The sequence below is a fragment of the Bufo bufo genome, chromosome 4, assembly GCF_905171765.1.
Source record: "Bufo bufo chromosome 4, aBufBuf1.1, whole genome shotgun sequence".
Classification (NCBI taxonomy): domain Eukaryota; kingdom Metazoa; phylum Chordata; class Amphibia; order Anura; family Bufonidae; genus Bufo; species Bufo bufo.
Window position 1 is genome coordinate 516,405,610 of NC_053392.1, and position 288,358 is coordinate 516,693,967.

The 288,358-nt window shown below is 43.6% G+C and overlaps 1 protein-coding gene across 1 annotated transcript; it reads left to right on the forward strand.

The window, feature by feature from the left end:
- The first annotated feature begins 74,064 nt into the window (after positions 1–74,064).
- On the forward strand, positions 74,065–221,315 carry CCDC85A (coiled-coil domain containing 85A). Its single transcript, XM_040430170.1, has 2 exons — positions 74,065–74,271; positions 220,317–221,315. Exons 1-2 carry the CDS (start codon positions 74,065–74,067, stop codon positions 221,313–221,315), a joined length of 1,206 nt encoding a protein of 401 aa, XP_040286104.1.
- Positions 221,316–288,358: the final 67,043 nt, after the last annotated feature.

The window sequence follows — 288,358 nt, forward strand, 5'->3', positions numbered from 1 at the left end:
CAGCTTTAGGGGCAGGATCCAAAAATGTTGTGAAATATCAAAATGTCCTGTATGCCACATGCACATAAGCACTTTTTGAACACCATCTCACAATAACTCTGCATATTTATTTTTGTTCCATATCCTTTTATTATAATACAATTCAATAATTATACAAATTCTAAAGAATCTAATTAATTTTTGGTGTATTTATATCTGTTGTTTATATAACACCATACTCTGCAGTGATGTACAGAGATTGTTGCCATTCACATTAGCCCCCCAGCAAAAAAAGAAAAAAAACACAGATACTCAAACTTCACACATATTTTATTAAGACACAGTTCTGTTCATACAAGGTTATGTTGAAAAATAACTGCAGTAGGCAACTTTATGGGCACCAAGGTGCACATGCATCATTTTACCCAATAGCAGTGCGCCACCTTGTGGAACAAAATACAAAAATTCTGACAAGTGTGTGTTCTAAGTCCTATTTCTGACCTCTTGAACAGACAAGATGTATATTTTGTTTTATTAAAAAAAAATGCCACATGCAGAGTTCTCATAGCAAATGTACAGTTAGAAGAAAGTAAATGTGATAAATTGAACATGTTTGAAAATTGCAGTTTCCCATGGTAACTTGTTTTCTATGGAGATTGCAGATAATAAAATGAATTCCCCAAGTGGAACAATGAACAGATTCTGTTTTCCCCACTGTTTCTGAAATTAAATGATTTGGAAGGTAGAGAAACCATGGGGTGCAATACCTTGCATAATGCAGAATCAGTCATGTACTAGAACTTACAGACATTAGCTGCTGAGGCATAATATCCTTTATTTGAATGCTCATAAATGCAGAGTGAATTCTATATGAGATTAAGTTGTGTTCTTGACAGCAAAAACACCATCTGTCCCATAATATGAAAGTACAGTAATACATTAAAGCATAAAGGGAATATAACGTTGACTTATTTGCAATGTGTAACACAAGAGATTTTTTACTAAATGTTTACCTATAGCCAGTTCCGCTTTTAGGAGCATGCAGACATACTGTATATTGTTGGGTGCCTTATTTGCCATTTGTTCAAATAGGCTATGCCTTAAAGGAGTTTTCCAGTCCTCTTATGTTGATGGCCTGTCTTTAGAATTGCTGCTCTGCATTTGCTCCAGTGCCAGAAGTCAGCAGTAAACTACAGCCCTGACCATTTTGTGCAGTAGAAGGAGCTAGTTATTTCAGCACTGCACTCACGGAAGTGAATTTTGGCTCCAAGTAATTGCAGAAAAGGTTTTCGGTGTGTTGCAGATATTTATGTCCTTTCATGAAGATAGGCCATTATTAGATAAGGATCCGAAAAGACCTTTAAAGGGAACCTGTCACCTCTACTATGCTACCCTCACTGAGCATTTCTAATGTTCATCGTGTTACCCTAAACATATAAATTACACTTTAATTTTATTTGCAGACGAATTTAATAAGTATTACCGGTTTGCATTTTTGTACTTACCACCTTTTATGCAAATTAACATAAAAGTGTCATATCTTACTTGTGTGACCAGAAAAGAGTCATATTTTCTCAGAGTCAAGCTCCTCAGCTCCGCCTAAGAAACGCCCCTACAGATAAAATCTCGCCTGAGCTTCCTTGCTTTGAGTCTAGGTAAGCGAGCCCCCTAACCGTCCCCTTTTTTGTTAGATTGACAGCCTGCAGTGTGGCCGGGATCGCATAAGTCTCGCACATGCGCGGTGCACTCCTTGGTAAGGCGCGATCCTGCCTCCGGCTGCTGCTGTTAGCCGGGTTTCATCGGCGCACTGCGCATGTGCGAGGCTTATGCCATGCCGGACGCGCTGCAGGCTGTCAATCTAAAAAAAGAGGGGACGGTTAGGGGGCGTGCTTACATAGATTCGAAGCAAGGAAGCCTCATTTGCATACGACCTGCGGGGGAATAAAAGTTGTTTTACAGCGATCATGCGCCTCAGACGTCTTACACAAGAACATCATTAGAAGCCTGATGTTAACAGCTTTAAGGTACTGCTGGCGGTTTATGATCCATTTTGGTGCTGACAGGTTCCCTTTAAAGAAACGCTTCCACAAAAAATGGTATTCTCTAGCCCATTAGAAAGGTATATGTTGAAATTTGTAGTGAAAGTAATCGTCTTACTGGTGGCTGCACTTGTGAGTTATCCACTCCCTTCTGGTCCTCAGCTGTGTCATGTGACTGACTCTCTAACTGACACATCGTCTGATGGGTGGACAGGAAGTTAGTTCCTCTATTCATTCCAATGAGACTCACATTGAGGCTGCCATACGAATGATTAAGGAAACTGACTTCCTGTGTCAGTTGAAGAGTCGGAGTGCTGGTCACATAACATGGCTGAGGACCAGAAAGGAGTGGTTAACTCACAAGTACAGCCACCGGAAAAAAAAGATTACCTTCACTATGCTATGCACGTTTCCATATTTACCCACATTGCAGATGGTAAATTAGTAGCAAATAGACCTCACCTCCAGGAATGCTCCCAAACTGGATGTGAATGTCCATTTATGGGTGTAGCTTCCATATGTCCCATCAATTTTCCTCCTGGGACAGCCCGAATTTGCAGATTGCCTCAGATTCAGGCCTCTTGTACACGAATGTGTGCTGGCCGTGCCCGTGGGGCCGCCGACCGTGGGGCCGCCGCATGCGGATCACAGACCCATTCACTTGAATGGGGTCAGCGATCCGTCCATTCCGCAAAAAGATAGAACAAGTTCTATTTTTTTGCAGAATAGAAGCACGGAACGGAACACCACAGAAGCACTCCGCAGTGCTTCCATTCCGTGCTTCCGTTCCGTTCAGCCCCACATCTCCGGTTTTGCGGAGCCATTCACGTGAATGGGTCCGCATCCGTGATGCGGAATGCACATAGCCAGTGTCCCGTGTATTGCGGACCCGCCGTATGCAGGCCACAATACGGCCACGGGACACACACAGCCGTGTGAAAGAGGCCTTAGGGACAGTCCCTGCAAATTTGGAACTGTTGGCCACTATGACTTTTCTTACAGGGCAGATAATAATTTTTTTTGCGGGAGTGCTTCTATAAGTCATGTATTGCTTTCCAAATTTTATCCACTGTAAAGACTCATTGACACAGGTTGATGATTGTCTGAATGATTGTTCATATGAACATTTTTTACCGGTCATTGTCCCATTTAAACATATCCAACAATCAAATGACAAACGGACAAAGGCATAAAAATCATCACTTGTCAACACATCACACTGTGTAATAAGGGGCTGTCCAAATTACAATAATTTAAACTGTATGAATGACTGTACAAAATATCAATTGTCCAAACATACTCCTGATGACATACATTTGTAACTAAAGGTCCCTTTTAATGAGACAACAGAACGGCAGATTACTCTGAGAGAAGCGTTCCTTCCTGAGAATCTGCTTTATTAACATGGAGCAATCTACCTGTCCTGCCGCAGAGTTCGTACAGGTAGTCATTAACTGCATGTTTCTGCTGGAGCAGCCTATCAAGCATATACATAGTGGAGTTCCATCTCATCGGGCAGTCACAAATCAGACGTCTGACGGGCAGGTGGTGTCGCTGCTGAATGTCAGCAAGGCGAGCCATGGCCGTGTAAGATCTGAAAGAGATTTTCCTGGCCTGCCGCAAGACGTCCTGGACCCCGGGGTATTTGGCAACCAATTGCTGCACGACTAAGTTCAGGACGTGTGCCATGCACGTGTGTCATTTTGCCCTGTTTCAGCGCGCTCAGCATATTGGCAACGTTTTCGCACACCACTTTACCAACTGTCAAATTGAGCGGGGTACGGCTACTTTCACACAGCCGTTTCTGGGTCCTCCTGTGAGATCCGTTTCAAGGCTCTCACAAGCGGCCCAAAACGGATCAGTTCAGCCCCAATGCATTCTGAATGAATAAGGATCCGTTCAGAATGCATCAGTTTGCCTCCGTTCAGCCTCCATTCCGCTCTGGAGGCGAACACCAAAACGCTGCTTGCAGCGTTTTGATGTCAGTCTGACGAAACTGACCCAAACGGATCCGTCCTGACTTACAATGTAAGTCAATGGGGACGGATCCGTTTTTACTGACACAATATGGTGCAATTGAAAATGGATCCGCCTCCCATTGACTTTCAATGTAAGTCAAAACGGATCCGTTTGCATTATCATGTTTGTTCATGGTAATGCAAAGGGATCCATTCTTAACGGATACAAGCGTTTGCATTATAGGTGCGGATCCGTCTGTGCAGATACCAGACCGATCCGCACCTAAACGCAGGTGTGAAAGTAGCCTTAGCCACTGATCTGCCTGTGACCGCAAAAATTAAAGGAGTGCAGGACCGGTGTGGCTCTTGGCTTCCAGGCACAACAGACGCAGCACAGCATGGCAACGTCTCACCTGGCACGTAGAATAGGTTCTGGGGATCTTGGGGGGCGCAGCGGAAGAGACGGTAGCAGCAGAAAAGGAGGAGTCAGCCGAGGAGGAGAAGGAGGATGAAGTAGGAGGAGGAGAAGAAGAGGCAGGCCTGCATGGAATCTGTGGCGATAACACCAAATCTACACAGGTGCCACGGGTTGCATGCTTGACGGCCATCAGAAGGTTCACCCAGTTTTTTCGCACGAACATTTTGGGCAAGGAAGCCTGCCATTTGCCAGATGAATGTGACGACGGCACGGTGGAAGGTGGAGTTGAGGATAACTGGGAGGAGAGAGGAGAAGGAGAAGAGGCAATACGGTGAGCGCCGGCAGTGTGGCTTTGTGGGTTCCGACGGTGTTGCTCCCACTTTGCTTGATAATGGGAGGCCAGGTGCCTTCTTAAGGCGGTCGTCCCTAGGTGAGTGTTGGGCTTAACGCGACTTATGCATTGACAGCACAGGCTGCAGATGGCAACACTATTATCAGCAGCGGACACATAAAAAAAAGCCCACACTGCGGAGCCATGTGCCGGCATCCTGGGAGCGCCAGATGTGACCATGCATGGTGTATGTTTCGTTCCAGATACATTAGCAGTCTGCTTTTTGCCTCCTGTGCACTGTAAGTTCTTCCTGCTTCTCCTCCCTATCTGCTGCTCCGTCTCTCTCTCTGAACTCCCCTCCTCTTCCTCTCTTGTGGGCAGCCACGTGACGTCCATCAACACGTTATCATCGGATTTGTCACCTTCACCACCACAGACATTAGAGATCTCTGAGTAGGCAGCAACAGCGGGGACCACTCTCCTTGGGCTGATCTAGGTACTGTCGTCAGACTGCTGGGTGGCGACCGTTGATACCTCCTCTTCCTGATCCGATGCCAAGAATGGCTGCGCATCGGTAAGGTCTTGTAATGGATGGGAAAATAATTCCTCTGACTTGAGCGGAGGGGATATGGTGGTGGTGGTGTCTTTGGGGGTGGACACAACAGAGAGTGAAGAGGGTGCAGATAGAGAAGATGAGGAGGGTGCAGAAGCGGAAGGCTAAGTGAGCCACTCAACCAAGTCTGGTGCGTCCTTTGACGTAATTGCACACACCTTCTGCAACTTCCCACTTAGACTCCGGCCTGGTGCACCTGCCTGACCCCTACCACCCTTGCAGAATGGCCTGCCACTTCCTCTGCCTGTCATTTTCAAATGACCCTATAGAAGAGCAGTATTTGTGGAAGAAGGTATATCACACCAAGAAGGTATATCACACCCCTGCCTCAATCAGTTTTTTGGGGGGGCAACTAGTAAATCACACTGGTAGAAATTATTTCTTCAAATAGTGTTTGTCACCCTGTGTAGATGCGGTGACGCAGCAAAACCGCAGACAAATGCTGCGCTACCTAAATGCACTATATAGAAAGTATATTATTGGTATATAAAATCCCTGCTTCAATCAGTTTTTTGGGGGGGGCAACTGGTAAATCACTCTAGTAGAAATAATTTCTTCAAATATAGAGTTGAGCGAACCAGAACTGTAAAGTTCGGGTTCGTACCGAACTTAAGGTTTTTCAAACCCGGACCCGAACCCGAACATTTACGTAAAAGTTTGGGTTCGGGTTCGGTGTTCGGCACTTTCTTGGCGCTTTTTGAAAGGCTGCACAGCAGCCAATCAACAAGCATCATACTACTTGCCCCAAAAGGCCATCACAGCCATGCCTACTATTGGCATGGCTGTGATTGGCCAACTGCAGCATGTGACCCAGCCTCTATTTAAGCTGGAGTCACGTAGCGCCGCCCGTCACTCTGCTCGGATTAGTGTAGGGAGAGGATGCAGCTGCTGTGAGGGAGAGATCAGGGAGAAATCTTATCAAGAACTGCTTTTTTTACTCAGCGATCTACAGCAAATGTGTTTTGTGGGTGCAGTGCACAATTTTTTTAAGCCTGCCCTGAGCCAACTACTACTGAAAACAATTTTTTTTTACTTCAGTTTGTCAATATCAATACATGATCGGCAGACATTTTATGCAACGATAGTGCACCAGCACAGGCTATCTGCATGTCTGCAAGTCCAGAAATACAGCTTTTTGCTTACTGGGGTTAAAAAAAAACTTTTTTTTCATATAGTGCACATCTAGGATTAGACGTGCATAAGTGAGTGTCACATTTAGGCCAGAAATACATCTTTTTGTTTACTGGGGTGAAAAAACCCTCTAATATACTGCACATTTGGGATTAAACTTGCATAAGTGACTGTCACATTTAGACCAGAAATACGGCTTTTTGGTTACTAGGGTGAAAAAACCCTCTGATATACTGCACATCTGGGATTAGACATGCATAAGTGACTGTCATATTTAGGCCAGAAATACATCTTTTTGCTTACTGGGGTGAAAAAAACCCTCTAATATACTGCACATCTGGGATTAGACGTGCATAAGTGACTGTCTCATTTAGGCCAGAAATACGGCATTTTGGTAACTGTGGTGAAATAACCCTCTAATATACCAAATAACCTGACCCAAGAGAGAGTCAAAAGAGCCACCCCACGAATGCACATCCAACAATGAATCAATATTAAAATTTATATAAAGTTTATTAGACACACAAACAGACACACATTGTCTTTATTGTATACAATTTTTTAAGTGCGGTATGCAATAGAATATGTATAACCGACACACACAGGTCCACTGAGTTGCCACAAATAGGCATATGCGCTATAAACCAGCATATAAAGGAATTCAATAAATAACATAAAGCAAATGTCAGGTAAGGTAAGACAACTAAGAATAAAGACGGACCATGATAAGGTCAAATATCACAAGCCAAACCTACATAACCAGCTGGTGCAGTGGACCTGGAAACATGAGAAACGCCCAACGCATATCGCCGGAGCAATCCGGCTTCCTCAGGGGTGAAGAGCAGTATGTTGGGGTGTCACATAATATAGGGTAATGAATAAAGTATAATTAGATTCACCTGTGCAGCAGAGATGAAGTGGGCGGTGTGGAGGCATGTCAAACAGTACACATCCGGAAACCGGAAGTGTGGAAGTCACATGATCTGCAGGTGGAACGCATATGCGTTCCACCTGTAAAATCACAGCCATACAACACAAATAAACATGGGAAAGGGGGGCAGTGAAGTTTGACTAAATCTCACATGGTGAGCAACTGTAGATATACCAATCATGTTAACTAGTGAGGCAGCAGCAGCGATACCAACAGAGCTGTTCGGCACATAGAGGATTGCAAAACCGGAAGTGTGTAATCACATGACCGGAAGTGGAGTGCCGCAGTGGAACGCATGGTGGAACGCATGGTGCACTCCACAGAGAATAGTGGAATGCACAGTGCGCTCACCGTTCAGGTAGGGGAGCCAGGGGCTGTGCAGCATACTGGGAGGGATGGAGAAGGGCCTGTTAAGCAATTAAGCAATATTGTGAACAAAAATAAAGCTATTATACATGCACTAAGGGCAATCTGTAATGCATATGCAGAGGCACCCACAATGCAGCACACACAGCTCTGCATGCACATTGATATAAGTGTACATGTATAAATAACACAACAGGGGCCAAGCATTGAGCAATGAATATAGAATTCGCAACATGTATACACTCCATACAGTAATCATGAATAAATAAATATATGCACTAGTGTCATTACTAATAATACCAATAAGAATACCTACAAGGCAGGGAAGCCATGTGGAACTCGCAGGTCACGGCTGTATTCCATGATATGGACGTGGATGTAGGTAACAATAGCAGTGATTTTAGACAATTGACCACAGAGCTTACGGAGGCTTACATAGGCTTTTCACCAGGGTATGGTGGAATATTCGCAGTTTGGAGGAATATCTTAAATGCTCTATTGCCCCTAGGGGACTTAGAGTACAGAAATTCCCAGCTTGGGAGGTCACTCCGGAATTTAAGACCAATTGGGAGCTGGGCCTGTTACAATGCTCCAAGATTTTGATGGGTATGCTCATTGACCATGATAAGGCCTTATTAAGTGATGTTAAAAGCAAAATCAGGAATTTAGAGGACAGCCTGTCCAAAATGGACGAGGATAAAGTCTCAGCTTTTAAGGCCAAGTTACATGTCAACCTGGAGTGCTATGAGAAGGAAATTATGATTGGAAAGAAATATAAATTTCAGGGGGATAAATCAGACTTTGAGTGTAAACAGGCATTTAAATGGAAACATGCTGGCAACCCACGTAATATGGGTCGGGGCCGCATGAATGTCAACACCCCCAGTAATCGCAGTGACCATGTAGCATCCAGTTCCATTGGTTTCAATAGCAACACCAGTGACGGTTTTTTATCCGAAACAAGCGACGAAGGCGGACCAGGCGAGGATTACGTAAATCCCAGAAAGAGGGCATTCGCACAGCAGAGAGGCAGCAACCAGCATCCTGTTACCCGCAAACGACGACCCCAACACTAATGGGCATTCCACTCAGATCCCCCCATCCGATGAGGACGCCTTAAGGATCATCAACCTCTCAACACATCCACTCACACAAATGGAAAGATCGGTGCTGGTAAGAGGTCTTTCTTTCTCCCCCATGAACATGTTGAATAAATTTGAATTCATAAAGGATATTTATTTATTCTGTAGACAGCTCTGTTTCAGAGCCTTATATGCTCAACCATCCTTGGTACAACAGCTACCTGAGGATGAAAGGGGTGTCTTTATGGATCTGATGGATCTATTGAAGGAAATTGAGTGTGAGACAGGCAGGCGTCAATTCACGCCAAGAAAACTGTCCATTATCACTCCCACACTCAATCTTTTTTTAACATCCAATTGTTCTTTCAGGTCATGGTGGCGGAAATTAGGAAATTACAAGTGAACAAAATCCACAACAAAAACTTGTCCAAGGCAGAATCAGTGGCCATCAGGAACCTACAGAGTAATGCGGCGTTTGTCATCAAGGAGGCTGACAAAGGAGGTAATGTGGTATTGTGGGAGACCGGGATATACACTGCGGAGGCTAGAAGACAATTGAGTAATTGCCACTTTTATACTCCATTGCCCTCAGACCCCACCGCAACGTTTATGAAGAAATTGGACAGACTTCTCACCTCTGCATGGCAATTCAACATCATCACTAAAAAAGAAAAGGAGTTTTTGGAGGTTAAATGCCCCACAGTCCCCACCTTTTATATGCTCCCCAAGGTACACAAAGACCTGGCTGTACCTCCGGGACGCCCAATTGTGGCGGGGATAGGGGGGTTATGTGAACAGGCTTGCATTTACCTTGACTTCTTTCTACAGCCTTTTGTATTAGGTCTTCAGTCGCACCTCAGAGACTCCATGCAGTTGGTCCAATATTTACAAGAGATTCGACTTCCCCCGGGCACACTGATACTCACATGTGATGTTGAGTCCCTATATTTGAACATCTCGCATAGAGACGGTATACAAGCTACTCAATACTTCCTTCAAAAATCATCTTTTGGAGATCCGGCACATCACACATTTTTGGTGAGCCTTCTGGAGTTTGTCCTCCACCATAATTATTTTGTATTTGACCGTGTCTTCTACAGACAGGTGTCGGGGACTGCGATGGGGGCACGTTGTGCGCCCTCCTACGCCAACCTATTCTTAGGTTGGTGGGAGGAGACACACGTGTACCCCACTGCCATGTTTGGCGAACACGTCATTGCATGGTACCGTTACATTGACGATCTTTTGATTTTTTGGCAGGGCACAGTGGAACAGTGCACTGAGTTTGTCAAGATGCTGAATTCCAATCCGTTTAACATATCACTCACTTATAGGATTTCGGACACCACTGCTGACTTTCTGGATCTGCGATTGAATTTGGACGATCAAGGTATTCGTACGTCACTGTACCGTAAGGAAATGGCAACAAAAAGCTTGTTACATTTTGACAGCTTTCACCCGGCCCATCTGCAAAAAGAGATCCCTAAGGGACAATTTCTGAGACTACACCGCAACTGTACCACCACTCCCGACTTCAGGGAAGCCTCCGGTGATTTGACGACCAGATTTCGAGCACGTGGCTACCCTAAGAAGATAATATCTGGGGCATTTGGAATGGCAAAGGCGGCTGACCGCTTTGAATTGTTAAAATCAAAATCTAAACCTCGTAATACCCAAGTTCATCTTATTACCAGATATAACAACCAATGGCAGGATCTATACACAATATTAAATGCGCATTGGCACCTTCTACTGGCGGACCCCAAGCTGAGCGGTAATGTCAACCCGAGTCCGAGGATTATCACACGCAGAGCCCAAAATCTACGGGACAAATTGGTGCGTAGTCACTTCCAGAGGCCTACACAGGGGCTGGGGAGGGGGGTCAGAATGCGTGGGACATACCCGTGCGGGAATTGTAACATCTGCCAATACATGATTTGTTCTGACGCCTTCTCTACCTGTAGACATCCGGCCAGGATACCTTTGGGTCACTACATCAACTACCGTACAAGGAACGTGATCTACGCACTAATCTGTAAATGTGGAAAAATATACGTGGGCCAGACTGGTCAGGAGGTACGGAAACATATTCAACAGCATCTATCAAATATATCCTTGGCCTGTCATGACCGGACTCAAGCCAAGAAACCGCTTACTTCAGTCGCTGCACATTTTCTGGACTGCCACCAGTGCATAACTTCTGGACTTAGGATTGCGGGCCTCGACTTGGTGCGCATGAATCTGAGGGGAGGGTCGGCTACTTCTCAACTGTGATGTTTCGAGTCGAAATGGATCTTCGATCTGGACACAGTGGCCCCACATGAACTAAATGAAGAGCTTACGTTCACTGGTTTCTATAATACCTGAATTCGGGGTCTCATATTGAACCTGGTGGGTGGGGAGTCATGTACTCCTCCACCTGGGGCTTCATGGCACCATGCTACCCCAGCAGTGGCAGGGTTTGCACCACATTGGGCAAATTGCTCTGTGGTGTCAGGGCACCCACACTGGGAGCCAACTGGGAGGTTTTTTGATTCACGCACATACATGTCTGCATTGTGCGTTTTGGGGACAGTGCGTTTGTTTGCACCAGTCGGCATGTATTATACATCAGCATCCATCTGGCACTGGTTAGTTTATGTTTATACAGGGGCTTAAGCTATGGGTTGCGGATTAGACAAAATCTTGAACAGACATTTTTGCTTGTTCTGTTTATATTATTAATTTATGAAATTTTCCCATGTACCTATTAGAGAATTTATTCCTCACAGTTCTTCCTCACCCGCTTCAACTTTAATTTCCTTTTCCTCACACACATTTGAGCACTTCTATATCCACCATGCTTTTCACTTCCACATTTGTGGTCTTTCCCACGATATATATGCTATTCACCACCTCACCACTATTTATTTTAGGTCCGACCCTTGGTCCTCGATCATAGAATAGGGTCCTTACCTTTATATAACATCATTGTTTATGATTGTTTACCATCAATCACTTGCCTTGTAGGTATTCTTATTGGTATTATTAGTAATGACACTAGTGCATATATTTATTTAATTATGATTACTGTATGGAGTGTATACATGTTGCGAATTCTATATTCATTGCTCAATGCTTGGCCCCTGTTGTGTTATTTATACATGTACACTTATATCAATGTGCATGCAGAGCTGTGTGTGCTGCATTGTGGGTGCCTCTGCATATGCATTACAGATTGCCCTTAGTGCATGTATAATAGCTTTATTTTTGTTCACAATATTGCTTAATTGCTTAACAGGCCCTTCTCCATCCCTCCCAGTATGCTGCACAGCCCCTGGCTCCCCTACCTGAACGGTGAGCGCACTGTGCATTCCACTATTCTCTGTGGAGTGCACCATGCGTTCCACCATGCGTTCCACTGCGGCACTCCACTTCCGGTCATGTGATTACACACTTCCGGTTTTGCGATCCTCTATGTGCCGAACAGCTCTGTTGGTATCGCTGCTGCTGCCTCACTAGTTAACATGATTGGTATATCTACAGTTGCTCACCACGTGAGATTTAGTCAAACTTCACTGCCCCCCTTTCCCCATGTTTATTTGTGTTGTGTGGCTGTGATTTTACAGGTGGAACGCATATGCGTTCCACCTGCAGATCATGTGACTTCCACACTTCCGGTTTCCGGATGTGTACTGTTTGACATGCCTCCACACCGCCCACTTCATCTCTGCTGCACAAGTGAATCTAATTATACTTTATTCATTACCCTATATTATGTGACACCCCAACATACAGCTCTTCACCCCTGAGGAAGCCGGATTGGTCCTGGCGATACGCGTTGGGCGTTTCTCATGTTTCCAGGTTCACTGTACCAGCTGGTTATGTAGGTCTGGCTTGTGATATTTGACCTTATCATGGTCCGTCTTTATTCTTAGTTGTCTTACCTTACCTGACATTTGCTTTATGTTATTTATTGAATTCCTTTATATGCTGGTTTATAGCGCATATACCTATTTGTGGCAACTCAGTGGACCTGTGTGTGTCGGTTATACATATTCTATTGCATACCGCACTTTGTCTTTATTGTATACAATTTTTAATGTGTGTCTGTTTGTGTGTCTAATAAACTTTATACACATTTTAATATTGATTCATTATTGGATGTGCATTCGTGGGGTGGCTCTTTTGACTCTCTCTTGTGTCAGGTTATTTGTCATATGCTCGTTCGCCACCCTTTGCACTCCTTGGATTATTTGGTGTGCCCCCTGTCTCTTTTAATATTACCCTCTAATATACTGCACATCTGGGATTAGACATGCATAAGTGACTGTCACATTTAGGCCAGAAATACAGCTTTTTGGTTATTGGGGTGAAAAAACCCTCTAATATACTGCACATCTGGGATTAGACGTGCATAAGTGACTGTCACATTTAGGCCAGAAATACAGCTTTTTGGTTACTGGGGTGAAAAAACCCTCTGATATACTGCACATCTGGGATTAGACGTGCATAAGTGACTGTCACATTTAGGTCAGAAATGCAGCTTTTTGGTTACTGGGGTGAAAAAAACCTCTAATATACTGCACATCTGGGATTAGACATGCATAAGTGAATGTCACATTTAGGCCAGAAATCCATCTTTTTGCTTACTGGGGTGAAAAAACCCTCTAATATACTGAACATCTGGGATTAGACATGCATAAGTGACTGTCACATTCAGGCCAGAAATACGGCTTTGTGCTTACTGAGGTGAAAAAACCCTCTAATATACTGCACATCTGGGATTAGACGTGCATAAGTGACTGTCACATTTTGGCCAGAAATACGGCTTTTTGGTTACTGGGGTGAAAAAACCCTCTAATACAGTGTTTCCCAACCAGAGTGCCTCCAGCTGTTGCAAAACTACAACTCCCAGCATGCCCGGACAGCCTTTGGCTGTGCGGGCATGCTGGGAGTTGTAGTTTTGCAACAGCTGGAGGCACACTGGTTGGGAAACACTGCTCTAATATACTGCACATCTGGGATTAGACATGCATAAGTGACTGTTACATTTAGGCCAGAAATACGGCTTTTTGGTTACTGGGGTGACAAAACCCTCTGATATACAGTACAGACCAAAAGTTTGGACACACCTTCTCATTCAAAGAGTTTTTTTATTTTTTGATGACTATGAAGGCATCAAAACTATGAATTAACACATGTGGAATTATACACAGTACAGACCAAAAGTTTGGACACACCGTCTCATTCAAAGAGTTTTCTTTATTTTCATGACTATGAAGACATCAAAACTATGAATTAACACATGTGGAATTATATACATAACAAACAAGTGTGAAACAACTGAAAATATGTCATATTCTAGGTTCTTCAAAGTAGCCACCTTTTGCTTTGATTACTGCTTTGCACACTCTTGGCATTCTCTTGATGAGCTTCAAGACGTAGTCCCCTGAAATGGTCTTCCAACAGTCTTGAAGGAGTTCCCAGAGATGCTTAGCACTTGTTGGCCCTTTGCCTTCACTCTGCGGTCCAGCTCACCCCAAACCATCTCGATTGCGTTCAGGTCCGGTAACTGTGGAGGCCAGGTCATCTGGTACAGCACCCCATCACTCTCCTTCATGGTCAAATAGCCCTTACTTTCAAAGTTTTCCCAATTTTTCGGCTGACTGACTGACCTTCATTTCTTAAAGTAATGATGGCCACTCGTTTTTCTTTACTTAGCTGCTTTTTTCTTGCCATAATACAAATTCTAACAGTCTATTCAGTAGGACTATCAGCTGTGTATCCACCTGACTTCTCCTCAACTTAAGAAATCCCACTTATTAAACCTGACAGGGCACACCTGTGAAGTAAAAACCATTTCAGGGGACTACCTCTTGAAGCTCATGAAGAGAATGCCAAGAGTGTGCAAAGCAGTAATCAAAGCAAAAGGTGGCTACTTTGAAGAACCTAGAATATGACATATTTTCAGTTGTTTCACACTTGTTTGTTATGTATATAATTCCACATGTGTTAATTCATAGTTTTGATGCCTTCATAGTCATGAAAATAAAGAAAACTCTTTGAATGAGAAGGTGTGTCCAAACTTTTGGTCTGTACTGTATACTGCACATCTGGGATTAGAGGTGCATAAGTGACTGTCACATTTTAGCCATAAATACTGCTTTTTGGTTACTGGGGTGAAAAAACCCTCTGATATACTGCACATCTGGGATTAGACGTGCATAAGTGACTGTCACATTTAGGCCAGAAATACGGCTTTGTGCTTACTGGGATGAAAAAACCCTCTGTTATACTGCATATCTGGGATTAGACGTGCATAAATTACTGTGAAATTTAGGCCACAAATACCGCTGTCATATAGGGTTTAAAAAAAAATTATTGAGTGCAATATCCTACATCAGGGTTTTTATTGGCGGTTAATTATTTTTAACAGATTTAACCACTTTTTACTTTGCTTTGTGAACGCTAACTATGAGGCAAACATCTCATAAGGGACACGGTCGTGGTGGTGTTGGTGGAGCCTATGGTGCTGGCAGAGGACGTGGCCGTTCTGCCACAGCTACACGTCCTATTGAATATACTACCTCAGGTCCCAGTAGCCGCCAGAATCTACAGCCGCCAGAATCTACATCTGCCGCCCAGCAAACAGAGGATGTGCCACCAACAACACCACCTCCGTCACCAAGCATCTCCACCATGTCACACGGAAGCATTCAGCTCTCCATCTCACAAACCTTGGAGAGAAAGCGTAAATTCCCACCTAGCCACCCTCGATCCCTGGCCCTGAATGCCAGCATTTCTAAACTACTGGCCTTTGAAATGCTGTCATTCAGGCTGGTCGAGACGGACAGCTTCAAACAGCTCATGTCACTTGCTGTCCCACAGTACGTCGTTCCCAGCCGCCACTACTTCTCCAGGAGAGCCGTGCCCTCCCTGCACAACCAAGTATTGGATAAAATCAAGTGTGCACTGCACAACGCCATCTGTGTCAAGGTCCACCTAACCACAGATACGTGGACCAGTAAGCACGGCCAGGGACGCTATATCTCCCTAGCTGCACACTGGGTAAATGTAGTGGCGGCTGGGCCCCAGGCGGAGAGCTGTTTGGCGCATGTCTTTCCGCCGCCAAGGATCGCAGGGCATCATTCTTTGCCTCCTGTTGCCTCCTCTTCCTACTCGGCTTCCTCCTCCTTTTCTACCACCTCCTCATCCGGTCAGCGACAGACCTTCACCACCAACTTCAGCACAGCCAGGGGTAAACGTCAGCAGGCCGTTCTGAAACTGATGTGTTTGGGGGACAGGCCCCACACCGCGCAGGAGTTGTGGTGGGGTATAGAACAACAGACCGACGAGTGGTTGCTGCCAGTGAGCCTCAAGCCCGGCCTGGTGGTGTGCGATAATGGGCAAAATCTCGTAGCAGCTCTTGGACTAGCCGGTTTGACGCACATCCCTTGCCTGGCGCATGTGCTGAATTTGGTGGTGCAGAAATTCATTCACAACTACCCCGACATGTCAGAGCTGCTGCGTAAAGTGCGGGCCGTCTGTGCGCGCTTCCGGCGTTCTCATCCTGCCGCCGCTTGGCTGTCTGCTCTACAGCGTAACTTCAGCCTTCCTGCTCACCACCTCATATGCGACGTGCCCACCAGGTGGAACTCCACCTTGCACATGCTGGAGAGACTGTGCGAGCAGCAGCAGGCCATAGTGGAGTTTCAGCTGCAGCACGCACGGGTGAGTCCCACTGCGGAACAGCACCACTTCACCACTTCACCACCAATGACTGGGCCTCCATGCTAGACCTGTGTGCCCTGTTGCGCTGTTTCGAGTACTCCACCAACATGGCCAGTGGCGATGACGCCGTTATCAGCATTACAATACCACTGCTATGTCTCCTTGAGAAAACACTTAGGGCGATGATGGAAGAGGATGTGGCCCAGGATGAGGAGGAGGAAGAGGGGTCATCTCTAACACTTTCAGGTCAGTCTTTTAGAAGTGGCTTAGAAAGAGGATTTTTGCAACAGCAGAGACCAGGTGAAAATTTGGCCAGCCAGGGCCCACTACTGGAGGACGAGGAAGAGGAGGATGAGGAGGAGAAGGAGGATGGGGATGAAGCATGTTCACAGCGGGGTGGCATCCAATGCAGCTCGGGCCCATCACTAGTGCGTGGCCTGGGGAGATACGGAGGACGCAGACGATACGCCTCCCACAGAGGACAGCTTGTCCTTACCTCTGGGCAGCCTGGCACACATGAGCGACTACATGCTGCAGTGCCTGCGCAACAACAACAGAGTTGCCCACATTTTAGGCTGGGTTCAGACCTGAGCGTCTTTGATATGCGCGTTTAACGCGCGTTTTTGACGCGCGTTTTTGACGAGCGTTTTTTGCAATAGTAAACGCGTGTTTGACGCGCGTTTGTGTGATTGACTGCAATGTCCTATGGCCACAAACGCGCGTCAAAACGCCCCAAAGAAGCTCAAGTACTTGTTTGAGCGTAGGGCGTTTTACAGCGTGTTTTTCAGCGCTGTAAAACGCTCAAGTGAGAACCAGGGCCATAGGGAAGCATTGGTTTTCATGTGTTGAGCGTTTTACAGCGCGTTTGAACGCGCTGTAAAACGCTCAAGTGTGAACCCAGCCTTAACGTGTGCTGACTACTGGGTGGCCACCCTGCTGGATCCCCGTTACAAAGACAATGTGCCATCCTTAATTCCCTCACTGGAGCGTGATTGGAAGATGCGCGACTACAGGCGCATGCTGGTAGACACGCTTCTGAGAGAATTCCAGATTGACGCCGGGACACAAGTGGAAGCACAAGGCGAAGACAGAGAGGAGGAAGAGGTCGCCAACGCAGCTGTGTCAGCGCCAGCACCTCAGAAGGCAGGGTTAGCATGGCCGACATGTGGAAAAGCTTTGTCACCTCGCCGCAACAACCGGCCCTAACTGCTGATATGGAGCGTGTTAGCAGGAGGCAGCATTTGAACAACATGGTGGAACAGTACCTGTGCACACGCCTACACGTACTGACTGATGGTTCTGCCCCATTCAACTTCTGGGTCTCCAAATTGTCCACATGGCCAGAGCTTGCCCTGTATGCCTTGGAGTTGCTGGTCTGCCCTGCAGCCAGTGTACTCTCTGAACGTGTATTTAGCACGGCAGGAGGCGTCATTACAGACAGACGCAGCCGCCTGTCCACAGCCAACGTGGACAAGCTCACGTTCATTAAAATGAACCAGGCTTGGATCCCTCAGGACTTGTCTTTACCTTGTGCAGAATAGACAGTTCTAACATTCTCAACCATCCATCCTTGTACTCAAGTGCACTTATTCCTTTTTTTTTTTATATGTCCCGCTTCCACCTAGACCGCCATGTGAGCCTACACGGCCACTTTCACCCATTCACCTCCTCCTCAACCTCTTCCTCCTACATCATTACTTATTTATTTTTTTTAAGGTCTTTTATGTTTTTTTAATTTATTTCCCTATCCACATTTGTTTGCAGAGCATTTGCCATGCTCTTAAGCACGTTTTGCTGCCTTTTGCAGCCCTCTAGCTCTTTCCATGACATTTTTACAGCCATTTTAGTGCTCAAAAGTTCAGGTCCCCATTGACTTCAATGGGGTTCGGGGTCAACTTTGGGTCAAGTTCGGGTTCCGAACCCGAATTTTTTTTCAAGTTCGGCTGAAACTGCCGAACCCGAACATCCAGGTGTCCGCTCAACTCTATTCAAATAGTGTTTTTCCCTCTGTGTAGATGTGGTGACGCAGCAAAACTGCACACAACGGCTGCACAATACAATTGCACTATAATATACTTTCCATGTTAGAAAGTTTATTATAAGTATATTACACCCCTCTGTATGTCACACCTATCAATAGCACACCTATACCAGTCCTTAAAAGGACCTTTGTGGCCCTATTAGCTAGCAATTTGTGTCCCTAACAGTCTGTCCCTGCTCCACACAGCAACCTCTCCATACACTGGCAAAAGACTGAATGTAAAATGGCGGCCAGATCAGGTTTATTTATGTCCATGTGCTGAAACTTTTCAATTGGCTGTCCTGTACCACCTGATGGATGTGTCATGGGTCAAAGTTCTTCACAATGTAAAAGAATTTGGCTGGTGCAAATATCGCCATATGTTCGCATGTTCTGCGAATTGCGAACGTGCGAAGTTCGTCGCGAACCGACCGCCGGGCGAACCGCAAGGCCATCTCTAATACAGTCTTTTGGAAGAACTGTGCCCATTGGTTTTATTTGTACTGCAACCCCCATCATCTATTCAGTAAAGAGATTGCCTTCAATATCTTATGGTCCTCTACCTGCTCTCCTGCCTTGCACCCCACTGCCTATCCAACTAACATCAAGGCCACCACTAGGCAGGAGGCCCCAGAAGTCCAAGGTGTGCCCTCAGGGAAAGAATGGTTGTGCCCCTCAACTCGCTGCACGTGTAGGCCATGGAGCACTGGAGAGAGAGATTGCAGCTTCCCTCACTGCTACTGACACTACTCCCACCCTCTCCAACTTCTCCACCGCACCTCCCTTGCAGGCCAGCATGCTGTAACCATGGTTCTCTTCTTACAAAATATAGCACTTTTTTCTACTTTAACCTTATCCCTGCCTGAGTGTCCTTTACTGGCTTCCACAGCATAGTAAATGCATTATTAAGATGCCCAATCATGCATATTCATGTGCATTTGCTGCTCCCTGTCATTGCACCCACTACTTACAAAGAAATGCGCTTCATGACAAATAAATTAATCACTAAGCAGATTTTTGGGTAAAATTCGGCAAAGCAGCCGAATCAAATTTTCTAGTGCTCTCTAGTGCTGACACTGGAAAATGCACTAATTTGTACACATATTAAATGTAGAAAATTTACAACTGTGCAACATCTGCGACCAAATATATGTTGCTAGTGATGCTGTAAAATACACTTATTAGTCCGCTTATTAAATGTATAAAAATGTAAACAAGTTTTTGAAAAACAAGATATGTTTCCAGTAATGTTGGAAAACATGTTTCACACTGGATAGTTCCTCACTGATATTGCAATATGGATAACGTGCTCTAGCTGACTGGCTGCCCGAAATAGACAAAAATAAAGTGCAAATAGATTTATATAAGTAGGAAGCTGTCACTTGCACTCACCCGGTAAAGGCTATATCAAAATAAGAAGGCCCTGAGTGCCGCCTCTGGCACCCATGCCATCGGTTCGCCACCACTGCTCTATCCTATCCCTAGTGCTAAAAACCCATAATTCAATCTAAAACTAAAATAACAAACTAAATATACAATATCTTCACAAACCCTAACCTTGTCCCTGTAAGACCTTTACTGTCTGTCTTATGTGTCCTATCACATCAGTGGCTGATACGCTTCTTCCTCCTGATTGGCAGTCAGGCTGACTGCAAGGCATTATGGGCAGACTCGACAGCCAGTGCCCGATCTATTGTTATGTGATCCTATATCTTTAACTTCTCTGCCCTGTTTCTCTTACTAGTGTACTAAATTTGATATGTAAAATGGTGGGTGCCTTCTAGCACAATTCCTTTGGAGTGAATCAACAAAACTTTGGTTATATTTTCTTTTGTTGACCTTGAGGACATGTCTCAACAGGTCCCTCACCTAGTTTAAACTCTCAATAGTTCTACAGCTATGGATGCTTCCTTGCTTGTAAGGCAGACCTCAGGGCAAAGAACACCCTCCTAAGGTTTAGCAATTTAAGTATATACTGAACCTCAAGTTTTGAATATATCTGTAAAGAATAAATCAAGGAAACTGGACGTACTGTAGATTTCTTGAAAACGTTTCACTCGTTCTTCCAACGAGCTTTCTCAATTCTGAGTGACTGTACAAGAATTCTCTGGGAATAAATATGTAACTGAATCAACATCTGGTAATTATACCCAGCATGAGGTCAGAGGTCATTATACCCAGCATGGGGTCAAAGGTGTTGATTCCATTATCCAAATTGGAGTCAGTAGGTGATAAAGACTTCCCAGAAAATGGTGTCAAGACAGCATTGTATGTGGCAATACAATGTGACAATAGATGTCTAACCCCCCCACCTCTATTCAAGCTTGGCTTCTCCATTTTTACGTAGATGGCCTCCTTCACACCTTGGTTGTACCAATCGAGCCAAAACCTCTGGTCAAGATTCAGCCATGTACTTACATCTAAAAGAAACAGGTCACACCTTTGAGGACAGTCAAGTACGTGTTTTGGATAAGGAGGCCGATTGGTACAAACGAGGTGTGAAGGAGGCAATCTACTTAAAAATGGAGAAGTCAAGAGAATTCTTGTACAGTCACTCAAATTGAGAAAGCTCGTTGGAAGAACGAGTGAAACGTTTTCAAGAAATCTACAGTACGTCCAGTTGCCTTGATTTATTCTTTACAGATATACCATGACCTGGATAAATGGGAACCTTCACAGACTCAAGTTTTGAAGGCCCTTCTGGCTCAAAAGGTTTGGCAACATCAGGAGCCCTCACTTCAGAGAGGGTTTGCAATGGATTGCATCCTACTAGGGCATTTTCTGTGTGGCACTGCACACAATTTTTTTGCATTTCATCATTTCAGACTTTTACTAATAAAAAATGGTGGATCAGAGCTAAAAAAGCCAGCACTAAAGAATATAATTAAAAGGTAAGCAGTTTGTAAGAACCCAGCTACATTCTGACTTTGCTCATTGTGTCATCTACTTTATGTCAGATTTTAGTTACACGTGTCCTATCTACAGTACAGTATAATTATGACCAAACCTATTTAAGCAAGATGTTTTCAATTTAACACTTGAAATAAATGACCACATCTATTACAATTAAATAGCAATTTGAATTGCTTCCATTAACAGGCAATTTACAAAAGATTCCTATTCTTAAGGAACAAAGAGTGCAATTATGACTGACTCCAAAAACCATAATACCATTTTAATCTACTGAAAACACCAGTTTTCAGTTTTAAATATTGTTTTATAATTTGCTAAATTGTTTTAATTCTTTTGGTGCTAAAATGACATTGGGTTAATTATTTCATTATACAGATGTCCTCTATATTTTAATGTTTTATTAACATTTTTACTCTAACTCCCAGATAATCACAGTGTAGATCAGCTTAAGCTAAATATGTTTCAACACCATGAAATGAGGATTTAGAATGTGTGTTCACCTTTGAATATAAACTTACAATTAACATGAAAAAAATAAATAATAAGCTACATTAAAAGTTGAGGTGTAAGCAGATTAAGCTGGATCGCCATAAGGACTCGTGCAATTAATTTTTTTATTTTTTTACCTAGTGTAAACCTTTTATTGTCAAACACTGGAATAGAAGGGAAATGAAACCAGTTTATGACTGCTATACAGTATATCGAAAAGCATGGTATGGACAGTCTAGGAGCATTGAAAACAGATCATTGCTGTGGATCTTGTTGATTCATTTTTTTTTTAAATGTCCCACACAATATTTTGAAATGTCCCACACAAAGTTAAAGGTTTTCAGCACTACATGCCTCATTTTATCACCCGATATCAGTGGCCAACCACATAAGTGCAAACGACCTTATTGCCATGCATCCTATGACATTAGATATTTTTCTTAGCATATTACAAAATCAAACATATGCCTAATGAAATATATAATGTAAGTACAAATGTGCATTTCTACCGCTAAGGATATTTATACCCTGAATATCAGAACTTATATAAAACCCACAATACACTCTTTCATTCCTTTTAAACCAATAAACAGTTCTGATGTTGAGACCTTTGTAAAAATGGACAGGTAGTATTGTAAAATATGAAATTAAATTTTATTCTATTTTCTTTCCAGGATCATGGGGCAGAACTTCTAGAGTAGACACCTGGACTTCAGAAAACATCAGTCGGTAAACAACATACTGGCCCACAATTACTAATGTCCGTTCCTAGATTTTGGCTTAAATTGTGCCCAAAATGTGATGTAATTTGGCAATTCTTGGTTTAGAGAATTGTCTAGACCTAGCCCCCCAAAGGGGGCATAGCTTACCATAACTTGACTGAAAATGTGGCCTAATAAGCAACATTTTGTGCCAAAATTGTGCCAAAATGTTCTAAAAAATTCTGCATCAAACTACGCCAACCAGCATGTTAGACAAACGTGCGTATTCCTGCACCAAATCATCCAATCTGAGCCACAGTGATACATTTGGAGATGTTTAGACAGCCTGTCTAAATTTATGCAATTCACAGGATTAGTAAGTCTTCCTCACACTGTTTTATAAGAGAGGTTTGTGTGCATGCTCTGTGCCATATGCTTTGGTCACTTGACTGGGAGGAGGAACAGGGAAGAGTAGCTACCTTCTCACCTAACAGGGGCAACACAGAGGCTCAGTGTTTGGCATTGTTGCCTTGCAGGACTGGTGTTGTGGGATCAAATGTGAGGGCAAATGGTTTTCCTGTGTTTGTGTGGTCATCTCCTCTTAATCCTATTTCCTCCCACACCAAAAAATGGTAAATGTTGGTCAGTGTGAAAACAATATTTCAGGATTTTCTCTTTCAATAGATAGCAAACTTAAAACAAACTTAAAAACATTAACATTTCAAAAAAAGTGAACAATGTTCTTACAATAGATTTCTAATCCTTTTGGGGGTGCATACAAAAGCATGTGAGATTGACTTAGTTTAATTTTATAGTACTACTAGCTGAAGGACCCGGCTTCGCATGGGTATATTTGTGACATCTACAGTACCCCGCCCCCTTAACAGTGACCTCCACAGCCCCCCACAGTGCCCTGTCTCCTTAAAATAGAGTGAAAGTCAGTCAGTGAAGTGCAGTCAGGTCAACATAAGTTTAGTCTGAAGACAAGGAAAGCTAACTTCAGAGTCAGGCACAAAAGTCAGACTCTTCAGCCAGACTGCAGAGTCAGACAAAGGAGCTGGCTAACCAAAGATAGGGCTGGACCTGCTGAACCCAGGAGCCACGTAATCTGACAAGTAGCTACTCCTCTGAGTTGTGCGCAGACCAAGGGTAAACCTTTAGAGAGGAATAACAGAAACCCAGAGTGTTGAAGAGTATAAGGAGAGACTAGTGAAGACAAGAGTGTTACCTCAGCCAATGAACTTCATTAGCTCCCAGAGTGAGACAGAAGTTGGTCTATGGTGCCTTTTCACAGTCTTCAGTGAAGTACCACCTGTAAGCAGAGCCGTATTCCTCTATGGACAGTTTGGATGTATTATTGGAAATAGTGAGTAAGCCAAAAAGCCAAGATATACACTCACCTAAAGAATTATTAGGAACACCTGTTCTATTTCTCATTAATGCAATTATCTAGTCAACCAATCACATGGCAGTTGCTTCAATGCATTTAGGGGTGTGGTCCTGGTCAAGACAATCTACTGAACTCCAAACTGAATGTCAGAATGGGAAAGAAAGGTGATTTAAGCAATTTTGAGCGTGGCATGGTTGTTGGTGCCAGACGGGCTGGTCTGAGTATTTCACAATCTGCTCAGTTACTGGGATTTTTACGCACAACCATTTCTAGGGTTTACAAAGAATGGTGTGAAAAGGGATGCTAGAGGATGCTAGAGGTCAGAGGAGAATGGGCCGACTGATTCAAGCTGATAGAAGAGCAACGTTGACTGAAATAACCACTCGTTACAACCGAGGTATGCAGCAAAGCATTTGTGAAGCCACAACACGCACAACCTTGAGGCGGATGGGCTACAACAGCAGAAGACCCCACCGGGTACCACTCATCTCCGCTACAAATAGGAAAAAGAGGCTACAATTTGCATGAGCCCACCAAAATTGGACTGTTGAAGACAGGAAAAATGTTGCCTGGTCTGATGTGTCTCGATTTCTGTTGAGACATTCAAATGGTAGAGTCCGAATTTGGCATAAACAGAATGAGAACATGTATCCATCCTCTGATGGCTACTTCCAGCAGGATAATGCACCATGTCACAAAGCTCGAATCATTTCAAATTGGTTTCTTGAACATGAAAATGAGTTCACTGTACTAAAATGGCCCCCACAGTCACCAGATCTCAACCCAATAGAGCATCTTTGGGATGTGGTGGAACGGGAGCTTCGTGCCCTGGATGTGCATCCCTCAAATCTCCATCAACTGCAAGATGCTATCCTATCAATATGGGCCAACATTTCTAAAGAATGCTATCAGCACCTTGTTGAATCAATGCCACGTAGAATTAAGGCAGTTCTGAAGGCAAAAGGGGGTCCAACACCGTATTAGTTTGGTGTTCCTAATAATTCTTTAGGTGAGTGTATGTACTGGCCGTATTAGGTTTATTCATGTATACTCCACACCTGGAAGATAGACAGTCAGCCATAATTTATAATAACCCGAGTGTGACCAGAGTCAATACCTCACCAAGAGCCTGTTATTAGGATTACAGATACAACTAACTTGTGATGTCCTTTGAATGGATCGCAACTACCGCTTTACATTGCAATAATCTGTACATCTACCTCAAGGCAATTTATTAATTTGTTTATTCAAAAGGACCCCTCTTTATTTTACCACCTCATTCGCACCCAAGCGTGCTGGTGTCACAACATCAGGGACCCTGCCTTCCCAGCACCTTAAATCCTGTTCCACCAATGGCACCTCAACGAACATCTGGCAGGAGATCCCTCAAAATAAGAGTAGGCCCCAATGGAATCCAATGCCATTCTTTCCGTCACTGGGTGCTGGACCAGGGAGCTCTTCAGGAAACAGTGAGCACCAACTACTACCCCCATCAGGCCACCCACACTCACGTGGGCCCCTGCTGCCCGGTCGCTGCACAAGTTCATGCTTGCTTACTTTTGGATTTGTGCTTACTATCAAGAAACATTCAAACCTCCTGTAAACATTGCTTTTTCTTGCAAATACAGAATGTAAAATCCCCTAAGGGTGACAGGTAAACCAAATTAATCTAAAAAATATGAGCATCACAGACTGATCTATGTGTGTTTTTCAGGACTACTCCTGGAGCTTCGCAGGAAAAACAGATTGGAAAAGATGGTTTTCTGTCTAGAGATTAGGATTCTGCTATAATGTATTTTACTTAAGTTGCTTACTTACTGAACTTTTCTAATATTATTTTATTTAAATAATTGAATAGCAGTAGGGGGGATTTTTATAGGTTGTGATATAACATAAATTGGCCAACTGATAAATGGCCCTAGAACGCAAGAGAACTTTTAAGAAACTTGCTTACGATGGCACAATCTTCCGTGCTAACTGCTGAATACAACAAGGCTCAATTTTCCACAATTATGTTCTACTTGTCTATCACAATACTGTCAATCAGGCTTATATTTATTCTCTACTGTGAAAGCAATAAATGGCGAATAAGAAATGTACCTGAAAACAAACGTTGATGTTAGAAATCTGAGAATTGTGCTCAGTCCGAGATAATTATGGTGTAGCTGAGGTAACATTGAACCATCTCTGTTTCTGTTTTCTTTGCCTCGATAAAGTTATTTTCTTCTTTACAAAAATATGTGCGAATAAACTTTCATGCTAAATTGGCACCAACAAGGTGTGATCTATTGTAAATTGCACAATTATTAAAAAAGGGACGTGGAAAAGCAAGCTACTATGTCTAACTCAACAGCCTAATCAAAACTACAGTGAGGAACAGAAGTTATGTTCAGCAGTGCAAGACAAATAAATTCTTTAAAAATCATACAATGTATTTTCCAGATTTTTTTTATTTTTTATTCTGTCTCTCAGAGTGGGAATGCACCTACAATGTGAATTTGCATTGGGAGAACTTGCAAAATTGCAGGGTGTTCAAATGCTGGACATATTCTACAGCGGTGCATGTCTGACTCTGTAAATAGAAGTGACCTGGTCTGGTGTGTATAAAAAGAGGGTAGCTAGTCTGGGGTCAGCTAAGTATTGCATCCCCTTAACCTATCAACACACCCTTTTTTATAGAGACACGCCCCATACTGTAACAAGACTAACATTACAGATAATATTGCAAATTCCAAATAATACCACACCACTATGACCTTAGCAATTTAGGTCGCAGTCATTATTAATTATGTTTAAACCCTTTCTCAGTGACTTATAGGTGATGTCTCTGACTGGAATCATACTCTTTCCTTTTTTTTTTTGTCCTGCACAGATCACTATGCTGACGTCTCCTGACCACAACTTGTTCCTGCATAACTTGACACACAGAACACACCTATTTAGTAATAATGCCTCCTTTTATTCTCCACTCAATAATCATCCCCATCTAAGCCTCAGCCCCACTCAGTAGTAATAATGCCTCCTTTTTTCCTCCACTCAGTAATCCCCCTCTCATTAATCATTCCCATCTACAGTAGGCCTCAGTCCCACTCAGTAGTAATTTCCATTTAGGCCCCAACAGATATAATACCATCTGAACATATAATGACCCTCAGTAGTGCATTCTTTATATATAATGCCCCCCTGTAGTGACCCTTTACATATAATGCCACCCAGTAGTAACCTCTTTACATGATGCCTCCCAATAATGGCCTTTTCACATATAATTCCTTCTGTACATTTAATGTTCCCTTCCTCCCCGTAGTGCCCCCAGTAGAGCCCACAAAAAAAAAATAATAATAATAATAATACTTACCTTAATCCCACCGTCTGCAATGCAGTCCTCTTCCGGCTTACGGCCCTGACTGCCTGTTTCCCAGTGCAGGTGGTTGCGATGTAATGCACAGGGTCTCAAGCTGTGACCATCCTGCACCATTCTACTGCCTCATAGGGCTCAAACATAGTGGTGTTCAGCCTATAAGGCTGAACGGCAGGGACAGGAACTATTGGCTTCTGCCATCCACTCTAGTACAACCTTCCAATTAGGTGCCAGGAGCTACCACCCACCTTCCTCCCTTCCCATGCAACACCACTGTTTAAAGGATCTATATTATTTAGTGCCCCTGGTCTAGGGTCTGTATTTTAAGGGGATCTGGTCAAGGATTTGTAAACAGGAGTGTGGCCCGGAATCTATATAAAGTGGGGTCTGGTCTTAGGTCTACATATTTATTGAAGGGTCTAGTGTGTGGTCATTATTTTTTTTAGGGGTCTGCTTATGTGGTCTGTATTCATTTTGAGATATGAGAATATTCAGGAGGGTGGGGGATCCACTCGTGAAATTTTTGCCATGCTCAAGACCAATTGTAAACATGATTTTTAGCCCATATTGAGTATAATGCAATCATTTTAAAATAAATTGTCCCCAAAGGTGTACATATGTAGCCTTTAAAATAAGGGTGGTCGAACATATCTCCGGCTCAATTTCTAATGCTTACACATTTAAATGTTGTGTGTCAGGGGCCTCCAAACATTTTTTGGAGTTTAATCCAGGTAAAGTTCTAATTCAAGGCATAGAAAAGGTTAAAAAAAAACTTTTGACAATGGATGTTTAAAGTGGTTTTCAATGAGTTATTATTATTTATATTTTTTTAATTCTCCCGCACCCAGCAGGACCTGTGAAGGGAACTATACTAACCTGCTGCTCAGTTCCGCCTCTGTGGGTCCCAGGCACTTCCGGCCCCCACATATAAACATCCTGCACAGATTGAGTTACGTATGCCGCTGCAGCCAATGGGGGAGATTTATCAAAACTCATGGAATGGAAAACTGATTTAGTTGCTCATAGCAACCAATCAGATTCCACTGTTCATCTTTGAGAGCTTCTTTGGAAAATGAAATAATCATTCGAATTGGTTGCTATGGGCAACTAAACCAATTTTCCTTTACACCTGTTTTGATAAATCTTCTCCAATGACTGGTTTCAGCAGTGAAATGACCCCAAGCAGCATATCGCTGCTGGATCACATGCCACTTGGGGACACGTCAACGCTGAGGGCATTCATTGGCTGCAGCAGCCCATGTGACCCCATCCAAGTAGGAAGTGTACATGTGGGAATTGATAGCATAGTGAAGACAGTCTGGAAACAATGGGACGTGGATAGGGAATAATTGTTATTAGTGGCACAAACCGGACTCGGACTGGCCCACAGGGGAACAGGTGAATTCCACGGTGGGACCCTGACAAAGGTGGGCCCCCAGTCCCCCATGACACCATCTCAAATAACCTATATCAATATAAAAAAGTGGGCAGATTATTTAACAAACTATCCAGTTTGTTATTATAGAGATGCATCGGAAGGCTAAGAAGACCTCTAGGAACAGAGGCAGGCCAACCCAACAGAGGCAGGCCAACCAATATCCTCTTCCTCTAGAACTTACCTTTTGAAGATGTTGCAGAGACCCCCATAACCAATCATCTTGTAGCATCTTGTTGATGTCTGCCACTGTGTGAATAGGTAATGCTGTATTTGCCTGTAGCTATACAGTGGTCCCCCATAAAAAATTTAACTGGGGGGCCCTAGGCATCCCAGTCCGACACGGGCACAAACTCTTTCATCAGTACTGTTGCTAGGTGACCTTCAAAGCTTTTCAATGAAATTAAGACAAACATACTTAGTATTCAATGATAACTATAAATAAAAATTGATTTATCTTACTTTGCAAGAGATTGCAATTAATTGTAAATGAAAATACAGTACTAGGTGCAGATATGTGGCTGTGTGAAAAGGACACAATGCATACTGTACATTTACTGCTTAAAAATGCTTCCACGGCTATCCTAAAATAGTCATGACCTTATTGAGCTCAAAAACTAACAGGCAGCAGATTTTGAATTCTGCAGTTATCAGTGTCTTTGAAGTGACTCAGTCACAGATGGATCAATGCAGACCATTGAAGATGTCATCTGAAGAGGAACTCATTATTATGGAAATACAGTATTTTACAGCGCAGATATATCCAAGAACACATCAGTTAGAGTACACAAACATTGACAGCATCCAGAGTGGAAATGTTCAGGTGCCGCAGTGTTCTCTGACCTATGGCTCTCCTGCTGTTGTAAAAGCATGTGCCTGTCAGGGCATGGTGGAAGTTGTAGTTTTGCAAGAGTTAAGAAGTCATAGACCGGGGAACTCTATTGTATCATATCAAAGAGACTCTCTCCTATTGTTCCATTAGTTCCCATAAACTGTAGTACATGACTAGTACTGACATTTCCTACTATATACTGTTTTAAAATGTGGCTCCATTGTATTGATTTTAGAATTAGGGAATTGTTAATTTATACCTTTTCTACACTGAATATGCAGAATCTCTAAAATGCAATGCATTATATTCTGATCAATGAAAGGAAATCCCCATCTATGGGATGAATTGTTTTATAGGAGTTTTAAATGTACACTCAAAAAATAACACATCCAGATAGAAATGTCATGGCAGGGCTTCCAACTGGCATTTTTCAGCAGGATAATGCTTGACCACACACTGATAGGGTTTCCCCCTGGATGTCTCCTCCAGATTGCAACACTTCCTTGGCCTTCAAAGTTGCCAAATTTATCGCTGATCTAGAAATTAAGACACCATTTGGGACACCAGCTGTATATGGCGCATATTTTGTGTAACAGAATCTGCTGCAAATGTTAGGCTGCATTTATTTGGTAAGTTATTTCCATCAGGTAGGTCTCTTTCAGATGACCATATGAATGGGTCTGCAATCTGTTCCGCAATTTATTTGAATGGTGCCGTTCCGCGGCCTCGCAAAAAACATATCGCGGTCAAGAATAGTCATTTCTATCATAAAGCCGGCCATGTGTGGTCTGCAAAATGCAGAACTCACATGGCTGGTATTCGTGTTTTGCGGATCCGCAATTTGCGTACTGCAAAACTCTACGGCTGTCTGAATGAGCCCTTATGGTGAGACAAAACCCCGTAGTGAAACCTACTCAGAGATAATGTATAATGGAAAGACTTGCACCTAGAGATGAGCGAATTTCTCAAAAATTCGATTTGGCCGGTATGCCAAATTTTCCGAAAAAATTTGGTTTGGTCTGAATTTATTTATTAAAAAACTGCTATTTCCTGGCTGCAGAGAGCCTTTATAGTGGTGTAGAACACTGTGCCTTGCAGTAACATGCATAGGGAGTCTGCTGTAGTAGTGAAAGAATACTGTGAGTCAGTATGACATATAGATGACAGGCGTCGCTCTTAGAATTACTGCACAATTTACTTATTTAGGCAGTTACGGGGCCAAAACTGACCAAATAACTCAAGTGTGAACTCAGCCTTACAGGTCAATGTTAGCGCCAGGTATAAAGAACCGTGCAGAGGCCCAAGATCCTACTATAGCGTGAAAGAGCGCACTCCTTTTACACCAATTCACTGATTCTACATAGATTTCTACAGAACCTGTTCTATTAAATGCTTATAAAAGTAGAGCTCCCCGACAGAGTGGAGAGGGTGTCAGCAGTAAGTTTGTGTTGACGTCATTGATTATTTTGCCCTTCCTCTGATCCGTCAGAACAATAACCACCAAAAAACTGATCCTGTCTGTGGAGCATCCGCCTTCACTCGGTCAGCATTTGGTCAGTAATCCATCACTATTGCTAAAGCCAAATTCTGATGCAAAATAGGGACCATGTCATGCAGGCCTTACAGCTGTTACATAGACAGGATCTTTTGTGCTTCTCATTTTTCCTTCAGTCATGAAGTGGGGAGGGTGGGAACAGCATGAGTAGTCCACAGAAAGGCCCTATGACAAAGTGTAGAGGTGGCAGCAGCATCAGGAGGCCACAGAGTGGCACAATGACAGAGTGTGGAGGGGCGGCAGTAACAGCATCAGGAGGAGGCCACAGGGTGGCACAATGACAGTGTGGAGATGGCAGCAGCAGCAGCATCAGGAGACCTGAGTGGTGAGGTGGCAGCAGCATCAGGAGACCACAGAGTGACCCGTTGACAGAGTAGGGAGGTGGGTGGCAATACCAGTATCAGCTGAAGATGGTAGATGTAAGAAGGAGCACTTGGCATCAGATGTGTGGCATCAGGCAGGTGGCAGCATCAGAATAGTAGCTAAAGCAGGTAGCCCGAATAAACTGGTCTCTTTTGTCAAAGTGTTGGTGTGGCACCATGGATCATCTAGTCTGATGCATCAGGCATTGGTGGGTGGAAATCCTGGTTGATCCACGCCTGATTCATCTTGACAAAGTTCAGTCTCTCCACATTTTGGGTGGACAGGCGAGTTCTTCTTGGGGTAAATATGGCCCCTGCTGCACTAAACACCCGCTCTTATTCCACACTACTGGCCGGGCAGGACAGCTTTTTCAGGGCAAACTCTGCCACAAATCCAGTTTGGCTGTCCAGTAGTCCAGCAGATCTTCAATGTGGGGTGGCAGGGTGCTGTCCAAGTATGCCACCACCTGCTGGTTCAGGTCCTGCTCCAGGTCTAGCCGCTGCTGCTGCTGGTGAGTACTTTCTTCACTAGGCGTGTGAAGAAAGCTGCTCATCAGCAACTCTAGAATCAAGTTGCTGCTGATGGAGCTGGTACATGGCAAAGGAATGTGAGTGCAGAGGGCACCCCGGTCAGATCTGCAAAAGGATTGACGATGGGGCAGATAGGCAGCGGCTGACTGACTACATAGGATGACTCTATAGTAGTTCAGTTTGTCCTCCCTCTCTGCAGGTGTAAAAAAGGCCCCTATTTTGACTGGCAGCGATGGTCCAACAAGGTGGACAGCCAGAAGTCATTCCTCTGCCGAATGATGACAATTCGGCTGTCACTATGCATCGGGCCATTTGTGCAAGGGACTCAGAGGGACTCCCTACCTTCATCTCCACTGCATACTGCCACGGTGCATATCAGCCTATGTTGGGGGATGCCGTTCTGCCGCTGCAGCTCAAGGAGGGTGTGCTTTGCGGTGTACGAGTGGTTGAAGTGCATGCAAAGATTCCTGGCTATTTTTAGGATGTCTTGCAGATGGGTGGAAGACTTCAGGAACTGCTTGACAACCAGATTGAACACGTGTGCCATGCAGAGCACATGGCTCAGCCCTCCTTGACGCAGCGCCAACACCATTTTTTCCCTGTTATCAGTCACCATGGTTACGATTTTGAGTTGTCATGGAGAAAGCCAGGATTCGATTTCTTGATGAAGGACACTGAACAGTTCCTCCCCTGCGTGACTCTGTTCACCCAGGCTAACGAGGTGCAGAACGGTGTGACACCGCCGTGCCCTGCATATGTGGTATGCTGGAGGGGCACTGTGAATTGTCCATGCAGTGGAGGCTGAGGACACGGTGGAGGATGAGGAGGCAGAGGAGGACATTTTTGCAGGACCAAGTTCGTGAGAACGTGGAGGCGGAAGTGGCATCACCTGGCCAAGTTGCTGGTGTGGCTGTGCAGGACCCACATTCACCCAGTGGGCCGTAAAGGACATGTATTGTCCCTGACCGTAGTTACAGCTCCACACATCGGTGCTGCCATGCACTTTGCCACACACCGACAGACTCAAGGACTGGCCCACCTTCTGTTTTACATGTGTGTGAAGGGCTGGTAATGCCTTTTTGAAATGTAGTGTCCCACTACGTAAAGGTGGGCACTACTAAGGGTTATGTTGCTACCACCTCCTGTGGGAGATTGGTATTTTGTATTGCATTGTAATGTGTAATGCCATGTTAATTCCTGTGTACCAGGCCTGTTAGGGGTGTAGTTTCTCCTCCCAAGCTGTAGAGGGAGCTAGGGAACCCCCTAGTATATATAGTTAGGCCCAGACAGGAAAGAGTTAGTTCAGTCTAATCCAGGAGTAGCTCAGTCTAGCCTGCCTGAGGTCCCTGAGCAAGAGAAGCTCAGAAGTTAATCCAGGGGACAGAAGTTACCTCCTGAAGATATATAGCACCTTTAAAAGTACAGTGCAGAACCACTTTTATCCAGCCAAATCGAAAACTGAAGGGCAGAAGGATATTTACAGCAAGAGGATATATACCAGAGGAAAGTTTCCCTACCCAAGGATAAAGCCAGCAATAGGGCATACGGGCCTTGGTGAAAGCCAGACAGGATCTTAGGAAAGTACAGCCTGATCTGTAAGTGTTATTACCTCTCAGTATCTTGCAAAGACTTTGCCTGCCATTTGTATGAAGCCTGCCTGTATTCAACATTATACATATGGAACTAACTGAAGACTGTATATAGTTGGACTGTTCAGTAAAAAGAAGTTCTGGTTCACTGCAACTTTGTGTACCTCAATTATTCCTACAACAAATCGGTGTGCCACCGTTACCGGCACTGGCGTCACGAACTTTAAGGGATCTTGCCACAGGCACACTAAGCCTACAACACCCAGGGCACCTCACCTACCACCTGGCCTGGTTCCTATGCACAGAGAGTGCTCCAGAGGATCCATGTGCCAGTCTCTCCATCACTGCTGTACACCTGCCCAGGGTATATAAAAACTGTGAGTACCAAGAGCAACCCTCGGTTTGTTAATTACCCCTTTGACCTCACATTCGCTCACCCTGCAGGGCTGCGTACTGCATATTTTGGCATCATGAACAGGATGCGATTATTCCTACGCCATAGTGGAATCTGAACTGTGTGCCATTATTGCCTATCAAGTTATAAATGCCCTATCTGTTTATTTGAAAATTGTTGGGCCAAAGAACTGTGAAAAGTCGCGGTGTGAAAACTGTACATTGTGGACTGTTTGCTGCTTCCTAAGTCACCGCTTGCTGTCAGCGAATTGACAGCCTTATGCTTAAAGATGGCAACTTAAGCTGACTGCATAATAGTTGCGCCATCGTTGTGTCCCTCTGGCGCGAAAAAGAAGGAAAGATACCGCCCTGCCTGTAAAGAAGATACCGCCTACCTCGAATCCTGGCGCTCAGAGAGGCCGCGCCTATCTCCTGACGCTGCATGTGGGACCTCCGCATGACGTAATCTCGTACCTCGCGAGACCTGGACTGCGCATCACCGGAGTGAGTAAACCTTCGGTACTAACCGATTCCTTTGTATTCAAGTACCGGGAGGATTCCGATCCTTACAGGGAGACTGTGGGGAGGTCCCTCGTTAGTAATAAGAGACCTAATCCAGGGGAAAACACATACAATTCGGATTTTGGCCTGCTCCGCCACTCCTTAAAGAGCCATACCCACTCCGGGGTCACCGTTAGCAACGGCCCAAGAAAGTGAAGTCCAGCGTGAGTCTGCCTACAGAACTTGTCTCCATAGACCACGCCATGTCCGCACCTGAGGGAACGGGGCAGGTGGCCCCCAATGAGCCTTCTGTAATTCACGCAGATGAGAACAGGGCACCCGCCACTGAGGCAGCATCCAGTCTGATGCCGCTGACCATGCCATATTATTTCGGGGCCCCCTGTTTCCCGCAATATTCTAGGGAAGCCCACAAACTGAAAGACTTTAAAGACCAGATCCTGGCCTTATTCCGGCTCTATCCTATCTCCGCTGAGCAACAAATGGAGATCCTCTTAGCACAGTTAGAAGGGGCCGCCCGCAGAGAGGTCATGTCATGGCCCAGCTCTGAAAAAAATAACATAGAACAGATCTTTGATCACCTCGGCACCACATTTGAAGCTAGGACGGTGTCAGAAGTTAAGATGCGATTTTTCAGCCGGAAGCAACAACCCACTGAGTCACTGCGCGATTTTGCCTTGTCCCTGCAGGAGACCTTGAGGGCCGTGGTCCAGGTGGACCCCAGGGAGGCTGAGGACCAGGACCAGACTCTGAGAGAGCAGTTTATCGCGGGTGTGAATGCTGAACATTTAAAGGGCCAGCTGAGGATGCTGTCGGCCCAACACCCCACTTGTGCGTTTTTGAACTTTAAAGAGCTGGTGTCACGAGGGTGTCAAGAACCATGCCTGACTCTGTTATACCCGGGGTCGGGAAGTCGCAGCGGTTGGCTGCACGCTCTATGTAATATACTGTAGGGCTGTTTCCTTATGGTAGCTTTCTGGGTTTGCTTTGCAAACCCTTTTGGCTCACTCAGGGATCCGTAGCTCCTTCTCCTCAGCTGTTCCTTGTCCAGCACTCCCAAACCTCCTTATATTCCCCTCTGGTTGCCAGATATAGAGCTTCCTGCCTGGACATCTATTCTGACCCTCTGGAGCTGTGTTGCTGCGTTCTCTGGTAGTTGGTCCAGAACGCTACCCTCCGGATCCCTGTTGGACCTTTGTGGTCTATTGTGGTCGCCCACCTGGGTGTATGTGTTTGTCTGTTTTGTCTGTCCTCTCCCTGGTGTTTCCTTCTTAGTGACAGTGGTGTGGACTAGCGATCCCACCGGCCCGTTCACTATCTAGGGCTCATTTTAGGGAAAGCCAGGGTTTAGGCACGTGATCGCCGCACGGGTGAGGAACCCATCTAGGGACGTCAGGGCAGTCAGGTGCCAGCCGCAAGGTGAGTTAGGGGTCACCACCTTTCCCTCTCCCTTGGGCAGGGCTTTCCCTTTTTCCTCCCTGTGCATGACGCCGGTCATTACAGCTGGCCATCAGCATCCTTGGTCAGAATCCGCCCACAGGGCCGGCGGCCTCCCTTGAACCTCACGCCTGCCAGCCAAAAATTATTGATGTGAAACCGTCCGGAGCCAGTCAAGCTACCCAAGCTGCAGTAACAGATGTGGTGGCAGCGTTAATGGAGCAAGTTAACCATCTCACTAAGAGCCTGGAAAAGGTGCGCAGGAAAATAGAGGAATGTGAAAGACCGTTGTTATTGGAAGACGAAAGCCCCCTTCCTCAAAGGCTCCTACCGCCTGCATATAAAGAGGTCTACCCCAAAGAACCCGATGGGCGACCGAGTTACAGGTCTAAGAATCACAAGCAGCCTGTCTGCACCTATTGTAAAAAATAGCCATACCGAATCAACGTGTTGGCAGTTAAACGGGCCACCCCCGAGGCCGAGGACCGCCCCTTGGGAGGTAGAACAGTAGGTCCAAAGGATCCAAGTTGGATGCCCCGATACCTTTTGAAGCCCTGCTGGATACTGGGTCTCAGGTCACCACCATCCAACGACCCACCTTTGACAAATTCTGGGATTCAAGTCTCCTCACCCAGCCACCGGAATCCTGGCTGGATATCATTGCTAGCAACGGCAAGCCGGTGAAAGTCCATGGGTACTGGGAACCTACCCTTCAGGTGGGAGAAGCCACCTTACCACAGCAAGGTGTGATTGTGGTGCAAGCCGGAGATAAAGGGCACACCCCGTGATCTTAGCGACTAATGTCTTTAAAAATTGTTACTCCGATGTGCTTGAGGCACTGAACCAATCCATACCTTCAGCTTCACCTGCTTCTAAAAGAGTCATTCAAAAGACTATAAGTGTACTGTGTGCTCAGCAAAAATTTGCGAATGGAAACGGAGAAATCTGTACTGCCCGGATACGGGATAACCGGCCGGTAATCCTGCAACCGAATTATCAGATCATTCTGTGGTGCCGTGCTGTAATAGGGATTCAGGGACAAAACTATCAAGCCCTGGTGGAGCCTATCCAAATGGAGAATCATCCCTTCGTGCGAGCAGCCATGAGCCTGGTGACCGTATCTCAAGGTAAAGTGCCTGTCCGTTTGATTAATTTCGGTGATCACCCTGTTACTCTCTCTAAGCACTGCCCTGTTGCTCAGCTTTTCCAGGTATCCTTCCAGGATGTTATCCGTCTACCTGCCACGGAGACGTCTCAAACCGCACAGAGCAGCAGCGCCCCTGCCAGCGTCTCTTCAGTATCCTGGTGGGAGGAACTTCATGTGGGGAACGAATCCACCCCGAAGGATCATAAAGAGGAAGTCCTGAATCTGGTGAAAGAACACCACTAGGCCTTTAGCAAGCACTCCACGGACTATGGAGAGGTCAGTGTAATCAAACACACCATACCTACTGGCTCTCATCCTCCTATCAAGGAGAGATACAGACCCATACCACCTACTACCTATCAGTCCGTAAAAGAGATGATACAGGAAATGAAGGACTCTAATATAATCCGGGACAGTCATAGTCCCTGGGCTGCGCCCCTAGTTCTTGTTCGTAAAAATATGGCAGCATTAGGTTATGCGTGGACTATAGAAAAATCTATCAAATTACCCACAAAGACGCTTATCCGTTGCCACGCATTGAAGAGTCTTTGACTGCCCTGGGGTCATCAGCCTACTTCTCGACTCTGGACCTAACCAGTGGATACTGGCAGGTACCTATGGCCCCGGAAGACCGGGAAAAGACCGATTTCACTACGCCTATGGGCCTGTTTGAATTTAACTACATGCCTTTCGAACTGTGTAACGCTCCAGGGACATTCCAGCCGTTGATGGAGCGTTGTTTAGGCCATAAGAACTTTGAGACTGTATTGCTATACTTGGATGACGTCATTATCTACTCCAAGACATATGAGGATCATTTAAAACATCTGGCTGAAGTGTTTCAAGTCCTCATTAAATATGGCCTTAAAATCAAGCCGTCCAAGTGCCATCTGCTGAAACCAGCGGTAAAGTACCTGGGACACATTGTTAGTGCAGAAGGAGTCCAGCCTGATCCTGATAAACTTGCTGCTGTCCGTAATTGGCCTACTCCTACCACCGTGAAGGAGGTGAGAAGTTTGCTCAGCTTTGCAGGATATTACAGACGCTTCATCCCGCATTTTGCACAGATTGCGGATCCGATCCAGGAACTCCTAAGGGGGCATCCTAAAAAGAGTCCAAAGACTCTTATTCCTGTTGAATGGAATGAAGAACGGGAGATTGCCTTCCAGCTCCTAAAGAAGAAGCTGACTGAACCCCCTGTCCTGGGTTACCCGGATTATCAGAAGCCGTTTCACCTCTATACGGATGCCAGTAAAAGAGGCCTGGGAGCCATGTTGGCTCAGGTGCAAGACAACAAAGAGAGGGTGATTGCCTACGCCAGCAGATCCCTGAGGGGAGCTGAGAAAAACGATCATAATTATAGTTCCTTCAAGCTGGAGTTCCTTGCTTTAGTGTGGGCTGTGACTGAAAAATTCAAGGACTACCTTGCTGCCACTCCGTTTGTCACCTTCACTGACAACAACCCCCTGGCCGCATCTGAATACGGCCAAGTTAGGGGTCTGGGCAAAGATGGGCCTCCCGCCTTGCCAACTATGACTTCACGGTGAAATACCGGGCCGGCCGCTCAAATGATAATGCTGATGCCCTGTCTCGACTTCCCACTACAGAAGCACCAGATGAACCAAAGGATGCCTGGGAAGAAGTGGAGATGCCGGTGTTTTACAACAAATTTGCTCAGCAAGATAATGTTCACACTGAAAATCACTCAGCTGCTGATCCCTCTCCACCGAATAATCCTAAATCCAGGGGAGAACAAGAAAGGTGGATTAAGCTCCAGTCAGAAAGTAGAGTCCTCGGTGAACTGCTCAACTTCCTTACTAGTGAAAGAACTCCTGAAAGAGTCCGCAAGAAGAGTGCAGACCCAGAACTATTGAAATTGTGGAGACATCGCCACCAACTCTTCCTTCAAAAAGGCCTGTTGCTAAGAAGGAGCCTGGATCCAGTGTCCTGCGATAGGGTGTACCAGATCCTCATACCACGTCGAGACACTAGTCTTGTATTAGAGGTGTATCACAACCGGTCTGGATATTTCGGTGTGCAGAAAACTGAGGCCACCATTCGCAGAAGCTTCTACTGGTTTGGGATGAGAGAAGACATTGAAAAATGGTGCCGGGAATGTACTGCCTGTGCCGTCGGGAGAAGTGAACGCCATGACCAGAGAGCGCCTCTCCATCCTATCGTGAGTAAGGCTTCCCTGGAGCTTGTTGCCATTAATCATGTGAAGTTGGAGCCAAGTCGCTCATGTTATACTTATGCCATGACCATTATTGATCACTTCACTAAGTTTGTTGTAGCAGTGCCTGTAAAGGACCTGACAGCCAAGACTGCGGCGGAAGCATTCTGGAAGCATTTCCTCCTGCCCTACGGCTGCCCAGAGAGAATCCTCACCGACCAGGGGTCTGCGTTTGAATCACAGTTGTTCCAGGAGATGTGCCTGCTACATAACTGCCAGAAGGTCCGGACCACCGCCTATCATCCGCAAGGTAACGGACTCTGTGAAAAAATGAATCAAACTCTCATCGAAATGTTGAGAGCAGTGCCCCCTGAGACAAGGGGTAATTGGCCTACTCTGCTGCCACAACTTATGTATACATATAACAATACAATTCACTGCTCCACCGGGTACACACCCTTCTATTTGATGTTCGGCCGTCAAGGGAGGCTACCTGCTGACCACTCCCTGGACGTGCAAGTACCCGATATCATCAACCCACTACCAAAGACTGATTGGGTGGTGGAGTATCAAAGACGTCTCCTTAATGCCAAAGAGATTTTTCAGAAGCGCATGGAAAGTGCCCGAGAGTGGCAGCAGAGAGACTATGACCTGGCTGCTCATGCAAAACCACTTGCTATGGGAGACGTGGTGTGGTTGAAGAATAACCACCGAACCAGCAAGCTGGACAGTAAGTGGGAGAGGACTTCCTACATCATAACTAATATTCCTAATGCTGAGACCCACGTTTACCAAATTTCTAAGGAAGGTAAAGGCTCCCAGATCGTACACAGGAATCGTTTAAAGCCCTGCATAGAAGGAGAAACTGCAGCAGGGGGCATTGAGCTAGAGTCTCCTGAACCAGAGTCGTCAGCCCAACCTGTTGATCCTATGCAGGCTGTTAAAAACCTGTTACATGACAAGGAGCCACTTCATTGGTTCCTCACACCCTAGTTAAACTTGGTGGTACCGGCTCCAGTTCCTGCTAGTCCTCAACCCCAGGATGACCTGTCCCAGGGTATACCTGAAAGGGCCCCAGAGCCTGTGGATTCCTCTGGCCCCCCTGAACCAAGGCAGGAAGAGCCTCTGCCAGTAAGGAGGTCCACGCGGCATACTAAGGGGCACCTACCTGTGAGATTCGGAGACTACGTTGTTGACCACAAACTCTTTGAACTCCTCACGGGAAACCCCTGTTTAACTGTCTACAAGACCCGGGTACAGACTCATTTTGTTCTTTTGAGCCTCCAGGAACTTATGTTATATTTGTATTTTATTATTATGGACTATCCTGGTTATTCCTGATACGATGTGCCAGGTCAGAGCCCCTATTCCCTGTTCTATCCTGTGAAGAGAACGACGCCCCTTTTCACCGCACTTGTTCCTTTGCCAGCGGAGCTGCCTGATATTTTCATTGCAAATGTAGTGATTGTTGTATATGCCTGTTTTGCATTTCTGTCTTTCAGGTCACAGTTTCCAGCTGGGCGGGCCCCCTGTGTTGCGCCGAGGACGGGCAACCTCAAAGCAACGGGTTATGTAGTGTCCCACTACGTAAAGGTGGGCACTACTAAGGGTTATGTTGCTACTACCTCCTGTGGGAGATTGGTATTTTGTATTGCATTGTAATGTGTAATGCCATGTTAATTCCTGTGTACCAGGCCTGTTAGGGGTGTAGTTTCTCCTCCCAAGCTGTAGAGGGAGCTAGGGAACCCCCTAGTATATATAGTTAGGCGCAGACAGGAAAGAGTTAGTTCAGTCTAATCCAGGAGGCTAAGTAGCTCAGTCTAGCCTGCCTGAGGTCCCTGAGCAAGAGAAGCTCAGAAGTTAATCCAGGGGAAGAAGTTACCTCCTGAAGATATATAGCACCTTTAAAAGTACAGTGCAGAGCCACTTTTATCCAGCCAAATCGAAAACTGAAGGGCAGAAGGATAGTTACAGCAAGAGGATATATACCAGAGGAAGGTTTCCCTACCCAAGGATAAAGCCAGCAATAGGGCATACGGGCCTTGGTGAAAGCCAGACAGGATCTTAGGAAAGTACAGCCTGATCTGTAAGTGTTATTCCCTCTGAGTATCTTGCAAAGACTTTGGATGCCATTTGTATGAAGCCTGCCTGTATTCAACATTATACATATGGAACTAACTGAAGACTTTATATAGTTGGACTGTTCAGTAAAAAGAAGTTCTGGTTCACTGCAACTTTGTGTACCTCAATTATTCCTACAACAAATCGGTGTGCAACCGTTACCGACACTGGCGTCACGAACTTTAAGGGATCTTGCCACAGGCACACTAAGCCTACAACACCCAGGGCACCTCACCTACCACCTGGCCTGGTCCCTATACACAGAGAGTGCCCCAGAGGATCCATGTGCCAGTCTCTCCATCACTGCTGTACGCCTGTCCAGGGTATATAAAAACTGTGAGTACCAAGAGCAACCCTCGGTTTGTTAACTACCCTTGTGACCTCACATTCGCTCACCCTGCAGGGCTGCGTACTGCAGAAATGATGGCTTGGGACTCTCCACCTCGGCTTGGCACAAGCCATCAGTTCTCTGAAAGGTGCAGAGTCCACCACTTTGAAAGGGAGGACTGCAGCACCAGCAACTTGGCCAGGAGCACATTCAGCTTCTGCGCCGTTGGATGAGTACACGCATACTGTTGTCTCTTGGCAATATTCACCTCCTCCAGCGGCTTAACAAAACACTGCCACACCGCCGAGTAAGCGATTTTACCCTCAACACTCTGCACTGACTGACTGCTACCGCCACTGCTTCCGTAAACCCCTGCGCCACTACTTTCCGGGCAGGTAGGCTCCTGCGATGCGGGTGGTCTATCGCAGGCACGTTTGGCTCCCGGCCTCCCACTGCTGCCACCCTGCTGACTCTCGGCCACGCTAGTGACTTGCTGGCTCCGCCGCTGCCTCATGGGCAAGCTGCCACCCTCTTTTCCCGATGACGATGAAGCCCCTAATTCACCCGGCTCCCAAGTGCGATTTGCTACATCATCATCATCACGTACTGTCTGCACTTCACTGATGTCCTCCTCAACGATCTGTGGGTCAGGAGCCTGACCGTTCACAACACCAGCTCCCACGCCACTCTCCTCAACTCTACTTGCCCGCCTACCGGAGGAAGCGGCGGATGTCTCCTCCACATCTTGGCTGGCCAATATCAGCTGACTGTTCTCTAGTAGCTCGTCTTCACTGTATTGTGAAGTTCAGCCCACAGCATATAATACTTGTCTGGCTGAGGGAACAGAGAAGGACAGAGGCAGGTTGAGGATAGGTGAGGGCACAGGGCCTGCTCCTGGGCCATGCCAACTATGGGTACTTTCACACTTGCGTTAAAGTTTTCCGGTATTCAGTTCCGTCACAGGGGCTCAATACTGGAAAAAAAACGCTTCACTTTTATACTAATGCATTCTAAATAGAAAGCATTCCGTTCAGTATGCATCAGGATGTCTTCAGTTCAGTCACTCTTACGGTATTTGGCCGGAGAAAATACCGCAGCATGCTTCAGTGTTTTCTCCGGCCAAAATTCCGGAATGCTTGCCGGAATTCCGGCATTCATTTCCTTTAAAATATATTAATGCCGGTACCAAGTGTTCCCGAAAACCGGATCCAGTTTCCCGATCTGCGCATGCGCAGACCTTTGAAAATTTGAAAAAAATAAATACAGTTTTTTCCGGATGACACCGGAGACACGGATCTGGTGCTTCAATGCATTTGTCAGCCAGATCCGCATCCGGATTCGGAAACAAATGGTATCCGTTTGCATACGGATTTACGGATCTGGCTGCCGGAATCCAACAATGCAAGTGTGAAAGTACCCTAAGGGTTGTGTCTGACGAACCCACGAAATCTTGGCTGGGGATGTCTGATGTCACTTAGGACGAAGTGGATGACCGAGTCAACCATTCAAAAACTGCTGGGTTGCTGGTCAAGACACGACCGCTAGATGACACTGGACTCCTGCTGCCATGCCCCCTTACTCTACTGTGACCTGAGCCTGCGCCAGAAACATTTAGGCCTCTGCCACTCCCCTGTGCAGGTCCTGGCACTTCTCTGTCTGACATACTGTCAGATCAAATAAATAAATAAAAAGGAAATTAAAACACCCCAAAAAAGTCTGTAATTTTCTCACTTCACCACACAACGGCTAATAAGCCCTTTTTATTTTTCCACTAATACACGCCAAAGAAGGTTTTAGTACATTTAATTGCACTGCTTTACAGCAAATAGGCCCTTAATTTTTTCCACTTATACACGCCACAAAAGGCTTTAGAACATATAACTGCACCGCAGAATGGCAAATAATATATATTTTTTGCCACTAATACACACCAAAAAGGGCTTTAGAACATATAACTGCACCTCTGAACGGCAAAAAGGAACTTACTTTTTTCCACTTATACGCTCTACAAAAGGATTTAGAACATATAACTACACCACTGAACGGTAAATATACATTTTTTTGCCACCAATACATGCCAAAAAGGGCTGTAATTTTCTCACTTCACCACACAACGGCAAATACTTTTTTTGTGCCACTAATACACACCAAAAAGGGCTTTAGAACATATAACTGCACCACTGAACGGCAACTATATATTTTTTGCCACTAATACATGCCAGAAAGGGCTGTAATTTTCTCACTTCACCACACAACGCCAAATACTTTTTTTTGTGCCACTAATACACACCAAAAAGGGCTTTAGAACATATAACTGCACCGCTGAATGGCAAATATTATTTTTTTGCCACTAATACATGCCAAAAAGAGCTTTAGGACATATAACTGCACCGCTGAATGAAAATAATACATATTTTTGTGCCACTAATACACGCCAAAAAGGGCTTTAGAACATATAACTGCACCGCTGAATGGCAAATAATATATATATTTCTGCCACTAATACACGCTAAAAAGGGCTGTCATTTTCTCACTTCACCACACAACGACTAAAGCCCTTTTTTCCCACTAATACAAGCCAAAAAATGCTTTAGAACATATAACTGAACCGCACAAGGGCACATAAGACGTACAAATATTTTCTTCTAATAAACCCTGTTAATCGCTGTATCAAACAGCACTTGCACCCCAATAACAAGGACAGTTTGCTGGAATTACAGAGCTGTATAGTGGCAATTTGGATCCGCAGTCAGTGCAGCAAGGTGTAATACTGTAGGATTGTTCCTATTACCCAGGCTGTAACCTCCTCTACTGAACCCTGTTCTGCTTCAATACTGTGGAATGGTTCCTCCCTATCCTTTCCCTAAACTTCTATACAGCAAAATAAAAGTTTTAAAGTATTTTCTACGACTGTCCCTAGCACCTGCTGACATCTCTCCCAGCACTACGTACACTGAAAAATGGCTGAATCCAAGATGACTGAAGCTATTTATAGGGCTGTAACATAACAGGGTTGGCTGGATGCTGATTGGCTGCATGCATGGCATTGTGGCTGATCCCTTGTTCCCAGAGTTCCTTGCTCCATGTCCTAACACGTGCAGCAGCCATTTTAAGAAAAAATGTGATTCGTTACCACAAAGCGTGAGGAAATTCGGATTTGGTGCGAATCAAATTTTTCCTGAAATTCGTATTAAATTCCACTTCGTCAACTTCGATTCGCTTGTCTCCACTTGCACCTGTTCTGGTTTTTGGCTTACAATAATTGATCAAATAGCTGAAGTATGAAGTCAACCTTCATGAATAGGGATATTCACATGGGCATTTATTTTCCATCAGAATATAAAATATTATGTTGATCACGAATATTCGAATTGCTAATTTTTATTGCGAATTTCGGCACTTCGAGAATTTGCGAATATTTTGAATATAGTGATATATATTCGTAATTTCGAATATTCGAGATTTTTTTTAAATCAGTACACATGATTCCTCCCTGCTTCTAGCTTGTAGACCAATGAGAAAGCTGGAATATCTTTGACTTTAGGAGTAGTGTTGATTGCGAATTTTCGCAATGTGAATTATTGTAATGAGAATTTTCGTAATGAGAATTTTCGTAATATAATTCGCTATATTGCAATTTAGCTAATATAGTGCTATAATCTTCTTTGTCTAACAGTTGTAATTTTTTTCTCATCTGAAGTTCAGATTGGAAAAAAATTACAACTATTAAAAAAAATATATTATAGCACAAAATATAAGTTAAAGGGGTTTCCAGGTTCTCGATATTAATGACCCTTCCTCAGGACTGGTCATCAATATCAGATCAATGGAAGTCTGACAACCGACACACCCACAAGTCAAGGCAAGCAGGAAGTGTCTTGGACTAGAAACTACACGGTATCCATCAGGTAATTTTAGAAGCAGAGCGGCCATCTTGGATGACAGAAGAGGAGCCTGGAAATTGGAGGATCTGCAGTTGAAAAGATAAAAATGAGGGCACAACGTAAGTGTTCTGTTCATTCCCCAATTACTGTGAAATTGAATTTTAATTGAAGGGTCACTTTAACCAAAAAATGAAAATTAACAATTTTATCATAAAAGATGATCATTAAAGGGGCTATCCTATGATTAATGTAAAAAATGAAAATCATACATAATCTAGTATAGGACAACCATTCTCCAATAAAGCTAGAACTAGGCCTGTACCTCATATGGATCCAGAGATCTCCCCATTCATTGCTCCAATTGTTCTGCTAGTTTATTTCAAGCTGTCAGCTTAGGGGTTCTGTCCTTTCTCTGTACCATGTCCTTTCTGCTTCAGCTGGTGGCCGTTGAAGGATGGAACTGAGCATGTGCTTCCGTCTCACTGAGCAGGACAGAGAAAGTAGAAAAAGAGCAACCAGCAGGTGGCGTTATACAGATAGATTTAATTGAATACATTTTTAATAACATGCAATTACAAATGGTTCAAAGACTGTAGAATATTATTCATGGAATGACAACCCCTTTAATGATTATTAATGAAGATTAAATTGATTTGTTGGATCTCATATAGGTCTTATACTAGATGTCGCTGATCAAATGCGTAAATGTAGCATCTAATCAATCATTTTATGAGTAAATACATGAGCAGTAACTCACTCTAATGATATTTATAAAGTTCTAGCCAGTTTTCTAGGGGGAAATCATTGCAGTGGTTGCAAATCTCTCGTCACACTCGTCATATTTGCTTTTTATTAAAACTGGTCAGTTAAAGAAAATATAGAATACTGCTTCAAAAATTCAATATGAACACAACAAAGATTTACCCGCAGAGGTGAATGCACATAAAACAAATTTTGTGTCACTATTACATATTATAACATGAATAGTAAGACAAGTAACCTGGCTGATTCTGATTGGTGCTTTTTCCATAAATATTTTTGCAAACTGACTTATGAATATAATTTGCAAACTTTACAATACTAGAATCCATGGATTCTCATGGGTCATTGAGATGATAGCAGCGTGGAATTGATTCATTTTTTTTTTTATCGCAGATAAAACCTCTGCACAATGAAACTTGTTTTAGCATTTCTCTTAGATTGCCAATGCATTCTTTTTTCTGGCTTATCTTTGCTGTTACTAAACATGGGAGGTGTGACATTTGACGAGATTGGTAAAAATATGGTTAATTGCTCACCTCACCCTATTCCCCTATACAGTCATTTGTATGTGAGCGCATGTAGGGCCCATTGTGCATATGAATTGTCTATGTCTACACAATGCAAATAAAAAAATGGGCTCCCAAATGTAGTGCTGGAATTATTATGTCCCTTTCCCATAAGTCCATTCTTTTTTTTCTACACAACACTATGCCACTGGCTTTAGAGGCAGCTTGTTGACATTGTATGTGGCAGGGGCAGAATTTACCACCACATAAAAACCAAGCAAATGCTTGGGGTCCAAAAAATCAGGCGGTTCCCTGTTGGCCACAAAGGATTGACTTAAAAAAGTGATTAACAGGGTGACACTCTAAGCTTAATAGTGTAACCTGGGAACTATAACCATCTCTATACCGGGTGCCTGTGCAGTTGTAGAGCTGCATCTGAAGTGCCCAGGCTGCACTGCTAAGCTGAGAATGGGGCTTAGTGGTTTCGACAAGGACAAACCTTATCTATGCGATGGGTAGAACTTTAGCTGTGCAATGGGAGCCAAGCTTAGTACTGCAATGGGGAGCGGGGAAGGGGTGGATAACTTTGCTTGGGACCCCAGAAATGCCAAATCCGCCTATGATGCTGCTTCATCCTTTATGATATACAAGTGCCTAAGTCTTCTGTTGGCAGTGTATCTCCTAGGAGAACAAAAGGAACTGGTGGGGAAATTAAATTCCAATAACTCCCCACACACATTACATTCTCAGCCAGTCCTACATAATGGGCCGGCAATGCAGAGTGTTTCAAAAAGATTAACCCAATTTGAAATCGCTGTATCTCTGCAACCACAAACTGTTTGCCAGATGGTGACCCCGCAACATGAGGCTTTTTGCGTTCTGCAGTTCAGAAAGACTGAATACGCAAATGCAGAGCAGCGTGCATATCAACGGCGTTTTGGCATTGATCTGCCAAAGAGAATTCGTTATTCATACCGAAAAACTGAGAAAACAACATGCTTATGTAAGGGGAAGAGTATAGGATAACCACACACTAGGGGAAAACGTGTAATGATAAAACTTGATGACTTAATAAACTGTTTTAATTATAATACTTTTTGTGTAATTAAAACATGTTTTCATCATGAAACATGCCGCCTTGAAGTTGGGTCCATCTTTTTGAAACACCCTGTGGTCTAAGGCTTGTTCCCCACTAGCGCTCAAATGTTCTGTTGATCACATCCGGCATAGCTGGAAACTGCCAGAGCACTGCCAGGCCCCATTGACTATAATGAGACCCAGCAGGGATCCAGCCTGTTTCCAGCATTAGTGCCAAGATTCAACTGGACAAATACCGCTGCAAGCAACAGTTTCTGTTTGGTGGAATCCTGGCACTAATGCTGAAAACAGGCTGGATCCCTGCCAGGGCCCATTATAGTCAATGGGCTGTGGAGGGGAGGGGTAGTAACCATGAACTCCAGCAGGCTGTTCCTCTACTAAAGGGATGGCCAATCTGTGGCTCTCCAGCTGTTGCAAATCTACAACTCCTAAAATGCCCAGACTGCCTACAGCAATCAGCCTACAGCAGGGCATGGTGTAAATAGTAGTTTTTTCAACAGCTAGAGAGCCGCAGGTTGTCCATCCCTGCTCTACTGGAACAGCCTGTTGGAACATTTTGGCGCTTGTGTAAAACTAGCTTTATGTATCCCTCAATTGCGCCTTACAGCTTTTTACTGTATTATATATACTGTATATACAGTATATATATATATATATATATACGGTCTTTGTTTAGTTTTTCAATTGAGTGGTACAGTTTATAGGTTACATAAAGGTGGAAAAAGTTCTGAAATGATTTATCTTTGTCTCATTTTCTTTACATCACAGAAACCTGACATTTTAGCAGGGGTGTGTAGACTTTTTATATCCACTGTATGTATATATATATATATATATATATACAGTACAGACCAAAAGTTTGGACACACCTTCTCATTCAAAGAGTTTTCTTTATTTTCATGACTATGAAGGCATCAAAACTATGAATTAACACATGTGGAATAATATACATAACAAACAAGTGTGAAACAACTGAAAATATGTCATATTCTAGGTTCTTCAAAGTAGCCACCTTTTGCTTTGATTACTGCTTTGCACACGCTTGGCATTCTCTTGATGAGCTTCAAGAGGTAGTCCCCTGAATTGGTCTTCCAACAGTCTTGAAGGAGTTCCCAGAGATGCTTAGAACTTGTTGGCCCCAAACCATCTCGATTGGGTTCAGGTCCGGTGACTGTGGAGGCCAGGTCATCTGGCGCAGCACCCCATCACTCTCCTTCATGGTCAAATAGCCCTTACTTTCAAAGTTTTCCCAATTTTTCGGCTGACTGACTGACCTTCATTTCTTAAAGTAATGATGGCCACTCGTTTTTCTTTACTTAGCTGCTTTTTTCTTGCCATAATACAAATTCTAACAGTCTATTCAGTAGGACTATCAGCTGTGTATCCACCTGACTTCTCCTTAACGCAACTGATGGTCCCAACCCCATTTATAAGGCAAGAAATCCCACTTATTAAACCTGGCAGGGCACACCTGTGAAGTGAAAACCATTTCAGAGGACTACCTCTTGAAGCTCATCAAGAGAATGCCAAGAGTGTGCAAAGCAGTAATCAAAGCAAAAGGTGGCTACTTTGAAGAACCTAGAATATTACATATTTTCAGTTGTTTCACACTTGTTTGGTATGTATATAATTCCACATGTGTTAATTCATAGTTTTGATGCCTTCAGTGTGAATCTACAATTTTCATAGTCATAAAAATAAAGAAAACTCTTTGAATGAGAAGGTGTGTCCAAACTTTTGGTCTGTACTGTATATATATATATATATATATATATATATATTGTATAAGAAACACATACTATACATTCTTTTAATCTATGCTTATAACTTAAATTCTGCATGTTTTATCATTTTGTTGCTCTTTGTTGTCCTTATACAGTCCCAATACCTCCCATTTATACACGAGTGCTGTTAATGTACATATGATCAAAGCTTCTGATATTAAGTGGTTAACTTAGTCAAGCTGACATTGGCATAGCTCCATTTGGTACAGAGAAACAGCATGCATTTTACACAAAAGACATTTTTAGATGGGAAGTTTACTGTGATTTCCTCTTAAATACAGAAATGATTACACCTGTAAATTTACTAGAGAGTACCGGTAATTGTTGGTGAATGGACTTTTGTTGCAATAAATATGTTTGAATCCACCAGAAGCCATTTTAGCAGTTATTTACTTCTTTCCATATAATGACATGAAATGTTTTAGAACTTCCATCTTGCTGTAAGTATATCCCTTAAGAAAAAGGGCAATGGCAGATTTAATATTTTATACAATCTTATCTATATATTGTGAAGCAGTAGTTTATGAGTCAATGAGAGTAATTGCTCCATACAGCATTTAATAGGTTCATTTTAAAGGGCAACTGTCATGTTTTCATCAAAAAATAAATTTTAGCATATGTTACTGCTGCAGCAGCATTATGCATAAAGCAATCTTTAGTTTCTTCACTTACCAACGTTTTCCTTGAGTTTTCCCCTTAGTTACGGCTCTCTTGAATCCTACAATATGAGGATCTTCTCAAGATGGCTCCTCTGCCAGTTCTCTGAGGCCAAAACTGCCTTCCCTTACTTCCCATGCATACTTGCTGTAGCCAGCAGCTCCCTGCCAGCCAATCAGATTGGATTACTGAGAGACATGCCTCCTCCACGCCCGGATCAGTTGCCGGGATGTTGGATCCAGCATTAATTTACATTGAAATGTATTAGTCCCGGATCCGGCATTAAAAATACTGCAATGCCGGATCAATCCTATGTGAAAAAAATACATAACGGATCAGTTTCTCCGGATGACATCTGGAGAGACGGATCCGTTCTTGCAATGCATTTGTAAGACGGATCCGCATCTGGATCCGTCTAAAAATGCTGTCCGTTTGCATGCAGATTGCCGGATCCGGGAGGCAGTTCCGGCGACAGAACTGCTTGCCGGATCACTCTGCCGCAAGTGTGAATGTAGCCTTACTCAAGTATACATGCCTAGCTCTAATAAAGTAGCAAGTAAAAAAATATATGACAGTTATCCTTTAAGTTTCACCGCTTGACTATATGGCAACTATGGTCACGTGAAGTATGAGGAGAATTAGTAGCATATTAAAGGGAGTCTGTCATCAACTTTGTGCTGCCGATACTAAAGTAGAGACAGGTGAGTTAATTTCAGCGGTCTGTCATTTAAAAGATAAAAGTAAGTGGTTGCCAGTGGCGTGCCTAGGGTGTTTGGCACCCAGGGCGGGTCATTTCTCTGGCCCCCCCCCAATACTTGACCACATACTTCTTACATCCAGGGACATCTCCTGTCATGTAGACCTTCTCTTTCCTCTTCTCCTTCGTTAGACCGCCATGAGAAATTACTCTACAGAGTTTGTAACACAGACACGTTAGATTTCTAAATTTTTCCATCAACCTCTCCAGCCTGGTGTCCCCACATTGATAGAAGCGCTCATTGCTTCTGGGCCTGCTGGCACCCCCGTCAGAGCCGACACCCGGGTCGCACCACCCCCCCCCCCCCCCTGGGCACGCCACTGGTGGTTGCCAAAAACCAACTTTGAAATCATTGCAGACTGGGCCTGGAAAAGAGTCACGGCCACCTGAGAAGAGTCATGGTTATTCATGTATTCCTGCTCTCCCTGCCCACCTGCTGATGACTGACCGTCTTCTACCTAGTTTTCTCCCTTTCTCTTTAGGAGAGAACTGCCAATCATCACCACATGAATAGGGAGAGCAGGACATTATGAATAACCATAACTCTTCTCAGGTAGATTTGACTCTTTTCAAAGCCTGGGCTGCAATGATTATGATGCTGGTTCTCAGCAACCACTTACTTTTAGCTTATGAGTGACACACCGCTGAAATCTGCATTTCTGTCACTAATTTATGCTGTCCTCAGTAAGGTCAGCATAAAGTTGATGACAGGTTCCCTTTAAGTTTAGTGCAGGGCTGTTGTTAGTGTCTTGAGAGATCACTGGAACAAGTCCTAAGGCATCGATAAAGCACATTGATTGCCCCCCATTTAAGCCCCTCTATGCAGTAATACTGCCTCCTTGGCTCTTTTGCACCCCACAGTAATTGAGCACCCATATAATAATAGTGACTCACATGTAACTGTGCCCCACATACTGTCAAATAAAAGAGATAGAAATCCCATGGCACTTCTCCAGTAAAAAATTCCAAGATTTTATTATAAAATCCAAAGCAGTGCAAACAGGTACAAGACAGACTATAGAGCACGTAGCCCCACATACCGCAGTGTGACAATGCCCCTTTTGTGTCTCATACAGAAACAGTGCCTAATTTAAACCCCACACAGTAATACTGCCTCCTTAGTTCTCCACACACAGTAAGAGAGCCCTCTTTTTGCCCACAGTAAAAGCAATCCCATGGAATAGTCTGTGATGTCATTGTACCATGAGCAGTTGTGACCACCGAAGCAGATGAGTAAGGGTCTGAACCAATAATAACCCTTTTGTCATACTACTGGTGATTTAGAGAGGTTTAGTGGTAAATTCATAATATGTTTGGTTGTCTAAGGTGGTGGAGGGTTTAATACTAATATGCTTTATACTTTACATGGCACGGTGGTATTTAAGGGTTAAGTTTAGTAGTCTTGGAGAACTAGTGTGGTTTACTGGTTATCACTAGGGATGAGCGAATCAAAATCTATGAAGTAGCGTTTGGTCCGAATTTCAGGATAAATTTGATTTGCCACGAATTTCCTCGCGCTTCGTGGTAGTGATTCGATTTAACCTGAAATACGATAAATAAAACAAAAACAAAATACTTACCTGATCCACTTGCTCGCGAGGGGCTGCCCAGCGCCATATTGTTTGAGATCTCAGTCGAAATCCCGTGCATGATGACGTCATCTCGGGCCGCACGAGATTTCGTGCCAGACCTTCAAGCAAGATGGCGGCAGCCTGCCCGTCGTGAGCAAATGGATCAGGAAAGTATTATTTTTTTGATTATATACTCTTTTATGTACAGTATATCAGATGCTGCAATAATGTATAAACGCGGCATCTAAGGGGTACAATGATGGGGGGGGGGATTGGCACAATCATCACTCCTTGTCATTTCACCCACTATTTACAAAGAAATGCAATATAACTTTGTCACAAAGCAGATTTTTTGGTAAAATTCGATTTGGCGGCTTTGCCGCTCAACTCTAGTTTAACAATATATATAATAATACATATAGTTACAGTATATGGGAGATAATGAGGAATAAGTTCATGGTGATAGAAAGTGCAAGAAAGTGCTTATACCGTATATACTCAAGTATAAGCCGACCCGAGTATAAGCCGAGGCCCCTAATTTTACCCCCAAAAAATGGGAAAAATTATTGACTCGAGTATAAGACTAGGATGGGAAATGCAGCTATAATGCTGAGTGTATGTGTATATAATGCACACACTCTACATTATATACACACATCTACAAGAGGGTGACTCCCTGTATTTAATGCAGAGTGTGTGCATTATATACACACACACTCTGCATTAAATACAGGGAGCCATCCACAGATCTCCCCCCTACAGTGCCATCCACAGATCCCCCTACAGTGCTATCCACAGATCCCCCTCCCCGACGCTCACAGCAGTATATTTAAACTAATCAGTAACCTTTAACTTTGGATATCTTACTTTGTCTTTGCTCCGGTAATAACAGGCAGTGCGGGGAGTGGCGCTCACTCACTGACGTCACGCACCTGCTCCCACTAGGCGGCGCAGGCGCGTGACGTCAGTGAGTGAGCGCCGCCCCCCTCACTGCCTGCTATTACCGGAGCTAAGACCTAGACTCGAGTATAAGACGAGGGGGCTTTTTGAGCACAAAAAACTCGTCTTATACTCGAGTATATACGGTAATTTACTGTAGCTTCATTTACTCTAAATAAGCCAAATTTGCCTGATACTTAGCTTCAAATTCTTTGATTTTCCTTAACACTAGAGGGCACTCTATGGGGCTTTACACTGTTTCCATTGAATGCAATAATAAATTCCTGCAAATAAGCAACTCTTGTGGTGTCAGAGTGAATTTTACTCTTCAACTTAATGTATTCTCTTGAATTACTTAAAGAAGAGTTTCCAAGTACTACAAAACCACCTGGAAGTGTACCGTTGTACAGCCATTAACAAGGCTCCTAGAGCAGATTTGTACCTCCAATAGGACACATAAAATCAGAGCCATAGGGAGGTAAAGTAAGGGCCCACTGCATGTTATGTACATCATAATAGGGGTCTTTTTGTTCTGTAAGTATGGTGCATTTGCTTATTTCATTTCCACCCCCCCTTTTTCCTGATATCTACTATATGTGGGCATTCTGAGGTCCCCCGCAACTTGAAATAGTTGGCTAGTCAATGGCGGGACCAGCAACTTTTATCTCATATGTGTGACCAGCTTAGTAGCTTACTATGTAAAATTCTTTACAATTTAAAAAATGAACAACAGGAGTTCTGAAGGGGTAGCAATACCTTCTATTAAAGAAAAAACACAGGATTTTATATGGGAATCTTCTCTACTGGTCCTTGGGATAAAACATCTTAAAAGAAAGCTCAAAACTATTCAGATGCATCCAAGATTCTGATCAGATTGCTGGGTTTATCAAGCATATATTGTACAAAAGTTAAATAAATCAAAAGCTAAAAAATAAAACCCTTTTTGCTTTTCCAGTCAAGAAGACCACTAAGTACAGGTTATTCATTCTCTAATGGATGGGAAAAGCAAAAAATATATATTTAGTGGGAAATTACACAGAAGCCTGAACAACTAAGCATACAGCAATATCACATTCTTCAGTATTTTGTATAGCCACCCTCTTTGTTCGAAACTTCCATTCTTTATGAAAGACATGCTCTCAGTTTTTCCTAAAGACATTTGCAGATATACTTTTCCTTGCTTCTTAAGGAGCCTATACACCTTCAATAGCTGTCAGGTGAACAAAATAGAAGACAATATACTGTATTTATCGTCATTACTACATGGAGGAAGTTTTGAAAAATAAGTCAATGAACCCTATTACCTTGACTGGACTGATTATTGATTGCTTTAATGGGGTATACATAGTTCCCTCTTTCACCCCGAAGGTCTCAAATTTTGGCTCATTAGACCTTAGAACTTCTACAACATCCCTGTCTCAGTGTTCTAGCGCACATTTTCTCCTTTTGATTTGTTTCTTTTCTCTGTAAATCTTGACAGCCAGACATCCATTAAGAGTCACAGTTTTATTTTCACAATGGAAGGAGCAACATAAACACTTATGAACTTTTTTCCATATCTAAGGCAAGAGCCAGTTTCATTTTCTCCTGTGATGAAAGATGAAAGCTCTAAAGGGTGGTCTATGAATGAAAACTGCTGTCCATCTATTAAGACAACCAGCATCGAAGAGTTTAGTCTATGTGCCAGAAGAAAGAGTGGCTTCCACTCTGGTGGACCTTGGAGTTGTCCTGTAAAATTATTGTGTATTTTTCAAACCACCTCCTGTATCAAACTACTTTAATTGCATGTAACTAAAAGTTAGTATACCTAAGGAGTTATTCAATAAATTGTATGTATATAGCACCACCTGCTGTTTGTTCTTTTCATTATTCCTCTGTCCACCTTGCTGAGATGGATACACATGCTAAGTTAGAAACTGTGATAGTTATAGGGAGGGAACTGCATCAGAAAGTACGCACCCCTTAAGAAAAGACAAACAGCCTGAACTGTAATAGGGAGAGAGATGGAGCAGAGAAGGACAAACCCCCCGAGAAAAGACAGGCCCCTGAGCTGTCAGCTGGAAATAAATCTACCAGAGCAATTGGAGCAGTTATTAGGGGGAACTCTGGATCCATGTCCAGAATGCCTTGTAAGAGATTGTCATGTACTATATGATGTCTGATTTTCCGTTAAATGAACAGCCATTGTTTGCAACGTTAGCCATTTAACCTTGCTGACTTACCTCTAAGATAACAGCTGGGAGAAGATGAGAGAAGCCAGTTCCATAAAGGGGTTATCTTCATGAAACCTTTAATACTGTTTGAGAGAGAGAAGTATTTCACAGAATAAAGAAAGGCCGTTTTTAGTTCAGACTTTGTAAATACATGTAGCACAGAGCTGATAACTAGAAGATTGTTCTACAGTATCCAGAATATTTCTAGTATCCAGGCTTTCTAGTCTTAGGGAGTAACAGAAAAGCCTGTATTAGAGAGGCAGATCAGCAAGCAATTGTCGGGAGGGAAGCGAGGAGACTGCTGCTATTACATGCAGAAATTTCCTCTGCACCATGTGGAGGAGCGATCGCTATACCATCACTCGTCCCCATACTGTCTAGTGGTTTGCCAGCGGCCGATCGCTATTATACAGCACAATCTGCCGCTTGCAAGCACTGATTATTAAGCACACTTTTACACTGCAAGATGATCGCTAACGAGTGTTCATGCGAAATATCGGCGAGTGTAATACAGACTTTACATTCAATGTTTTGCCACACTAGTCTGGAATGGTTTAGAGTTAACATTTCTACTTTTTAGTTTAACTCATCATATTCTTCTGAAATGTTGGTTAATGTCATATACTTCTGAGAAACTATTTCTACAAGATAAAAAAAAAATGAAATAAATTCTATATTCAACATTGAAATTAATGCAAAAAAGTTAAGTATCATTGTAATCATAGAGAGATTATCATTATATAATCACGGTATAGTCTATTTAGTGATCAAGTCAGTGAGAGCATAGGTATTGAACACCAATATATGCCTGTGCAAAAGAAAGCACAAAAGAACAGGAAGGTTAAATGGAGTTAACTGGGTTGTCCCATCAGAGAAAACCCATTTCAGAATGATCAGCTGATCACTACGAGTCTTGCTCCTAAGCAGCTGATTTTGCCACGGGAAGTGATGGCCAGTAAGGTAGTACCCCTGCTGTGGCCTCTGCAGGGGAAATGTAGTAATTCAAATGTAATACATAGTTCATATATGGCTCGAGTCTGCAAAAAGGGGAGATGACCCTGCAGAGTGGCCCTAAAAGGGGTTTTGTCACTTCAGCAAATAGCATTTATTATGTGGGCAAAGTTAATACAAAATACTTACTAATGTATTGTTATTATCCATATTGCTTCCTTTGCTGGCTGGATTAATTTTTCTATCACATTATACACTGCTCGAATCCATAGTTATAGCCACCCTGCAATCCATCAGTGGTGGCTGTGCTTGCACACAATAGGGAAAAGCACTAGCCTACGTGCGCTCTCACGGTCCCAGCCATGAGAGCGGCCAATGCTTTTTCCTATAGTGTGCAAGCACGACCACCACTGATGGATTGCAGGGTGGTTGTAACCATGGAAATGAACAGTGTATAATGTGGACAATCACAATAGCAATATTGGACAATCACAATACATTAGTAAGTGCCTTGTATTCACTTTCTCTACATGATAAATGTCACTTGCGGAAGTGAGACAGCCCCTTTAATTCTGAATCGGCTCACAAGTGCATCCCTTCTATGACATCTATATGCTGTAGGCTTTTGCATAATTTTCTTTAAAAAAATCCCTTTTCTCTCTCTCTCGTTAGCAAACCATAGACACCCACCCATAGACAGCACAGTTTCAAAGTTGCTGCAGTGTCTTCCAAGAGCCAGGCTTCTCATAGGAAACTAGAACCAAACTCTGTACTGGCAAGGAGCAAAGGCAATAAAAAAAGCCCAGTCTACACATGGGTATCTCTGGTTTGGCTAAGAAACCAAGTCAATTTTTGAAGCTCGCAAATGCCAAATCACTAACTAAAAAGTAGAAGTCATATATAAACCTGAATAATTGAGACAGGCCCAGGAAGCAGCTGTGAAAAGAGCCACAAGTTTCAGTAAGATGATTTGCTTCCAAGTTGCTTCCAATGATACTGTCAAGCAGTGGCAGTTATTGTGGCAATGTGTCAGGGCTGTGTGAAGTGCGCAGTGCGTCAAGCCTGCCTGGGACATTGTAATTAACTTTAAGATTGAGTTCTTATTTAAACTCATTGCAGTAAAGAGCCAATTTGCAAAGCTTTGTTATGGTAGCATCTACTTTCTGTCCTTCACTAACCTTAGACATGTAGATTTTCAAGGTTGGCGTAAACTACCTCATAAAGAATCAAGTTAGTGTCAACATATTCAACTATCAGCAAAATCATTTGATATTTTGCCATCTTGTCCTAAAAGACTGCTGACAATTGAATGTTTATTTGGCTGGAGACATTGGCAAGAACAATAGTTTTTTTACTGTCATCCTCAACAATGATGTTGTCCTGCATTGTCCATAAATTGTTATATGGCTTAAAGACTTTAAGGAAATTCTATTTATTCGTTGGAGCAATATTATTTGGTTAAAGGGGTTGTGCCAAGTGTTTGAACTAAACATTTGTTGAAAAAATATACTGTAAGAGCAGAAGAGCTGCTTGGAACGCTCTGCCCCTTCGGCTTGGCTTGGGCATGAGCTCTGCTTGGCCTTTAGAGCATGTGGAGTATGGATCTATAGAAAATATAAGAAATCTGTACTCCACACACTCGAACAACAGAGAAAAATTCATCAAAGCACAGAGCACTCTGAGCAGCAGTTCTGAATGTTTGTTTTTTCAACAAAGGTTTAGGTACCATTTAATATATCCCTTATCCACGGTGAGTGGTGGTGGTCTGTATAGGAAGGTAGACCCAATGCCTTGCAAAAAGTATTCATTGAACTTTTCCACATTTTTTCACTTTACACCCACAAACTTAAATACAAATCTAGGAAGTGTGGTGTGAATTTGTATTCTGCCCCCCTGAGTCAATACTTTGTAGGACCTTCTTTTGCTGCAATTATAACTTTAAAGGGAACCTGTCATGTGGATATTTGATTATAATCTAACTAATTATATACAATCATTAACTACTAAAAAGTACCTTAGATGTATTCACTTACTTGTGTGACAGATGGTTACCTCATAATATACACACAAAGATGCCACATGCTAATGAGCTGATTGGAGTCCGGCGTGATGTCATTGAGTCCAGCGTATATTTAAATCAGATCTATAGCCACTCCCCCGCCCACCTGCTGCTGGTTCATATGGAAACAAACTGTCATTCAGCAGCAGGTGGGCGGGGAGAGTCAGGAGCTCATAAATATTCATGACTCATCATTATCAGCTGGAGCTTTTCAATACAAGATGTTGGCAGATTGACTGGGTCAATTAAAGAAAGTGACCCAGCATTGTGCTAAGAGAATCAATCACTTATTTATGTTGCCCTTAGTTAGGACACCATAAAACTGGTGACAGGTTCCCTTTAAGTCTTTTCTGTTATGTCTCTACCAGCTTTGCACATCTAGAGGCTAACATTTGTGCCTATTCTTCTTTTCAAAATAGTTCAAGCTCAGTCAGATTAGATGAAAAGGGTCTGTGAATAGCAATTTTCAAGTCTTGCCACAGACTCTCAATGGGATTTAGGTCTGGAATTTGATTGGGCCATTTTAAGACATGAATATGCTTTGATCTAAACCATTCAATTCCATCCCTACTGGAAGGCAAACCTGTTCCCCAGTCTCAAATCTTTTGCGGCCTCTATCAGGTTTTCCTCCAGGATTGTCCTGTATTTAGCTCTGTCCATCTTCCCATCAACTCTGACCAGCTTCCCTGTCCTTGCTAAAGTAAAGCATCCCCACAGCATGATACTGCTGGGACTTCTACATGAGAACTCTGAAAATTAGTGTGCTATGTGCTCAGTTATAAATGCTTTACAGGTCAGTGGGAGTGTCAAATGATGGGTTCCACCCATAAGAGCTTCAAATGAAAGAGTAATAGATCTTTCTTGTTGCCTGTAGCAGCAGTATGGAGCATGGAGACAACTTTTGGCAAAACTCACTCAGGAGGAGACCAGAACTTTCACCACATATATTTTATGATCTGTCGTAAAAGGTCTGAATATAAGTGAGCTTTGCTTGCGTTTCAGTTTTGAACCAACCATTAAAAGGTACCCCTTAGGGTAGGTCATCAATGTCAGATCAGTGGAGGTCTAATTCTCTGCACCCCAGCCGATCAGCTGTTTAAAGGAGCTGCAGTGCTAGTTTGAGAGCTGTGTTCTTTTTTAGTGTTTACATGCATGCTGTCTACATTGTAGTGGTGGTGCCGTGTAATTACAGCTTCTTCTCCTATTCACTCGAGTGAGATGAACAGCAGGGGCGTTGCTAGGTTAAAACATTCGGGGCCTGTGCCCCTGATGTTTTGTCCCAGGCCCTGAATGTACTGCCTGCCAGATAGATCCAACTGTACTGTCATCCTCAGGATGGCAATACAGTTGAATCTAATGCCCTGCAAGAGCTGAAGGACCTGTGATGACATCACAGTCCATGTGATCAATTCTAAATGCCGTAGCTGAAAAGGACCTGCGATTATGTCACCATCATGTGACCAGTGCAGGAGAGGACAGCCCTCAGCAGTGAAGAGGAGTCCTGGGAAGAAGCTGTGGTGATGTCTGCTACATGAGGAGAGGTAAGTGAAGGGAGAGGCAGAGCCATGCTGGAGATTGTAGTTATTTAACTGGGACTGTATGTTAGGGCTGAAGGGAGGCAAGTTATTTACATGGGACAGTGGGGTGGAGTGATGTTATTTACATGGGACTGAATGCTCAGGGGGTGATGTTATTTACATGGAAATGCATGTTGGAGGTGGCTAGGGAGGGGGTGATTTTATTTACATGGGACTGAATGTTGGAGGTGTCGGGGAGGGAGTGATGTTATTTACATGGGACTGTGTGTTGAAGGCAGCTGGGGAGGGGGTGATGTTCTTTACATGGGACTGCATGTTGAAGGCGGCTGGGGAGGGGGTAATGTTATTTACGTGGGACTGTATATTGGAGGGGGCAGGAGAGATGTTGTGATATTTACATGGGACTGTATTTTAGAGGGGGCTGTAGTTAGAGAGGGATGTTATTTACATGGGACTGCACATTGGAGGGGTCTGGAGAGATGGTGTGATGATATTTACATGGGACTCTATGGCAGAGGAGGGAAATATTGTTATTTACATGGGACTGTATGGTGGAGGGGCTGAGGAATTATAATTTCTGAGGACAATAAACCAAGGAATATAACTACAGGGGCACTGCATTGGGCATTATAAATACTGGGGACACTTCAAGGCGAGCATTATAACAGTAGGGGACGATATAAATACTGGGGCACTTTAGGGTAAGCATTATAACAGTAGGGGGCATTATAAATAGTGGGGACATTTTAAATCCAGGGGGCATCAGGCGTTTTTATTACTACTGGGGGCTCTATAGGAGGGACTTTTAGATTGGGACATATGCATTAGGGCTTGGACCCCGGATCTTTCGAGACCCTAGCAACGACCCTGATGAACAGTTAAAATTACAGTACACTGCACCAGCACTACAATGTATACAACGTGCAGGTAAACATTAAAGAGAACACAGCTCTCACACTAGTGCCGCGGCCCCTTCAAAGAGCTGATCGGCTAAGGTGCCAAGAGTTAGACCTCCACAATCTGCTGATCTGATATTGATGACCTATCCTGAGCTTAAGTCATCAGTATCAGGAAACCGGTTTGTGTTCTAAATTTGTGGACCAAGTGATTCCTGATTTCATTTGCAGCACCCCAAAGCAGGGGGTATCTGAAAATGGTTTGTTATGTAATAAGCTATAATGTATAGCTATGTTGTCTATTGCACCCAGAATAGCCATGTATGGATGGCCCAGTTGTGGTTAACAATACTGGCTCAGCCCTTGTAGTAAGTTAGGTGTGGACTGGCTCCACCCTTAGCTCCAAGTCAGTTTAGACTGAAGTTCAGATACAGAGGAAGCTATGACTTGTGCTCCCTATTTTCAGGCCCAAAAAGTTACAGAGATTCCCTAATCTCTGCATGATCTACAAAAGGGGTGAAGAAACGAAGGAGAGAACTATGGAATGTATGGCCAAGCTGTTAAGACTTTACTGTAGTGAGGGACACTGTTAAGACACACTTCACAAATGGACACAACCTGGTCAGTCATACGCATGTCTAAAATCCTGTATCCCTCAGTGGACATTATAGTTACCATCGAAAGAGTACTATTGTCCGCCATAGATTCTGCTGGAACAGATTTGAGACAAATAGAGGGGGAAGTGGGTCATAACTTCCAAATACATTGTTATCTGGGAAGAATTGCATTGCGTACAGTTGGAACTGTGTTTTACTACTGTTGGATGTACTACAACTACTATTTTGTGCTATTTGACTCTTGCACCATATGTTGGTCGTTGCACTCTATATTAGTGATGAATTAACACATGTGGAATTATATACATAACAAACAAGTGTGAAACAACTGAAAATATGTCATATTCTAGGTTCTTCAAAGTATCCACCTTTTGCTTTTATTACTGCTTTGCACACTCTTGGCATTCTCTTGATGAGCTTCAAGAGGTAGTCCCCTGAAATGGTCTTCCAACAGTCTTGAAGGAGTTCCCAGAGATGCTTAGCACTTGTTGGCCCTTTTGCCTTCACTCTGCGGTCCAGCTCACCCCAAACCATCTCGATTGGGTTCAGGTCCGGTGACTGTGGAGGCCAGGTCATCTGGCGCAGCACCCTATCACTCTCCTTCATGGTCAAATAGCCCTTACTTTCAAAGTTTTCCCAATTTTTCGGCTGACTGACTGACCTTCATTTCTTAAAGTAATGATGGCCGCTCGTTTTTCTTTACTTAGCTGCTTTTTTCTTGCCATAATACAAATTCTAACAGTCTATTCAGTAGGACTATCAGCTGTGTATCCACCTGACCTCTCCTGAACGCAACTGATGGTCCCAACCCCATTTATAAAGCAAGAAATCCCACTTATTAAACCTGACAGGGCACACCTGTGAAGTGAAAACCATTTCAGGGGACTACCTCTTGAAGCTCATGAAGAGAATGCCAAGAGTGTGCAAAGCAGTAATCAAAGCAAAAGGTGGCTACTTTGAAGAACCTAGAATATGACATATTTTCAGTTGTTTCACACTTGTTTGTTATGTATATAATTCCACATGTGTTAATTCATAGTTTTGATGCCTTCAGTGTGAATCTACAATTTTCATAGTCATAAAAATAAAGAAAACTCTTTGAATAAAAGGTGTGTCCAAACTTTTGGTCTGTACTGTATATAAAGTAACTAACTAACTAACTAACTAACTGACTAACTATCTAATGTAATGACACAGCAAAGCACAGAGCACAGCAATGACACTGCTCTCTCTCTCTCTCTCAGAACTCCATAAAACTACAGAAAATGGCTGCTGGGGAGGTTCTTATATAGTAAGGGGTAGACAACTTTCCTATTGGTTGCTAGGGATATTGCTAAGTTTAGATAAAAATAGTGCAGCCTTCTCATTGGCCCACAAGCAAGAAGGGAGTTTACTGATGGAAAAAAAAATCGAGAATATTCGCGATTACGAATATATAGCACTATATTCTACATATTAGCAAATTCTCGAAGTGCAGATATTCGCGATAAAATTCGCGATTAGAATATTTGCGATCAACACTACTCTATATGCCGTGCTTTGCACCCATGCAAACATTTAACATTATGGGCTCCCCAACTACAATCAAACAGGAGCCCAGAACCAAAGAGTGTCCCCTCCTTTCACTGCACTGCCCTAGGGAACAAGGAACAATGTTGTGAGGAAAGCCACTGTGATTGACGGTTACAGCCAGAGCCTTTACCAATCCCATACTCTACTTCGGCTCCTCCTGGGATAGCTCCATATATCCTGCATATTTAAAGTGGCATCTTATTGTTTATAGAGGTCCAAGTACCAGAAAGCAATAGGCTATATGAAACAAAGAGAAAATCATCGCTCACTTGTTAAATGTCCCACCACTCCCCGCCACTATCCCCACTGGGCCTGCAGCAGTCATGTGTCACTGCAATGTTCGCAAAACTTCTGCAGCCAGTCACTGCCCTCAGTGGTCATGGGAACATAAGCTTCAGATCTAGCCCACCCGCGCCCTCCATTTTTCTATAAACTTTGTATGCAGATATGGAACATAAAGTAAACCATTGACACATCTTGCTTTTCTATACCTATAGCACCTATACAATAGCTAGAAATACACTCATGTGTATTCAATTAACATGAACTAAATTGTTTTTAGCTCTGATTGGTAAAATTGTAGACTTTAAGGTAATTCATAAATACAGTATATATATTTATTCTTGAATTTGTTTATTAAATATCTGGCTTACTGTACTTTCACACATGCGTTGTGATGATCCGGCAGGCAGTTCCGTTGCCGGAACTGCCTGCCGGATCTGGAAATCCATATGTCCATATATATCAATATATATTTCTCTGGCCAAATACCGTAAGAAGGATTAAACTAAAGACATCCTGATGCATACTGAACGGAATGCTCTCCATTCAGAATGCATTAGGATAAAACTGAAGCGTTTTTTTCCGGTATTGAGCCCCTGTGAAGGAACTCAATACCGGAAAAGAAAAACACTAGTGTGAAAGGATCCTAAGGATATGAACGTTGGGGATAGCGTAGGCTAAGGCATACATCTGTTAGTTCTCTGTCCAACCAAATTCTAAATATTTCTGGTTATGTAAACTGGATTATTCCACCTACACCTTGAGCAACAATGTTCCAGGTCTCCTGTTTAAGGGATTATTTGTTTGCTATATCATCAATTGACCAAGACTTAGTTTTCCGATCTCTGGATGGCCTGTCCCATATCTCTCTACAGCAGCCAAACTGAATGAACTCTGCCTACATTTAGCTTGAATCTGAGGGACCATACTTCAGAATTATGATTCTCATCCTCCGATCTTAAAAGGACTTTCTGGGAATAATTAACTATTTACTGAAAGTCCTTAGCCTGCGTCACCTATAGAAAGATTCATACCACTCCCTGCCACTCAGGTCATACCTGCCGTTCCTCCATCTTCCGGTCCCCACCTTGATTTCTTCACTTGCATCTCTGTAGACAATGTGTAGTTTTAGCAGCGATGCATGGGTTGGTTACATATCAACACTGAAGCTAGTGATTGGCTGCAGTGGTTCACGTGACCATCTCTATACGCACTTGGAAGAAAATAAACCAGGGACTGGAGGAATGGGAGCCAGCACGCAGGGTCAGATTGACGGGGAGCAGGTAAGTCTGAATATTTCAGTAGGTGATGCAGGCTAGGGGCCTTAAGTTAATAATTATTCCCAGAAAGCCCCTTTAAAGAAGCACATTTTTTGCACATAATTTTAATTCACCATTAATATTCTTGAAGTGTCATTTGATTCATTCCAGCTCAGTTGCATCCATACATTTTATATTACAGGCATGTCACCTGCACCTCAAAAACATCTATAGAATCCTTCCCCAGACTTCCCCTCTCCAATCTATCCTATGTGCATCAGCCAGGGTCACCTATCTGTCCAAATGCTACTCCGATGCCTCCACTCTGTGCCAGTCATTGCACTGGTTGCCCATACAGAATATAATCCAATTTAAACATCTTGTCCTCACCCACAAAGCTCTCCACAGTGCTACATATTTTCCTTCATCTCTGTCTACCACCCTACCCATGCTTTATGCTCTAAAAACAACTTATGACTGACATCCACCATAATCCGAACCTCTCACTCCCGGCTCCAAGACTTCTTGCAAAATTCAGTTAAATCTTCTTCTTCCCAGCTGCACCATATCTCTGGAATGCCCTACCCAAAGAAATTAGATTAAATCTTAATATACACAGTTTTAGGCGCTCCCTTAAACACATCTTTTTAGGTTGGCCTATCACATCCCCTGATCTAACCCCTCTCCATGTAGCCTATTTATCATTTCCTGAATATGATCCTCCACCAAAGTCTCCACTGCACCTATGCATCCAAAAGCATTACAGATATCGGCTGGTGACCGGCTCATGCAGCTTTATATCTACTCCCCTTTTTTCCCAAGATGGCTGGAACTTTGTACAAAACAAGCACTTTACCTTTTGTGTCCCCTCATGGATTGTAAGCTCTTGCGAGCAGGGTCCTCATTCCTTTTGTTGTAATTATGGACTTGTCTGTTGCTATGTTATTTATGACTGTTTGTACATGAACCCCTGAACTGTAAAGCGCTGCGGAATGTGTTGGCGCTATATAAATAAAGATTGTTATTATTATTATAACGCTAGCAATATAGCATTATCACTAAGAGACCCTGTGGTGACTCGAAATGCGTTATTCTATTGTATACTGTTTTTTAATCTACCTCAATAAACTCCACTTTTATTAACCACAATTTTACTGGCTCTCAAGTAATCACTGAAATTCTTCTAAAATGCAGCACATTTATTAGTAAAATAAACCTCCTAAGGGTAAACACATATGCTTATAATATATCCAATAGCAAAAGAAGATATTCTAATTAATAAAATACAAATGAAAAAGTGTTAGCACAATCCTGCTCCAATCTGATTATGTGTCATAGCCTGCTAGATGTTTGCACTTGATACGGCACAACTATATAAAGTCTGCTGAATCCATCATAAAAATGTCACTGCCTTAAAAGTGGTTCAAAATAAAATAAAAAACGTTTCTTTAATTTGTTAATAGTTTCATTAAAAACTGGGTCCACACCATATAAATGAGGAAACAAACAGGCTGATGGCCTGGCTATGATATTGCACGATGTAACCGGATCATGATTTACTGTATATATGATGATGTCAAACTAATAAATGGTATAAAATTGCATAAGAAGATCCTGTGTGCCGCAATCTTCTTTTCTCTAATTACGACTACCAAGTCCTTGCTGGCACCAGCTAACTTAGTGTGCGGAGATCCATCACTATAATACTGATGGCCTGGTCCCTGACTGCAAGCATGTAATGTTGAGTACTGTTGATATACAAGCATATATTATCCTACTTTACCCGACTGGCAATTGTAGGTGTATTACTGGGGATAGTTTGCTCTAATCTGTATTACTACCCCTCAGTCCCCACTTGTCAGATCCTACGCAGTCACACCAGTTCTATCCTAAAAGTAATGTTTGGTCAGATGTATCCTCGCTGCCATAGTATATATGTTTTACAGCATAGACACTATATTTACCAAACAAGATCAATAAACCAGCTTGTGGCTAGAGGTCAGTTCTCTGATTGTAGACTGACCATATGTCTGCCATAATAGTCACTGCTGAAATGTGCTAAGAAAATGATTAGTTCTGCACCTATGCTGGAATGCTGTACTATTGAAGTTCTTGCTGTCATGCTCTATGCGTTTTGACACCCAAACTTATTTTGGTGCGCCTAAAGATAAAGTTTCTTTAGTAAGTAGGATTGAGTCGTTTGTTTGTTACACCTGAATACCATATTGGGACACATTATACCACCCCAACAGAGCCAAATACCACAGTCCATCACAAACTACTGCCAGCAGCACTAAATACAGCCCTCATTAACTTCCACTAGCCGTCGGTGAGGAGCGCCCAAACGACCCCCTGGGCATCGGCTCACCAGGAAATTTCCCTGTAAGGACTATGGCCAATCCGTCCTTGCATAACGGTATCTCTGCCTAGAAAATTGCCAAACTGCATCATGTGAGTATTTCCTCTACCTCCAGTGGCACAGGTAAGTAACTAGAAGCCAGACCATCATTTCTATTTTATAAGGGGAACTACTATTTAAGGAGATAATCATTATGATGGTTACTTGTGGATTGTTGATGTACATCTGTGATAGACTACCATATTGATCGAATGGCGCATAAACATATCTGAGAGTACTATTAAATGTGATCAAATGTGATATCAGTGAATGTAATACCCTGAAAATTGACCAGGTATAAAGAATATTTACGAACTGTGGAAGATCTCCCTTTTCCTTAACAAACAACTAGATATTCTATAGAGATGGGACGGGGGATTCGTTGAATCCACGAATCCCTCAAATCTTGTTGGATTCGTGGGATTCGTGGACTCGAATCCCGACGTAATTTACCGGATACGAATCCGACGAATCCCGGTGGTGCCCAGACTGGTGGTGGCGGCGGCGGCAGGGCACTCTAGAAGATGAGCGCTTCGCTGCTGCGACAGGGGAGGTAGAGGCGTTTCCTTTCCCTGTTCCTCTGATAGGCTGCCGGCACAAGGCCCGCAGCCTATCAGAGGCCGGTGCAAGCGCGCCGCCTGAGCCGTACAGCGCGGGACACAGGCCAGAAGAGGCCTGCATCGCAGCGGAGGTAAGTAAAAGTTTTTTTTTTTTTATCTGTTACTGGCACATTGGCGAGGGGGAGAGGTGAGAGGCACTATGATACTACTTGCACATTGGGGGGGGCACTATGATACTGGCACAATATGGGGGGAGATGGCACTATGATACTACTGGCACATTGGGGGGGGAGGCACTATGATACTGGCACATTATGGGGGGAGATGACACTGATACTACTGGCACATTGGGGGGGGAGGCACTATGATACTGGCACATTATGGGGGGAGATGGCACTGATACTACTGGCACATTGGGGGGGGAGGCACTATGATACTGGCACATTATGGGGGGAGGTGGCACTATAATACTGGCACATTATGGGGGAGATGGCACTATGATACTGGCACATTATGGGGGGAGGTGGCACTATAATACTGGCACATTATGGGGGGAGATGGCACTATGATACTGGCACATTATGGGGGGAGGTGGCACTATAATACTGGCACATTATGGGGGAGATGGAACTATGATACTGGCACATTGGGGGGAGATGTCACTATGATACTGGGACAGTCTGGGGGAGATGGGACTATGATACTGACACATTATGGGGGGAGGTGGCACTACAGGGAGTGCAGAATTATTACGCAAGTTGTATTTTTGAGGATTAATTTTATTATTGAACAAGAACCATGCTCTAAATGAACCCAAAAAACTCATTAATATCAAAGCTGAATATTTTTGGAAGTAGTTTTTAGTTTGTTTTTAGTTTTAGCTATTTTAGGGGGATATCTGTGTGTGCAGTTGACTATTACTGTGCATAATTATTACGCAACTTAACAAAAAACAAATATATACCCATTTCAATTATTTATTTTTACCAGTGAAACCAATATAACATCTCAACATTCACAAATATACATTTCTGACATTCAAAAACAAAACAAAAACAAATCAGTGACCAATATAGCCACCTTTCTTTGCAAGGACACTCAAAAGCCTGCCATCCATGGATTCTGTCAGTGTTTTGATCTGTTCACCATCAACATTGCGTGCAGCAGCAACCACAGCCTCCCAGACACTGTTCAGAGAGGTGTACTGTTTTCCCTCCTTGTAAATCTCACATTTGATGATGGACCACAGGTTCTCAATGGGGTTCAGATCAGGTGAACAAGGAGGCCATGTCATTAGATTTTCTTCTTTTATACCCTTTCTTGCCAGCCACGCTGTGGAGTACTTGGACGCGTGTGATGGAGCATTGTCCTGCATGAAAATCATGTTTTTCTTGAAGTATGCAGACTTCTTCCTGTACCACTGCTTGAAGAAGGTGTCTTCCAGAAACTGGCAGTAGGACTGGGAGTTGAGCTTGACTCCATCCTCAACCCGAAAAGGCCCCACAAGCTCATCTTTGATGATACCAGCCCAAACCAGTACTCCACCTCCACCTTGCTGGCGTCTGAGTCGGACTGGAGCTCTCTGCCCTTTACCAATCCAGCCATGGGCCCATCAAGACTCACTCTCATTTCATGAGTCCATAAAACCTTAGAAAAATCAGTCTTGAGATATTTCTTGGCCCAGTCTTGACGTTTCAGCTTGTGTGTCTTGTTCAGTGGTGGTCATCTTTCAGCCTTTCTTACCTTGGCCATGTCTCTGAGTATTGCACACCTTGTGCTTTTGGGCACTCCAGTGATGTTGCAGCTCTGAAATATGGCCAAACTGGTGGCAAGTGGCATCTTGGCAGCTGCACGCTTGACTTTTCTCAGTTCATGGGCAGTTATTTTGCGCCTTGGTTTTTCCACACGCTTCTTGCGACCCTGTTGACTATTTTGAATGAAACGCTTGATTGTTCGATGATCACGCTTCAGAAGCTTTGCAATTTTAAGAGTGTTGCATCCCTCTGCAAGATATCTCACTATTTTTGACTTTTCTGAGCCTGTCAAGTCCTTCTTTTGACCCATTTTGCCAAAGGAAAGGAAGTTGCATAATAATTATGTACACCTGATATAGGGTGTTGATGTCATTAGACCACACCCCTTCTCATTACAGAGATGCACATCACCTAATATGCTTAATTGGTAGTAGGCTTTCGAGCCTATACAGCTTGGAGTAAGACAACATGCATAAAGAGGATGATGTGGTCAAAATACTCATTTGCCTAATAATTATGTACAGGGTGTATAATACTGGCACATTATGGGGGGAAATGGCACTATGATACTGGCACATTGGGGAAGATGGCACTATGATACTGGCACATTGGGGGGGAGATGGCACTATAATACTGGCACATTGGGGGGAGATGGCACTATGATACTGGCACATTATGGGGGGGAGATGGCACTATAATACTGGCACCTTATGGGGGGGAGATGGCACTATAATACTGGCACATTGGGGGGGGTGGCACTATGATACTGTCACGGCTGAGGATGGGGAAAACCCTCAGCCGTGCGATGCCAGTCTTACTCTTCTCCTAGTCCAGGGCCACCCTGAGGGCGAGTAGGAATATTAGGTTCCGGAGTATGAGCCCTCCCACCATCAGGGTCGGCTCATACGGCTAGGATACAGGGTCAAAATTAGGGATTGATAGGAGGTGACCTGCTCCCTGATTCCTGTCCTGGCCTTGCATCGACCATCCATCTTCTGGAATCACACGGCTGAGGGTTTCCCCCATCCTCAGCCGTGACAGTATGACCACAAGGGTGGCCCTCACTGGCAGATGGGATATAAACCAGCTCCAGCTGCTCGACTGCCACATACCTAATGTTGCCAGCGGCAACCACAGGTGAGGCAACATACTTCAGCCCTCACCTGTGATTGACAACAACCCCAGACCACAGACAACTGCATGCAGTTCAGGAGTCACGGCCATACCATGGTCGTGACAGATACTGGCACATTGGGGGGGAGATGGCACTATGATACTGGCACTATGATACCGGCACATTGGGGGGGGGAGAGGCCCTCCGCACTTGATACTGGCACATGGGGGGAGGAGAGAGGCATTTGATACTGGCACATGATTAGGGGGGCATCTATGGGGACACTTACTGGGACATTATTGGGTGGCACTGTGGGGCCACTTCTTATTGGCCCATTATTGGGGGGCACTATGGGGGCATCTACTGAGGCCACAAGGAAGGGGTATTTTATATGGGGGGCTCTGTGTGGTACTAGTATTATCAGGGGTATTATCTGTTTCTGCATTATAGTATTGGGGAGCACAGCGGAACAGTATTGGGGGTGTTAGGATGATTTGTCCATAAGATGGGAGGATGATGGAAAAGTAGTAAACTAAGATTTTTTTTTTGTCAAACTGTAGAGACGAAAAATGGCTGAAAAATGGTGGTCTGGTCTGAAGGTCTGAAAGGAGAAGATGAGGAAAGAGAACATCTACATCAAAGGAGACGTCACTGGATGTAAGAGGTATGTGGCGCTGTATTACCCTGTATGTTCTGTAGTGATAGGAGCAGGGGCGTAACGATCGCGGTCATATAGGGTGCGACCGTGACTGGGAGGTGGAGGTTCAGACAAACTGACGCGGTCTGACTTTGTTTCTTACACCGTTCACACAATTATGTACAGGATTCGTAGGATTCGAGATTCGAAAGATTCAATATATTCGAGAACCTTTTCGGATTTGAAAAAAATTGGATTCGTCCCACCTCTAATATTCTACCATTGTATTAGATACGAAAATGACTGGATAATCAGAGGACGGCAATTGTTTGTTATATAGAAATATATTATGGATATGTACTGAAATACAAGGATGTAATTAAACTTATACTATGTTTTACAGAAAATATCCTATTATAAGCTTTGTAGTGCCTGACGAAGGCCAGACACGTCCGAAAACGTTCGCACATTAATGCTGCAATCCATTGCAAATAAAATCAATGAAAGGAACCTTCTGCTGTGATTTATGATTTTGATGCATCATGTGAGTGCCATGACAGTCGGAAGAATATAAAATAAAGTCCATCCATCCTATTCAAAGCCAAGAGGTGGACGTCCAGGCATAATATCAGAGTCAACAAGTCTGGTCATCACAAGGTCTATCAGTTCTGGCGTCACAAACACGGCAGTGGAGGTGGCTGGTATTCTTCGTAATAGTGAGATCACAGATGTCCATGCAAGCACCGTGCGATGCACATCACATCTGTGGCTGGTGAGATATGGAGCCTGAAAGTCAAAAGTTCAAAACATTGTTACCTTTTGGCTCTTCAGTGAATATCTATTGTTTTTGCTCATTTTAGCCACAGGTCTCTGGATATCTGTCACAGAAGCCTAAGTTTTAGTCACAGGTCACTGGCTTGCTGTTTCAGAGGCCAAAGCATTGTACACTGTCTCTCACCGTCTCAATGCTGTTGCTCCACCATCCACTGTCAGTTCAGTGTTTCCCTATTCAGGTGGTTCAAAGGTGGGCAGACTGGCGGACTCGACATTGCCACAGAAGGTTCAAGAGGCATGAATAATGGAGAAAGTAATATTATGAGAACTTTCTGTATATTTCCTCCTTTAGATTAATGATGCAGGATGTTGATCCAAAGATGTAGTTGCCATTTTTGGAGTCGGGAAGGAATTTTTTCCCTCCTATTATGAAGCAATTGGACATTATTATTTTTTTCATTAATCTAGATCATGGATGCTCAAAATGCAGCCCTCCAACTGTTGCAAAACTACAACTCCCAGCATGTCCTAAAAGCTGTAGGCTGTCCAGGCATGCTGGGAGTTGTAGTTTTACAACAGTTGGAGGGCCGCAGGTTGAGCATCCTTGCTCTAGATCAACAGCGTAGAAAAATAGTTTGAAGTTGATGGACAACCTTCCTGTGCTACCATAACATTTCACCTATTCTGCCATTCAGTGTTAGGAACATTGTTTTAAAATTTAGTTCCAGTTTATTTGTCAGGCACAAAGCGATACATGGTATGGTGTGCAGTTATTTTTTTCGAATTCTAGGGAAAGCAAAATTATAAATATCAATCCCTTTCTAAAGATTAGATCATATTTTATATTAAAGTTAATGTTAAGTATAGACATATCAGAGGTAGTGCAACAGTAATAGAAGTGAATATGCTTTCATTCTTTTCGAAATCGAATTGTCGTTTAGTCCATTGCAATTTCTCTCATTGAATCTGATTCACTATATTTCCAGAAGACAAAATAAAAAATGGCCAGCAGGTGGCGCAAATAAACCTATATCTGGGACTAGTCTACACATTTGTCAGCAAAGAAGAAGAAGAAAGGGAGAGGGTCAGCTCACTTGGGCTGTATTATCAGCATCAGCAACAGCAGCCAGAGTGTCTTGTGTCTGCTGCAGGCAATGGAACTCTTTTCCAAGTGGAAAGCATTCCCACTGCAGCCCAGCGGAGAGGATGCACACAGGCATGCCGGCAGCAGCATCTGCATGCTCTCATTCATTCTGCTGCAGTAAAGGACATGAGAGGAGCCTGCAGATGCTTTGAAGTAGAGTAATTGATTCTTACAAGCTGCTTTTCAGATCACTATGGTATTTTTAATATAGGATTTTATTCCACTGTTTCATGGATTTATACATTTTTTCCCAAGAGAAGAATTGATGGCAAACAAACAGCCTCTGAATATAATGGCTTGGAAAGAGATTGACTTTCTAGAGGGGATCCTTTCTTTCTTGCAAGATCTAGAAGTCACCAAGGGATCTGCTTGTCTCTGTTGAGCGTAATATTGGGTTCCTCTAGTGGCACAGTATTGGGAGATTGAGCTGTGAGTCACAGGGTAGGGATTATTTCAAAAAGTGGAGGAAAAGTGAAACTCAAAAATGGCAAAGGTTGTTGGGGAAACTTCGGTGGAAGACCTTGCTAAGGTTTCTGATGAGGAGCTAATGAAGTGGACTAAGGAGGAACTGATTGTCCGGCTCCGAAGAGCAGAGGCTGACAAGATGAGTGCTATGCTAGATCACAGCAATTTGATCCGGGAGGTGAATAGGAGACTGCAGCTACATCTTGGGGAGATCAGAGGGCTTAAGGTAAGGACTAGAGACAGGTGTTATACTGGTATATAATTCCTATGTATGTATTGTACACCGCCACCGATCATGTTGGTGCTACTGAGCTCAGTGGACACTGTTACTCTGCATCATCTTGGACACAGATGTTAAAATGAATTTGCCTGGTTTTAGATTCACAGTAAAAGGGCATTGTGGCCCCTTTAAGAATCAGAGGAACGAGGTTTATTTTAAAGCTTCCCTTATCATTAAGTCCTTAGAAACCTGTGTGATTTCCTTGTTAAAATACTGCTGCAGTCATCTTGTTTCAGTATATTTCATTTCTCCTTAAACCAGCTTTTCATTCTGTAAAGCCTATAAAGAGTTAAAAGGATTTACTTGCAGCCTAAAAATACAGCATCTCGGTGACTCTCACACCTTGCCGCCCAGCCTCATCATTACGTAATGTGTCAAGAAGAGCAGATTGGTACAGTACAGTGTGGAAGGCTTGACTGGGCTTTCTTCTGAAGCCAGAGGACATCTGTGGATCAATCTGAGAATGAAATTAGAGTTTCTGATGTCAATGGGGTTTGTGATGTTAGGGAATCCTGAGAGAGAACCATAGCCAACAAATAGGATGATAAAAACGCCCAGCGGAAAGTGCAAGGTTCACCCCTCGTCTTCATTTTACTAAATAAATCTATTTCCTTGGATGTCGAGCTATCATTGCCAAGCTCGGATGTGGATTTACTGTGTATTGGTTCAATCAGTTAGTTTCCTGATGGTAACATTAGCTCGGGTTAGTGGTAGCTTCCTAGCAGCTATTGCAATGATGTAATGAGCCACAGAGTAACCGTTTCAGTGCTACAGAGTCCTCCAGCAGCATCTCATCGGTGTCTGTCTTATATGCTTCAGCTAATGCTGATGGGGTTAACATATGCTAGATTCAGAATTCAGATACTCTGGTAATTTCCATATTCAGTTATGAAAACCTAGAAACAATCAAATTATTGAAACAATATAATAAGAATAATTAGTCAAAAAACAAAAAAAAATAAAACAGGCATAGAGTAATAGATCATCCTTACAAACAATAAAGGGTGGTGGCATCTTCCCTAAAAAAAAGGCAAGAACATCTAAAAATATTCTCTTGGGTTGTGCCTTGATCTCCTCTGCCCAAAGATATCATCTCCCACCCACGCCTCTCTTAGGGAGCAGCAGAAATCAAGCAGATTAATATGGAGAAGAGGAAAATTTAATTTATTTTACAATACTCCCGAGATCATGGATCGCCGCTACCTCAGGATTACGGTCAAGTTCATGTATTGGATAATGAGCTTTTACATCCTGATTGCACGCCAAATAGGTTTTGACATGGTAGTGGGAGGACATCAATAGCATATGAATCCATTTTTACTCTATGAATCCATTATTTAGAAATATAGTTAGAAGTTATAAGTAAATATATATATATATATATATATATATATATATATATAACATATTTTAAATGAATTCAGCAAAGTGCTTTCAAACTATCTGGGAATTTCTTTTGGGAATTGAACTATGACTGTAAAGATGTTCTGCCAGTTAGGAACAGCTGGACAGCAGCAGGTTGTCTTCTAATCCTCATCATCAGTTCAGACCGCACGACAGAAGGAAATGAGGGACACCTGCTTGTCCACAGTGTTTACAAAGAGGTAGTTCCAATATTTGATGCTGTAGAACAGTGTTTCCCAACCAGTGTGCCTCCAGCTGTTGCAAAACTACAACTCCCAGCATGCCCGCACAGCCAAAGGCTGTCCAGGCATGTTGGGAGTTGTAGTTTTGCAACAGCTGGAGGCACACTGGTTGGGAAACACTGCTGTAGAAGATATATGTCAAGAGGGTGGCACATGCGTGTAGGTCATTTACAGAAGACATAGTTTAGAGCAGTGTTTTTCAACTTTCCTAAGCCAAGTACCTTCTAATAAATTAAATTACATCAACGAATCTCCAGGACTTTTGTCATACACTGTGCTGCGTATTAAAAGTGCAGAATAAGTACAACATGAGTGCCTCCTAGCGACATGACAAACAGTTTGAGAACCTTTGGTTTAGAGCAGGGGTCAGCAAGCTTCGGCGCTCCATCTGTTGTGAAACTACTCCCAGCATGCTTTATTTACTTCTATGGAAGTTCTGAGAACAGCCAAGCAAGTGTGCATGCTGGGAGTCGTAGTTTCACCACACCTGGAGTGTCAAAGGTTGCTGATCCCTGTTTTAGAGCATACTTGGAACAGATAAGTTAAAAGTTATGTTTCAATGCAAAAAAAAGAGTTGTTTAATTGAGAAAGCCCATTTTCATGAATATCTATTCAGGGATTAATAGATGGGTGAGAAGATTCAGGAACTTCATCTAATAGCCTAGAGCAGATAGTGACTTCAAAATAGATCACTTTCTTTCTTTGGAGGATCTGGCAGACCATGCATTACATGGACAACCCATGCAATGAGCAGGACTGTTGTACGGTGGCCAATGATGCAGTGGGTCAGGATATGTGCATATAAGTCTATCAGTAGTTCGTGATGCCAATTGCAGCTTGTGCAGGTACTGTAACAGGGCCCTTTAAGATGTTAAAACTCACGTACCAGGTGAGGAATGCCAGAGTGGGGATACTGTCTCTGTGTAGTGTCAACGGTGTCTCCTACCTTGGTACGGCTAGACTCCTGGATCCTGGCTCACTTGCAATAAATTGAGTGTTGCTAGTAGGAGTAATTGAGGAACTTGGTAGCAGTAAATGAGATCCAGACTTATGATATAATTCAACTTGTCTTTACTGAATGGCAGCATAAATCCATACAAGTTACAGCAATAGTCCTTTAGGTCCCAGCAGGTATTGGCAATATGTGGCAGGGATCAATATCTCTTCTGCTTCTTATCATATGCCTGGAGAATCTGGCAGGTATCTATCTTCTGCTCTGTCTATCTTCTGCTTGATATGGGCCTGATTAGCTGAGGAAGAATTTGGCTTCTCCTGGTCTCTGGATATGTACTCACAGTTATGCTCACGGGGAATGCTCTTCCTGGAGGACTGGAGGTGCTGCTTGCTTGTCAACCAGCTGAGGCTGAAGGCTCAGGCTGGGAATGGTGATCTTTGGTCTCAACCGAGACGAGATCCTGGTTTGGGATCCTTATTTCTGGGAGCTCCTAATAACACAGCCTTCCCCTTGCAGGGAGAGCTGGAACACTCTAACTAGAACTTTCCGTCCTCCCCCTGAGGCAGGACATGGGAACATCCCACTTCTGCTCACACAGGGGAGACTAACCTGGAATGGACTATTCCAGGCTAGAGATACTAACTGGCTATGGTCTGCTACATACTTCTGCCACCTGCTGGTGTACATTGGAATTACAGCAAAATACATAAAACAGGCCTGGATAATGCACATTATGGAGAGAGTGATGCAAACTTATACCAGATGACAATATACATCCACTTAACATGATGCAGCGGTGAGAAAGAGTTTTAGTGACATACTCTGGGATGTTACACCCAGTTATTCCATGGACACAATGTAATGATTCATTTACCCAATATGGACACTACATAGTAATTAAACACTTGCTGTTGGGTTGTCCTCCACAGATTACAGCTAATTTCTGAGAGTTCCAAAAGCCAGACAACCTGTTATCTGCTTATTTCAGGAAATCCTTGTAATACAAAAGAGATCATAGTCACAGGTCTAACATTAAGCAAAATGGGAATTAACAGTAACGTAAACCCCATGATAAACTGCAAAAAAAAGCAGGAAACACCAGTCACATACTGTATATATGTCAACAGTGATTGATGATTCTCATATAAAAAGTCCTCTTTATTTATGATGAAGGTGTGGACACATACTAGATTATTTATGATTCTTACCACATTTTAACTATTCAATCTCTTATTTAAGCTAGCAGTCGTTGACCCGTTATTGATACTTATCCAAGATTTATCAATTATCTAGAACTTTTCAAAATACTGTAATTAGTGTTGATAGAGCATGCTTGGCCGAGCACCAGTTCGGCTCAAGCATCTCGATGCTCAGCACATGGCGGTATTCGGCCGAATACCGCATGTGCTCGAGCGCAATGCTCGAGTCTCCTCCCCGCACGTTTGTTGGCTGCTACGCAGCCAATAAACGTGCAGGTAAGTGCTGCCCTTTACTTTAATGCTGTAGCCATGTTGGTTACTGGCATTACAATGATTGACTGGCCGAAACGCGTCATCGGCTGCTATATAGCATCCGATGACACGTGTTCGGCTCAGTATTAGTTAGGGGGAGCTATGCTGAAGAAGGGAAAGATAGTGTAGGGAGTGAAAATGTATTTTATTCATAACCTGTGTAACGTGTGCGCATCCCAAAAATATCTGTGACATCCAGTGTACTTTTTCCGTAGACTGTGTCCGCTGCGGACAGCGACATTAGCTGCGCTACATCTCCTGTGTAACATGTGCACATCCAAAAAATATCAGTGACATCCAGTGTACTTTTTCCGTAGATGGTGTCTGCTGCGGACAGTGACATTGCCTGGGGTACATCTCCTGTTTAACGTTTCCACATCCAAAATACCTGTGACATTCCCTGTAATTTTATATTAGTCGCTGCTGACATCAGCGACATTATCTGCAGTATTTATCCTGTGTAACGTGTGTGCATCCCAAAAATATCTGTTACATCCAGTGTACTTTTTCTGTAGACGGTGTCCACTGCGGACAGCGACATTACCTGGGGTACATCTCCTGTGTAATGTGTGCACATCCAAAAAATATCAGTGACATCCAGTGTACTTTTTCCATAGACGGTGTCCACTGCGGACAGCGACATTACCTGGGGTACATCTCCTGTGTAACGTTTCCACATCCAAAATACCTGTGACATTCCCTATAATTTTATATTAGCCGCTGCTGACATCAGCGACATTATCTGCGGTATTTATCCTGTGTAACGTGTGCGCATCCCAAAAACATCTGTGGCATCCAGTGTACTTCTTCCGTAGAAGGTGTCCGCTGCGGATGGTGACATTAGCTGCGCTACATCTCCTATGTAACGCAAGCACATCCAGAAAATATCAGTGACATCCAGTGTACTTTTTCCGTAGACGGAGTCTGCTGCGGACAGCGACATTACCTGGGGTACATCTCCTGTGTAATGTTTCCACATCCAAAATACCTGTGACATTCCCTGTAATTTTATATTAGCCGCTGCTGACATCAGCAACAGTTAGGCTGCTGCAGACAGCGACATTATCTGCGCTACATCTCCTGTGTAACGTGTGCGCATTTCAAAAATATCTGTGACATCCAGTGTACTTTTTCCATAGACGGTGTCCGCTGCGAACAGTGACATTACCTGGGGTACATCTCCTGTGTAACTTTTCCACATCCAAAATACCTGTGACATTCCCTGTAATTTTATATTAGCTGCTGCTGACATCAGCGACATTATATGCAGTATTTATCCTGTGTGATGTTTCCACATCCCAAATGCAACATGTTGGCCAGGCTTTGTGAGCAGCAGAGGGCAGTAGTGGAATACCATCTGCAAAATGGTCGTCGCCTTTCCAGTCAGCTTCTGCTCTTTACAATCGAGGAGTGGGCATGGATGTCTGACCTCTGTGAGGTTTTAAGAAACTTTGAGGAATCAACACAGATGGTGAGCGGCTATAATGCAATTATCAGCATCACCATCCCACTTCTGTGTCAACTCAAACGCTCGCTGCTCACAGTTAAGGCGGACGCTTTGCATGTGAATAAGGTGGAAATGGGGGAAGACATTACACAGGGTGATAGCCAGACCACCTTCAGTTCGACTTCTCAGCGCAAATTGGATGATGATGATGATGAGGAGGAGGAGCAGGAGACGGTTGCCTCCACTTCAGAGGGTAGTACCCATGGAAGTTCAATTCCATCTGTTCAGCGTGGATAGGCAGAAGAGGAGGAAGAGGATGAGGAGATTGAGAGTCATACTCCTGATGACAACAGCAAAATCTTGCCTGTTGGTACTCTGGCACACATGGCTGACTTTATGTTAGGCTGCCTTTCCCGTGACCCACGCATTTTACGCATTTTGGACAACACTGATTATTAGTTGTTCACCATTCTCGACCCCCGCTACAAAGAGAACTTCTCATCTCTCATTCCTGTGGTGGAGAGGACGAGCAAAATGGTGCAATACCAGAAGGTCCTAGTGGAAAAATTGCTCAAAAAATTTCCAGCTGACAATGCTGGCGGCAGAGTACGTAGTTCCTTGGGCAACTGAGGAGGGGAGACCAGGCGAACACACAGCAGTTCCAACAGGGCAACACTCTCCAAAGCATGGGACAATTTCCTGACACCCTGCCAGCACCCTAACCCTGATTCAAGGCCTAGTGTCATAAGGAGGAAAAAAAATTGGAAGATGGTGAAGGAGTACGTAGCAAACCGTGTCAGTGTCCTCCATGATCCCTCTGTGCCTTACAACTACTGGGTGTTCTAGCTGGACACGTGGCACGAACTGGCGCTCTACGCCTTGGAGGTGCTGGCCTGCCCTGCTGCCAGCGTTTTGTAAAAGCGGGTACTTAGTGCTGCTGGGGGCATAATAGCTGATCAGCGCATCCGCCTGTCAACTGAAAATGCTGACAGGTTGACTCTTATAAAAATTAACAAGGCCTGGATTGCCCCTGACTGCTCTACTCCACCACAGGAAAGCGGCTGAACATAAAGGCACTTTAAATGTGTTTTTTATACAGGGAGTGCAGAATTATTAGGCAAGTTGTATTTTTGAGGATTAATTTTATTATTGAACAACAACCATGTTCTCAATGAACCCAAAAAACTCATTAATATCAAAGCTGAATATTTTTGGAAGTAGTTTTTAGTTTGTTTTTAGTTTTAGCTATTTTAGGGGGATATCTGTGTGTGCAGGTGACTATTACTGTGCATAATTATTAGGCAACTTAACAAAAAACAAATATATACCCATTTCAATTATTTATTTTTACCAATGAAACCAATATAACATCTTAACATTCACAAATATACATTTCTGACATTCAAAAACAAAACAAAAACAAATCAGTGACCAATATAGCCACCTTTCTTTGCAAGGACACTCAAAAGCCTGCCATCCATGGATTCTGTCAGTGTTTTGATCTGTTCACCATCAACATTGCGTGCAGCAGCAACCACAGCCTCCCAGACACTGTTCAGAGAGGTGTACTGTTTTCCCTCCTTGTAAATCTCACATTTGATGATGGACCACAGGTTCTCAATGGGGTTCAGATCAGGTGAACAAGGAGGCCATGTCATTAGATTTTCTTCTTTTATACCCTTTCTTGCCAGCCACGCTGTGGAGTACTTGGACGCGTGTGATGGAGCATTGTCCTGCATGAAAATCATGTTTTTCTTGAAGGATGCAGACTTCTTCCTGTACCACTGCTTGAAGAAGGTGTCTTCCAGAAACTGGCAGTAGGACTGAGAGTTGAGCTTGACTCCATCCTCAACCCGAAAAGGCCCCACAAGCTCATCTTTGATGATACCAGCCCAAACCAGTACTCCACCTCCACCTTGCTGGCGTCTGAGTCGGACTGGAGCTCTCTGCCCTTTACCAATCCAGCCACGGGCCCATCCATCTGGCCCATCAAGACTCACTCTCATTTCATCAGTCCATAAAACCTTAGAAAAATCAGTCTTGACGTTTCAGCTTGTGTGTCTTGTTCAGTGGTGGTCGTCTTTCAGCCTTTCTTACCTTGGCCATGTCTCTGAGTATTGCACACCTTGTGCTTTTGGGCACTCCAGTGATGTTGCAGCTCTGAAATATGGCCAAACTGGTGGCAAGTGGCATCTTGGCAGCTGCACGCTTGACTTTTCTCAGTTCATGGGCAGTTATTTTGCGCCTTGGTTTTTCCACACGCTTCTTGCGACCCTGTTGACTATTTTGAATGAAACGCTTGATTGTTCGATGATCACGCTTCAGAAGCTTTGCAATTTTAAGAGTGCTGCATCCCTCTGCAAGATATCTCACTATTTTTGACTTTTCTGAGCCTGTCAAGTCCTTCTTTTGACCCATTTTGCCAAAGGAAAGGAAGTTGCCTAATAATTATGCACACCTAATATAGGGTGTTGATGTCATTAGACCACACCCCTTCTCATTACAGAGATGCACATCACCTAATATGCTTAATTGGTAGTAGGCTTTCGAGCCTATACAGCTTGGAGTAAGACAACATGCATAAAGAGGATGATGTGGTCAAAATACTCATTTGCCTAATAATTCTGCACGCAGTGTAATGTACTGAATACACTGTATTCCCATGCACCCCTTCTACCACAAAAAAGGGTATATGGTTCAATCTTCCTTTTCTCATCCTCCTCCTCTTCCATCATATCAACATGCTTATTAGTCTGCCCTCTCATATAATGCTGTAGAGGGTCAGCTCACCTGCAGGCCCTCAACCATAATGTTTTAGAGGGTCAGCTCACCTGCAGGCCCTCAACCATAATGTTTTAGAGGGTCAGCTCACCTGCAGGCAGTCAACCATAATGTTTTAGAGGGTCAGCTTACCTGCAGGCCCTCGCATATAATGTTTTACAGGGTCAGCTTACCAGCAGGCCCTCACCTACAATATTTTAGAGGGCCAGGTCATCTGCAGGCCCTCACATGTAATGTTTTAGAGGGTCAGCTCACCAGCAGGCCCTCAACCATAATGTTTTAGATGGTCAGCTCACCAGCCGGCCCTCACCTACAATCTTTTAGAGTGTCAGCTCACCTGCAGGCCCTCACATATAATGTTTTACAGGATCAGCTCACCAGCAGGCCCTCACCTACAATCTTTTGTATTGTCAGCTCACCAGCAGGCCCTCACCTAAAATCTTTTAGAGGGTCAGTTCACCTTCAGGCCCTAGCATGTAATGTTTTAGAGGGTCAGCTCACCAGCAGGCCCTCACCTACAATCTTTTAGAGGGTCAGCTCACCAGCAGGCCCTCACCTACAATCTTTTAGAGGGTCAGTTCATTTGCAGGCCCTCGCATATTAAGTTTTTGAGGGTCAGCTCACCAGCAGGCACTCTCCCAGAATTTTTTTGATGCTCAGATGAGCAGCAGGAACTCGCTTCTAATGTTTTAGAGAGTCAGCTCTGCAACAGATCCTCACCCCTAATGTTTTAGATGGTCAGCTCAGCAGCAGGCCCTTGCCTGTAATGTTTTAGAGGGTCACCAGCAGGCCCTTACCCCTTGGTCCTAATGTTTCTGAGGCTCACCAGCAAGCCATCAATCATAATTTTTCAAGGGTGTATAATGCCCTCCTTTATGTGTTTTGGAGTGCCGGTTCCTTGTCATTTTTGGAAGCCCTTTCACTTAGTGCATAGGCTTTATGAATGTAGGAGTCCCACTACCTGAACAATTGTACCACAATGTGAATGAGGCCCTACTTTATGTGATGTACAGGTTGTATCGGAGTGCCTCTTCCGTGTAATTTTTGGCAGCACTTGCACTTTATATACAAGAAAATATACAGGAAAGAATGTTTCCTAACAATTTTTCCTCTAAAATCGATTTTATCTTCGGTTTGGTGTGTATTATTGTCAGTCTGTAAAAGTGGCGTACTACTCGGGCAACATCGTTCCCAGCAGCAACCTGGGAGTCCAAGATGCATTCAGACATCCTCCCCATGCTGTTCCCGAACCATTTCGGTGGAGTTTCCATCAATTTCTGACCTTTTCTTATGAACCAGACACCCTCCCCTCTTCAGAGCAGGGTTGCCTGGTTTAATGCTTATCACAAAATTTGCATATCACAGTGAATGCTATATTTGTGACTTTTTGTGCCTGCTGTTTGTTCTTTTCCTTATTTTTTGTTCTTCTCACTGAGCTGGTCGCACATTCTCAGTTTAAATCTTCAACTGCCACTAGCCATATGTCCTGTTAGAAGCTGTGGCATTTAGGCTAGTTCTCGGGCAGGCTTTTCCGCCTGCACACAACAGGTTTTGTCTGGCCAATTCCCTGCACTCTATTCCGGAACAGCTTGCCGGAGAGCACAGCTGCAGATGTGAAACTAGCCTTAATGGAAGAGAGATGCGGCAGAAAGGACGGGCCTCTTGAGCTGCCAGGCTGAAGATACTCTAGCAGATCAATTGGAGCAGTAAATGTGGAGATCTCTTGACCCATGTGAGGTACAGGGCTGGTTCTAGCTTTGTTACAAAAGTATTGACATGTATATATGATGCCTGGTTTTCATTTTTTACATCAATTATGGCATAACCCCTTTAAAGGGTCGATCACATTAGAAGGGATGGCATACTGCTTGGATATATTTTGGCATATTTATGCATATTTCTATGTGCTACTGACCTCTCCTTCCACCAATTATGAGGAAACTTTCCCTGTACAGCCAAACTCCCAGCCACCCAGCAGTGCAAAGTACTGCCCCTGGTCTCATTCACTTGAATAGGGCAATGCTACAGCTCCCTGGGTGGCATGTGACCGGAGTGGATATAGTGTGCAGCACCCAGTTTCAGTTAGAATATTTCTCTTTTGCACATAAAACTTGTCATCCCTACAATCTCTGTGACCCCATAATTTATTACAAATATGGACAGTTCAGTCACAGGAAAGCCAAAGAGAAGGAGGCAGTCAGAACATGTAGAAGACAGAATTTAAGTTGGAAATGTGCAGCAAAATCATGGAAGACATTTAAAAGGGTTTTTCACCTTAGAGAGCCTTTTGGCGAGCCCAGCTTCCCCCATCCCCCCATGTATATGAAACGGGACGCTGGACTTTACGTCGAGCGTGTGGACCTTAGGGGGCGCACTAACACACGTCCTCCTCGTGCCATTCGGATTCAGCCGCGGCACCCACTCTGCTGATCCGACTCAGACTTGATAAAGGGGTCTCCAGTACCCCGAAACGCGTTGTCTATGAATAAAGCGATTAATAGCTGAAACCTAAATATTGTCTACGACTGGTTGTGTTAGTGCACCCATCTAAGGTCCACACGCTCGACGTAAAGTCCAGCGTCCCGTTTCTTCTACCGTTACCCGAGTGGCAGGGTGGCTCCTGCCCAAGGCGATCAGACGAATCTAGGCTGCACCAACCGTTTCGATTCTCTGCTTTCGGCTTCTCATTGTGGTTGCGCCCAAATTGGTGCAACCCCAATAGGTGAGCAAACCACATTCTATAGTAGAATTTATCTTTTATTGAACATACTCACACTATGAGCGCCTTTCTCTATTTTATTCGCCACCATTTGCCCCATGTATATGGTCCTGCAGAAAGAAGCATACTTACATGCTTCACACCACAGTGTTCCTTAAGTCCCCCACTACCACGATCTGGTCCTGCTTGTAAACATCTGGTTTGACAGGAGTCAAATGCGCTGCTGCAGCCAATGACTGGCTGCCACTGTGAGGTGTCCCGCATATGTCATGTGATCCACTGACGTGACACATGGGGGACATATGACCACTGTGACCAGTTATTAGCTGCAGAGGTACGAGTGACTCTCATCAAACTAGAAGTTTACAAGCAGGACCACAGCTGGAAGTCTGCAGTGGAGAGTAGGTGAGTATACTTCCCTCCATAGATCTGAGTACATGGGGCAGATAGGTCTGGTCAAAAGGTCCTGAAAGGTGAATAACCATTTAAATTATTATGGAGTTAATGGGGCCATCAGTGTCCATACATGTAGCTCCTGGGTGAAAAACTAGTGATCGCTCAGGGTACAGCAGTCTGACCACTGATAATCGAACATTGGTGGAGTAACCCCATCAACCCCTCATGTTTTACGCCCAATTAACTATGTGAAAGGTAATGCTACAGACGCATACACTATTATGTATTTTTACCTTTGGACTCTGCTTTTTTGTGTAATTGCCAACTCCAGACCCAGAATACAACCCTAACCCTTGATGTCATCTTCATATTGTCCACATTGAATGCTCTTTTGACTCTAGGCAGAAATTTAGATTTTGTTAGCTTATTAGATTCGGACCTGTCATTTCTAATATAGTAATTTCTTCCAAAATACACCTGAAATGTCAAACCCTACAATTCTTAGTGTATAAAATACTGTTTTTATAAGTGATAAATGTATAAAGCCAACCTTTAAATCAGTCATCTTGACATTTTGTAGCTATCCATAAATCTGGTGAGCTCAAATTGCTGTTAGCGCCATAACTGTAAAGCTTTTTATAATAGTAAAATTATAGAAAATCATCCTTGGAACAGACTGTTCCCTGTAAACCTTCGACTGGCAATCTCAAAATATAGTAAAACCAAAAAAAAATTGCATTAAACTAAAAAGGGCAATTTTCAGGGCATCGTGAAATAGAAGCTTCTGTTCTATTGCTGTTCATCTTGTACCTTTACTGGTAAATTCATTTAGCACTTTAGACTATCAGAAGACATTAATGTGGTTGAATAATTCATAATGATAGTTTGAATAACATTATAGTTCACTCTCGATACAATATTGTGTATGAAAATGCTTTTTTAATGCAGTCAAATTTTAAATAGCACCTCCTGGCACGTGCAAGCAAAAGCAAATGGTCATGATGTCTAAATTGGCAGGTGGATTGGTCCATGGAATCATAGAACATTATTAAACCAATTTACAATGCAATGTAGCTTCCAGGGAAACTGTAATTCTTGCATAGGAAAAAGAGCAAACAATGGTTGGCAGCCTTTATGCCATTGATTGCCATTAGATTGAAAGTGCTTACATAGTATCATTTTTTTTCTAATAGAGTATATGTGCATGTTTTCCTCTCTTTACTGTGCTTTTTGACCTTCCATCTCTCCACGACACGTCTTCTCATGTCACATAAATAAGAGGCTGCAAATACAAGGAGACACGTTAAATGGCCTGCTTGTTTTGTTTGGTGGATGCGTGTTTAAATTCCTCTCTGGTGCTCTGAAAGCTTTACTGAATAGCACTTAAATAAATCAAGCGTGAAAAGCCTATGGATTGATCATTAATGTGGCAGCAGTGTTCTGCAGCTGAAGAATAAAGCTCTGCTAGGTCTTATGTGGTTGAACGAAGAACCTTACCCTTGATGGAATGGGTTCATGACTCATGAGATGTATGTAATGCATTAAGCTCACAGTGCCAGATTTTTTACATACTCCATACAGTGCCCTGTTGCTCATACAACAGATAGGTTAGATTGGTTGGCCAACCATTAAAAAAAATGTGAGTGTCAGAATGGTATAATAAAATAAAAAAGGGATACTCATTTTACCGATCCACTGCTGCTCCCTTTGTGAAGCTTATTGAGTTCCCATTGGTCTTTACTTCTTGTTTTCTCTTGATACACAGGAAATTCCCATTCAACCAATGACTGGCTGTGGTGGGTCCTGCTTGCAGCCAATGATTGGCTGGTTGGGCATTTCCTGACCATTAAGATGGACCAGCAAGCAGAGACCATCAGGGACCCAATAATCGTGGGAATGGAAGTAGTGGAGAAACAGGGAGGTGAGTATCCCTTTTATTTCATGTGTTGTGCCCTATAGCAAAGCATGAAGAGCAGTTAATTTACTCCTTCCACATTCACAGGCTGGTTTTCCTAGATGTGCAGATGCCTAAAGTTAAAAGGGTTTTTCAGGGCTTACTTATTAGCCCTGTGATAGGTCATCAATATCAGATTGGTGAGGTCCAACTCCCAGCACCTCCGCTGAGCTGTGTTGTTCTGGTGCCTGGTTCCGTCCACAGTGGTTTGTGAAAATAGCTGATCGGTGGAGTCTGACCACCCCTGATATGATATTGATTCCTTTCCTAAGGACAAACATAAACAAAGGAAGGTCAGTGATGCAGATGTCATTTGCAGGGAGGGGCAGGTGGTGAGCTGAGACCATCACCTACTGTATCATGGTGTGATCTTATGATAATGAGATTACTACTGATAAGTGACCTCTACAGAACAGGAGGTGTCAGCCAAAATGTGGGTTTAGTGGCCAGAGTAAATAGTAGAAGATTTCATGATTTTTTTTTAAATATACTGTAGATGGTTATAATGTAAATAATAAAAAACAACAACAACAACAAAAAGTATGATTTACAAATATTTTCTTAACAGTAAAACTTGAATTAAACAGTAGGGCATTTTCTGATGATACATTCTGTTTAATGAAAGCACATAAAGTTGCTAGCACAGATCAGTACTTTGCTAGTATGATCCATAACTAGGGATGAGCGAACCCGAACTGTATAGTTCGGGTTCGTACCGAATTTTGGGGTGTCTGTGACACGGACCCGAACCCGAACATTTTCGTAAAAGTCCGGGTCCGGGTTCGGGTTCGGTGTTCGGCTCTTTCTTGGCGCTTTTTGAAAGGCTGCAAAGCAGCCAATCAACAAGCGTCATACTACTTGCCCCAAGAGGCCATCACAGCCATGCCTACTATTGGCATGGCTGTGATTGGCCAGTGCAGCATGTGACCCAGCCTCTATTTAAGCTGGAGTCACGTAGCGCCGCACGTCACTCTGCTATGATCAGTATAGGGAGAGGTTGCAGCTGCGACGTTAGGGCGAGATTAGGCAGATTAACTCCTCCAAAAGACTTCATTCTGTGATCGATCTGCAGCTGTGGATCATTGAAGTGCTATTATTGACTTGCTCACTTTTTTGAGGCTGCCCAGAGCGTTTTTAGATCACTTTTTTTCTGGGGTGATCGGCGGCCATTTTGTGACTTGTGGTGCGCCAGCACAAGCTATCACCAAGTGTATTTAACGATCGAAAGTGTGGTTATTTTGTGCTATATCCTACATCAGCTGCAGGCTGAGCCTGTGTCACCGAAGTGCATTTAACCATCAACAGTCTGGTTATTTTTTGGCCATATACTACATCAGCTGCAGGCTGAGCCTGTGTCACCGAAGTGCATTTAACCATCGACAGTCTGATTATTTTTTGGCCATATATTACATCTGGTGCAGGCTGAGCCTGTGTCACCCAAGTGCATTTAACCATCAACAGTGTGGTTATTTTTTGGCCATATATTACATCAGGGGCAAGTTGAGCCTGTCACCCAGCGCCTAAAAAATAGACCTGACATTTCTATTCAACCAAATCTGTACTGTTTTAGCTGGTCAAGTTATTTGTAGTGACCGTAAAAGCACACTTTTTTTTCTGGGTTGAAAAGCCATTCCCAAATTTGCCATTCTCCAAATAACCAGTTTCTGGTATTTGAGGCCTACTTGAAATCTATCCCAAAAAGAATATCTTACATTGAAGCTAGTGATAGTGTCATTCAGAAAAACCTAAGACACACGCTAGCGTGCTGATAGAAATCTGATTCTGTTATTAAACCTATACCTGTCACACAGCGCAAAAAAAAAACAGGCCTCACATCTCTATTTAACCAAATCTGTACTGTTTTAGCTGGTCAAGTTATTTGTAGTGACCGTAAAAGCACACTTTTTTTTCTGGGTTGAAAAACCATTCCCAAATTTGCCATTCTCAAAATAACTAGTTTCTGGTATTTGAGGCCTACTTGAAATCTATCCCAAAAAGAATATCTTACATTGAAGCTAGTGATAGTGTCATTCAGAAAAACCTAAGACACACGCTAGCGTGCTGATAGAAATCTGATTCTGTGATTAAACCTATACCTGTCACACAGCGCAAAAAAAAACAGGCCTCACATCTCTATTTAACCAAATCTCTACTGTTTTAGCTGGTCAAGTTATTTGTAGTGACCGTAAAAGCACACTTTTTTTCTGGGTTGAAAAACCATTCCCAAATTTGCCATTCTCAAAATAACTAGTTTCTGGTATTTGAGGCCTACTTGAAATCTATCCCAAACAGAATATCTTACATTGAAGCTAGTGATAGTGTCATTCAGAAAAACCTAAGACACACGCTAGCGTGCTGATAGAAATCTGATTCTGTGATTACACCTATACCTGTCACACAGCGCAAAAAAAAACAGGCCTCACATCTCTATTTAACCAAATCTCTACTGTTTTAGCTGGTCAAGTTATTTGTAGTGACCATAAAGGCACACTTTTTTTTCTGGGTTGAAAAACCATTCCCAAATTTGCCATTCGCAAAATAACTAGTTTCTGGTATTTGAGGCCTACTTGAAATCTATCCCAAAAAGAATATCTTACATTGAAGCTAGTGATAGTGTCATTCAGAAAAACCTAAGACACACGCTAGCGTGCTGATAGAAATCTGATTCTGTGATTAAACCTATACCTGTCACACAGCGCAAAAAAAAACAGGCCTCACATCTCTATTTAACCAAATCTCTACTGTTTTAGCTGGTCAAGTTATTTGTAGTGACCGTAAAAGCACACTTTTTTTTCTGGGTTGAAAAACCATTCCCAAATTTGCCATTCTCAAAATAACTAGTTTCTGGTATTTGAGGCCTACTTGAAATCTATCCCAAAAAGAATATCTTACATTGAAGCTAGTGATAGTGTCATTCAGAAAAACCTAAGACACACGCTAGCGTGCTGATAGAAATCTGATTCTGTGATTAAACCTATACCTGTCACACAGCACAAAAAAAAACAGGCCTCACATCTCTATTTAACCAAATCTCTACTGTTTTAGCTGGTCAAGTTATTTGTAGTGACCGTAAAAGCACACTTTTTTTTCTGGGTTGAAAAACTATTCCCAAATTTGCCATTCTCAAAATTGTGGTGAACGGGAACAATGAGGAAAACATCTAATAAGGGACGCGGACGTGGACATGGTCGTGGTGGTGTTAGTGGACCCTCTGGTGCTGGGAGAGGACGTGGCCGTTCTGCCACAGCCACACGTCCTAGTGAACCAACTACCTCAGGTCCCAGTAGCCAGCAGAATTTACAGCGATATTTGGTGGGGCCCAATGCCGTTCTAAGGATGGTAAGGCCTGAGCAGGTGCAGGCATTAGTCAATTGGGTGGCCGACAGTGGATCCAGCACGTTCACATTATCTCCCACCCAGTCTTCTGCAGAAAGCGCACAGATGGCGCATGAAAACCAAGCCCATCGGTCTGTCACATCACCCCCATGCATATCAGGGAAACTGTCTGAGCCTCAAGTTATGCAGCAGTCTCTTATGCTGTTTGAAGACTCTGCTGCCAGGGTTTACCAAGGGCATCCACCTAGCCCTATCCCAGGGGTGGAAGAGATAGAATGCACTAACGCACAACCACTTATTTTTCCTGATGATGAGGACATGGGAATACCACCTCAGCACGTCTCTGATGATGACGAAACACAGGTGCCAACTGCTGCGTCTTTCTGCAGTGTGCAGACTGAACAGGAGGTCATGGATCAAGACTGGGTGGAAGACGATGCAGGGGACGATGAGGTCCTAGACCCCACATGGAATGAAGGTCGTGCCACTGACTTTCAGAGTTCGGAGGAAGAGGCAGTGGTGAGACCGAGCCAACAGCGTAGCAAAAGAGGGAGCAGTGGGCAAAATCAGAACACCCGCCGCCAAGAGACTCCGCCTGCTACTGACCGCCGCCATCTGGGACCGAGCACCCCAAAGGCAGCTTCAAGGAGTTCCCTGGCATGGCACTTCTTCAAACAATGTGCTGACGACAAGACCCGAGTGGTTTGCACGCTGTGCCATCAGAGCCTGAAGCGAGGCATTAACGTTCTGAACCTTAGCACAACCTGCATGACCAGGCACCTGCATGCAAAGCATGAACTGCAGTGGAGTAAACACCTTAAAAACATTGAAGTCACTCAGGCTCCCCCTGCTACCTCTTCTGCTGCTGCTGCCTCGGCCTCTTCTGCTGCTGCCGCCGCCTCGGCCTCTTCCTCCGCCTCTGGAGGAACGTTGGCACCTGCCGCCCAGCAAACATGGGATGTACCACCAACACCACCACCTGCGTCACCAAGCATCTCAACCATGTCACACGGCAGCGTTCAGCTCTCCATCTCACAAACATTTGAGAGAAAGCGTAAATTCCCACCTAGCCTCCCTCGATCCCTGGCCCTGAATGCCAGCATTTCTAAACTACTGGCCTATGAAATGCTGTCATTTAGGCTGGTGGACACACACAGCTTCAAACAGCTCATGTCACTTGCTGTCCCACAGTATGTTGTTCCCAGCCGCCACTACTTCTCCAAGAGAGCCGTGCCTTCCCTGCACAAACAAGTGTCCGATAAAATCAAGTGTGCACTGCACAACGCCATCTGTGGCAAGGTCCACCTAACCACAGATACGTGGACCAGTAAGCACGGCCAGGGACGCTAAATCTCCCTAACTGCACACTGGGTAAATGTAGTGGCGGCTGGGCCCCAGGCGGAGAGCTGTTTGGCGCACGTCCTTCCGCCGCCAAGGATCGCAGGGCAACATTCTTTGCCTCCTGTCTCCTCCTCCTCCTACTCAGCTTCCTCCTCCTCTTCTTCCACCTGCTCATCCAGTCAGCCACACACCTTCACCACCAACTTCAGCACAGCACGGGGTAAACGTCAGCAGGCCATTCTGAAACTCATATGTTTGGGGGACAGGCCCCACACCGCACAGGAGTTGTGGCGGGGTATAGAACAACAGACCGACGAGTGGTTGCTGCCGGTGAGCCTCAAGCCCGGCCTGGTGGTGTGCGATAATGGGCGAAATCTTGTTGCAGCTCTGGGACTAGCCGGTTTGACGCACATCCCTTGCCTGGCGCATGTGCTGAATTTGGTGGTGCAGAAGTTCATTCGTAACTACCCCGACATGTCAGAGCTGCTGCATAAAGTGCGGGCCGTCTTTCGCGCTTCCGGCGTTCACACCCTACCGCTGCTCGCCTGTCTGCGCTACAGCGTAACTTCGGCCTTCCCGCTCACCGCCTCATATGCGACGTACCCACCAGGTGGAACTCCACCTTGCATATGCTGGACAGACTGTGCGAGCAGCAGCAGGCCATAGTGGAGTTTCAGCTGCAGCACGCACGGGTCAGTCGCACTGCGAATCAGACACACTTCACCACCAATGACTGGGCCTCCATGCGAGACCTGTGTGCCCTGTTGCGCTGTTTCGAGTACTCCACCAACATGGCCAGTGGAGATGACGCCGTTATCAGCGTTACAATACCACTTCTATGTCTCCTTGAGAAAACACTTAGGGCGATGATGGAAGAGGAGGTGGCCCAGGAGGAAGAGGAGGAAGAGGGGTCATTTTTAGCACTTTCAGGCCAGTCTCTTCGAAGTGACTCAGAGGGAGGTTTTTTGCAACACCAGAGGCCAGGTACAAATGTGGCCAGACAGGGCCCACTACTGGAGGACGAGGAGGACGAGGATGAGGAGGAGGTGGAGGAGGATGAGGATGAAGCATGTTCACAGCGGGGTGGCACCCAAAGCAGCTCGGGCCCATCACTGGTGCGTGGCTGGGGGGAAACACAGGACGATGACGATACGCCTCCCACAGAGGACAGCTTGTCCTTACCTCTGGGCAGCCTGGCACACATGAGCGACTACATGCTGCAGTGCCTGCGCAACGACAGCAGAGTTGCCCACATTTTAACGTGTGCGTAATACTGGGTTGCCACCCTGCTGGATCCCCGGTACAAAGACAATGTGCCCACCTTACTTCCTACACTGGAGCGTGATAGGAAGATGCGCGAGTACAAGCGCACGTTGGTAGACGCGCTACTGAGAGCATTCCCAAATGTCACAGGGGAACCAGTGGAAGCCCAAGGCGAAGGCAGAGGAGGAGCAAGAGGTCGCCAACGCAGCTGTGTCACGGCCAGCTCCTCTGAGGGCAGGGTTAGCATGGCAGAGATGTGGAAAAAATTTGTCACCACGCCACAGCTAAGTGCACCACCACCTGATACGGAACGTGTTAGCAGGAGGCAACATTTCACTAACATGGTGGAACAGTACCTGTGCACACCCCTCCACGTACTGACTGATGGTTCGGCCCCATTCAACTTCTGGGTCTCCAAATTGTCCACGTGGCCAGAGCTAGCCTTTTATGCCTTGGAGGTGCTGGCCTGCCCGGCGGCCAGCGTTTTGTCTGAACGTGTATTCAGCACGGCAGGGGGCGTCATTACAGACAAACGCAGCCGCCTGTCTACAGCCAATGTGGACAAGCTGACGTTCATAAAAATGAACCAGGCATGGATCCCACAGGACCTGTCCATCCCTTGTGCAGATTAGATATTAACTACCTCCCCTTAACAATATATTATTCTACTCCAGGGCACTTCCTCATTCAATACTATTTTTAATTTCATTTTACCATTATATTGTGGGGCAACCCAAAGTTGAATGAACCTCTCCTCTGTCTGGGTGCTGGGGCCTAAATGTGTGACAGTGGCCTGTTCCAGTGGTGGGTGACGTGAAGCCTGATTCTCTGCTATGACATGAAGACAGATTCTGCGCTGACATAAGGCCAGATTCTCTGTTACGGGACCGCTCTCCTCTGTCTGGGTGCCGGGGCCTAAATGTGTGACAGTGGCCTGTTCCAGTGGTGGGTGACGTGAAGCCTGATTCTCTGCTATGACATGAATACAGATTCTGCGCTGACATAAGGCCAGATTCTCTGTTACGGGACCTCTCTCCTCTGCCTGGGTGCCTGGGCCTAAATATGTGACAGTGGCCTGTTCCAGTGGTGGGTGACGTGAAGCCTGATTCTCTGCTATGACATGAAGACAGATTCTGCGCTGACATAAAGCCAGATTCTCTGTTACGGGACCTCTCTCCTCTGCCTGGGTGCCTGGGCCTAAATGTGTGACAGTGGCCTGTTCCAGTGGTGGGTGACGTGAAGCCTGATTCTCTGCTATGACATGAAGACAGATTCTGCTCTGACATAAGGCCAGATTCTCTGTTACGGGACCTCTCTCCTCTGTCTGGGTGCCTGGGCCTAAATGTGTGACAGTGGCCTGTTCCAGTGGTGGGTGACGTGAAGCCTGATTCTCTGCTATGACATGAATACAGATTCTGCGCTGAGATAAGGCTAGATTCTCTGTTACGGGACCTCTCTCCTCTGCCTGGGTGCCTGGGCCTAAATGTGTGACAGTGGCCTGTTCCAGTGGTGGGTGGCGTGAAGCCTGATTCTCTGCTATGACATGAAGACAGATTCTGCGCTGACATAAGGCCAGATTCTCTGTTACGGGACCGCTCTCCTCTGTCTGGGTGCCGGGGCCTAAATGTGTGACAGTGGCCTGTTCCAGTGGTGGGTGACGTGAAGCCTGATTCTCTGCTATGACATGACTACAGATTCTGCGCTGACATAAGGCCAGATTCTCTGTTACGGGACCTCTCTCTTCTGCCTGGGTGCCTGGGCCTAAATGTGTGACAGTGGCCTGTTCCAGTGGTGGGTGACGTGAAGCCTGATTCTCTGCTATGACATGAAGACAGATTCTGCGCTGACATAAGGCCAGATTCTCTGTTACGGGACCTCTCTCCTCTGCCTGGGTGCCTGGGCCTAAATGTGTGACAGTGGCCTGTTCCAGTGGTGGGTGACGTGAAGCCTGATTCTCTGCTATGACATGAATACAGATTCTGCGCTGAGATAAGGCTAGATTCTCTGTTACGGGACATCTCTCTCCTCTGCCTGGGTGCCGGGGCCTAAATGTGTGACAGTGGCCTGTTCCAGTGGTGGGTGGCGTGAAGCCTGATTCTCTGCTATGACATGAAGACAGATTCTGCGCTGACATAAGGCCAGATTCTCTGTTACGGGACCGCTCTCCTCTGTCTGGGTGCCGGGGCCTAAATGTGTGACAGTGGCCTGTTCCAGTGGTGGGTGACGTGAAGCCTGATTCTCTGCTATGACATGAAGACAGATTCTGCGCTGACATAAGGCCAGATTCTCTGTTACGGGACCGCTCTCCTCTGTCTGGGTGCCGGGGCCTAAATGTGTGACAGTGGCCTGTTCCAGTGGTGGGTGACGTGAAGCCTGATTCTCTGCTATGACATGAAGACAGATTCTGTGCTGACATCAGGCCAGATTCTCTGTTACGGGACCTCTCTCCTCTGCCTGGGTGCCTGGGCCTAAATGTGTGACAGTGGCCTGTTCCAGTGGTGGGTGGCGTGAAGCCTGATTCTCTGCTATGACATGAAGACAGATTCTGCGCTGACATAAGGCCAGATTCTCTGTTACGGGACCGCTCTCCTCTGTCTGGGTGCCGGGGCCTAAATGTGTGACAGCGGCCTGTTCCAGTGGTGGGTGACGTGAAGCCTGATTCTCTGCTATGACATGAATACAGATTCTGCGCTGACATAAGGCCAGATTCTCTGTTACGGGACCTCTCTCCTCTGCCTGGGTGCCTGGGCCTAAATGTGTGACAGTGGCCTGTTCCAGTGGTGGGTGACGTGAAGCCTGATTCTCTGCTATGACATGAAGACAGATTCTGCGCTGACATAAGGCCAGATTCTCTGTTACGGGACCTCTCTCCTCTGCCTGGGTGCCTGGGCCTAAATGTGTGACAGTGGCCTGTTCCAGTGGTGGGTGTCGTGAAGCCTGATTCTCTGCTATGACATGAAGACAGATTCTGCGCTGACATAAGGCCAGATTCTCTGTTACGTGACCTCTCTCCTCTGCCTGGGAGCCTGGGCCTAAATGTGTGACAGTGGCCTGTTCCAGTGGTGGGTGACGTGAAGCCTGATTCTCTGCTATGACATGAAGACAGATTCTGCGCTGACATAAGGCCAGATTCTCTGTTACGGGACCTCTCTCCTCTGCCTGGGTGCCTGGGCCTAAATGTGTGACAGTGGCCTGTTCCAGTGGTGGGTGACGTGAAGCCTGATTCTCTGCTATGACATGAAGACAGATTCTGCGCTGACATAAGGCCAGATTCTCTGTTACGTGACCTCTCTCCTCTGCCTGGGAGCCTGGGCCTAAATGTGTGACAGTGGCCTGTTCCAGTGGTGGGTGACGTGAAGCCTGATTCTCTGCTATGACATGAAGACAGATTCTGCGCTGACATAAGGCCATATTCTCTGTTACGGGACCGCTCTCCTCTGTCTGGGTGCCGGGGCCTAAATGTGTGACAGTGGCCTGTTCCAGTGGTGGGTGACGTGAAGCCTGATTCTCTGCTATGACATGAAGACAGATTCTGTGCTGACATCAGGCCAGATTCTCTGTTACGGGACCTCTCTCCTCTGCCTGGGTGCCTGGGCCTAAATGTGTGACAGTGGCCTGTTCCAGTGGTGGGTGACGTGAAGCCTGATTCTCTGCTATGACATGAAGACTGATTCTGCGCTGACATGAAGCCAGATTCTCTGCTATGGCATGAAGAGACTGATTCTCTGCTGACGTGAAGCCAGATTCTCTGCTATGGGACCTCTGTCCAATTGATATTGGTTCATTTTTATTTTTTTAATTTTTATTTTAATTAATTTCCCTATCCACATTTGTTTGCAGGGGATTTACCTACATGTTGCTGCCTTTTGCAGCCCTCTAGCTCTTTCCTGGGCTTTTTTACAGCCTTTTTAGTGCCCAAAAGTTCGGGTCCCCATTGACTTCAATGGGGTTCGGGTTCGGGATGAAGTTTGGTTCGGGTTCGGATCCCGAACCCGAACATTTCCGGGAAGTTCGGCCGAACTTCTCGAACCCGAACATCCAGGTGTTCGCTCAACTCTATCCATAACCTTGCAGGCACGTGTAAACAATGTAAAAATTATAGAAAGCTAACAAGCAGTGTATGTAAATAAAACTAAGAAAAATTACGCACTTTTCATTGGTTTTGCAAAAAAATACCTTGTCTTAAAGTAAACATGTCACCATATAAATGAAGCACAGTCTGCAGATAACATTTTATAGAGCAGGATGAACTGAGCAGATTGATATATATTCATTGAATTAAATAGAAAGTGTGACTTATACTTGACACAACTGGACTCCGTGAGTGCGTATCAACCAATATCCCCAATTAGCTTTTAATAACATTCCAAAATACCACAAAAAATGACTTCTTTTGGGCTCATGCACACGGCCTTTGCCCGGCTGTAGCCGTATTGCGGAACAGAGGCACAGAGATGTGAAACGGAGGCACGGATCGGAAGCCCACGGAAGCACTACAGAGTGCTTCCGTGGGTTTACTGTACGTGCCTCCGCACCGCAAAAATGTAGTGCATGCACTACTTTTTTTCGGTGTGAACCGTAGGATGCGGATCACGGACCCCATTCAAGTGAATGGGTCCTCAATCCGCATGCGGCTGCCCCATGGCCGGTGCCCGTCCATTGCGGACCTCAATTTGTCAATTTGCGGTCCACAGCACGGGCACGGAGCCCTTACGTTCATGGGCATGAGCCCTTATCTTTGCTTCTTTATTCAAAATCAATATAGACATCCACAACACTTTTTACAAGCGCATATTCCAAAGGAGAAAATGCCCATACATGACAAAGTCCAGTATGTGTCCTAGGATTACAGCATGGATTCAGCGCTTATAGCACAACAAACATGTAGCAGCATTTTGGGGGTCCGCCCCCGTTGTCAAGCTGGCAGATAAAGGGGGTGGAATACCGAAATGTAGCTGCTACATGTTTGCTGCGCTATAAGTGCTATATCTCTCCTGTAACCTGAGGACACATACTGGACTTTATGTAATGTATGGACATTTTCTACTTTGGAATATGCACTGGTAAAAATTGTTGTGGATGTCTCTTAAGTCCTTAAGAACTCGGCCCTATTTCACCTTACGGACTTGGCCAGTTTTTGCAAATCTGACCAGTGTCACTTTAAGTGCTGACAACTTTAAAACGCTTTGACTTTTCCAGGCCATTCTGGGATTGTTTTTTCGTCACATATTGTACTTCATGACACTGGTAACATGAAGTAAAAAAAAACATTTTTATTTATAAAAAAATACCAATTTTACCAAAATGTTTTAAAAATTGCAAATTTCCAAGCTTCAATTTCTCTACTTCTATAATACATAGTAATACCTCCAAAAATAGTTATTACTTTACATTCCCCATATGTCTACTTCATGTTTGGATCATCTTGGAAATGATATTTTATTTTTTGGGGATGTTACAAGGCTTAGAAGTTTAGAAGCAAACCCAATTTTTATGGACCAGTTCAGGTCTGAAGTCACTTTGCGAGGCTTACATAATAGAAACCACCCAAAAATGACCCCGTTCTATAAACTACCCCCCTCAAGGTACTCAAAACTGATTTTACAAACTTTGTTAACCCTTTAGCTGTTCCACAAGAATTAATGGATAATAGAGATACAATTTAAAAATTTTCCTTTTTTGGCAGATTTTCCATTTTAATATTTTTTTTCCAGTTACAAAGCAAGGGTTAACAGCCAAACCAAACTCAATATTTATCGCCCTGATTCTGTAGTTTACAGAAACACCCCATATGTGGTCGTAAACTACTGTACGGTCACACGGCAGGGTGCAGAAGGAAAGGAATGCCATATGGTTTTTGGAAGGCAGATTTTGCTGGACTGTTTTTTTTTGACACCATGTCCCATTTGAAGCCCCCCTGATGCAACCCTAGAGTAGAAACTCCATAAAAGTGACCCCATCTAGGAAACTACACCCCTAAAGGTATTTAAAACTTATTTTTACAAACGTCGTTAACCCTTTAGGTGTTCCATAAGAGTTATTGGCAAATGGAGATGAAATTTCAGAATTAAAATTTTTGGGCAAATTTTCCATTTTAATCCATTTTTCCCAGTAACAAAGCAAGAGTTAACAGCCAAAAAAAACTGAATATTTATGGCCCTGATTCTGTAGTTTACAGAAACACCCCATATGTGGTCGTAAACAACTGTACGGGCACACGGCAGGGTGCAGAAGGAAAGGAATGCCATACGGTTTTTGGAAGGCAGATTTTGCTGGACATCATGTCCCATTTGAAGCCCCCCTGATGCACCCCTAGAGTAGAAACTACGGGATAGGGTGGCAGTATTGTTGGTACTAGCTTAGGGTACATATGATTTTTGGTTGCTCTATATTACACTTTTTGTGAGGCAAGATAACAAGAAATAGCTGTTTTGGCACCGTTTTTATTTTTTGTTATTTACAACATTCATCTGACAGGTTAGATCATGTGATATTTTTTATAGACCAGGTTGTCACAGATGCGGCGATACCTAATATGTATACTTTTTTTTATTTATGTAAGTTTTACACAATGATTTCTTTTTTGAAGCAAAAAAAATCATGTTTTAGTGTTTCCATAGTCTGAGAGACATAATTTTTTCAGTTTTTGGGCGATTACCTTGGGTAGGGTATGATTTTTGCGGGATGAGATGACGGTTTTATTGGCACTATTTTGGGGTGCGTGTGACTTTTTGATCGCTTGCTATTACACTTTTTGTGATGTAAGGTGACAAAAAATGGTTTATTTAGCACAGTTTTTATTTTAAACTTTTTACGGTGTTTATCTGAGGGGTTAGATCATGTGATATTTTTATAGAGCCAGTCGATACGGACACGGCGATACCTAATATGTATACTTTTTTTATTTATGTAAGTTTTACACAATGATTTCATTTTTGAAGCCAAAAAAATTATGTTTTAGTGTTTCCATAGTCTGAGAGCCATAATTTTTTCAGTTTTTGGGGGATTACCTTGGGTAGGGTATGATTTTTGCGGGATGAAATGTCGGTTTTATTGGCACTATTTTGCGGTGCGTGTGACTTTTTGATCGCTTGTTATTGCATTTTTTGTGATGTGATTTTATAGAGCCGGTCGATACGAAAGCGGCGATACCAAATATGTATACTTTTTTTTATTTATGTAAGTTTTACACAATAACAGCTTTTTTAAAACAAAAAAAATGATGTTTTAGTGTCTCCATATTCTGAGCCATAGTTTTTTTTTTTTTTGGCCGATTGTCTCAGGTAGGGGCTCATTTTTTGTGGGATGAGGTGACGGTTAGATTGGTACTATTTTGGTGGGCAAACGCCTTTTTGATCGCTTGTACTTTTTGTGATGTAAGTTATTTAGCACAGTTTTTTTTTTTTTTTTTTACGGTGTTCATCTGAGGGGTTAGGTCATGTGATATTTTTCTAGAGCTGGTCGATACGGACGCGGCGATACCCAATATGTATACTTTTTTTTTCCCCCTATTTTTTCCCAATTTTTTTTTACTTTATTTGTGGAAAATGAAGTTTTTGTTTATTTTTACTTGAAACTTTTAATTTTTGGGTGGGAAAACTTTATTTTTTCACTTTATTTTTTGTTCCACTTTGGGACTTCCTTAGACATTGCGCTGCCTTCCATGCCATCGGGTCCCCCCCCACAGCCGCATGGGGACCCGATGGCACCGCCCGCCGCCGCAACCACAGGTAAAAGCCGCAAAGCGCAGGTCTGAATTGACCTGCGGTTTGCTGTGATTGCTGATAGCGTTGTGACAGGATGCCCGCTGTAATCATTCTGTTCCTATTAACCCCCGCCGCGCCGCAATCTATTTTTAAACTTAGGACGTCCTAAGTCCCTAAGGGGTTAAGGTACACCCCCTTTTAACCTTAAAGAGGTTGTGTCACTTCAGCAAGTGGTATTTATCATGTAGAGAAAATTAATACAAGGCACTTACTAATGTATTGTGATTGTTCCTATTGCTTCCTTTGATGGCTTGAATCATTTTCCCATTGCATTATACACTGATCGTTTCCATGGTTACAACCACCTTGGAATCAAGGAGATGTGGCCGTGCTTGTACACTATGGAAAAGAGCTCCTGCCTCTCTGGTGGCTGGGACTGTGAGACTGGGCATAGGCTAGAATGACACTTTTTCCTATAATCATCTCATTCATTCTAGAGAGAAACTCTCGAATGGTAGGAGGATCAGGATTAATCCATGCTCACTTCTGCTGTTGGTAGAGAATTAGGACTACACAGTGATCATTAGCTGATCCTGCTAAAATCACATGACATGGGTAGGCCAACTGCAAATCTTATGGGTATGGTCAACTTAAAGGGAAGTCTCAGTTGTATCATGAAAATTATTCCTTTCCATATACCCATAAGGTTATATGGAGGGGACACCCTGAGTGGAGCCCAAATAGAGAACTACTCTGAATGGCTGCTGTATAATTCTACTTTTCCCCTGCGGAGCCTGTGTCGGGTTGGCAAATGCTTCCCATGGAGGTACTGAGTGCTGGCTCCAGTTTTTAAAAGAAGCTATTTGTAGGGAAATATCAATACCATTGCAAAATCTTTAAATCTAGAGATGTTCAAATACCTAATGAACAATCTTATAGGTGTATTGAATGATCTAAAAAGTAATTAAAGAAAGGGACCCGCTCACCAATGTCCCCTCAGGGTAGGTGCTCTAGCTCAAAAATTGAGACACCCCTCAAAGTAAAGGCTAAATATGTAAAGAAATTGAGCTGGCACTCATATAAGGAATAAGCACATGGTTTAATAAAATGGGGAAAATATCACCTGTCACATATATATCTTCATTAAAATACAATGTCAAAAAAAATTAGTAAAATAATTAATGAAAACCAATAAATTAAAATATATGTATTGATTCAATGGTACAGAAGCCGGCAGCTCCAAATGTCTATGGGCCAGATATGGTCCTAAATAGAAATAATATAGACAATAGTGCTGTCGGTCTCTGCAGCTGCAAATGGTAATTTCTTGGTATATAAAAGATTTCACATACAATCAAATAGATTCCGTAGGTATCCTATATGTTTGGGAATGTCCCACATCAACAGAATAAAATATACCGCATCAACAGAAGACTAATATTTTCTATAAGGTAATGGCCGACAATTTCAAATAAAAGACCATCAGCTCATAGCAATATATATTGCAAATACAGCCATACCATCCTCTCTTGAAAGTTGCGATAGTGCAAACAACTACCTATTTGAAATTTTGCTTACAGGCATCTGCTTGCAACAGTATAACAGCCGGAGTGGATATAGATATACTTCTATTGGAAGTTACCTTATAGAAAATATTAGTCTTCTGTTGATGCGGTATATTTTATTCTGTTGATGCGGGACATTCCCAAACATATAGGATACCTACTGAATCTATTTGATTGTATGTGAAATCTTTTATATACCAAGAAATTACCATTTGCAGCTGCAGAGACCGACAGCACTATTGTCTATATTATTTCTATTTAGGACCATATCTGGCCCATAGACATTTGGAGCTGCCGGCTTCTGTACCATTGAATCGATACATATATTTTAATTTATTGGTTTTCATTAATTATTTTACTAATTTTTTTTTACATTGTATTTTAATGAAGATATATATGTGACAGGTGATATTTTCCCCATTTTATTAAACCATGTGCTTATTCCTTATATGAGTGCCAGCTCAATTTCTTTACAATCTTATAGGTGTATTCATTATAGGGAGTGCAGAAATGTACAGAAATGTTTTTCATGCATAGATGGCTGCAATTTTTCCCTAAAACTATGACTTCAAATATTGTTGACAGATCAATTTTTTATGATTGAGATTTTGTTTTATTCTGTTGAAATAGCTAATAATTCATATGAAGGTTCAAGAGCAGCAAGTGACTGATCTCTATCGTTGGCAGTGTAGTTTCAGCATGATAAATTCTTAGAAGTCACATTTTCCTTACATATGTATGGACATGTATATCAAACTTGTATTTTGTGTGTGTCCAAGCCTTCTGAAGCCATTGGGATTTCACTGGCAAAGGTTCATCAGCTTCTTATCGATCTAAAAGAGGTTCTTGAAAACAAGAAATTAACTGGTGTCTGATACTAGAATGAACCTATATTGCACAAATGATGGTGAGGGATTTCCTGTTGGAGAGAACACTACTGAGTGGGTACCTGGGGGATTGAGTGAAATGCACAAAGCAAAAGTTGTCTGGAAAATGAATGATGGATTCACATAGAATTTAAAAAGTCATTATAATGTATTGAACTAGATTCAATCTATCTATATATCTATCTCATATCTATCTACCTATATAATATTAGAGATGAGCTAATATCTTGAAATTAATTTTGCATCCAAATCAACCAAATCGGTAACAAAAATGGATTCTTCCCAAAACAAGTGTTTCAATTGGCCTGAAAATTGGTATATGACACTCAGGTCTAGGATTCGTATTTTTCTCTCTTGTAGTTATCCCCCCCCCCATACACACACCTTTTGAGTTCTTTAATGCAATAACAGCAATAGTATATGTCAGAGTGACACTGACATATAAAAAGTATATAACTATGGTAAATATATGGTTGACGGTGGTACCAAATAGCCTATTAAAATGCACACTACGTGTTCTGATTTCTTATGCTTTTTAAAATTGAAAACACTCTTATAATTGTCCATTATTGGGGGAGGATGGGGGAGGAACAGTGGATTGTTCTGAATAATCACCCAAAAAAAATCTTCCTTTTTTTTTAGGGGACGGGGGGACGGGGACAGTAGCAGAGCAGTGTGAGCCATATGGACATGACAGGAGATATACAGCCGTCTAAGGGTATTAGTAGTTGCAGATTCAGTGAGTATGGAACCTCATGAAAAGGCAGAAAGTGACAATTGCATCCAGGGCCGGGCCGACACAGAGGCTGGGGAGGCTCCAGCCTCAGGGCGCAGGCCAGCTCCCCAGCCTCTGGGCGGCAGGCAGGCCACTGAGTCAGAAGATCCGATGGTATATTCTAACCCCCAGGCGTTCCCATGGTGACAGGGACGCTTGCCTGGGGGTTAGAATATACAAGGCCACGCCGCCCCCAGGAGCACATTTATAAACTAATCAGTAACTTTAACTTTAATCATTGCTGATCTCTTCACTTGAATATCTTACTCTGTCTTAGCTCCGGTAACAGCAGTAAGTACGTGCGGGCGGCGATCACTCACCGACGTCACGCGCCAGCTTCTCCCTCTAGGCGCCGCAGGCGCGTGACATCAGTGAGTGAGTGCCGCCCGCCCGCACTGCCTGCTGTTACCGGAGCTAAGACAGAGTAAGATATTCAAGTAAAGAGATCAGCAATGATTAAAGTTAAAGTTACTGATTAGTTTATAAATGTACTCCTGGGGGCGTCAGGGAGGGGGATCTGTGCATGGCACTGCTATTGGGAGGGGGATCTGTGGATGGCACTGCTATGGGAGGGGGATCTGTGTATGGCACTGTTTAGGGGAGGGGGATCTGTGGATGGCACTATTTAGGGGAGGGGGATCTGTGGATGGCACTGTTTAGGGGAGGGGGATCTGTGGATGGCACTATTTAGGGGAGGGGGATCTGTGGATGGCACTGTTTAGGGGAGGGGGATCTGTGGATGGCACTGTTTAGTGGAGGGGGATCTGTGGATGGCAATATTTAGGGGAGGGGGATCTGTGGATGGCACTATTTAGGGGAGGGGGATCTGTGGATGGCACTGCTATGGGGAGGGGGATCTGTGGATGGCACTGTTTAGGGGAGGGGATCTGTGGATGGCACTGTTTAGGGGAGGGGGGATCTGTGGATGGCACTATTTAGGGGAGGGGGATCTGTGGATGGCACTATTTAGGGGAGGGGGATCTGTGGATGGCACTGTTTAGGGGAGGGGGATCTGTGGATGTCACTATTTAGAGGAGGGGGATCTGTGGATGGCACTGTTTAGGGGAGGGGGATATGTGGATGGCACTGTTTAGGGGAGGGGGATCTGTGGATGGCACTATTTAGGGGAGGGGGATCTGTGGATGGCACTGTTTAGGGGAGGGGGATCTGTGGATGGCACTGTTTAGGGGAGGGGGATCTGTGGATGGCACTGTTTGGGGAGGGGGATCTGTGGATGGCACTGTTTAGGGGAGGGGGATCTGTGGATGGCACTATTTAGGGGAGGGGGATCTGTGGATGGCACTGTTTAGGGGAGGGGGATCTGTGGATGGCACTGTTTAGGGGAGGGGGATCTGTGGATGGCACTGTTTAGGGGAGGGGGATCTGGATGATGATTAATAACAAACATACATATCTAAATGGGGGGGGGGGGGGGGGGCGCACTTGGGCAGCTCAGCCTCTGTTGGTGGTGGACCTTGTCCCAGCCCTGTCTCTGATTGTAGTTTAATCCAGAGCTCTTTCTCAACTGGAGGTGAGGGGTCACAGGGCTGTGGAAAACAAGTGACTTTAGACGTCGGGCGCCTAGTGTGTAGGGCCTCCTGTCTGTCAAATCGGGAGTAGAATATTGGCATTTCCACATCTTCCCACTGATCATCAGTAGAAATTGGTTCTTTCTGGGCAGGTAGCCTAGACAAAGTGTCGGCATTGTGGATGCCACTGTTTAGGGGAGGGGGATCTGTGGATGGCACTGTTTAGGGGAGGGGGATATGTGGATGGCACTGTTTAGTGGAGGGGATCTGTGGATGGCACTATTTAGGGGAGGGGGATCTGTGGATGGCACTGCTATGGGGAGGGGGATCTGTGGATGGCACTGATAAGGGGAGGGGGATCTCTGGATGGCACTGTTTAGGGGAGGGGGGATCTGTGGATGGCACTATTTAGGGGAGGGGGATCTGTGGATGGCACTATTTAGGGGAGGGGGATCTGTGGATGGCACTGTTTAGGGGAGGGGGATCTGTGGATGTCACTATTTAGAGGAGGGGGATCTGTGGATGGCACTGTTTAGGGGAGGGGGATATGTGGATGGCACTGTTTAGGGGAGGCGGATCTGTGGATGGCACTGTTTAGGGGAGAGGGATCTGTGGATGGCACTGTTTAGGGGAGGGGGATCTGTGGATGGCACTGTTTGGGGAGGGGGATCTGTGGATGGCACTGTTTAGGGGAGGGGGATCTGTGGATGGCACTGTTTAGGGGAGGGGGATCTGTGGATGGCACTGTTTAGGGGAGGGGGATATGTGGATGGCACTGTTTAGGGGAGGGGGATCTGTGGATGGCACTATTTAGGGGAGGGGGATCTGTGGATGGCACTATTTAGGGGAGGGGGATCTGTGGATGGCACTGTTTAGGGGAGGGGGATCTGTGGATGGCACTATTTAGGGGAGGGGGATCTGTGGATGGCACTATTTAGGGGAGGGGGATCTGTGGATGGCACTGTTTAGGGGAGGGGGATCTGTGGATGGCACTGTTTAGGGAGGGGGATCTGGATGATGATTAATAACAAACATACATATCTAAATGGCGGCGGGGGGGGGGGGGGGGGGGCGGGGGCGCACTTGGGAAGCTCAGCCTCTGTTGGTGGTGGACCTTGTCCCAGCCCTGAATGCATCATTGGGCCAGTGATAAATAGCCACTGTCAGCAAATGGCAGATGTATTAATTGTCATTAGGTGGCGATGTGTAAAAATCCTGAGGGATCCATGTGCCTGATTTATTTGGACAAAGGTAATGCTTTGGACACTTTAGCAAGACAGTTTAGCTTGCTTAGGTGGGATGGTGACACCTGCCATGCTGAAAACTCTCTCTGAGATGACACTTGAGGCTGGATGAGACAGTACAGGGATAGCAAACTGGCCCTGCTCAGCCACTATTTCACTCTTCCTCCCCAGAAGTCCATGTGGTTAGTCAACAGGGTATGTGCTGGAGAAAGGTCACAGTCATTTAAAAAACAATACCATTTTGGAGATGGTTTCGAGACTCCAGTTGGGGTTTCCCTCTTCCATCTCTGATTCAAGTGAGAGATGTATTAGAGATGGCCCCATTGGAATTAAAACAATGTCTCCCACAGTCACTTAAAATGTCCCAAACCCCCATTCTGTCACTTTTCAATGTAGAAGGGGAATTAGCAAATAAAAAAGAAATTGCCACCTTGCTTTCCCTCTCAGACTCTTTCCCCTCCCCAATTTCTTTCCTTCATACCTATATAGCAAAACATGTCCCCTTTCAAGCTCTTCTCAGACCTATCACTTGGTTTGAAGGATGGATTTGCAGCCACTCCATACTAAAAAAAAACTATCTCACATATATATAAGAAACTGAATACACCTATCATGATGCCAAAACCGGCTTTTATAGGCCTATGGGAAAAGGATTTGAAAATTTCCTTCTCGTCACAAGACCTAACTAAACTTTTCATTTCTCCACACAAATCATCACGATGTGTCCTCATACAGGAAAACAGTTATAAAATACTAACAAGATGGTACAAAACACCTGACATCACATCCAAATACGACAGCTCAAATCTAGATAAACGTTGGAGGTGTGGTGAGGCAAAGGGCACCTTTCTCCACATTTGGTGGTTATGCCCCCCAATATCACTATGGTAGGAAGGTATATTCAAGCAGAGCAATAAAATATGCAAAACCTCAATAGCTTCAGTCCCACAATTGGCCCTATTAAATCACCCTCAGATTTAACCTCTAATATTCCTCCACTATTTTGCATCCTTCTCATGGATGCACGCCTTCTTATCCCACGTTTTTGGCTAACAGCTGAACTTCCCTCTCATGAAAGAAAAGGTTGATGCTATTTACAGATTTGAAGAGTTAGCTGCATCGGAGGCACGCAATTCTCAAATTTTTAGAGTCAGATAGGGTAATTGGGTAATCTATAGAAATACCAATCTCAGGAACACTCTCTTTATTAGTTAAGTAAAACACTATAATAGATAGTATATCACACACTCCTGACTAACGAGGCTTGACAAATAAACAATAAAGGTAGAAAAGTAGAGAATTGTAATTGAATACTCACTTGATACTCCCATATCGATATGCAAATGTACTCAATATTCACTGCATGTACCCATTTTATTGGTTCCTATTTCTGTTTGAACCTCTATTATTGATTTTGTACAATTCATTATTCCTTCATGATTGAACGCACATCTATGTTTCAAATAAAGCTTTTAAAAAAATTTTTTTTTTTAAAAACAATACCATTTTTACTGCAGGAACTGTATGACATTTTTTTATAGACAGATGGCCAGAAGTAGTAATACTGTAGAAGGAAATTAAATAAGGGCGAAGGCATGAAACTGCACCACAATAACCTTCACTAAGTGGTATGGCAGCAACTGCACCAGCAGCAACTTGGCCAGGTGGGAGTTCAGCTTACACACAATCTAATGGCTGGTCACAATTAGAAATTAGATTGTGTGCAATGGCCATACATTCTGTTATGGATATCTCACTGTGAAGCCAAGGACAAGGAGGAGAAGGATGAATCTGAGCAGGAGAAGAAGCTAAAGATGATGACAAGGACACGGTACTGTTTGGGGATGCGGTCTGACTACCTCCAAGAAGACTGTTTTATTTTCCCACTGGATCCAGAGATGTTGTCTCGTGTGCCTATATAGAGCCCTGTTTGTGCTGGAATGTCCACATATTATTTCCATCTTGTATATCTTGCATATGGCAGTGGTTTTGTGTGCCAGCCTTGTGGAGAAAAACTGCCAGATGCTAGATACTCTCACTCTCATGCCTAGATCTGGCATGTTATTAGCCTGCACTCACAGTATCACAGTATTACCAGTTCCCGAGCTGACCACAATAGAAGCATATCTGGCCCTACCAGTTTTTTGGGGGGTTTTAGACATATGTTGCCTTTGTTCTTTATTGCCGTCACCTTGAACACCCTTCTCCTCTGAAGCCTCCTTCTCAGCACCCCAATCCTGCACCCATGTCCTGTCCAACAGAGACAGACATGTTGCAAGTGAGCTGTAAGGAAGAAGAACAGAAGGAATGTCTTTGCTCAAAGGCATGGTGTCATACTAAGAAGTGATATCGAAATCATCTTTCTGTGAGAGAAGGAGTGAGCCATCCAGTCCACAATCTCACGCTCTTTTTCCTCAAGACATATGGCCTGTCATTAGTACTACTGACAGGATGGCTGATGCTGCTACGGCTGTGGTATACGGTGAAAGCCAGTCCAGTTCAAGCAATATAAACGAGGTGCTCTGCTATTAAATAGTATAGAGTCCAAGCAACTTATGGCATGATCCGGAGATAAGAAATAATAGCGGCACTAACTGGTATTGACACTATACATTGGTATACTGTATTAATGGAGCAGTATAATGCAGTGAATTTTACTGCTATATTAATGCAGTAGTATAATTCAATTCATTGGAATGCAGCAGTATAATGCATTGAATTAACTTGTACATTAACACTGCAGTATAATGTGTAGAATTCTACTGGTATATTAACACAGCAGTATAATGCAACTAACTGGTACATTAATGCAGCCGTATAATGTGTTGAATTTCATTGGTATATTAATGCAGCAGTATAAAGCATTGCATTTTTTAAAATATATTAACACAGCACTATAATGAATCTCATATCTTTCTATATATCTGTCTATCATACATATCACATCTATCTATCTTTCTATCTATCTAAGAAACAAGCACAAGGAAAAAAATAAATAAAAAAAGGTACATATGATTCAGGCCTTGATCCAAGGTCATGTGGAAGCAGAAACGTTGCTATGGACACAAGTAAATGAAAACACTATTTTCTTCACAACCTGCAACCTTCCCTGTATGTACCTCATATCTATATTTTTATCTATCTATCTATCTATCTATCTATCTATCTATCTATCTATCTATCTATCTTATGTCTATTTATTTAGCTTATCTATATATTCTAAACTTGATGAAGGACTTGGTCTTGGACTTAATTCTAATTAATTTTTAAGTCGCTGTTGTACTTCTTCCTGGGTCAGACAAGACACTTTTAATGGGGAATTAATTTTTACATTCAGCATTTCATCTGACAGTTTATTTTCCTCAGTGAATACATTGGAGAAAAAAAATATTTAACAGCTTTGCTTTCTCCTCGTCGCTCTCATTACTCTTTAAAGGGCTAACACCTTCAGATTTATACTTTTTAACATTTATATAATTGAAGAACATTTTTTGGCAATTAATATCTCGGTCTCTAGTTTGGCCGCTTTTATTTATTTTTTACCTGTTCTATTTTTTTCCTTTCCTTTTTCCTATGGCCTCTCTTAGTTGGCTAAATTTTGCTTTTTTGAAGTTTGGTATTTTTGTTCCTCCGTGTAGAAACGCACTTTTGAATGATAATTGGAAGGTTATTACTTTATGGTCACTATTTCCCAGGTGTCCCCCAACCTGCACGTCTGTTGTTCTGTCAGGCCTATTGGTTAATACTAAGCCCAGTATGGCCGTCCCTCTAGTCGAGTCCTGAACCAGTTGGGAGAGGAAATTGTCTTTGGTTATTGCCAAGAACCTGTTTCCTTTATGAAATATGCAAGTTTCCGTTTCCCAGTCTATATCTGGGTAGTTGAAGTCCCCCATAATAACCACCTCATTATGATTTGCCGCCTTGTCTATCTCGTTTAGTAGTAGATTTTCTGTGGACTCTGGTATATTAGGCGGTTTATAGTAAACTCCTATTAGTAATTTATTGTTGTTTTTAGCTCCATGTATCTACCCACAGTGACTCCACATGTTCATGTCCCTCACTTATATATTTCCGGAGTGTGGGCTTTAGACAGGACATTACATAAAGGGAGACCCCTCCCCCTCTCCGGTTTTGATGATCCTTTCTAAACAGACTGTAACCTTGTACATTAACTGCCCAGTCATAGCTATCATCCAGCCATGTCTCAGTTATTCCCACTATGTCATAGTCCTCCTCACACATCACTAATTCCAGTTCCCCAGTTTTAATAGTCAGGCTTCTGGCATTAGTATACATACATTAGAGAGGTTTATGTATATTTTCTACCCTATACCTTTCCTTCTGAACTGTTCTAGTCCCTCCTTCCATTTCTCCCCCAGTCCCACTACCTTGCCCCCGGTCTCTATCTGCACTATCTTCTATAATGTAATTTCCCTCCCCCCCAGTCCCTAGTTTAAACACTCCTCCAACCTTCTAGCCATCTTTCTCCCCAACACAGCTGCCCCTTCCCCATTAAGGTGCAGCCCGTCCCTACGATAGAGGCTGTAGCCGATAGAGAAGTTGGTCCAGTTCTCCAGGAACCCAAACCCTCTCCTTCCTACACCAGTTCTTGAGCCACTTGTTAATCTCCCTAATCTCCTGCTGCCTTTCTTGTGTGGCCCATGGTACAGGTAGTATTTTGGAAAATGAGGTCCTTGCCCTAAGCTTTTGACCTAAATTCCTGAAATCATTTTTAAGGACTCTCCACCTACCTCTAACTTTGTCATTGGTTCCGATATAGACCATGACCGCTGGATCTTCTCCAGCCCCAACCAGTAATCTGAGGAAATACTGTTTGGACAATTAGAAAACTTTTTGTCACCCTAATGATATTGATCTAGGTGTGCATTTCCACCCAAGCCTTCCAGAACAGATGCAAAATAACTTTTGAGGTTTACTGGTTCTCAGTCAAATGAGAGCTGGTGAGGTATGCTGACTAAGCCTGTCATCTGTCTCATGGATAGATTGATGGCTTGCACATACCTGGCTTTTGGCATACAGCCTTTGTGTGGTTGTCTATTGTATGTCGTACATAATTGGAGTCTAAGATGCATCCAGCTATCTTTTTATTGCTATTTCCAGACCATTTTGATGGGGTTTCCATAAATTTCTAACCTTTTTTTATTAACCAGAGGCCCTCTTCTCTTCTGAGCAGGGGGTGCCTGGTTGTCTCCCATTGACTTCCATTATACTCGAGTGCTCGGCCGAGCACACAAATATAGCAATGTGTTCGGGCCGAACACCCAAATACTTTGGTACTCGCTCATCACTAGTCATTGTCCATCTGTATTATGAATCACCGACCAATCAGCTAGTCCAATCTAGCCTTCTTATTCTTGTGGCTTATGAGTGGCTTACACTGTGCAGTGAACCCTCTGTATTTACTTTCATGCAGTCTTCTCTGAAGGATGGCTTGTTTCACCTGTATGGAGAGCTCCTTTGACAGCATGTTTACTTCTCAGCAAAATCTTGAACATGCAAGCACCACACCTCAAATCAGCTCCAGGCTTTTTTTGTGCTTAATTGAGAATTAAATAATGAAGGAATTGCCCACACTTGCCCATGAAACGGCCTCCGTGTCAATTGTCTAATTACTTTTGGTCCCTTTAAAAACAGGGTGCCACATGTAAAGGAGCTGAAACTCCTAAACCCTTCATCCAATTTTAATGTGGATACCCTCAATTGAAAGCTAAAACTCTGGACTTTATGTCCATGTCATAACTATAACTTGAATATGTTTTAGTAAACAGGTAATAAAAACAAAATTTGTGTCAGTTTCCAAATATATAAGGACCTAACTATATAGAAGAGCACTAGGGAGGAAAGGCTACAATAGCAATACTTCCTCTCTCATGCAAAGTTTGCATCTGCCTGTGTAATCAGGCTGGTGCAAATGACCGTCAATAACTGATTATCATCCATTGACATTTCCAGTGCTGAAGATCAGACAGTGAAATACCACTATTAGTCTGAAATTAATTGTTTTAACCTAAAAATCCAGTTTGTTTCCCTATATGATTGTTTATCTGGTAGACCCTGACAGGATGGGGCCACTGTACATTGACAATAGAAAGGACAGCTTACTCTAGCAGGGAAATAATACTGATACTGATTGATAGTGCTCATATGCAGGTCCCCTCTTTCTTGCTACTTCACAAATCATTTACATAAATCCCCTCCATAAGTCAGGTAAGCAGTTAGCTCAGCAGTCATAGTCTTCCTCTACTGCAATTGCACTAGCATTGTTATTATCATCTTTAGTAGACCTTCAGGACATGCAGGAAGTTGTAGTGTTCCAAAGTATGCACTTAAAGTATATTCTATATGCTGGGACTTGTAGTTGGAGGGTCACAGGTGTTTTGAAGAAAGGATGCTTTTAAAGGAGTTCTTCAGGAATTAGATTTTGATGGCCTATTCTTTGAACCACTTACTGATGAAGGGATAGACTCCGAAACGCGTTTAAGAGGATCATTGGACTATTGGACTATCCACCACTCTCTACAGAGCAGGAGAAGCATTGCTAACAAGCCTAACAGAATCCGCGATCACGTGACCACATACGTCACCCTTCAGACGCGCAAACCACGCCCCCCCGGCGTCCTAGGCAACACGAGGCACGCCACTGACTCCGGAGAGCTGGACTGGATCGCAACAACAAACCACCAGGAACCACTATCAGAGGACCAAAAGGATACAAGCGTCAAGAAGGGTAAGTGATCTCTGTAGCCAGAGACAGTGCGGGACGCCGCACTCAGGCACAGAGCACCCCTGTCATTTACAGAGTAATACATGGATTATCACCACTATATGTAATACTACATACCTGTAAAGACGCACCATCCTCTGCTGAGCAGTAAACTGCCAAACTGTTATCTACCTTATACCCCACCAACTGAGTTGCATAAAGGGGCAACATAGGATAATATCCTCGCTATAATATCTTTTATTTGATTTTATCTACCATACAGTGGTTACCTTATAAAAGACTGCAAGCCAAATTTTTCCATTTTCTATATTTTATGAAGGAGAATTTTTTACAGTTTTTATTTTTCCATATATATATTTTTTCATATATATTTTTCACAACTTTATGAAGGACTATTTTTTCTAAGTTTTTTATTCATTTATTCGCTTTTTCCTACTTATATTATCATCTGTTCTACAAAAGACATTGTGCACACTATATACTTTTGAAGGATTTTTAATAACACCCCTACCCGGGTACTCCTGTCACTATCCTAAATACACTCTTATTTTTTCCTAGGACCTTTTTCCAGGGCAACACTTTTCACCTATTGGTGATCACTTCAACACCCCCTATTTTTTTACCTATTTTATACCTACTACATGAATAACAGAATATAAATAAATTACATCTTGTACCCAAATCAAGAGTGTGCCTGCTTATCCCTTATTGTTTGTAATTTTATGCTTCTGACTGGGTGAGTCAGACCAAGCAGTCCTGCACCTCTACCATTTACCTGAGCAGTAGAGCCGTCTACTCCACTTCTTTACCTTGAATATTCTTTGAATAGGCCATCAATATCAGATTGGTGGGGGTCTGACACCCGGGACTCCTGCCAATCAGCTGTTCAAAGAGTCTACACTACTCCATGAGTGCCTAAGCCTCTTGCTAGGCCAGTGATGTCACTGTATATCTGTCACGAGGCCTAGGCGCAACTCAGTCCCATTCAAGTGCCATACCAAGCACAGGCTCTAGACAATGTACGGCCCAATGCTTACTGGAACTTGGGTGAGCACAGTGACCTCTTCAAACAGCTGATTGGTGGGGGTGCCGTGATCCTGAGGATAGACTATCAATATAGAATTTCAGAAGAACCCCTTTAAGTGTTAATTTCCTCAATGGAGGCTCAGTGCCTGGAAATAGTCATGTCCATGTCCTTGTGTCTTTCTATCCCTGCCTTCATTGCAGTCAGTAGGATCTGTGCAGGCAGCCAGCGATACAAAGTGATGTAACAGTGATGCGACCCATGAGGGATGCAGCCAGCTTTACAGCCATATAATAAACTATGGCTAAAATGACAATCACAATAGTTTATGTAATACCAGACGCCAATAGTGGTGGCTAGCAATGACTAATATGATAAGTGGTTTGAGTGGCAATGGATCCACAGGCTTCGGGCCCCGGAGTGACTGCCCATAGCACCGATATTATAATTCACCATATTTCTCTGGTAATATTCATCCAGCTGGTCATCCTCTTCCACAATCTGTTTAATTAATTTGCTTTTCTCAATGAACTGGGTCATCACGTCCAAACATCCAAAATTTAATAAATTCAGTCTGGCAGATTATACTTCAGATGAAAGAATAGGTTGGGTTGGGTCAACTATTCACATGTCTGCTCTTCTCCTCCCTTGGGTAAAGTCTATTGCCCTACCAAGATATAAAGACATCAGCCCTTTTGTGATCTGTCTAGTTATTATACAGATTTTACTTCCTAAAATGGGTTGTCAGGCCACTGAAAGAGGACCTGTCATTAGAGTTGAGCGAACACCTGGATGTTCGGGTTCGAGAAGTTCGGCCGAACTTCCCGGAAATGTTCGGGTTCGGGATCCGAACCCGACCCGAACTTCGTCCCGAACCCGAAACCCATTGAAGTCAATGGGGACCCGAACTTTTGGGCACTAAAAAGGCTGTAAAACAGCCCAGGAAAGAGCTAGAGGGCTGCAAAAGGCAGCAACATGTAGGTAAATCCCCTGCAAACAAATGTGGATAGGGAAATGAATTTAAAAAAAAAATTAAAAAATAAAAATGACCCAATATCAATTGGACAGAGGTCCCATAGCAGAGAATCTGGCTTCACGTCAGCAGAGAATCAGTCTCTTCATGCCATAGCAAAGAATCTGGCTTCATGTCAGCACAGAATCAGTCTCTTCATGCCATAGCAGAGAATCTGGCTTCATGTCAGCACAGAATCAGTCTTCATGTCATAGCAGAGAATCAGGCTTCACGTCACCCACCACTGGAACAGGCCACTGTCACACATTTAGGCCCAGGCACCCAGGCAGAGGAGAGAGGTCCCGTAACAGAGAATCTGGCCTTATGTCAGCGCAGAATCAGTCTTCATGTCATAGCAGAGAATCAGGCTTCACGTCACCCACCACTGGAACAGGCCACTGTCACACATTTAGGCCCCGGCACCCAGGCAGAGGAGAGAGGTCCCGTAACAGAGAATCTGGCCTTATGTCAGCACAGAATCTGTCTTCATGTCATAGCAGAAAATCAGGCATCACGTCACCCACCACTGGAACAGGCCACTGTCACACATTTAGGCCCAGGCACCCAGGCAGAGGAGAGAGGTCCCGTAACAGAGAATCTGGCCTTATGTCAGCACAGAATCTGTCTTCATGTCATAGCAGAGAATCAGGCATCACGTCACCCACCACTGGAACAGGCCACTGTCACACATTTAGGCCCAGGCACCCAGGCAGAGGAGAGAGGTCCCGTAACAGAGAATCTGGCCTTATGTCAGCACAGAATCTGTCTTCATGTCATAGCAGAGAATCAGGCATCACGTCACCCACCACTGGAACAGGCCACTGTCACACATTTAGGCCCAGGCACCCAGGCAGAGGAGAGAGGTCCCGTAACAGAGAATCTGGCCTTATGTCAGCACAGAATCTGTCTTCATGTCATAGCAGAGAATCAGGCTTCACGTCACCCACCACTGGAACAGGCCACTGTCACACATTTAGGCCCCGGCACCAAGTCAGTGGTGTAGTACAGTCGATTAGAACCACATGAAGTTTCACCAAATATCCAGTCTGCAGGTTTGCAATAGGGTCATACCAATATACAGGAGCTGCAGCAATGATCACTTGTTAAATATAGTTCCATATATTCATACATTCAGCTGTTAGCAGAGAGTCAGGACATGCTAAATTAACCTCTTCAAATGTGCTATTAGATAACTGAGGAAAGTTTTAACAGACAGAGTCTTTACAGTGGACTCTTCCAGAAATCCCCCTGTGTATTGTGCTACTTGGTTTGGTCTCCTCAGTGCAGACATTTACTGTGAAGGAGGTAGGATCTCTGTCTAAGTTCTCTAAAGCTAAAGTTCATTTATCTATAGTAAAAAGTTATAATATATACCCATAATAGTTCTGTAGAATGTAAAGAGGTGACTGTATGTTTTTTAGCAGCCTTTAAACCCTGCAGCACATGCTAGGCTGAGTAGATGATGTACAGTTAGAGAGCCATGTGTTCTTCCTAAAATGGCTGCAAGACATGCTGTATTCCAGGTCACCCTGCTGCAATATCTTTGTAAATGATTTTCTCTTGTTCATTTTTCTGTATGCTTTGTTATATCATGTAACATGTATGTGGGAATGTAATATAATGACTGCCTGTTATGATATAGGTGGGCTGGTGACCTGGCTGTATACCACATAGTGGCAGTGTTTCCCTGTTGTATTACAGGCTCCAGCCAAGTGCACTCCACCTCAATAAAGCTTTAAACCACAGAAGACCTGAGTGTCGTCCCTTAGAGTCCACTTAGAGTTTATGCCTGGAGGAGCTGGTGACCGAGTGAGTGTGAAAGCTGGAGCTGTCGCAGATGGTGCAAGGAAAAGAGGGTTACATTTAGTGCCGTGACTCGGATGTCATCATTCTGCTCAAAGTGACCAGTGAAGATACCTAAAGTCACCAGTGTGCGAGTTCTGAGGTGATTGTGCCACGGCGGAGCTGCTAGGCGGCAGATTGACCTTATTAGCGGTTTATATCCTCTCAGGAATAGAAGATGAGTGGACGAGCCAGAGCCCGCGGAAGAGCACGTGCCAGGGGGCAGCCCAGCCAAGGACAGCCTGGACAGGAGCAAGAGGCTCAAGAACCTAGACGCATTGAAAGACCCCAGCAGCCACCAGCCGAGCCTTTGCTTGTAGGAAGAGGGCGCCAGAGAGGCCCGCCAGTAGTGGAGAGACCTCCGACTGATGTTCTGCAGCTTTCAGCTGGATTTCAGGACATATCCCTCGGAGAACGGGGTGGCCGCAGGCGTGACTTCCATGACCTTGGAGTGAACACCCGGCAGACCATTAAATAGAAATGTGAGACCTGTTTTTTTTTTGCACTGTGTGACAGGTTAAGGTTTAATCTCAGAATCAGACTTCTATCTGCACGGTAGCGTGTGTCTTAGGTTTTTCTGAATTACACTATCAGTACCTTCATTGTAAGATATCCTTTTTGGGATAGATTTCAAGTAGGCCTCCAATACCAGAAACTAGTTATTTTGAGAATGGCAAATTTGGGAATAGTTTTTCAACCCAGAAAAAAAAGTGTGCTTTTACGGTCGCTACAAATAACTTGACCAGCTAAAACAGTACAGATTTGCTTGAATAGAAATGTGAGACCTGTTTTTTTTTGCACTGTGTGACAGGGTAAGGTTTAATCTCAGAATCAGACTTCTATCTGCACGGTAGCGTGTGTCTTAGGTTTTTCTGAATGACACTATCAGTACCTTCAATGTAAGATATCCTTTTTGGGATAGATTTCAAGTAGGCCTCAAATACCAGAAACTAGTTATTTTGAGAATGGCAAATTTGCGAATAGTTTTTTAACCCAGAAAAAAAGTGTGCTTTTACGGTCACTACAAATAACTTGAGCAGCTAAAACAGTACAGATTTGCTTGAATAGAAATGTGAGACCTGTTTTTTTTTGCACTTTGTGACAGGTTAAGGTTTAATCTCAGAATCAGACTTCTATCTGCACGGTAGCGTGTGTCTTAGGTTTTTCTGAATGACACTATCAATACCTTCAATGTAAGATATCCTTTTTGGGATAGATTTCAAGTAGGCCTCAAATACCAGAAACTAGTTATTTGGAGAATGGCAAATTTGGGATTAGTTTTTCAACCCAGAAAAAAAAAAGGGCTTTTACGGTCGCTAAAAATAACTTGACCAGCTAAAACAGTACAGATTTGCTTGAATAGAAATGTGAGACCTGTTTTTTTTTGCACTGTGTGACAGGTTAAGGTTTAATCACAGAATCAGACTTCTATCTGCACGGTAGCGTGTGTCTTAGGTTTTTCTGAATGACACTATCAATACCTTCAATGTAAGATATCCTTTTTGGGATAGATTTCAAGTAGGCCTCAAATACCAGAAACTAGTTATTTTGAGAATGGCAAATTTGGGAATAGTTTTTCAACCCAGAAAAAAAAGTGTGCTTTTACGGTCACTACAAATAACTTGACCTGCTAAAACAGTACAGATTTGCTTGAATAGAAATGTGAGACCTGTTTTTTTTTTGCACTGTGTGACAGGTTAAGGTTTAATCTCAGAATCAGACTTCTATCTGCACGGTAGCGTGTGTCTTAGGTTTTTCTGAATGACACTATCAATACCTTCAATGTAAGATATCCTTTTTGGGATAGATTTCAAGTAGGCCTTAAATACCAGAAACTAGTTATTTGGAGAATGGCAAATTTGGGAATATTTTTTCAACCCAGAAAAGAAAAAGGGCTTTTACGGTCGCTACAAATAACTTGACCAGCTAAAACAGTACAGATTTGCTTGAATAGAAATGTGAGACCTGTTTTTTTTTGCACTGTGTGACAGGTTAAGGTTTAATCTCAGAATCAGACTTCTATCTGCACGGTAGCGTGTGTCTTAGGTTTTTCTGAATGACACTATCAGTACCTTCAATGTAAGATATCCTTTTTGGGATAGATTTCAAGTAGGCCTCAAATACCAGAAACTAGTTATTTTGAGAATGGCAAATTTGGGAAAAGTTTTTCAACCCAGAAAAAAAAGTGTGCTTTTACGGTCACTACAAATAACTTGAGCAGCTAAAACAGTACAGATTTGCTTGAATAGAAATGTGAGACCTGTTTTTTTTTGCACTGTGTGACAGGTTAAGGTTTAATCTCAGAATCAGACTTCTATCTGCACGGTAGCGTGTGTCTTAGGTTTTTCTGAATGACACTATCAATACCTTCAATGTAAGATATCCTTTTTGGGATAGATTTCAAGTAGGCCTCAAATACCAGAAACTAGTTATTTGGAGAATAGCAAATTTGGGAATAGTTTTTCAACCCAGAAAAAAAAAAGGGCTTTTACGGTCGCTACAAATAACTTGACCAGCTAAAACAGTACAGATTTGCTTGAATAGAAATGTGAGACCTGTTTTTTTTTGCACTGTGTGACAGGTTAAGGTTTAATCTCAGAATCAGACTTCAATCTGCACGGTAGCGTGTGTCTTAGGTTTTTCTGAATGACACTATCAGTACCTTCAATGTAAGATATCCTTTTTGGGATAGATTTCAAGAAGGCCTCAAATACCAGAAACTAGTTATTTGGAGAATGGCAAATTTAGGAATAGTTTTTAAACCCAGAAAAAAAAGTGTGCTTTTACGGTCACTACAAATAACTTGACCAGCTAAAACAGTACAGATTTGGTTGAATAGAAATGTCAGGTCTATTTTTTAGGCGCTGGGTGACAGGCTCAACTTGCCCCTGATGTAGTATATGGCCAAAAAATAACCACACTGTTGATGGTTAAATGCACTTGGGTGACACAGGCTCAGCCTGCACCAGATGTAGTATATGGCCAAAAAATAATCAGACTGTTGATGGTTAAATGCACTTCGGTGACACAGGCTCAGCCTGCAGCTGATGTAGTATATGGCCAAAAAATAACCAGACTGTTGATGGTTAAATGCACTTCGGTGACACAGGCTCAGCCTGCAGCTGATGTAGGATATAGCACAAAATAACCACACTATTGATGGTTAAATACACTTGGTGATAGCTTGTACTGGCGCACCACAAGTCACAAAATGGCTGCCGATCACCCCTGAAAAAAAGTGATCTAAAAACGCTCTGGGCAACCTCAAAAAAGTGAGCAAGTCAATACTAGCACTTCAATGATCTACAGCTGCCGATCGATCACAGAATGAAGTCTTTTGGAGGAGTTAATCACTGCCTAATCTCGCCCTAACGTCGCAGCAGCAACCTCTCCCTACGCTTGAATCAGCAGAGTGACGTGCAGCGCAACGTGACCCAAGCCTATATAGAGGCTGGGTCACATGCTGCACTGGCCAATCACAGCCATGCCAATAGTAGGCAAGGCTGTGATGGCCTCTTGGGGCAAGTAGTATGACGCTTGTTGATTGGCTGCTTTGCAGCCTTTCTGTCAAGAGGGTGTCGAGGACCACGCCTGACTCCGTTATACCCGGGGTCAGGAAGTCGCAGCGGTTGGCTGCACGCTCTATTTAAGATAGGGCTGTTTTCCTTATGGTAGCTTTCTGGGTTTGCTTAGCAAACCCTTTTGGCTCACTCAGGGATCTGTAGCTCTTTCTCCTCAGCTGTTCCTTGTCCAAAACTCCCAGACCTCCTTATATTCCGCTCTCACACTTCTCTGGTTGCCAGAGATAGAGCTTCCTGCCTGGACATCTATTCTGACCTTCTGGAGCTGTGTTGCTGCGTTCGCTGGTAGTTGGTCCAGAACGCTACCCTCCGGATCCCTGTTGGACCTTTTTTGTTTATTGTGGTCGCCCACCTGGGTGTATGTGTTTGTATGTTTTGTCTGTCCTCTCCCTGGTGTTTCCCTCTTAGTGTTAGTGGTGTGGACTAGCGATCCCACCGGCCTGTTCACTATCCAGGGCTCATATTAGGGAAAGCCAGGGTTTAGGCACGTGATCGCCGCACGGGTGAGGAACCCGTCTAGGGACGTCAGGGCAGTCAGGTGCCAGCCGCAAGGTGAGTTAGGGGTCACCACCTTTCCCTCTCCCTTGGGCAGGGCTTTCCCTGTTTTCCTCCCTGTGCGTGACGTCGGTCATTACATTATCTCTGGCCCTTATTTTGTGTAGGTAAAAAAAAAAAAAAAATTTTTTACCTACTTAGAATCCAGTATGGATAAAATTGCTGCTCTGTCCAAACAATTTCATGGCCTGTCTTTGGAGGTGGTAGGATTGAAGGCGTCGGTCCTCCAGCAACAGCAGCAATTACAACTGACTGCAAGCCCAGCGGTTGCTACTGGTAACCAGGTTGTTGCGGAACCCAAGGTCCCTCTCCCTGACAGATTTTCTGGGGGAAGGGACAAGTTTTTGACATTCCGTGAGGCCTGTAAGTTATATTTTAAACTGCGCCCTTACTCCTCTGGTAATGAAGATCAGCGGGTGGGGGTTGTTATTTCCCTGCTGCAGGGGGATCCGCAGTCCTGGGCGTTCTCTTTACCTACTGATTCCCAGGCTCTTCGGTCAGTGGATGAGTTTTTCGGGGCCTTGGGTCTCATATATGATGACCCTGACCGAGTCGCCCTGGCTGAATCAAGATTACGGAGACTCTTACAAGGAGAGCGGCCAGTAGAGGAGTATTGCTCTGAATTCCGTAGGTGGGCTACGGATACCCAATGGAACGACCCGGCTCTCAGGAGTCAGTTCTGCTCTGGGTTATCCGAAAGGGTTAAGGATGCGCTTGCATTATATGAGACCCCCTTTTCCCTTGATGCGGTTATGTCCCTTTCTATCCGAATAGATAGACGCCTTAGGGACAGGTTGAAAAAACCGGAGCAATTGGTAACCCCTCCCAAGCAGCAGTTAGTCTGTACGGACTTAGACGAGCCTATGCAGCTAGGAGGAACTACTCGTCAGGTCCGTCCTCCTGAGGCTCGCCGTAGGCGTGGGGTTTGTTTTTTTTGTGGGGAGAGGGGTGATTTCATTAATGTCTGTCCTTCTTTCCTCAGAAACAAAAGACCGTCGGAAAAACTACTAACCCCAGGCTGTGTGGAGGATGTCAGCCGGGGGGTATACGTTTCCTCCATACGTACATCGCAATTTGTGTTGCCAGCGGTTATTATTTTTGGTGATAAGACGGAGACTATTTCTTTCTTTCTAGACAGTGGAGCAGGGGTAAATTTGATAGATGCCCATTTTGCCCGCACTTTGGGTTTGTCTCTCTGTACTTTACAGAGACCCATTCCCATATTCGCTATTGATTCTGCTCCCCTGTCTCAGAGAAACCTCACGCACATTGTTCAAAATTTACACCTTCGGGTAGGGGACCACCATAACGAGATGCTTTCAGGTTATGTTCTGGAGGGGCTTCCCACTCCGGTAGTGCTGGGTCTTCCCTGGTTGGTAGCGCACAATCCAGTGGTGGATTGGCAGGCCAGGGAGATATTGGAGTGGAGTGAGCAGTGCAGAGAAAATTGCTTAAATAGCAATTGCTTAGTCGCCTCCATAACTACCCTACCTACATTTATTTCGGACTTTGAGGATGTTTTTTCTGAAAAGGGTTGTCAGAAGTTACCACCTCATCGTCCTTATGATTGTCCGGTTAACCTTATTCCCGGCGCAAAATTACCCAAGACCAGGTTATATAATCTTTCGGGTCCAGAGAGACAAGCCATGAAAGATTATATCTCCGAGAGCTTGGCTAAGGGACACATCAGACCCTCTTCTTCACCCGTGGCTGCAGGGTTTTTCTTCGTTAAAAAGAAAGATGGGGGCCTGCGTCCTTGCCTAGATTTTCGCGAATTAAATCAGATAACCATCCGAGACCCATACCCTCTTCCTCTCATTCCTGACCTGTTTAATCAGATTGCGGGTGCTAGGTGGTTCTCCAAACTTGATCTTAGGGGTGCCTACAATCTGATTCGTATTAAGGAGGGGGATGAGTGGAAGACAGCGTTTAACACCCCTGAGGGGCATTATGAAAATCTAGTTATGCCTTTCGGTCTGACCAATGCTCCTGCCGTCTTTCAACATTTCGTTAATGACATTTTTAGTCATCTAATCGGCAGGTTTGTGGTAATATACCTAGATGATATTTTAATTTATTCGTCTGATCTGAAAACACATGAGGTGCATGTCAGACAAGTACTGCAGGTCCTACGGACGAATGAATTATATGCTAAAATTGAAAAATGTGTCTTCGCCGTTCAGGAGATACAATTCCTGGGTTATTTTTTATCTGCGTCAGGTTTCCGTATGGATCCTAGGAAGGTCCAGGCAATTTTAGATTGGGATCTTCCTGAGAACCTCAAAGCACTACAACGGTTCTTGGGCTTCGCGAATTTCTATAGGAAATTCATTAAAAATTATTCACTTATTGTAAAACCGCTTACTGACATGACTAGGAAGGGGACTGATTTTTCTAAATGGTCTGACGCCGCTAAAGTTGCCTTTTCCTCTCTAAAAGAGAGGTTTACCTCAGCACCTGTACTGGTCCAACCTGATGTCTCTCAGCCTTTTATTGTTGAAGTCGATGCGTCAGAGGTGGGAGTGGGGGCGGTGCTGTCTCAGGGTCCGTCTCCTGGCAAATGGCGTCCTTGTGCTTTCTTTTCTAAAAAACTATCTGCAGCAGAAAAGAACTACGATATTGGCAATAGGGAACTATTAGCTATTAAACTTGCGTTTGAGGAGTGGCGTCATTTCTTAGAGGGGGCAGTCCACCCCGTCACTGTGATTACGGACCACAAAAATCTTCTGTACCTCGAATCAGCTAAGCGTCTCACCCCTAGACAGGCTAGGTGGTCGCTATTTTTTACCAGGTTTAACTTTGTTATTACCTATCGTCCTGGGGCAAAGAACACCAAGGCTGATGCACTATCTCGTTGTTTCCCTGGAGGGGGTAATGTGAGTGATCCGGTACCCATTCTTCAAAGAGGAGTGGTTGTTTCTGCGGTACACTCTGTTTTGGAGGGGAAGGTGTTAGAGGCCCAGGGGGACGCCCCGGTCTCTTGCCCCTCAGAGAAATTGTTTGTACCGTTGAACTTACGTTTCGAATTATTAAAGGAACATCATAATTCGGCACTTGCTGGGCACCCGGGTAGTAAAGCAACCTTGGAACTATTGTCTCGTCGTTTTTGGTGGCCAAGGTTGCGTCAGGATGTATTGGATTTTGTGTCTTCTTGTTCTACCTGTGCGCGCGCAAAAGTTTCACATACACGTCCTGCAGGGTCTCTATTACCACTCGTCATTCCCAATAGACCGTGGACACATCTGTCAATGGATTTTATCACTGACTTACCTTTGTCTGCGGGTAAAACAGTTATTTTGGTAGTAGTGGACAGGTTTAGCAAAATGGTACACTTCATTGCGTTACCCGCACTACCTAATGCTAAGACTCTTGCTCAGGTATTCGTCAGTGAAATCGTGAAGCTTCACGGGGTCCCCTCCGATGTTGTTTCGGATCGGGGTACCCAGTTTATTTCTAAATTTTGGAAAGCTTTTTGTTCCCGTTTGGGGGTACACTTGTCCTTTTCCTCAGCTTTCCATCCTCAGTCGAATGGACAGACTGAGCGTACCAACCAAAACCTTGAGACATATCTAAGATGTTTTGTGTCTGAAAACCAAGAGTTGTGGTCATCATATTTACCGTTAGCTGAGTTTGCCATAAATAATCGTCGTCAGGAATCCACTGGCAAGTCACCATTTCTTGGTGCATATGGTTTTCATCCCCAATTCTGTACTTTCAAAGAGGGGGGGTCTTCTGGGGTTCCCGAAGAGGAACGGTTTTCGTCATCTCTTTCATCGGTATGGCAGAAGGTGCAAGCTAACTTGAAAAATATGGGAGGTAAATACAAATGCATGGCTGATAAGAGACGGTCGCCAGGTCCGGACCTAGGAGTGAATGACTATGTGTGGTTGTCTACTAGGAATATTAAATTGAAGGTTCCCTCTTGGAAACTGGGTCCTAGGTTTATTGGCCCTTACAAAATTGTAGCCATCATCAACCCCGTGGCTTTTCGCCTGGAGTTACCTCAGACTTTTAAAATTCAGAATGTTTTTCATAAGTCGTTACTCAAAAAATATGTTCCACCTCTAGAACCATCACCGCTGCCACCCCCTCCTGTTGTCGTGGATGGTAACCTAGAATTTCAGATATCCAAAATTGTTAATTCTCGTCGGGTCCGCCGCTCTCTTCAATATCTGGTGCATTGGAGAGGTTACGGTCCCGAGGAAAGAATGTGGGTTCCTGCGTCTGAGGTAAACGCCGACAGGTTAGTTCGGGTTTTTCATGCCTCTCATCCTGAGAGACCTGGTCCTGAGTGTCCGGAGGCCCCTCGTAGAGAGGGGGGTACTGTCACGAGGGTGTCGAGGACCACGCCTGACTCCGTTATACCCGGGGTCAGGAAGTCGCAGCGGTTGGCTGCACGCTCTATTTAAGATAGGGCTGTTTTCCTTATGGTAGCTTTCTGGGTTTGCTTAGCAAACCCTTTTGGCTCACTCAGGGATCCGTAGCTCTTTCTCCTCAGCTGTTCCTTGTCCAACACTCCCAGACCTCCTTATATTCCTCTCTCACACTTCTCTGGTTGCCAGAGATAGAGCTTCCTGCCTGGACATCTATTCTGACCTTCTGGAGCTGTGTTGCTGCGTTCGCTGGTAGTTGGTCCAGAACGCTACCCTCCGGATCCCTGTTGGACCTTTTTTGTTTATTGTGGTCGCCCACCTGGGTGTATGTGTTTGTATGTTTTGTCTGTCCTCTCCCTGGTGTTTCCCTCTTAGTGTTAGTGGTGTGGACTAGCGATCCCACCGGCCTGTTCACTATCCAGGGCTCATATTAGGGAAAGCCAGGGTTTAGGCACGTGATCGCCGCACGGGTGAGGAACCCGTCTAGGGACGTCAGGGCAGTCAGGTGCCAGCCGCAAGGTGAGTTAGGGGTCACCACCTTTCCCTCTCCCTTGGGCAGGGCTTTCCCTGTTTTCCTCCCTGTGCGTGACGTCGGTCATTACACTTTCAAAAAGCGCCAAGAAAGCGCCGAACACCGAACCCGAACACAGACTTTTACGAAAATGTTCAGGTTCGGGTCCGTGTCACGGACACCCCAAAATTCGGTACGAACCCGAACTATACAGTTCGGGTTCGCTCATCCCTACCTGTCATCTCTTCTGACATGCCTGTTTTAGTAAATAACTGCATTCCACAAGAAATTACAATTTTAGAGCGTCTATTCTCATGACTCTATGTTGTGCATTCTTCTGTTATTCTTGCTAGAAGATTATGGATGAAGGTATAGGATGGATGTTACCAACTGGGGAAGGGGGGGGGGGGGGTCCCAGCATAATCTGACACTGTCCAATTAGTCACATATCAAACTCCTAAGGGGCAAGTAAATATGTCATGTCCCTGAAATGCAGCTGAATTTAAATGGCTGTGTGTGTGTGTCAGCAAAACATCACGGCGCTGTGCTATATTGTTTACTATATTAATACACCACTATCATCACAGTCACATTATAAGGAGACTTTTTACTACTCACGGACATTATGGTGAGCTTTATTGTTAAATAAAAAAAGTTGTATGTATGCACAAATGGTAAAAACTACAGCTGGTCCCTTTTTTAACATATAAGAGTATAATACATGCAGTTTTATTGCCACGTGTACTATACAAAATGCCACAAGGGGGCCCACTAGTGGCAGCACTAATTAGATAGGGTTTTTATGGTTATTACCATTGTTTTGCGGGTTCATATATACTGGTATATTAAAAATATTACTGTTGCATTTCACTTTTCACCTGCATGCTCACGGTTGTTGCACTTTTTCACATAATATAATATATTTATATATATATATATATATATATATATATATAAGCGAACAACACGCGAAACGCGCGTCGAGGAGCGCCATTACCCAGACTTCAGTCCCAGTCTTTTAGGTATGTTGCCTCACCACTCAGTGCATGACCTGGTATTTTGACTTGTTTCACTTGGATCCAGGCCATATAGCCGCTTAGCAATGCTGGGGCTCAGACACGTATCATATATATCTCCTGCATATTATTATAATATGTCTTTTAGATCAAATGTTACCTGTTTGTGTAATTATTGAGATATTGTTCCTACATTTCACATCACTGGGCTGATTACAGGGTGATGTAGGACTGTGGCTGTCCCTGCCTTATTACCTATATATATTTAGCATCATGTATATTTTATCGATACTTCAATTAAATTTATTTTTAATTCTTCATTGGTGTGTTTCACACTCCTTCCTTGTTGTGTTATGTTGTAAGTAGCGGGAGTGGACCGTTTACATTGTGACCGCAGGTGATCTAATATATATATATATATATATATATATATATATATATAAAAGCAGGCACTCACCAGCTGGCAGGTCTAAGAATAGTAGCTTTATATATTGTTGCATAAAATTTACAATAAAATATACGAATGAAATATTCACATAAAATGTTCACATAAAATTTAACATAAATTGCACTGGGGACAATAAATCGTTGTGTATCTTCCTTATATTAGCTAACTGGTTGAATGATAGGCTCTAGGTCAAATCCTTATTATCATGTGTAAAAAATCATGTGTAAAAAATCATGTGTAGAAAATCAAGAGTAAATATCCTCCCGTGAAAATCTGTGAAAAATAAAATACAATAGTAATGGTATCCTGTGGAGAATAAATGTGACACAAAATATATAAATATAAATATAATAATATTTGGTGAAAGAGTGTTCCAGTAAGGTCTTGAGATGGCCTAGTAGCAATTCCTCAATTGAGGTATTAGTTCAGTAGCAATTCCTCTATGCGCCAGAAAGTAAGGGTTTAGGTAAAGAGTAGTCGGGCTTTAAAACTGGGGCGTCCCCCTAGTTCTTCAAACCCTCTTACCTTACCCTTGAATGTGAATTCTCATAGGCGCTAGGGCTCTTGGTTCTCCCGGAATGATGTGGGATCCAACGCTGCAGGAGTTACCTCTCGCCGATATCGGCGTTCCACGAGGCTACCTCCTTGCGTGTCAACAGTCAGGAAGTAACTTCCAAAGTTCTCGTGGTCTCGCGTAGTCTCGCGATAGCTTGATCCAGCTAGGTTTAGACTGGAATATCAATACAAGCTATATGGTAGTCTTCCGATTGTTATTATGGTCGAATTCAGATGGGTAGTTATTACTCGCAGGAACCAGCCAGACGCGTTTCGAGGGTCCTCCCTCTTCCTCAGTGGCTATAGTGCGAGTGTTACCCTACTTCCTTATATACTGTGGTTCTCTGAAGTCCCACCCAAATCCGACATGGATTTCACTTATTCTAATTGGATTGTATGTTATATCCTCAGTACATAGTACTACTTCAATATAAGTATATAGACTGCTGACTTTAAAATAATATAATCTTTATTACTAAAATACACCTTAAAAATGTAAATAAAAATATAAATATAGTATATAAGCTCTAATTTTGAGATCTCAATCTCTTGGATTTTATTCTTTTGATTTGTCCTTACTTGGGCTATAATAAGTTGAGTTTTTTTCTCCATAGATGTTTTCCCATATATGGAAACCTTAATATAGGTACCATAATATCTGAAGAACTTTAGAGACCCAAAAAAAAATCACAAAAACCACAAAAATCGCAAAAAACGCATCGAAAACGCAACACATATTCAAAAAACCGCACATGCGTTTTAAATGCGTTTTATATGGGAATCTCCTCCCACATCTATCTCCATGATCCCCCATCCATTATAACTATCAAATACATCATTAAGTGTTATATATTGGATGTTTATTATTGAAAACCAATTTTTCAAATTAATTTTTCATTTTTAATTTTTCATTTGTGGTATAAGGGGAGGGGGGCCCGCCTCCGAGGGGAGATCCTGGTTCTACAATATAGCCCACCTCAGGATGTCCCATCAGAGGGAGGCACCCCTCCCTTAAGTCTATAAGAAGCCAAATATCTCAAAATCTGAGTTTAATCCCCGTGGAAGGAGAGTTTGAAAATCGAAAATTGCCTAGACCAATCATCTCTGGCATAGGGTCTTTAACTTCAAATTTGTCAGAGTACATAGACAAACTCTTACAACCAAGTGTAAAAAAGAACTTTGCATATATCAGAGACACGACGCAGGTCATACAATTGGTGGAAGGTCTCAAATATGAGACAAGTTGGATATTGGGGACCTTAGATGTAAGTTCCCTGTATACGGTCATAAATCATGATCAGGGAATTAAAGCATTGAGAAGCCAATTGAACATTCATAGTGATCTCGGGGAAAAGCAGATAGATTTTGTAGCAGATGGGGTGAAATTTATTTTAACCCATAATTATTTTGCTTATAACCAGGATTATTATCTTCAGACTAGAGGAACTGCCATGGGTACCAGGTTTGCCCCTAGTTACGCAAATTTATTCATGGCGCAGTGGGAAGATGAGTGGATCCGGCACATGGTAGGGGCAGACCTGGTACTCTGGTATAGGTTCATCGATGACATCTTATTTGTCTGGAGAGGTACGAGAGAGAATCTCGATCTATTTTTAGAAAGAATAAATAATAATACTTATGGCCTCAGCTTTTCGGTAAATCTGAGTGAAGAAAAAATAGAATTCCTAGATTTGTCAATTAAGGTGCAAAATAACCAACTGTTTTGCAGCACATTTCAGAAAGAGGTATCCCGTAACAGCTATATCCTCTTTTCAAGCTGCCATCTACCTAGATGGTTGCTTGAAGTCCCAACTGGACAATTTAGGAGGATAAAAAGAAATTGTACTGATGAGGCAGATTTTGATAGGGAGGCCCAAATGATGAAAAAGCGTTTTTTAGACAAAGAATACCCCGATAAAGTATTGGACGAAGCACTGATCAAGGTACAAAATACAGACAGAAATACCTTCTTTTTAGAAAATATAAAAGAAGATAAAGAAGGAGATCAGTTCAGAATCATATTACCCTTTAATAAACAACACAAACAAATAGAGGGAATAGTGAGGAAACACTGGCATTATCTATTGAATGATAAATTAATAGGCCCTTTGATTGGGAATGGCCCTCAAATTATATATACTAGAGCGCAAAACCTATCCCTAAAGGTAGCACCATCAGTTAAAAACAAAGTTAAAGAGAATAAATCATCTATTCAAGGTTGGCTGAATTTGAGTGGCTTCTATAGATGTGGGAGTTGTAGTATCTGCAAACTCACATCATTTCCCAAGAAGACCACTGAAATTCAATCACGGGTAAACTCCTTTACGTGGAAAATTAAAGAATTTCTGACTTGTAGCTCAAAGAATATCTTGTATATAATAGAATGCCAATGTAAGAAACAATATATTGGGAGAACTAAACGCACTTTAAAAAAAAGGCTGGCAGAACATGTGACCAATATAAAAAATGGGTATGAAAAGCACTCTTTGTCATTACATTATAAACAATGTCATAATAAAGACCCAAAGGGTATGGTCTTCATGGCCTTTGAAAAGGTGGACATACACTGGCGAGGCGGAGACCATATCGCTAGGATGTCGAGACAGGAATCTAGGCGAATTTTCGATTTTCAAACTCTCCTTCCACGGGGATTAAACTCAGATTTTGAGATATTTGGCTTCTTATAGACTTAAGGGAGGGGTGCCTCCCTCTGATGGGACATCCTGAGGTGGGCTATATTGTAGCACCAGGATCTCCCCTCGGAGGCGGGCCCCCCTCCCCTTATACCACAAATGAAAAATGAAAAATGAAAAATGAAAAATTAATTTGAAAAATTGGTTTTCAATAATAAACATCCAATATATAACACTTAATGATGTATTTGATAGTTATAATGGATGGGGGATCATGGAGATAGATGTGGGAGGAGATTCCCATATAAAACGCATTGAAAACGCATGTGCGGTTTTTTGAATATGTGTTGCGTTTTCGATGCGTTTTTTGCGATTTTTGTGGTTTTTGTGATTTTTTTTTGGGTCTCTAAAGTTCTTCAGATATTATGGTACCTATATTAAGGTTTCCATATATGGGAAAACATCTATGGAGAAAAAAACTCAACTTATTATAGCCCAAGTAAGGACAAATCAAAAGAATAAAATCCAAGAGATTGAGATCTCAAAATTAGAGCTTATATACTATATTTATATTTTTATTTACATTTTTAAGGTGTATTTTAGTAATAAAGATTATATTATTTTAAAGTCAGCAGTCTATATACTTATATTGAAGTAGTACTATGTACTGAGGATATAACATACAATCCAATTAGAATAAGTGAAATCCATGTCGGATTTGGGTGGGACTTCAGAGAACCACAGTATATAAGGAAGTAGGGTAACACTCGCACTATAGCCACTGAGGAAGAGGGAGGACCCTCGAAACGCGTCTGGCTGGTTCCTGCGAGTAATAACTACCCATCTGAATTCGACCATAATAACAATCGGAAGACTACCATATAGCTTGTATTGATATTCCAGTCTAAACCTAGCTGGATCAAGCTATCGCGAGACTACGCGAGACCACGAGAACTTTGGAAGTTACTTCCTGACTGTTGACACGCAAGGAGGTAGCCTCGTGGAACGCCGATATCGGCGAGAGGTAACTCCTGCAGCGTTGGATCCCACATCATTCCGGGAGAACCGAGAGCCCTAGCGCCTATGAGAATTCACATTCAAGGGTAAGGTAAGAGGGTTTGAAGAACTAGGGGGACGCCCCAGTTTTAAAGCCCGACTACTCTTTACCTAAACCCTTACTTTCTGGCGCATAGAGGAATTGCTACTGAACTAATACCTCAATTGAGGAATTGCTACTAGGCCATCTCAAGACCTTACTGGAACACTCTTTCACCAAATATTATTATATTTATATTTATATATTTTGTGTCACATTTATTCTCCACAGGATACCATTACTATTGTATTTTATTTTTCACAGATTTTCACGGGAGGATATTTACTCTTGATTTTCTACACATGATTTTTTACACATGATTTTTTACACATGATAATAAGGATTTGACCTAGAGCCTATCATTCAACCAGTTAGCTAATATAAGGAAGATACACAACGATTTATTGTCCCCAGTGCAATTTATGTTAAATTTTATGTGAACATTTTATGTGAATATTTCATTCGTATATTTTATTGTAAATTTTATGCAACAATATATAAAGCTACTATTCTTAGACCTGCCAGCTGGTGAGTGCCTGCTTTTATTTTTGATTTATATATTTCTTTATGTGGGATGAATAGGTGAATCATCCAAAAAGCAGAGCACCTTAACCACAGTAACAAACACAGGTGAGCCACGATATATATATATATTATATATATATATATATATATATATATTTTTTTTTTTTTATGAATTAATGTATCTTATATATTATATACTTTATTTTATTATAATTGCTGACTTGGCAATGTTTATAGTACATATCATGAGTATATCTTTATGTCACTTCTTGTTTTCATTAATTAATCATATATATTTATTTAAACTTATGAACCTCTATTTGAATCATGTGTTTCTTTATTAAGTTACATCATGTATATTTTATTATCATATCACATTAACTTTATTACACATATGATAATTCTTATTCTTGTCCTTATTATGTTATTTAATCATGGGCTGATGTTGATTTAATTATGAATGTATATGGTATGTGTATGTTTCCCTGTTCTAGTCTTGATGTTTTACGTATAATGAGGTATGTGTCTGTGTTTCTTCGTTGGTTATGTTTTGATGCCAGCTGATGGGACGCTGGTGCCGACGGCACTCTCCGCTCTTCTGTCTCTTCCGGGTTGGGTTCCACCCGGTCACGTGACCTGTTGTTGCGTTCCAACGTGGAGCGCATGCCGATATCCGGTGGTGTGGCGGGCGCTTATGGCATCACCGATCCCATCTCTTCACATTTCTCCAATTTTTAAATATGGGTGCACTTAGCTCCTTTCCCCCCCACCTGCTCTGTATATATTGCTGGTCTATTTTGAGCCTCCCAACCAAGTCTAATGATTAGTTCTATCTGGGGGCCTGTCCCCACCAGATTACAGGATGTGACGTTGTGCGTTACAGCGTGGAACGCACGCCATGAACATCCTTACATGTGTGGCCACACATTAATTGGTATTCCAACATATGTTTTAATTAGCACTGATTAGTTTGTGGGTATTTTGAGCTAGTGAGCACAATGTACATTTATCCCATGAGAAAGCTACACGCGAAACGTGTGTTGGGGTTCTAAACCTTAATGGTCGGTATTACTTATTACAATGATTACTTCTTGTTATTTGTATGTTATCTATGGCACTTGGCACTTTAGACTGGCATATGTTACTCATGTGATACCCTCTCTTCTCTATTAACTTGCTCTCCATTTGGAGTTAACCTATTTGTTGGGCCTCATGCACACTGACTTTTTTTGCGGTCCGCAAAACGGATTTCCGTTGTTCCGTGATCCGTGACCGTTTTTTCGTCCGTGGGTCTTCCTTGATTTTTGGAGGATCCACGGACATGAAAAAAAAGTCGTTTTGGTGTCTGCCTGGCCGTGCGGAGCCAAACGGATCCGTCCTGACTTACAATGCAAGTCAATGGGGACTGATCCGTTTGACGTTGACACAATATGGTGCAATTGCAAACGGATCCGTCCCCGTTGACTTTCAATGTAAAGTCAGGAGTCCCTATTATACCATCGGATCTGAGTTTTCTCCAATCCGATGGTATATTTTAACTTGAAGCGTCCCCATCACCATGGGAACGCCTCTATGTTAGAATATATCATCGGATTTGAGTTAGATCGTGAAACTCAGATCCGACAGTATATTCTAACACAGAGGCGCTCCCATGGTGATGGGGACGCTTCAGGTTAGAATATACTAAAAGAACTGTGTACATGACTGCCCCCTGCTGCCTGGCAGCAGGGGGCAGACCCCCCCCCCTGTATTTAACTCATTGGTGGCCAGTGCGGCCCCCCTCCCTCTCCTGTATTTAACTCATTGGTGGCCAGCGCGGCTGGCCCCCCCTCCCTCCCTTGTATTTAACACATTGGTGGCCAGTGCGGCCGCCCCCCCCCCTCCCTTGTATTTAAAACATTGGTGGCCAGTGCGGCCGGCCCCCCCTCCCTCCCTTGTATTTAACACATTGGTGGCCAGTGCGGCCGGCCCCCCCTTCCTTCCTCCCTTGTATTTAACACATTGGTGGCCAGTGCGGCCGGCCCCCCCTCCCTCCCTTGTATTTAACACATTGGTGGCCAGTTCGGCCGCCCCCCCTAATTAAAATGACCGACCCCCCATCATTGGTGGCAGCGGAGAGTTCCGATCGGAGTCCCAGTTTAATCGCTGGGACTCCAATCGGTAACCATGGCAACCAGGACGCTACTTCAGTCCTGGCTGCCATGGTTACTTAGCAATTTTAGAAGCATTATACTTACCTGAGATGTCTGTGACCGGCCGGGCGCTCCTCCTACTGGTAAGTGAAAGGTCAGTGCTATAAGCAACGCGCCGCACAGACCTTTCACTTACCAGTAGGAGGAGCGCCCGGCCGGTCACAGACATCGCAGGTAAGTATAATGCTTCTAAAATTGCTAAGTAACCATGGCAGCCAGGACTGCAGTAGTGTCTTAGTTGCCATGGTAACCGATCGGAGCCCCAGCGATTAAACTGGGACTCCGATCGGAACTCTCCGCTGCCACCAATGATGGGGGTCGGTCATTTTAATTGGGGGTGGGAGGGAGGGGGGGCCGGCCGCACTGGCCACCAATGTGTTAAATACAAGGGAGGGAGGGGGGGCCGGCCGCACTGGCCACCAATGTGTTAAATACAAGGGAGGGAGGGGGGGCTGGCCGCACTGGCCACCAATGTGTTAAATACAAGGGAGGGAGGGGGGGCTGGCCGCACTGGCCACCAATGTGTTAAATACAAGGGAGGGAGGGGGGGCCGGCCGCACTGGCCACCAATGTGTTAAATACAAGGGAGGGAGGGAGGGGGGGCTGGCCGCACTGGCCATTAATGTGTTAAATACAAGGGAGGGAGGGAGGGGGGGCTGGCCGCAGTGGCCACCAATGTGTTAAATACAAGGGAGGGAGGGGGGGCCAGCAGCACTGGCCACCAATGTGTTAAATACAAGGGAGGGGGGGTCGGCCGCACTGGCCACCAATGTGTTAAATACAGGGGGGGAGGGAGGGGGGGTCTGCCCCCTGCTGCCTGGCAGCACCTGCCAGGCAGCAGGGGGCAGTCATGTACACAGTTCTTTTAGTATATTCTAACCTGAAGCGTCCCCATCACCATGGGAACGCCTCTGTGTTGGAATATACTGTCGGATCTGAGTTTTCACGAAGCGAAAAATCAGATCTAAAAAGCTTTTATGTAGACGGATCAGCGGATCCGTCTGTGTGAAAGTAGTCTACGGACAAGGTTGACGGACGCGGATGGCAATATTGTGTGCATCCATGTTTTTTCACGGACCCATTGACTTGAATGGGTCCGTGAACCGTTGTCCGTCAAAAAAATAGGACAGGTCATACTTTTTGATGGACAGGAAACACGGAACACGGATGCGGCTGCAAAACGGTGCATTTTCTGATTTTTCCACGGACCCATTGAAAGTCAATGGGTCCGCGAAAAAAAATGGAAAACGGATCAACGGCCGCAGATGCACACAACGGTCGTGTGCATGAGGCCTTACACTGTGTTATTTATACATGGTTTTCCATTTTACAACGAGTGTAATAGATATTGATATGAGTATCACTGATCAAGGAGTTTGGATGTTTGATATGTGACTTGCATGGTTCTTTTTCGTTCCTGTGTATATATGCTACTGCTATATATATTTTTATCCATGTCTTTTTCTAATATGTATTAAATAAAACATTCTTTGTATCTATTACATGCAGTGTATTGTAATTTGGTGTGGTGGAGTTCATTTGGCTAGGCACAGCATCTATATTTGTTTAAGCCATTTTTATTTGGTGTAACTATCCAATTAGTGCTGCCATTAGTGGGCCCCCTTGTGGCATTTTGTATAGCACACGTGGCAATAAAACTGCATGTATTAAACTCTTATATGTTAAAAAAAGGGACCAGCTGTAGTTTTTACCATTTTTGCATACATACAACTTTTTGATCGCATTTTATTCACTAATAAAGCTCACCATAATTCCCGCCAGTAGTAAAAAGTCTCCTTATAATGTGACTGTGATGATAGTGGTGTATTAATATAGTAAACAATATAGCACAGCGCCGTGATGTTTTGCTGACATTGAAATTCAGCTGCATTTCAGGGACATGACATATTTACTTTCCCCCTTGGGAGTTTTAAACCATTTTTGATCTGTTCATTTTCTGTAAGAAAAAACTGAAATGGCACCAGCCTAGCAATCAGCTCACCTCGCCTAATTGGAAGTGCGGCTTTGGGGCACCCCCAGGAGCAGTGGGCCCCGGCACTTGCCCAGATATGCTGGGTGCTCACGCCAGCCCTAGAGACACACCCTTAACTTCTAACTCTCATCTGTACCTTTGTCCATAAATGTATAGCAGGAATATAAGAAAAACGGCACAACACGGAGTAAGGCTACATGCTCACAACCGTATGTGTTTTGCGGTCCAAATGGCTTCCGTTTTTTTTGCGGATCCATTGTAATAATGCCTATCCTTGTCCGCAAACTAGAAAAAAATAGGACATGCACAATTTTTTTTGCAGGGCAGCGGAACGGACATACTGATGCGGACAGCACACGGTGTGCTGTGGGTGTTTTTTGCAGACCCATTGAAATGAATGGGTCCGCATCCTATCCGCCAAAAAAACGGAACGGACACAGAAACAAACAACGTTCGTGTGCATGTAGCCTAATAAGAACAGATGCAAATCCAAACCGTACCTCAGAAAATTATGTAAAATAAAATCAAAGCCTAGTAGCAACATTGAAATGCTCCTATACTGGATCAAAACTAATAGCCCCAAAAATATAATATAAAATTTCAGTCTATTGTATTTCCACACTGTTGGAATTTAATTTTTTGAGGGACTCAATTTAATTAAACTAGAATATAGCTGATGAGTACACCAATACAATTTACATGTGAGTGTTAACGAATTTAGGCCTAAATCCTTTTCCCTTCATTTCTATCTTCACACAGTGTCAGTTTTTTGGAGGGTTGTTGAAATTATTAAAACCAGCATATACGTGATTACTACACCAATACACAGGATAGCTCACAAAATTATCTGCCAGTTATAACAAATTTAGGCCTAAATTCATTTCCATTTATTTCTGTCTCCACACATTTCCAATCAAATCTTTTTTTTTTTTGGGGGGGGGGGGGAGTTGCTTAAATTTTTAAAACCAGCATATACCTAATAACACCAATACACGGGGTAGCGCAATAATATTATCTGAGAGGCCCAAATATGTCGGGGGTACAGAAGGGTTCTAAACGAAAGACCTAGAGCCAGAATTTAAGTAGTAGTAGCACCAGTTATCCTGCCAGAATTAGTAGTAGTCTGCAGTTGTCCCTGCTGGCTTCGGAAAGGCTTAACATTATCATTGAGGACGAAGAGGATCAGATTGTGGATTGGATGGCTCACTCCTCCTCTCAGTCACAGCAGGATGACATGAAGGTGACTTCAGAGTTCGACACCGTGCCGTGGAGCCAGGGGTCTCAGTGTTCTTCCTGCTCTTCCTTGCAGCCCCAGAAAAGGCTTTCAGTGGAGTCCTTTCAGCCTTCACTACTCCCTCCTAGTGGGATGCCTTCCTTTTTCCTAAGAAGTGGAAAGAAAACAACACCACACCTTACGGCAGATAGTCAAGAGAGTCTTCCTGTTGACGACTAGTATGTGAGCACTTGTACTGCCATTAGGAGGAGGTGGAGAAGGAGTCTGCAGACTCCAGGCATAACTGTGTTTCTGGTGGTAGTAGTGGAGAGGGGGGGCCAAAGAACCCACCATGATATTCCACAGTCTGATAGAAGCGGAAGGGAGGATAAGAACTCCGATGACTATTGTGTCCTGGACAGGACCAGGAAGCTGAATTGGGGGTGCTGGTAAGGAGACAACATCAGAGGAGGAGGGTAATGGCAGCAGCAATAAATAGCGGAGGCCATGTACCTTCCAAAGAACAGCCCGGGCCACGTCTTCTTTGGGATCTGGTGATGCTGCTGATGCCGTGGGTGGATTAGAACCAAAACATGCCAAAGCTAAGCTGAGCTCAGCTGCCTCTACTCCTGCTGCATGAGTATCTCCTGTCTGGCATTTTTTCTCTAAAAAAAGCATTGCCTTGTGCAAGCTGTGCAAGAGCAAAATAAGACGTGGGCAGGCAAACACAAACTTAGTAACCACAGCTCTACTGAACCACATGAAGCAGCATCAACTAATCCTATGGGTAGACAGAGGTGGCAGCCAGCCATGTCACAGCTGATCAGCCTGAGCGAGATTAACCACACCAGCGAGGAGTTGCTAAAGTACATCAAGGAGCAAACATTCTGCTGGCTGTCACCCCACTGACTCCAACTAGACAAGGTGGTCAGTGACAATGGGCTCAAGATCCTGGCTGAACCTGGGCGAAATAACACATGCTCCCTGAATGGCACATGTCATCAGTCTAGTGATGCAACTTAATAAGTACACTGGCTTGCACAAGGTACTGGCAATGTCCAGGAGACAGTCCAAGCACTTCACAGTGCTCCAGACAAAAAAAATATCAAGGAGCCACTGGCTCCTAACCTGAAAAATTTAGGAGTCAAATGAAATTTTTAATTGCCAAATTTAAAATACATATAATATAGCTTGTATACTTAAGAGCATGTGGTTTTCTAAGCTACAGCCCACAAAGTTAAAGTGGTTGTGCACTCATTTTCATGACCTGTCAGACTAGCCAGATTCGCGTTGGTAATCCCTAGATACTGGGTCCTGGCTCATTCACTTCCAGGCCTCCGCTGCTTGTCTTGGATTTCTCCATGAAAACGTTTGGCTGCAGTGGCATCAAGCCAATCACTGGCCACTGTGGAGATCTGTTTTCCTTGCGTCACATGACCATTTAACATAATGCAAGGGAAGCAGTGGTCAGTTATTGGCTGTAATGGCGTCAAATAGGAAGTTTTCATGAAGGGACTCAAGACAAGCAACGGGGGCTGGGGATCAAACGAGCTGGGACCCCGCACTGGGGATCAGGCAAGTATGATCACCAACAAAAGTCCTGCCAGTCTCATAAATTTGTGTATACAAACCCTATAGGAGGCTACATATACGGCATACAGGAGGCCGGTGTATATAGGAGGCTACATATCCAGTATACAGGAGGCCGGTGTATATAGGAGGCTACATATACAGTATACAGGAGGCTGGTGTATATAGGAGGCTACATATACAGCATACAGGAGGCCGGTGTATATAGGAGGCTACATATACAGCATACAGGAGGCTGGTGTATATAGGAGGCTACATATACAGCATACAGGAGGCCGGTGTATATAGGAGGCTACATATACAGCATACAGGAGGCTGGTGTATATAGGAGGCTACATATACAGTATACAGGAGGCTGGTGTATATAGGAGGCTACACATACAGCAGGTCGGTGTATATAGGATGCTACATATACAGCATACATTCAGGCTTCTACTGCACTGCCATCATACAGCTGTATTCATCCAGCAACCAATCAGGATCAGCGCTCCCATCTTCTGCTGAGCTCTGATTGGTTGACACATCTGGAGGATAATGACGGACACCACGCTCACCTTGTCCTTCAGCCGTTGCAGTCGGGCGTCCAGTGCAGTCACCGCCTTCAGGATCAGGGAGCAGGGCACGGCAGAGTCAGTGGCCCCAACAAATGGATGCCCCCTCCAGTCCACAGGAAACCACTTGGAGTCCAGGTGACAGGCACAGGTGGCGCCGGTGTCCAGGGTGGAGACAAAACTTCCAAAAGGCAGGGAACTCCGCGGGGTGAGTGCATCAAACAGGTCAAATTCTACCGTCCACTGCTGGAAGCAGGAGCACAAGATGCGAGAACCCAAGCCACGCCCACCCTCTATGCCGGGTAGTTTGAGGGGCGGATCTTCACCCAGCAGACGTCTGCAGTGTGTGAATGCTGGATGAAAGCATTTTTTTCTTAAAAAGGCTGAGCTGCGGAGGGTCTAGGCGCAAATGGCGACAAGACTACAAAGTCTTGTCGCCATTTTGCAATTCTAAGTCACATTGGCGACCATTTGGGGCGCCATCTGGAGCACTGCTTCAGCCACTCTTACATAGTAAGGAATGTTCCCCTGGACCTGCAACGGCCTGCCACTTCACTACCTTATCCCCGATATGCCAACTCGCTGGAATTTAACACTGCACATGCTCAAGCATCTGTATGAGCAGTGGAAAGACAATTTTGTCATGCACCAAATAGCCTTAGCAGCATGGAGACCGTGTTGCCTAGAGATCAGGCAGTGGCAGCTCATCTGAGACGCCTGTCGGGTGCTGAAGCCCTTCAAAGAGGCCACAAAGTTCATCAGCAGGAACAACTACAGCATGAACAATGCAATCCCTTTCATACTTATCTTAGAACGGACGATGGCGCTCATGCATCAGGGGAGCACAGCGAAAGTAGCTTACGCATCTTACAGTCCGCCCTATAGCTGTTGTGGAAAAACAAAGGGCATCTGCCATGGAGGAGGGGGATGAGGAGCTGCCACTGCAAGAGTAGAAGGAGGAGTCAGAAGTGGAGGAGAAAGAGGATTGGCGATGGCACCGGTCAGGACACTCAATTGTCTCAGTGTGGGTGGAACCGGAAATAACTAGCTCCTCGGGCACGCTGGCCAGAATGGTAACCTGTATGCTCTCTTGCTTACTCAGTGACAGGCATATTGTTGACATCATGCAGTCTGATGATTACTAGATAGCCATTCTATTAGACCCCCGCTATCAAGGCAAAATGGGGGAATGTTTTCCTCTTGCAGAAAGGGAGGACAAATTACATTATTATCAGGAAACACTGTGTACGCAGCTTGCCGCAGCTTATAGCGAACAAACGCCTGCTGGCAGCATGTCTGAAAGAGAGGCACCTCTCCACCTCTCTGCCTGTCTCCATCATGACACTGTTGCCATCCTGGCACTGCTGCAACCTGCCAACCATCACGTTCTGTACGGCTGCTGCTGACTTCATCATGCCACTGTCACCATCATGTGACTGCTGCAACCTGCCAACCATCATGTTTTGTACTGCTGCTGCCTCCATCATGCCACCACTGATATCATGCCACCGCTGCGACCTGCCGACCGTCATGTTCTCTACGGCTACTGCTGCTGCCTCCATCATGCCACAGCCATTATCATGCCACTGCTGTGGCCTTCCGATTATTATCTTCCGTGAGGCTGCTGCGACCTCTATCATGCCACTGCCAACATCATACGACTGCTGCGACCTGCCAACCATTATGTTCTGTATGGTTGCTGCTGCCTCTATCATGCCACTGCCGCCCTCATGCCACTGCTCTGACTTTCCTACCCTCATGTTCTGTACGGCTACTGCCTCCAACATGCCACTGTCACCATCATGCCACTGCTGTGACCTGCCAACCATGGCTGCTGCTACCTCCATCATGCTACTGCCTACCTACCAACATGTACCATATGGCTGCTGCTGCTCCTCATTGCTTATCTTCTACTGCCACCATTAATGCAAAGCATCTACCACTACTACCCTGTTTTCCCGAAAATAAGACAGTGTCTTATATTAATTTTTGCTCCCAAAGATTCGCTAGGTCTTATTTTCAGGGGATGTCTTATTTTTCCATGAAGAAAAATACGGTACACCTTTATTGTTGAACAAAAAAAAAAGGAAATCAGGGTGGGGAGGGGGATCACTTAAAATGACACAGGGGGATCAGAAGGGGGAATCAAAATGGTACAAGAGAATCAGATGGGGGGGATTACTATAGCATTTTAGTACCCCCTTCTGATCCTCCTGTGTCATTTTGATTCCCCCCTCTGATCCCCCTGTGTCATTTTAAATGATCCCCCTCCCCACCCTGATACCCCTGTGTCATTTTGATTCCCTTCTCTGATCACCCTGTGTCATTTTGATTCCCCCCTCTGATCACCCTGTGTCATTTTAATTACCGTTTTTAGTCTCCCACCCACCCCATCTTCACCAGACATCCCCCACCTTCCATCAGATATCCCCCCCTACCTGTCACCCAATACCCTGTGTGTCCGTGCCAGCCAAGTTGTGAGACTCCATCAGGGCAGAGCGAGCAGCGGGCGGAAGAAGGCGGCAGCTTGTCCTGGCGGCGGCTGCGGCCAATCAGTCAGCTCCTTACATTCTGGGGTGGCTTGCTTTATAATCAGGGAGGCATTATGTCCGGCCGATGCTTTATAATCGGGGAGTCATTATGTTCGGCGGATGCTTTATAATCGGGGAGGCATTACGGTATGTTTGGCCGATGCTTTATAATCTGGGAGGCCTTATTTTCGGGGGATGCATTATTATCGGGGAGGCCTTATTTTCGGGGGGATGCCTTATATTGCAGCGATAGGCAAAACTAGAGGTAGGTCTTATTTTCGGGGGATGTCTTATTTTCGGGGAAACACGGTACCACCACTATTATTACTATTTCTACTACTACTACTCATAGACAGCCGTTCTACTGCCTTGTATGTTCCATGCCATGCTACTATTGTGGCCACATGTCACTATATACATACGGTACACATCCACAGTGCAGTATTGCAGCTCGCAGTTAAAAGGGAGAATTTTTTAGGCTCATTCGCAACAAACCAGTTTTTCTTCTGACAATCAACACTTATGGATGCTTGGTTCCCCCCAAGCCACTTTTAGTTATCCCATAACACTGTGTGTGTTTAAACATCATCTGCCCCTATTAAGGGACATTTTTATGCTAGCTTTGGAATATGAAAAGGCATAACACATGCCATCGAGTGGTGTGATTTTAAACACGCTGTATGTCAACGCAGTCAAAGGCGCGTTTAGCCATAGCTATCTCACACATGTATTATTGCTGTGAGCTATGTCACTCACACATTTATTATTGCTGTCATTGCGTTAAAGAACTTAGGGAGGGCAAAGGGAAAAATAAATAAAAAATAGAAAAATAAATCAAAGGGATTTACAAAAAATACTGAGTTCCTGGGGGCCGGGGGGGGGGGGGGGGGGGTATACATGTATATGAATTTTTAGGTCAATTGGAGCGACTTTGGTTCTGCACAATACAATTCTGTTCTCAACCAAATCAGTTCTGAAAACTAATGAATAATATACAGCCATTCTGAGATTGTGACACATTGTACTTCATGATGGTGGTAAATTTGAGTCAATATTTTTCATTTTTATTAAAAAAATAATGATAATTTGCAATAAATTTAAAAAATTAGCAATTTTCTAATTTCTCTGCTTTTAAAACAGATAGTGGTACCTCATATAATAGTTATTTATTTGCATTTACTATATGTCTACTTTATGTTTGGATAATTTTGTGAATGCCATTTTATTTTTTGGGGATGTTAGAAGGCTTAGAAGTTTAGAAGCAAATCTTGAAATTTTTCATAAAATTTCCATAACCCCTTTTTTAAGGACCAGTTCAGTCTGAAGTCACTTTGTGAAGCTTTCATAATAGAAACCACCCAAAAATGACTCCCTTTTAGAAACTACAGCCATCACGGTATTCAAAACTGATTTTACAAACTTTGTTAACCCTTAAGGTGTTCCACAAGAATTACGGTAAAGGAAAATGTAGATGAAATTTCTGAATTTCACTTTTTTCAGCAGATTTTCCATTTTAATCCATTTTTTCCAGTAACAAAGCAAGGCTTAACTGCCAAAAAAAACCTCTATATTTATTACGCTGATTCTGAAGTTTACAGAAAGACCCTAAATGTGGTCATAAACTGCTGTATGGGCACACAGCAGGGCGCTGAAGGAAAGGAACGCCATATGGTTTTTGGAAGGCAGATTTCACTGGGATAATTTTAAGTTGCCATGTCACATTTGAAGACCCCCTGATGCACTACTAGAGTAGAAACTCCATAAAATTGACCCCATTTTGGAAAATACACCCCTCAAGGTATTCAAAACTGATTTTACTAACTTTTCTAGCCTTTTAGGTGTTCCACAAGAATTAAAGGAAAATGTAGATGAAATTTCAGAATTTCACTTTTTTGGCAGATATTCCATTTTGATCAATTTTTTCCAGCAACAAAGCAAGGGTTAACAGCCAAACAAAACTCAATATTTTTTTTACCCTGATTCTGTAGTTTACAGAAACACCCCATATGTGGTCGTAAACTGCTGTACGGGCACACGGCAGGGTGCAGAAGGAAAGGAACGCCATATGGTTTTTGGAGTGCAGATTTCACTTGGAAAATTTTAAGTTGCCATGTCACATTTGAAGACCCCCTGATCCACCCCTAGAGTAGAAACTAAAAAAAAAGACCCCATTTTGAAAACTACGGGATAAGGTGGCAGTTTTGTTGGTACTATTTTAGGATACATATGATTTTTGGTTGCTCTATATTACACTTTTTGTGAGGCAAGGTAACAAAAAATAGCTGTTTTGGCACCGTTTTTAATTTTTGTTATTTACAATGTTCATTTACAATGTTCAAGTTGTTACGGATGCGACAATACCAAATATGAGAACTTTTTTTGGTTGTTTGTTTCCATTTTACATAATAAAGCATTTTTGAGAAAAAAGGATTTTTTAGTGTCTCCATATTCTGAAATCCATAGTTTTTTTTTCATTTTCTGGTCTTATGTAGGGGCTAATTTTTTTTTGATATGAGATGACGGTTTGATTGGTACTATTTTAGGGTGAATATGACTTTTTGATCACTTGCTATTACACTTTTTGTGAGGTAACTGCTAACCATGGTCCGACACAGTAAGCTTTTCTCCCATTGACAAAAAGCCATAATTCTGCTGCTATAAAATAGCCCTTAAAGTAGGGAAGATTTAGCCCTCCCTGCTCCATTTGATTATAAAGATACTCCAACTTTTGCATTACCTGCTTGTACTCAATCCATATTGGAGAGTTCCTAAGGACATTGGGGTAGTATCACGATCTTCACTAGGGCTATTCTGTCAGCTCTAGATAAAGGAAGTCGAAGCCATACTGTAATTTTAGACCTCAATTTTCTAATCAAAAGAATCAGATTGAGCTGTATGAAATCTCCAATCCTGGGAGATATCATCATACTCAAGTATTCAAATGAGTCTGCAATCTTTAACATATTCAGGGGACTATCAATAGAATATTCAGGTCTGGATAAGTTCTGGAAGTACGTACAGTATTAGTATGGTTTATAAAGAACAGAACATCATCTGCGTATAGGGAAATACGGTCCTCTGCTCTTAATTAGTGATGAGCGGCAGGGGTCATATTCGAATTTGCAAAATATTTTGCAAATATTTGGAGAATATTCGTTGAATATTCGCGAATTAGAATATCCGTTATATTCTGCATTTTTTACTCAAAAAATCATCAAGGTAATGATCGCGTAATATGCGAATATTACGCAATCAATACAGGCGTGGGTCAAAAACGAATATATAGCACTATAAAATATTCAATCTCGCAATGGGAGACTTATATAAAAGCTTAATTATGTTAATAAATCTGGTGCCAAATCCCATTTTCCCTAGGACTTTCTAGAGGAACCCCCACTCCACCTTGTCAAACGCCTTGGATGTGTCCAAAGACAGAATGGAGCGGGACCCCCCCCCCCCCCAGAGGACTGTATGTTCGCATAAAGCCGATGTAGATTGAAATTAACTCATTCTGATCAGGATGTATAATTGATAAAATAACCTTGGATAGCCTTGTAGTCATGATCCTTGAGAAAAGCTTCATATCAGTGTTCAATAGGGATATTGGCCTATATGACCCCATATCTAAGGGAACCTTCCCCTTTTTCAATATTAATATTATTATAGCTTCTGTCATTGATACTGGAAGACTACCCTCCTCCAATAATCCGATGAACACCTCCAAAAGATGAGGAAAAATAACCTTTCTATATTTACGATAAAGTTTGTATTGGAATCCATCGGACCCTGGGGAGGAGTTTCCAGAACATGCTTTCAATGCTGCCTCTAACTGCTCTAGGAAAAGACCTGCATCGAGGAATTCTCTTTGAGTTTCTGTTAGAGTTGGGAAAGCGATAGAATCCAAATAAGAGTCCATCTCTTCATCTAGAATAACCCCCAAAAAAATTGTACCATTCTAACCGTCACCTCATCCCACAAAAAATGAGCCCCTACCTAAGACAGTCGCCCAAAATGTAAAAAAAAACTATGTCTCTCAGACTATGGAGACACTAAAACATCATTTTTTTTGTTTCAAAAAAGATATCATTGTGTAAAACTTACATAAATAAAAAAAAGTAGACATATTAGGTATCGCTGCATCCATATGAACCTGCTCTATAAAATATCACATGACCTAACCCCTCAGGTAAACACCGTAAAAAAATTAAGCTAAAACGGTGTCAAAAAAGCAATTTTTTGTCAACTTACATCACAAAAAGTGTAATAGCAAGTGATCAAAAAGTCATATGCACCCCAAAATAATGCCAATAAAACCTTCATCTCATCCTGCAAAATTGATACCCTACTTAAGACAATCGCCCAAAAACTGAAAAAACTATGGCTCTCAGACTATGGAGACACTAAAACATGTTTTATTTTTTATTTCCAAAATGATATCATTGTCTAAAACTTGCATAAATAAAAAAGTAGACATATTAGGTATTGCCATGTCCGTAAGAACCGTAGATGACCTAATCCCTCAGGTGAACACACATTTTTTGTCACCTTATATTACAAAAAGTTTAATAGCAAGCGATCAAAAAGTCAAATGCACCCTAAAATAGTACCAATCAAACCGTCATCTCATACCAAAAAAAATGAACCCCTACACAAGACAGTTGCCCAAAAAAAATAAAAAATACGGCTTTCATAATGTGGAGACACTAAAAAATCATTTTGTTATATTTGGTATTGTCGCGTCAGTGACAACCTGCTCTATAAAAATACCCCATGATCTATCTTGTCAGATGAACGTTGTAAATAACAAAAAATAAAAACGGTGCCAAAACAGCTATTTTTTGTTACCTTGCCTCACAAAAAGTGTAATATAGAGCAACCAAAAATCATATGTACCCTAAAATAGTAACAACAAAACTGCCACCTTATCACGTAGTTTCCAAAATGGGGTCACTTTTTTGGAGTTTCTAGTTTGTAACTGGAAAAAATGGATTAAAATGGAAAATCTGCCAAAAAAGTGAAATTCTGAAATTTCATCTCCATTTTCCAATAATTCTTGTGGAACACCTAAAGCGTTAACAAAGTTTGTAAAATCAGTTTTGCATACCTTGAGGGTGTCGTTTCTAAAATGGGGTCACTTTTTTGGAGTTTATACTCTAGGGGTGCATCAGGGATTCTTCAAATAGGACATGGCAGCTTAAAATTATCCCAATGAAATCTTGCTTTCCAAAAACCATATGGCCTTCCTTTCCTTCTGCGCAATGCAGTGTGCCCGTATAACAGTTTATGACCACATATGGGGTGTTTCTGTAAACTACAGAATCAGGGCCATAAATATTGAGTTTTGTTTGGCTGTTAACCCTTGCTTTGTAACTGGAAAAAATGGATTAAAATGGAAAATCTGCCAAAAAAGTGAAATTCTGAAATCTCATCTCCATTTTCCATGAATTCTTGTGGAATACCTAAAAGGTTAACAAAGTTTGTAAAATCAGTTTTGAATAACTTGAGGGGTGTAGTTTGTAAAATGGGGTAATTTTTGGGTGGTTTCTATTATGTAAGCCTCACAAAGTGACTTCAGAGCTGAACTTGTCCTTAAAAATTGGGTTTTGGAAATTTTTGGAAAAATTTCAAGATTTGCTTCTAAACTTCTAAGCCTTCTAACACCCCCAAAAAATAAAATGTCATTCCCAAAATGATCCAAACATGAAGTAGAAATATGGTGAATGTAAAGTAATAACTATTTTTGGAGATATTACTATCTGTTATAAAATTAGAAAAATTGAAATTTGGAAATTTGTTAATTTTTCCAAATTTTTGATAAATTTTGTATTTTTTATAAATAAAAATTAATTTCTTTGACTCAATTTTACCACTTTCATGAAGTGCAATATGTGACGAGAAAACAATCTCAGAATGGCCTGGATAAATAAAAGCATCTTAAAGTTATCACCACATAAAGTGACACATGTCAGATTTGCAAAAAATGGCCTGGCCCTTAAGGTGAAATATGGCAGGGTCCTGAAGGGGTTAAGGTGAAAGATGGCAGGGTCCTTAAGGGGTTAATCACCAAAGCTTTGTTGAGTAAAGAACACTACTTTTGAACCACATCTTTGGGAGTGCCGTGGAATTACTTTATTTTTAAAATATTGCCTGGTTATTTGACTATTTGCAGTACAACATTGTGGTGCCTGCTGAAAAGATTTATAGACTATATAATTGGGCACATTTCTTATTTTAGGTCATTTTACAATGGCACTTAGTATTCCCCAAAAATTGTCTGGTTCAGAAGAACCATTTTTAAATACAGTATTAGGGCATTCTGAATTAACAAAGGAATCCCTCATGTTTTTACCCTCAGTGGAAAGCAACTGCTACAGATTGTCTCTCTTCCTCTCTTGTGGTCCTAACACATATGTGTATTACATGGACAGTCCATTGGTTTTAATGGGCAGTGGAAAATGCTTACTTTTACCTGTGGAGGTGCTGCTGGGGAATTGATCACTTGTTCTCAGCATTAGGACACTCATGTGATTCTCTTTTTGTGTCTCTTTTGTGTATCTTTCTAACAAAAATGATTACAAATTGTAGTTTTGGGATTCATTAGTGAACACTCATCATCATAGAACTAAAAAACAGTACTTAGCAAAGATATAATAACTCCCATTACAATTCTACACCCAGCTATGTACAGTGTCATAGAAAAGCCCTATGATATCTACTTATGCTTTAACTCATTATAAGTGAGTGATAACTTAGAAACCACTTGGTAATTATTCACTTTTTGTGAACTGAGCTGAGTTTCAGAAGATAATTATTTGCCATGGATATTTTAAAATGTGAACATTTTAATCCAGAGAACTCCTTTGAGCTATTAAACGTGCTTTCATTTCTTATCGAGTCAATAAGAGTATAAAGATAAAAATAAAATATTATTCCCTTTGAATCGCTTAATATAAATCTGTCTATGCCGCATTGTATGATATTACCCTTTCATCTAAATTTATATTCAATTTCTCTGTCTTTCAGTGTTGGACGTTTTCCAACAGTATTATTAAAGCCCTTAAGTCTTTTATGATGCAGCTCATTCACTACTGACAAATGTTTTCCAACTGTGTTTTTTATTATATGCAGTAAATTTGTGCAAAGCAACACTCCTCTTAGTATTTTTCCTATACAAAGTGATCCATTGAAGCAAAGCATATTGTGCTACGCTGTTTAACTAAGATATTTATTAAGATGACATGCAAGCTACAGTTTGATATAATTAGCAGTTAGAATCTAGATATTAATATTTTGGCATACAGATGAATAGGCATTAATACATGGAACAAAAAGTAGCATACTGTATTTTATTATCTCATTTTCTTTGCAGAGGAAACCTATCGCCATTTACATTATGCAGCTCATATTCTAGTGTACTGTATATACTCTTAAAAACACTGAAATATTTGGAGCTAAGCATACACTGGACAACCTTCTAGTGCGCCGATTGTGAGGCTGGAAACTAGGTAGTCACATACATTCCTACAGCTTGATTGGTTAAACTCCTTGGAATCCTAAGGTCAGAGAAAAGTTTTAATCAAAGCCAAAGGGCAAGTTCAATAACTTTAAGATGACCCTTCAAAACCTCTCTACTTTAAAACTTATAAAAGCCCCACTTTCCTCAGGTGCATCACAAGTCATGCTGCCTTTTCATTCCATTTTTTGTTCGGATAACCACACCATAATGCTCCATACATTTGGCAGCTGGGCATTTCTTTGACTTCTATATCAAAGAGGTGCACCTAAGCTGCTCTGACAGTGTCCAATCCTATCTTCTTGTCTGGTTGTTTCTCTTTACCATTCAGACTTGCAAACTAAAAGATATTTGCATCTTTTTGCATACCATAAAATTAATTTCACTTTTCAAAAAATATCATTGTCATTGTCAAGGCTTGCATTGTCAACAGAGCAATGATCAGTGTGATAGACCCCTTTTCAAATAGATCACAATTTGTGCAGAAAGATCCCATTTATGTTTAATTGGGTCGATTAGGTTAGCTTTGGGTTCCCTATCTTCTAGCATTGTAAACTACACTACTCTTGCCATTAACCACCTCAGCCCCCATAGCTTAAACACCCTGAAAGACCAGGCCACTTTTTACACTTCTGACCTACCCTACTTTCACCGTTTATTGCTCGGTCATGCAACTTACCACCCAAATGAATTTTACCTACTTTTCTTCTCACTAATAGAGCTTTCATTTGGTGGTATTTCATTGCTGCTGACATTTTTACTTTTTTTGTTATTAATCGAAATTTAACGATTTTTTTGCAAAAAAATGACATTTTTCACTTTCAGTTGTAAAATTTTGCAAAAAAAAACGACATCCATATATAAATTTTGCTCTAAATTTATTGTTCTACATGTCTTTGATAAAAAAAAAATGTTTGGGTATAAAAAAATGGTTTGGGTAAAAGTTATAGCGTTTACAAACTATGATACAAAAATTCCGCTTTTTGAAGCAGCTCTGACTTTCTGAGCACCTGTCATGTTTCCTGAGGTTCTACAATGGCCAGACAGTACAAACACCCCACAAATGACCCCATTTCGGAAAGTAGACACCCTAAGGTATTCGCTGATGGGCATAGTGAGTTAATAGAACTTTTTATTTTTTGTCACAAGTTAGTGAAAAATGATGATTTTTTTTTTGATTTTTTTTCTTACAAAGTCTCATATTCCACTAACTTGTGACAAAAAATAAAAACTTCTATGAACTCACTATGCCCATCAGCGAATACCTTGGGGTGTCTTCTTTCCAAAAAAGTGCCACACATGTGGTATCGCCGTACTCAGGAGAAGTTGGGACACTTTGATTTCAAACCACTTCTCACGCATTTGGGCCCCTAAAATGCCAGGGCAGTATAACTACCCCACAAGTGACCCCATTTTGGAAAGAAGACACCCCCAGGTATTTCGTGATGGGCATAGTGAGTTCATGGAAGTTTTTATTTTTTGTCACAAGTTAGTGGAATATGAGACTTTGTAAGGAAAAAAAAAAATCATAATTTTCCGCTAACTTGTGACAAAAAATATAAAATTCTAGGAACTCGCCATGCCCCTCACGGAATACCTTGGGGTGTCTTCTTTCCAAAATGGGGTCACTTGTGGGGTAGTTATACTGCCCTGGCATTTTCCAGGGGCCCTAATGTGTGGTAAGTAGGTAAATGACCTGTGAAATCCAAAAGGTGCTCTTTGGAATGTGGGCCCCTTTGCCCACCTAGGCTGCAAAAAAGTGTCACACATGTGGTATCGCTGTACTCAAGAGAAGTTGGGCAATGTGTTTTGGGGTGTCATTTTACATATACCCATGCTGGGTGAGAAAAATATCTTGGTCAAATGCCAACTTTGTATAAAAAAAATGGGAAAAGTTGTCTTTTGCCAAGATATTTCTCTCACCCAGCATGGGTATATGTAAAATGACACCCCAAAACACATTCCCCAACTTCTCCTGAGTACAGCGATACCACATGTGTGACACTTTTTTGCAGCCTAGGTGCGCAAAGGGGCCCACATTCCAAAGAGCACCTTTCGGATTTCACCGGCCATTTTTTACAGATTTTGATTTCAAACCACTTCTCACGCATTCGGCCCCTAAAATGCCAGGGCAGTATAACTACCCCACAAGTGACCCCATTTTGGAAAGAAGACACCCCAAGGTATTTTGTGATGGGCATAGTGAGTTCATGGAAGTTTTATTTTTTGTCACAAGTTAGTGGAATATGAGACTTTGTAAGGAAAAAAAAAAAATAATAAATCATCATTTTCCGCTAACTTGTGACAAAAAATATAAAATTCTAGGAACTCGCCATGCCCCTCACGGAATACCTTGGGGTGTCTTCTTTCCAAAATTGGGTCACTTGTGGGGTAGTTATACTGCCCTGGCATTTTCCAGGGGCCCTAATGTGTGGTAAGTAGGTAAATGATCTGTGAAATCCTAAAGGTGCTCTTTGGAATGTGGGCCCCTTTGCCCACATAGGCTGCAAAAAAGTGTCACACATGTGGTATCGCCGTATTCAGGAGAAGTTGGGCAATGTGTTTTGGGGTGTCTTTTTACATATACTCATGCTGGGTGAGAGAAATATCTCGGCAAAAGACAACTTTTCCCATTTTTTTTATACAAAGTTGGCATTTGACCAAGATATTTATCTCACCCAGCATGGGTATATGTAAAATGACACCCCAAAACACATTGCCCAACTTCTCCTGAGTACGGCGATACCAGATGTGTGACACTTTTTTGCAGCCTAGATGCGCAAAGGGGCCCACATTCCTTTTATGAGGGCTTTTTTAGACATTTGGATCCCAAACTTCTTCTCACGCTTTAGGGCCCCTAAAATGCCAGGGCAGTATAAATACCCCACATGTGACCCCATTTTGGAAAGAAGACACCCCAAGGTATTCAATGAGGGGCATGGCGAATTCATAGAATTTTTTATTTTTTTGGCACAAGTTAGCGGAAATTGATTTTATTTATTTTTTTCTCACAAAGTCTCCCTTTCCGCTAACTTGGGACAAAAATTTCAATCTTTCATGGACTTAATATGCCCCTCACGGAATACCTGGGGGTGTCTTCTTTCCGAAATAGGGTCACATGTGGGGTATTTATACTGCCCTGGCATTCTATGGGCCACAAAGCGTGAGAAGAAGTCTGGAATATAAATGTCTAAAAAAATTTACGCATTTGGATTCCGTGAGGGGTATGGTGAGTTCATGTGAGATTTTATTTTTTGACACAAGTTAGTGGAATATGAGACTTTGTAAGACAAAAAATAATAATTTCCGCTAACTTGGGCCAAAAAAATGTCTGAATGGAGCCTTACAGGGGGGTGATCAATGACAGGGGGGTGATCAATGACAGGGGGGTGATCAGGGAGTCTATATGGGGTGATCACCCCCCTGTCATTGATCACCCCCCTATAAGGCTCCATTCAGATATCCGTATGTGTTTTGCGGATCCGATCCATGTATCCGTGGATCCGTAAAAATCATACGGACATCTGAATGCAGCCTGACAGGGGGGGTGATCAATGACAGTGGGGGTGATCAATGACAGGGGGGGTGATCAGGGACCTGACAGGGGGGGTGATCAATGACAGGGGGGGTGATCAATGACAGGGGGGTGATCAGGGAGTCTATATGGGGTGATCACCCCCCCTGGAAGTCTCCAGGGAGACGCCTGTATGTGTTTTGCGGATCCGATCCATCTATCAGTGGATCCGTAAAAATCATGCGGACGTCTGAATGGAGCTTTACAGGGGGGTGATCAATGACAGGGGGGTAATCAATGACAGGGGGGTAATCAATGACAGGGGGGTGATCAGGGAGTCTATATGGGGTGATCACCACAGTCATTGATCACGCCCCTGTAAGGCTCCATTCAGACGTCCGTATGCGTTTTGCGGATCCGATCCATCTATCAGTGGATCCGTAAAAATCATGCGGACGTCTGAATGGAGCTTTACAGGGGGGTGATCAATGACAGGGGGGTAATCAATGACAGGGGGGGTGATCAGGGAGTCTATATGGGGTGATCACCACAGTCATTGATCACGCCCCTGTAAGGCTCCATTCAGACGTTCGTATGCGTTTTGCGGATCCGATCCATCTATCAGTGGATCCGTAAAAATCATGCGGACATCTGAATGGAGCTTTACAGGGGGGTGATCAATGACAGGGGGGTGATCAGGGAGTCTATATGGGGTGATCACCACAGTCATTGATCACGCCCCTGTAAGGCTCCATTTAGACGTCCGTATGCGTTTTGCGGATCCGATCCATCTATCAGTGGATCCGTAAAAATCATGCAGACATCTGAATGGAGCTTTACAGGGGGGTGATCAATGACAGGGGGGTAATCAATGACAGGGGGGTGATGAGGGAGTCTATATGGGGTGATCACCACAGTCATTGATCACGCCCCTGTAAGGCTCCATTCAGGCGTCCATATGCGTTTTGCGGATCCGATCCATCTATCAGTGGAGCCGTAAAAATCATGCGGACATCTGAATGGAGCTTTACAGGGGGGTGAACAATGACAGGGGGGTAATCAATGACAGGGGGGTGATCAGGGAGTCTATATGGGGTGATCAGGGGTGATCAGGGGCTAATAAGGGGTTAATAAGTGACGGGGGGGGTGTAGTGTAGTGTAGTGGTGTTTGGTGCTACTTTACTGAGCTGCCTGTGTCCTCTGGTGGTCGATCCAAACAAAGGGGACCACCAGAGGACCAGGTAGCAGGTATATTAGACGCTGTTATCAAAACAGCGTCTAATATACCTGTTAGGGGTTAAAAAAATTACATCTCCTGCCTGCCAGCGAACGATCGCCGCTGGCAGGCTGGAGATCCACTCGCTTACCTTCCGATCCTGTGAACGCGCGCGCCTGTGTGCGCGCGCGTTCACAGGAAATCTCGCATCTTGCGAGATGACGCATATATGCGTGACTCTGCGCAGGGCTGCCGCCTCCGGAACGCGATCCTGCGTTAGGCGGTCCGGAGGTGGTTAAAAACACAGAAAATCCTGTGAGACTAAAAAAAAAAAAAAATCAACATTAACAGCTTTAGTTCAGTTCTAATGTCAAATCAACTGTTATTTATTATTATTATTATTGTTATTATTATTATCATCATCTTCGTCATCATCACAATTGCAGTCAGCCTCTGTAATAAACAGGGGCTTACCTTGTAGCCTCTAATATCTGTGTATAATTTCATGTGATTCGATATACTTTGATGCCACCATTGCGTAATATTGTCTGTAACAAGGAAAACATTTAGTGCCGCTCATTTGGAAACCATTGCGGGTAATATACAGTACAGATCAAAAGTTTGGACACACCTTCTCATTCAAAGAGTTTTCTTTATTTTCATGACTATGAAGGCATCAAAACTATGAATTAACACATGTGGAATTATATACATAACAAACAAGTGTGAAACAACTGAAAATATGTCATATTCTAGGTTCTTCAAAGTAGCCACCTTTTGCTTTGATTACTGCTTTGCACACTCTTGGCATTATCTTGATGAGCTTCAAGAGGTAGTCCCCTGAAATGGTCTTCCAACAGTCTTGAAGGAGTTCCCAGAGATGCTTAGCACTTGTTGGCCCTTTTGCCTTCACTCTGCAGTCCAGCTCACCCCAAACCATCTCGATTGGGTTCAGGTCCGGTGACTGTGGAGGCCAGGTCATCTGGCGCAGCACCCCATCACTCTCCTTCATGGTCAAATAGCCCTTACTTTCAAAGTTTTCCCAATTTTTTGGCTGACTGACTGACCGTCATTTCTTAAAGTAATGATGGCCACTCGTTTTTCTTTACTTAGCTGCTTTTTTCTTGCCATAATACAAATTCTAACAGTCTATTCAGTAGGACTATCAGCTGTGTATCCACCTGACTTCTCCTCAATGCAACTGATGGTCCCAACCCCATTTATAAGGCAAGAAATCCCACTTATTAAACCTTACAGGGCACACCTGTGAAGTGAAAACCATTTTCACTTCACAGCTCATCAAGAGAATGCCAAGAGTGTGCAAAGCAATAATCAAAGCAAAAGGTGGCTACTTTGAAAAACCTAGAATATGACATATTTTCAGTTGTTTCACACTTGTTTGTTATGTATATAATTCCACATGTGTTAATTCATAGTTTTGATGCCTTCAGTGTGAATCTACAATTTTCATAGTCATGAAAATAAAGAAAACTCTGAATGAGAAGTAGAGATGGCCTGAATAGTTCGCCGGCAAATAGTTCCCGGCGAACATAGCTTGTTCGCGTTCGCCGCGGCGGGCGAACATATGCGATGTTCTGTCCGCCCCTATACATCATCATTGAGTAAACTTTGACCCTGTACCTCACAGTCAGCAGACACATTCCAGCCAATCAGCAGCAGACCCTCCCTCCCAGACCCTCCCACCTCCTGGACAGCATCCATTTTAGATTCATTCGGAAGCTGCATTCTCAGTGAGAGGAGGGACAGTGCTGCTGCTGCTGATTCAATAGGGAAAGCGTTAGCTAGGGCAGTGCTGCTGCTGCTGATTCAATAGGGAAAGCGTTAGCTAGGGCATTGTTCTGTGTCCACAGACTCATCTGCTGTAAGGACAGCGTCCTGACAGCACCCCAAAAAGCCCTTTTCAGGGCTGGTACATCAGTCTGCTTTTTTATTTTATTTTTATATATATATATATATATATATATATATATATATATATATTGCAGTTGCCTGCCCGTGTGTGAGAGGCTGCAGGCTCAGTCACAGACAGTACTGTGTGTACACCATTCATACAGGGTGTGACAGAAAATACCTCGCAGATAAAAAAAAATTCTATTTAATATTTTTCTGTGATCTAATCACAGTTGCAAGCCAGTGTGTGTCAGGCCCACACAGACTGTATTGTGGCCACTGGCTAGTGGCTAGGCCTCCACTTATACCGTTACAGGGTGTCACTCACTCACAAATACCTTGCAGATAAATAAAAATTCTATTTAATAAATGGACCCCAGATTGGGGACGTAACAGGGATTAAACTGATGAGAAGAAAGAACTACAGAAAATACCACTCATATCAGGTGTGACAGTAAATTGCACGGCACAGATGCAGTGACCGTGGATTCAAACAAAGGTGAGGGAGCCAGCTTTTTTTTAACCATCTCCCTGTTCGAAAAATAAATTCAATTCACCTTTCCGGGACCCTTGGTGTTGTAAGTGGCTGGGTGGAGGAAGAAACCTTCAATGACATCAACGGGACATGGCTAGCTTGGTATCCAACCTTGTACAAATGGTGAGTTTGCGGTTGGGCAAATGGACTGTTTGCGGTTGTTTGCGGTGCATTAAAAGGGTAGTTTGGTCTGTCAATGTCTGTGAAGCGGGCGTAACCCTTACACTACCTGATCGATACAACATCATACCTGATCGTATACACACACTGGATGTTTTAAACCATGTTGTTTAAAAAAATTTAGGATTGTTAGGTGATTTATGCTCTTTATGGATTAAAACCCAACTCTGCGTCAACTATGTAATTTTCTATGGGAGTTTTGCCATGGATTCCGCTCCGGCATGCCACAGTCCAGGTGTTAGTCCCCTTGAAACAACTTTTCCATCACTGCTGTGGCTAGAAAGAGTCCCTGTGGGTTTTAAAATTCGCCTGCCTATTGAAGTCTATGGAGGTTTGCCCGGTTCGCCCGTTCGCGAACATTTGCAGAAATTTGCGTTCGCAGTTCGCGAACGGAAAATTTTATGTTCGTGACATCTCTAATGAGAAGGTGTGTCCAAACTTTTGGTCTGTACTGTATATCGTAGTTTACAGAACCGTATTTCAGCGGGTCAGGCTATAATCACTAAATAGCGAGCTAAACCCTTTTAATCAAGAACAAATTAACAGGTTGTGGGTAGCTTATTTCATTTGGTTTAAAACTTAACATTTAATTATGTCAATAATAAAAAGATAGGCCCTTAAATATAGACACTAAAGAAGAGAATATATCTGTAACCACTGGTTACACTAGTCTCCTGAAAAAATAGTCGGAGACGGGAAGGAACCATAAACAGGGATAGCGTAAGAAATAGATAGGGTGAAGGGTACGTGAGTACCAAGGCAGAGGGACACACTGCTGGGACTATACCCTAGATGTCCCTAGTCTGTCTAAGTCACACCACTATCTAATGCAAAATACCTGCATTCGCCCTCCCTAAAGATGGACTGCCCAGCTTGGCCCGATAGACAGAATAGATGGTCCTTTGATGAAATGAATTGCTCTATCGGGTATGGGCACAAAAGTTGGCAAAATGGACGTAGTGATTGGATTCCAGGTAGGATGGCAATGCCGTTGTAAGGGATCGCAGAACCTGGTCAATGTCAACCACAAATAGATGGTAATAATCAGAATAGATACAGTGTCCCGACGCGTTTCCTCAATGATGTCTGATTCATCAGGGGACAAAATTATATACAAGAGGCTCCTTGATATAAGGGTACCTCTTCCAACCAAAGCACGTGACACAGGATGGTATCTAGTTCCAGGTATTGAGTCCTGTGTAGACCCAGACTATATATCAACCACCATCCGGTTATATGTCACAAACCGGATAGTGAGTCAAGAGCAATCCTGTGTCACTTAATCACAGCGGTCTATAAAGATACATAGACTGCTGTGGCTTAAATCCAAGTATAGTGAATACACCACATATAAGATTACAAATAAATCACAATGAGTCAAGGTGTCAATTTCGTTTGCAGTGTAACAGATCCATGCTAGTTGTAACCCCCAGCATAGGTTAAAGATCCGTACAGTGCTAAATACGAGCCATACTGAATCACTATGATGAATAAGTATGTCAGCGTGGTACACTTATCTGTCCAGTTCTAGATGATAACCGTTCCCAGATATCGCTAGGTGGAAGGTGCTCCTTGGCGTCCCGCGTGTAGCACCTTCCATCTAGAACTGGACAGATAAGTGTACCACGCTGACATACTTATTCATCATAGTGATTCAGTATGGCTCGTATTTAGCACTGTACGGATCTTTAACCTATGCTGGGGGTTACAACTAGCATGGATCTGTTACACTGCAAACGAAATTGACACCTTGACTCATTGTGATTTATTTGTAATCTTATATGTGGTGTATTCACTATACTTGGATTTAAGCCACAGCAGTCTATGTATCTTTATAGACCGCTGTGATTAAGTGACACAGGATTGCTCTTGACTCACTATCCGGTTTGTGACATATAACCGGATGGTGGTTGATATATAGTCTGGGTCTACACAGGACTCAATACCTGGAACTAGATACCATCCTGTGTCACGTGCTTTGGTTGGAAGAGGTACCCTTATATCAAGGAGCCTCTTGTATATAATTTTGTCCCCTGATGAATCAGACATCATTGAGGAAACGCGTCGGGACACTGTATCTATTCTGATTATTACCATCTATTTGTGGTTGACATTGACCAGGTTCTGCGATCCCTTACAACGGCATTGCCATCCTACCTGGAATCCAATCACTACGTCCATTTTGCCAACTTTTGTGCCCATACCCGATAGAGCAATTCATTTCATCAAAGGACCATCTATTCTGTCTATCGGGCCAAGCTGGGCAGTCCATCTTTAGGGAGGGCGAATGCAGGTATTTTGCATTAGATAGTGGTGTGACTTAGACAGACTAGGGACATCTAGGGTATAGTCCCAGCAGTGTGTCCCTCTGCCTTGGTACTCACGTACCCTTCACCCTATCTATTTCTTACGCTATCCCTGTTTATGGTTCCTTCCCGTCTCCGACTATTTTTTCAGGAGACTAGTGTAACCAGTGGTTACAGATATATTCTCTTCTTTAGTGTCTATATTTAAGGGCCTATCTTTTTATTATTGACATAATTAAATGTTAAGTTTTAAACCAAATGAAATAAGCTACCCACAACCTGTTAATTTGTTCTGTACTGTATATCCCCTGGGATAATCCAATTAGACTCAGTGCTAAAAGTTGAGCCAACGTGACAGTGAAGATTCCTGTTGATATCATATTAGCAATATGTCTGGCATGATCAGATTGGGACTTGTGTTACTGGTAGCAGGAATACACTTTCCCTCATGTCATCCAATCAGCAGCTGACTTTTAGAAACTGGATCTTTTGGACCTGCTAAACGAGATGTATCCAGTAGTAACTGGCCATGCAGCTCTTTAGTGTAGTGGTTAAGGTTGTTGGGTGTAATGTAGAAGATTGTGAGTAGGGATGAGCGAACCCGAACTGTATAATTTTCGCAAAAGTCCGGGTTCGGGCTCGGTGTTCGGCGCTTTCTTGGCACTTTTTGAAAGGCTGCAAAGCAGCCAGTCAACAAGCGTCATACTACTTGCCTCAAGAGGCCATCACAGCCTTGCCTACTATTGGCATGGCTGTGATTGGCCAGTGCAGCATGTGACCCAGCCTCTATATAAGCTTGGGTCACGTAGCGCTGCACGTCACTCTGCTGATTCAAGCATAGGGAGAGGTTGCAGCTGCGACGTTAGGGCGAGATTAGGCAGATTAACTCCTCCAAAAGACTTCATTCTGTGATCGATCTGCAGCTGTGCATCATTGAAGTGCTAATATCGACTTGCTCACTTTTTTGAGGCTGCCCAGAGCGTTTTTAGATCACTTTTTTCTGGGGTGATCGGCGGCCATTTTGTGGCTTGTGGTGCGCCAGCACAAGCTATTACCAAGTGTATTTAACCATCAATAGTGTGGTTATTTTGTGCTATATCCTACATCAGCTGCAGGCTGAGCCTGTGTCACCGAAGTGCATTTAACCATCAACAGTCTGGTTATTTTTTGGCCATATACTACATCTGGTGCAGGCTGAGCCTGTCACCCAGCGCCTAAAAAATAGACCTAACATTTCTATTCAACCAAATCTGTACTGTTTTAGCTGGTCAAGTTATTTGTAGTGACCGTAAAAGCACACTTTTTTTCTGGGTTGAAAAACTATTCCCAAATTTGCCATTCTCAAAATAACTAGTTTCTGGTATATGAGGCCTACTTGAAATCTATCCCAAAAAGGATATCTTACATTGAAGGTGCTGATAGTGTCATTCAGAAAAACCTAAGACACACGCTACCGTGCAGATAGAAGTCTGATTCTGTGAATAAACCAAACCTGTCACACAGCGCAAAAAAAAAACAGGCCTGACATTTCTATTCAACCAAATCTGTACTGTATTAGCTGGTCAAGTTATTTGTAGTGACCGTAAAAGCAGACTTTTTGATCTGGGTTGAAAAACTATTCCCAAATTTGCCATTCTCAAAATAACTAGTTTCTGGTATATGAGGCCTACTTGAAATCTATCCCAAAAAGGATATCTTACATTGAAGGTGCTGATAGTGTCATTCAGAAAAACCTAAGACACACGCTACCGTGCAGATAGAAGTCTGATTCTGTGATTAAACCTATACCTGTCACACAGCGCAAAAAATAACAGGCCTCACATTTCTATTCAACCAAATCTGTACTGTTTTAGCTGGTCAAGTTATTTGTAGTGACCGTAAAAGCACATTTTTTGTTCTGGGTTGAAAAACTATTCCCAAATTTGCCATTCTCAAAATTGTGGTGAACGGGAACAATGAGGAAAACATCTAATAAGGGACGCGGACGTGGACATGGTCGTGGTGGTGTTAGTGGACCCTCTGGTGCTGGGAGAGGACGTGGCCGTTCTGCCACAGCCACACGTCCTAGTGTACCAACTACCTCAGGTCCCAGTAGCCGCCAGAATTTACAGCCATATTTGGTGGGGCCCAATGCCGTTCTAAGGATGGTAAGGCCTGAGCAGGTACAGGCATAAGTCAATTGGGTGGCCGACAGTGCATCCAGCACGTTCACATTATCTCCCACCCAGTCTTCTGCAGAAAGCGCACAGATGGCGCATGAAAACCAAGCCCATCAGTCTGTCACATCACCCCCATGCATATCAGGGAAACTGTCTGAGCCTCAAGTTATGCAGCAGTCTCTTATGCTGTTTGAAGACTCTGCTGCCAGGGTTTCCCAAGGGCATCCACCTAGCTCTTCCCCAGGGGTGGAAGAGATAGAATGCACTAACGCACAACCACTTATGTTTCCTGATGATGAGGACATGGGAATACCACCTCAGCACGTCTCTGATGATGACGAAACACAGGTGCCAAGTGCTGCGTCTTTCTGCAGTGTGCAGACTGAACAGGAGGTCAGGGATCAAGACTGGGTGGAAGACGATGCAGGGGACGATGAGGTCCTAGACCCCACATGGAATGAAGGTCGTGCCACTTACTTTCACAGTTCGGTGGAAGAGGCAGTGGTGAGACCGAGCCAACAGCGTAGCAAAAGAGGGAGCAGTGGGCAAAATCAGAACACCCGCCGCCAAGAGACTCCGCCTGCTACTGACCGCCGCCATCTGGGACCGAGCACCCCAAAGGCAGCTTCAAGGAGTTCCCTGGCATGGCACTTCTTCAAACAATGTGCTGACGACAAGACCCGAGTGGTTTGCACGCTGTGCCATCAGAGCCTGAAGCGAGGCATTAACGTTCTGAACCTTAGCACAACCTGCATGACCAGGCACCTGCATGCAAAGCATGAACTGCAGTGGAGTAAACACCTTAAAAACAAGGAAGTCACTTAGGCTCCCCCTGCTACCTCTTCTGCTGCTGCCGCCTCGGCCTCTTCTGCTGCCACCTCGGCCTCTTCCTCTGCCTCTGGAGGAACGTTGGCACCTGCCGCCCAGCAAACATGGGATGTACCACCAACACCACCACCTGCGTCACCAAGCATCTCAACCATGTCACACGGCAGCGTTCAGCTCTCAATCTCACAAACATTTGAGAGAAAGCGTAAATTCCCACCTAGCCACCCTCGATCCCTGGCCCTGAATGCCAGCATTTCTAAACTACTGGCCTATGAAATGCTGTCATTTAGGCTGGTGGACACACACAGCTTCAAACAGCTCATGTCACTTGCTGTCCCACAGTATGTTGTTCCCAGCCGCCACTACTTCTCCAAGAGAGCTGTGCCTTCCCTGCACAAACAAGTGTCCGATAAAATCAAGTGTGCACTGCGCAACGCCATCTGTGGCAAGGTCCACCTAACCACAGATACGTGGACCAGTAAGCACCGCCAGGGACACTATATCTCCCTAACTGCACACTGGGTAAATGTAGTGGCGGCTGGGCCCCAGGCGGAGAGCTGTTTGGCGCACGTCCTTCCGCCGCCAAGGATCGCAGGGCAACATTCTTTGCCTCCTGTCTCCTCCTCCTCCTACTCAGCTTCCTCCTCCTCTTCTTCCACCTGCTCATCCAGTCAGCCACACACCTTCACCACCAACTTCAGCACAGCCCGGGGTAAACGTCAGCAGGCCATTCTGAAACTCATATGTTTGGGGGACAGGCCCCACACCGCACAGGAGTTGTGGCGGGGTATAGAACAACAGACCGACGAGTGGTTGCTGCCGGTGAGCCTCAAGCCCGGCCTTGTGGTGTGCGATAATTGGCGAAATCTCGTTGCAGCTCTGGGACTAGCCGGTTTGACACACATCCCTTGCCTGGCGCATGTGCTGAATTTGGTGGTGCAGAAGTTCATTCGCAACTACCCCGACATGTCAGAGCTGCTGCATAAAGTGCGGGCCGTCTGTTCGCGCTTCCGGCGTTCACACCCTGACGCTGCTCGCCTGTCTGCGCTACAGCGTGACTTCGGCCTTCCCGCTCACCGCCTCATATGCGACGTACCCACCAGGTGGAACTCCACCTTGCATATGCTGGACAGACTGTGCGAGCAGCAGCAGGCCATAGTGGAGTTTCAGCTGCAGCACGCACGGGTCAGTCGCACTTCGGATCAGACACACTTCACCACCAATGACTGGGCCTCCATGCGAGACCTGTGTGCCCTGTTGCGTTGTTTCGAGTACTCCACCAACATGGCCAGTGGCGATGACGCCGTTATCAGCGTTACAATACCACTTCTATGTCTCCTTGAGAAAACACTTAGGGCGATGATGGAAGAGGAGGTGGTCCAGGAGGAAGAGGGGGAAGAGGGGTCATTTTTAGCACTTTCAGGCCAGTCTCTTCGAAGTGACTCAGAGGGAGGTTTTTTGCAACACCAGAGGTCAGGTACAAATGTGGCCAGACAGGGCCCACTACTGGAGGACGAGGAGGAGGAGGATGAGGAGGAGGTGGAGGAGGATGAGGATGAAGCATGTTCACAGCGGGGTGGCACCCAAAGCAGCTCGGGCCCATCACTGGTGCGTGGCTGGGGGGAAACACAGGACGATGACGATACGCCTCCCACAGAGGACAGCTTGTCCTTACCTCTGGGCAGCCTGGCACACATGAGCGACTACATGCTGCAGTGCCTGCGCAACGACAGCAGAGTTGCCCACATTTTAACGTGTGCGGAATACTGGGTTGCCACCCTGCTGGATCCCCGGTACAAAGACAATGTGCCCACCTTACTTCCTACACTGGAGCGTGATAGGAAGATGCGCGAGTACAAGCGCACGTTGGTAGACGCGCTACTGAGAGCATTCCCAAATGTCACAGGGGAACCAGTGGAAGCCCAAGGCGAAGGCAGAGGAGGAGCAAGAGGTCGCCAACGCAGCTGTGTCACGGCCAGCTCCTCTGAGGGCAGGGTTAGCATGGCAGAGATGTGGAAAAGTTTTGTCAACACGCCACAGCTAACTGCACCACCACCTGATACGGAACGTGTTAGCAGGAGGCAACATTTCACTAACATGGTGGAACAGTACCTGTGCACACCCCTCCACGTACTGACTGATGGTTCGGCCCCATTCAACCTCTGGGTCTCCAAATTGTCCACGTGGCCAGAGCTAGCCTTTAATGCCTTGGAGGTGCTGGCCTGCCCGGCGGCCATCGTTTTGTCTGAGCGTGTATTCAGCACGGCAGGGGGCGTCATTACAGACAAACGCAGCCGCCTGTCTACAGCCAATGTGGACAAGCTGACGTTCATAAAAATGAACCAGGCAAGGATCCCACAGGACCTGTCCATCCCTTGTGCAGATTAGATATTAACTACCTCCCCTTAACAATATATTATTCTACTCCAGGGCACTTCCTCATTCAATACTATTTTTAATTTCATTTTACCATTATATTGCGGGGCAACCCAAAGTTGAATGAACCTCTCCTCTGTCTCGGTGCCGGGGCCTAAATGTGTGACAGTGGCCTGTTTCAGTGGTGGGTGACGTGAAGCCTGATTCTCTGCTATGACATGAAGACTTATTCTGTGCTGACATGAAGCCAGATTCTCTGTTACGCGACCTCTCTCCTCTGCCTGGGTGCCTGGGCCTAAATATGTGACAGTGGCCTGTTCCAGTGGTGGGTGAAGTGAACCCTGATTCTCTGCTATGACATGAAGACAGATTCTGTGCTGCCATAAGGCCAGATTCTCTGTTACGGGACCTCTCTCCTCTGCCTGGGTGCCTGGGCCTAAATGTGTGACAGTGGCCTGTTCCAGTGGTGGGTGACGTGAAGCCTGATTCTCTGCTATGACATGAAGACAGATTCTGTGCTGACATAAGGCCAGATTCTCTGTTACGGGACCTCTCTCCTCTGCCTGGGTGCCTGGGCCTAAATGTGTGACAGTGGCCTGTTCCAGTGGTGGGTGACGTGAAGCCTGATTCTCTGCTATGACATGAAGACTGATTCTGCGCTGACATAAGGCCAGATTCTCTGTTACGGGACCTCTCTCCTCTTCCTGGGTGCCTGCGCCTAAATGTGTGACAGTGGCCTGTTCCAGTGGTGGGTGACATGAAGCCAGATTCTCTGCTATGGCATGAAGAGACTGATTCTCTGCTGACATGAAGCCAGATTCTTTGCTATGGCATGAAGAGACTGATTCTCTGCTGACGTGAAGCCAGATTCTCTGCTATGGTACCTCTGTCCAATTGATATTGGGTCATTTTTTTTATTTTTTATTTTAATACATTTCCCTATCCACATTTGTTTGCAGGGGATTTACCTACATGTTGCTGCCTTTTGCAGCCCTCTAGCTCTTTCCTGGGCTGTTTTACAGCCTTTTTAGTGCCCAAAAGTTCGGGTCCCCATTGACTTCAATGGGGTTCGGGACAAAGTTCGGTTCGGGTTCGGATCCCGAACCCGAACATTTCCGGGAAGTTCGGCCGAACTTCTCGAACATCCAGGTGTTCGCTCAACTCTAATTGTGAGCTCAAATCCCACCAGAAACATTTCAGAAATAGAGGCTAAATAAAATGTATATATTTTATATATTTTTTTGTAATTGTAAAAAAAGTACGGCACAAAATAAATGTGTAATTACAAAAAAAATATATATATATATATATATATATATATATATATTACAGTTGAGCGGACACCAGGATGTTCGGGTTTGATGGGTTCGGCCGAACTTCACAAAAAAGTTAGAGTTCGGGACCCGAACCCGAACCCCATTGGGGACCCGAACTTTTGAGCACTAAAATGGCTCTAAAAAAGTAATGGAAAGGGCTAGAGGGCTGCAAATGGCAGCAAAATGTGGTTTAGAGCATGGCAAGTGCTCTGCAAACAAATGTGGATAGGGAAATCTTGATCTAGGAGGACGAGGTCCATATGGAGTAGGAGGTTGAGGAGGCAGTGGATGTGGTGGTGTAGGTGGAAGTGGCGGTGGAGGAGAAGGAGGTAGCCTACACTGTTTTTTGGTTTAAATTTTTTTTTGTTTAAATTAGGGTACACCCCAAAACATTGGGAAATATAACCTGTGATAACCCCCACCAGTCATGCTAAACAAATGTTCAGACAATACACTGGCTGCAGGGGAGGGCAGCACCTCCAAGGCATAAAGTGCAGGCTCAGGCCATGTGCCCAATTTAGAGACCCAGAAGTTGAAGGGGGGAGACCCATCAGTTAGTACATATAGGCGTTTTGCACACATACTGCCCCACCATGTCGCTCGTCCCCGTGATGTTCACGATCCATTTGGATATCTTGTCTATCAACTTTCGATGTTCTTTTCTGCACCTGCCATGTTGATCACGGTTATTGCCGAATCAGGGTTCCACGCCTGAGAGGAAGCGTGAGAAAGGGAGACCACATCAAAGGGAGGTCAATGGCTGCAATGTGATGGAGTGGAAATATGGGACAAGTTATTAAAGCTGAAGGATTTAATGAAAGGGCCAATTAAAGACGAATTTTAGACATTTAAGTCCCTGTCACCTATGCAGAGCAGGGGTTTCTATCTGTCAAAATTGGTAAAATATCACCTGACAATGTAACAAACGAATTTTTGAAATTTATGTCCCTGTCACCTATGCAGAGGTGCCCCCGTGACGTCCACCATCCATTTGGATATCTTCTCTATCAACTTTCAATGTTCTTTTCTGCGCCTACCATGTTGATCAGGGTTCCACGCCGGAGAGGGAGCGTGAGAATGGGAGACCACATCCAACGGAGGTTAATTGTTTAAAATTAAATATGATAGAGCGGAAATGTGGGACAAACTATTGAAGTGCAAATGTGGGACAACTTGTTAAAGTTTGAGCATTGAATGAAAGGAGGTGGCGCAAATCAATTAAAGAAGAATTTTTGAAATTTAATTCCCTGTCACCTATGCAAAGCAGGGGTTTCTATCCGGCAAAATTGGTAAAATGTCACCTGACAATGTAACAGATGATTTTTTGAAATTTATGTTCCTGTCACCTATGCAGAGGTGCCCCCGTAACGTCCACCATCCCTTTGGATATCTTCTCAATCAACTTTTAATGTTCTTTTCTGCGCCTACCATGTTGATCACGGTTATCGGCGAATCAGGGTTCCACGCCGGACAGGGAGCGTGACAAAGAGAGACCACATCCAAGGCAGATTAATGGCTGCAATGTGATTGAGCGGAAATGTGGGAGAAGCTATTGAAGCAGAAGGATCGAACGAAAGGGCCAATTAAAGACGAATTTTAGAAATGTAAGTCCCTGTCTCCTATGCAGAGCAGGGATTTATTATCGCCAGAAATGGGTTAATGTCACCCACCAATGGAACAGATGATTTTTTAAAATTTCGGGCCCTGTTACCTATGCAGAGCAGGGGTTTATTCATGGCAAAAAATTTAAATGTCAAGAATGTAACTGAAAAATTAGTGAAATTTATTAACCTGTGTACTAGGTAGAGCAGGGGTCTATCACTGCCAAAAATGGGTGAATGTCACCCAACAACGTAACAGAAAAATTAGTGAAATTTATTAACCTGTCTACTAGGTAGAGCAGAGGTATATCACAGCCAACAATTGGCGAATTTCAGCCGAATATGTAACAGACAAATTAGTGAAATGTTTGTACCTGTCTACTAGATAGAGCAGTGGTATATTACAGCCAAAAATTAGTGAATTTCATCCGAATATGTAACAGACAAATTAGTGACATTTGTTTACCTGTCTACTAGGTATGGCAGTGGTATATCACAGCCAAAAATTGGTGAATTTCACCCGACAATGTAACAGACAAATTAGTGAAATTTGTTTACCTGTCTACTAGGTATAGCAATGGTATATTACAGCGAAAAATTTGTGAATTTCACCCGAATGTGTAACAGACAAATTAGTGACATTTGTTTACCTGTCTACTGGGTATAGCAGTGGTATATAACAGTCAAAAATTGGTTAATTTCACCAGAGAATGTAACAGACAAATTAGTGAAATTTGTTTACATGTCTAATAGATATAGCAGTGGTATATTACAGCCAAAAATTAGTGAATTTCACCCGAATATGTAACAGACAAATTAATGACATTTGTTTACCTGTCTACTAGGTATAGCAGTGGTATATCATAGCCAAAAATTGGTGAATTTCACCAGAGAATGTAACAGACAAATTAGTAAAATCTTTTTACCTGTCTACTAGGTAGAGCAGGGGTATATTACAGCCAAAAATTGGTGAATTTCACCCGAACAGACAAATTAGTGAAATGAACAGACAAATTAGTGAAATGACATAAAATAAAACAAAATACGTACAATTTAAAAAAATTATCTTGATTTATGAGTTGGAGGTCCATATGGAGTAGGAGGTTGAGGAGGCAGTGGACGTAGCGATGTAGGTGGAAGTGGCGGTGGAGGAGGACGAGGTAGCCAACACATTTTTTTTTTATTAAGGTACACCCCAAAAGAGTGGGAAATATCACAAATACAACAATGAGCAATTGCGCTGTAGTATAACAATGGCTGGGTAAGGCCTGTATACATGTCTATTCTGCACAGGGTACAGACAAGTCTTGTGGGATCCAAGCCTGGTTTATTTTAATGAACGTGAGCTTGTCCACGTTGGCTGTGGACAGGTGGCTGTGTTTGTCTGTAATGACGCCCCCCAAGGCATAAAGGGCAAGCTCAGGCCATGTGGACAATTTGGAGACCCAGAAGTTGAATGGGACGGAACAATAAGTCAGTACATGTAGGCGTGTGCACAGGTACTGTTCCACCATGTTGTTCAAATGCTGCCTCCTGCTAAGACATTCCATATCAGCTGGTGGTGCCGTTTGTTGTGTCGAGGTGACAAAGCTTTTCCACATGTCGGCCATGCTAACCCTGGCTTCTGAGGTGCTGGCGGTGACCCAGCTGCGTTGGCGACCTCTTCCTCCTCCTCCTCCTCTGCCTTCGCCTTGTGCTTCCACTTGTCCCCTGGTGTCAGTTGGGAATGCTCTTAGGAGCGCGTCTACCAGGGTGTGCCTTCCTATCATGCTCTAGTGAGGGAATTAAGTACGGCACATTGTCTTTGTAACGGGGATCCAGCAGGGTGGCCACCCAGTAGTCTGCACACGTTAAAATGTGGGCAACTCTGTGGTCGTTGCACAGGCACTGCAGCATGTAGTCTCTCATGTGTGCCTGGCTGCCTAGAGGTAAGGACAAGCTGTCCTCTGTGGGAGGTGTATCGTCTGTGTCCTCCGTATCCCCCCAGGCACGCTCAAGTGATGGCCACGAGCAGCGTTGGGTGCCACCCTTCTGTGAACATGGCTCCTCATCCTCCTCGTCCTCCAGAACTGTGCCCTGGCTGGCCAAATGTGTATCTGGCCTCTGCTGGTGCAGGAACCCACCCTCTGAGCCACTTCTAAATGACTGGCCTGAAACCCTTTGAAATGATCACTCCTCCTCCTCCTCCTCCTGTGCCATATCCTCTTCCATCATCGCCCTAAGTGTTTTCTCAAGGAGACATAGAAGTGGTATTGTAACGCTGATAACGGCGTCATCGCCACTGGCCATGTTGGTGGTGTACTCGAACCAGCGCAACATGGCACACAGATCTCGCATGTAGGCTCACTCATTGGTGGTGAAGTGGTGCTTTTCCGCAGAGCGACTGACCCATGCATGCTGCAGCTGAAACTCCACTATCGCCTGCTGCTGCTCGCACAGTCCGCCTGCTGCTCTAGCATATGCAAGGTGGAGTTCCACCTGGTGGGAACGTCGCATATGAGGCGGTGAGCGGGAAGGCCGAAGTTACGCTGCAGCGCAGACAGGTGAGCAGCAGCAGGATGAGAACGCCGAAAGCGCGCACAGACGGCCTCCACTTTATGCAGCAGCTCTGACATGTCGGGGTAGTTGTTAACCACCTCCCGTCCGCCCATAGGATATAAACGTCCGGGAGATGGTTCTCTATTTCTGAATGGACGTTTTAAAACGTCCGTTCAGAAACTGCAGCTGCACGCTAATCGTGCAGCTGCTGATCGGGTTGCCCGCTGTCAGTGACAGCAGGGCAACCCATAGAGAAGGCAGGGACAGTGCCCAGGTGTCCCTGCCTTCTAGATCGCTGCATACGCAGCGCAGGAAGCACTATGCGCTTCCTGTTCCGGCCCGGCGGTCATGTGACCGCCGTGACCGGAGAGTGCAGGAGCTGTGTGAGGTCTTTCACAGACCTCGATCAGTCCTGCACTGAGGCTGTACAGCGTTGTATTCTGCTGTACAGCCTCTCTGGGGGGTGTATTTCTCCTTTAACTGGGGCTACTATGTCAGCCCCAGTTACAGGAGAATTCAAAAGTGAAAAAAAGAAAAAGTGAAGTAAATGTCCCCCAGAGGTCTTGTATGACCTTATGGGGACGAAAAGTGTAAAATAAAAAAATAAAAAATAAAGGGTTAAAAAAATAAAATAAAAAAAAGGTTTCACATGTAAAAAAAAAAAATTCCCCAAGTAAGGAATAAAAAAAAAATGTTAAAAATAGAAAAAATAAAATAAAATAGACATATTTGGTATTGCCGCGTCCGTAAAAAACAGCTCTATAAAAATATCACATGACCTAACCCCTCGGGTGAACACCGTAAAATAAAAAAAAAGTGTCAAAACAAGCTATTTTTGTCACCTTACATCACCAAAAATGCAACACCAAGTGATCAAAAACGCGTATGTCCCACAAAATGGTACCAATAAAACCGCCACCTCATCCGCAAATAATGAGCCCCTACATAAGAAAATCTCTCAAAAAATAAAAAAACTAGAGCTCTTAAAACATGGAGACACTAAAACATCATTTTTTTGGTTTCAAAAATGCTATTATTGTGTTAAATTGAAACAAATAAAAAAAAGTATACATATTTGGTATTGCCGCGTCTGTAAAAACCAGCTCTATAAAAATATCACATGACCTAACCCCTCAGATGAACACCGTAAAAAAATAAATAAAGAAAAACCTGTGTCAAAACAAGCAATTTTTGTCACCTTACATCACAAAAAGTGCAACACCGAGTGATCAAAAACGCGCATGTCCCAAAAAATGATACCAATAAAACCGTCACCTCATCCCGCAAAAAATGAGCCCCTAGATAAGAAAATATCTCAAAAAATAAAAACTATAGCTCTCAGAACATGAACACATTAAAACATAAGTTTTTTGTTTCAAAAATGCTATTATTGTGTAAAACTTTAATAAATAAGAAAAAGTATACATATTAGGTATCGCCACGTCTGTAACAATCTGCTCTATAAAAATGTCACTTGACTGAACCCCTCAGGTGAACTCTGTAAAAATAAATAAATAGAAACTGTGCTAAAACAACCAATTTTTTGGTCACCTTTCCCCATAAAGTGTTATAATGAATGATCAAAAAATCATATGAATAGTAGCAATTAAACTGGCACCTTATCCCCTAGTTTCCAAAATGGGAACACTTCTTGGGAGTTTCTACTGTAAGGGTGCATCAGGGGGCTTCAAATGGGACATGGCATCTAAAAACCATGTGGAGTTCCTTTTCTTCTACGCCCTGCCGTGTGCCCATACAGCAGTTTATGACAACATGTGGGGTGTTTCTGTAAACTACAGAATCAGGGCCATAAATATTGAGTTTGGTTTGGCTGTTAACCCTTGCTTTGTAACTGGAAAAAAAATTATTAAAATGGAAAATCTGCCAAAAAAGTGAAATTTTGAAATTGTATCTCTATTTTCCATTAATTCTTGTGGAACGCCTAAAGGGTTAACAAAGTTTGTAAAATCGGTTTTAGGTAACTTGAGGGGTGTAGTTTCTACAATGGGGTCATTTATGGGGGTATCCACTATGTAGGCCCCACAAAGTGACTTCAGACCTGAACTGGTCCTTAAAAAGTGGGTTTTTGCAATTTTCTTAAAAATTTGAAAAATTGCTTCTAAACTTCTAAGCCTTCTAACGTCCTAACAAAATAAAATGACATTTCCAAAATGATGCCAACATAAAGTAGACATATGAGGAATGTTAAGTAATAAATATTTTATGTTTTAAAAGCAGAGAAATTGAAATTTCGAAAATTACAAATTTTTCAAAATTTTTGGTAAATTTGGGATTTTTTCATAAATAAAGGTGAAATATTTTGACTCAAATTTATGACTATCATGAAGTACAATGTGTCACGAGAAAACATTCTCTGAATGACTTGGATAAGTAAAGGCGTTCCAAAGTTATTACCACATAAGGTGAGATATGTCAGTTTTGCAAAATTAGGCCTGGTCAGGAAGGGGGCAAATGGCCCAGATGGCAAGTGGTTAATGAATTTCTGCACCACCAAATTCAGCACATGCGCCAGGCAAGAGATGTGCGTCAAACCGGCTAGTCCCAGAGCTGCAACGAGATTTCGCCCATTATCGCACACCACCAGGCCGGGCTTGAGGCTCACTAGCAGCAACCACTCATTGGTCTATTCTTCTATACCCCTCCACAGCTCCTGCACGGTGTGGGGTTTGTCCCCCAAACACATCAGTTTTAGAACAGCCTGCTGACGTTTACCCCTGGCTGTGCTGAAGTTGGTGGTGAAGGTCTTTCGCTGACCAGATGAGGAGGTGGTAGATGAGGAGGAGGAATCCGAGTAGGAAGAGGAGGCAACAGGAGGCAAAGAATAATGCCCTGCGATCCTTGGTGGTGGAAGGACATACGCCAAACCACTATCCTCCTGGGGCCCAGCCGCCACTAAATTTACCCAGTGTGCAGTTAGGGAGATATAGCATCCGTGCCCATGCTTAATGGTCCATGTATCTGTGGTTAGGTGGACCTTGCCACAGATGGCGTTGCGCAGTGCACACTTGATTTTATCCGCCACTTGGTTGTGCAGGGAAGGGACGTTCGCCTGGAGAAGTAATGGCGGCTGGGAACGACGTACTGTGGGACGGCAACCGCAATCAGCTGTCTGAAACAGTCCATCTCCACCAGACGGAATGGCAGCATTTCAAAGGCCAGTAGTTTAGAAATGCTGGCATTCAGGGCCAGGGATTGAGGGTGGGTAGGTGGGTACTTCCGCTTTCTCTTCAGGGTTTGGGAGATGGAGAGCTGAACGCTTCCGTGTGACATGGTGGAGATGCTTGGCAACGGAGGTGGTTGTGTTGATGGCACATACTCTGTTTTCTGGGCGGCAGGTGACAATGTTACTCCAGAGGTGGAGGAAGAGGCAGAGACAGCAGCAGAAGAGGGAGCAGGAGGGGCCTGAGCCCTTTCTTGGTTTTTAATGTGCTTACTCCACTGCAGCTTGTGTTTCGCATGTAGATGCCTCGTCATGCAGGTTGTGCTTAGGTTCAGAATGTTAATGCCTCGCTTCAGGCTCTGATGGCACAGCGTGCAGACCACTCGGGTCTTGTCGTCAGCACATTGTGTGAAGAACTGCCATGCCAGGGAACTCCTTGGAGCTGGCTTTGGTGTGCTCGGAACCTGGGTGCGGTGGGCAGTAGCAGGTGTACTGTCTTTGAGACGGCCGCTCTGCTTTTGCACCCTGGTCCCTCTTTTGCTGTGCTGTTGGCTTGGTGTGACCACTGCCTCTTCCTCCGAACTATGAAAATCACTGGCATGACCTTCATTCTATGTGGGGTCTAGGACCTCATCGTCCTCCACATCATCATCCACCCAGTCTTCCCCCTTGCCCTCCTTGTTGGTCTGCACACTGCAGAAAGACACAGCAGTTGGCACCTGTGTTTCGTCCTCATCAGAGACGTGCTGCGGTGGTATTCCCATGTCCTCATCCTGAAACACAAGTGGTTGGGCATCAGTGCATTGAATGTCTTCCACTTCTGGGGCAGGGCTATGTGGATGGCCATGGGAAACCCTGCCAGCAGAGTCATCAAAAAGCATAAGAGACTGCTGCATGACTTGGCGCTCAGACTGCTTGGCTGATTTGCAAGGGGGTGAGGTGAAAGACTGATGAGCATGGGCTGTAGGTGCCAACTCTGAGCTTTCTGCAGAGGACTGGGTGGGAGGTAACGTGAAGGAACTTGATCCACTGTCAGCCACCCAATCTACTTGTGCCTGTACTTGTTCTGGCCTCACCATCCATAGAGCAGCATTGGGGCCTACCAAATAACGCTGCAGGTTCTGGCGCCTACTCGCACCTGAGGAAGGTGTTTCACTTGGACGTGTAGCTGGCGCAGAACGACCTCGTCCGCTCCATGCAACAGGAGCTCCACCAACACCACCACGACCATGTCCACGTCCCTTATTTGATGTTCTCCTCATTATTTACTTTCACCCACCAGGTGTCAATTAAACTGCCAATAGTCAACAATTAATTTCCTTAACAGTAAGGCATTGCCCGTGTCATAAACATAATTCATTTCTTTAGGTCACACAACAGTGTAACAGAGCAATTGAATACAATTACTTCACTATCACCAAAAGTTAGAATTTTCAAACCAACAATTTAACTGCAGAAGATAACGGTTTAATTTGACTGTCAGAAACGCAGCGTACACCTAAAATGTGCAATCTACCACAAAACCAGTGTTTATTGCAAACTGTAGAAATGCACTATTTCACTGGTAAATTCTAAAATAGCTAATGCTGCGTTGTGCGCAAAAATGCTCTGGGGCAATATTACAGTGTTTTTTGGCAACCAACTCTATAAATGCAGAGTTCAACTGGTTACTTCACATGAAAGAAATACAGGGTAGGCCTCAGATCTGCTATGTAGGCCGAAACCAGTGTTTATTGCAAACAACTGTAGAAATGCAGTTTTTCACAGCTTAATTATCAAATAGATAATACTGCGCTGTACGCAAAAGTGCTCTTGGGCACTAAAACACTTTTTTGGGCAACCAACTATAGAAATGCAGTATTTCACTGCTTAATTATGAAATAGGTAATACTGCGCTGTACCCAAAAGTGATATCTAGCACAAAAATTGTGCTTTTTTACAGCAACAAGGTAACGGCACTATTTAACGTTTTTTTTGGACTGTCAGATATGCAGTGCCTGTGGCAGACAGATAAAAAAACTCGCTTTAGGTCACAAAAATGTGTGACAGTCTGACAGACTAATGTAATTGAATAATTTTCAATGCCAGGTATGCACTGCCGGCTGTAGGGGTACTTGACCTGCCAAAAAAGGGAATTTCACCTCCACTGAGCTATCAGAACAGAAGTAGACTAATGTCCCTGGCACACAGGCAGTTAACATGCAGTTTCAAGGTGACTGCATTTAACAAAATGGCTGCCGACGCCGACCTCACTAACAGATGGATTAAAAATTATTTTGGAGTATCACTGGGCTCAGGGCTGGGTACAATATTGTAGCATAGCACCCTCAATAATCGCTGTAGTTTGCAGATTGTACAACACCAAAATTCTGCCCTAATCTGTCCCTCACAGCATCAGCAGCTTTCCCTACACTGACAAAAGCAGAGTGACGTGCGGCGCTATGTGACTCCAGCTTATATAGAGGCTGGGTCACATGCTGCACTTGGCCAATCACAGCCATGCCATTAGTATGCATGGTTGTGATGGCCTCTTAGGGCAAAGTAGTTAAACGCTTGTTGATTGGCTGCCCTGCAGCCTTTCAAAAAGCGGCAAGAGATCGCCGAACACCGAACCCAAACCCAAACTTTTATGGAAATGTTCAGGTTCGGGTGCCAAAAATCCTAAAGTTCGGTACGAACTCGAACTTTACAGTTTGGGTTTGCTCAACTCTAATATATATATATATATATAAACGTGGAAATGGGGCAGCACTTCTATGTTGCGGCGGCTGCCTGTATTAAACCCTTGATCACGGGTGTAGATATAAGTAGAAGAAATCCATGGCACTCCTCTGTAAAACGTGAAAAAAATGTGTCCTTTATTCACACATGTTACATAGCTGTTGTTTCGGTTCTCTCACAGAACCTTTCTCAAGCCAAGTGAATTACAAAGTGCAAAAGTGCAAAAATGTATACATCACTTGATTAATTTATCACTAATTAATGCATGTTTGAAAGTACATGCCCCTCTGTCATTTCCAATCCCAGTGTTGTCTTGCAGCCTGTTCAGACTAGACGCTAAGTCCATGTCAGCCAGATCTCCATTACAACTTGATTAAATCCTGTGGTATATCAGTGTCCATGATTGCATATGATAGTTACATACTTGTGCATCATTACATGTGTACAATATTTCATCTGCTAACATAAAGTCCATGTAGTCCATCTTCTGTGATGGTTATCTTCACAACTACAAAACAATAATCATGACAGAAAAATATTAAATTGTTACAGTTACCTAATAGTAATATAAATATCAGTATATAAAGTATAGATAATTCACTTGTCATAATAGCTAGAATATGTAACAGGCAGGGTAATGGAATTAAACACCCTAACTCATCATTCCCCCGGTCACTCTAAAGTCAACATTTAGACCTTTTGGTTTTAATGAGACCAGGCAAAAAATCCACCTCAATTCATTTTTCTTTAATAGAGATAAGCTGTCTCCACCTCTTTTTGATATTTTGATATGGTCCAAAATCATGAACCTCAATTCACATTCCTTATGTTTTTTTTCTGCATAGTGTTTTGACACTGGTAAATCTCTTCTCTTGTTTCTAATGGTCTGTGTCACGGATGGTGTTGCAGGAAACAATAAGTAACAGATAAAGATCCGACTGACTTGATCCCAAACTAAGGAACATAAGGGTGAGCCCTGTAAAAGCCCTAGTGCTCTCCCTGACTGCTCAGCCCATGCAAAGATCTCTATGATAGATAATTGCATGCCCTCGTGCCTCGACTGTATGACACCTGAACACCCTATAATAGTGAGGGGACACGACCACCGGCTCCCTACACTTAATACGGAGGGAGTCAGGGTCACCTAGGATCAAGCCAACAGGAAAACACAAATAAATGAACAGACTTATCTGTAGAGGCAGCAGTTGCAACATCTAGCATGAGGACAATCCAGGAAGTTGTATAAACCGCAAAGTGATGCAGTATGGGAGGGGATTTAAAGGGATGCAATCAGTGCAACTAGATGACAGCTGAGAGAGGGAAACGAGATGACAAAATGAAAGCAAAACAAAAGAACCTCAAGCAAGAGGTACTGAAGAACGTCTGTCAGGGCTTCTCAGATATCTGGCGGTGACAGTACCCCTCCTTCTACAAGTGGACTCCGGACACTCAGAGCCCACCTTCTTAGGATGCGACCTATGGAAAGCCCTGATGAGACGAGTGGACTTAATGTCCGTCACTGGGACCCACATCCTCTCCTCAGGACCATAACCCTCCCAATGAACGAGGTACTGGAGAGAACCGCGGACAATACGAGAGTCCACAATCCTAGAGACCTGAAATTCAAGATTACCATCAACCACAATCGGAGGAGGAGGCAAAGAGGAGGGTACAGTGGGTTGGACATAAGGTTTTAATAGGGACTTGTGAAAAACATTATGGATCTTCCAAGTCTGAGGAAGATCAAGACGGTAGGCAACGGGATTGATGACGGACAAGATTTTGAAAGACCCGATAAACTTAGGACCCAACTTCCAGGAGGGAACCTTCAATTTGATATTCTTAGTCGACAACCACACCAAATCACCAACATTCAGGTCCGGACCAGGCACACGTCTCTTATCCGCCACACGCTTATATCTCTCACTCATGCTCTTTAGATTATCCTGAATCTTTTGCCAAATAGATGACAAAGACGAGGAGAATCTCTCCTCATCAGGTAAACCAGAAGCCCCCTCTCCAGAGAATGTCCCAAACTGTGGATGAAACCCATATGCACCAAAAAATGGTGACTTATCAGAGGACTCCTGACGACGGTTATTTAAAGCAAACTCAGCAAGGGAGAGAAAAGAAGACCAATCCTCCTGATTCTCCGCCACAAAACAGCGCAGATATGTCTCCAGATTCTGATTGACGCGCTCTGTCTGGCCATTCGACTGCGGTTGGAAAGCAGAAGAGAATGACAACCGAACCCCCAAGCGAGAACAGAAAGCCTTCCAGAATCTGGAAACAAACTGCGTGCCCCTATCAGAGACTATGTCTGAAGGAATACCATGCAATTTGACAATGTGATCAATAAATGCCTGAGCCAGCGTTTTAGCGTTGGGCAACCCAGGAAAAGGAATAAAATGCACCATTTTGCTAAAACGGTCCACCACCACCAGAATCACAGTCTTCCCTGAGGAACGAGGCAGGTCTGTAATGAAATCCATGGACAGATGTGTCCAAGGACGGGAAGGAATGGGTAACGGAAGGAGAGGACCTGATGGCCGTGAATGAGGGACTTTGGCACGAGCGCAGGTCTCGCAGGCTGCCACAAAACCCTCAACCGACTTACGAAGAGCTGGCCACCAGAATCTCCGAGCAATGAGATCCACTGTGGCTCTACCCCCCGGGTGCCCAGCAAGGACAGTATCGTGGTGCTCCTTAAAAACCTTGTGTCGTAAAGCGAGAGGCACAAACAACCTCCCAGGAGGACAAAGATCAGGAGCCTCTGCCTGGGCTGCCTGAACCTCTGCCTCCAATTCAGGATAAAGAGCAGACACAACCACCACTTCAGCCAAAATGGGACCCAGGTCTTCAAAGTTCTCCCCTCCTGGAAAACAACGTGACAGGGCATCGGCTTTCACATTTTTAACCCCGGGGCGGAACGTGACCACAAAATTAAACCTGGAAAAGAATAAAGACCATCTGGCCTGTCTCGGGTTCAGACGCTTGGCTGACTCCAAGTAGGCCAGATTCTTATGGTCGGTAAACACGGTAATAGGGTGTCTGTCTCCCTCTAGCCAATGGCGCCATTCCTCAAAAGCTAACTTGATGGCCAACAACTCCCTATCTCCCACATTGTAATTTCTCTCTGCGGAGGAGAGTTTCTTTGAGAAAAAGGCACACGGTCGCCATTTGGCAGGAGAGGGACCCTGAGACAAGACTGAACCCACACCCACCTCAGAAGCGTCCACCTCAACAATGAAGGGCAGAGAGATATCAGGTTGTACCAAGATGGGAGCGGAAGCAAAACTCTCTTTGAGACAAGAAAAGGCCTTACGCGCCTCTACCAACCAGGAGGAAAAATCTACCCCCTTTCTAGTCATATCAGTCAGTGGCTTAACAATAGAGGAATAATTCAAAATTAACTTACTGTAATAATTGGCAAAACCTAAAAAGCGCATCAGTGCCTTCTGATTCTCAGGAAGCTCCCAATCAAGCACAGCGCGGACCTTCTCGGGGTCCATGCGAAAACCAGAAGGGGAGAGAAGAAAACCCAAACACACATTTCTCCAGTTTAGCGTACAATTTATTCTCCCGCAGAATGAGCAAGACCTGGCATAGGTGGTCCCTATGAGTTTTGAAATCAGGAGAAAAAATCAAAATGTCATTTAGATACACTAGTACAAATTTCCCCATTAAATGATAAAAAATGCTGTTCACAAAATGTTGGAAGACGGCTGGAGCATTCATCAAACCAAAAGGCATAACCAAATTCTCAAAATGGCCCTCAGGGGTATTGAAGGCCGTCTTCCATTCGTCCCCTTCTCTGACCCTGACCAGGTTGTATGCCCCTCTTAAATCCAACTTGGAAAAAACTTTAGCCCCAGCAATCTGGTTAAACAGGTCCTGGATCAGAGGAAGCGCATAAACCGCAAAGTGATGCAGTATGGGAGGGGATTTAAAAGGATGCAATCAGTGCAACTAGATGACAGCTGAGAGAGGGAAACGAGATGACAAAACGAAAGCAAAACAAAAGAACCTCAAGCAAGAGGTACTGAAGAACGTCTGTCAGAGCTTCTCAGATATCTGGCGGTGACAGTCTGTCTATGGTTATTCAATCTGGTTTTCATATCACATTTACAAGTAGTCTCTCCTACATCCAGCATTTTACAAGGACACCATAATACATAAATCACCCAAGATAATGTTTAATATCAAACCTCTCATTTGTTATAGGGTGTATAAAGACAGAGCCCTTATTCATTAACTTACAATTTACACATCCTAGACAGGGAAAACAACCTGTGTGTCTGGGTCTAAGAAATATCTGTCTCATGCCTCCACTCTCAGGTACCGCAGAACTCACTACCCTGTCCCTAATGCTGCGAGATCTCTTATACGCCATCATTGGGGGAGCTTCAAGATACCCCAATGCTTCCCTACTATGCCTTCAATAGAGGGACTTAACTCATTGTATGTGGATAGCAATAGCAACCTATCCTTTTTATGTTTTACATTTGGTTTCAAAAGTTCCTCCCTTGGTATTGCTTTGGCCCTCAGTGCATGTCAATGCACTAGGTTCCTGGGGTAACCTCTAGCCGTAAATGAATTTTCTATATTTTGTAATGCTCAATCTGCATGTTCTTCTACAGGGTGGGCCATTTATATGGATACACCTTAATAAAATGGGAATGGTTGGTGATATTAACTTCCTGTTTGTGGCACATTAGTATATGTGAGGGGGAAACTTTTCAAGATGAGTGGTGACCATGGTGGCCATTTTGAAGTCGACCATTTTAAATCCAACTTTTGTTTTTTCAATAGGAAGAGGGTCATGTGACACATCAAACTTATTGGGAATTTCACAAGAAAAACAATGGTGTGCTTGGTTTTAACGTAACTTTATTATTTCATGAGTTATTTACAAGTTTTTGACCACTTATAAAATGTGTTCAATGTGCTGCCCGTTGTGTTGGATTGTCAATGCAACCATCTTCTCCCACTCTTCACACACTGATAGCAACACCGCAGGAGAAATGCTAGAACAGGCTTCCAGTATCCGTAGTTTCAGGTGCTGCACATCTTGAATCTTCACAGCATAGACAATTGCCTTCAGATGACCCCAAAGATAAAAGTCTAAGGGGGTCAGATCGGGAGACCTTGGGGGCCATTCAACTGGCCCACGATGACTAATCCACTTTCCAGGAAACTGTTCATCTAGGAATGCTCGGACCTGACACCCATAATGTGGTGGTGCACCATCTTGCTGGAAAAACTCAGGGAACGTGCCAGCTTCAGTGCATAAAGAGGGAAACACATCATCATGTAGCAATTTCGCATATCCAGTGGCCTTGAGGTTTCCATTGATGAAGAATGGCCCCACTATCTTTGTACCCCATATACCACACCATACCATCAATGGTGCAGCACCTGAAACTACGGATACTGGAAGCCTGTGCTAGAATTTCTCCTGCGGTGTTGCTATCAGTGTGTGAAGAGTGGGAGAAGATGGTTGCATTGACAATCCAACACAATGGGCAGCACATTTAACACATTTTATAAGTGGTCAGAAACTTGTAAATAACTCATGAAAGAATAAAGTTACGTTAAAACCAAGCACACCATTGTTTTTCTTGTAAAATTCCCAATAAGTTTGATGTGTCACATGACCCTCTTCCTATTGAAAAAACAAAAGTTGGATTCAAAATGGCCGACTTCAAAATGGCCACCATGGTCACCATCCATCTTGAAAAGTTTCCCCCCTCACATATACTAATGTGCCACAAGCAGGAAGTTAATATCACCAACCATTCCCATTTTATTAAGGTGTATCCATATAAATGGCCCACCCTGTACATCCACTACTCTCCTCACCCTTAACATTTGACTGTATGGTAAAGAGTTCACCATTTTCCTAGGGTGACCACTGGTGCTTGATGTTAAGATCTGTATGCAACTGGTCTTGGTCATTATACACCTGAGAATCTAAGAATTGTACTCTTTCTCTAGATGCTGTCACTGTAAATCGGATCTTATCATCAATGGAATTCAAATACTGATGGAATTCCATTAATGTCTCCACAGAGCCAGTCCAAATGAGAAAAATGTCATCTATGTACCTTCACCACGACAAAACTTGGTTGAAGTGGGGAGATACATAGACAAAACCTTCCTCAAGTGAACGTACATTGATATTTGCATAAATGGGTGCGGCATTTTAGCCAATTGCAGCGCCCACCGTCTGCAAATAGAACTTGCCTTGAAATGAAAAGTAATTACCCGTTAAAGACATTTCCAAAAGATCCAAAATAAATTTCATTGTTTCATTTGAATAGACAGAATTGTCCAGTACTCTCTCAACTGCTAGCAATCTCTTAGCATAACTGATAGAAGTATATAGTGATACAATGTCGAATGAGGTCAATATTGCCCCCTTTGGAATCCGTATAGCGTTCAGTTTGTTTATAAAATCACCAGTGTCTCTGATATATGACCTTGCCCCAACAGCATATTCTCTCAACACTTTATCCCCCCAAAAATAGTAATATTAGAAAAAATAGAATTCTGTCCAAATATAATTGGACGTCCTGGAGGGTCCTCCAGCCTCTTATGAATCTTGGGCAGTGTATACACTCACCTAAAGAATTATTAGGAACACCTGTTCTATTTCTCATTAATGCAATTATCTAGTCAACCAATCACATGGCAGTTGCTTCAATGCATTTAGGGGTGTGGTCCTGGTCAAGACAATCTCCTGAGCTCCAAACTGAATGTCAGAATGGGAAAGAAAGGTGATTTAAGCAATTTTGAGTGTGGCATGGTTGTTGGTGCCAGACGGGCCGGTCTGAGTATTTCACAATCTGCTAAGTTACTGGGATTTTCACGCACAACCATTTCTAGGGTTTACAAAGAATGGTGTGAAAAGGGAAAAACATCCAGTATGCGGCAGTCCTGTGGGCAAAAATGCCTTGTGGATGCTAGAGGTCAGAGGAGAATGGGCTGACTGATTCAAGCTGATAGAAGAGCAACGTTGACTGAAATAACCACTCGTTACAACCGAGGTATGCAGCAAAGCATTTGTGAAGCCACAACACGCACAACCTTGAGGCGGATGGGCTACAACAGCAGAAGACCCCACCGGGTACCACTCATCTGTGGTAAAAGAGGCTACAATTTGCACGAGCTCACCAAAATTGGACTGTTGAAGACTGGAAAAATGTTGCCTGGCCTGATGAGTCTCGATTTTTGTTGAGACATTCAAATGGTAGACATTCGAATTTGGCGTAAACAGAATGAGAACATGTATCCATCCTCTGATGGCTACTTCCAGCAGGATAATGCACCATGTCACAAAGCTCGAATCATTTCAAATTGGTTTCTTGAACATGACAATGAGTTCACTGTACTAAAATGGCCCCCACAGTCACCAGATCTCAACCCAATAGAGCATCTTTGGGATGTGTTGGAACGGGAGCTTCGTGCCCTGGATGTGCATCCCTCAAATCTCCATCAACTGCAAGATGCTATCCTATCAATATGGGCCAACATTTCTAAAGAATGCTATCAGCACCTTGTTAAATCAATGCCACGTAGAATTAAGGCAGTTCTGAAGGCAAAAGGGGGTCCAACGCCGTATTAGTATGGTGTTCCTAATAATTCTTTAGGTGAGTGTATATCACAGGGGTCTTTGAAGATGTTATGGTCAAAGGTTTGCGACTAAAAAGATAATCTAATCCATCTAATTTCCATGTATTTTGGTGTGCTGAAAACAAATAATATATTGAAAAAAACTCCTAGACGTCATGATTTGCCACAAAATGCAAAAATGTCTTTAAATTTAAAGTCCAAATTACAATTAATTAATTCACATAAGTGCATTTAGCTAAGCAAGTTTTAGGGAAAAAATTATATTTCCACATTTCCCTAGTTCTCTTCTTGGCCCTTTGTTGTTATTTGCAGGTAAACAATCTCTGCCCCTCCCACCTGAAAAGGGGGTGAATACAAGTGCTGCTCTAAATGACATGTCTGACTACTGGGATACTCAGCAGCATCCTGTATGTGTAAGCCTCAGCCCTGAGTTTGTGCTTCTAATGGTAGAAGGGGTTAATCTTTCCTGAAGAATCTGACTTTGAAGATGATACAAGACCAAAATTGTTTTCTCAGGAGGAGATGAATGATTTGGCAAGAGACTTGAATCTTCCCAAAGATGCCGCTGAGATCAAGGCTGAAAAGCAGGAATTTATTGTTGACAGGAGTGTTATCTTCATGGTTCAGACATCGTGAAAAGGAGTTTGTTCCTTACTTCGCCTAGGAAGACAAGTTGCTTTATTGCATCAATATCGAAGGTCTTATGGGTCAATTTAAAATCCAATATGATTCAGAGCAATGGTGTCTTTTTATAGATTCTTCAAAAAGAAGTCTCAAAGCAGTTTTACTGGACAACGGTGGATTTTACGCTTCCATACCTGTAGGTCAGTGATGCCCAACCTACGGCCCGCTGGCCAAATGCAGCCCGCGAAGCCATGTCATGCGGCCCGCTCAGTGACCGGACTTTATCAGCGCAGGGCGCGCTGCGAACGGCAGAGGCAGCAAAGCGATGCTGCCTGTGCCTGCAATCTCCCTGCCCAGCGCCGCCTTCTAGCTAATTTATTCACTGCACTTACCTCTGTGAAATTGAAGAGAAGCACCATAATCTCGCACAGGCGCACTGGCAGAGGCATTGAAGTGCGCATGCACCATCTTCCTGGCCTCTGCCTAGAATATGACATATTTTCAGTTGTTTCACACTTGTTTGTTATGTATATAATTCCACATGTGTTAATTCATATTTTTTATGCCTTCATAGTCATGAAAATAAAGAAAACTTTTTGAATGAGAAGGTGTGTCCAAACTTTTGGTCTGTACTGTATATACACTGCGTGCAGAATTATTAGGCAAATGAGTATTTTGACCACATCATCCTCTTTATGCATGTTGTCTTACTCCAAGCTGTATAGGCTCGAAAGCCTACTACCAATTAAGCATATTAGGTGATGTGCATCTCTGTAATGAGAAGGGGTGTGGTCTAATGACATCAACACACTATATTAGGTGTGCATAATTATTAGGCAACTTCCTTTCCTTTGGCAAAATGGGTCAAAAGAAGGACTTGACAGGCTCAGAAAAGTCAAAAATAGTGAGATATCTTGCAGAGGGATGCAGCACTCTTAAAATTGCAAAGCTTCTGAAGCGTGATCATCGAACAATCAAGCGTTTCATTCAAAATAGTCAACAGGGTTGCAAGAAGCGTGTGGAAAAACCAAGGCGCAAAATAACTGCCCATGAACTGAGAAAAGTCAAGCGTGCAGCTGCCAAGATGCCACTTGCCACCAGTTTGGCCATATTTCAGAGCTGCAACATCACTGGAGTGCCCAAAAGCACAAGGTGTGCAATACTCAGAGACATGGCCAAGGTAAGAAAGGCTGAAAGACGACCACCACTGAACAAGACACACAAGCTGAAACGTCAAGACTGGGCCAAGAAATATCTCAAGACTGATTTTTCTAAGGTTTTATGGACTGATGAAATGAGAGTGAGTCTTGATGGGCCAGATGGATGGGCCCGTGGCTGGATTGGTAAAGGGCAGAGAGCTCCAGTCCGACTCAGACGCCAGCAAGGTGGAGGTGGAGTACTGGTTTGGGCTGGTATCATCAAAGATGAGCTTGTGGGGCCTTTTCGGGTTGAGGATGGAGTCAAGCTCAACTCCCAGTCCTACTGCCAGTTTCTGGAAGACACCTTCTTCAAGCAGTGGTACAGGAAGAAGTCTGCATCCTTCAAGAAAAACATGATTTTCATGCAGGACAATGCTCCATCACACGCGTCCAAGTACTCCACAGCGTGGCTGGCAAGAAAGGGTATAAAAGAAGAAAATCTAATGACATGGCCTCCTTGTTCACCTGATCAGAACCCCATTGAGAACCTGTGGTCCATCATCAAATGTGAGATTTACAAGGAGGGAAAACAGTACACCTCTCTGAACAGTGTCTGGGAGGCTGTGGTTGCTGCTGCACGCAATGTTGATGGTGAACAGATCAAAACACTGACAGAATCCATGGATGGCAGGCTTTTGAGTGTCCTTGCAAAGAAAGGTGGCTATATTGGTCACTGATTTGTTTTTGTTTTGTTTTTGAATGTCAGAAATGTATATTTGTGAATGTTGAGATGTTATATTGGTTTCACTGGTAAAAATAAATAATTGAAATGGGTATATATTTGTTTTTTGTTAAGTTGCCTAATAATTATGCACAGTAATAGTCACCTGCACACACAGATATCCCGCTAAAATAGCTAAAACTAAAAACAAACTAAAATCTACTTCCAAAAATATTCAGCTTTGATATTAATGAGTTTTTTGAGTTCATTGAGAACATGGTTGTTGTTCAATAATAAAATTAATCCTCAAAAATACAACTTGCCTAATAATTCTGCACTCCCTGTATATACAGTACAGACCAAAAGTTTGGACACACCTTCTCATTCAAAGAGTTGTCTTTATTTCATGACTATGAAAATTGTAGATTCACACTGAAGGCATCAAAACTATGAATTAGCACATGTGGAATTATATATATAACAAACAAGTGTGAAACAACTGAAAATATGTCATATTCTAGGTTTTTCAAAGTAGCCACCTTTTGCTTTGATTACTGCTTTGCACACTCTTGGCATTCTCTTGATGAGCTTCAAGAGGTAGTCCCCTGAAATGGTTTTCACTGAACAGGTGTGCCCTGTCAGGTTTAATAAGTGGGATTTCTTGCCTTATAAATGGGGTTGGGACCATCAGTTGCGTTGAGGAGAAGTCAGATGGATACACAGCTGATAGTCCTACTGAATAGACTGTTAGAATTTGTATTATGGCAAGAAAATAGCAGCTAAGTAAAGAAAAACGAGTGGCCATCATTTCTTTAAGAAATGAAGGTCAGTCAGTCAGCCGAAAAATTGGGAAAACTTTGAAAGTAAGGGCTATTTGACCATGAAGAAGAGTGATGGGGTGCTGCGCCAGATGACCTGGCCTCCACAGTCAACGGACCTGAACCTAATCGAGATGGTTTGGGGTGAGCTGTACCGCAGAGTGAAGGCAAAAGGACCAACAAGTGCTAAGCATCTCTGGGAACTCTTTCAAGACTGTTGGAAGACCATTTCAGATTTTGATGCCTTCATAGTCATGAAAATAAAGAAAACTCTTTGAATGAGAAGGTGTGTCCAAACTTTTGGTCTGTACTGTATATATAATCCTACTACGGATATATATGATTAGGGGATTAATATACCGGCTTCCACCAAATATTGATTGAGGCCTGCAATACACCTGCTTCCGAAAAATAGTGATTAAGGGGATTGATATACCTACTTTCACCAAATATTAATTAAGGCCTGCGATACACCTGCTTCCACAAAATACTGATTAAGGCCAGCAATATACCTGTTTTCACAAATACTGCTCTTCTCTAGGGACTTTGGCACAGGGTCATTTTGAAAATGACAGGCAGAGGAAGAGGCATGCCATTTCGCAGGGGTGGTAGGGGTCAGGCAGGTGCACCAGGCTGGAGCCTAAGTGGGAAGTTGGAGAAGGTGAGTGTGATTATGTCAAAGGATGCACCAGAGTTGGTTGAGTGGCTCACTCAGCCTTCCGCTTCTGCACCCTCCTCATCCTCTGTATCTGCACACTCCTCACTCTCTCCTGTGTGCACCCCCAAAGACACCACCACCACCACCATAGCCCCTCCACTCGACTCAGAGGAATTATTTTCCCATCCATAACCAAACCTTAACGATGCACAGCCATTCTTGGCATCAGATGAGGAAGAGGAGGTAGCAACGACCGACACCCAGCGGTCTGACAACAGTACCCAAATCAGCCCAAGGAGGGTGGTCCCTGCTGTTGCTGCCTACTCTGATATCTCTAATGCCAGTGGTGGAGAAGGTGACGATGATGACGTGTCGAAGGACGTCATGTGGGTGCCCACAAGGAGTTCAGAGGGAGAGACAGAACAGCAGATAGAGAGGAGAAAGGAGAAGCAGGCAGAACTTGCAGTGCACTGGAGGCAAAAAGCAGACTGAAAATGTATCTGGAGCGAACCATCCACCATGCACGGTCACATCTTGCGCTCCCAGGACGCCAGCACATGGCTTCGCAGTGTTATTTTTTTTTTTTAACGTGTCAGCTACTGACAATAGTGTTGCCATCTGCAGCCTTTGCTATCAACGCATAAGTCGCGGTAAGCTTAACACTCACCTAGGGACAACTGCCTTAAGAAGACACCTGGCCTCCCATCACCGATCCCAGTGGGAGCAACACCGTCAGAACCCACAAAGACACACTCCCGGCGCTCCACGTCCTGCCTCTTCTCCTTCTCCTCTCTCCTCCCATTTGTCTTCCACTCAACCTTTAACCGTGCCGTCTTCGCGTTCATCTGGCAGAAAGCATGCTTCCGTGGCCCAAATGTTCGAGGGTAAAAAGTTGATGACACTGGATAACCCTCCTGCCCAACGGCTGACCGATGTCTTGTCGGAACTGCTAGCCCGCCAACTACTGCCATATAAACTGGTGTACTCAAAGGCCTTTAAAAAATTTGTGGCCATTGGCACACTGCAATGTAAAGTCCCCGGAAGGAAATATTTCTCCCACAAGGGCATCCCAGAACTATGTGGCCACGTTCAGCGGCAAGTGAATATATCTCTGGCACACAAGATACATCTGACCACAGACATGTGGTCTAGCAAACATAGGCAGGGAAGGTACATAACTTTTACTGCCCACTGGGTGAACCTTGTGACGGCCGTCAAGCATGTAACCCGTGGCACCCATGTGGATTTGGTGTTACCGCCACAGATTGCATGCAGGTCTGCCTCTTCTTCTCCTCCTCCTACTCCATCCTCCGTCTCCTCCTCGTCTGACTCTTCCTTTTCCACTGCTACTGCCTCTTCCGCTGCACCCCCCAAGCTCCCCAGAACCTATTCGACGTCCCAGCTGAGACAGTGCCATGCTGTGCTGTGGGTGTTGTGCCTGGAAGCCAAGAGCCACACCGGTCCTGCACTGCTTTCAGCTCTGTGGTCACAGGCCGATCAGTGGCTAACCCCGCTCAATTTGACAGTTGGTAAAGTGGTGTGCGACAATGGTGCCAATCTACTGAGCACGCTGAAACAGGGCAAAATGGCACACGTGCCGTGCATTACACACGTCCTGAACTTAGTCGTGCAGTGACTCATTGCCAAATACCCAGGGGTCCAGGACGTCTTGCGGCAGGCCATGAAAATCTCTGGCTATTTTAGGAGATCTGACATAGCCATGGCCAAATTGGTCAGTCACAACCAGGGCGCCATCAGTGACATTGTACCTTATGCCTTCTTTCTGGAGCGTACATTGCATTGTGTCATTGATCAAGCCGTCAAGCAGGAGCTGGAAGATGAGGAAGTCGCAATGCTGAATGAATTCCAAGGGGGGGCTACTCCATCTGAGACAAGTCTGCAGGAGTGTGAAGAGGAGTCAGAGGAGGATGGTGGCTGGGGGGAGGAGGAAGAGCAAGAAGAGCAGGCTTTGAGGGGGACTTCAAACTTTTTGGGTTTCCCTGGTGTTGTCCCTGGATGGGGGGAGGAGGCCAAGGATGACATTCTCCTGGACGTTGAGCAGGAGCCAGGGCTCTCCACCGCTTCCAATTTAGTGCAAATATGGGCCTTTATGCTCCAGTGTTTGAAGAGGGACCCCTGTATAAAAATCATAAAGGGCAAGGACCAGTACTGGGTGGCAACGTACTTAGATCCCTGTTACAAACACAAAATGACGGATATGTTACCAGCATTACAGAGGGCTGGCAGAATGCATCATTTTCAGGCCTTGCTGTGAGAGTTGCTGAATTCTGCTGTTGCGGGCGCTGGCAGAGGAATTTTCACCCACACAAAACATGTGCGGGTACCATTCCTACCACACCTGCAAGAAGAAGCCTTTTTAAAGATGCGTTGGTCACTTAGTTCGGATATGAGATCATTCTTGCAGCCAACCCATTGACAGCCACCCTCCGGATCCAGCCTCAGGGAACGCCTAGACCGACAGGTATCCGACTACATTGGGTTAATCGCTGATGTGGACGCTCTGAGAAGCGAGGAAACCCTGGACTACTGAGTGTGCAGATTTGACCTGTGGCCAGAGCTGGCACAATTTGCCATTGAACTCTTGGCTTGCCCTTGGTCTAGTGTCCTGTCCGAAAGAATATTCAGCACAGCAGGGGGGATTGTGACCGATAAGCGCACTCGCATAGCTCACGACAGTGTGGACTACCTTACATTTCCAAAAATGAATGAGGCATGGATCTCGAAGGAATTCAACACCTGTTTCGACCACGTGTAATTGAATTTCCTCACGCTAGCCCACACATATCCTCCACCACACAGAACAAAGAATGGTCCTTGTCTTATGTATATACAGCGCATTAAAAGGCCTTTTCTGTCAGGTGAATGCTGCCTAATTTTTGGGGCCTGTACTGGCCTACAGTAAAATGTTTAGCCGGTGACTGCCTAATGTACCTCCAGCCACATAATCACTTGTTCTTTTCTGTCAGGTGAATGCCTAATTTTTGGGGCCTGTACTCCACTGGCCTACAGTAAAATTGTTATTCAGTGACCGCCCAATGTACCTCCAGCCACATAATCAGTTGTTCTTTTCAGTCAGGTGAATGCCTAATTTTTGGGGCCTGTAGTCCACTGGCCTACAGTAAAATGGTTTGTCAGTAACCTCCTAATGTACCTCCAGCCTCATAGTTACTTGTTCTTTTCTGTCAGGTGAATGCCTAATTTTTGGGACCTGTACTGGCCTACCGTAAAGTTGTTATCCACTGACCGTCTAATATACCTCCAGCCACATAATCACTTGTTCTTTTCTGTCAGGTGAATACCTAATTTTTGGGGCCTGTACTCCACTGGGCTACAGTAAAATTATTAAGTGACCGCCTAATGTACCTCCAGCCACATAATCAATTCTTTCAGGTGAATGCCGTCTAATTTTTGGGGCCTGTACTGGCCTACAGTAAAATGTTTAGCCAGTGACTGCCTAATGTACCTCCAGCCACATAATCACTTGTTCTTTTCTGTTCGGTGAATGCCTAATTTTTGGGGCCTGTACTGGCCTACAGTAAAATTGTTATCCACTGACCGTCTAATATACCTCCAGCCACATAATCACTTGTTCTTTTTTGTCAGGTGAACGCCAATTTTTTTGGGCCTGTACTCCCGTGGCCTAAAATAAAATCTTTCTAGGCTCCAGCAGGGCACATTTTTTAGAGTTTCCCTTTAAGAAGCATAAGAATCGCCCCTGATTAAAATACATATTTTTTGTGGGAATTTTTGCCATTGATCCCCCTCTGGTATGTCACTGTCCATGTTGTGGGACTACTTGTGCACTTCTAGTCGGTATTTGGTGGCTGCAAACATGACCTACCATTAAAGTGAATGGGGCCCACCACGAACGCGTGGTTCATGAACATTTGATCGCGAACACGCATTAGCTAAACATCCCAGCCGCCGTTCGTCCTTCACTACTCACAACCTTTTACATTACAGACAAGAACCTTAACCACTACACTATAGAGCTGCATGGCTAGTTACTAAAAAATAAATAAATATGAGACTTCTGCTGTATAGGAAGTAATAGTATTTTTTAAATTCCCTATCTATAGTGTAGTGGTTAAGATTCTTGGCTGTAATGTAGAAGATTGTGAGTTCAAATCCAGCCAGAAACTTTTCAGAAATAGAGGCTAAATTAGATTTAAGTACACTTGGTGTCCCAAAGCACTGAGTCCATATATGGACATAAATATATATGGTCAGAGCAGGGACTTCTAAGCCGAACTAGAGTTCCAACACCCTAGGATCTTCAGAGCAGGGGGTGCCTGGTTTAATGCTCTGGTTCTTCTATTGACTTCCATTGTGCTCGGGCACTCTGTAGAGCCCCCGAGCATCGAGAAGTGTTCTACTTGAGCACCAGAGCACACAAGCACTTTGGTGCTTGACTAACAATAGTATCCAGCTCTGTTAAGGAAATGCAGACACAGTGGTCTCTGACCAGAATACCTCCAAGATCTTTGAGATTGCATAGCAGAATATCAATGAATGTATTTTAAGCTGTATCTCATCCCTAATAGGATCCACATTTTCATAACTTTGATAATTGCGAGTGGTGTGGTGTTCAAACACTCCACACATGGCAGCCTACTTTTCCTTGTAATGAGGAAATCAATCTAAATATGTCATATTTGGTGTCTGAACTGTCGGTATGATGCAATATGAATTATGACAGTAGGTTGCTGCCTGTTTTTCCCAGATGGGGAGATACAGTTTGCTAATATTCCATATCTGCCAGCTGGAGGGGGAAGGCAGAGTAAGCATAGTTGATGAGTGCGTTCCCTGAAGGCCGGATCAGGAAAGGGAGGGGGGTCCCAACAGTCTGTGAGGGGGAATAAAAATTCATCACTGTAGGAAAACCAGTTGACACAATTTGGGGCCTGATCAACATTGAGTTGTTCTCCACATTTTCTTTATCCCCAGGACCAGAAAATTGACTTTTACCAAGCCATTTGCTAAATATAAGAACCTCTCTGTTTTAGTCCTTTTATTTCCGTAATTGTTTTGCACACATGTAACTATGGCTACTTTCACACTCTCCTTTGGTGCAGATCCATTTGGTGTCTGCCATTTTGGTGTCTGCCATTTTAGTTACTCAGTACTGTACATGCTCATAAATTAAAGCTAAACCTTTAATGGTTTGCTTTGTAGCCTACCCAGTTAACTCTGCTTTAAGTGTATAAGTGTGTTTTGTGTTACCATGTGTCTGCTATAAGTATGACTGTGTCCTTGCGTGTCCTGACCCGTGCTTGTGTTTCTGGATTCCGCTATCTGTTTTATCCTTACCTGCTCTATCTCGACTCTCCTCTTGCCAGACTGCCTGACCTGTACCTGTGCTGCCTGCCCTCACCCACTGCTTGTTTGACTTCACCTCTGCCTCATCCTTCAGTCCTGCACTGTTGCTCCTAATTACGACTCGGCCTGTTGACTATGACTATACCTCTGGTACCTTGAACTGGTCCACCTGGACCAGCTGCCTCATGTGCCAATCCTCCTCAAGAGGTAGCGGCCTAGTGTTTTCCTCAGAAAAGTCTATCCCCACCATCAGGGGTACTGTTAAGAATGAGGGGTTCACTTAGACAACGCCCTTAGAGGAGGTTGGTAATGTGGCAAAGTGGGTTTAAACCCGCTGTTTTATGACATTGTGTATTATTCATTTATAAAAAAAAATAGGAAATAACTCTTAGGCCCCTTTCACACGGGCGTTGCTGGAAAATGTGCGGGTGCGTTACGGGAACACCCGCAATTTTTCCGCGCGAGTGCAAAACATTGTAATGCGTTTTGCACTCGCGTGAGAAAAATTGCGCATGTTTGGTACCCAAACCCGAACTTCTTCACAGAAGTTCGGGCTTGGGATCGGTGTTGTGTAGATTGTATTATTTTCCCTTATAACATGGTTATAAGGGAAAATAATAGCATTCTGAATACAGAATGCATAGTAAAATAGGGATGGAGGGGTTAAAAAAAATAATAATAATTTAACTCACCTTAGTCCACTTGATCGCGAAACCCGGCTGCTCGTCTGTCTCCTTTGTTGAACAGGACCTGTGGTGAGCATTAATTACAGGAAGAGGACCTGTGGTGACTTCACTCCAGTCATCACATGATCCATCACCATGGTAAAAGATCATGTGATGGATCATGTGATGACCGGAGTGACGTCATGACAGGTCCTGTTCCTGTAATTAATGCTCACCACAGGTCCTGTTCAACAAAGGAGACAGACGAGCAGCTGGGCTTCGAGATCAAGTGGACTAAGGTGAGTTAAATTAATATTATTATTTTTTTAACCCCTCCAGCCCTATTTTACTATGCATTCTGTATTCAGAATGCTATTATTTTCCCTTATAACCATGTTACAAGGGAAAATAATAATGATCGGGTCTCCACCCCGATCGTCTCCTAGCAATCGTGCGTGAAAATCGCACCGCATCCGCACTTGCTTGCAGATGCTTGCGATTTTCACGCAACCCCATTCACTTCTATGGGGCCTGCGTTGCGTGAAAAACGCAGAATATAGAGCATGCTGCGATTTTCACGCAACGCATAAGTGATGCGTGAAAATCACCGCTCATGTGAACAGCCTCATAGAAATGAATGGGTCGGTATTCAGTGCGGGTGCAATGAGTTCAACTCACGCATCGCATCGGCGCGGAATACTCGCCCGTGTGAAAAGGGGCCTTAATACACTCAGGGGGGCTTGCAGCTACCAGATATGTATATTTATTATATAGCCACGCGCCTAATGTATGCATCTTGGTGGATCAGGGCGGATGCCAATAACCCTGCGGTGGTACTAGAGGCGGCGCTGGCTGGTTCATATGAAGCGCTAACCAATCTGATATACAGGGGGGGGAAACCCGTAGGACTGGGGACGTATACGGACTCTATGGTAACAGTTAGCGAGGCCTGGGTGAGGTTTGTGGAGATACATACAGAAAGCCTGGAGGGTGGCACCTGGTCCCCCTATATCCCACTATGGCGTAACAAGCTTCTCCCAGAGCTCTTGCATCTTCCTGACTTTGAGTTCTGGCCTAGGAAGGGTCTTAAATATCTAACACAACTGTTTCAGGAAGGGACCTTCCGTTCCTTTGAGAGCCTGCGAGCTGAGTTCCAGTTACCCCAGACGAGTTTTTATCGCTTCCTCCAACTGAGACATGCCTGCGAGAAACAATTTAGAGCCCTATCCCTAAATTTAGAATGCGGCCCATTAGAGTCAATAGCTAGGAGGAAAATCCCTTGCAAACCTATCTCCTCCTTTTATGTTGAAATTGTTAAAATGCAAGAATCTCCTATTAAGCGTTCCTTTGCTAAATGGGCTGAGGATATTCCAGAATTGGAGGATTCTCATTTGGAGGAATGGCGTCTGAGATGGAGGTCGTCGGTCATAAGTGCGAGAGATCAGCTCATCCAAGTGAAGTGGATGCACAGAGTATACTTGACCCCACTGCGTCTCTATCAGATGCGACAATTACCGAGTCCGGATTGTGATAGATGTGGAGAGGCGAGGGGCTCTTTCTTCCATATGGTGTGGTTATGTCCGGTGATAAAGACATACTGGAAGGGAATTTGTAATTTTATCAATGTTAGGTTAGGGCTCCCAGGGATTTGTAATCCTGTAATATGCCTACTAGGGTTGGTTTCTGAAGCCACTCCTTCTAAATACAATAGAATACTGTTAAGACTGTTGATGTTTTATGGGAGGAAAAATATACTTTTGAACTGGAAACCGCCCAAGTGTCCTACAGTGGGCCAATGGGTACTCCTTATAAATAACGACCTGCAAATGTATAAATTGACATATGAGGCAAGGGGATTGTCTGACCGATTTGATGATATTTGGGGCCTTTGGGTCCAAGCTGAAGGCACGACTTGAGTCATTAACGGTGGCAAATGTATCACCCATTGTATGTATGTGCGAGTGTATGGGTTGAGCAAGTTCTAGAAGCCTCTTAGAGACAACAGTGACACTTTGTACTATAGCCATTTATATGTCTTTTATGGTCAAGATATACGTGAATAACGGACTTGCTGATGCGAGTGTTGTATCATGGAAGTTTGTTTTCTTCCTTGTTCTCCCCATGGGAGTGTTGCATTTTTTATGCAAAATGTTAAATAAACACTATTAAAAAAAAAGAAAAGGGGCCTTAAGGTGGGCTGAATATACACAGGAGTGTGTTTGACCAGCCACCATTCTGACCACTTCTTCGGAACAGCTAAAGATTAGAGCCAGTTATGTTTTAATCCCTTTTGGTGCCTTTTCTCCCTTGAACATTACTAAAGTTTAATAGTATGCAAGATGGAGGGTATATCAGAAGCATATATAGCTGTTCTTGGGCTTTTTTTTTTTTTTTAAGAAAAATTGCTGGGTAGAGTATCCCTATTCAAGTTTCTACCTTGCCCATGATTGCGGGGATTTGTGGTAACTACAAATGAGCTAATTTCTTAAAAGTTTGATTCGGCTGTTTCGCCAAATTTCACGACAAAACTTTGGTTCGTGACGAATTACTACGTCACGAAGCGCATTGTTTTGTAAGTAGCGGGTGCAATAATAGGGAGGTGCGATAGCGCCGCCCCCATCATTGTACGCCTCAGATGCTGCATTCATACATGATCGTGCCATCTGAGTGTAAAATTAACAATAAAAAAAATGAAATAAAACTAACCGCCTCCATTTGCTCATGACAGGCCGACCGCCGCCATATTGCTTGAAGATCTCGGCCGAAATCCTGCGCGGTACGAGATTACGTCATCACGCTGGCTGGCGTGGTGACGTATGATGTCATCACACCGGCCGGCGCGATGATGTAATCTCGCGCCGCACGGGATTTCAGCAGAGATCTTCAAGCAAGATAGAGGCTGGTGGCCCATCACGAGCAAATGGAGGGGGTAAGTTTGAATTTTTTAGTTTTTTATACTGTTTCAGGTTAAATCGATTCATTGACACAAAGCACGAGGAAATTCAGCTTCTAGGCGAATCAAATGTATCCTGAAATTCGGATCTAATTCCACTTCGTGGGATTCGATTCGCTCATCTCTAGTGGTAACGACTCAGTTTTTTTCCTAAAATGGTGGCTGCACATGTTAAAAGTGAAAGTAAGTGTAGGGGAGACAAGCCCTTTAACACAAGATCAACTATAATGCCGTGCAGCCAGCCAATCAGGAGCTATCCACCCCCTGTGATGTCACTGCCCTTTAAAAGCCTAATCTCGCTCAGTCGCCACCATTTCTATGTCAGCTGCACATAGAGAGAGATGTGGAAGTGCTGTTGCTGACAATCTGTAAAAAAAAAGAAAACTGAATTGCGAGAGTGAAAATGACAGTGCAGGGACAATCATCTGAAGGTGTAGGAATACTTATGGGACTGTGCAGGTTGAATCACATAGATGCGACACATAGATGAACGTCTCCTCCAGGAAGGAGACCACCATGTTTTCGTAGTTCGGTGCCACGTTCAACCCCATGGCGGTCCCCTTCAACTATAAATAAAAATGATCTCCAAACAGAAAATAATTGCAGGTAAGTACAGTATGTAGTAACTTCAAAATAAAGTCCTTACAACCGGGAGAAAACCGCTGAACGGCTAACAAGCCTTTTTCCCCACTAACACACCACAAAGAAGGCTTTAGAACATATAACTGCACCGCTGAACAGCAAATAAGCCCTTTTTTCCCACTAATACACCCCAATAAATGCTGTAATTTTGTTACTCACCACACAACTGCAAATAAGCCTTTTTTCCCACTAATACACCACAAAAAAGGCTTTAGAACATATAACTACATCGCTGAACGGCTAATAAGCCCTTTTTTGTTCCTCTAATACACCCAAAAAAAATGCTTTAGAACATATGACTGCATTGCACAACGGCTAAAAAGACATACAAATATTTCCTAGTAATACATCCTGTTAATGGCTGCATCTAGAGATGAGCGAATCGAAGCTGACTAAAAGGAATTCGATTCGAATTTCAGGAAAAATTCAATTCACAACGAATGCAAATTTCCTCTCTTCGTGGCAACGAATCTCATTTTTCCTAAAATGGCTGCTGCACGTGTGAAAACATGGGTCAAGGAACTCTGGGAAGGTGGAATCACCCAGATTGACATGCCTGCATGCAGCTAATCAGCAGCCAGCCTTGTGATGTCACAGCCCTATAAATACAGCAGCCATCTTGGATTCAGACATTTTCCAGTGTTCTGAGTGCAGGGACAGATGTGAGAAGGCCCTAGGGACAGCAATAGGAAAAACCTCATTTTGTAAAAAAAAAATGAAAAAACTATTTACAAGTGCAGGGAAAGGATAGGGAGGAATAATTTCACAGCATCTTAGTGCAGGGAGAGATGTCAGAAGGCGCTAGGGACAGTGATATGAAAAATCTCATTGTGAAAAAAAGTGATTTACAAGAGCAGGGAAAGATTACTTGTGGATCCAAATAGCCATTAGAAAGGTCTGTCATTCCAGAAAAATGTTCTTGGGGTGCAAGTGCTATGTTAAAAAGCCTTTAGTGGCTTATATCTGTGGAAAAAGAACAATATATTCTCAGTTCACTTCTGCCATTATATGTGGTGAAAGCATTTAGTGGCGTATTTCAGTACAAAAAGAAAAATATATGCGAAGTTCACTTCTGCAACTATATGTGGTGAAAGTGTTTAGTGGCGTATTTCATTACAAAAAGAAAAATATATAAGCACTTCACTTCTGCAGTTATATCTGTGAAAGCATTTAGTGGCCTATTTTAGAACAAAAAGAAAAACATATACTAACTTCACTGTTGCAGTTATTTGTGGTGAAAGCGTTAAGTGGCCTATTTCAGTACAAAAAGGAAAAAATATATGCATTTCACTTTTGCAATTATTTTTGGTGAAAGCATTTAGTGGCCTATTTCAGTACAAAAAGAATATTATATACTCAGTTCACTGTTGGTCATTTGCGGTGAAAGCGTTTAGTGACGTATTTCAGTACTAAAAGTAAAATATATACACAGTTCACTTCTGCAACTGTATGTGGTGAAAGCGTTTAGCGGCGTATATTATTACAAAAAGAAAAATATATAAGCACATCACTGTTGCAATTATTTGTGGTGAAAGCATTTAGTAGCCTATTTCAGTACAAAAAGAAAAATATATACAAACTTCACTGCTGCAGCTGTATGTGGTGAAAGCGTTAGTGGCGTATTTCATTACAAAAAGAAAAATGTAAACGCAGTTAACTTCTGAGGTTTTATGAGGTGAAAGCGTTTAGTGGCCTATTTCAGTACAAAAAGAAAAATATATACGCACTTCACTGTTGTAGTTATTTGTAGTGAAAGCGTTTAATCGCCAATTTCAGTACAAAAAGAAAAATATATACACACTTCACTTTTACAGTTATATGTGGTGAAAGCGTTTAGTGGCCTATTTCAGTACAGAAAGAAAAATATATAAGCACTTCTCTGTTGTAGTTATTTGTAGTGAAAGCGTTTAGTGGCCTACTCAGCACTAAAAGAAAAATATATACACTCTTCACAGTTGCAGTTTTTTGTGGTGAAAGCGTTTAGTGGTCTATTTCAGTACAGAATGAAAAAAATATGCACTTCACTGTTGTAGTTATTTGTGGTGGAAGCCTTTAGTGGCCTATTTCAGTACTAAAAGAAAAATATATACTCAGTTCACTGTTGCAGTCATTTGCGGTAAAAAGTGTTTAGTGATGTATTTCATTACAAAAAGAAAAATATATAAGCAGTTCACGTCTGCAGTTATTTGTGGTGAAATTGTTTAGTGGCCAATTTCAGTACAAAATGACAAATACATACGCACTTCACTGTTGCAGTATCATGGTCTTACCTGCTTGCTGCTCTCCTTCGTTTGACATGTGCTGGCGGCCATCTTGGGTCCTGGGTTTCTTGTAGCCTTCCACCCTGCGGCTCCTCCTTCCCCTGGGAGGAGCTGGATGCCTAGCTCATATATATAGGAGGTCTGTGGCTTCAGTTCCTTGCTTGGTCCTCTTGTGTTCACATGCTTCTAAGACTGCTGCTGCTTCTGGTTCCTGATCCTGGCTTCGTCTGACTACCCTGCTGGTTCCTGATCCTGGCTTCGTCTGACTACCCTGCTGGTTCCTGATCCTGGCTTCGTCTGACTACCCTGCTGGTTCCTGATCCTGGCTTCGTCTGACTACCCTTCTGGTTCCTGACCTCTGGCTTCGCAAAGACTCTGCTCGGTTTCACCATCCGTTTGGACTTTTGCTTTACAGCTTTATTTTCAATAAAGCCTTCTTATTTTCATTTATCTCTTGTTGTACGTCTGGTTCATGGTTCCGTGACATTAGGACCAAGCCATGAATTCTGACGGTACAGGGCCATCCTCGCTACCCACGCTGGTTGCCAGACTTGATCAGCAGGATCACCTGTTGGGTCGGTTCGCTGTGGCGTTGCAAACCCTGCTTGAACGCACGGCTCATTTCGCTCCCGTTGCCGATGGGTCGGTTGTCGCTCCTGGGCTCGCTCCTACTGCCGCTCCGGTTGTTGCGCCAGAGTCTACCCCGACACCTGTTGTTGCGCCTGCGGTGTTTCGGGGTATGACCGGTTCTGCCCCTCTTCCACAGCGCTTTGGGGGAGAGCCAACTCAGTGCCGAGGTTTCCTTAACCAGGTGGGCATTTATTTCGAGTTGCTGCCACATGCCTTTCCTACTGAGAGATCAAAGGTGGGCTTCTTGATCTCGCTGCTCTCGGACAAGGCCTTGGCCTGGGCCAGCCCTTTATGGGAGAACAACAATCCGGTGGTTGCCGAGTTTTCCGGTTTTGTTGCTTCTCTTCGGAAGGTATTCGATGTGCCGGCTCGTGCTGCCTCTGCTGCGAAGCTCCTTATGTCCATCAGACAGGGTTCACGATCCGTAGCTGAATACGCCATTGAGTTTCGTACCCTGGCAGCAGAGGTGGGCTGGAATAATGAGGCTCTGGTCGCTGCTTTCTCTCATGGTCTCTCGGATGCCTTGAAGGATGAGGTTGCAGCTAAGGACCTACCAGTTGAGCTCGAGTCTCTTATTTCTTTCCTGATTTTGATTGACACCAGACTCAGGGAGAGACCTTCCTTTAAGGAGAACCTGCGGAGGTCTTCTAACAGATTGGTGCCTACGTTTGCTGTCCCACCCGTGCCTCCCTCTCCTCCCACGCCTCCTGGGGATGACTTGTCTGGGGGTGAACCCATGCAGCTGGGGTTTGCTCGCCTGTCAGAGGGGGAGAGGGCACTCCGGAGACGCGAGGGCCGATGCATGTACTGTGGTCTCGGTGGGCATTTTCGGTTGGCATGTCCGAACCGTCCGGGAAACGCTCGTACCCTGAGATCCTGTCGGGGGCAGATCTTGGGTGGAGTCTCCTCGTCCCCGGTTTCCCGTGTTGACAAACCACTGATCACTGTTGTCCTCTCCTGGGTCGGGGGCTCGGTGACGACCCAGGCGTTGGTGGACTCTGGTGCTGGTGGTTTGTTCATTGATAGTGTGTTCGCTGCCGCCAATTCCATTCCTCTGCAGGCTCGAGGTTCCCCACTGGCTCTTGAGGCGATAGACGGCAGACCCCTTCTGCCGCCACACGTGACTCATGAGACCCTTCCAGTGGGGATAGCCATTGGTGCCGTTCACAGAGAGTCGGTCTGCCTCCAGGTTATTTCGTCTCCACACTACTCGGTGGTCTTGGGGTACCCCTGGCTCCAGAAGCATAATCCGACTTTCGATTGGAGATCGGTCGAGATCCTCTCGTGGTCACCGCAGTGTGGGGCTAGTTGCATCCATGGGTCTGTCAAGTTGCTGTGTACTTCCTCGGACTCTCTGTTGCCTCCTGAATACGAGGAGTACCGGGATGTATTCGATAAGGTGCGCGCGGTTGCCCTACCTCCGCACCGCCCATACGATTGTGCCATAGAGTTACAATCTGGTGCCGTTCCTCCTCGTGGCAAAGTCTATCCACTGTCGGTAGCGGAGAATGAGGCCATGGAGGAGTACGTGAGGGAGGCGCTTTCACGCGGACACATTCGCAAATCTTCGTCCCCGGCAGGGGCTGGATTTTTCTTTGTGAAAAAGAAGGGCGGTGAGTTGAGGCCTTGCATCGATTACAGGGGTCTCAATCGCATCACGATCAAGAACGCTTACCCGATACCCTTGATTTCCGAGCTGTTCGATCGCCTTAAAGGGGCCACGGTCTTTACCAAACTCGACCTGAGGGCGGCATATAACCTGGTAAGGATCAAGGCGGGCGATGAGTGGAAGACCGCGTTTAACACCAGGACCGGTCATTACGAATCCTTGGTTATGCCCTTTGGGTTGTGCAATGCGCCCGCAGTCTTTCAGGAATTCATCAACGATGTTTTCCGTGACCTGTTGCAGCAGTGTGTGGTAGTCTATTTGGATGACATCTTGGTATATTCTGAATCCATGGAGGCCCACATTCTGGATGTCAGACGAGTGTTGCAACGGTTACGAGAGAACAAGCTGTTCGGGAAGCTTGAGAAATGCGAATTTCACCGATCCCAGGTAACCTTCTTAGGTTACATCATTTCCGCTGAGGGGTTCTCCATGGATCCTGAGAAGGTTTCGGCTGTCTTACAGTGGCCCCAGCCCAGTGGTCTTCGTTCCCTGCAGCGCTTTTTGGGCTTCGCCAATTATTATCGGAAGTTCATCAGGGACTTTTCCATGCTGGCCAAGCCTCTCACGGATCTGACCAGGAAGGGCAGTAATTCCCAGGTCTGGCCGCTCGAGGCCATCCGAGCTTTTGAGGCCCTAAAGTCCGCCTTTGTGTCGGCTCCGATTCTGTCGCATCCCAACCCTGGGTTGCCCTTTGTCCTCGAGGTGGACGCGTCTGAGACGGGAGTAGGCGCCCTTCTGTCTCAGCGTAGAACACCAGAGGGTCCTCTGCTTCCTTGTGGGTTTTACTCCCGGAAACTGTCTTCCGCGGAGTGCAACTATCAGATTGGTGACAGGGAGTTATTGGCCATCGTGCAGGCCCTTAAAGAATGGAGGCACTTGCTCGAGGGTTCGGTGGTTCCGGTTCTCATCCTGACGGACCACAAGAATCTGACCTACCTTTCTGAGGCCAAGAGATTGACACCACGTCAGGCCAGATGGGCTCTGTTTTTGTCACGTTTTAATTACGTGGTCTCCTACCTACCCGGTTCCAAGAACATCAGGGCGGATGCCTTATCACGGCAGTACTCCGAGCTGTCCAGGGAGGAGTCGATTCCGACTTCGGTCATACCTCCGAATCAGATCCTGGCCGCCATTCGCACTAGCCTGACCTCTCCCCTGGGTGAGCAGATTTTGGCGGCTCAATCTGGTGCTCCCTCTGGGAGACCCAACGGCAGATGTTTTGTGCCTGAGGAGTTGCGCACTCGGTTGTTGCGAACCTACCATAACTCCAAGACCGCGGGGCATCCTGGAAAGAATCAGCTGTCCTGGGCTGTTTCACGTCTGTTCTGGTGGCCTTCCCTACGTTCCGACATCGCCGCATATGTAGCGGCATGCTCCGTTTGTGCCCAGAGTAAGTCCCCTCGGCACCTTCCGTTGGGCCTTCTGCAACCCATAGCCACCGGGGAGCGCCCATGGTCACACCTGGGGATGGATTTCATTGTGGACCTCCCTGCATCCCGAGGCCATACGGTCATTCTCATGATTGTGGATCGGTTTTCCAAAATGTGCCACTGTGTTCCTCTCAAGAAGTTACCCTCTGCACAAGAGTTGGCCACGATTTTTGCCAGGGAGGTCTTCCGGTTGCACGGTTTGCCTAAGGAGATTGTGTTGGATCGGGGGAGTCAGTTTGTGTCCAGGTTCTGGCGCGCCTTTTGCTCCCAGTTGGGGATTCATCTCTCCTTCTCCTCGGCCTACCACCCTCAGTCCAATGGGGCCGCAGAACGATCCAATCAGGCCTTGGAGCAATTCCTTCGTTGCTATGTCTCCGATCACCAAGACAATTGGGTTGACCTCCTGCCTTGGGCTGAGTTTGCCAGGAACACGGCGGTGAACTCTTCCTCTGGGACGTCTCCCTTCATGGCCAATTATGGGTTCCAACCTGCCGTGTTACCGGAGGTATTCTCTCGCCAGGATATTCCGGCTGTGGAGGATCACCTTTCCGTCCTACGTGCTTCTTGGGTACAGATCCAGAAGTCCCTTGAGGTCTCTGCGCAGCGCCAGAGATTCCAGGCTGATCGCAGACGAGCGCCTGCTCCTTCCTACCAGGTCGGAGACCGTGTATGGTTGTCCACCCGCAACCTCAACCTTCGAGTGCCCACTCCCAAGCTGGCGCCTCGCTTTGTTGGTCCCTTCCGAGTGCTTCGCAGGGTAAACCCGGTAGCCTATGCCCTTGCGCTTCCTCCTGGCATGCGGATCTCCAACGTGTTTCATGTCTCCCTGTTGAAGCCACTGGTGTGTAATCGTTTCACTTCCTCGGTTCCTCGGCCTCGTCCGGTCCAAGTGGGCAATCGTGAGGAATATGAGGTGAGCAATATCCTGGACTCACGCCTGGTCCGCGGTCGGTTGCAGTTTTTGGTCCATTGGCGTGGGTATGGTCCAGAGGAGCGTTCCTGGGTTCCCTCCGCAGATGTCCATGCTCCTGCCTTGCTCCGAGCCTTCCACGCACGCTTCCCTCAGAAACCGTTTTGTGCTCCGCGGAGGAGGGGCCCTTGAGGGGGAGGTACTGTCATGGTCTTACCTGCTTGCTGCTCTCCTTCGTTTGACATGTGCTGGCGGCCATCTTGGGTCCTGGGTTTCTTGTAGCCTTCCACCCTGCGGCTCCTCCTTCCCCTGGGAGGAGCTGGATGCCTAGCTCATATATATAGGAGGTCTGTGGCTTCAGTTCCTTGCTTGGTCCTCTTGTGTTCACATGCTTCTAAGACTGCTGCTGCTTCTGGTTCCTGATCCTGGCTTCGTCTGACTACCCTGCTGGTTCCTGATCCTGGCTTCGTCTGACTACCCTGCTGGTTCCTGATCCTGGCTTCGTCTGACTACCCTGCTGGTTCCTGATCCTGGCTTCGTCTGACTACCCTTATGGTTCCTGACCTCTGGCTTCGCAAAGACTCTGCTCGGTTTCACCATCCGTTTGGACTTTTGCTTTACAGCTTTATTTTCAATAAAGCCTTCTTATTTTCATTTATCTCTTGTTGTACGTCTGGTTCATGGTTCCGTGACATGCAGTTATTTGTGGTGAAAGCGTTCAGTATCCTATTTCAGTACAAAAGGAAAACTATGTACACACTTCACTGTTGCAGTTATTTGTGGTGAAAGCGTTTAGATGCCTACTTCAGTACTAAAAGAAAAATATATACACACTTCACTGTTGCAGTTATTTGTCGTGAAAGCGTTTAGTGGCGTATTTCATTCCAAAAAATAAAATATATACGCATTTCACTTCTGCAGTTATATGTGGTGAAAGCGTTTAGTGGCCTATTTCAGTACAGAAAGAAAAATATACACGCACTTCACTGTTGTAGTTATTGTGATGAAATTTCAGTACAAACAGAAAAATATATATGCATTACACTTCTGCAGTTATTTGTGGTGAAAGCGTTTAGTGGCCTATTTCAGTACAAAAAGAAAAATATATAAGCATTTCACTCTTGCAGTTATTTGCAGTAAAAGTCTTTAGTTACGTATTTCAGTACAAAAAGTAAAATATATACACAGTTCACTTCTGCAGCTGTATGTGGTGAAAGCGTTAGTCGTGTATTTCATTACAAAAAAATATATATATACGCATTTCACTTCTGCAGTTATTTGTGGTGAAAGTGTTTAGTGGCCTATTTCAGTACAGAAATAAAAATATATAGGCACTTCACTGTTGCAGTCATTTGCGGTGAAAGCGTTTAGTGACATATTTTAGTACTAAAAGTAAAATATATACACAGTTCACTTCTGCAACTGTATGTGGTGAAAGCGTTTGGTGGAGTGTTTCATTACAAAAAGAAAAATATATAAGCAGTTCACGTCTGCAGTAGTTTGTGGTGAAAGCGTTTAGTGGCATATTTCAGTACAAAAAGACAAATACATACAAACTTCACTGTTGTATTTATTTGGGGTGAAAGCGTTTAGTGGCCTATTTCAGTACAAACAGAAAAATATATACGCATTTCCCTTCTGCAGTTATTTCTGGTGAAAGCGTTTAGTGGCCTATTTCAGTACAAAAAGAAAAATATATATGCACTTCACTGTTGCATTTATTTGTGGTGAACGCAGTTAGTGGTGTATTTCATTACAAAAAGAAAAATACATATGCACTTCACTGTTGCAGCTGTATGTGGTAAAAGGGTTTGTGGTGTATTTTATTACAAAAAGAAAAATATATACGCAGTTCACTTCTGAAGTTTTATGTGGTGAAATCGTTTAGAGGCCTATTTCAGTACAAAAAGAAAAATACATATGCACTTCATTGTTGCAGTTATTTGTGGTGAAAGCGTTTAGTGGCCTATTTCAGTACAAAAATAAAAATATATACTCAGTTCACTGTTGCAGTCATTTGCGGTGAAAGCGTTTAGTGACGTATTTTAGTACTAAAAGTAAAATATATAGACAGTTTACTTCTGCAACTGTATGTGGTGAAAGCATTTAGCGGCGTGTTTCATTAGAAAAAGAAAAATATATACGCAGTTCACGTCTGCAGTTATTTGTGGTGAAAGTGTTTAGTGGCCTATTTCAGTACAAAAAGACAAATACATACGCACTTCATTGTTGCAGTTATTTGTGGTAAAAGCGTTTAGTGGCCTATTTCAGTACATAAAAAAATATATATACACATTTCACTGTTGCAGTTATTTGTGGTGAAAGCATTTAGTGGACTACTTCAGTAATAAAAGAAAAATATATACGCACTTCACTGTTGCAGTTATTTGTGGTGAAAGCGTTTAGCGGCCTATTTCAGTGCAAAAAGAAAAATATATACACACTTCACTGTTGCAGTTATTAGTGTTGAACGCGTTTAGTGGCCTATTTCATTACAAAAAATAAAATATATACGCATTTCACTTCTGCAGTTATATGTGGTGAAAGCGTTTAGTGGCCTATTTCAGTACAGAAATTAAAATATACACTCACTTCACTGTTGTAGTTATTTGTGATGAAAGCATTTAGTGGCCTATTTCAGTACAAACAGAAAAATATATAGGCATTTCCCTTCTGCAGTTATTTGTGGTGAAAGCGTTTAGTGGCCTATTTCAGTACAAAAAGAAAAATATATACGAACTTTACTGTTGCAGTTATTTGTGGTGAACGCGTTTAGTGGCATATTTCATTATAAAAAATAAAATATATATGCATTTCACTTTTTAAGTTTTATGTTGTGAAAGCGTTTAGAGGCCTATTTCAGTACAGAATGAAAAATATATACGCACTTCACTATTGTAGTTATTTGTGGTGAAAGAGTTTATTGGCCTTTTTAGTACAAACAGAAAAATATATACGCATTTCACTTCTGCATTTTTTTGTGGTGAAAGTGTTTAGTGGCCTATTTCAGTACAAAAAGAAAAATATATGCGCATTTCACTTCTGCAGTTATATGTGGTAAAAGCGTTTAGTGGCCTATTTCAGTACAGAAAGAAAAATATATATGCAGTTCACTTCTGCAGTTATATGTGGTGAAAGCGCTTAGTGGCCAATTTCTGTACAAAAAGAAAAACATATACGCACATCACTGTTGCAGTTTTTTGTGGTGAAAGCGTTTAGTGGCCTATTTCATTACAAAAATAAAAATATATACGCATTTCACAGTTGCAATTATTTGTGGTGAAAGCATTTAGTGGCATATTTCAGTACAAATAGAAAAATATATACTCAGTTCACTAGAGATGTCCCAAACTATTCGCCGGCGAACAGTTCCCGGAGAACATAGCTTGTTCGCCGCGGCGGGCGAACATATGCGATGTTCGGTCTGCCCCCTATACATCATCATTGAGCTAACTTTGACCCTGTACCTCACAGTCAGCAGACACATTCCAGCCAATCAGCATACCCTCCCTCCCACCTCCTATCAAAAAGCAAGGGTAGCATTCATCTTAGATTCATTCTGAAGCTGCAGTGTCACAAATTTGACTAAGTTGTAATCGCAATGCGATTAATACAGGTTATATTAATCGCATTGCAAATTCAACTTAGAGCTGGGTTCCTAATGGTTGTATTGCTAGAGTATAACGAAGATTGAGAATATAGTGCTATATTCGTTATATTCGACAATTCTAGCAGTACAACCATTATGAACTCGGATCTAAGTTGTAATCGCAATGCGATTAATACAGGTTATATTAATCGCATTGCGAATTCAACTTAGAGCTGGGTTCCTAATGGTTGTATTGCTAGGATATAACGAAGATTGAGAATATAGTGCTATATTCGTTATATTCGTCAATTCTAGCAATACAACCATTAGGAACTCAGATCTAAGTTGTAATCGCAATGCGATTAATACAGGATATATTAATCGCATTGCGAATTCAACTTAGAGCTGGGTTCCTAATGGTTGTATTGCTAGAGTATAACGAAGATTGAGAATATAGTGCTATATTCGTTATATTCGACAATTCTAGCAGTACAACCATTAGGAACTCGGATCTAAGTTGTAATCGCAATGCGATTAATACAGGTTATATTAATCGCATTGCGAATTCAACTTAGAGCTGGGTTCCTAATGGTTATATTGCTAGGATATAACGAAGATTGAGAATATAGTGCTATATTCGTTATAGTTGTCATCAATTCTAGCAATACAACCATTAGGAACTTAGCTCTAAGTTGAATTCGCAATGCGATTAATGCAGGTTATATTAATCGCATTGCGAATTCAACTTACCACACTCTGCGTCAACTACGTAATTTTCCATGGGAGTTTTGCCATGGATCCCCCTCCGGCATGCCACAGTCCAGGTGTTAGTCCCCTTGAAACAACTTTTCCCATCACTATTGTGGCCAGAAAGAGTCCCTGTGGGTTTTAAAATTCGCCTGTCTATTGAAGTCTATGGCGGTTCGCCCGTTTGCGAACATTTGCGGAAATTCACGTTCGCCGTTCGCGAACGGAAAATGTTATGTTCGCGACATCTCTACAGTTCACTGTTGCAGTTATTTGCGGTGAAAGCGTTTAGTGACATATTTCAGTACTAAAAGTAATACACAGTTCACTTCTGCAGCTGCATGTGGTGAAAACGTTAGTGGCGTATTTCATTACAAAAAAAATATATATATACGCAGTTCACTTCTGCAGTTTTATGTGGTGAAAGCATTTAGTGGCCTATTTCAGTACAAAATGAAAAATATATGCTCACTTCACTGTTGCAGTTATTTGTTGTGAAAGCGTTTAATGGCCTATTCAGTACAAAAAGAAAAATATATAGGCAGTTCACTGTTGCAGTTATTTGCGGAAAAAGCTTTTAGTGGCCTATTTCAGTACAAAATTAAAAATATATTCTCATTTCACTTCTGCAGTTATATGTGGTGAAAACGTTTAGTGGCCTATTTCAGTACAATAATAAAAATATATTTGGCGCTATTAGGGGTGTTTAAATTAAATTTTTATTTATTTTGTTCATCTAACAGTATGTCAGACAGAGAAGTGCCAGGCCCTGCACAGGGGAGTGGCAGAGGCCTAAATGTTTCTGGTGCAGGCACAGGTCACAGCAGAGTAAGGGGGCGTGGCAGCAGGGGGTCACTTTGAGCGGCCTGCGCTCCCAATGTCAGCTAGCGGTCGTGTCTTGACCAGCAACCCAGCAGTTCTTGATTGGTTGACTCGATCTTTGACTTCGTCGCAAGTGACAGCATCACCAGCATCCTAAGTCTAGAGTCACTGATGAGCAGCTTTCTTCACCCGCATAGTGAAGAAACTACTCACCAGCAGGTAGACATAGAGCAGAACCTGAACCAGCAGGTGTTGGCATACTTGGACAGCACCCTGCCACTCCACATTGAATATCCGCTGGACTACTGGGGAGCCAAACTGGATTTGTGAACACAATTGGCCGAGTTTTCCTTGGAAAAGCTGTCCTATCCGGCCAGTAGTGTGGCCTCAGAGCGGGTGTTTAGTGCTGCGGGGGCCATAGTTACCCCAAGGAGAACTCGCCTGTCCACCCAAAATATGGAGAGACTGATCTTTTTCAAGATGAAACAGGCGTGGATCAGCCAGGATTTCCACCCACCAATGCCTGATGCGTCCGATTAGATCATCCATGCTGCCTCACCCATACCTTGAAAAAAGAGACCAGTTTATTCTGGCTACCTGCCTCAGCTATTACTCTGATACTGCCACCCGCTTGATGCCACACATCTGATGCCAAGTGCTCCTTCTTTCACCCACCTTTGTCAGCGGGTACTGGTATTGCCACCCACCGCCCCTACGGATATGGAGTGGAATGACCCAGCTCTCCGTAGTCAATTCTGTCAAGGGTTATCTGAGAGCCTGTAGGACGCGTTGGAGTTTCACAAATATTCTGAGTCATTGGAAGCGGCCATGTCTCTTGCTATACGTATTGATAGACGCCTGAGGGAGAGATCTAAGGTTCCTCACACTCAGGACGTACTATCATATGGGGTAGCGGCCTCCTCCGACACTTTGGGTAGAGAGACACTTGAGCACATGTCTGGTGATGAGCCAATGCAGCTGGGTGGAGCTACCCCTGTACCTGGTGATAAGAGCTTTAGGCTTAAGAAGAGACTCTGGTTTTTCTGTGGAAAAGGGGAACATTTTGTTAACGTATGTCCATATGTTAAATGTCAAGGCGAAAAAGAAAAAAAAATGTGTTTAGTCCTCATCTCACGCTTGGTGGTGTGGGTGGGGAATCTGAGAATGTACTTTTGTCATTTGCTGGTAGTACCTGATTTCTCCTGCCTGCCAAGGTGGCGCTAGACTCCAAAACGGTAGGAATTGAAGTATTTGACAGTGGGGCAGGGGTTAACCTAGTTGACGGTCAGTTCGTATGCATGGGTTTACAATTGCTTTAGACAAAAATATTTCGGTGTTTGCAATTGATTCCACTCCACTCACACAGAAATGTTTGTCGCAAATGGTGCAGGACATTTATTTAAAGGTGGGTGATTTTCATCAAGAATCCATTTCGTGTTTTGTGCTGGAGGGTCTGCCTGCTCCCTTTGTAACAGTCCTACAGGCTCACCTGAGTCAGAGGACAGCTGGCTGGAGGTAGGAGTGGAGCCCAGTGGCAAGGACCGCAGGCAGGTAGTAGGTAGGTGCAGGAAGTCTGGCAGAGGCATAGTCGGTTGGCAGGCGGTGGTCAGGGCAGGCGGCAGTAAGCGTGGTCAGACAATCCGGATGGGCAACGGTGGTAGCAGTTCAGTAGGTAGGGACAAAGCAGAAGAGTAGTCGATTCCTGGTCAGCAGTGGACTTACAGTAGTAGCAAGAGCAGCAGATGAGGAGAAGCTTGATCAAGGCTCAGGAGCTCAATAATCAGCAAGCTGGAGTGCAAAGGGCTGGACTTATATAGGGAAGTACCAGGTGTGGGGAATCAAGGATGATGAGCAAGGCTTGGCAAGACTGAGGTTAAATAATAGGCTTCAGGGAGGAATGTCCTGAGAGGACGGTAGCCTAGTAAGCAGGGCTACCGCCTGGGATGTGGCTGGTCACAGGTTCAAATCCTGACACACTTGGTGCTCGGTTTACCATGGATAAGCAAACATAATCTTACCATCGATTGGCAAGCGAGACAGATTCTTGATTGGAGTGATTATTGTATAGACAACTGTCTTAGCACATCGCTTTCTATTGTAACCACTAAAATAGTACCTTTGTTTATTTCTAATTTTTCTGATGTATTCTCTGAAAGTGGAGACTAGGAATTACCTCCACATTGGGAGTATGATTGCCCCGTCAACCTAGGTTGCACAAGTCTCGGTTGTATAATCTTTCTGACCCCGAAAGAGTAGCCATGCGAGAGTATATCACCGAGAGTTTGGCTAGAGGTCATATTAGACCATCCAAATCCCCAGTGTATGCAGGGTTCTTCTTTGTTAAGAAAAAGGATGGAACTCTTAGGCCATGTTTGGACTTCTGTGAGCTTAATTGCATTACTGTCCGTGATCCTTCTCCCCTTCCATTGATCCCGGATTTGTTCAATCAGATTGTCGGTGCCAAGGTATTCTCTAAGTTAGATTTGATGGGGGCATATAAGCTGGATAGGATCAAGGAGGGGGATGAATAGAAGACGGCCTTTAACCCCTTAGTGACCACCCATACGTGTTTTTACGGCGGTCACTAAGGGGCCTTAGGCTGGGCCACCGCGTTTTTACGACGGCCCAGTTTAAGCGCTGCACGGCTCCCCCGTGCAGCGGGGAGCGCGGACCTGGCTCTCACTTGAGAGCCGGGTCCCTGCTCTAACAGCCCGGAATGGCAGGAGTGCCGATCCGGGCTGTTTAACCCTTTACATGCCGGGTGCAATGGCGCCCGCTGCATGTAAAGTGGTGACAGAGGGAGCGGACTCCCTCTGTCTCCCATCAGAATCCCGAAAATGCGATCGTGGGGTGATGATGTGCTGGGAAGCTTACCTTGCTTCCGATCAGGGCCCCGAGCCTGTCTTCCGTTACTTCCAGCAGGCTGTGCCTCTCTGGCGCAGCCTGCTGGTCAATGTTCGAATAGCATTGCTATTGAAATGCAATGCATTATAGAGATAATGCATTACATTTTAAAAGCAATCAAAATACTGTATATTATAGTCCCCTTGTGGGACTATTAAATAGTAAAAAAAATAGAAAAAAAATACACATTTATTAAATAAAAAGAATTCCATAAAATAAAAAAATATGTTTTTTTTCCATTGAAAATACGCTTTTCAATGAAAAAAATTGCAAAAAGAAAATATCCCCCATATGTTTGGTATTGCCGCGTCCGTAACGACCGGGACTACATAAATATTACATAAATTATCCCCTATGGTGAACGCCGTAAAAAATAAAAAAAGACAGAATTTCGAATTTATTCTTAGTTTCCACCAAAAAAAAACGTAATAACAAGCGATCAAAAAGCGGCATTTACTCCAAAATCATACCAATGAAAAATACAAGTCGTCTTTCAAAAATCAAGCCCTCACACAATTCCATATAAAAAAATAAAAAAAAGTTATGGGTCTTGTGAAGTGGCAATGCAAAATTATTTTTTGGGTTAATAAAAGGTGTTTTATTGCAAAAAAAGTAGTAAAACGTAAAACAAAATTATAAGTATTTAGTATCACTGTAATTATACTGACCCAGAGAATAAAGATATTATGTTATTTGTACCGAAAAATGAACGCCAAAAAATGTATAATGTAAAAACCCAGTGGCAGTATTGCTATTTTTCCCTATGTCCCTCCCAGAAAGAGTTAATAAAAGTTAATCAGAAAGTTATGTGTGCCCCAAAATGGCGCCATTAAAAACTACAACTTGTCCCGTAAAAAACAAGCCCTCATAAAGCTATATAGATGAAAAAATAAAAAAGTTATAGCTCTTGGAACGAGACCATAAAAAAAGGAAGAAAAACGCTTGGTCATAAAGGCCCAAACAGGCTTGGTCACTAAGGGGTTAATGCCCCTGAAGGTCATTTTGAGAATTTGGTCATGCCTTTTGGGTTGACCAATGCTCATGCTGTTTTTCAACATTTCATCAATGACATCATTAGTGGGTTACCTACTCTCATCTTCAGGTTTTTGAATGGATCATGAAAAAGTCAGTGCTGTGTTGGACTGGGATCGACCCGAAAATCTTAAAGACTTATGCGATTTTTGGGGTTCACTAACCACTACCGTAATCTTATTTTGAACTACTCGATTGTTGTTAAACCGTTAATGGACATGACTAGGAAAGGTTCGGATATCTTAGTCTGGTTGGATGAGGCATTACAAGCCTTTTCAGCTATTGAAGGAATATTTTGCTTCTGCTCCTATACTGGTGCAGCCTGATGTGTCACAGCCATTTATTGTGGAAGTTGACGCATCTGAGGAAGGGGTAGGAGCAGACTTGTCTCAGGGTCCTTCACCTAGTAAATGGAGCCCATGTGCTTTCTTCTCTAAAAAGCTCTTAACTGCTGAAAGAAATTATGACATAGGTAATAGAGAGTTGCTGGCCATTAAGTTGGCTTTTGAGGAATGGCGTCATTGGTTGGAAGGAGCGATTCATCCTATTACGGTAATTACCGATCACAAAAATCTGGCTTACCTGGAGTCGGCTACATTAAATGTCTGAACCCAAGGCAGGCCAGATGGTCATTGTTTTTTACCAGATTTAATTTTGTTGTCATCCATCGCCCTGGGGTTAAGAAAGTCAAGGCGGATGCTTTGTCGCGTAGCATTACTTGGGGGGGGGGGGGGTGTGATTCAGAAGAACCTGGCCCAATATTAGCTGAAGGGGTGGTAATATCCGCCCTTTATCCCGAACTTGAGGCAGAGGTGTTTGGAGGCCCAGTGAGAAGCACCTGATTCCTGTCATCCGGGGAAGTTGTTTGTTCCTTCGGAACTACGGCACAAGGTGTGCGAGGAAAATCACTGTACAGTTCTTACAGGACACCCTAGGAGCAGATCCATGGTCTATCTCATTTCTCATAGATTCTGGTGGCCGGGGTTGTGTAAATGTGTTGAGGGCTATGTGTCAGCTTGTGAGACTTGTGCACGTGCCAAGGTGACACATACTCAGCCTTCAGGATCTCTACTTCCGTTGTCTATCCCGTCGTGACCTTGGACTCATTTATCCATGGACTTTATCACAGATTTTCTGAATTCCTCAGGAAAAACTGTGATTCTAGTGGTTGTTGATTGCTTCAGAAAGATGTCGCACTTTATAGCATTATGAGGTCTACCTAATGCTAAAACTCTCACGCTTTTTGTCTTGAACTTCCACAAGCTTAAAAAATTCATAATGTTTTCCACAAATCATTGCTGAAAAGATATGTCAAACCTGCTGAACCGTCTGCCTTGCCTCCCGCTTCTGTCATGGTGGATGGTAATTTGGAATTTCAGATCGCCAGGATAGTGAGCCTTTCACAGGGCTCATCCGGAAAAGGTCGGTCCTGGGTGTCCGGAGGTCACCCGTAGAAGGGGGGGGGTACTGTCACGGTCCCTCCCATGATAGAGGTTAGAAGATCTGAGAGACTGGCGGCACGTAAGGTTATCTGACAGTCTCTCTGCTTTCACTTGTTGTAGTGTTGTTGGTAATGACCACACCTCTTGTCCCAGGTGTAGCTTGTGGTCATTACTGCTACCCTATTTAGTCTGGACTCACACTTAATACCATGCGGTTGATAGTATCTACCTGGAGTTGGAAGAGCTGGTGTGTTGTTTTCATTGGAGTTCCTGCTCATCCATTTTCTATTTAAGATAAGTGTACTTTGCTTGTATTTTGTTGTTCTCTAATGCTTGTTGTTTACTAGGCCTCAGGGAGACGCTGGTTCGTTCATCTGGGAAGGAACCAGTAGTCTCAGACCCTGTCACTACTCCTAGAGATTTTCAGGGTTACTAGGGCCTAGGTTTTCAGTGTATGAATATTCCCACCTTCAGGGTCTATTCATACGGACAGGAGTCATGGTTAGGTCTAGGGTTTCCTAGTTGGTCTCCCTTTACCCTTCATTAGCCTTGAGGCCTTATTCCTGGTCTTTTCATTCTGTTGTCATTCTGGTGTTTATCCCCTCCAAATCACGGAAAAAAATATATAAAACATCCTGCACGATATGTAGCCATGTACATCCGCAACATTCATTATCATATTGTGCAGGATGTTTTATTTATTTTTTTCCGTGATTTGTTTAACTTGTCTTGAAGGAGTGGCACTTTCATTTGTGAATACGCTCCTATTTTGGGAGTAGTATTCATCACACTTTTTCCCCACCTATCTAATAGGCGACCTTGATAAGGTGGTACATATAGGTGTGTGTGCTCCTCCCCCTACCGGTTGCTGTTGCACATGGAGGTAACTAGGAGCAACACACTATATGTGTGGGGTCTGCACTCCTGAACATAAATGCATAATGGCATAGGCAGGTTTAGCGTAGGACCCAGGCACTCCTCATCTGGTTATATAGCTATGTATATATAGTCAAGGTTAATATTATTTATTTCAATATAAAACTACAGTCTAGCAATATGTAAAAAGCATATAGACATTAATAAAATTTTTTATAAATAGCAGCAGATATTATAGCAGCAACAATATAGCAGCAGATATAATGGTGATAATATTATAGCAGCGGTTTAACGGCAATAGTGTAGCAGCAATATTAATCTAGTAACTGAAATGTTAACTGAATGTCATAGGTCCTTTCACTTGTCAATAAGGTACCAATTGTTGATTACAGTTGTTGATATCAAGGCAATATCAGTCTCATAGATAAGTAATTTCCAGTTTCAGGATGCAGCTACCACTGCCATCCTTGCTTTAAAATATGGGTTGGTGACCACAATGTATATGCAGCAGTGTTCCTTGGCATATAACAATAGTGTATCAATCATTGTTATTTTTGTTCAACTCCCAGTATTCCTAGGCATTCGGTTTATTACTGCATCCACGTTTTAATACATTGATGAGAGGTGTGGTATTACTCACTGTTTTGTTGTGGTATTTGTGCTGATTAGAGTGGCGTCTCACTCCAAATGCAGTGCACTCACCCTCCTTGATCATGCTGACTTTGGTTGTTGTCTCAGTGGTGTTCACCTATGTAGTGGTGTCTGTTTCTGCCGTGACTCGGCGTCCCACGTGGTGACTGTAAGTCCCGTTATGTAATCTCGCGGGATTTCAGGGGAACTATTCAAATGTTCGTTGGTAGTGAAAATTCGAATAAAATTCGTTCTATTATTTTTTTATTTTCTTTATTTCTTTATGTAATTTCTATAATACTAAATCCTTTATTTGAGTTAAATTATCTGTATTGTCCTTAAGGTAAAAAAAAATATATAGTGGTAAAATACAATAAAAAACATGTTATAACAACTAAAAACATATTCAAATTTTCCGTATAAAAATTTAACGTATATGTTGAATTGAACCTCAATAATTGATATAGTTACATTTAAATTGTCAATATATGGAAAAAACGCATATGCGTTTTGCATGCGTTTTTTCCCCAATTTTTCTTATTTAGGGTGTGGTTTATGTAGCATTTGTTCCTTTGTAGATTGTTCAGCAGAATTATGCTCTATTGTTTCTGAAAACAGCTTATTGATAATTTCCCAACCAAAATTTTGATATTTTTGATATTTTAGATTTTTTTGATAGTGAAGTGTAGATATTGGGCAGGTGCCCTCCACCAAGGGGAGATTGAAGTGCTGGTAAACAGACTGACTTGAAATCACTATTAAGCAAGAGCACCCATCCTCTGGTATATATATATCCACTATATAATTGTAATAATTAGCATAGGACCCGCCTGACCTGAGACCACCTTGTCGCTTGGTAGGTGGGCTTAGATGTGTTTTGATCAAAATGTATTGACCAAGTGTCTCAGATTTTATCAATAGAGTGAGGGCTTAGTCCATATGTTATGCTTGCATCTATTATTATAGTGCATTATTTTCTGTGATTGGTTTATCCCCTCCCCCTACATTGTGCCACTCTGTAGCCTCCTCATATGGCTTCCACCTCCAGACCTTGTCATTGAGCCACTCTGTGGTCTCCTCATACTGCTTCCACCTCACCACTATGTTAAAGGTCCACTCTGTGGACTTCTCATGCTGTTCCCACCCTCCCCACTTCATGACTGGTCATTTTGGCTTTCAGCCTGGATAACATCCTCATTTATTTGGCCTTTCTTTTGATCTGTCACAAGGAAGGAAAAATTAGATGTGTAGCAGCTGTAAGCCCTGTATGATCCCATCAGAACTGGCTTATGATTTGGTAGCCAAAAGCAGAAGTGGGTACAAAACACAAAAGAAATGGGAATATTCCATTCACGTGTCATCTCTGTTTTAGATCCACTCCTGATGGATTATTCAGCAAATGCTGACCGAGTGAAGGCATATGCTCTACAGACAGGATCAGTTTTTTGGGGGTTATTGTTCTGACGGATCAGAGGAAGGGAAAAATAATCAGTGACGTCAACACAAACTTACTGCTGACACCCTCTTCACTCTGTCAGGGGGGCTCTACTTGTAAAGGCGTTTAATAGAACAGGTTCTGTAGACATCTTTGTGGAATCAACTGACGAGGGTGTAAAAGGAGTGCACTTCTTCTTGACGCTACCATCGACCTGTAAGGCTGAGTTGATGCGTACTTCAGTTATTTGGTCAGTTTTGACCCCGTGACTGCCCAAATAAGTGAAGTGTGCAGTGATTCTAAGAGCTACCCCTGTCATCTGCATGTCATACTGACTCACAGTATTATTTCACTACCATAACAGACTCCCTATGCATGTTACTGCAAGGCACAATGTTCTACACCCCTATAAAGGCTCTCGGCAGCCCGGAAATAGACGTTTTTTAACGTAATTCACCGAAAATAAATTCGGATCGAAGCAAATCTTTTTGAAAAATTCGGCAAACCGGGCGAATCAAATTTTTAGGAAATTCGCTCATCTCTAGCTGTATCACACAGCACTTGCACCCCAATAACAAGCAAGGTTTGCTGGAATTACAGAGGTATCATCTATGCAAACCTAAAAGCAGCAGTATAACGGCTATTTGGATCCCCAGTCAGTGCAAAAAGGTGTAATAGAATTGCTTCTATTACCCAGGCTGTACAATCCCCTTTTGGACCCTGTTCTCCTTTTATAGTGTGGAATAATTCCTCCCTATCCTTTCCCTACACTTCTAATGATATTCTCCTGAACTTCTATTCAGCCAAAAAGAAAATTTTTAAAATCTTTCCTAGCACTGTCCCTAGCGCCTGCTAAAGTCTCTCCCTGCACTAAGTACACTGGAAAATGGCTGAATCCAAGATGGCTGAGGCTATTTATAGGGCTGTGACATCACAGGGGCTTGCTGGCTGCTGATTGGCTGCATGCATGGCATTGTGGGCGATCCCTCGTTACCAGAGTCCTTTGCTCCATGTCCTAACACGTGCAGCAGCCATTTTATAAGTGGATGCCTAGTTAGAACTTACAACATACAGTAAGCCTATGAATTTTGCCATGTCCTTAGTAAAATTGTGTCCCTTAGTAATATTTATGCACAGGTTCTTCCTTCTATTTTATGGGGAAAAACATAGCAAATGATTCAATCTCCTGAACATGACTTTTAATGAGGCTTTAGATTGCAAAATGGTGTGTTTATTTATTACAGATTGTATTATTAACTTATTAAAAACTAGGAAAAATATTGCAATTGTTTTATTATATGTAGACAACATATTTCTTGTTCACTTAATTTCTGAATTATAAATTCCTCTGCATCAAGTCACACAATACTAGATTTTATGACGTATAAAAAATGTTTGATATAATTCACATATATGAACGACAGCAAATTGTATTTTTTCCAAGTTCAAGAATTTACTAATGCAAAATATCATTTTGTTTAAGGATGTAAATCAGAAGCTGCAAGAAGACAACCAAGAACTTAGAGATCTATGTTGCTTCTTGGATGATGACAGACAAAAGGGAAAACGGATTTCAAGAGAATGGCAGAGACTGGGAAGATATACTTCAGGAATAATGCAAAAAGAGGTTACTTTGTATTTGCAGAAATTAAAGGATCTTGAAGTTAAACAAGAAGAAGTGGTAAAAGAAAACCTTGAACTGAAAGAACTTTGTTTTTTGCTAGATGATGATAAAGTTGGAGTTGCTGGTAGTCGCTGTTCTATCGACAGTCAAAATAGCCTCTGTCAGATGAATACAACGATCAGTACTTTCCTGCGAGATGTTGGTGATGGAAGTAGCACATCTAGTGCAGGTAGCACAGATAGTCCAGACCATCATAAACCAAATTCTACCAACAGTCCTGAGCATCTTCAAAAAGGCAAAAGTGAAGGAAGTCCTGAACACCAGAAACATGGAAGTGGCAGTCCGGAACAACTTCAAAAACCTAGGAGTTCAGCAAGCCCTGATCATCAGAAACATCTGAAAAGTGCCAGCCAAGAGCATCATAAAAGTGTGGGTAAAAGTAGTCCTGAGCCACAAAGGCATACGTGTAGTAGCCCAGAAAATCTACAAAAACAAATATTAAGTAGTAGTCCTGAACATTTTAAAAAGCATAGGTCTGGTGGTAGTCCAGAGTACCAGAAGCTCTGTGGCAGCCCAGAACATCTCCAAAAACATACATTAAGTGGAAACTCAGAACATCTTCAAAAAGCAAGGGGCAGTAGCCCTGAGCATCTCAGACATTTTGGAGGTAGTCCTGAACATCTCAAACTTTTGAGTGGGAGCAGCAGGGAAGCCTTAAGGAGACAAGTAGCAGATGAAATGTCATCTCATCACAGAAGTGTGTACAATGGAATGAATGGTGGGTGGACAAGCCTACTGAAATCCCCATTTTTTAAAATGGAGTTTTCTGCATGTATTAAACAACCAGAATATACATGATACATACATGTAAACATCTCATGAATGCATGTCTTAGCCTAAATCAAACTGTATAGTAACAATGGCCAGTCATCAGTATTGGACATGTACTGTCTACCATGCCTTAAACAAATAGAGTGTACAGTTATAATCAAAAACCTTTCTAATCTTTGGTAACTCGTACTAGGACAATTCTGACCATATCTGGCCACTATGAAATCGTAACATAGACACATCTCACACAATTTTTGCTTTTGATACAAACATACATGATTAGTTTAACTCATTAAACCACTGATTTTAATATCTCAAAACTGTTTCAGCAATGAATATTGACATATATTCTTTTCCTTTGTGTTTTTTAAGAACATGTTTTTGTGTGTGGTTTATATACACATTGTTTTTTAAGTAAAGATAAAGAAAGAAAAGGAGCGCATATAATTTTTCTGTTGGCTTTATATTGATTAGACATGATTGCTAAAAATGTATTGCATATTTCTTAATATTTTAGACTATAGCTAATTATTTTAATTTTAAACTGAGACTGTTGATGTTAAATATATATATATATATATATATATATATATTATATAATTAATTTTGGCAGATGACATTATTTACATTGATTATAGCTATCTGATTGAAGACCAAGCTAAGCATATGCCTTTACGTCTGTATCATTAATCACTTCAGGCTTGCAGAGCTAAGAAAGGTTTATTAGCATTGAGCTCTTAGTTAAAGGCACTTTCATGTAAAATGAAAAGACAAAGTAAATATAAGACAAAAATATCTGCACAGAGCCTATGTGGGCAGAATCTCTACAGTTCCATAATAGCGAGCCCAGCATGTGCCCCAATACAGTGCCACATTACAACACTGTATTTTACCCTTAAAGGACTACTGTGGGGAGAATACCACAATTATTTTCTGTATGCTTTCAAATTAAATATGAGTCATATGGATGTACAGCATGCTCCCATAGGCTTCTGGATTTGTAATACATCCATGTTCATAAATCTTTATAGCTCATTTACTCTCACAAATTATTGGGATGATTATCAGGAATGAATACTGATATGAACGCTTGTTCTCAACAATTGTCCCAAGTAAAAGTCCCACTGATCACCCGAGGAACAAGCAATGTCAACAGATGCAGCACCCAAACAATGTATCTGGGCAGCAGATCATCCTGTGTAAATAGCAATCTGCTGTCCAGAAATAATGAATCTGTATAAAGACGAGTGATTGCTATAATGGTCGCTCATTCCTATATAGAGGAGTTGATTGCTTCATGTAAATTGAGCTAGCACTTCCGCTGTGGAACAATCAATTATTGGGAACAAACAGTTCATTCCAGACAAGGCAATTGTCAGGAATGAACTGTTTGTTCCTGAAGAGGGTTCTTTAGTTTAGAAGTTGTTCTGTTCTATTGTGTTGTTAAAAATTCTATTATGTAAATCCACCAATTTATGTGCTGTTACGTTGTCCACCCCAATATGGCTACATAACTACTCAGGAGCCTAAGAAAACAGGGTCTTAGTAAATATGGGAGTTTAAATGGCAGTCATTCCAGGTTGTCATTTGAAAAACACATTCAGTAGAAATAAGATTTACCTATACGAAACCAATTCAAGTAAATTTTTAAATCTTGACAGATAATTCCATCTCAATGTCTTTTATTTACAAGTCATGATTTCATTTTAGTGGAAATGCTCTTAACTGGACATTCCAGTTAAAAAATAAAAATAAAATAATGAACTGGAGAACAAACAAATACAGGCTGCCCTGCTTAATTTTTTTAGCGACAGATCATCAAATTCCCAGGCTCCTCTTCAGTCTTCCAAGATGGCTGCACGGTGCCTCACACTGCTTAATGCATACTGTGCATTTAGTAGCCCCAGACACTTTCTGCTACTTTTAGATTGGCCAGCATTGTTCATGTAAACTTTGCTATTCAATCCAAGAGCAGAGCTGGAAAAGTAGTAAGTTTCTTGGGCTACCAATGCACAGTGTGCATCAGATAGTCTGTGGCTATCTTGGATGACAAAAGAGGATCCCATGAATTAGCAAATCTGAAACTAAAAAGATAAAAAGAAAGTCACTATTAAAGTATTCTGTTCCCCAGTTGATGAGAATTTTTACTGGAGGGTCACTTTAAAGGATAAATAAGGAGATCCCTGTATTTTAAGATTACAAATATATCTTAAGCTAGCCATACAGTCTAGATAGCTGTTTTTCCCAACACCCACACATACACATGTACGCTCAGGTTGCTGAGGGTGCATGGGTTCACGATGGATCACAGGGAGTAAGCTACTGTTAGATATCTTTGGCTTATCTCCCCTGAGAACAAATGAATCAACCTTCTTGAAATCTAACAGTCGGGAATAAGTAGACCTCCATACACATTACGTGGTTGACTGTCCTGCTGAAATATCCATGTTTGACATTAATGTGCTTAGCCACCTTTGCTTTAAATTAAGGTTATCAGCAAAATTCTATTAGATTATTAAAGGTGTTATTTTACAATTAGGAAAACCATCTGGAATTCATCCAAAAAAGTGCATCACACTTGTCCACTGGTTGTATGTGCTGTTGCAGCATAGTCCTATTCACCACAGTGAAGCTGAGCTGCATTGCCTTACATAACCTGTGAAAAAACTCTACAACCCTAGGTGATATTGTGCACGATTTGGTAAAACAACCTCAGTATGGGCATCTGCATTGAAATAAAGTTTGCATTTGGAAAATTGTGCCTGCCACAGTATTCCATAGTATCTACAGATGATGATTGATGTTAGACCACTTTATTATCATAGAGAACTCCTATTCACATTCATACCTCAAAAAGCTTGATGTCGGAGGTTGATAAAGAATTTTCTAATTTTATATTTGTCCAGGACTTATCAATGCTAAGTATTTTATGTCAAGTTGAAATCAGTTTGCCATGCCCACTGCAAAAGTTACGACTCTTGCTGCTGTCTTCTGGGGAATGCCTGACCAAATTCCAAGTAACCCCAGGGTTCCATTGAAGCCACCTTATTGATAACTAAAGCAATGTCTTTGCTGGCCTACCACCATTACATTGTTGTAAATTACCTAGAGTAGCCAAAAATCTAGTGTATCTGGCCACCTTTGGGAAACAGTAATGCTATGAGTATCAGGTCCGTAGGTATAACATGATATCTCATGCTACTTGTACTATAATTTAACTAGCATAAACTGAACTACAGTGTATAGAGATATACACAGACCAGCCATAACTTGAAATCATTTGCCTAATATTATGTAGGTCCTGCTAGTGCTGACAAAATCGTTTACAACCTTTGATGCATGAACTCCACAAGACCTCTTTCCGTACTATCTTGCCCAAATAACTTAAATGCAGATCCTTTAAAGGGAATCTGTCACCATGATCCAGGATTATTATCTGCAGTAATACATGAGTAGTACTGCAGAAAAAGAATCCAGATCGATCTTTTTTTATTTTCATTCTCTCCCCCATTCTCCCTTATGTGAGCAATCAAAGTTGCACTAAAATACATAAACAGGATTGCTGTTCCATTCTAATGTAATGGAGAATACTCCTGTGTGCATGCACAGTAGTCCTAACAATGTACTGCAGTGCAGCTTTAAGTATTGACATCAGGGGGATGGGGGGAGAGGGTGCAGTTGAAAAATATAGGGATCTGGACTACTTATCTGCAGTACTACAGATAATAGTCCAAGATCGTGGTGGCAGATTCCATTTATGCCCTGTAACTCGCAAGGTTGGACCTCTGTGGATTAGAATAATTTTGCCAGCAAATTCTACAGATTCCTGATTGGGTTGAGATCTGGAGAATCTGGAGGCCAAGTCAATACCTTGTCATGTTCCTCAAACAGTTCTTGAACAATTTTTGCATATGGCAGAGTGCTGATGAAGACCACTGCCATTATGGAACACCATTGCCATGAAATTATGCACTTTGTACAATTTGTAGATAGGTGGTATGAATCAAAGTTACATCTACATGAATGCCAGAGCCCAACTTTGTACCAGCAGACCTTTGCCCATTGCATCACACTGTCGCTTCTTCTAATATTGCATCCAGGTGCCATCTCTTCTCCAGGTAAGTAACATACTGTACAATGTGTTTTGACCATTTCTATTATAGACAGAATTCACTTTTTTTGTGCTACAGTAGATTTTCTGTGGGACCAAACTAGATTACATGCTGTGGACACCTCACAAGTCCCACCATTTTAATGATGTTCTCATCCAGTTATCAATCCACCACAGTTTGACCCTTGTAAAAGTCTCGTGTCACTCAGATCCTTGCACTTCCATCACTCAAACTTCAAAAATTGTCTGTTCTTTTGCTGCCAAATAATCAAAGCTGATCTGTGTACATTTATTATATTAAAGGGATTTACTGATGACCTATCCTCTTAAGAGATCATCAGTATCTGTTCCCTGAGGTCCGACACCCGGGACCCCACTGATCATCTGTTTGAGAAGGAAACATTGAAACATAGAAACATAGAATGTGTCGGCAGATAAGAACCATTTGACCCATCTAGTCTGCCTGCACTCGTAGCATCGCAGCCTTCTTGCAGCTTAGCCTAAGCCAAGTGACTTCATGTGCATTGGTCACATGGCCTAGGCACAGTTCATTCCTATTCAAGTAAATGGGGCTGAGCTGTGATACCAAGCACAGCCGCTGTACAATTTACTGTGTTGTGCTTGTTGAGCTGAAAGAAGGTACCATCGCCGATGCCTTCTCAAACAGCTGATTGGTGGGGGTGTGTGACCACTACCGATCAGATACTGATAACTTATTCAGAGGATAGGTCATCAGTATAAAAGTCTTGGAAGACCCCTTAAACATAGAATGTGAAACAAGAGCTACGCGTATGTGTAAATTCATGGAAAGCAGTGATGAGCGGCAATATTAGAATTTGCGATATTTCGCGAATACTTGGGCAAATATTCTTCATATATTCCCGAATTCGAGAATTCGTGATCTCCAGTCATTATTTTTTTGATTACGAAAATCGGCAATCGGAAAAAATTTGCGATACGAAAATTTGCGATCAACGTTACTCCTAAAGTCAAAGATATTGCAGCCTTCTCATTGGCCCAAAAGCAAGAAGCAGTGAGGGATCATGGCTGATGAAAAAAAAATCTAGAATATTCGCGATTACAAAGATATTTGCGAATTCTCGGAGTTCCAATATTCACGATAAAAATTTGCTTTTCGCGATCAACACTACTGGAGAGTCCGTAAATATAGGGGACATTTTTCGTTATCTGTAAAAAAAGATTTACTGTGTAGTATTCTGAGTGGTAGACATGAATTTATTATAATCTTGATGACTCATTATGGTTTTACAAAAGAAAAAAAAATCAGTTTGGCCAACCTGTGTAAATGTAAAAGAAAAGCGAGACCTCAGAGTGAATCTTTTTGTGCCACTTCATAGAGACATTTTGGCTTAAACATTTGAAAAGGGCTTACTGTTGGAGGCAAATGTCTCACATTGGATAGAATTTCCACACTGGAAAGCATGCAGACATTTTACTGGGACTGTATTTAAAGATTTTTGACTAACCTTCATTGATAGACTTTACAAGAGCTAAACAGGTGATAGATAACCTCCTTTGTTATACAAGGACGCAAGAGGAGATGTCTTGCATCCTTGTAAGAATTTGTCATGTCATATATCATTGGTGTTCATTTACTTTTTACCTACAGTAGCTGCTTCATGTTGTGCCTTTTGTTACAGTCCCAGCACTGATACATTGTGTACATTTTCGTCATTCTCAGGAATTTTATGAACTTTTAATAGAGATGAGTATTTTCTTAGGTTTGCAAGTACAAATTAAACTTCATTACTTCTGTTTTCACACTTTCTTTGGCTCTGTTACGCAATTATCAGGTAGCATGTGCAATTTGATATTTCCTACATGTTGTGAGTTTTTTTTATTTTTGTGTGAATGTTATATTCTATAACTGGTGAAAGATTTTTTGCAATTTTACTCTTACTTGGTTAAAGCTGAAATGTAGTCATTTTCTTGTAAAGTTTGGGGAATGTTCCCTATATGTCTGGGGAAGGAGGAAATTTTATTCCAAAACTGTGTTGCTTCCGTTTAACATTTTTAGTTATCAACAGTCTACTGCTATTTGTTTTTTATGGTGCCAGAACTTCACCCATTTGCACCAGGTGCTTTTTAATTAGCTGATGAGTGCCTAAAGGTTAATATCTACTTGTTCACAGTATCTCTACTGAGGTTTTATGGAAAGATGAGCTTATTTCATCTGTTCATATGGTGCAGCTCGGCATGGCCGCTGTTTGTTGCTGTGGTGCTATGCCTATGGGGTGGCATGACCTAGAGCCAGGGGGTACTGCAAGGCAGTAAGGCAGCAGTTGTACTGTTGGGCTTCTGGGTCACCTCACCTGCAGGTGCTGTGGTGTGATGGTGATAGTCCTTCTGCAATGCAGCACAAAATTAGTGTAGGGACCCACTTAAAGAGGTCACCATGAAGTAGAAAGTGGGCTTATGTATGTATTTGCTCAAAACGTATACAAAGAACCTCATGTTCTGGTTATACGTTGTGTTTAGCAGCAATAGGTCAATGTATAATGTGGATGTGCCATTCTTGTTTTTTTCTCTACAGTTGTTGAGTTCCGATTAACAGTAACAGCATATTAGCTATTTCTTAAATAATACACCCAGATCTTTTAAAGTAACGTTGAACTCTCCTCAAAGTCTGAAATGTATTGTTTTAGAACAAATAACCACAATATCTTATTTCTTTCATGTTATTTTCAGACGGTCGTAACACAGTTGCTTTCTTGTTCCCCTATTATGGACACAACACTTTGACTTCCCATGGGTTATCAGAACCACTTTTAGTATATATATAAACATATGATCTAACTTTATTTCTTTCCTTTGTGCAGTTTTGAACACTGCATAAACAAAAAACAACAATTTAACTTTTATGGGAGAGGGTTGTGGGCATACTCTGCTGCATGTGGAGTAGTCTCTAGGCAAGGATTGGGAGAAAGAGCTGATGTGTCCTCATCATTTATGGCATATATTAAATGCCTTCAGCATTTTAATAGATGTATTACCTCATAAAGTAATCCTCCCTTATGATAATTACAAGATGACTTCTGATTCTGTTTCCAGTGTACACATAAGAAAGTGTTAGCTTATTGAAAGATTCAGTAGCCAGTGTTAAAACAACATTTTATTATATTTTTTTTTAACATAGATAGTGACAGGGAAAATAATAAAAATAAAGAATACTTGACTAAAAATATATCTTACATAACTTTAGTGTGTTTGCAGTTTTGATCATACAAAACTGATAACAGTACTAGATAGGGGCTGAGGAGAACACAATGATTGACTGCAGCAATCACATGTCGTATATAAGCATCTCACTGCTGCAATTAATAAAGAAACAGTAGTAGGAGGACCAGAGCAGTGATGCAGGAAATGGTGCTGGAGAAAAAGGTCACTATAGTAACATTTTGTATTTAAGCCTGTCGGGGCATGTCTGTAATTCTTAATTATCTTGGGCAACCCCTTTAAATGCCCAGGAGGCAGTGCTTCCCTGTGAAGTGCCCTGCGGTCTCAGTATTGAGCTGCTTCAGATCCCTGGCCCTCCTTTCTAAATGACAGGTGTAGCATCCAACCTAAAGACCACTACAGCTGTCATTTAGAGCAGAGGGAAGGGGCTGTGATGCAGTACAAAGCAGAAGAGCAGAGAGCACTTGAAGACTGAAATTAACTGCAGTGATAGCTGTAGTAGTTTCCTGGTTGGCTGCTACAGCTGTCAATCAAAGAAGAGGGGTTTGACTGTGAGGAAGATCAATGCAGAGAGCACTTTGCAGTGAAGCCCCACCTCTTGGCAGAATTAAACTTTATATTCACACTACTCCTGGTGAAAAAAGCTCTACAAAAGGTACATTTGACTGCTCTACCCAGCTTTTAACCACTGCTGTTAGCAGTTTAGCATTGGCAAATTGTCTGACAGATTCCCTTTCACAAAATGCACCAAATGTTTCCAGGAGTCACTTTTTATATTCTTATTAATGTCATTGCCTTTACTGCTTGAATTTAGCTTTATTTTTTGTTTTTTTTTAAGGACTATTTAATATGTCAGCTATTTATCTTCTTATGAAAGCTGCATTTGATTATATGCAAATGTGCTCGTTTTTAAATGATTCAGTATGATGTGTGTGACAACCGTGTGAAATAACTGCATAGCTTTACACCTTGCTGTGCTGGAGAGCTGTGTTTTATCCAAGTGGGTTATTATTAATCATGTGTTCCTTATCTCTGGTTTCACAGTAAGCTTTGATATCTCTGTCATAGTGTGATATCAAAGTGTTTTAGATCAGTCTGTCATTCCCAGCTGGAATTATTAGAAAGAAATGAATACCAAAATCGGTGACTAATAATACTTGCCAGAGAACACTGAATCATACTTGAGTATAGGCTTTATGTATTAATGGGTAGAATAAGAATTGTTTTATGTGTGTGATAGCTCATAAGGTATATTGCACTGTGGGAGAGGGTGTGTATGGGAGAGGTGTGCAGGGCTTGTTAACAGAACATAAAGAAACTTATAGGTATATTAATAGGTTTTTGAGGTCTCAGTCAGTTAAAAATCTACTTCTATGCAGCAAGCAACTGTAATGTCTTAATGCTTAAGTAATATTATCTATATGTTTCTTTGCAAAATTGTATATAATCAAATTGAGTTGACCGACAGTCAGATACCTACTGCTACTAAGGGCTGAGGTAAACTCCCCTGGTCTCAGGAACCCATAGAAAGCCAGGTATATGGCTGCTTTGATCACTAGACTCTGTTGGGTGCCAAAGGGGCTTCTGTCTAACATGTCAGATAACTCACAAAATGTTTGCCCGGTGATGGCCTGCCGGCCAGGACGTTTATCTTGATTGCATTTTTCAAGTCCCCTGGGAGTAGCCTTTATTACATGAATGGAGAATAGTGAGCGAGCTTCTGGTTGACTCGAGGCTCGAAAATGCTGAATACCGGCTAAGTGGGACTTAACTGTAGAGTATGCCAGTTTCAATTCAGAATGACAATAGCCAATGAAAGCTAAAATGTAGTTGGTAAAATCGAGACTGCCTTGGGGAAACCTGTCTTGGAACTTGAGAAATGCCCTCCAACCTGTATGGTAAGATCTGGCTGTGTTGGGTGACAGGGACTTGGCTAGTAATGAACGAGTTGTGACCAGATGAGAGTTTAAACCCAGATCAGTGACGGAAAAGGAGGGACTGTGGCACCGTTGACGTCCGCATCGGGAAACACCTGTGAGAAAAGGGCAAAATTAGCTCTAGACAGGACATAGGCCGCAACATTTTTTTCCCCGGATATATGTGAGCATATGTATTGAAATTGGTGCTGCAAGGAAAGAAGCACTAGACGTCTGACGAACAATAACACCTGAGGGGATTTAGATGACCCGTTATTCAAGATATCAATGACCGCTGCATTGTCGGAAATGAATAATACCGTATGATCGGTCCATTCGTGACCCCAAACATGAGCGGCTGCAACTATGGGGTAAATCTCAAAGGAAGCTGAAGACTGAAGAATCCCCGGCAGTGTCTTGACCTCGTTAGGCCACACGTTCGGTAGCCAATGTGTGCCAAAAATGGCTGCGAACCCAGAACTGGGAGCGGCATCGGAGAATACTACAGGGGAACTGTTGGACACTTCAGGGATGAAAAGTGAAATACCATTCCAGTTATTAAGAAAATAGTCCCACATGGCTAAATCGGCTACTGCTTGATCGTCAAGGCATATGAGGCTGTCTTGGGAAGGAGCTGAAGGAAAGAGAGCTAGTAGTCGTGAAACAAATGGCCTACCTTGGGGAATAACTCGCATAGCAAAGTTTAACATACCTAAAAGAGACTGTAATTCTACTTTCTTAATAGTTCTGGTCTGCGTAAACTTGTGAAGGACGACTCTAATCCTACTCAATTTGTTTTCCGGTAATTTTGCGACCATGTTTAGCGTGTCCAGAATGATGCCTAGGAAAGTGATAACGGAGGATGGACCTTCGACCTTTTTTGGGGATACGGGAATACCAAGTTGGTGGAAACAGCTTAGAAGCGACTGTAGTGCTTTAGAATTGGACCCGGGGTGTTCTAACAATAGAAAGTCATCCAGGTAATGGATGACAAAACTACAATGAAACTCGTTGACTAGTATCCAGTGGAGAGCCTGAGCCAATTTGTCAAACAACCACGGGCTGCTTTTGGACCCAAAGGTGAGTTTAGAGGCAAAGTAGTAAAGATCTCTCCACTTTATACCGTGCCACTGCCACAGAGTTGGACTGATGGGGAGTAGTTTAAAAGCGTCAGAAATATCGGCTTTTGACAGAATAGTATGACGGCCTAACTGCAGTATTATGGCGATAGCCTGATCTATCGAGGAATATTTCATACTGACTTCTTCGGAAGGTATGAGGGTGTTGATACTGGGAATGGAGTGACCCTGTGGGGCTGATAAATCGATGATCAATCTTTCTTTATTGCTAAATTTCCCTGTGACTACGCCTATAGGACTGACTCTCCACCGATCAAAAGGAGGGTAAGAAAAGGGGCCTATCAGGAACCCTTTGGCAAACTCGATGGAAATAAGTTCATCTGCTGCTTCAGTGTGACGCTCCGCCGATAATAAATTCCTGCATTCATAAGATGATTCAGGCAGGGCAATTAGACCAGTGTGGAAACCTGACCTAAATCCCGATATGAGGAACTGTACGAAGCTAGGGTCGTGGTGGTTGCGTAGGAAATGCAGCAAGCAATCAATGTTAACGACACTTAAATATGACTTATCCGACTTTAATGTACAGACCGATTTGGGGTGGGCTCTGAAGCAAATAACACAAACATGTAATAGCCTACACTGACTGTAATTGCAGGAGGAAAAATTTAAGTTATTGCAGATCTGAGACCGGCCGGGGTATTTTATGGGCCTCCCTAACTTATCGACTAAACCGGAGGTTTTCTGGGGTTCAGAGTACCCAGATAGCTTTGCGGAAAGGCTACTATCGACACTTGAGGCAGCTTTGTGACACCATTCTCCTGTATGGTAGATGTACTGACATAGAGAACAAGCAGGAGCCCTAAGTCCAGCAAAATGTCTACAAAATATCTCAGTGTCGATATTAGGCCAGTTCGTGACTAATTGAAACTGACTGAGGGCCGCAGCAGCCTTAGCGAAAACGGAACAGTGATAGTCATAGAACGAACTACCACCATATTTGTACCCCAACTCTGTTACCCTGAACAAATAGAGATCTAATTCCTCCCTCCGGTCGGGCCGTACAGAACAAATCACATCCCTATATAGGCTAAAAGCTAGAACCAACTCAGCGATGGTAAGCTTTCTATTCAACCTGAGATCACGGCCCCTGAGTACAACTGAAACATCACCGCACGCGATGACTTTGCTGTCTGAAAAATCCCAAGTAGCAATCAACAAGGAAGCCAAGTTGACGTCCCTGCCTTCAAGGATATCTTTTTTGGTGTTAGCCGGTATGAAGTGAGCCGGAGTGATATTGGGAACTGAGACTGTCGTACCGGTAACCCCAGCGGCGGACGTGGACGGGCCAACTCCGGATTCGGAGGAGTGAGGATGGCACCACGGGATTCGACCGTTTCCAGTCTGGATTGAATGTCCGTGACCGATGACGTGAGATTGTTAAGCATAACGTGAATTTGAGCGAGTGACGTCTGGACCGTGGCCATAGAGACTTCCTCCTGGTGTTGAGGACTTGAATAGGACATGAGTAGGCGGTATAATTCTGCCTTTCTGGCCGAGGCTGAAAACGGTATACCCCTCCTGGATAGCTCCGACATCAACCTGGGTATGGTCCAATTCCGTAATGACAAGATGCTACCGTCTGGTGGCATTATCATTGACCGAGGCCTCCACAATATCAGAAGCCTGAGACATAGTCCTGTAGGTACAGTATGTAACAATGAGGCTCAGCGACATGACCCGAGACCAGACACCAGTGACAAACCTACCACCGAATGATGTGGTGTGAACAAACATGCTATTGTGATTGGTGTCACCTTGCGACCGAGAATTGCTGCCACCGACAGACTGAGCTGACTTACCCACAGCGCGGGGGATAGCAGATGGCAAGTTGAGGAGAATACCTGAGTTAAAACCATGAGTTTAGAAAACAAATAAGGGAGCGAACCTACCCCTGAAAACTTCCCTATACTACCTGTTGGAAACAAAACTGGACCACCCAGAATCGATAGTTGACCCTGAAAAGAAAGAACGTCCCTGGAGAGAGAACGAAAAAACATACTTAAATGGATAAGGAAACGGCGATACGTGACTTGAAACGTGAACGAGATTGATGAATATACAAGCGTGCTATATCATTGTTTTTATTTTTTCGTAAACATATATATATATATATATATATTTTTTGCAAACATATAAATGAGTATATATATATATTTTTTTTTATACATATAAAATGAGTATGTATAAAAAATATATTCCAAACATATAAAATATATGTATACATTTATATTTTTATTTTTTTGATTTTTTTTTGCAAAGACATGAAATGAGTATATATATATATATATTTTTTTTTTTATGCAATAGCAGGAGTGAAACACCAGAGGGCGCCAGTATCCTAGCCTGCAACAAAGCTGGCTTGCGAATCCCCGGCCTGCATACCCAGCTGTGGCCACCAGGGGCGCAAGAACCCAGACAGGATCGATGCCAAAGACACAGCGCGGGATACCTGAAGCGAGCAAGCCAGCTGATACAGGAGAGGGGACAAAAAACATGAGTTAAAAGAAAAACCCTGCCTCACTAATGGCACAGCGGCCCATGCGAAACATTAACCGAGTGACGAAACTCGGGATCACGCTGACCCCTGCATCCTACCTACACTGCCGCGTGGGAGCCGGGGCTGCCAGGCAGATCGCTCCGATGCAGCGTGACTCCCCCTTACCTGGGGAGCCGGCGCCGCCTACCGAACTGAAGCAACGGGGCCTCTGACTGAGGCGGCTACTTAACTGGCTTGCGGGGCGCAGTCCGGAGACGCACTAGGGGCAGTGTGGGAATGTTGTAGCGCTGTAGTCTGCTGTAGCCTCGTGCACCTGTGCTGAAACCGACGTAGAAATGGAGGGGGGGGGGGAGTGATCCTAAATAGCGGGACAGAGCCCCTCCCACAAATACAGGCCAATAGATCGGCCTTATTACATATCTTTTACTGAGAAGATGCTCCTTTCTGGCCACTCAGCCATAAAACCCATATAAATGGAGTGCTGCATTGGTGGGCTAAAACTTTTTTTTTTCTTTAACACAAAGCCACAACATAATGTTAAAAAAAGTGAAAAGGTCTGAAGACTTTCCAAAAGCATTGTATATATGTAAGCCAGAATGTAAGCATGAATAATCTTAAACCTTTAGCCTATGTTCACAGCATCAAATTCCATTTGTATTGCACGTTGCAACCTCGCCCTGGATCCATCTTACTGTATGTTGGATCCAAATGGTGACTGACAGGCCCTATTGACCTTCAGTATAATGTTGAGTTCCAGCTGTATTTCATAAGGGGCTAGCCATGCCCAGTAACTGCAACGTAGCTGTTTAGCTATATAAGTAGAAAAAGAAGTTGTAATAAATCAGAACAAATCTCCCCAGTGACTCTAGCTGGTGCCTGTCACATTTGGACTTCTACACTGAATCTTTGTCTGCTCAGATTGGCTTCTGTGTATAAGCATAAGCCCATAGCTCCATTACTAGGAAGTCAGTGCAGTCAGGTTAACTGAATTTGCTGATTATATATTTTTTTGCCATCATTTGTATTAGAATCCCATATACAGTGGATATAAAAAGTCTACACACCCCTGTTAAAATGTCAGGTTTCTGTGATGTAAAAAAAATAAGACATAGATTGAAAAACAACTTGAAATCTTTTAGGTAGAGGGAAGTAAAAATATAAAAATAAAATAATATGGTTGCATAAGTGTGCACACCCTTAGACTAATACTTTGTTGAAGCACCTTTTGATTTTAGGCCTCTTTCACACTTGCGTTGTTGGGATCCGGCATGCACTTCCGTTGCCGGAGGTGCCTGCCGGATCCGGAAAAACGCAAGTGTACTGAAAGCATTTGAAGACGGAACCGTCTTCCAAATGCTTTCAGTGTTACTATGGCACCCAGGACGCTATTAAGGTCCTGGTTGCCATAGTAGGAGCGGGGAGCGGGGGAGCGGTATACTTACAGTCCGTGCGGCTCCCGGGGCGCTCCAGAATGACGTCAGAGCGCCCCATGCGCATGGATGACGTGATCACATGGATCACGTGATCCATGCGCTTGGGGCGCCCTGACGTCACTCTGGAGCGCCCGGGGAGCCGCACGGACGGTAAGTATGCTGCTCCCCCGCTCCCCACTACACTTACCATGGCTGTCAGGACTTTAGCGTCCCGGCAGCCATGGTAACCACTCTGAAAAAGCTAAATGTCGGCTCCGGCAATGCGCCGAAACGACGGTTAGCTTAAGGCCGGATCCGGATCAATGCCTTCCAATGGGCATTAATTCCGGATCCGGCCTTGCGGCAAGTGTTCCGGATTTTTGGCCGGAGCAAAAAGCGCAGCATGCTGCGGTATTTTCTCCGGCCAACAAACGTTCCGTACCGGAACTGAAGACATCCTGATGCATCCTGAACGGATTACTCTCCATTCAGAATGCATTAGGATAATCCTGATCAGGATTCTTCCGGCATAGAGCCCCGACGACGGAACTCTATGCCGGAAGACAATAACGCAGGTGTGAAAGAGCCCTTATTACAGCACTCAGTCTTTTTGGGTATGAGTCTATTAGCATGGCACATTTTGACTTGGCAAGATTTGCCCACTCTTCTTTGCAAAAACACTCCAAATTTGTCAGATTGCGAGGGCATTTCCTATGCACAGCCCTCTTAAGATCACCCCACAGATTTTCAATCGGATTCAGATCTGGGCTCTGGCTGGGACATTCCAAAACTTTAATCATCTTCTGGTGAAGCCATTCCTTTGTTGATTTGGATGTATGCTTTGGGTTGTTGTCATGCTGAAAGATGAAGTTCCTCTTCATGTTCAGCTTTCTAGCAGAAGCCTGAAGGTTTTGTGCCAATATTGACTGGTATTTGGAACTGTTCATAATTCCCTCTAGTTTAACTAAGGCCCCAGTTCCAGCTGAATTAAAACAGCCCCAAATCATGAAGCTGCCACCACTATGCTTCACTGTGGGTATGGTATTCTTTTGGTGATGTGCAATGTTGTTCTAGCTGCAAATATATCTTTTGGAATTATAACCAAAAAGTTTAACCTTGGTTTCATCAGACCATCACACCTTTTCCCACATGCTTTTGGGAGACTTCAGATGTGTTTTTGTAGCCTGGCTTGGATGTTTTTCTTCGCAAGAAAAGGCTTTAGTTTTGCCACTGTACCCCATAGCCCAGACATATAAAGAATACGGGAGATTGTTGTCACATGTACCACTGTCACGGCCATTGCGGTGTTTTGTGACACTTTCCTTCACTTGGTTGCACATGGCAACGTGTGGTGTTGTGTGCATGTGGTGGTAGTGTCTCAGCCCTATGGCTGATCCCCAGGACACGGTTGCCACGCATGCCGTTGCCCGCGGCAACAGGTGAAGTGTGTGTTTATGTGTGTACTTCCCCTTTAAGTGGCCGTCTTCCCTTGCCTTGTGTTGGAAGGGTTAACTCCCTTCTGTGTGTGTGATCACCTGGTGTGTCTGAGTGTGGGTGTGTAACAGTACAGCCTGGATCACAGCGGTTCCCTGTGACGATACGCTGACTTGCGCTCCAGCGTGGAACGCACCGGCCGTCTGCGATGATACGCTGGCTTGCGTTCCAGCGTGGAACGCAGCGACCGCCTGTGTTGTTACGCTGGCTTGCGCTCCAGCGTGGAACGCAGTGGCTGCTGGGCCCTCCTGTGACTCCGCCCACTTACCGTCCGGCCCTTAAATAGAAGACAGGTGCTAAGCAGGGTGTTCCACTAATGGAGTGCGCACCCTGCTAGCTCCACTGCATCTGAGGACTCTGTCCACATATCCAGACCTGGATCTCTAACAGCGTGAAGGACTGTCTACCTTCTTGCCACTGGCTTCCCCACTGCTGGCTTCCTAGCCAGGACCAACTAACCGCAAGTATATGCCTGTTACCTGCTCTGATTAATGTCCTGGAACTCTGAGTGGGGTGGTTCCTGCTGGTGTGAGACGATACTCCTAAACCAACTCTGAACCTACTGCATACTATATACTAAACTGTGGACATGCTCTGAACCTACTGCATACTATATACTAAACTGTGGACATGCTCTGAACCTACTGCATACTATATACTAAACTGTGGACATGCTGTACTAGCTCTGAGCCTGCTGCATACTATATACTAAACTGTGGACATGCTCTGAACCTACTGCATACTATATACTAAACTGTGGACATGCTCTGAACCTACTGCATACTATATACTAAACTGTGGACATGCTCTGAACCTACTGCATACTATATACTAAACTGTGGACATGCTATACTAACTCTGAACCTACTGCATACTATATACTAAACTGTGGACATGCTATACTAACTCTGAACCTACTGCATACTATATACTAAACTGTGGACATGCTATACTAACTCTGAACCTACTGCATACTATATACTAAACTGTGGACATGCTATACTAGCTCTGAACCTACTGCATACTATATACTAAACTGTGGACATGTTCTGAACCTACTGCATACTATATACTAAACTGTGGACATGCTATATACTACCCTGAACCTATTGCATACTAGATACTAACTCTGAACTGTGCACAAGCTTATACTAACTTGTGACTCCTGTAATACTCGGAGACCTTCCTCTCCAGCAGTAATACTAAATAGATGGATAGCGGTAAATGATTTTGTTACCCCAAACTCTCCGCCCAAGACTGAGAGAGACGCCTGGGGTACATACTGAGTAACCGCGAATCCCACAGCCAAGAACAAGGGCAGGGGGATAATAGTGCATGTCCATTGCTTCCGCAGTTGAGATCCTAACTGATCAACTAGGTGCGTTACATATTAGTGGAACCCACATGGATCCAGCGGAGGTTGCAGGTCACCTCGTCACCCTCACTAAGAGGGTGGAGACCCTCAATGTGACTATACAACATCTCCAGCTAGAAAACCAGGCAATACGGCAACTTGTCACTCAGGGGCCAGGACACCCCCGTGATGGACCAGAACCCAAGGTCAGACCACCTGAGATATTCGCGGGTGACCGAAGGCAGTTCAGGGATTTCCTGAACGCGTGCAAACTAATGTTTGAGCTGCAGCACCGGACTTACCCAACTGACAGAACAAAAGTACTTACCATGATCTCATACCTCAGGGGGGAGCCCAGAGCATGGGCCAATACTTATTTAGAAAAAGAAGACCCAGTCCTGGAATCCTTCCCTCTGTTCCTTGAAAAAATGGCCCTTCTCTACGAGGACCATAGTAAACAGCTGACCGCTGAGACCGCTATACGCAGCCTTAAACAAGGGAGACGACCTGTAGAGGACTTTATTGCGGAATACACTCGCTGGGCCCGGGAGACTGAATGGAATGACCTCACCCTTAGGAATCAGTTTCGCCTAGGTCTTTCCGAGGCCCTGAAGGACGAATTAGCCCGAGGAGAATTACCACTTACACTTAATGCCTTGATGCAGAAGGTCACCACTATTGACAGACGGCTGAGGGAACGCAGAGCCGAGAGAGTCTCAGGCTTCACACCCAACCCAAGACCGTCCAGCCAGGGTCCTTCTGTAGAGATGATGGAGATTGGGGCGATCCGAGGTCCTCTGACCGAGAGAGAGAAAGCCAGGAGACGTAACCTCAACCTCTGTTTATATTGTGCGTCTGCTGACCATACCGTTGACGGATGCCCCGCGATACGTAAGAAGTGCGATGGTAAGAGCGGCACGTCTTGTACCTTAGGCAGTACAAAAAATAGTACTGGTGGTTACATATACACGTCTCTCACCTTACAGTGGGACCAAAACCGGGTTATCGTTGAAGCCATGGTGGACACGGGAGCTTCGGGGAATTTTATTGATATGCATCTGGTTGAGCGAAATAAAATTCCCCACATGAGAAAAAACGTTCCGATATCCGTGAGTTTCATTGACGGTACCACTTCTAGTCCTATCCACAGTCAGACTCAACCCCTCATGGTGACATGTGAAAATAACCACACAGAATTCTTATTCTTTGATATCATACACTCTCCATTGTTTCCCGTGATTCTTGGGTTGCCATGGTTGCAAATACACCAGCCAACCCTCCTATGGAAACAGGGGAGAGTTCAGTTTACGTCACCTTATTGTATGGAGACCTTCTTTCCTCTCAAATCTCTCATGCACGTGGGAGTGAACCAGGTCCCCAGCCAATACGCAGACTTTGCTGAGGTATTCAGCGCAAAGAAGGCGGAATCTCTTCCGCCCCATAGATCTTACGATTGCCCCATAGACTTGCTGCCGGGTAGTGAGATACCCACGGGTAGAATTTATCCATTGGCACAACCAGAACTTGTTCACCTCAAACAGTACCTAGAAGAGAACTTACGAAAAGGTTTTATTCAGCCTTCAACCTCCCCGGCAGCAGCAGGGATGTTCTTTGTGAGAAACAAAGACTCAAGCCTAAGGCCCATTATAGATTACAGAGCCTTGAACAAAGTAACAATCAAAAATCGGTACCCCCTGCCACTAAAATCCGAACTCATAGAAAGATTACAAACAGCAACAATCTACACCAAGCTGGATTTGAGAGGCGCATACAACTTAATTAGGATCAGAAAAGGTGATGAATGGAAGACAGCTTTCCGCACTCGGTATGGTCTCTTCGAGTATACAGTGATGCCCTTCGGGTTGTGCAACGCCCCTGCCACATTCCAAAATTTTATTAACGACATCTTTAGGGATCTACTGGACGTATGTGTAATCATCTATCTTGATGATATACTAGTGTATTCCGATAACTTACACGATCACAGGAAACATGTCCGTTGGGTTCTCGCACGGTTAAGTGTTCATCGCTTATACGTCAAACAGGAAAAATGTGTATTCGAGACTACCTCTCTTCCCTTCCTCGGATACATAATTTCACCCAAAGGTATCCAGATGGATCCCTCAAAAATCACTTGCATCCAAAATTGGCCGATTCCGGATTCCAGGAAAGCTCTTCAACGGTTCCTGGGGTTCTCAAACTTCTATAGGAAATTCATTAAAGATTTCTCCGCTACCACTAAACCGCTAACCCGCTTAACTAGTGTCAACACGAAGTTCGTTTGGTCCAAGGACGCCCAATCAGCGTTTGAGTTATTTAAGAACAGGTTCACTACGGCACCGATACTGACTCTCCCAAATCCGAACCATCACTACGTGCTGGAAGTAGACGCATCCCAGGCAGCCATAGGAGCTGTTCTGTCCCAGCGAAGCTCTTTTTCAACTCCGTTACATCCTATCGGGTTCTACTCCCAGACGCTAAATACCGCTGAATTCAATTACCCCATAGGCGAAAAGGAACTCCTCGCCATAAAGTGCTCCCTGGAAAATTGGAGGCATTTACTTGAAGGATCAATACACCCCATCACAATTTATACGGATCACCGTAATCTACAATACCTGAAAACCAATAAAACATTATCAGGCCGTCAAGTACGGTGGAGTTTTTTTTTTGACAGGTTTAACTTCCAAATTACATACCGACCAGGCTCAAAAAATGTGAAGGCCGACGCCTTGTCACGACTGGCTGAAATTCGCACCTCAGACACGGCCCCCACATGGATCATTCCACCGAAGAAACTCGTCCTTGCCACCATAACGTTGGAAACCCAGCTCAAGGATGCTCTAATTAATGACCATGCTAATACCCCCCCTGGTCTTTCGCAGAACCAACAGGGTCTCCTTTACAAGGACAGCCAACTGTACATACCACCCTCCCTCACCAATCAGGTGATCAAACTTTGCCATGATTTACCCCTCGCGGGACATCCCGGCATTGCTAAAACCACAACCCTGATACGCAGGAACTTCTGGTGGCCAAAGATGACCAAACAAATTGAGGAATACGTTTCCACGTGCGAGACCTGTGCCTCATGTAAAACTGACAGAAACCGACCTTATGGTCTCCTAATGAGTCTTCCCATCGCCAACAGACCCTGGGAATGGGTCTCGATGGATTTCATAGTTGAACTTCCCCTCATCATGGTGGTAGTGGATTTGCTGACTAAGATGGCACACTTCGTGCCCCTCAAGAAGTTACCCTCCTCCAAGGAAACGGCCGTGGTATTCCTGTCTAATATTATTAAGTTACATGGAATTCCTAGCCAGGTCATATCAGACAGGGGTTCGCAATTCGTATCCAAATTCTGGAGAGCACTTTGTTCCAGACTTCAAATCGACCACAGAATGTCTACTGCCTATCACGCCCAAACTAATGGGCAGACTGAAAGGGTGAATCAGTGTCTGGAACAGTATCTCAGATGTCACTGCTCATTTCTCCAGGATGACTGGGAGGGCCTACTTCCTCTCGCTGAATTCGCCTATAATAATTCTACGAATTCCTCCACATTACATACTCCATTCTTTGCTAATTACGGATTTCACCCTAGGTCTCTTCCTCAAACCAGCCTTCCCACAAACGTTCCAGCCACAGACTATTATCTGACCACTTTGCAAACTACCCTTAAGACGCTAAAAGACAACCTTCAACGGGCAAAAGAAAGACAGAAGTGTTACTACGACCGTCGTAGGAGAGAAAGTCCTCCCTACCAGGTCGGGGACTCGGTTTGGTTATCAACAAAAAACCTTCGGTTGGGGGTACCTTCCAAAAAATTGGGAAGACAATTCCTGGGTCCTTTTCCGATAGAAAGGATTATTAACCCCAACACGGTGAGACTCACCCTTCCTCCGCGATTACAGGTACATCCCACATTCCACGTGTCACTACTGAAGCCGTTTAGATCTAGGCCGTTCCCATCAAGTGATCCTTGACCCTTGCCTCCGATAGAGGTCCAAGGAGAAGAAGAATTTGAAGTTGAGCAGCTCATTGATTCCAGAAGAAGACGGGGGAAGATCCAGTATCTCATTAGATGGAAGGGGTATGGTCCCCAGGATGACTCTTGGGAAGATGTGCAAAATGTTCATGCTCCCAGACTCCAAAGATTGTTCCATAGAAGATTTCCCAACCGACCCTCTCCTAAGGGGGTTACCCGGGAGGGGTCCCTTAAGGGGGGGGTACTGTAACAGTACAGCCTGGATCACAGCGGTTCCCTGTGACGATACGCTGACTTGCGCTCCAGCATGGAACGCACCGGCCGTCTGCGATGATACGCTGGCTTGCGTTCCAGCATGGAACGCAGCGACCGCCTGTGTTACGCTGGCTTGCGCTCCAGCGTGGAACGCAGTGGCTGCTGGGCCCTCCTGTGACTCCGCCCACTTACCGTCCGGCCCTTAAATAGAAGACAGGTGCTAAGCAGGGTGTTCCACTAATGGAGTGCGCACCATGCTAGCTCCACTGCATCTGAGGACTCTGTCCACATATCCAGACCTGGATCTCTAACAACAGCGTGAAGGACTGTCTACCTTCTTGCCACTGGCTTCCCCACTGCTGGCTTCCTAGCCAGGACCAACTAACCGCAAGTATATGCCTGTTACCTGCTCTGATTAATGTCCTGGAACTCTGAGTGGGGTGGTTCCTGCTGGTGTGAGACGATACTCCCAAACCAACTCTGAACCTACTGCATACTATATACTAAACTGTGGACATGCTCTGAACCTACTGCATACTATATACTAAACTGTGGACATGCTGTACTAGCTCTGAGCCTGCTGCATACTATATACTAAACTGTGGACATGCTCTGAACCTACTGCATACTATATACTAAACTGTGGACATGCTATACTAACTCTGAACCTACTGCATACTATATACTAAACTGTGGACATGCTCTGAACCTATGGCATACAATATACTAAACTAAGGACATGCTATATACTACCCTGAACCTATTGCATACTAGATACTAACTCTGAACTGTGCACAAGCTTATACTAACTTGTGACTCCTGTAATACTGGGAGACCTTCCACTCCAGCAGTAATACTAAATAGATGGATAGCGGTAAATGATTTTGTTACCCCAAACTCTCCGCCCAAGACTGAGAGAGACGCCTGGGGTACATACTGAGTAACCGCGAATCCCACAGCCAAGAACAAGGGCAGTGGGATAATAGTGCATGTCCTAACTGATCAACTAGGTGCGTTACAGGGTGTGGCTACTTGGGGCTATAAAGCCTCTGCTGTTTTCAGTTAGCTGAGGGGTTCTTCAGCCATGGTTGCTGGAGACATCCTCCTGTTATACCATCTGCCAGTGGGGGCCACCCTTGTGGTCATAAGCTTTATGTATGGTGTTAAGTAGATGTTTCTTTGGTCTTTATTTATTGCAGCATATGGTTTCCTGGTTTCCCGTGTGATGTGTGTTGTGTGCTGTGTCTCTTGTGTTGTTGTGGACAGCAGCACTTATACATGGGTTCCTGGCTCTGTGTCTGTGGCAGGTAGGTGTGGTACTAGTTGCACTTGCCATTGCCATATGTCTGTTTCTGTTCCCCTTTCTTTATAGCTTGGCCACTTTAGACTCCTGTTACTCCGTGTCCAGGAGGAACGGGCTGTCTACCCAGCTCCTAGCGCAGGGATCGGGGGAGGGTCAGTAGGGATCTGAGGTTCCTGAGCATGAGCCCTCCTACCTTCAAGGGCGGCTCATGCAGCTAGGAGTCAGGGTCAGATTAGGGAAGCTCTAGGAGGTGACCTGCTCCCTAATTCTGTGGTACTGGCCAAGTAGCGACCTTCCATCTTCTGATACCGCACGGCTGAGGGTTTTCCCCATCCTCAGCCGTGACAACCACACAGCCAGTGCTTGCCAGATATTCCTGCAGCTCCTTTAATGTTGCTATAGGCCTCTTGGTTGCCTCCCAGACCAGTTTTGTTCTCGTCTTTTCATCAATTTTGGAGGGACGTCCAGTTCTTGGTAATGTCACTGTTGGGCCATATTTCCTCCACTTGATGATGACTGTGTTCCATGGTATATTTAATGCCTTAGAAATTCTTTTGTACCCTTCTCCTGATTGATACCTTTTAACAATGAGATCCCTCTGATGCTTTGGAAGCTCTCTGTTGACCATGGCTTTTGCTGTGGGATGCGACTAAGAAAATTTTAGGAAAGACCAACTAGAGCAGCTGAACTTTATTTGGGGTTAATCAGAGGCACTTTAAATGATGGCAGGTGTATGCTGACTCCTATTTAACATGATTTTGAATGTGATTGCTTAATTCTGAACACAGCTACATCCCCAGTTATAAAAGGGTGTGCACACTTATGCAACCACATTATTTTAGTTTTTTTTTGTTTTCTTCCCTCCACCTAAATGATTTCAGTTTGTTTTTTCAATTGAGTGGTACAGTTTATAGGTCACATTAAAGGTGGAAAAAGTTCTGAAATGATTTATCTTTGTCTAATTTTTTTACATCACAGAAACCTGACATTTTAACAGGCGTGTGTAGACTTTTTATATCCACTGTAAGCACAATAGAATGGAGATGATGCAAACTATTGGCAAATGCCCTAATCCACATTTAAACTGTGGTCACAGAATTGTGCATCAGCTATTTTAACCACTATATCCGCATAGATGACCACTAATTGCCAATTACCAGTGTTATACTCCTTATTGCTTCAGTGCTTACCTTCTGCTGTATAGAATAGTTTCCTCTGTTGGATCTCGTGCCACATGTACCGCAGACATAAACAGAAACATACTTCACAATTTTTTAAGTTCACTTTTATTTTCTTATGGCAGAAAGATAAATTTATCTGCCATGTTTTCAAAGTGATTTCTGTTTAAAGGCCAACACTTGCCTGACCTTTCCATTTCTATCATTTGTATTCATTTTACTTTTCACCCAGTCGCTGTTCTTCAGTGCAGTTGCTTTTATGTGACAAAACTGCTACAACAGAACATTTTATTGCTATTCCAGCTGAATATGAAACCTTAACACTACTGGTTTGTCCTATAAAGGCAAGTCAGTTCAAATTTGAAACTTCCTGGATACTTACCCTTGGTGTATCATAAAAGGTCATAAAGAATTGAATTGCATTATTATTTCTATGTAATGTATACTTTTAATTTATTTTTATTAACTTCCTTAATTTAGGGAAATTCTGCTGAAGGTACCCCCTAATATTTTCTTCAACACAGAAAAAAATAGCAAATTTTTAGCTAATTCCTACAGTTTACCTTTTTGTGGGCCCATAAACAACCAGTGTGGTAATGCCCTGTGACATACATGATTCAGGAAACAATCTTTTTTTATTTTTTTTATTATTATTCTGACCTCTCGACCCCTAAATAAAAAACTTAAAAAATATATGTGCCCCCCTGAAGCTATTTTTTTTTGTTTTATTACATTTTATTAGAGGAGTTGGTCACTTTATGGGTACTGTTGTAACCAATGTGTTTGTAAGATGATTATATGGCACTTACTAATATAGCGTTTTTTTAATTCTGTGCCATTTTCTATATTTCATAAAGTACGTCCCTTGGTCTTCCAAGTCTTGTGTGCTGTCCACACAGAAATCCTGTCCATAAAATGGCTGCTGATGGATGGTCATGTGATCAGGCAGTTAACCTCTATGTGATGTCTCCTCCATTCAAACACACTGCACCTGTGATCTGCACTTGCACTGTTGGGAGTTTAGTGCAGGTGCAGCAGCCATTTTATGGACAGTACCTTTGTGTGAACAGCAAAAAAGACTTGGTAAGGGGGTATACCTTATGAAATATAGAAAAAAGCGCAGAATTTCAACAAAGACTACATTAGAAAGCGCCATATATTCATCTTGCATACACATTGGGCAACAGTAACCAGAAAGTGGCCAACCCATTTAAGCAAATTGGCAACATTGAAAAATATAAATACAGGTAAATTATAGCGGCTCCTCCCCAACCACCCCACTCATATGAGCCACCAGTTGAAGTGAGAGAGAGAAAAAGAATACCTTTACATAACCTGTGCTGCAAGCGGACACACTATAATTTCAAGTTCCAATTATAAATCTTATGCCAATATTTAGATCTAGATTATTAAACCAAATTTTCAAAATTGAGGACCAATCACTAGCTCTGTAGTTAGATAAAAAGTCTAAACTCCAGTAACATAAAATTTGAGACAGACCTCCCCCCAAGCCTAAACTGTAGGAAAAGTTGATGATAACCAGAATTTATTAATATCATTGCAAATGTTTGTACTCTTCCCAAAAATAGTACTCAATAAAAATGAAGTTAAATAGATCCCCAGGAAACAATACAGTGGATCCAGGGGATACTTAGGCCTCATGCACACGACCGTTGTGTGCATCCGTGTCCGTTGTTCCGTTTTCTGTGATTTTCTGTGGACCCACTGCTGCTGTTCCAATGCTTGCCAGTATTCTTCTTATCTCCATTTCCTGGTCCCATCTTAACACACAGGGCATATCAGGAAATGCCAGCTCAGGCAATCACTGGCTGCAGTGGTGATGTTTTATCCTTCAAGAGAGTAAAAAAACAATTCTTTAGAGATTTTGTATATATTGCCAATCGAAGTTGACATCTGGAGCTTCGCTTAAGGGTCTATCCACGGATCCGCAAAACACGGACACGGCAATGTGCGTTCTGCATTTTGCGGACCGCAAATCGCCGGCACTTAATAGAAAATGCCTAATTTTGGGACATGTTCTATTTTTTTCGGGATCGGAATTGCGGACCTGGAAGTGCGGGTCCGCATTTTCGGATCCGGGCAGCACATCGTGCAGCCCCATAGAAATGAATGGGTCCGCAATTCCGTTCCGCAAAATGCGGACGTGTGAATGAAGCTTTAGATTGTAACACCAAAAGAAAATATATTAATTATTATTTATTTCAAAACTATCAAAACAATCCTTATTAGACAACGTTCTCTTTTGGCTTCCTTTGTTTGCAGCCATCGTGTTCCTTTTATTTCTTATGTTAATAATTTATATCAGACGACTATACTCCTTGTGGCTAAAGTAGTGCACTTCTGTTTTTTTTACCTTGTTCTAAGGATTCTGTCTCCTTGGTGACACTAATTCTTTCAGTACCATTTCACAGTCACACCAGTAGGCAACCTATGTTGTCCTAGATTTTATATCAGTGCATCCCTAAAGGCATCTATGGAGGCATATGATGCATAACCTAGAGAGACATAACCTAGAGAGACAGTTTTATCTGACATGTTTTATACTAATAGTATCTGTCAAAGACAGTAAATCCACAATTTGAATAAAAATGAAATTACTTTCTGCTTTCAAATGCATTAAAATGTATTTAACTACTTCAGAACCTGGCAGATTGACAGACAATTTTATGAAAGCTATTTTTTAGTTAATAGGTTAAATAATGCTAAAGCCGATAATAATTATTACATTTATTTTCTGCCACTGGATCACAGCCTCTAGTTTCTCCAAAGGCTCCAGTGTGGATGCATCTTTAAACGGTATTCCATCTAGAAGCATTTATAACTAGAGATGATGAGCAAATCGATTAGAATCTAATCGAAATTGGACCCAAATAAAAAAAATATTGAGAGCTTTTTCCTGGCATTTAAAGTACTTCAGATTCAGGTAGAAGCGATTCGAATTTTTGGCAGATTCAGACCAATCGGACCAATTTTAGGAAATTCATCTCTCGTCATGAACTACAGAATCTATTAGGTCAGGGATCAGCAAACTTAGGCACTCCAGGTGTGGTGAAACTACGACTCCCAGCATGCACACTTGATTGGCTGTTCTCAGAACTCCCATAGAAGTGAAAGGAGCATGCTGGGGGTTGTAGTTTCACAACAGCTGGCGTGGCAGAGGTTGCTGACCCCTGTACTAGGGGATAAATGACAGTTGGGGATCCAACTTCTGAGACTGTAACTGATAACCAGAAAAGTGTCTCCCTATCCCCCATTTCCTCAGCCACAGGTCTGCAGCTAGGAGGCGTTTGAATGGAACAGCTGTCAAGTATGTGGTCTCATGCTCCATTTAACACCTATAAGACTAAGGGTCCATTCACACGTCCGTGGTGTATTGCGGATCCGCAATACACCCGGCCGGCACCCCCCATAGAACTGCCTATTCTTGTCCGCAATTGCGGACAAGAATAGGACATGTTCTATTTTTTTTGCAGAGCCGGGTCCCAGAAGTTCGGGGCCGAAGCCCGGAAGTTCGGGGCTGCCCTCCAGAAATGCGGAGAGCCCATAATGTGCTCTCCGCATCTCTTCCGGCCCCAAAGAGAATGAATTGGTCCGCAATATTGCGGAACGGATGAGGACCCATTTGCGGACGTGTGAATGGACCCTAATGGGAACTGCTGAGCAATGTGCTTGGCTGTTTCCATCAAAGTCATAGACTGTTGATGTGCTTGGCTCTTTCCACCAGTGCCGAAGACTTTCAATGGAGGGTCTTGGTGCATGCTGGACCATCTGCTTCATTCAAGCTCCTCCTAACCATGGCCTTGTGGCTGGGGAATCTGGTGATTGGTGAGGGGTCAGCATTATTCCTCCACTGATTTACTATAAATACTTCTGGCTGGAATACTCTCCTCTACTTATTCACTGTCCCTAGTCACAGAAGAACAGCTCTGAAAGACTAAATGCAGCTCTATGAAGTGAAATAATCTGCAGACTAACAAAAAGCTATTTTATTTGTTGGATGATGTAATGTTTATGTTGTATTATTGTGACTAATATGGCTATTTTACATTTATATTCCTATTTCAGATTTAATGTGCAAAAAGGTTTAAAGGGAACCTGTCACACTGAAAATGGTGTCTGAGCTAAAGGCAGCGTGTTATAGAGCAGGAGGAACTGTGTGATTCATATATACCGTAGGTTTATGAGAAAAGATTCAGTATAACTTGTAATTTATTCATTAAAATTTCCATTACGCCCCATGACAGCACCTGTGAGAGATCCTCCTCCTTCCGGACAGGAAACAGGAACTTCCCAGATCTTTAAATTGGTCCCATGCCTTCCACCTTCAGTTCTTTCCTGTTTCCTGTCCAGGGACAGGAGGATTTCTTTCCAGGTCTATTTTGTGGCTGCAGGACCTCTAGGGTTAAGACGAAACCTAGTGGAGGTACCTGTCGGCGTAAGTCTCCACTAGGAGCCGCTGAGAAGTCCGGCGTCTGCATTTTTCCCTTCTTCGGAGCCATGGGGGGATGCCTGGGCTGCCTCGTGTCCCTGCCTGCCGGCGAAGTCGCGGCATGAGGGGGGAGCTGCGTCTTCCCTCTCATTGAGGCTGGCTGTGCTGGACGCGCGCGTCGCGCCGGAAGTGACGCGTGCGTTCCACCGGCCGGAAGGGGAGGAGCTAAAACATGGCGGGCGCTGCGCGGCCCATTTGAAAAAGGGAACGCCGGCCAGCCAGCGTCGAGGGAGTAGCAGCAGGATCGACTGGCACAAGCGGCACCTACAGCCCTCGATTGCCCCCCTTTACACAGCACGATAATGCAGGAAGAAGGGGATGTACAACAGCGCACCGACAGACAGGAGCAGCTTTTGGAACCCAGCATGGTACTCCTGGGGGTAAGAGGGGTTAACCCCCACCATCTCCCTTTGGGGAGTTATTATTTTGGCCAGGTTAAACTGATGGGATGTCTTATTAAATGCAGGCTAAAGAGGCCCCAAGGAAAGCTTCCCACAAAAGAGCTAAGGTGTGTGGAATCTGCAAGAGGAAGTTGGATTCATCTTACTCCAAGACATGTTGTCAGCCATGTCTGGATAAGTTAGTGGCAGAGGAGTCGCCATCTTTATTACAGAGTATCCAGAATTTAGTAAAAAATGAAGTCCGTTCGTCCGTAGAGGAGCTTAGAAAATCCCTGCCTAGCTCATCCAGGCATAAGAAGGCCCAGGCGGTAGCGGAGGATACTACGGACTCCGAGTCTGAGGAGGGCGCTATTGTAGACTCAGATTCCTCTTCCGAGGATTTGACAGGGAAGCCGTTGTTTAGAGCTGAAGATACGGACCTATTATTGAAGGCGGTTAGATCCACGATGGAGCTGGGGGAGGAAAAGGAGTCCAGGTCTAGACCAGAGCTGATGTTTGAGAGCCTTAAGCCCAAAAGGTCTAGAGTTTTCCCCATTCAGGACTGTATAAAGGACCTGATTAAACGTGAATGGGAGAAGCCCGATAAAAAATTCTTTATCCCTAGAGCGGTCAAGAGAAAGTACCCCTTTGATGATCAGGAGGTCTCAGCTTGGCAGGAGGTACCAAGGGTAGACGCTCCTGTAGCTAAAATAAATAAAAAGTCAGCCCTTCCGTTTGAGGATCTAGGGTCCCTTAAGGATCCCATGGACAAAAGGGCTGACGCATACTTAAGGAAGAATTGGGAAGCTTCCACCTCTGCCTTTAAGCCAAATATAGCAACTACCTCGGTGGCTAGGTCATTAAAGCTCTGGTTGGAGGAATTAGAGTCTCATATAGAGAATAAGACTCCTAGGGATCAGCTGCTTGAGGCAATACCAACTATGTCCAGGGCAGTGGACTTTATTTCTGATGCCTCTGCTGATGCATTGAGGCTTTCCGCTAGGGCGGCTGCCCTATCCAATTCAGCCAGAAGGTCCTTATGGTTGAAAGGGTGGAGGGGCGACGTAGCTTCAAAATCTAAGCTTTGCGCCTTGCCTTGCCAAGAAGATTTTTTATTTGGATCAGCCTTAGATGACATTTTAGATAAGGCATCCGATAAAAAGAAAGGATTTCCAGCACCGTCCTTTCCTAAACAGGGGAAGCCATTTCGGAATAATGAAAGAAGGAAGGCTTTTGGGGATCCAAAGAAAAGGAGGGAGTGGAGATCTGATAAATCAAAAAGTGTCCTGTTTAAACCCAGACCTCAAACATCAGGTTCCACTCAACAATGACGCCAGACCCCAGGTGGGCGGTCGTCTTTCTTTATTTTTGCCAGCAGACAAAAAGGAGGGGATTCAGCAGAAGATCAGGTCTTTCAGCAAGGTCAAGGAAGTCCCCTTAAGAAAAGCTATGTCTATTCTGGGTCTGATGACGGCTTGTATTCCGGCTGTGAGGTGGGCCCAATTCAGGTCCAGAATACTGCAACGGCTCATTCTATCCAAATGGGATGGGAGGTCGCTATCCCTGGATCACAAGATTGTGGTCCCGGGTTCAGTAACCCGGTCCCTAGCTTGGTGGCTAAAGGCTTCGAACCTCGGTCAGGGGGTAGAGTGGGTGAGACACGATCCCTTGGGGATGGGGGGCCCATTCAGTTTTGGGGTTTTTCCAAGGTCCTTGGTCAAGAGACCAGAGTGCTCAGTCCCAAAATGCCAGGGAATTAAGAGCAGTCCTGTGCGCACTAGAGAAAAGTCTCCCTTTTTTGTCCCAAAAGCATGTCAGGATCCTATCAGACAACGCCTCGGTGGTGGCTTATATAAACAAACAAGGGGGGACAAGATCCTATCGACTAATGGAGCTGGCATCCAGGATTTTCTTGTTGATACAGAGGAAAGTTCTGTCCCTCTCAGCGGTGCACCTGAAAGGCTCAGAGAATCACCAGGCGGACTTTCTCAGCAGACACAGATTCAGTCAGGCGAATTGGTGTCTGAATCAGGAAAGACAGGACCTATTATATCAGGGCCCTCTACATCATCCGGAAGTCAAGAACCTCCACCTGACGGCTTGGATTTTGAGAGGACATTCTTCAGGTCTAGAGGCCTATCAGAACAGGTCATCGGGACTCTCCTAGCTAGTAGGAAGAAAGTCACCTCCGAAATCTATCTGAGAGTATGGAAAACCTTCCTTCGGTTTGCAGGTCCAGGCTTAGACTTGAGCTCACCCAACATCCCGTTAATTTTGAACTTTTTGCAGGAAGGCCTTAACAAAAAGCTTAAACCCAGCACTCTCAAGGTGCAGGTCTCAGCTCTGAGTGTCCTGTTTGACTTTCGATTGGCTACTCATCCTTGGGTCAAAAGGTTCATTAGGGGGTCCTCTAGACTATGTCCTATAGTTAGATCTAAGTCAGCCCCCTGGGACCTTAACCTGGTTCTTTCTGCTCTTACCAAGGCTCCATTTGAGCCTCTGGGGGACATCCCCTTAAAGATGTTGTCCTATAAGACCGTATTTTTAGTGGCCATTACATCTGCCAGACGAGTAGGAGAGCTGTCCGCCTTGTCCTCTTCCCCACCATATACTCAGATTCTGGAGGATAGGATTGTTTTCAAACCAGACCCTGCATTCCTGCCCAAAGTAGTGTCTGTATTCCATAAGTCTCAGGAGATAGTTCTCCCTTCCTTTTGTCAGGACCCAAAGAATGAGGGAGAAAGATCTTTTCATACTTTAGACGTTAGAAGGTGTGTCTGTGAGTATTTAGAGTCTACAAAGGACTTTAGAAAGACCCCGCAACTCTTTGTTCAATTTCAGGGTCAGAACAGGGGCTCAAAGGTTACAAGCCGTACCTTAGCCAGATGGATCAAGAGAGCGATAGGTTTGGCATATTCACTATCAGAGTGTCAGGTCCCTTCAGATTTTTCAGCCCATTCTACCAGGGCAGTAGCCTCTTCCTGGGCAGAAAAAGGGTGTGCTACTATAGAACAGATCTGTAGGGCTGCAACGTGGAGTTCTCCCTCTACGTTTTACAAGCACTACAGGTTGGACCTTTCATCTGTGCAGGATATGTCTTTTGGGAGAAAGGTGCTGCAGGCTGTAGTCCCTCCCTAATAATTATCTAGTCTAGTCTCTCACAGGTGCTGTCATGGGGCGTAATGGAAATACTTCAATTACTCTTACCGGTAATATGTTTTCCATGAGCCCATGACAGCACCTACATAATTCCCTCCCTTATTTAAAAAAATAAAATAAAAAATAAAAAATATATATATATAATAATAATAATAAGACTTTTATTTATAAAGAATGATGATGGGAAAAAAGGAAAAAAAAAAAAAAAAGAGAGAAGGAGAAATTTACTCTTTAGTATAGTGCCAAAGAAGAGATATGCCTGGCATATATTTGGCGCAGAGTTTTTTCTATTATGTTTTCTCGCCTATGTTGTTAGTTTTTACTATATATAGGTGCGTTGCTGGTCCCAGGAATCTTGTCAAATACTGAAGGTGGAAGGCATGGGACCAATTTAAAGATCTGGGAAGTTCCTGTTTCCTGTCCGGAAGGAGGAGGATCTCTCACAGGTGCTGTCATGGGCTCATGGAAAACATATTACCGGTAAGAGTAATTGAAGTATTTCTGCTCATTCTGGGCTTTGAAGTCCAGGAGGCGGTCCTATGAGTGATTGACAGCCTTCCCTCTATGACTGTGTATACATATATATCTGTCAATCACTGATAGATCTCCTCCTTGACTTCAAACCACAGAATGAGCAGAAATTTAGTTTTACTGAAAAATTTCCTACAAAACTATATATCAATCTGCTCTGCTCCTCCTGCTCTATGACATGCTGCCTGCAGATGATTTAGCATTTTCATGGTGACAGGTTCCCTTTAACAAATATACATTTTTTTTTTTAAATTGTATAGACTCAAATATGTGTTTGTCATCATCCATCATTCACTTTGATAAGGTAAATAATGGTTTATTGTTAGGTTGTGTTCACATCTGCATCGGAGACTCCATTCAGGGCCTCAGTAGCAGTTTCCATTAATAAAATGCAAAATTAACTTTTTTGGTAAAAAAAAAGTGGCACCCCAAACTGAAAACTGAATGGACTCTATTATAGTCAATGGTGCCTGTTCAACACCATTTGGTAATTGCTGAATCTGGAGCCTCCATTAGTTTGGTTGTTCTGTTTCTCTACTGAATAGTGTTGAACAAATTGGAGTCAAATGAATTGGCTATAATATGAATTTCAGGAAAAATTTGATTCACCACAAAATCTAATTTCCTTGCCTCAAATTTTTCAGAACTTTGCTCATCTCTACTATTGATGAAGAAGAACAACTGAAAATAATAGCTATGGTTTGAACCTATTCTTATGGCAATGATTGGTAGAAGTAGTTTTTTAGAGATAGGGTGGTATTTATTTTTTAATTTTTTTCTTTTCTATTTGTAGTCTGCCCCTCAAAAGTTAGAAAAACATTGGTAAACATTTTTTTTTACTCTAGTTCGGTGACTTGAAATCCTGCACCACTGTTAGGCTACTTTCACACTAGAGTTCGGGTGTCCGCTTGTGAGCTCCGTTTGAAGGCTCTCACAAGCGGCCCCAAACGCATCCGTACTGCCTAATGCATTCTGAGTGGATGCGGATCCGCTCAGAATGCATCAGTCTGGCAGCGTTCAGCCTCCGCTCCGCTCAGCAAGCGGACACCTGAACGCTGCTTGCAGCGTTCGGGTGTCCGCCTGGCGGTGCGGAGGCAAGCGGATCCGTCCAGACTTACAATGTAAGTCAATGGGGGCGGATCCGTTTGAAGTTGACACAATATGGCTCAATTTTCAAACGGATCCGTCCCCCATTGACTTTGAATGTAAAGTCTGGACGGATCCGTCTGAAGCTACTTTCACACTTAGAATTTTTTCTACAATATAATGCAGACGGATCCGTTCTGAACGGATCCCAAGTCTGCATTATATGAGCGGATCCGTCTGGGCAGACATCAGACGGACCCGCTCTGAACGGTAGTGTGAAAGTAGCCTTAATGTGAATGGCACTATAGAGACAGTAGCACTACTTCATATCTGATAATATGAAATTAGTGAAGACAGAATTGCAGAAAGTCACTTGTATCTTCTCCCTTAGGGGTCTGGCAGGACTGACAATCATACATTTATAACAGTAAAACATAATAAAGATTTCAACTTCTACAACGCTTTTCTTTTCCCAAAATTTTTACTCTTCTTCTTCATGTTCTCCCTTCTGTAGATCACAGTTTGTACTATAAAAACCTTTGTCCTCTGAGTAGATGCTAGGTTTCCTAATCTGGTATGAAATATTACTAGTATAAATTGTAATACACTTTTACTTATTATGGTAAAGTTTCATTTTTTTAAATTGTGAAATTAAATTTGATCTGTGAATATTATCATCAATCATGAATTAAATATTATTATCATAGTTTCTGGTACGATTAGCATAATGAAAATGTTCAATATGCCTAAGCAGGGCATTAGTCTACATTTGCATGAATAGAAGGACTAAAATGGACCTCGGCTGGAGGTATATGCAGTAAGACTCGCAATTAATTATGTTTAAAAGTAGTATCTCATGCTATATTTCATTGTTGAGAGAGCTTGGTTTTTTTAGTGCTCTGGTGATAAATTGCTATTTCCATTCATTTTCTGTTCAAATCTTTCATTTTATAAGGATTTGCAGGCTTTGAAAATAATTAATTGTTGAATATCCAAGTTGAATCCCTTCCCATCTGTTTTTATAGCAAACCATTAGAGAGCTTTCCTTGTAAAACCAGCCTGGAAGGCAGATTTAAAAACAAAATTAACCAGTCTCTGGCTGTCCATAGACAATAAACGTGCGGACGGTTGGGACATATCTCTGAATGGACTTTTTAAAACCGTTGATTAGAGATCACAGATGCACGCTAATCGTGCAGCTGCTGAGCAGAAAGCCAGTGGCATACCAAGGTGGGGAGGGGGGGGGGGGGGTCCGCCCAAGGTGCCCGCTCTTAGCAGGGTTCCAGAAGCAATGAGCACTTCCATCAATACAGGGGTCATTACTACCGTGATGGGGACACAGAGGGCATTAGTAATGTGAAGGGGTCACAGAGGGCATCACTAATGTGAAGAAGCACAGAGGGCTTTACTACTGTGAAGGGGGCATAGAGTGAATTACTAATGTGAAGGGGGCACAGAGGGCTTTACTGCTGTGAAAGGGGCACAGAGGGCATTACTCCTGTGAGGGGGCATAACTGTTATGGGACACAGAGTGGACATTACTACTGTGAAGGGGGCACAGTGGGCATTACTGCTATGAAGGGGGCAGAATAGGCATTACTACTGTGAAGGGCACACATAGGGCATTACTACTTTGAAGGAGGCACAGAGGGCATTACTACTATAAAGGGGCATAACTGTTATAGGGCACAGTGAAGGCATAAGTATACTGAAGGGGCACAGAGAGGGCATACTGTGAAGGGGGAACAAAGAGGGCATTACTACTGTGAAAGGGGCACAGAGAGAGCATAACTACTGTGAGGGGGGCACAATGAGGGCATAACTATTGTAAAGGTTGTACAATGAGGGCATAAGTACTGTGAGGGGGCACAGTGTGGGCATAACTACCGTAAGCGGGCACAATGTGGATATTATTAGGGGGCACATATCTGGACATAACAACTGTGAAGGTTGTACAATGAGTGCAACACCACTGTGTGGGGGCACAATTTTTTTTTAAGTATTGTGGGGATGGGTGCCAGAGAAAGGACCCGCCCCATGTGGCAAACACCTTAGGCACCCCAATGCAGGAAGCCCATAGGCAGGAATTATTTTTCATTGTCCCTGCCTTCCATATTGCTCTATACACAACCCAGAACTAGCATTGTGTATAAGATCAGTAAGCCCTATGTTGGTTCCTGTTCCAGCCCCAGCCATCATGTGACTGCCAGGGGCAAGATTAGCTCTGCAGTGAGGTTGTACAGCTTTTTATAGCAATGTGCAACCTTTCTGGGGCCTGTATTCTCCATGTAAGTGGGGCTACTATGTCAGCCTAAGTTACAGCAAAAATCAGCTAAACAATAATAATAAAAATAAAAAAAATGGAATTATAAATGTCCCACAAGGGTTTCATATGACCTTACTTAGTGTAAAATAAAAAAAATATATAAAAAAGGTGTTTTACAAAAATAAAAGTTCTATGTGTTAAAAAAAAGCCTCCTTCCCCTAATAAAACCATTTATCACGTAGATATATTAGAAGTTTCCTCGTCAGGAGCAAACTATGCCCCCCCCCCCCCCCCCCCGTCAGGTGAATGCCGTAAAATAAACTATGCCTGAAAAGCCATAGTTTTTTGCATCCCAAAAAACATTAAAAAATTGGATTTAACCCAAAAGGGTACCATTGAAAACATCAGCCTATCCTGCAAAAAATGAGCCCCCACAAAGAGACCATTACCAGAATCATTAAATATATATATATATATATATGGCTGTCAGAAAAGACGCTAAAATATTTTGTATCAAAAATGCTTTCATAAAAGTAGCAAAACTAAAAAAAAACTATATGAAATTGATATCTCTGTAATTGTACAATAAAGTATACCCACGGTATACACAAAAAGCAATGGCAATGGCAATGCCTTTTCTCCTCCTGCTTCCCAAAAATGAAATAAAAAGTGATCAGAAAGTCATATGTAGCCCAAAATAGTACCAGAGATAATGGCAACTTTTTCCACAAAAAAATAAACACTCACATAGCGCCATTAAAAGAAAAATAACATATGTATGTTTCTCAGAAAATAGCCGTGCTAGTACCCCAGAGACTGTGTGAAAGCAACATGGCACCCATAAACCAATCATCAAAATCTGTGCTACAAAACTCAAAAGGTGGTCTTTCACTTCTGAACAGTGTAACATACCCAAACAGCAGTTTAAGTCCACGTTCATGAAATTTCTGTACTCAGTAGAACCTGCCTAACAATTTATGGGGCATGCTTTGTCTCAGATGGCACAAACTGGGCACATCATAAGGGTACTGGAATGCACTGTTAAAAACTTGCAATTTTCATTTTCTGCCGTCCCCCAGTCATTTATTTCTGCAAAATACATATGTGTCAAAATGCTTACTCCACCTCTTCATAAATAACTTGAGGAATATAATTTCCAAAATGTGGTCAATTGTTGAGGTTTCCACTATATGGGTATTTTAGGGGTTCTTCTAATGTGATGTAGCACCCAATAACCATCCCATAGGGAGAGCATAGAGAGAGCATAGGGAAACGGAAGAAACTGGAATCTGAAGTTGAAAGCATCCATAGGAGACAGCGCAGTTTGCATAAATCCCTGTGTAGGGCACAGAGCTATCTAATTAAATAGTGTCCTCCTTGTTTAATAGATAATTCTATTAGTCCTTGAGTCTCGAATTGGGGTGAATAAGCTGTCTAATTTTGCTGTTAATGTGGTGTCCACCTTGTTTAATAGATAAGAAATTCTTTTAGGCCTTGATTTTCAAATTGGGGTGCATACGCCTTGTAATTTAACTGTTATTGTGTGTGGGGGGGGGGGGTGTACAGCTTGTTAAATAGATAAGCAATTCTATATAGGACTTGATTCTCAAATTGGGGGGTGAATAAGCTGTCTAATTTTACTGTTATTGGGATGTTCACCTTATTTAATAGATAAACAATTACCGTATTTTTTTCCCTTTATAAGATGCACTTTCCCCCCCAAAAAATTGGGGGGAAAATGGCAGTGCGTCTTATAAAGCGAACACTGCCATGTTTACTTTGGTGACGCTGATACATTGCGGCCTGCGATGTATCAGAGGGGTGGGAGGAGGGGACGGAGGCTGGCAACACTCGCGGCGGGGCCCGATGCAGTCACTGTACTGTAATACATCGGGCCACGCTAACGGCAATTTTCACATGTAAAGTCTATAATCTTCAAGCAGTATCTCTGCTTTAAACTAGGGCAATTCTCTGTAGTAGTACAACTCACTATGAAAGCGGCAGGCATGGCGGTAGCGTAACCTCGCGATTCTCACTCATTCACGCTCCTCCCACTTCATTCATAAAGGAGGAGCAGGAGCGTGAATGAGTGAGCATCGTGAGGTTACGCTGCCGCCATGCCTGCCGCTTTCATAGTGAGTTGTACTACTACAGAGAATTGCCCTAGTTTAAAGCAGAGACACTGCTTGAAGATTATAGACTTTACATATGAAAACTGCTTCATTACACTCTGCTTTCTTCTATAACAGTACTCACTATGAAAGCAGCGGTCCAGCCGGCGCGTGACGTCACTCACTCGGTCATGCTCCTCCCACTTCATTAATGAAGCTGGCAGGAGCGTGACTGACTGAGTGAGTGACTTGACGTGCTGGCCGGACTGCTGCTTTTATAATGAGTACTGTTATAGAAGAAAGCAGAGCCATTAAAAGATTTTACATATAAAGTCTACTGTGTGCCCTGTGGTGTAATGGGGGTCACTATTCGCACAGGGACAATATACTGTGACACATATGATACTGTGACCAGCATAAGATCATCTTATGGTGGTCACAGTATCATATGTGTCACAGTATATTGTCCCTGTGTGAATAGTGACCCCATTACATAAGATGCTATATATGATGCTACATCCCCCATAGTAGTGTATCATCCACACATTCCCCTCATAACAGTGCGTCATCCACAGATCCCCCATAACAGTGCGTCATCCACAGGTCCCCCCATAACAGTGTCATCCACAGGTCCCCCCAAACCAGTGCGTCATCCACAGGTCCCCCAAACCAGTGCGTCATCCACAGGTCCCCCATAACAGTGCGTCATCCACAGGTCCCCCCATAACAGTGCGTCATCCACAGACCACCATTAGTTCAAAACCCACCGAAAGCACACCTTTTGGTTCAAATTTTTTTTCCTCTTATTTTCCTCCTCAATAATCTAGGTGCGTCTTATCATCAGGTGCGTCTTTTAAAGCGAAAAATACGGTATATTATGCCTTGATTCTCAAAATGGGGTGAATAAGCTTTCTAATTTTACTGTTATTGATGTCACCACCTTGTTAAAAGATAACCAACTCTGTTAGGCCTTAATTCTCAAATTGGGGTAAATTACTGGTATTGTGATGTCCACCTTGTTTACTAGATAACAATTCTATTACGCCTTGATTCTCAAATTGGGATGAATAACCTGTCTACTTATACTGTTATTGGGGTGTCCACATTGTTTATTACATAAGCAATTCTATTATGTCATGATTTTGAAATTTGGGTGAATAACCTCTGTTATTGGGGTATCTACTTTGTTTCATAGATAAGCAATTCCATTAGGCCTCGTTTCTCATATTGGGGTAAATAAACTGTGTAATATATCTGTTATTGGGGTATCTACTTTGTTTCATAGATAATTCAATTAGGCCTTGATTCACATATTGGGGTGAATAAACATGGTAATATAACTGCTATTGGGGTGTCTACCGTGTTTTATAGATTAACAATTCAATTATGCTTTGATTCTCATATTGGGGTGAATAAACAGTGTGATATAACTGTTATAAGGGTGTCTACCTTGTTTCATAGATAAACAATTCCATTAGGCCTTGATTCTCATATTGGAGTGAATAAACCATGTAAAATAACTGTAAGTGGGGTGCTGACCTTGTGTAATAGATAATCAATTCTATTACACCTTGATTGTCAAATTTGGGTGAATAACCTGTGTAATATAACTGTTATTGACATTTAATAACTTATAAAAAAAAAAATAATAATTAATAAATAAATGGTTGCTGCACCCAGCTTTTACACAGTCTGATATTGTCCACACCTCTCATCTTTCCTTCTAATCCCTGGTATGTCTGCACTGAACTTTAATGTCTCTTTTCCTGCTGGATTTATTGAGTATTTTTGTACATTGACTATTTCACCCTGTATTTGGTCCTCCCTTGATTTGGACATATGTAGCCCCCTCCCTTCTTGGTCACACCTGAACCTGAACACTGAGTGGTATAAATCTAAGTCCTTAGGTCTTTTCAGACCTTGGTCTTTTACATCTTTCAAAGGCAACTCTTTAAGTGCACATACCGAATGATACCAGAATGGAACCAGAAGGGGATCACAGGTAATTACAGAAATAGTTAATGCAAACAATGTTTAACTTTTTCATCTTACTCTTCCCACTTTTCCAAACCCTCCTGAAATACCCCCACATACATTCACCCAGCAAGGAACTATTCATCTCTTCCTCCATCTTACCTTCTCATCTGACCGCTTGCACAAACCTGTTTGGCAACATAAAACACTTCCTTCCCAAACACACACAGATACCTCCTGCCCTCTCTTTTTCTCATCTATTAACACTTTCTCTGCTTCTCCTTATTGCTGGTGATTAGGGATGAGCGAACCCGAACTGTATAGTTCGGGTTCGTACCGAATTTTGGGGTGTCCGTGACACGGACCCGAACCCGAACATTTTCGTAAAAGTCCGGGTTCGGTGTTCGGCGCTTTCTTGGCGCTTTTTAAAAGGCTGCAAAGCAGCCAATCAACAAGCGTCATACTACTTGCCCCAAGAGGCCATCACAGCCTTGCCTACTATTGGCATGGCTGTGATTGGCCAGTGCAGCATGTGACCCAGCCTCTATATAAGCTTGGGTCACGTAGCGCTGCACGTCACTCTGCTGATTCAAGCATAGGGAGAGGTTGCTGCTGCGACGTTAGGGCGAGATTAGGCAGATTAACTCCTCCAAAAGACTTAATTCAGTGATCGATCTCCAGCTGTGGATCATTGAAGTGCTGATATTGAATTTCTCACTTTTTTGAGGCTGCCCAGAGCGTTTTTATATCACTTTTTTCTGAGGTGATCGGCGGCCATTTTGTGGCTTGTGGTGCGCCAGCACAAGCTACCACCAAGTGCATTTAACCATCAATAGTGTGGTTATTTTTTGCTATATCCTACATCAGCTGCAGGCTGAGCCTGTGTCACCCAAGTGCATTTAACCATCAACAGTGTGTTTTTTTTTTGGCCATATACTACATCAGGTGCAGGCTGAGCCTGTGTCACCCAAGTGCATTTAACCATCAACAGTGTGGTTATTTTTTGGCCATATACTACATCAGGGGCAAGTTGAGCCTGTCACCCAGCGCCTAAAAAATAGCTCTGACATTTATATTCCTCCAAATCAGTACTGTTTTAGCTGGTCAAGTTATTTGTAGTGACCGTAAAAGCACCGTTTTTGTTCTGGGTTGAAAAAGTATTCCCAAATTTGCCATTTTCTAAATTGGTAGTTTCTGCTATATCAGGCTTACTTTAAAGGGTTTCTGTCACCCCATAAAACTCATTATTTTTTTGGGGATAGTTAGATTCCTTATAGCGTGATATAGGAGAATATAATAGTCTTACTTACTTTCATGCGGCCGATTCTTTAGAAAACGAAGTTTTATAATATGTAAATCAGGGCTCTACCAGCAAGTAGGGCGTCTACTTGCTGGTAGCCGCAGCAGAAATCCGCCCCCTCGCCGTGTTGATTGACAGGGCCAGCCGTGATCTCCTACTCCGGCCGGCCCTGTCAGTATTTCAAAAATCGCGCGCCTCTGGTCATTCGGCGCAGGCGCTCTGAGATGAGGAGGCTCGTCTCCTCAGCACTCCCTCAGTGCGCCTGCGCCTATGACGTCTTCTCTTTCGGTGATGTCATCGGCGCAGGCTCACTGAGTGAGTGCTGAGGAGACGAGCCTCCTCATCTCAGAGCGCCTGCGCCGAATGACCAGAGGCGCGTGATTTTTGAAATACTGACAGGGCCGGCCGGAGGAGGAGATCACGGCTGGCCCTGTCAATCAACACGGCGAGGGGGCGGATTTCTGCTGCGACTACCAGCAAGTAGACGCCCTACTTGCTGGTAGAGCCCTGATTTACATATTATAAAACTTCGTTTTCTAAAGAATCGGCCGCATAAAAGTAAGTAAGACTATTATATTCTCCTATATCGCGCTATAAGGAATCTAACTATCCAAAAAAAAAAAAATGAGTTTTGTGGGGTGACAGAAACCCTTTAAATCTATCCCAAAAAGGTATATTAGATTCAAGGTGCTGATAGTGTCATTCTGAAAAACTTAACACACACGCTACAGTGCAGCTACAAGTCGAATTCTGTGATTAAAGGTATACCTGTCACCCAGCGCCTAAAAAATAGCCCTGACATTTATATTCCTCCAAATCAGAACTGTTTTAGCTGGTCAAGTTATTTGTAGTGACCGTAAAAGCACAGTTTTTGTTCTGGGTTGAAAAAGTATTCCCAAATTTGCCATTTTCTAAATTGGTAGTTTCTGCTATATCAGGCCTACTTTAAATCTATCAAAAAAAAGGGTAAATTAGATTCAAGGTGCTGATAGTGTCATTCTGAAAAACTTAACACACACGCTACAGTGCAGATACAAGTCTAATTCTGTGATTAAAGGTATACCTGTCACACAGCGCCTAAAAAATAGCCCTGACATTTATATTCCTCTAAATCAGTACTGTTTTAGCTGGTCAAATTATTTGTAGTGACCGTAAAAGCACAGTTTTTGTTCTGGGTTGAAAAACTATTCCCAAATTTGCCATTTTCAAAATTGTGGTGAACGGGAACAATGAGGAAAACATCTAGTAAGGGACGCGGACGTGGACATGGTCGTGGTGGTGTTAGTGGACCCTCTGGTGCTGGGAGAGGACGTGGCCGTTCTGCCACAGCCACACGTCCTAGTGTACCAACTACCTCAGGTCCCAGTAGCCGCCAGAATTTACAGCCATATTTGGTGGGGCCCAATGCCGTTCTAAGGATGGTAAGGCCTGAGCAGGTACAGGCATTAGTCAATTGGGTGGCCGACAGTGCATCCAGCACGTTCACATTATCTCCCACCCAGTCTTCTGCAGAAAGCGCACAGATGGCGCATGAAAACCAAGCCCATCAGTCTGTCACATCACACCCATGCATATCAGGGAAACTGTCTGAGCCTCAAGTTATGCAGCAGTCTATTACGCTGTTTGAAGACTCTGCTGCCAGGGTTTCCCAAGGGCATCCACCTAGCCCTTCCCCAGGGGTGGAAGAGATAGAATGCACTAACGCACAACCACTTATGTTTCCTGATGATGAGGACATGGGAATACCACCTCAGCACGTCTCTGATGATGACAAAACACAGGTGCCAACTGCTGCGTCTTTCTGTAGTGTGCAGACTGAACAGGAGGTCAGGGATCAAGACTGGGTGGAAGACGATGCAGGGGACGATGAGGTCCTAGACCCCACATGGAATGAAGGTCGTGCCACTGACTTTCAGAGTTCGGAGGAAGAGGCAGTGTTGAGACCGAGCCAACAGCGTAGCAAAAGAGGGAGCAGTGGGCAAAATCAGAACACCCGCCGCCAAGAGACTCCGCCTGCCACTGACCGCCGCCATCTGGGACCGAGCACCCCAAAGGCAGCTTCAAGGAGTTCCCTGGCATGGCACTTCTTCAAACAATGTGCTGACGACAAGACCCGAGTGGTTTGCACGCTGTGCCATCAGAGCCTGAAGCGAGGCATTAACGTTCTGAACCTTAGCACAACCTGCATGACCAGGCACCTGCATGCAAAGCATGAACTGCAGTGGAGTAAACACCTTAAAAACAAGGAACTCACTCAGGCTCCCCCTGCTACCTCTTCTGCTGCTGCCGCCTCGGCCTCTTCTGCTGCAGCCTCGGCCTCTTCCTCCGCCTCTGGAGGAACGTTGGCACTTGCCGCCCAGCAAACATGGGATGTACCACCAACACCACCACCTGCGTCACCAAGCATCTCAACCATGTCACACGGCAGCGTTCAGCTCTCCATCTCACAAACATTTGAGAGAAAGCGTAAATTCCCACCTAGCCACCCTCGATCCCTGGCCCTGAATGCCAGTTTTCCTAACTACTGGCCTATGAAATGCTGTCATTTAGGCTGGTGGACACAGACAGCTTCAAACAGCTCATGTCGCTTGCTGTCCCACAGTATGTTGTTCCCAGCCGCCACTACTTCTCCAAGAGAGCCGTGCCTTCCCTGCACAACCAAGTGTCCGATAAAATCAAGTGTGCACTGCGCAACGCCATCTGTGGCAAGGTCCACCTAACTACAGATACGTGGACCAGTAATCACGGCCAGGGACGCTATATCTCCCTAACTGCACACTGGGTAAATGTAGTGGCGGCTGGGCCCCAGGCGGAGAGCTGTTTGGCGCACGTCCTTCCGCCGCCAAGGATCGCAGGGCAACATTCTTTGCCTCCTGTCTCCTTCTCCTTCTACTCAGCTTCCTCCTTCTCTTCTTCCACCTGCTCATCCAGTCAGCCACACACCTTCACCACCAACTTCAGCACAGCCCGGGGTAAACGTCAGCAGGCCGTTCTGAAACTCATATGTTTGGGGGACAGGCCCCACACCGCACAGGAGTTGTGGCGGGGTATAGAACAACAGACCGACGAGTGGTTGCTGCCGGTGAGCCTCAAGCCCGGCCTGGTGGTGTGCGATAATGGGCGAAATCTCGTTGCAGCTCTGGGACTAGCCGGTTTGACGCACATCCCTTGCCTGGCGCATGTGCTGAATTTGGTGGTGCAGAAGTTCATTCGCAACTACCCCGACATGTCAGAGCTGCTGCATAAAGTGCGGGCCGTCTGTTCGCGCTTCCGGCGTTCACTCCCTGCCGCAGCTCGCCTGTCTGCGCTACAGCGTAACTTCGGCCTTCCCGCTCACCGCCTCCTATGCGACGTGCCCACCAGGTGGAACTCCACCTTGCACATGCTGGACAGACTGTGCGAGCAGCAGCAGGCCATAGTGGAGTTTCAGCTGCAGCACGCACGGGTCAGTCGCCCTGCGGAACAGCACCACTTCACCACCAATGACTGGGCCTCCATGCGGGTCCTGTGTGCCCTGTTGCGCTGTTTCGAGTACTCCACCAACATGGCCAGTGGCGATGATGCCGTTATCAGCGTTACAATACCACTTCTATGTCTCCTTGAGAAAACACTTAGGGCGATGATGGAAGAGGAGGTGGCCCAGGAGGAAGAGGAGGAAGAGGGGTCATTTTTAGCACTTTCAGGCCAGTCTCTTCGAAGTGACTCAGAGGGAGGTTTTTTGCAACACCAGAGGCCAGGTACAAATGTGGCCAGACAGGGCCCACTACTGGAGGACGAGGAGGACGAGGATGAGGAGGAGGTGGAGGAGGATGAGGATGAAGCATGTTCACAGCGGGGTGGCACCCAAAGCAGCTCGGGCCCATCACTGGTGCGTGACTGGGGGGAAACACAGGACGATGACGATACGCCTCCCACAGAGGACAGCTTGTCCTTACCTCTGGGCAGCCTGGCACACATGAGCGACTACATGCTGCAGTGCCTGCGCAACGACAGCAGAGTTGCCCACATTTTAACGTGTGCGGACTACTGGGTTGCCACCCTGCTGGATCCCCAGTACAAAGACAATGTGCCCACCTTACTTCCTACACTGGAGCGTGATAGGAAGATGCGCGAGTACAAGCGCACGTTGGTAGACGCGCTACTGAGAGCATTCCCAAATGTCACAGGGGAACCAGTGGAAGCCCAAGGCGAAGGCAGAGGAGGAGCAAGAGGTCGCCAACGCAGCTGTGTCACGGCCAGCTCCTCTGAGGGCAGGGTTAGCATGGCAGAGATGTTGAAAAGTTTTGTCACCACGCCACAGCTAACTGCACCACCACCTGATACGGAACGTGTTAGCAGGAGGCAACATTTCACTAATATGGTGGAACAGTACCTGTGCACACCCCTCCACGTACTGACTGATGGTTCGGCCCCATTCAACTTCTGGGTCTCCAAATTGTCCACGTGGCCAGAGCTAGCCTTTTATGCCTTGGAGGTGCTGGCCTGCCCGGCGGCCAGTGTTTTGTCTGAACGTGTATTCAGCACGGCAGGGGGCGTCATTACAGACAAACGCAGCCGCCTGTCTACAGCCAATGTGGACAAGCTGACGTTCATAAAAATGAACCAGGCATGGATCCCACAGGACCTGTCCATCCCTTGTGCAGATTAGACATTAACTACCTCCCCTTAACAATATATTATTGTACTCCAGGGCACTTCCTCATTCAATCCTATTTTTACTTTCATTTTACCATTATATTGCGGGGCAACCCAAAGTTGAATGAACCTCTCCTCTGTCTGGGTGCCGGGGCCTAAATATGTGACAGTGGCCTCTTCCAGTGGTGGGTAACGTGAAGCCTGATTCTCTGCTATGACATGAAGACTGATTCTGTGCTGACATGAAGCCAGATTCTCTGTTACGGGACCTCTCTCCTCTGCCTGGGTGCCTGGGCCTAAATATGTGACAGTGGCCTCTTCCAGTGGTGGGTGACGTGAAGCCTGATTCTCTGCTATGACATGAAGACTAATTCTGTGCTGACATGAAGCCAGATTCTCTGTTACGGGACCTCTCTCCTCTGTCTGGGTGCCAGGGCCTAAATGTGTGACAGTGGCCTCTTCCAGTGGTGGGTGACGTGAAGCCTGATTCTCTGCTATGACATGAAGACTAATTCTGTGCTGACTTGAAGCCAGATTCTCTGTTACGGGACCTCTCTCCTCTGTCTGGGTGCCAGGGCCTAAATGTGTGACAGTGGCCTCTTCCAGTGGTGGGTGACGTGAAGCCTGATTCTCTGCTATGACATGAAGACTAATTCTGTGCTGACATGAAGCCAGATTCTCTGTTACGGGACCTCTCTCCTCTGTCTGGGTGCCAGGGCCTAAATGTGTGACAGTGGCCTCTTCCAGTGGTGGGTGACGTGAAGCCTGATTCTCTGCTATGACATGAAGACTGATTCTGTGCTGACATGAAGCCAGATTCTCTGCTGACGTGAAGCCAGATTCTCTGCTATGGGACCTCTGTCCAATTGATATTGGTTAATTTTTTTTTTTTTTAAATTTTAATTCATTTCCCTATCCACATTTGTTTGCAGGGGATTTACCTACATGTTGCTGCCTTTTGCAGCCCTCTAGCCCTTTCCTGGGCTGTTTTACAGCCTTTTTAGTGCCGAAAAGTTCGGGTCCCCATTGACTTCAATGGGGTTCGGGTTCGGGACGAAGTTCGGGCGAACTTCTCGAACCCGAACATCCAGGTGTTCGCTCAACTCTACTGGTGATATCTCTCCAAATCCAGGCCCCCCTCAGCAAATCCCCACTATCACCTCCATGTCCCACTACAAATCTCCTTCTACATATTTCTGCAACCCCTTAAACCTAATAACCATTCCTCTGACCCTTGCTCCTTTGGTTCCTCTTGCAGGAGCATTATGGAATGCACGCTCTGTCTGTAACAAACTGTCCTACATTCATGAACTTTTCATCTCTCAAAAACTTTCCTTTCTTGGTCTCACAGAAACATGGCTGACATCCTCTGACACCTCCTCCCCTGTTGAACTCTCATATAGTGGATTTCAATTCACTCACCACCCCCCCGCCCCGGCTGCAAACATGGTGGAGGAGATGGTCTTCTCCTATCATACACCTGCTCCTACACCCCAACTCCACTGCCACCCTCCATTACGCTTACCTCATTTGAAGTACACTCTGTTCGCATCTACTCTCCCTCCAACCTTCAAGTAGCTGTCATTTACTGCCCCCCAGGCCCAGCCACCATCTTTCTTGACCACTTTAACACCTGCACTTTCTTTCTGCCGACATCCCCACTATCATCATGGTTGACTTCAACATCTCTATTGACACCTGCCACTCGGCCGCCTCTAAACTCCTATCACTGCCTTACTCCTTTGGCCTATCTCTGTAGTCTTCAGCTCCCACCCACAGATATGGTAACACTCTGGATCTTATCTTTACCCACCTCTGCTCCCTATCTAACCTTTCTAATTTGCCTCTCCCCTATCCGACCACAACCTACTCCCCTTCTCTTCATTGGTCTCTTCTGCTGCTTCCCCGATCCACACACTAGCACACCCTCGCAGGAACCTTAAAGGGAACCTGTCACCGGGATTTTGTGTATAGAGCTGAGGACATGGGTTGCTAGATGGCCGCTAGCACATCCGCAATACCCAGTCCCCATAGCTCTGTGTGCTTTTATTGTGTAAAAAAAACCTATTTGATACATATGCAAATTAACCTGAGATGATTCCTGTCCCTGACTTATCTCAGGGACAGGACTCATCTCAGGTTAATTTGCATATGTATCGAATCGTTTTTTTTTTACACAATAAAAGCACACAGAGCTAAGGGGACTGGGTATTGCGGATGTGCTAGCGGCCATCTAGCAACCCATGTCCTCAGCTCTATACACAAAATCCCGGTGACAGGTTCCCTTTAAACATCTTAACTTTCGTTTGCTTTCTGACTCTCTTCTCCCACTCTCTACCATCTGTTCCCTCCAAGACCCAGATTCGACCACCACCCTATATAACACCACAATAAGTACAGGTCTAGACACTGTTGCCCCCCTCACACACAACAAAACCCCAAAAATTAACAGACAACCCTGGCACACCAATCTGACCAAAAAACTCAGACAAGCTTCCAGGGCTGCTGAGCGGCGATGGAAGAAATCCCATTCTAAAGATCAATTCACCGCATACAAGCAATCCCTCCTCATATTCAATTCCTCACTCGCTGGTGAAAAACAGGCCTACTTCTCATCCCTCATATTTTCCCTGGCCCACAGCCCTAAACAACTTTTTAACACTTTTTACTCCCTCTTCTGTCCCCCAGCGCCCCCATCCACTCCTCTCATCTCAGCTGAGGACTTTGCCAAATACTTCAAACAAAAGATAGGCAACATCAGAGAAAGCTTCAGTACACAGTCCCCACAGACCCTCTACAGAACTGCTCGGTCCTCTTCTCCCAAAACCCGGTTCTCCACCATTACAGAAGAAAAACTGTCCACTCTACTCTCCAGATCACATCTCAACACCTGTGCACTTGACCCAATCCCATCCCACCTCATCCCTAACCTCAACACAGTGTTTATCCCAGCCATAACTCATCTCTTCAACCTATCACTAACCTCTGGTGTCTTCCCCTCTGCTTTTAAACATGCTACCATTACACCCATCTTCAAAAAGCCTTAATTTAACCCATCTTCTTTGTCCAGTTATCGCCCCATATCACTTCTTCCATATGCCTCAAAGCTACTTGAATAACATGTCCATTCGGAACTGTCCTCTCACCTCTCCTCCTGCTCCCTCTTTGACCGGCTACAATCTAGCTTCCGACCCCACCACTCGACTGAGACTGCCCTTACCAAAGTCACCAATGACCTACTAACAGACAAAACAAAAAAAATTACTCTGTCGTCCTTCTCCTTGACCTGTCCTCTGCCTTCGAAACTGTTGACCACTCCCTTCTGTTGCAAACTCTCGCATCCCTGACCTGGCCCTCTCCTGGATAACATCATACCTCACAGACCAGATGTTTAGCGACTCCCACTCTGGCACCACCTCCTCGTATCATTCCCTCTCTGTTAGTGTCCCGCAATGCTCTGTCCTAGGACCCCTGCTTTTCTCTATCTACACCCTCGGCCTGTGACATCTCATAGAGACCCATGGCTTTCAGTATCACTCTTATGCTGACGACACACAAATCTACCTCTCTGGTCCAGACATCACCACCTTACTATCCAGAATCCCACAATGTCTATCTTCTATATCATCCTTCTTCTCCTTTCGCTTTATAAAACTTATATTAACATGGATAAAACAGAATTCATCATCTTTCCCCATCTTGCTCAACCCCCCCAACAGACCTATCTATCATGATCAATGGCTGCACACTCTCCCCGGTCAAACAAGTCCGCTGCCTTGGAGTGACCTTGGATTCTGCCCTCTCCTTCCGACCGCACATCCAAGCCCTTTCCACCACTCCAAGCCCTTTCCACCACCTGCCGCCTCCAACTCAAAAACATCTCCCGCATCCGCGCTTTCCTTAACTTTGAATCTGCAAAAATGCTTGTACATGCCCTCATCATCGCCTCCAAGATATCTCCAGTGCATCCCCCACCCTCTGTAAACTTGCTACCCCAACATATCAGACTCTCACCTACAGTGGAATCCTTCAAAAGAAACCTGAAAACCCACCTCTTCAGATAAGTCTACAACCAGTGACCCTGCTGCCTCTATACTGCCATGACCAACTTCACCCGCACCTACTGTGTCCTTCTCACATACCATGTAGATTGTAAGCGCTAAAAGGCAGGGCCCTCTCTCCTTCTGTACCAGTTTGTAACTTGTCTTGTTTATGATTAGTGCAATTGTCTTCATTATGCATGTATACCCCTTTTCATATGTACAGCGCTATGGAATGAATGGCGCTTTAATAATAAATAATAATAATAACATATTTTTCATATACAGTTACTGTTATCGTAAAGAGGTGCCAGAGCCCTCCAAAGGAAAAGACAGAAGAAGGGGTGGTGGTAGCAGAAGCCACAGAAACAATCCAGAGCTGCCAGTGTCATCCATAGGTCATTTTTTGCTGACCAATCCTGCTGTCCTGGAATGCTTGACTCGGTCTTCAACGTCATCTCAACTGACATCAGACTCCTGAGTAGTGGATGATGATGATGTAGCCCAATTACACAAGGTAGCCAGGTGAAGAGGGGGCTGCATCATCAGGATGCAAGGGTGGCAGCTTTCCGCTGAGCCAGCAGGGTGAAAGCATAGCCATGAGCCAGCAGGGTGGTAGCAGTGTGATATCTGGAGCCAAACGTGCCCAGAGTAGACTCTCTGCTACTCAGGAGCCTACCTGTCTGGAAACAACTAGCGGTGCATGACATCATAGAAACAGCGGCAGGAAGTCAGCATGCAGTGGTGGGGGTAAAATGCTTCTTTTGCCGGTGTGGGAATTTTTCATCAAGTCACCGTGGTCGTATACAGTTGCAAGAAAAAGTATGTGAACCCTTTGGAATGATATGGATTTCTGCACAAATTGGTCATAAAATGTGATCTGATCTTCATCTAAGTCACAACAATAGACAATCACAGTCTGCTTAAACTAATAACACACAAAGAATTAAATGTTACCATGTTTTTATTGAACACATCATGTAAACATTCACAGTGCAGGTGGAAAAAGTATGTGAACCCTTGGATTAAATTACTGGTTGAACCTCCTTTGGCAGCAATAACTTCAACCAAACGTTTCCTGTAGTTGCAGATCAGACGTGCACAACGGTCAGGAGTAATTCTTGACCATTCCTCTTTACAGAACTGTTTCAGTTCAGCAATATTCTTGGGATGTCTGGTGTGAATCGCTTTCTTGAGGTCATGCCACAGCATCTCAATCGGGTTGAGGTCAGGACTCTGACTGGGCCACTCCAGAAGGCTTATTTTCTTCTGTTTAAGCCATTCTGTTGTTGATTTACTTCTATGCTTTGGGTCGTTGTCCTGTTGCAACACCCATCTTCTGTTGAGCTTCAGCTGGTGGACAGATGGCCTTAAGTTCTCCTGCAAAATGTCTTGATAAACTTGGGAATTCATTTTTCCTTTGATGATAGCAATCCGTCCAGGCCCTGACGCAGCAAAGCAGCCCCAAACCATGATGCCCCCACCACCATACTTCACAGTTGGGATGAGGTTTTGATGTTGGTGTGCTGTGCCTCTTTTTCTCCAAGCATAGTGTTGTGTGTTTCTTCCAAACAACTCAACTTTGGTTTCTTCTGTCCACAGAATATTTTGCCAGTACTGCTGTGGAACATCCAGGTGCTTTTGTGCAAACTGTAAACGTGCAGCAATGGGTTTTTTTGGACAGCAGTGACTTCCTCTGTGGTATCCTCCCATGAAATCCATTCTTGTTTAGTGTTTTAAGTATCGTAGATTTGCTAACAGGGATGTTAGCATATGCCAGAGACTTTTGTAAGTCTTTAGCTGACACTCTAGGATTCTTCTTCACCTCATTGAGCAGTCTGCGCTGTGCTCTTGCAGTCATCTTTACAGGACAGCCACTCCTAGGGAGAGTAGCAGCAGTGCTGAACTTTCTCCATTTATAGACAATTTGTCTTACCATGGACTGATGAACAGCAAGGCTTTTGGAGATACTTTTATAACCCTTTCCAACTTAATGCAAGTCAACAATTCTTAATCGTAGGTCTTCTGAGAGCACCTTTGTGTGAGGCATCATTCACATCAGGCAATGCTTCTTGTGAAAAGCAAACCCAGAACTGGTGTGTGTTTTTTATATGGTAGGGCAGCTGTAACCAGCACCTCCAATCTCATCTCATTGATTGGACTTCAGTTGGCTGACACCTCACTCCAATTAGCTCTTGGAGATGTCATTAGTCTAGGGGTTCACTTACTTTTTCCACCTGTACTGTGAATGTTTATATGGTGTGTTCATTAAAAACATGGCAACATTTAATTCTATGTGTGTTATTATTTTAAGCAGACTGTGATTGTCTATTGTTGTGACTTAGATGAAGATCAGATCATATTTTATGACCAATTTGTGCAGAAATCCATATCATTCCAAAGGGTTCACATACTTTTTCTTGCAACTGTATAAGATCTGTGGGCAGAAGGTTAAGCGTGACCAGGGTGCCAATGTTGGCACCACGACACTAATCAACACATGGATCGTTGCTATAAGGAGGCCTGAGAAAACCGTGGTGCTAATGTAATGGTACAGCCTGACGCATCTCCCAGCAGCCCATACCCCTTCTCCAGCAGTTAGGGCTCTGCAGAAGGGAGCTGAGTTTTCCTTCCCATCATCTACTGGTCCTGATGCTCCTCCTCCTACTCCTCGTCATGCGTTTTGCCAGCAATCAATCACTGAGGCGATTGCAAAGAGACTACAGTATGCTTGCATTATTTAATAGTACAGAAGCTGAACGTGCTCTTGGCCAAATTGCTGGTACTAGAGTCTCTCCCTTTCCATGTGGTTGACTGCACATTTAAGAGAACTGATGGCTTGTGCCTAACCAAGGCAGAGAGTCCCAAGCCATCACTACTTCTCTAAAAAAAGCTGTACCAGCTCTGCAAATGTACATACAACAGAAGGTGGCCCAGTCCAAGGCAGCGGACTTGGTTGACCGGGGAGAGTGTGCAGCCATTGATCGTGATAGATAGGTCTGTTGGGGGGGATTGAGCAAGATGGGGGAAAGATGATGAATTCTGTTTTATCCATGTTAAGTTTTATAAAGCGAAATGAGAAGAAGGATGATATAGAAGATAGACATTGTGGGATTCTGGATAGTAAGGTGGTGATATCTGGACCAGAGAGGTAGATTTGTGTGTCGTCAGCATAACAGTGATACTGATAACTGCATACATACAATGTTGTAATACAGTAAGGCTAGGTCTACACAACGACAGAGTAGGCACAACTATCTGGATTTTCTGCGACTGCAGTGCAACACCCTAGACTGCATTATAAAAATTGTCGCGCGACATTTGTGCAACAAACTATCGCGCGACAAATGTCGTCGTGTAGACCTAGCCTAAATGATGAAACTCATATACACTTTATTCAGAAACATAAATGGCGATAAGGATGGAAATAATTGCTGTTTACCTTTCCTCCTAATAGCGGTTCTAGTGTTGATGTTTAGATGAAGAAATTGTCAGATCAGTCTGGAAGCTAATGAGTTTTGAAATGTGCTTGAAACAAAATAATAGCAATGTCAAAGGTCTGATTTAAACAAGTTCCTGAAAAATTCTGCTGCAATTTTGTCAATAGCAATTAACATTTTATAAATGTTCTGCATATTTCATTATAAAGCAGAAAACTTATTAAACCATTTTATACCATATATGTTTAAAGACTCTCTATAACCTCTTAAATACAGATGGAACAGACTTCTGCTACTGTATTGGCAAAGGCCAAGTCACATGTTATCGGGTAAACTAATTTATGGTGACTAAGTGCCACATTATGTTAGACTGTTGGAAAGGAAAAAGTGGAGGTGTTACCTATAAAGAGCTCAAGGTCCATCAAGAAAAACATAGTCAGCACTGCTGGGTGTGTATAACGTCTAATAGACCCTTCAACGCACAAGACAAATAGTGACAATCAGTGGCACTCTGCTCTATGCGTAATCAAAAGAGAAACTTGTGGGTTAGAAGAAAAGGTAGCGGCATTCACCGTTAAATAAACTTTGGCAGCTTTATTAAAGATAAAAAAAGGTCGGACACAGGCATTGCACAAAAGGTCAGGCTACAGCCCTTTTCGAGCACCTTACGCTTTGTCAAGTCTACAATGAACCGATGTGGGTGTGAGTTATACCTCACTCCCTCCTCCCCAGTCACATGACCACCCACAGGTGAATAATTAATGAAGTGATTAAAAAGGTGACACTGATCGTCAAATACATATACATACATATATCAATACTCACCCGTAAAAACAAATCGGACAAAGATAGCAAGGTCATTTTTATCGTTGAGTCCTAACGGGCCCATGGCATTGGTTTTGATGATCCAAGCCACTTCCCTCTGCTGAAGGGATATAGACCCTCCTCTTACCGGCATATGAACCACCTCCAATCCTGCACACTTCAGGACATGCTTGTCACCTCCATGTTCCTCGTGTACATACTTAAACGAGTGGCTCTTACTCCTGTGTCAATGGACTTTTTGTGTTCCCTAAACCTGATATATAAGGGTCTAAAAGTTTTGCCAATATAAAACTTTCCGCACGGGCAAAAAATGACATTTACAACATTGCGTTTTGCACGATATAAAGCTTTTAATAGAATGTTGCACCCCCCCTATTGTTAGGTACTTGAACTTATACATGTATCTGCACATGGAACACCTACCACACGCAAAGTTAACATTGGGGACACATTGTCCTAACCAGTTAGTGTCATTGATCTGTAGATTGCTTCTGACAATGGCATTCCCTATAGTACCACTTCTCCTGAAGCTAATGATGGGATTCATCATTGTCTTAGCCTTGAGAGACTCATCCTGCACCAGCATCTGCCAGTTGTTGAGTATGGCCTTTTTGATCAGGGGTGCCATCAGAGTGTAGTCAAATGTGAATATAACCCATGCATTATCCTAATTATCCTGTCTGATTTTTTATTTTTTCTACTACAGTCTCTTTGCTTGAGTCTAATGACTCTCTGATAGGCTGCATCAATAACTCCCTCCAGGTACCCCCTCTGCAGAAAACGGAGTTTCAAATCCATACATTGCTCTTTGATTTCATTATCATCTGAGACTATTCTCCTCAGATGCAGAAACTGCCCAAAGGGGACAGCCTTTGACACAGGGCGGGTGAAAACTGTCATACCGCAGAAAGGAATTTGTGGAAGTAGGTTTTCTAAAGACATTGGTACAAATCTCACCATCTTTTACACTTATATTGACATCTAAAAAGTTAAATTCACTATGGTGAATCTGGCTTGTAAATCTCATATTCATGTCATTAGAGGTATTCAAGAAATCCACGAATTCCCCAAATTGCGTCTCCGTACCTGCCCAGATAATGAACACATCATCAATGTATCTAAGGAATAACCAAATATTTTGTACAAAAGCGTTATTAATAGTGAACACAAACTTTTCTTCAAACGTACAGTAGCTAAGAATAGATTAGCAAATATGCATGAGACAGGGGTCCCCATTGCTGTTCCTGATACTTGGCGGTACCATTTTTGGCCAAAGGTAAATGCATTATGCGTCAAAATGAATCTCAGCGCTTGCGTTACGAAATCATTGTGATCGACACTGCACCTGCTCGCTCCAGAGCTCTGCAGATGCACTGCACACCTAGTTCCTGAGAAATTCTAGTGTATAAGCTTTCCACATGTATAGACGCAAGCAAATATTCAACTTGCCACTCAAAATCTTTCAAAACCTCCAATAAGTCACCAGTGTCCTCCAGGTAAGAAGCTATTCCCTTCAATAATGGATGCAACAACCAATCCAAAAATTGTCATAACTGTTCGGTCACGGACCCGATACCCGTCACAATTAGTCGACCCGGAGGGTCTACCAGTGACTTATGGATTTTGGGAGTACAGTACCAAACAGGTACAGTCGGAAACTGTGGGTAGAGTTTCTCCGCTGTGCTCCGGGGCAGGAAGCCAGTGTCGACGTAACGCCAAAGTAAAGCTCTTAATCGGTATCATGTAATTACCTTTCTGTCTCTCCAATATATGCATCCCTATACATGACCACTATACTACCACCCTTGTCCGCCGGTTTAATTACCAGGTCGCTACGCCGTTTCAGCCATAGCAAGGATGCCCGCTCACCAGCAGTAAGATTAGACTTACATTCCGGATAAATCAAGGCTTTAACTTCCTTTAATACTTGTTTTTGGAACAAATCCAAACTACTGCCGGCAGGCAAAGGTGGAGTAAAAGAGGTTTTGAGTCCCTTAGTAAAGCGCTCGTTCACACTAGTCGTATCTTGCTGTCGGTCGAACTCACATCCCTGCTATTCTAAAAGGGTATGAACCACATCCCTGTGCACTTGTTCAAGGTGCTCATCCCAGTGGAATCCTAATGCTCCAACTCTAGCAAGTTGCTGTGGATCTATATTGCTATCTCCCATTCTCTCCCGTGCACTATTAAAAATCTATACAGGTTCAACTTCATTACCCCTTTGAACAAATCAACCTAAAAAGCCACTTCATTAAATTTATGTATCAAACTGAAATTGAGGCCCCCTAACCAAGAGTGACAAACAATCATGATTCAACACCACATTAGTTAAATTGACCACATTTTCCCCCATCGGTGATACCAGCACCTGTCCCAAGTGGAAAGCTAGCGCTTCCACGCTACTTGTTTTCTCTTGAAACCGCTTCTGTGCACCCTTCCTTCTGGTTCTCCCCCTTCTGATTCTCCTCCTAAAGGGGGTTTAAACTGAGAAGGTTGTTCATCTGAAATCTGTGCTCTCTTCATTATAAGTCCAGTCCCAGGTACATCTTCTGAAGCACTAGAGTCTGATTCGGTTGTACAATACTCTTGGGTACGACGTTTTCCCTGGCGGTTACATCTTTGAGGGCGCTTTTTAGTCATCCAGTCAAAGATCTTACCACTCTCATAATTATACTTATCTCGCAGAAATGGGTCCTTTTTTTCCTTCTTTAATATCAGATTGCACTGGGATTAATCGTTTTTCCAATCTCTTAAAAAATGACTGCTGCTGACTATCAGTCAATCTCGCCTTTAGTTGTACTTTGGCCATATTCAAGTTGACAACCACTGTCTCATATTCCTTGATGTTTCTCTCCAACACCAGTTGCATCAATTTAAAGGAATGCTCTAAATGGAGCGCTCTCCACTGATCTACAAACTCCTGGTCTTCTTGAAACTGTTAAATGTCCTTAAATACTCAGGACACGGTTGTTAGCCACATAGGGTTTCAATGAGTTAATGGTCCAAAATAGCCTTACTTCTTTTTCAGAAAGCTGGGTCCCTCTTATTTCCAATGCTCGTATGCTCATGACCTGCAAACTGTCTTTGTCATCACATTGTGCAAAAAATGTGCCTGCGTCTGCAAAACTCTTAGACCCCTATATATCAGGTTTAGGGAACACAAAAAGTCCATTGACACAGGAGTAGGAGCCACTCGTTTGATTAAGTACACGAGGAACATGGAGGTGACATACACGTCCTGAATAGAGATGTCGCGAACATAAAATTTTCCGTTGGTGAACGCGAATGTTCGCGAATGGGCGAACCAGGCGAACCGCCATAGACTTCAATAGACAGGCGAATTTTAAAACGCACAGGGACTCTTTCTGGCCACAATAGTGATGGAAAATTTGTTTCAAGGGGACTAACACCTGGACTGTGGCATGCCGGAGGGGGATCCATGGCAAAACTCCCATGGAAAATTACGTAGTTGACGCAGAGTGTGGTAAGTTGAATTCGCAATGCGATTAATATAACCTGTATTAATCGCATTGCGATTACAACATAGATCTGAGTTCCTAATGGTTGTATTGCTAGAATTGACGAATATAACGAATATAGCTCTATATTCTCAATCTTCGTTATATGCTAGCAATACAACCATTAGGAACCCAGCTCTAAGTTGAATTCGCAATGCAATTAATATAACCTGTATTAATCGCATTGCGATTACAACTTAGTCAAATTTGTGACACTGCAGCTTCAGAATGAATCTAAGATGGATGCTGTCCTTACTTTTTGATAGGAGGTGGGAGGGTCTGGGAGGGAGGGTATGCTGATTGGCTGGAATGTGTCTGCTGATTGTGAGGTACAGAGTCAAAGTTTGCTCAATGATGATGTATAGGGGGCAAACCGAACATCGCATATGTTCGCCCGGCGCGGCGAACGCGAACAAGCTATGTTCGCCGGGAACTGTTCACTGGCGAAAAGTTCGGGACATCACTAGGCCTGAAGTGTGCAGGATTGGAGGTGGTTCATATGACAGTAAGAGGAGGGGATAGAAAGCGTCTCCTCCTGCAGAAGGTAGCGGCTTGGATCATCAAAACCAATGCCATGAGTCCGTTAGGACTCAACAATAAAAATGACCTTGCTGTCTTTTTCTGATTTGTTTTTACGGGTGAGTGTTTATTGATATATGTATCTATATGTATTTGATGATCAGCGTCACCTTTTTAATCACTTCATTAATTATTCACCTGTGGGTGGTCATGTGACCAGGGAGGAGGGAGTGAGGTATATTTCACACCCACACCGGTTCATTGTAGGCTTGACAAAGCGCAAGGTTGGCAAAACGGCTGTAGCCTGAACTTTTGTGCAGTGTCTATGTCCTTTTTTATCTTCAATAAAGCTGCCAAAGTTTATTTAACGGTGAGTGCCGCTACCTTTTCTTCTAACCCACAAGTTACCTATAGAGAGCAATTACATTCTCATTCCAGATTTTAATTTTCCAGAGATATTTGTTGTCTATAGGCAAAGACTCTACTTTACTTTGAATTAGTTTTCATAAATATTCCTAAATATATTTTAAATCTCTCTACAACTGAGACTGACAATGGGAGTTACAATTCTGTAGGTTTACTATGTCACCATGTGGGTTTGAGTACAGGAGCAGGACATTATAACAACTAAAATACTTCAAAATCTCAAGGTCTCAAGTCATTGTTCTAAATACAAGGAAAGACCTTCAATATCTGTAGTTAGTGGTTGATTAGTGTCTTTAACCCATTTTACCCCCGGCAATTTTCCATTTCTTGCGTTTTTGTTTTTTATTCCCTGCCTTCCCAGAGCCCAAACTTTTTTATTTTTCCATTCACATAGATGTTTTGGGCTTGTTTTTGTAGGACAAGTTGTACGTTCTAATGGCACCAGAATATAGTGCATACAATGTAGTGGGAAGCTGGAGAAAAATTCCAAATGGGGTAAAATTGGGGAAAAAAATAACAATTCCACCACAGTTTTATGGGTTTAGTTTCTACGGTGTTCCCTGTGCGGTAAATCTGACCCATTAATTTCATTCTCCAGTTCAGTACAATTATGGCCGATACCACATTTATATAGTTTGGAAAAAAATGAATTGCCATATTTTGAATCCCATAACTTTTTTAGAGTTGGAGCTGTGTGAGAGAATTTTTTTGCAGAACAATCTGTAGTTTTTATAAATACCATTTTGGGGTGTGTGACTTTTTTGGTCACTTTCTGACCAATTTTTTATGTGGTGAAGTGGCAAAAAAATGGGGAATCGGCCATTTTGATGATTTTATCTGTTACGCTGTTCACCATATGGGATGAATATGTTTATATTTTAATAATACAGGTGTATGTCCATGAGGTTTATTTTTTTCATTGTTTATTTTTATTCTACGAAAAGGGAGTGATTTTAAGTTTTATATATTTTACTTTTTTTATATAATATATTTTATATATTTAAAAGTTTTTTAAGCATAGCACTTCCGGTATTTGCGTTCTCAGATGCCGTGGTTACATTTGACCACAGCATCTGAGGGGTTAAATGCCTTTTAAGAGGGAACTGAAGCAGAGACCACAGGGAGCATGAAGCAACGAAATGGGAGCAATGGGAGATTGGTGTAAGTTCAGAATTGAATTTCTTTCAAAATATGTCATCACTAGCTGATTGGCAGAGGGTCTATTTTGCTTAGTCTGATACTTGTGGTGCTTACTGGATTATGATCTCAGCCTTGTCTCTAACTTTGCTCCTGTACGTAGCCTGGCACTGTAGTGTTCCTCTAGTCCTAACCTCTGTCTTTCCTGTGATTATCCTCTACTGTACCTCTGGAGTATTCCAAGGCCTGATGCCTCCTTTCAAACTGAGGCTTAGTTCCTATCCTTGCTACTGTCTCAACACCACAACACCCCAGTGGCCAATCTAAGACTGCTCTGGGGATTATGAACTGGTGATTCTCTGCAGTGAAGTCCAGATCCCTGTGCATGGGTTAAAGGGTGAAAAACAAGGAATCCCTTAGACTTTATGTCTTGGTTTAACCACTACTCTCAATGAACTATAACATTCAGGTTATTTGAGGTGGAAATGTGCTGAAGAGGAAATGGCATATCCCATGACCAAACCTGAGGAGATACTACAACAGGATCAGAGTTTCATTTGGCATGAATTTAATTAACTAACTTATGTAACCAGATATATTCAGTGCAAAAATCTAGGGAGGGTGTAAATAGTAATATAGTGATATTCTACTTTTCTACTATTTTCATTTGTTTTTGGTTGAGAACCTTTATTGTATTGAATCTCTAAGTTAATTTAATATGCATTAGAGTACTGAGAAATCAATACACTCAGTAGTGTTTTCAGTCCAAGAGAGGAAGAAAAGGCCAAAGGCATGAGAAGTAACCTAATGATTCATTTGGCTAAATATAGGTACCTTAAAATAACTCCGCTAGAATCCCATGTAACTTGTAATTTTATATTTCTTTATTATGTTAGTTCTCTCTGTAGCTAATGGTGATATGTTAATGTGAAGTATGAATGTTAATCTGTTATTTTTACTGTATATTAAAACTAATATGTCACCTTAGGGCCACTTTTACATAGTCAATAGTAGGTCAATAGTTCGCATCAGTATTCATAAGCCAACACTAGGAATAAAACCTACAATTTAAAAGTATAATGGAAAGATTTGCGCCTCTTCTGTGTTATGGACCCACTACTAGTTTTGGCTTAAAAATACTGATGAAACTACTGACCATGTGAAAGTGGTCTTTTTTTTATTCCTACAACAATCATATTAGTGCCAGAATATTATATATTCTATATATTATTGGACTTACTGCAAAGACATCTAACTTGAAAGTGTTAAGAACCTTTAACCCCTTACGGACACAGCCTTATTTCACCTTAAGGACCAGGCCATTTTTTGCAAATCTGACCAGTGTCACTTTATGTGGTGATAACTTTAAAACGCTTTTACTTATCCAGGCCATTCTGAGATTGTTTTTTCATCACATATTGTACTTCATAACACTGGTAAAATGGAGTCAAAAAATATCATTTTTATTTATAAAAAAATACCAAATTTACCAAAATTTGGGAAAAATTAGCAAATTTCCAAGTTTCAATTTCTCTACTTCTATAATATATAGTAATACCTCCAAAAATAGTTATTAGTTTACATTCCCCATATGTCTACTTCATGTTTGGATCATTTTGGGAATGCCATTTTATTTTTTGGGGACACTACAAGGCTTAGAAGTTTAGATGCAAATCTTGAACATTTTCTGAAATTTTCAAAGTTCAGGTCTGAAGTCACTTTGTGAGGCTTACATAATAAAACCACCCAAAATTGACCCCATTCTAGAAACTACACCCCTCAAGGTATTCAATACTGATTTTACAAACATCATTAACCCTTTAGGTGTTCCCCAAGAGTTGATGGCAAATGGAAATTAAATTTCAGAATTTAAATTTTTTGCCAAATTTTCCATTTTAATCCATTTTTTCCACTAACAAAGCAAGGGTTAACAGCCAAACAAAACTCTATATTTATTGACCTGACTATACGACCGATATGTGGTCGTACACCACTGTACGGCCCCACGTCAGGGCGTAGAGGGAAAAGAGCGCCGTGTGGTTTTTAGAAGGCAGATTTCGCTGGACTGGTTTATTTATACCATGTCCCATTTGAAGCCCCTGATGCACCCCTAGAGTAGAGACTCCAAAAACGTGACCCCATTTTGGAAACTACGGGATAAGGTGGCAGGTTTTTTGGTACTATTTTAGGGTACATATGATTTTTGGTTGCTCTATATTGCACTTTTTGTGAAGCAAAGTAACAAAAAAAAAAGTTCTGAAATTTCATCTCCATTTGCCATTGACTCTTGTGGAACACTTAAAGGGTTAACAAAGTTTGTAAAAACTGTTTTGAATACCTTGAGGGGTGTAGTTTCTTAAATAGGGGCACTTTTTGGAGTTTTTACTCTAGGGGTGCATCAGGTGGGGCTTCAAATGGGACATGGTGTCAAAAAACAAGTCCAGCAAAAACTGCCTTCCAAAATCCATATGGCATTCCTTTCCTTCTGCGCCCTGCCGTGTGCCCATATGACTGTAAACTAAAGAATCAGGGCAATAAATATTGAGTTTTTTTTTGGCTGTTAACCCTTGCTTTTTTACGGGAAAAAATTGATTAAAATGGAAAATTTGCCAAAAGATACCTGTTTTGGCACAGTTTTTATTTTTTATATTTACAACGTTCATCTGACAGATTAGATCATGTGCTACTTTTATAGATCAGGTTGTTACGGATGCAGGGATACCTAATATGTTTACTTTTTTAAATTTATTTAAGTTTTACACAATAATATCATTTTTGAAACAAAAAAAATCATTTTAGTGTCTCCATAGTCTGAGAGCCATAGTTTTTTATTTTTTTTGGGAGATTGTCTTAGTTAGGGTCTCTTTTTTTTGCAGGATGAGATGACTGTTTTAATGGTATGATTTTGGGGTGCATATACCTTTTTGATCGCTTGCTATTACACTTTTTGTGATGTAAGGTGACAAAATTATGGCTTTTTTACACCATTTTTATTTTTTATTTTTACGTTGTTCACCTGAGGGGTTAAATCACATGATATTTTTTATAGAGCAGGTTCTTACGGACACGGCAATACCTAATATGTGTACCTTTTTTATTTATTAAGGTTTTACACAATAATATCATTTTTGAAACCAAAAAAACTTGTTTTAGTGTCTCTATAGTCTGAGAGCATTATTTTTTTTATTTTTTGGGTTATTGTCTCATGTAAGGGCTCATTTTTTGCAGGATGAGGCAATGGTTTGAATGGTACTATTTTGGTGTACATACGACTTTTTTAATCACTTTTATTACCTTTTTTAGGAAGTAAGGTGGGCAAAATTTCAATTTAATCATAGTTTTCATTTTTTATTTTTTATGGCATTCACCGTGTGGGGAATGTAACATGACCGTTTTATAGATCAGGTCGTTACGGACGCGGTGATATATAACATGTGTAGAGAATTTTATTTTTATTTTTTAATCAGGGATAAATGATTTTTTTATTTTTACTTTTTTTTCACTTTTTTACCCAGACCCACTTGGTTCTTGAAGATCCAATGGGTCTTATGTCTGTATAATATAGTACAGTACACTATATAGGGGCGGGTGATGTGTAGGTCACTGTTAAAGGGTCGGGCGCTGTGAAGGTCACTGTTAAAGTGGCAGGCACTGTGGAGGTCACTGTTAAAGGGGCTGGCACTGTGGAGGTCACTGTTAAAGGGGCGGGTGCTGTAGAGGTCACTGTTAAAGGGGCGGGCACTGTGAAGTTCACTGTTAAAGAGGACGGCGCTGTGGGGGTCACTGTTAAAGGGGTGGGCACTATGGAGGTCACTGTTAAAGGGACAGGCACTATAAAGGTCACTGTTAAAGGGGCGGGCACTGTGGAGGTCACTGTTAAAGGAACGGGTGCTGTGGAGGTGATTTTTAAAGGGCGGGCACTGTGGAGGTCACTATTAAAGGGGCTGACGCTGTGAAGGTCACTGTTTAAGGTGCGGGCGCTAAGAAGGTCATTGTTAAATGCGTCGGCGCTCCGAAGGTCACTGTTAAAGGGGTGGGCACTGTGGAAGTCACTGTTAAAAGGGCAGGCACTGTGGAGGTCACTGCTAAAAGGGGCAGGCACTGTGGATCTCACTGTTAAAGGGGAGTGCACTGTGGAGGTTACTGTTAAAGGGTCCGGCATTGCGGAGGTCATTGTTAAGGGGGCGTGCGCTGTGGAGGTCACTGTTAAAGGGGCAGGCACAGTAGAGGTCATTGTTAAAGGGGCGGTCACTGTCATTGAGTTTTGTTTGGCTGTTAACCATCGATGTGTTAAAGAAAAAAATTGATTATAAAAGGAAAATCTGCCAAAAAAGTGAAATTTCAAAATTTGATCTCCATTTTCCTTTAATTCTTGTGGAACGCCTAAAGGGTTAACAAAGTTTGTAAAATCGGTTTTGAATACCTTGAGGGGTGTAGTTTCTACAATGGGGTCATTTATGGGGGTATCCACTATGTAGGCCCCACAAAGTGACTTCAGACCTGAACTGGTCCTTATAAAGTGGGTTTTGGCAATTTTCTTAAAAATTTGAAGAATTGCTTCTAAACTTCTAAGCCTTCTAACGTCCTAAAAAAATAAAATGACATTTCCAAAATGATGCCAACATAAAGTAGACATATGGGGAATGTTAAATAATAAATATTTTATGAGGTATCACTTTCTGTTTTAAAAGCAGAGAAATTGAAATTTAGAAAATTGCGAATTTTTCAAATTTTTGGGTAAATTTGGGATTTTTTCATAAATAAAGGTGAAATATTTTGACTCAAATTTATGACTATCATGAAGTACAATGTGTCACGAGAAAACAATCTCTGAATGACTTGGATAAATAAAGGCGTTCCAAAGTTATTACCACATAAAGTGAGATATGTCAGTTTTGCAAAATTTGGCCTGGTCAGGAAGGGGGCAAAGGGCCCAGATGGGAAGTGGTTAAAGGGGTGGGCACTGTTGCAACTGTTAAAGGGGCGGGCATTGTGGAGATCATTGTTAAAGGGGTGGGTGCCGTGGAGGTCACTATTAAAGGGGCGGGTTATGTGTAGGTCACTGTTAAAGGGTCGGGCGCTGTGAAGGTCACTGTTAAAGAGGCAGGCACTGTGAAGGTCACTGTTAAAGGGGCGGGCACTGTGGATGTCACTGTTAAAGGGGCAGGTGCTGTAGAGGTCACTGTTAAAGGGGCGGGCGCTGTGAAATTCACTGTTAAAGAGGAGGGCGCTGTGGGGGTCACTGTTAAAGGAATAGGCACTATGGAGGTCACTGTTAAAGGGGTGGGCACTGTGGCTGTCACTGTTAAAGAGGCGGGCACTGTGCATGTTACTGTTAAAGGGGCATGGCACTGTGGAGGTCACTGTTAAGGGGGCAGGTGCCACTATTAAAGGGGAAACTGCTGTGGAGGTCACTGTTAAGGCAGCAGGGTATTGTGAGGTCACTGTTAAGATAGTTTAGTATTGTGGAGGGGGGCGGTCCCCTGAGGAAGTCACTGTCAAGGGAGTAGGGTGCTGTGAAACTCACTGTTAAAGAGGTGGGCTGCTGTGAAGGTCAAAGTTAAGGGGATGGGCAGCTGTGGAGGTCCCATTTTAAAGTGGTTGGGCACTGTAGGGGGCTCAGTGTTAAGGTGTGGGGGACTGTTGTGTTCACTGTTAAAGGGGCGGGGTGCTATCGAGGTCACTGTTATGGGGGATACTGTTGATATCTTTTAACGACACACAGAAACATTAAATGAAATAGATGAAATATGTCCATGCAAAGCCAGGTCCTTCTGCTAGTATATATATATATATATATATATATATATATATATATATATATATATGTCAGGTCCATAAATATTGGGACATCGACACAATTGTAAAATTTTTGGCTCTATACACCACCACAATGGATTTTAAATGAAACGAACAAGATGTGCTTTAACTGCAGACTGTCAGCTTTAATTTGAGGGTATTTACATCCAAATCAGGTGAACGGTGTAGGAATTACAACAGTTTGCATATGTGCCTCCCACTTGTTAAGGGACCAAAAGTATTTGGACAATTGGCTTCTCAGCTGTTCCATGGCCAGGTGTGTGTTATTCCCTCATTATCCCAATTAAAATGAGCAGATAAAAGGTCCAGAGTTAATTTCAGGTGTGCTATTTGCATTTGGAATCTGTTGCTGTCAACTCTCAAGATGAGATCCAAAGAGCTGACACAATCAGTCAAGCAAGCCATCATTAGGCTGCAAAAACACAACAAACCCATCAGAGAGATAGCAAAAACATTAGGCCTGGCCAAAACAACAGTTTGGAACATTCTTAAAAAGAAGGAACCCACCGGTGAGCTCAGCAACACCAAAAGACCACGGAAAACAACTGTAGTGGATGACCAAAGAATTCTTTCCCTGGTGAAGAAAACACCCTTCACAACAGTTGGCCAGATCAAGAACACTCTCCAGGAGGTAGGTGTATGTGTGTCAAAGTCAAAAATCAAGAGAAGAGTTCACCAGAGTGAATACAGAGGGTTCAACACAAGATGTAAACCATTGGTGAGCCTCAAAAACAGGATGGCCAGATTAGAGTTTGCCACAACAACAACATCTAAAAAAGCCTTCACAGTTCTGAACCAACATCCTATGGACAGATGAGACCAAGATCAACTTGTACAAGAGTGATGGGAAGAGAAGAGTATGGAGAAGGAAAGGAACTGCTCATGATCCTAAGCATACCACCTCATCAGTAAAGCGTGGTGGTGGCAGTGTCATGGCGTGGGCATGTATGGCTGCCAATGGAACTGCTTCTCTTGTATTTATTGATGATGTGACTGCAGACAAAAGCAGCAGGAGGAATTCTGAAGTGTTTCGGGCAATATTATCTGCTCATATTCAGCCAAATGCTTCAGAACTAGAGTTGAGCGAACACCTGGATGTTCGGGTTCGACGAGTTCGGCCGAACTTTCGAAAAATGTTCGGGTTCGGGATCCGAACTCGACCCGAACTTCATCCCGAACCCGAACCCCATAGAAGTCAATGGGGACCCGAACTTTTGGGCACTAAAAAGGCTGTAAAACACACCCGGAAAGGGCTAGAGGGCTGCAAAAGGCAGCAAAATGTAGTTAAATCCCCTGCAAACAAATGTAGATAGGGAAATGATGAGTTAACATAAAATAAATAAAAATTAAACAATATTAATTGGAGTGAGGTCCCATAGCACAGAATCAGGCTTCAAGTCACCCACCAATGGAGAAGGTCACTTACTATTATTTTGACCACAGCACCCAGACAAAGGAGAGAGGTCCCACAGCAGAGAACCAGGCATCATATCACCCACCACAGGAGTAGGCCACCATTTAGTTACTTTGACCCCTACACCC

Excerpts from the sequence above, each read along its gene's own strand:
- CCDC85A (XM_040430170.1), top strand. The coding sequence starts at position 74,065 with ATGGCAAAGGTTGTTGGGGAAACTTCGGTGGAAGACCTTGCTAAGGTT. Across the intron at positions 74,272-220,316 it reads GGGAGATCAGAGGGCTTAAG|GATGTAAATCAGAAGCTGCA; the intron begins GTAAGGACTAGA and ends ATTTTGTTTAAG.